General features: G+C 38.1%; 30 protein-coding genes and 1 long non-coding RNA gene across 51 annotated transcripts; 20 read left to right on the forward strand and 11 right to left on the reverse strand.

The window, feature by feature from the left end:
* Positions 1–6,608: 6,608 nt before the first annotated feature.
* On the reverse strand, positions 6,609–7,560 carry LOC6652303 (glutathione S-transferase 1). Its single transcript, XM_002074723.4, has one exon. It carries the CDS (start codon positions 7,509–7,511, stop codon positions 6,780–6,782), a length of 732 nt encoding a protein of 243 aa, XP_002074759.1. The 5' UTR covers positions 7,512–7,560; the 3' UTR covers positions 6,609–6,779.
* A 9,410-nt stretch (positions 7,561–16,970) lies between these two features.
* LOC111519607 lies at positions 16,971–18,164 on the reverse strand. The gene is made up of 3 exons (XM_023181212.2): positions 17,591–18,164; positions 17,100–17,522; positions 16,971–17,034 (listed from the first exon to the last, which is right to left on the reverse strand). The coding sequence occupies exons 1-2, from the start codon at positions 17,968–17,970 to the stop codon at positions 17,237–17,239; spliced, it is 666 nt and encodes a 221-aa protein (XP_023036980.1). The 5' UTR covers positions 17,971–18,164; the 3' UTR covers positions 16,971–17,034; positions 17,100–17,236.
* Positions 18,165–25,282: 7,118 nt separating this feature from the next.
* LOC6652301 (glutathione S-transferase 1) lies at positions 25,283–26,113 on the forward strand. The gene has a single exon (XM_002074721.4). The coding sequence runs from the start codon at positions 25,364–25,366 to the stop codon at positions 26,033–26,035; it is 672 nt and encodes a 223-aa protein (XP_002074757.1). The 5' UTR covers positions 25,283–25,363; the 3' UTR covers positions 26,036–26,113.
* Positions 26,114–26,242: 129 nt separating this feature from the next.
* On the forward strand, positions 26,243–26,941 carry LOC6652300 (glutathione S-transferase 1). The gene has a single exon (XM_002074720.4). It carries the CDS (start codon positions 26,288–26,290, stop codon positions 26,939–26,941), a length of 654 nt encoding a protein of 217 aa, XP_002074756.2. The 5' UTR covers positions 26,243–26,287.
* Positions 26,942–27,139: 198 nt separating this feature from the next.
* Positions 27,140–28,035, forward strand: LOC6652299 (glutathione S-transferase 1). The gene has a single exon (XM_002074719.4). It carries the CDS (start codon positions 27,140–27,142, stop codon positions 27,806–27,808), a length of 669 nt encoding a protein of 222 aa, XP_002074755.1. The 3' UTR covers positions 27,809–28,035.
* LOC6652298 (glutathione S-transferase 1) lies at positions 27,978–28,743 on the forward strand. The gene has a single exon (XM_002074718.4). It carries the CDS (start codon positions 28,032–28,034, stop codon positions 28,692–28,694), a length of 663 nt encoding a protein of 220 aa, XP_002074754.1. The 5' UTR covers positions 27,978–28,031; the 3' UTR covers positions 28,695–28,743.
* A 13,193-nt stretch (positions 28,744–41,936) lies between these two features.
* Positions 41,937–42,740, forward strand: LOC6652297 (glutathione S-transferase 1). Its single transcript, XM_002074717.4, has one exon. It carries the CDS (start codon positions 41,982–41,984, stop codon positions 42,639–42,641), a length of 660 nt encoding a protein of 219 aa, XP_002074753.1. The 5' UTR covers positions 41,937–41,981; the 3' UTR covers positions 42,642–42,740.
* Positions 42,741–44,756: 2,016 nt separating this feature from the next.
* On the forward strand, positions 44,757–45,545 carry LOC6652296 (glutathione S-transferase 1). Its single transcript, XM_002074716.4, has one exon. The coding sequence runs from the start codon at positions 44,806–44,808 to the stop codon at positions 45,463–45,465; it is 660 nt and encodes a 219-aa protein (XP_002074752.1). The 5' UTR covers positions 44,757–44,805; the 3' UTR covers positions 45,466–45,545.
* Positions 45,546–45,675: 130 nt separating this feature from the next.
* On the forward strand, positions 45,676–46,563 carry LOC6652295 (glutathione S-transferase 1). Its single transcript, XM_002074715.4, has 2 exons — positions 45,676–46,419; positions 46,505–46,563. The coding sequence occupies exon 1, from the start codon at positions 45,686–45,688 to the stop codon at positions 46,370–46,372; it is 687 nt and encodes a 228-aa protein (XP_002074751.2). The 5' UTR covers positions 45,676–45,685; the 3' UTR covers positions 46,373–46,419; positions 46,505–46,563.
* Positions 46,564–46,722: 159 nt separating this feature from the next.
* Positions 46,723–47,454, forward strand: LOC6652294 (glutathione S-transferase 1). The gene has a single exon (XM_002074714.4). The coding sequence runs from the start codon at positions 46,729–46,731 to the stop codon at positions 47,389–47,391; it is 663 nt and encodes a 220-aa protein (XP_002074750.1). The 5' UTR covers positions 46,723–46,728; the 3' UTR covers positions 47,392–47,454.
* A 3,183-nt stretch (positions 47,455–50,637) lies between these two features.
* On the forward strand, positions 50,638–51,384 carry LOC6652293 (glutathione S-transferase 1). The gene has a single exon (XM_002074713.4). The coding sequence runs from the start codon at positions 50,659–50,661 to the stop codon at positions 51,319–51,321; it is 663 nt and encodes a 220-aa protein (XP_002074749.1). The 5' UTR covers positions 50,638–50,658; the 3' UTR covers positions 51,322–51,384.
* A 2,921-nt stretch (positions 51,385–54,305) lies between these two features.
* Positions 54,306–55,059, forward strand: LOC6652292 (glutathione S-transferase 1). Its single transcript, XM_002074712.3, has one exon. The coding sequence runs from the start codon at positions 54,321–54,323 to the stop codon at positions 54,987–54,989; it is 669 nt and encodes a 222-aa protein (XP_002074748.1). The 5' UTR covers positions 54,306–54,320; the 3' UTR covers positions 54,990–55,059.
* Positions 55,060–55,568: 509 nt separating this feature from the next.
* LOC6652242 (glutathione S-transferase 1) lies at positions 55,569–56,295 on the forward strand. The gene has a single exon (XM_002074711.4). The coding sequence runs from the start codon at positions 55,605–55,607 to the stop codon at positions 56,268–56,270; it is 666 nt and encodes a 221-aa protein (XP_002074747.1). The 5' UTR covers positions 55,569–55,604; the 3' UTR covers positions 56,271–56,295.
* LOC6652241 (protein immune deficiency) lies at positions 56,294–57,760 on the reverse strand. Its single transcript, XM_002074710.4, has 2 exons — positions 56,922–57,760; positions 56,294–56,856 (listed from the first exon to the last, which is right to left on the reverse strand). Exons 1-2 carry the CDS (start codon positions 57,621–57,623, stop codon positions 56,695–56,697), a joined length of 864 nt encoding a protein of 287 aa, XP_002074746.1. The 5' UTR covers positions 57,624–57,760; the 3' UTR covers positions 56,294–56,694.
* Positions 57,761–58,588: 828 nt separating this feature from the next.
* LOC6652240 (vigilin) lies at positions 58,589–66,205 on the forward strand. The gene is made up of 7 exons (XM_002074709.4): positions 58,589–58,649; positions 59,370–59,445; positions 61,211–61,293; positions 61,355–61,620; positions 61,708–63,561; positions 63,621–65,006; positions 65,068–66,205. Exons 3-7 carry the CDS (start codon positions 61,263–61,265, stop codon positions 65,479–65,481), a joined length of 3,951 nt encoding a protein of 1,316 aa, XP_002074745.1. The 5' UTR covers positions 58,589–58,649; positions 59,370–59,445; positions 61,211–61,262; the 3' UTR covers positions 65,482–66,205.
* A 1,948-nt stretch (positions 66,206–68,153) lies between these two features.
* Positions 68,154–72,102, forward strand: LOC6652239 (tumor protein D52). Of its 11 annotated transcripts, none has more exons than XM_015176537.3 (6): positions 68,156–68,275; positions 70,262–70,386; positions 70,457–70,617; positions 70,752–70,811; positions 71,012–71,174; positions 71,999–72,098. In XM_015176537.3, the coding sequence occupies exons 1-6, from the start codon at positions 68,266–68,268 to the stop codon at positions 72,029–72,031; spliced, it is 552 nt and encodes a 183-aa protein (XP_015032023.1). In that variant the 5' UTR covers positions 68,156–68,265; the 3' UTR covers positions 72,032–72,098. The 11 variants fall into 11 exon arrangements, with proteins under 11 accessions (XP_015032021.1, XP_015032023.1, XP_023036777.1 ...); XM_023181009.2 differs by lacking the exon at positions 71,999–72,098 and adding an exon at positions 71,459–71,948 and having other exon boundaries at positions 71,012–71,216; XM_015176536.3 differs by lacking the exon at positions 71,999–72,098 and adding an exon at positions 71,459–71,948 and having other exon boundaries at positions 68,158–68,275.
* A 2,520-nt stretch (positions 72,103–74,622) lies between these two features.
* Positions 74,623–76,308, forward strand: LOC26529220 (FAD-dependent oxidoreductase domain-containing protein 1). The gene is made up of 2 exons (XM_047009626.1): positions 74,623–74,868; positions 74,935–76,308. Exons 1-2 carry the CDS (start codon positions 74,638–74,640, stop codon positions 76,048–76,050), a joined length of 1,347 nt encoding a protein of 448 aa, XP_046865582.1. The 5' UTR covers positions 74,623–74,637; the 3' UTR covers positions 76,051–76,308.
* A 2,280-nt stretch (positions 76,309–78,588) lies between these two features.
* LOC6652238 (FAD-dependent oxidoreductase domain-containing protein 1) lies at positions 78,589–80,156 on the reverse strand. Its single transcript, XM_002074707.4, has 2 exons — positions 79,911–80,156; positions 78,589–79,844 (listed from the first exon to the last, which is right to left on the reverse strand). Exons 1-2 carry the CDS (start codon positions 80,139–80,141, stop codon positions 78,729–78,731), a joined length of 1,347 nt encoding a protein of 448 aa, XP_002074743.3. The 5' UTR covers positions 80,142–80,156; the 3' UTR covers positions 78,589–78,728.
* A 3,764-nt stretch (positions 80,157–83,920) lies between these two features.
* Positions 83,921–85,344, reverse strand: LOC111519594. Its single transcript, XM_023181176.2, has 2 exons — positions 85,196–85,344; positions 83,921–85,112 (listed from the first exon to the last, which is right to left on the reverse strand). The coding sequence occupies exons 1-2, from the start codon at positions 85,271–85,273 to the stop codon at positions 84,117–84,119; spliced, it is 1,074 nt and encodes a 357-aa protein (XP_023036944.1). The 5' UTR covers positions 85,274–85,344; the 3' UTR covers positions 83,921–84,116.
* A 10,737-nt stretch (positions 85,345–96,081) lies between these two features.
* Positions 96,082–99,964, forward strand: LOC6652236 (GPI ethanolamine phosphate transferase 3). Its single transcript, XM_002074705.4, has 7 exons — positions 96,082–96,188; positions 96,250–96,469; positions 96,559–97,211; positions 97,270–97,453; positions 97,534–99,136; positions 99,193–99,641; positions 99,701–99,964. Exons 2-7 carry the CDS (start codon positions 96,323–96,325, stop codon positions 99,899–99,901), a joined length of 3,237 nt encoding a protein of 1,078 aa, XP_002074741.1. The 5' UTR covers positions 96,082–96,188; positions 96,250–96,322; the 3' UTR covers positions 99,902–99,964.
* A 186-nt stretch (positions 99,965–100,150) lies between these two features.
* Positions 100,151–109,302, reverse strand: LOC6652235 (TRPL translocation defect protein 14). 3 transcript variants are annotated; one of them, XM_023181155.2, is made up of 12 exons: positions 108,951–109,302; positions 108,452–108,900; positions 107,209–107,276; positions 106,802–106,839; positions 106,339–106,376; positions 105,209–105,340; positions 102,342–102,470; positions 102,143–102,279; positions 101,676–101,889; positions 101,278–101,608; positions 101,025–101,209; positions 100,151–100,719 (listed from the first exon to the last, which is right to left on the reverse strand). In XM_023181155.2, exons 2-12 carry the CDS (start codon positions 108,714–108,716, stop codon positions 100,664–100,666), a joined length of 1,593 nt encoding a protein of 530 aa, XP_023036923.1. In that variant the 5' UTR covers positions 108,717–108,900; positions 108,951–109,302; the 3' UTR covers positions 100,151–100,663. The 3 variants fall into 3 exon arrangements, with proteins under 3 accessions (XP_023036923.1, XP_015032019.1, XP_002074740.2); XM_015176533.3 differs by lacking the exon at positions 105,209–105,340 and having other exon boundaries at positions 108,452–109,300; XM_002074704.4 differs by lacking the exons at positions 100,151–100,719; positions 105,209–105,340 and having other exon boundaries at positions 100,813–101,209; positions 108,452–109,301.
* Positions 109,303–121,105: 11,803 nt separating this feature from the next.
* LOC111519584 lies at positions 121,106–123,136 on the forward strand. 4 transcript variants are annotated; one of them, XM_047009860.1, is made up of 5 exons: positions 121,106–121,161; positions 121,218–121,671; positions 121,729–121,856; positions 121,917–122,051; positions 122,110–123,136. In XM_047009860.1, the coding sequence occupies exons 2-4, from the start codon at positions 121,248–121,250 to the stop codon at positions 121,944–121,946; spliced, it is 582 nt and encodes a 193-aa protein (XP_046865816.1). In that variant the 5' UTR covers positions 121,106–121,161; positions 121,218–121,247; the 3' UTR covers positions 121,947–122,051; positions 122,110–123,136. The 4 variants fall into 4 exon arrangements, with proteins under 4 accessions (XP_046865816.1, XP_023036881.1, XP_023036880.1 ...); XM_023181113.2 differs by having other exon boundaries at positions 121,108–121,671; positions 122,110–122,842; positions 122,906–123,136; XM_023181112.2 differs by having other exon boundaries at positions 121,108–121,671.
* Positions 123,137–123,835: 699 nt separating this feature from the next.
* LOC124459952 lies at positions 123,836–124,350 on the reverse strand. Its single transcript, XR_006953909.1, has 3 exons — positions 124,288–124,350; positions 124,098–124,181; positions 123,836–124,029 (listed from the first exon to the last, which is right to left on the reverse strand). It is a non-coding gene; the product is annotated as an uncharacterized LOC124459952 (long non-coding RNA).
* A 24-nt stretch (positions 124,351–124,374) lies between these two features.
* Positions 124,375–129,485, forward strand: LOC6652446 (kelch domain-containing protein 10 homolog). 2 transcript variants are annotated; one of them, XR_006953908.1, is made up of 4 exons: positions 124,375–125,709; positions 127,535–128,095; positions 128,171–129,033; positions 129,131–129,485. XR_006953908.1 is itself a non-coding variant. In XM_002074702.4 (3 exons), exons 1-3 carry the CDS (start codon positions 124,819–124,821, stop codon positions 128,600–128,602), a joined length of 1,884 nt encoding a protein of 627 aa, XP_002074738.1. In that variant the 5' UTR covers positions 124,375–124,818; the 3' UTR covers positions 128,603–129,485. The 2 variants fall into 2 exon arrangements, 1 of the variants encoding a protein (XP_002074738.1); XM_002074702.4 differs by having other exon boundaries at positions 128,171–129,485.
* A 967-nt stretch (positions 129,486–130,452) lies between these two features.
* Positions 130,453–131,104, forward strand: LOC6652445 (ragulator complex protein LAMTOR2 homolog). The gene is made up of 3 exons (XM_002074701.4): positions 130,453–130,599; positions 130,656–130,842; positions 130,904–131,104. The coding sequence occupies exons 1-3, from the start codon at positions 130,532–130,534 to the stop codon at positions 131,024–131,026; spliced, it is 378 nt and encodes a 125-aa protein (XP_002074737.1). The 5' UTR covers positions 130,453–130,531; the 3' UTR covers positions 131,027–131,104.
* Positions 131,083–134,824, reverse strand: LOC6652443 (pre-mRNA-processing factor 19). Its single transcript, XM_002074699.4, has 3 exons — positions 134,694–134,824; positions 133,277–134,630; positions 131,083–131,380 (listed from the first exon to the last, which is right to left on the reverse strand). Exons 1-3 carry the CDS (start codon positions 134,710–134,712, stop codon positions 131,236–131,238), a joined length of 1,518 nt encoding a protein of 505 aa, XP_002074735.1. The 5' UTR covers positions 134,713–134,824; the 3' UTR covers positions 131,083–131,235.
* Positions 134,825–134,880: 56 nt separating this feature from the next.
* LOC6652442 (mitochondrial ribonuclease P protein 1 homolog) lies at positions 134,881–136,344 on the forward strand. The gene has a single exon (XM_002074698.4). The coding sequence runs from the start codon at positions 134,970–134,972 to the stop codon at positions 136,296–136,298; it is 1,329 nt and encodes a 442-aa protein (XP_002074734.1). The 5' UTR covers positions 134,881–134,969; the 3' UTR covers positions 136,299–136,344.
* Positions 136,286–138,031, reverse strand: LOC6652441 (dynein axonemal assembly factor 3 homolog). The gene has a single exon (XM_002074697.3). The coding sequence runs from the start codon at positions 137,935–137,937 to the stop codon at positions 136,363–136,365; it is 1,575 nt and encodes a 524-aa protein (XP_002074733.1). The 5' UTR covers positions 137,938–138,031; the 3' UTR covers positions 136,286–136,362.
* A 1,751-nt stretch (positions 138,032–139,782) lies between these two features.
* Positions 139,783–141,488, reverse strand: LOC6652440 (importin subunit alpha). The gene has a single exon (XM_002074696.4). It carries the CDS (start codon positions 141,365–141,367, stop codon positions 139,892–139,894), a length of 1,476 nt encoding a protein of 491 aa, XP_002074732.1. The 5' UTR covers positions 141,368–141,488; the 3' UTR covers positions 139,783–139,891.
* Positions 141,489–146,206: 4,718 nt separating this feature from the next.
* On the reverse strand, positions 146,207–189,189 carry LOC6652439 (protein qui-1). Of its 5 annotated transcripts, none has more exons than XM_023181017.2 (19): positions 189,017–189,189; positions 187,810–187,877; positions 169,816–170,516; positions 168,319–168,644; positions 167,934–168,097; positions 167,724–167,868; positions 167,496–167,664; positions 164,271–165,192; positions 163,725–164,215; positions 160,998–161,445; positions 160,733–160,865; positions 160,538–160,649; positions 158,279–158,461; positions 153,881–153,976; positions 152,739–153,822; positions 152,431–152,673; positions 152,059–152,375; positions 151,731–151,809; positions 146,207–146,784 (listed from the first exon to the last, which is right to left on the reverse strand). In XM_023181017.2, the coding sequence occupies exons 3-19, from the start codon at positions 170,008–170,010 to the stop codon at positions 146,744–146,746; spliced, it is 5,148 nt and encodes a 1,715-aa protein (XP_023036785.1). In that variant the 5' UTR covers positions 170,011–170,516; positions 187,810–187,877; positions 189,017–189,189; the 3' UTR covers positions 146,207–146,743. The 5 variants fall into 5 exon arrangements, with proteins under 5 accessions (XP_023036785.1, XP_023036786.1, XP_002074731.1 ...); XM_023181018.2 differs by lacking the exon at positions 146,207–146,784 and adding an exon at positions 147,211–147,393; XM_002074695.4 differs by lacking the exon at positions 146,207–146,784 and adding an exon at positions 147,442–147,797.
* Positions 189,190–201,775: 12,586 nt separating this feature from the next.
* LOC6652490 (glutathione S-transferase 1) lies at positions 201,776–202,733 on the forward strand. The gene is made up of 3 exons (XM_023181094.2): positions 201,776–201,831; positions 201,920–202,038; positions 202,117–202,733. Exons 2-3 carry the CDS (start codon positions 201,941–201,943, stop codon positions 202,697–202,699), a joined length of 681 nt encoding a protein of 226 aa, XP_023036862.1. The 5' UTR covers positions 201,776–201,831; positions 201,920–201,940; the 3' UTR covers positions 202,700–202,733.
* Positions 202,734–218,001: the final 15,268 nt, after the last annotated feature.

A 218,001-nucleotide genomic window follows, 5' to 3' on the forward strand; every position in this document is an offset into this window, starting at 1 on the left:
TCTGTCCGTATGAACACCTAGATCTCGGAGACTGTAAGAGCTAGAGCCACCAAATTTGGTATGTAGACTCGTGTAGTATGTAGAGTGATCAAGTTTATTTCAAATTTTTGCCACGCCCCTTTCCGCCCCCGCAATTTAAAAAAAACGTTTATCTCAAAAACTATTCTAGCTAGAGACACCATATTTGGTATGTATATTCGCTTAGTAAATGCACACATTTTGTATGTATAAAAATTTTGCAACGCCCTTTTCCGCCCCCGTAATTTGAAAAACTTGATTATCTCCCGTATTTTTTTACCTTATGCAATCAAGTTTGGCACACTTAAATTTAATACTAATATCTACCAAAATAGAAAATTTGATCAAAATCGGACAAAAAACAGTCGAGTTATGCATATAAACGTTTTTCTATAAGGCCGGAGTTGGCCGTTGGCTGGTGGGGGCGCTAGGGTGCTCGTATGATTGAGTGAGCGAGACACTAAGATATGCTTGTAAGAAGCATGTGAAAATGCATTTGTTTAATAAAGTTGAAATATTTGCTTTACTGGTGTATGGTATACCTAAGTCGGCGAGACGACTTACTTACTTCATTTTTAATATACCACGTTTTTACCGCTATCCGCCCCAAAATTGTAAAAATTACCCCATTTGCATACTTTAATTCTTTATTAAAAATTTTTAAGCCTTTTTTAGTAAACAGCATGTATAAAATAATAATTAAAGGATGTCTACACAATTTATTTTTTTCAAGCAACGCTTCAAATCTTCAGACGTAAAGCTGAAAATGCCCCAATGACCAATAACAGCGCCTTTTAGAATGGAAAATTACTTATTATATTTAAGTATTAACACACAAAATAGTATAATATACCATTAAGTTAGATGAAAAACATGAACATTAATCTGAGTACTCGACCTGCATATCCAGGGAAATGTCACTGTTTTCGTGATCCGTATCCAAGTCGCTATCATCGCTGCTTGAGAAATTTTCTTTGTTATTGTTATTAACATTTGGTGCTTCTAAAAGTTCAATAACTTCCTTTGGTAGTGGGTTTTTCTTATTTTGAGCTAATCTTTTGTTAATATTAATGCTTGAAAGAAAAGGGTCAGATAAATCCATTAATCTATTGAACACATCCGTTATGTTATTGATACAAGAATTCCGTCTTGTATATGGTCGTCTATCACGTTTATAAAGTTTGTTGCGCGCTTCAGATGCATTTTCCCCAAAGCAACCAATAGGTAATACTGATGACGCCATTATCTGCAAACCGTGAACCAAAACTTTATGGACAGTTGCTGACATTGGGTACCAAAAATAATTCTGCGTATAGTTTGACGCAGTTTCTTGGCTGAATTTGGTAATATTTATGCGGAATTCACACGAAATAGAAATAAGACATTACAAACGCAGCTCACAACTACAACATTGATAGCATATTTTAAAAACATTTATAAATTATAAATTTTTCATACCTTGACCTGTATTTTCCATTTTGTCGCAAAAAATTTGGATAGAAGGTGGCTGCAGCAATAGTTCAAAATTAAGTGATAATTTTCGTCAATTTTGACAAAACAAACAGCTGATCAAACATCTGACTTTGAAGGGCTGCCAAAAATGCAGGGTTGCACATACAATTTTTTTAAATTTTGTTTTGATGTACCCAATGTATGCCCTTTTCAAATATCAAGTCAAATTTTTTATTTGGCATTACCAAATTTTCCTACTTTATGCCAAAAAAAAGGGAAATCTGGCCCAATGTGCATTGGGACAAAGACTTTTCAAGCATATTGATATAAGGTGAATATCTTTGAATAGTAAAATAAATGCTGGCTAAAAACAATATGCAAATTTTGTATGAACGCTTTAACAAAATACAAACTCAACAATGTACAAAAATATATATAACATATTTTTAAAAGAAGTGCGAACCCTCGTTTGCACTTAATACTGAGTATAGCAATGTCCTAGCAGAATGTTTAGAAAGACGAAAAAGTACTTTGATGGACAACAAAATTAAAATCTCAGCTATCTTTTTGTATCCAAAAATGGGAAGAGTTCAGTTGCAGAACTCAATAAGAATAATGTATGCTTGTATAAGTACATTTAAAGAAATTATATCAACAACTAAATTCTTTGAACAGCAAGGTATTTTGCAATTATACTATCGAGCTGTACTAACGGTCCTGTCGAGCCACCGAGTGAAAGCATTTGTTCTCTGCTGAACGAATATTTGAACTCTAATGCGGAGACAGAAGAAGTCGACGACAAAAGATACTTACAATCCCAAGCCAGTGGATCTCGGTGACATAATGGTGTACTGGGAAGAAAAAATATATCTTTCCCAATCTGTACAAACCTGCGAAGGTTGTACAAAGTGTTTCTGAAACCCAATTCAGCGTTGAAAGGACCTTTTCAGCATTAAAGCTAATTTGAAGCTACCTAAGATGTAATTTGTATCCTTAACTTAGAAATGCCATCCAGCCGATGTTCAATAGCAATCAAGATCAGTAAAAGTCTGGTTGGAATTGGAAACTATCATTTTTTTTTAGATTTAAGGTGTTTTTTTGCAGTAAGCTATTGATAATCAATAAGCCTTTTATCACATTTCGGGATTCCAGAATGACGCGTATGGTTTCTTGATAAAAACATCATGGAATTCTTCGTAAAATCGAAATGTGGTGGACAATTTGTGTAAGAAAAAAAAAAGCAGTGACCTGCCCTAATATATATATGTACATATCGGAAAATGAGAGGGAATTTTTAAAACAGCATGCCTTAGATACCTCTTTTAGAGATTAGCATTGTCAGAACATAATAGCTTGAAATACTAAATTTGCAACGTTTGCAGACTGTCATGTTGCATAACAAATAGCAATGTTGATAGTAACATGTTGGATGGAATGTTAGAACCGGAAAGCAGCAACTAAAACTAAAAACTAAGTAAAATGTCGCGCCACAAAGTAAGAAGGACAAAGATATCCCTCCAGAGAATTAATGATACTGAAAAAGTACTGGTTTTGATAAATATACATATGTTGCCTTTATTCGTTTCTTTTTGGAAGTGAAAGTGTAGTGTTTGCAGCAACAAACTTCCACTCCGAGTTCGCAATGATGTTAAGACAAATCGCCATTGTCATGAAATCACAGCACGGGGTGAATACGAATACTAACTATTGTTATCAGAAAAATTATATTAATACCTTGCGGTACTCAAGATCTGAATGTGAATTTAGATGTAAAATTAGAGTCAGAAGGAATTCATAATGAAACATTGACTATGATACAGATTTGCGCCATGAACAAACTTAAAACGCAAACGAATCCCATCAAATTGTATAAATTAACACGTGAACAGAAAAACTTTATTGATCACCCTGACAAGGCATCTTTGTAGTACTTGACTTTTTAATTAATATAAAATCGTTATTTGCAATCTGAAATGTAAGTGAATAAACCTAATAAAATATTTAAAAGTGGAGATTTAAAAATAAAAAAAAATTGACTTCAATTAAAGTTTTATGTGCCCATTAAATGGATATAACCACAATATTTTACACGAACAATAAAGGAAAATCTTTAAAGTAAGAAGTTATCACAGCGAAGGCAAGCAATGAATGAACTACTTTAAGGTCTTGATGTAATATTTATGCAATTTTGGGTCAATGCTTACTTGGTTTAGAGACTCTAAAACATATGTGTGCTACGAAAAGCGGCTGGAATGGAACGTGTGGAATGGAATAGTTTGATTTATCGAATATAATTTTTACATATGAAATACGAATATATTGTATAGTAAAATAATTTAAAAATTATAAATTTTTTTGGTAAATAAACATATGGTAAAATGGGCCCCTAGAAACTCAAATTAAAACTTTAAGCAACGAAATTATTTCAACTAATTCGTTTTTTCCCTTAGTTGGGATCATTTCTGGAGATTCCGAAAAATTTTATGCGACTTGGCCAATGTAGTGTATTAACTTTACGAAGCGCTCCAGCATATAAATTCCAGCTTTAGCAAATTCTCCTTAGATCTTGCCCTGCGTTTGAACTATGTATATACCGGCACGCTGAAATTCACACACCCAATCGAATATTTGAACGAATAATCGATTACTGATTCAATTAATCGAATGCCCTCAATCGATTATAGTTAATCGTAAATTGAAGTAAAATAGTCGATTATTGTGTATCATTCGATTAATTTTGTCATCACTAAACATGTGCCATTCATAGCGAAAATGTTGACAATGAATGGCAAAAAAACACACATTAAATAACAAAATATAAATATATTTTCTTTTAATTTGTTTTAATTTTTCAAAGATCAATTTCGAATGACATTTTCGACGGCATCAAACTTTCGAGCATAAAACTGTATGCATTGGTTTTACGTTCGAAAAGAAAAAAATGATCTGAATCGTTTACATATTTATTTTTATACCCTTGCAGAGGGTATTATAAAATTCGTCAGACGTTTGTAACGCACAGAAGGAGACGTTTCCGACCCCATAAAGTATATATATTCTTGATCAGCATGAGAAGCTGAGTTGATGTAGCGATGTCCGTCTGTGCGTCCGTCTGTGCATATGCGTTTTACTCAGCCGTCTTAAGAGCTATCGAGCTGAAATTTTTTTTCGGCTCTTTTTATTACCCGGGAAAAATAAAGTATAAAAACTATCAGGATCGGACCACTATATTATATAGCTCTAGAAGAAACATTTTCATAAAAATTCGAGTATCGCTATGAAATTTACATATGTGATAATATTGGACATAAAACACCAGATCCCAAAACTTGAATGTGATCGGATTAATAGAACACAATTTACAGTCAATATAATCCCAGCTCTGCCGGCAGCGCTGCTTGCTGTTTACTACGTCTTTCGTCATCAACAGAGTACATGCATACACACACAGACGCAACGCTACATAAGCTGTTTGTGTATGCGTGCGTTGCTTTGCTTTGGAAATGAGGGAAGAAGAAAAAATTTTGGTAAAAAGAGTAATAATGTTTTTTTTGTGTATTGATGAATTGAGTTGCAGGGAAAGAAATTATGAACATGTAAAATAATTATTGCCAAGGACTGCAAGGGTTTTTAAGTTCGGCATAGCCGATGTTATCTTCTTTGATATTTACTTACATATGTAAATGTACATATGTATATATCTGGTGAAATTACGACCTTTTTGAAATTTTAGTCAAACCTTGCCGGCTCGAAGACAATCTTCCTCCATCTTTAAACCGGCTCATATACTTCACGTACATATGTATGTATATAGGATCAATTTAGGTGGAACTACTGCATGGATCTTTAAAATACATACACATACATATTTTAATAAATTCAAATTTTCCAATTGTAAGCATCAAAAGAGTTGATTAAGTTGTCTGTATATCAAATTTCAAGAAACAAAAACAAGACTCCATAGGTCCTAAGCTCGTATCATATACTTAACGCTAAAACAAGTTGAGGACTTTAACTAAATGAAGCGAAAAAAGGCAATTGTATCTATCTGTCCACTCAAACATCATGACATAATTTATTTACCAAGACTTTGCTTAAAATTTGTAATTTTGTATTACAGCCGTTCCATTATATCATTTGTTCTTTAAAATTCTAACATAAGTCGCACCATTTCGTTTGCAAAACTGGAAGTACAGAGGTTGACTAGAATAATTCCGAGGAAAGCGATTTTTAATTTTCTTTTATCTGCACATATGTATGTACATGCTTTTATTTTAGGGGCTTTCGTTTCGTGGTAGTACTTTTCCTAATGCTTTGGTCCAGTTAAACATGAGATTTGCTTTTAAGCCGCTTTACCTAGGCTTTCAGCAACTTACTTTCTTTGTTTTTTTTATTTCTGTGCTAAGATGTTTGGGAACGCCCAAAAGTATGCTATAATAAATTGATACACTCTTCGGAGTGGTCTTGAAGGTGTGCTATATACCGGGTGAGTTGGGGGGTGGATTGTATTGAGGCAAGAAAGACCCAGACCAACAAAAAGCTTGTAAAAAAGTTGAAAAGCAAAATCGACAAAAAAAAAAAAGAAACTCAGAGAGTCAGAAGCAGTAGCAGCAGCAGCAGCAGCAGGTGAAGCATAAAGTAAAAGCAAACTCCTAGAAAATGGCACTGGGACTGAAAGGCAAATGGTTGGGGTGGGATTGAGTGGAGTGGCCTGGAGGACAGCGATGGTCTGAAGTAAAAGTTGAAATTAAACCAATTAGTTTGGATGCCGCCGTCGCCTGCAATGAGGCGCATAAACCCGGCTGGGCCAAGGGGCAGAGACCGGGACGCAGAACTCGGAGAAGAAGTTGGCTGTGTATTTAGGCGGAGCTGCCTTTTTAAAAAGTGTATTTTAAACGGCGACACGGCAACACAGAGGCAGGTAGGCAGGTGGAAAAGTGGGTGGCTGGTTACTTCCGTGGCTGGCGCCCGTCATAAATTAATTATGATTTAACAACTTTAGCATGCACGACACGGCACAGGAAAACTTTGCGCTTTTCATTTTTTACAACAACATTTGTTGTTGTTGTTGCTGCTGTTTTTTTTCTTCTCTTTATTTGTCGCTTTACAAGGAAAAAAAAAGAACATTGATACAGAAAACGAGAACAAAAATTTTATAATTTTAATGAGGGAAAAAGTTTTTTTTAGAGTTTTCTTGTTTGCCTCGTCTGTCGATTTCTTTTTTTTTTTTTGGGGCCATAGAATGTTTTTCATTATGATAATGACGATGGTAATGATGATGGACCAAGGTGGTCAGTTTCTTCTCCAATTCATTGCTTGCCCGCCCCACTCTTGATATCCTCGAAAGCCTTCTGCCAAAGTTTATCAAACTGCTTGGGCAATTTGGCTCTTACACGGTCAGCCAATTGACGAGCTCCTCGCAGATTGGCCTCTTCGTAGTACGGCAAAGCGGAGAGCCGGCCCAGCCAGGATGATAATTTGGGATACTTTGATGCCTGAATGGGAGCGTAGCTGAGATGAAGAGTGGACAATGTGGATACTAGACTGAAGTCTGCTATGGTTAAATGATCACCGGCCATGAATGAATGATCGTTCAGAAATTGCTCCAACAGGGCATAGGCCTCATTAAGTTCGACTATCTGCTCTTTGGGCAACTCGGTGACATTCTCCCTGAAGACTAACTTTTGTAATTGCTTGAAACAGGTGTGGAACAGTATGCCTGATTCAAAGTGCAATCGTTGATCGACTACAGCCCTTTGCAGGGGCTCTTTGGGATACAAGAGATCGCCATCAGGCTGTTGTCCATATTGATTAACCAAGTAACCGCAAATGGCATGGGAGTCCCAAATATATTTGCCACCATCGTCCTCCAACATGGGTATTGTGTGCTGGGGGTTCTTCTGCAAATATGCCGGATCCAAATGTTCACCAGACTGCATGTCTAACTGATGAAAGGTATAATCCAGCTGCATTGCACGTAAAGTCAAGAGAACAGCCCGTACGGGGGGACTTGTCTCGGTTCCATAGAGTATTAAGACCATTCTGTTGATTTCACTTTTTCCTTGCTTCACAGAGATTCTTTTACCAGTGACTAGTTACGACTGACTGAAATTTAGTTTGAGGGTCTCTCCGACATGATTTTGTATCTTTAGATTAGATAAGATTATTTAAAAGACTAAGGCAAACTAAGAACTGTAAAATTTGATCATTATCACAAAGACGTCATAATGCTGCAAGTTTAGATAAGTTTGAGCTTCGTCAATATTTGCTTAGATCTTGATTACCTGTGATTGATGGACGAACAAGGGTGGTGGGCCCACCTATCCAAGAGGGGACTCTGAACTTCCGACTTTTCAACAAAATTGGATTGATACGAAAATACTGCTTAGTAGATTAAAGCGAAATACATTCTTCTCTAGAAAAAGAAGGAATTAATTCCAGTGACAAAACTGTATTTCCCTAATATTTATAAAGATAGTTTTTGAATACTCTTTATTCATATTTTCTTACTATCCATATCTTTATTTATGCTTATTTAAGCTTAACCGGAAGACCTTTCTTTAAATCTTCCGCTCTCTACGCTCTCTCTTAATAGATACATACATATGTAGACGAATAAGTTCAAAGCCCTTGTCCAACGGTCAGTTTTAGCCAATATTTACAAATATGTATTGTATATACTTGTATTTTTTGATTTGGATTACTGGGTAAAAGTTTATGAAACCTTCTGACAGGGTGGGCATTGCGAAAACTGAACGTCAAAAGCTTTCTGGAGCTTTTGATGCCCTGCACTTAAACGTGTTTAAATGATATATTAAAGTCGCCAAGGTGTATGTAACAGAAAGAATACTTTTGTTTTCCAATCCCTTAAATTGAAATTAAGCACTACAAGATAACAATTTGACCTTGATTTAATAGACTATATAAAAAAAGGAATGTAGTTGTTAGGAACGTGTTTTAGTGTTTTAATGTTTTTTAACTAAAGTAACTTTCGTACTTGGTGCAGGGTGTATTAAAGTCGGTAAGACTAGTTGATTCCCTTTTTTAAAATGTTGGTGGTTAGTTTAAACTTAAAAAGCTTTCTTTCTAACGGACAAGTCGTCCTTTTAACCATACATATTCAAATTTGAATAAAAAGCTTTGCTGTTCAATCCATCTTTTGAATCTCCGTCTAATTGAGTATATAATACTTTTCTATTTTTTGTATACCCTTGAAAAAGGGTATATTAGATTTCGTCAGAACTTGATAAAGATCGGGTGACTATATCATATAGCTCCCATAGGAACGATAGGTGGAAAACAGTGACTTTGATCAATATCTTCGTTATTTTCTATGCTAAGATTGAAGGCCGTTCTTTCGTCTTTTTAGATAAAACGTTTTTTCACTTTAATGATTTTGATTGGCTAAAGAGTTACCAAGAAAGTTGCAAGGGTATACAAACTTTGACTCGGTCGAAGTTAGCCCCGGCCCTCTGGTTTTATTTTAAGTTTGACCATTAATAGCGCTCAGTATAATGAAGATATCGAATTATTTCTTTTTTTATTTGTTTTTTGAATTATTAAACTTAATCTGCTGCCATACATTATCTATATATATAAAATTGTAAGCCGTTTTTTTTTAATCTAATAAGTCAATAAGGAATCAACCAATTTTCCCATTATTTTTTTAAATATTCGTTATGGCCCAAGGAAGGTTTGTTTTTCCAAAAGAAAGCTAATTTTCAGTTTAACCAATTAACTAAAGGCGTTGTAAAATGAATGAATAAAATGAATTCAAATAACGAACCAGTGTTGTACAACGTATACCTCTAACGTATAGTGTTGTATAACATAAAGCTTTAATATACCAGTGGTGCTGCCATACATTTAATGACTGATGTATTGTTTATATGGCATTCGTTGCCAGATCATTGCATTCGTGACTGCTATATGTCAATTTTTTGCTTTCAATAAGAAAAGTGAGGTTAGAATTTAAAAAACTAAGTGAATTGTATATAAACCACATTCAAAATGCAACTTCCAAGACGTTCAAATACTGGTAGACGAACACGAAACGCCACAGTTGTTAGAGAATTTCGTAGACGTAATCCGAACACGGTTGATAACAACATGGAATTGGCGGCTTATAATTATGATAGCACAATTGATTATAGCATATATTCCAATATTGGACAAATGAATAAAGAATGTGTGCATGGCAGAGCATTGAAATTTATGAACGAAACGCCCGCCATGTACTGTGCTTCTGGAAAAGTTGAATTGCCTGCATTAGAACCTCCACCAGACCCTTTGCACTCATTAATTTATGGCAATTCACAAGCGTCAAAGGAGTTTTTGAAAAATATTCAAAAGTACAATTCGTGCTTTCAAATGACATCTTTTGAGGCTACAAATATTATAAGAGATGGATTTATGCCGACCTTTAAGGTAATTTCTTCTTAGTACTTACTATGCAATTTGATTTATGAGAAAAAAAAAATTCCAGATTCAAGGTCAGATATACCATAGGGCTGGGTCACTGTTGCCATTCCCAGATGCTGACCATCAGTTTTTACAAATATATTTCATTGGTGATGTTGATAACGAATTGAACCAGCGCTGTGCAATCGCTACAAATGTTAGAAGAGAAATCTTGCGTGAGCTGCAAAGATTTTTCCATCAGCACAATGAAGTGGTCAAATTATTCAAGAATGCACTGGATCAGATGCCCACCGATGACCGATGTGTGAACAGAATTTTTTAAATAATTTAAATGATATTGGTCACGTTTATTAATTTTGAAAAAACCATGAATTGTGAATAAACGTTGAAGTTCTGTCACCTACATAAAATCCATATCCAAAGTATTGCTAGTATAATTTTTCGTGGCCTGGTATTTCGGGCAGTTATGAAATATGTATGCCAACTGCCAAGGTAAGAAGAGTAGAGAAAAGAGACGAGTTCACCAGCATAGCATCCCCACATTTTCTTGGCATACCTAAGTCGGTAAGACGACTTACATAATTTTTTAGTATCAATTTGTAAAAGATTGTATGTATATTTGTGTCGGACTTCTACGAGTACTTTAAAAATTAGTTTAATATTCATTTATGTATGTACATATCCATATGTATAAGTACACTATACATACATATACGTATCTTTTTAAATTATCATGGAATTTCGGAAAGCTCAGGGTCAATCGAGCATTTTGTATCGATTAAGACCAAACTGCTGACACGAGAATATAAATTTAAGAAAAAGAGAGGATCGAGTGAAGTCTGGAATACATTTGGTCTGGTCATGGATAAGAATGAAGAAGAGATTAAAAACATCGTTGGATGCAATGTATTTTTCCAAATTCTAAAGTACTCCAATTGTACTTTAAATTTAGTGAAACACAAATGCTATATAATGGCAAAATGCTCGAAACTCGAAACAGGCGCCCCTGCACAATGTGTAGATCCCGAAACCAAAAAAGCGAATTTTAGAAACCGCTACTGAATGGACCGTCAAAAATTAATATACTAAAAAACGATGGGTTAAAGAAATTATTTGCCATGTTTACCATAGTTGGAGCACAATATGGTAGTGGAGTAAATATAGATGAAATAACTCCCATCCCATCGACAAATTCGAGGGAGGTGTCAGAGCTCTACAACTAAGTAGAGTCAAAGACATCTGCATTATACGACGAGTTCCTAAAGAGGTCATATATGTCGTGTACATTAAAGGCGGCGCAATAGTCACCCGGCTGCTGGCACTAAAATCTATGGGAGATCAATCCTGTACAGTTAGGTTAACTTCATTAATGTCCCAACAGGTTCATTGCAATAATGTTTTTTATTTAAAGCGCAAACGTTAAGTGTAAAATCACAAGCATTTTAGGTGATTTAAATTTGGCAATGGATGACGACAAAGATGAAGTTGTAAATGACCGAGGCTCCAATATGATGAGCGCTTTTCGAAGTAGCAATCACATTCATTGCATGAATCATGTGGAAAAAGCATTTAAGGATATTTCAGAACTATCTGACCTCTTACTCAATTGTAACAAGATGAAATAGTTTAAAAAATCCGCGCTAAATTTCCGGCTTAATGTATCGCTCAAAAGTTTCTGCCAGATTAGGTCTCTTTAATAGCACAAAAGTTTTTATTTAAAAAAAAAAACCTTTGGCATATGAAAAAAACCTAAAAAATCAAAAGGGCCTTTTTTTACGCAGAACATTATTCGGCCATTTTTTAGTTGGTGCGAAAACAAAAACTTATTTACTCCAATTGTTGTTCCTTTGGCAGTGCCGCCCTTAACATCAATGGCGGCTTGTAGACTTCGGCGAATGGTTTTTACCAAGTTACTGGTTTCATTAGGGTTAATTTTCTGCCATTCCGTCATTAAAGCTATTTTAAGTGTTCCCTTAAAGAAAATTGTATGTTTCCTTATTCACCTTTGCAGCAAATCCTGAACATGCTCTGTTGGGTTCAGATAAGGTGTACGTACATACAGTGTAGCAAATAAGAATTTACACACTTTAAAAAAACTTAATTTTGGAACTTTATTAAATGGTATTAATTTCATCATTAACTAACTAATTTATGAAATAACAAAAACTAAATTCAGAAAAACAAAGAATAGAAAACAATAAAAAACGTGTACACAGTTTTCACACTGTCAAGAAAATCTTTACACAATTCATTTTCGACATCTGTTTTGCTCTTATTCTTAAAAATAACGGCGCTTTACCTATAATCATGCTTTTGTTATATTTCAATGCAGCGCTCTTTTTGCATTTATATAAACTTGCAGAGGGTATTATAAAATTCGTCAGATGTTTGTAACGCACAGAAGGAGACGTTTCCGACCCCATAAAGTATATATATTCTTGATCAGCATGAGACCACTATATCATATATGCAGCTCTAGAAGAAACACATTCATAAAAATTGGAGTATCCCCATGAAATTTACTAATATGATAGTATTGGATGTAAAACCTCAGATCCCATTTGAATCTGATCGGATATATAGAACACAAGTTACAGTCAATAAATAAATCGTTTCAAGCGCTGCCCATACAGCGCACACACATTTTTTCTTGTTTTTCCCGTTTTCTTGAACCTCTTTTTAAACGACGAGCACGTGCAGACTAAAAAAATTTTTGCAAAAATATAAAACATAGTCCACAATGTCCGAGCAAGAATATTAAAATAATTATTTTGTAAAGGCTTATTTATTTTCTGAAAAATATATTTAGGGGAAACGATAGCAAGAGATTTAATTTTGGAGATGCACAGCTAGACGTCTGTCTCTTTGACTCGTTGCCGGAAGAAGAAGCAGACACTCTCCAGTGTGGCCTTAGGCCGCATACCGATAGACGCCTTAATACTAACAGTCGATACTTAAAATACTAACCTACTACTAACAATCGATACTTAGAAATACTGACATCGATATATGCCAACGACATTTGGTACTGAAGCGTATTGCAAGTCGTGAAATCTATTCCGAAAATTTTCATTTAACTCCTTTACTGTTTCAGTATACAACTTTATTTTTTCTGAGCTATTTATTTTTAATTCTGCGATAAGAAGAGTAGTTTTTTCCAAATTAACAAAAATTTTCTTGTCTAACTGTTGAATTAATAGGGAAAGTTTTCGATTAAAATTGTTAATGGCTGTGAATAAGTCAAATATCTTTTGATTTTTTCCCTGTAATGAAATCATTCAACAACTTCACCATATCGCAGCAGAAAGCTAAGTTTAGTAAAAATTTTGGGTCTTTAATATGTCCTATCAAAACTTCAACGTCATTTCCAACGGTTTTCAAAAAGTTGGTGACTTCTTTTCTTAAATGGAAAAGACTTCTACTAAGCCAACGTACATCCGCAAACAATACTAAATTATGCCTCCAGGGCCGCCACAAATTCCTTAAAGACCTTATTTTGTTTATTATACGCACCGAACGTTCAGCAAACGCTGAATAATGTTTCGCCAGTAACATGATCATGAAGGGAAACAACATCGAAAACCTCTTCAAAAGCATTCTAAATCTTTACTAACCGCTTTAATGCAGATGATAACTTGGCAAATATTGTTAATGTCTATGCTCTCATCTAGCGAGAGAGCAAAATATTTGCAATTCACAACCCTTTTTTTTTGCTGCATTATGAATAAATTTGCTTATGTCTTCTGTTCCTCTTGCAACAGTTCGGGGCGAAATCGGAATTTCAAGAACACGATGCACCTACTCATTATTGTCACCAAGACAGTTGAGTACCTCCAGCATTAAACTTTTAAAAAAAAATTCCGTCCATGAAGGGAAGACATTGTTGGGCCAAAGCCATGGCAACAGTGTATGACGCCTTAGTTATTTCAGAAATCGGTTTCCGCGGTTCAATTATATCAGCTTCAAAAAATAAAAAACACTTGGCTTTTAATTCCAGTAATTTTTCGTTTCTTTCAGCGCCTACAATTCCATCATAATGCCTATGCTGCGTATCATAATATGACTTAACCTAAAATTTCATGACAAATAACGCATTGCGCTTCGCTCTCCATATTTTCAAAATTGAAAAATAAATTTTGCCAATCGCCATTAAAATTTTTTTTCGGTGTATTTCAGTTAGTCGCTTTAAAAAGGTCTTGCTTCATTAAAAGGTGAACAGCAACAGATTTATTCTTTTTTTGGCAAGCATTTTTTTTTTTTTGATAAGCATCACTCGAAATTTTTGCCGAAGTGACATTGAACTAACAGGGAAATGGCCGTGCCGACCACTGGTTTAGAAACAGTCGAGAAACTGTTTACACAATGCGAAAAAGCTAAATTTATTTTAGCTAGTTTTTGTTTTTGTTTAATTTAAATAATTCTTTTTAATGCTTAACTGTTTAATAGGTGTTATTAAGTCAAATTATAAAAAACAGAAACAAAAACAAAAAGTGCGAAACCAAAAAAACCACAAAAACTTAAATTACTCATATTTGACACTTTCAAGAAACTCTTTACACATTTTATATACATACATAAGGTAAGTTTCACAATTATAACGCCACCCATGTATTTTAATTATTGGTCTAACGGTACAATTTTCGATATTACAATGTTCTACCGAAATACTTGTTGGGGCACAACAACAACGTATACGAACTTTCGGATTAGTACGAATAACGGCACTTTCCTATTTACGCGAATTCCATTTTGAGCTTATTTTTTATAATTAAAACGCCACTTTCAATTAATGCGTTTTTCACTACAAATGTTAAAAGTTAATTATTTCTTTATTTATAAACAATTCAAATTGTTTTTCCATTTTTGGCAATAACATCAAATATCCTCTTAGGCATACTTAAGACTAAATTTTTAATTATATCTGGCTCAACCTCCATCCAAGTCCCCTCTATCGCATCTTTGAGTTCTTGTACGGTGTTAAATTGCCGATTTTCACACACCTTACGTACTTAGATGCCCCAGAGATTCTCAATCGGATTGAGGTCTGGGGATCTTGCCGGCCAGTCCATAATTTCGATTTCCTTGCCACAAAACCATGACTTCGTTTCCCTACTTACATGGATTGCGGCATTATCTTGTTGGAAAATCCAGACTCTACCCTCCATTTTCATTCAAAAATGGGATGAGACTGTTTTCCAACACCTTGATATAATCTGCACTCTTCATTCGTGAAGATACAAATTCCAGTTTCAAACTCCCAGCTGAGGAAAAGGCTCCCTAAACCATCACATTTCCTCCTCCGAAATTTCGTTTGGAGAAAACTTGTGGCTCTTTCCTCAGATCATGCCAATATCGTCGAAATTCCAAATTCCATTTTTTTTCATCCGAAAAAATGACCTACAATTTATATACAGATACAAAATAATAAACAAATTCATGTTTACAATCTTTATTGTATTATTATTGTTTGATGCTTACGGATGACCACTGTGTTTCCATATTTTTACGTCCAAAATCCATCCGAGCAAGTTTGTGTTCATCTTTCAAAGCTGGAACGCAACGCATCCGTTTATTTTGTATAAGGTGTAATGTCCGCCAAACGGTAGTGCGACTGACATTTGTGTCCACCAATGCTTGTAAGTCTCGCAAACTTTTAGATGTATTACTGGCTCTATTGACGATTCTGCGCTCATCGCGGCTGGAAAGTATTTTTTTTCTTCCCGAGCGTTTTTTACATCCATAAGAGTCAGGATCCTTTAAAAAATTTTGAATAACCCGATGACTTCTTCCCAGCTTGCGCGCAATTTCTCGAACACTGCATCCTCCACCCTTGTATGCAGTTATGTGACCCATCTCATGGTCAGTCAACCTTTTGTCCACGTGGCATGTTTTCTCTTAATTAAATTTAATAAATTTCTCGCAAAAATCTTAACGACGATGTCACATTCACTTTGAAAGTGCGTTATAATTGTGAAACGTACCTTATGCCCCTGCAGAAACTAAATATGTGGATTTGCCGTTAGTTGTACTAAAGTAAAGTTGCCTGTCTTCGAAATAGCTCCCAATAAATTCGCGATACTCTGGAACTCCAAAGTTGTATAGTGCTTCCAAAATACATCCCCAGTCTGCAGTATTGAATGCATTTGTAACATCCAACGTGGAAATCAGACAATACGTCTTTGTCCCGTGCTTCCAACTAGTACATTATATGGCTGCCGAGGCTGCACTGACAATGGCGTCGACCGTCGATTTGGCCTTGCGGAAACCAAATTGACTGGACGATAGGTCCCCTCCTTCATAGATAGCTGTGTGAAGCCGAGTACATATAACTTTGCCCATAGTATCCACCAGGCAGATGGGCCTGTAAGATGAGGTAGTTGCTCTGGGTTTTGTTTCGAGATCAGCTCCAATTTTGCCGTTTCCAGATCCTGGGAAAAGCCCCTTCATACAGGCACTTGTTATACGCCTCCGGGCGCAGCTCCATTCCAGCTTCAAGGCCCGGTTGGGAATGGCATCTAGTCCTGGTACCTTACTCGGCTTTAGTGCGCTTGCTCCTGCCAAAATTTACTGTGTTGACACTGGGTCAGTATCATAAATTCCTGCAGCTGGTGCAGCGGGCCGTCTGCTGTCAAGAGTGTCTTCTCTATGTGGGAATAATTCCCTGACTATAGAGCTGATTTGCTCCGCCTCTAGAGGTGTGTGCTGCCAGTTCTAGAACCGTTTGCGCTAGCAATTCCTGCGCCGCCTCACAATGGTTTAGATTTATTTGTAGGAATCCCATCTTGGGACTTTGCCTGGTCCATGCATCTTATATATCTTGAATGTATCTTCTGCCACTCTTTCAGCTTGACAAATTTAATAGAAATACAACATAATTGGCTTTCAGGTTGACAAATTCAAATCCATGGGGCACCTTAAAGTGAAACTGATTCTATTGGGTTGAGATCTGGGCTTTTCTTACGTGGCACTTTTCAAGAATACCCATGCTGTAGAATGGTCTGACGGACCGTTTTCGTTCAATAAGCCGTTTTTTTTTCAATAAGATATTCAGTAACAAAATTTTTTTTTTATTATTTGCTGTTTAATTTGACAAAAAGCAGTTGTTCCAGTGACTTATCGGCGAGGCACTTCTGTTGCAATGATCTGAAATACAAATAAAATTATTAGTATTCGTTTTATATACATATTTCAACGACGGAAAAACTTACAGGTTCTTTCAAATTAAATATTTGCAGAAAAATCCGCTTAAGCTTGCTTTTAGCTAGCATAACATTTATAGGGTTTTGCAGCAATACCCGTCTTATACGTGGATCCAAGTATATGCTGCAAATTACCGAGTCAGTCCCTAAGAGGCCAACTTCCCTTTCAGCGATGCACTCAGTTTGTAAAAGTCACCCATAAATAATTCGACGCTTTGTAGCTTGATAGTAGCTGTGTATGCCGGTTCCAGGGTAGTAACGAGTCTTTTTAGGTCATCCCACTCAGTCGTTGTTAGCTTCATTAAACACTTGAGGCGCCTTTCACAAAAGTCTTCAAAGTTCTTAAGCTGACTCAACATACTATAGGTGGAATTCCACCGAGTCGCGACATCTAAAATTGGTTGTGGCAATGACTCCTCCGTTATTAAATACCTACACTCAAAATAAAAAAAAAAACGTCATAAATATTTAATTATAACTATAATTGAAATCAATCTTACCTATATGCCGGTGTTCTTAAAAGCGTCACAATCTTCCGTGCTTTGTTAATGAAGCTAGCATATTCGTGCCGTTGAAAAAAATCCTTCACCGCCAGTTGAAGCGTATGTGCTGCACATTTGATCGAACGTATTGAATAAATTTTAAGATCTTTTAGCAGTCCATCATCATCCAAGTCCTCAGCAACTTCTTCTTCATCTTCGGAATCATTGTTCAGTAATTCCACTGCCTTTATCATGTTTCGACCATTGTCGGTTGTGATGGTATAGACTTGCTTTCTGGATATGCTAAAATCAGTCAATATAGACTTGATCTCAGCACATATATTTTTGGATGTATGCGATGCTTTTAACTGGATCAAACCCAATGTCTTAATGCACATTAAGCCTTCATCAATGTATTGAACATTTACACCAAGCACTCCGCGGTTGCACCGTGTGGCCGTATCCACTTTGAGGCAGAGGATTCTGTTTTTTAAGGCTTGGACTTTTTGCTCTTAATTTGGCGATATTTCTCTTCAACTAATCTCATAACATTCCTTGAATTGACAGATGGCATGTCTAACCCTTGAAATATTTGAGCTGATAGAGGCTTAAAACCGTCCGAGTCCAATACAGCCAGCGGTACTTTCGCGGTGGTGACAAGGTCGATACAGGCATTCTTAACCTCCTCTTGTCCCAAAACAACAGAAAATTTCTTTTTTTTCAGGCGCTTCTGTTGGTTCGGCCAATTCGTTATGCTCTTTTTTGTGCTTCACTTCTAGATGTCTTTTTAAATTGCAAACATAGTTGCCAGTGAAACACATTTTGCAAAGTTTACACTCCGAAACATTTTTTCCACGTCAAATGCAAACAAATTTCGCAAAATAGAGTTACGCTTGCGACCCATCTCGGAACACGATAAAGAATGATCGTAATTAGAAATAACAAAAATATGTTTGATTCAGTAACACTCGCGGCTTTCCAATAAAGTAGTGTCTTCGAATGCGCTATACCCTGTTATTTTCTGTATGATTTTTATGGAATTCGGTGTAAAGCCGGATCTTTTTTAAATAATATTGTGTTTTTATAAGATTATTAATATCTTTTTGAAAATACACAGAGCAATACAGATGGACAGATTGAAGATACCCAATTTTATTATACGCTACTAAAGGGTATCGCTGTAAAGCTGGGCAAAAAATAGTACAGTTGCTTAGCTTAGCGGCGTAGGCCCAATGCAATCTCGACGCGTGTTAAAGCTGTGCTCTGTCGCACAGTGGACAGTTTTGCTAAGTTATTGGCAAAAATATTTAAAATTTCAACCAACCAAAATGTAAAAATATTTTGAAATTATTTAACATGGAAGCCGTTTTTCAAAAGTGAGTTTTCCTTTGAGCGAAAAAAATAAAAATCATCAGCTTTAGCTTTTGAAAAATGTTTGAAAAATGAAAACAATGATAAAATTGGTATTAATACTAATGCAAAAAAAATAAATTTTTATGGAGTGGTAGTCCTGAACTCCTTTTTAAGGATGTATGTTTTATTTTGAGCGAAAAAAATAAAAATCATTTTTAATCATTATTTTAGATTTTTTTTTTTTGTATCAAAAAAGATTTTTTTGGATAATTCTTATTAAATTACTCAAAATTAATGATCTTTTTGGAATTGAAAAAATTGCATTTTTAAAAATCTTTCCAAAAATGCATAGATGGTATCGAACTAAATATATTGGTGTAATCTATTCTTTTCTAAGTCCTCTAAAAGTAAATGATTTTTTCATTTAAAAAAAAAAAATAATCATTATTTACGGTCCCTGATATTTTTACATTTTTAAATTTCTCTGCAACTCAATTCATCAATACACAAACAAAACATTATTATTCTTTTTACTACAACTTTTTCTTCTTCTTCCATCATTCCCTAAGCAAAGCACGGCACGCATACACATACAGTTCATGTAGCGTTGTGTCTGTGTGTGTATGCATGTGCCCTGTTGATTTGATGATGACGAGGTAAGCAGAAAGCAGCGCTGCCGGCAGCGTTTGACCCGATTTGTATTGACTGTAACTTGTGTTCTATTTATACGATCAGATTGAAATTTTGGGATCTGATGTTTAATATCCAGTACTATCACATTAGTAATTTCATGGGGATACTCCAATTCTTATGACAATGTTTCCTCTAGAGCTATATGACATATAGATCTTCGATCCTGATAATATCATACCTAATCTGCTCCAGATAATAAAAAGCACGGAAAAAAAATTTCAGCCTCTTAAGATGGCTGAGTAAAACGCATGAGCACGGAGGGACAGACGGACATGGCTATATCGACTCAGCTTCTCATGCTGATCAAGAATATATGTATATACTTTATGGGGTTGAAAACGTCTCCTTCTGTGCATTACAAACATCAATATTATAATACCCTCTGGAAGGATATAAAAAGATGCATACATCTCATAGAAACGGAAAAGTCACGAGCAGTGACTTTTCCTTATGAATTCGCTATTTTCTGAGATATTGTGGTAAATATTTAATATTGCTGAGGTTATTAAACCTATAAACGACTCTGCCATATTTGATCCAGATCGGGTGACTATATCATATAGCTCCCATAGAAACGATCGGTCGAATACAGTGACTTTCAGCAATTACTTCGTTATTTTTCACGCAATTGCTTTCAAATTTGTCAGTACACCTAGACCCCGCTTTGCGTCGTTTCGTTTTGCGTTTTTTCGAAGTTGCGTCGCTGCTTTATTAGTACTAATTTTCACAGTGCGTCGTTATATTCTCGTTGTTGCGTTGTTGTGAGTTTGAGTGTTTAACTTTTTTCTTCTAAATCAGCCATTCTGGCAACGCCAATATCAACTTTTACCAACATTGCCTTTGAATTTTTGGCAGTTTTACGTTTTTCAACATTGACATCTACCTTACCTACTTCTGTTTATAATTGCGTCTTGATATCAAAACTCGGGGATGGTTTAGTAGAAATGTTCGTAGAACAGTGTTTAACCTCCAAACAAATTTCAAAAGCGATGGGCTTGATTGACGAAGCAATGGAGAATTTTTATAAAAAACGATCCTGACAATGACAGAAGTTTTAAGGTATCCCAGAACGTAGCTGGAAACATCAACTACTACCAAGAAATTTATTTAAATTTACAAAAAAAAGAAATTCACCAAACTCTGGACAAATTTTTGGTGAACGAACCCACTAAAAACTGATAAAGATAAAATAATTTAATAAGTTATTTTTATTTAATGGAAACAGTTTTTTTTTTCAATGAATGAATGCAATAACATTTTTGTTTTTAAATGTTTACTTTGTTCAATTTTTCTTTCTAGAATTTAGTATTTTCATAGCCCGGGAACCTATCTTTGATCTTTCCATGGTTGCCTATAGAAAATCTTAATTCACTTTGCGTCGTTTCAGTTTGCGTCGTGTTTTTTTGGAACGTATCCCCAACGCAAAGCGAGGTCTAGGTGTATGCCATATATGTAGCTCCCATAGGATATATATAACGATCGGTTGAAAACATTGACTTTGATCAATGACTTCGTTTTTTGCTATGCTAAGATTGTAGGCCATTCTTGCGCAAACATTAGACTTTTTAGACAAACTTTGCCGCTGTCGAAGTTAGCCCCCGGCTAACAACATCGGGTGACTTCTTTTTGCCTGGATGACTTCTTTTGCGCCACCTTGTATTTGTAGTTCTGACAAAGAATATGACAGTTTGCACAATATTTTCCAAAACAATTGTTTTAATTTACGAAACTTTTACATTTTTATTTTGTGTTTTCAAGGTTTATTAAAGTACGAACTAGACTTAATATTTTAAACATTATTTTGCTGTTTGAGGTAAGCTCCCACCACACTTCCACTCTCAGTCAATTCTCTGCTCACTTTCCGCCATGGACATTGCAGTATTTGCAGTCCCCGTTGATGACCACATTGCCGGGATCAGGTGACAGAGGGACAGCTGAATAGAAGCAAAAGATCATTGTTAGAAATGACAAGTTCGCATCATTAGAGATCTGAATTAAGACTTACCATTGGCCAAAGCCAAAAGACCCAGCACGAAAACGGTGACAACTGAGAAGAATTTCATATTGATGGTGTTTTGTTGTTTTGATTGATTCCCGTTCAATGGTTAGCGCTGAACTGATGCTGATTGCAGCAACTTGCTCGATCTTATATACCCAAACAAAGGCCTTAGGTATTCCAAGCTTGATAAGCTTCTCTGCCGCGTCTGAGAGAGACTGAGGGAAATCCCATTAGAGCACTGAGATTGCAGCATTGGCATTATGTGAGTGGCTTGTTTTTGGTAATACCCAGGCTGTATCTAGACAGGTCAATTATTATTGTATGTGGAGTCTATATTTTTAGAAATGTATAAATGAATTAAGACGAATCCCCTGCATCAACCCATTGGGTTTGCCCATTCAAAACAATAAATAAGTAAAGTAAAGTAAAGATTAAATATGCGAAGGCATTGGTTTATATCTTTAATTGCGTGTAATAATTCACACCTGTACAAGATTGTAGTTTGAGCAGGCATATTATTTTTTTATTGTTAATCAATTGATTACATACTAATCATTGATTTTGAGCAAAAAAAACTAAACTCACAACATAAGATTAGAGAAGAAGAATTCCCTCAAAATTAAGTATAATAAAAGTAAAAAAAGCTAAAACTCAGGAAAACTTTTATCCAGTTAAAAGTTCTTTTTTGAGGACTCCGGCGAGAGGTTGCACCTTAGATCCCAAAAGATCTATGTGCATTATATTTATATGCATTTCTTTCAATACGCTACGGACTATTGCTTTCGACTTCTAAGAAATCTGCTTTGAGTTTCCGACTGCTATCATTATCTTGATCGCCCGAGAATACCTATTGATTGATTTAAGAAACTTATTAAGAGACGATGCACTTGATTCGTAAAGAGCTCTAAGTTTTTGTCTGAAAGAGTATCACAAAAATCAAATTATTAATTTTTTAAAAATATTATTCTTGTCAGTCAAGTCATATTTTACGATTTGGGATTTATGTTTTTGATAAAATAAAGTTCTTATGTTGTAATTGTTTTTTTTTTTTTTTCCATATCAATGATATTTTATGTAATTACTTGATTAAAAATTTTCTAATTGAAAATGCATAATTTATGATAGACAAGTTATTAGAAGTTAATGATTTTTGTACACTTGCAGAGGGTATTATAGAGAGATTGATTTTCATACTTTATCTCACCAAAGTAGCTTTTAAAACGGCTGAGTAAAACACATACGCACCGACGGACATGGTTATATCGACTCAGATTTCCGTGCTGATCAAGAATATATATACTTTATAGGGTCGGAAACGTCTCCTTCTGTGCGTTACAAACATCTGACCAATTTTATAATACCCTCTGCAAGGGTATAATTAGGTAATTTCCTCCCCCAAAAATCAGTGTCGAATAGAAAAGAATTTTTACTTGGTCCATAAAAAAAAAAAGAATTTTTACTTGGTCCAGAAAAAAATAAGAATTTTTACTTGGTCCAATAAAAATTTAGACCTCGATTTTCTAGTTTTCCAGTTTGCAAGCAGTTGCTTCAGATATTTGTATATGTTTTGTGAATTGTACTGTCTAGCACTATACATACATATTGTTGGAGGAGACGTCATCGTTAACATAGATTTGTATATATTAAAATTTCTTATATTATTTATTTAAAATTATTGGAATTTCTACCACTGTATTTACATTAACATGTTCTAAAAGCTTCTGTTACATGGCTCATGAAGAGCTTCTAACTCATGAAACCGAAATATAAAAATGACTTCTTTCTGGAATTCGAAGAGGAGAAGACTTATTTCTCCTTACTCCACTCTACATGCTATTGAGCATTGGAGTTTTGTGCCATCTGCAACTGGGCAGATCAAACACATATACATGTACATATGTATGTAAGTACATCACATAAATCGAAAAACATTGGATTGGTGTATATCAAATGTTAACTTTTCGAGCTGTAACCGACCAAAACTCTGATTTCAGCAATGCACAAGTATTTAAACTTTTTTATGAAATGGAAAAGGGGCCCCTCCTCAGAAATATATGTAAAATTGCCAAAAAACATTCGTGGCTTTTTATACCCTTGAAAAAAGGATACATTAATTTTGGTTAGAGGTGCGCAACGCATAGAGGGAAGCATCTCTGACCATACAAAGTATATGTGTAGGTACATACATACATTCTTGATCAGCAGGACAAGATGAGTCATCTTAGTCCATCTGGCACATTGCCGAAATTCGCATGTTAAATTTTATATACTACAGGTGAATAGGGATTCCGGGAGAAGGAAAATAACCCAATCTTCATTCGTTGAATTCATAATGTAAACTGATTTTATTTACAAAAGTGTTGTGTATATAAATGAACTTTAGACTCTAGGCTCGAGACTCGAGGCGACAATTGTTCTTGAAACTGCTTATTATTTAAACTTTGTTTATATTTCATGCTCAGCGTTGGCGACTTTTTGGTCTTAAGTTTCTCCACAGAGTGCGGATGCATGTCTGTTTGGTTTTAAGCAATACTTGCCATATGAATTTTTTATGACTTATTTTGTTTATATTTCGTTTTGTATATTTCTTTGGTCAATCTGATTTGGTGAAGCCATTTCAGTTGACCACGATGTTTAATCGTAAACAACAGGTGTTTTATATCTTGGATTCAGCCGAAACGGAAAGGCAAGTCACGAACAGTGTCTTTTCTAAATAACTTCTTTTATGTGAAATTAAATTTCGGATTATAAAATATAAAGAGTAAATTTCATACTTTTCATTATATATATATGAACACCGTACTGCGCGGCGTTTAATAGTTAGCCCTATCGATATTGCTCTTTAAATTTGGCTTAATATAACCCGAATTCTACAGCTATATCATATAGATAAATTTGTGAATGTAAGCTATAGGCATTATATATCTCGGTTTCGGCCGTTTTGGAATCTTATATTTTACATAACTTGGACGAAAACAAAGTTTTGGATCAATAAATTTGTTTTTTTCAATCGAATCTTAAAAAAATGTATTTTTTTTACGAATATTTTATTAGACTAGGATTTTCTTTTGTATTTTATTTCCCTTAGTTAAAAATGCTAGCCATAAGCTATATAAATCTGGACCAAGGATACAAATTTACCATCCCCATTTTCTTCTTCATTTTATTTTTAAAGTGAAGTTTAATAACTAGACCCACTCGAAACCATCTCGCTGGATATTTGAATGCCAGATTGAAAATGAATTTCCAATGAAGTTTCTATATTCTTACCAATTGTCGATTCGAGGTTACTGCCTACAAAAAAGTCGATCAGATTAAGTAAATATATTTTTTCCATTGAAGTGTTGCTCTGTATTTGCTAGAAATTTCTATTACACATTGTTCTATGTGTGAGCACAAGGAAGGGTATAGGAAGTGTGGGTTTCATAATTCTATGAAATTTGAAATCAATGCTGAGCTCTCACATAAAGCTTACTCAATAAACAATTGTTCTGATGAAAGAACGCCACATGAAACTTTAGACCCCCCAATGTGATCTCAGAAAAGCTTTGGAGCTTTTTGGTTAGCAAAACAAACCGATGTACAAATCTAATCAAAGCTGCTGTCACACATACAAACAAGCATATCGTCTCTACATATATATCAGACTGAAAAACAAACATTTTCAGAGAAACGAAAGCAGTCAAAGCCAAAGTGTTGGAGTGAACAGAAGAAACCGGAAGGGAAGCTAATCAAATTCACGAAAAATGCCTTCTAAAATTATATTGTACGGAGTGGATCTGAGTCCTTGTGTCAGGGCTGCCAAACTGACACTGAAGGCTCTCAATCTGGATTATGAGTACAAGCAGGTGAATCTGTCGGCTGGCGAGCATTTGAAAGAGGACTTCCTGAAAATGAATCCGCAGCATACGGTGCCTGTGCTGGATGACAATGGGTTCATTATTTGGGAGTCGCATGCCGTGATCACCTATCTGGTGGATAAATATGGCAAATCGGATGATGAGCTCTATCCGAAAGATGCGGTCAAGAGGGCGGTGATAAATCAACGCTTATATTTCGACGCCACTGTGTTATTTTCTTCTCTGGCCGCTGTAAGTGGACCCTTCTGGCGTGCTGGAGTCACGGTGGTGCCACAAGAAAAGCTAGATGCTGTCCAGGAGGCTCTGCGCCTAACTGAAGTTTTGCTTAGTGATACCCACATTGCGGGTAACTCGCTAACCCTGGCCGATTTCAGTTGCGCCACCATGGTCACTTCGTTGCCAGCGATTGTTGATATTGATCCTGGGAAGTATCCAAAGGTTTTGGCTTGGCTGGAACGCATTAAGCAGGAGGTTCCTTACTTCGATGCGATCAACAGTGGACCAGCCAAAGAATATTGCGATTACCTAAGAAGTCAGTGGACCAAATTGGGAGATTAAATTACTATCCAACCCATAATTACCTACCACACATACATACACACATACATACAAACATATGAACATACATTTAATATTATAATACAAACAAAATATTAAGTAAATAAACCAATTGAAATTAATTGAGTTTTTTAAAGCTTTACTCTGGGCGAGCTTTTCGCAGATGAATTCGTACAAATAGTTGTAAATAACCTTATGACAATTTAGTTGAATCTGAAAACCCACCAAGAGAAGCACTAGGAGACGACTATTATGACGATTGTGTTGTATGGCATGGACATAAGTCCTCCTGTACGTTCCTGTCAGCTGGTCCTGCAAGCTCTCAATTTGCCCTACAAATATGAGAATGTCAATTTACTCCAGGGTGAGCATCACACGGAGGCGTATCTAAAGAAGAACCCCCAGCATACTGTGCCTCTATTGGATGACGATGGTCTATGCATTTGGGACTCGCATGCCATTGTGTGCTATCTGGTGGACAAGTATGCCGAATCGGATGGGCTGTATCCCAAGGATCTAGCCAAGCGGGCTCTTGTTAATCAACGTATGTTTTTTGAAGCCACCATCCTGTACATGGCTTTAAGAAATATCAGTGTGCCGTATTTCTACAATAACGTTTCGATAGTGCCGAAAGAGAAAGTTGATAATGTCCGAGCTGGTTACGAGCACTTGGAAAATTTTATTGCTGATAATTCCTATGTGACAGGTGATAGTCTTACTGTGGCCGACTTTTGCTGTGCTGCCACAGTATCTTCTTTGGCAGCTGTCTTAGACTTGGATCCTCTGAGGTATCCCAAAACAACGCAATGGTTGGCACGCATCTCGGAACTGCCTTACTATGAGGAGGCTAATGGTTTGGGGGCCCAAAAGTATATCAAAATATTGAAGCCAGTATTGACAACTTAAAATTGATTATAAATAAATGATTGGGCGAAGAGCTCATTAACTTAATTGCTGTTCTTTGTGTGATTAAATATGCCCTAAACTAACTAACTACACATACGTGTCCTTTGTGGGACAAGTGTTACTTTTCCTGCCACTTGACAAGTATAAAAGGGTCTTTGGTTTGAGGCAATGTCATTCAGTTAACGTTTAGTCATCGTCATGGGTAAATTATGGCTTTATGGCCTCGATGCCAGTCCTCCGACTCGTGCCTGCCTGCTTACACTCAAAGCTTTGGAACTACCCTTTGAGTATGTCCAGGTAAATCTGTTTGCCAGTGAACATCTCACCGAGGACTACATGAAGAAGAATCCCCAGCACACGGTTCCCATGTTACAAGACAATGAAAGCTATATGTGGGACTCGCATGCCATTATGGCCTATCTGGTAAGGAAATATGCGGCCACCGATGAGCTCTATCCTCGTGATTTGTTGCAACGCGCCAAAGTCGATCAGCGTTTACATTTCGAGTCGGGAGTCATTTTCGAGGGAGCTCTGAGACGAATCACCAGACCTCTGTTGTTCTATGGAGCCAATACAATCGAGCAGGCCAAGGTGGATCATGTCGATGAGGTCTACAATTTTGTGGAAACCTTCCTTGAGGGCCAAGATTACATAGCCGGAGATCATTTGACCATTGCTGATTTCAGTGTAGTATCGACCATAACCTCGATTGGAGTCTACCTCGAGTTGGACACGGCCAAGTATCCGAAGATAGCCGCTTGGCTGGAGCGACTAAAAGAGTTGCCATACTACGAAGAGGCCAATGGCAAGGGGGCCAAGCAATTTGTGGATCTACTCAAGTCAAAGAATTTCACAATTGTTGCCTAAAGAGAGATTAAAAGCTTCGCAGGCTAACAGAAGAGAAAAAACACACGACACCAAAGAGACACGTCATTTTAGATTTTTATTGCCTTGTCATCATAACACAGCAAAAGCTCTCTTCCGAATCGAAGAGAAATTAGCCGCTTGTCTCCTATATAAAGCACCAAGCTTGCTCACAGCTTAAACTAGTAGCTCCCTTAATTCCACAACCGCAACAACGACACATACCATGGGAAAAATAACACTGTACGGCATCGACGGTAGTGCTCCGGTGCGCTCTGTCCTCCTGACCCTCAACGCCTTGGAATTGCCTTTCGATTATAAGATTGTCAATCTCTTTGCCAAGGAGCAATTGAAACCGGAGTTTCTCAAAATGAATCCCCAACACACTGTGCCCACACTGGATGATGATGGCTTCTATGTGTACGATAGTCATGCCATCAATTCATATCTGGTTAGCAAATATGGCAAAACGGATTCACTATATCCCAAGGATCTGCAGGCGCGGGCTATTGTCGATCAACGTTTGCACTACGATTCCAGTGTGGTGGGCACCAAACTACGGGCCATTCTGTTCCCCGTACTTCGTTTGAATCAGACCGAAGTCAGCCAAGAGAAAATCGATGGCCTCACCGAAGTCTATGACACATTGGAACTTTTCTTGAAAGCCAACGATTACATTGCTGCCAAACAGTTGACGATAGCCGATTTCCATATCATTGCTGTCTTGACCACCATGTTTGCCTTCCTAGAACTGGATGCCGGCAAATATCCAAAATTATCCGAATGGGTGAAACGCATCAAGCAGTTGCCCTACTACGAGGAGGCGAATGGCAAGCGATTGGAACAATTCCTGGGCTTGATCAAAAGCAAAAATATTACCATTGTTTAGTTTGCGTTAATGTTATTATTTAAAAATAAATCCACTATTTAGATACTTACACACGTAGACTATAAATTAAGTCATTTGTCTGTGAGTTTTAAACACTTGGTTTGGCGAACTTCGTCGTTTCAATAGACAATTAAGAGAGAGCTTTATTTGAGCTACGTCTTTGAAAATACCTATGTATGTATACATAAGCTTGTATATGTATGTATATACTATAACTATATACTATATAGTGTGCCTATACACAAAACATTCAGGTGTGTATATACAAACATTTGGACATTTAGCTGGAATGAGTAATGTCAATCAGTTTACTAATGAAACTACGGTGCAGGAGCGTAGATAATGTGTTTTTTAAGGGGATTCATCATTGTGATTAGCGAATCAATAAGCGTATTTTATTAATAGGAACATTTTGTTTGCTACCAAAGTGACTTAATGTATACAAATGTCAGTAGGATTATCTCTTTTAATAAACATAATCAAAGTCCATATGACTTGCAAATAAACACCCTCTTCTACTTGATATTACCAAACAAAAACTTGCCAGTAAGTCTACTTAATTGATTACTTCTTATCGGTCACATTAGGTGGTTTTGTTGTATTTCTTATCTATATAGTACAAATCAGCCATGAAGATAAGTGTAAGATAACGCTATTAAAACTTTGTTGTTTGCTCTTAGATCTGGCAAACATACTCTTAAAATAAAATTATTAAAAGCGCAATCCGACTAAACACAGTAAACAAAGTAATCACAATTAAAAACATTAGAAAGGGAAAAGGGATTTTTAAATTTGAAATATCAATGAAAATTCCGATTTACGAAAACGACAAATTTATAGTTTTTTTTAAGTTAGACAGGGTGAAGAGTAAGCATTTTTTAAATTTGTTAAATTTAAATTTTATTACATATATATTTAAGTTTTTAGAACATGTCAGTAAATTTCATGTTTAACATCAATTTAACATAAAAAACGGTAATTTCAGAAAAACATTACGTTATTTAAGCAAAGAGGCGAGCATTACGAAAATGTGAAGATCGCCAGTCCTATTCCACAAAATAGGATTAAGGAACTTTCCTTTAATATACTTATTCCAACCCCATTAAACTTAGTTGTCACTAAGTACACTCAGGAAGAGGCGTTTTGGACCTGGGATTGACGAAGGAGGAATACGAAATTTTAAGAAGCTTCTTAAAAAGTGATAACGTCGACGTTCTTCCCGGATACAAGAAAATTGGATATGCCAAAACGGAAGCAGTACCTGCAAATAAAACTATAACGAAGGTATCTGTAGAAGTAAAACTCACTGCGAGGCGTCTTGTTGAAAGTATTTGACTTTACTCAACAAATGTGATGGATCATCTGGACAAAGTGCCCACAAGCAGATAGTAAACAGAGGAAGGCGAAACAATTTCTGATGAAAACATGTTCATGGCTTCTGTAGTTCCTGAACATTGGAGACTATCATCGACCCACTATTGTCGGCTTATGTTCTTCAAGTATGCAAAGGAGTCCTCGGAATTGATCAATTCAACTGTTGGTGACATAAGAAATCAAAGAAGCCAATTGAAACCTGCTGTTTTTCAAACCAAGGGTGGAAAAACATTTACGGTTAAGTTTATGAAAAAGTGTTTAATGTAATTACAAACACCTCCTCAACGATCATGTGTCCAATTTGCAAAAAAAATATCAAACAAGCTAACATCGGCTATGCCGAAGTTTATATACCCTTGCAGTCCTTGGCAATAATAATTTTACATTTACAAAATTTTCCCCTAAGACGGCTGAATATGCAACGAATATCGAATTTCTTCGTCGCGTTGCGGAATAAAGTGTATGGAATTTATCCTGAAGCTAGCTTACACACTTCCTCGGCCAGGAGAAACAAAAACGGATAATACACCTCGAGAGGATACACAGAGCAGGAAGGAGATTATACAAGCTGAATTCTCTCTGAAGCTGCGACTGAAAGTTTACTGCCCAAAGCACGGATACGGAAATACGAAAATGTTTTAAAAACAGCTAAAATTTTGACTGAATTTTATCCGCAAAAAAATTTACCCCAACGGTACAGAGGATTTTGGCTCACGGAAAGGATTTAGTAGAATATCAGTGTTTAGCAATTGGAGAGGTATCCGAAAAGGCAGAGGAATGTAAATACAATAACCACAAAAGGTTCAGATGGTGATATAGTGGTCCGATCTGGCTCAATATGAGATATATGGAAACCACAGTAAATAGAGGCCTACGTACAAAATTTCAACTCTGTAGCTTTAAAGGTCTAGGAGGAGTTTACGTTGATCCAGACGCCTGGACGGACGGACAGGATATATTGATTCGGCTCGCATCGCTGATCAATAATATGCATATATACTTTAAGGAGTCAGAGCCGCCTTCTTCTGTGCGTTACAAACATCTGCCCAAATTTAATGAAGTAAGTAAGTCGTCTCGCCGACTTGGGTATACCATACACCAGGTGAAACAAATATTTAAAATTTCGAAAACCAAATGTATGTCTACTAAATTGTTTTAACATGCCTCATACCGTTTGCTATCTCGCTCACTCTACAAACACACGAGCACTCTAGCGCCGCCACTAGCCAACGGCCAATTCTGCCCTTATGGATCGCGTAGCAAAATACGTTCATACGCATATTTTGTATGTTTCTTGACCGATTTCAATAAAATTTGGTAGTTTGGTTGAAATAGATAAGATTTATTAGTTTGCCAAATTTGATCACGATGGTCAAAAAATTGCAAGAGCCAATCGGTTTTTTCTAAATTATGGAGGCGGAAGTGGGCGTGGCAACATATTAAAATATATGTATTCTGCGCGCATACTAAGCCAATATACATACTAAATTTGGTGAGTTTAGCTTTGTTAGTTTTCGAGAAAATCAGTTTTGTTTAATTTTCGGGGGCGGAAATGGGCGTGGCAAAATTTTTAAATAGTCAATATCTGCGCGTCTATTAAGCTAACTTACATACCAAATTTAATGTCGGTAGCTTTCATAGTTTTTAAGAAAATCAGAGTTATGTAAATTCCGGGGGCGGAAGGGGGCGTGGCAAAAAGTTGGAACAATTATTTTCTGCGCGCTAACTAAACAAGTATATAACCCAAATTTGATGTCTCTATCTGCCACACTTTTTGAGAAAAACAGTTTTATGTAAAGGGGGCGTGGCAAAAATTTGAAACAAACTCGATAAGCGTACATACTACACGAGACTGCATACCAAATTTGGTGGCTCTAGCTCTTATATTCTCCGAGATCTAGGTGTTCATACGGACGGACGGACGGACAGACGGACATGGCTAGATCGACTCGGTTTTTGATCCTGATCAAGAATATATATACTTTGTGGGGTCGGAGATGCTTCCTTCTGCTTGTTACATACATTTTGGCGACTTTAATATACCATTTCACCCTATGGGTGTATGGTATAAAAAGTATAAAGATAGGTAAAACAGGGGACTTCTCACGGGTCAACTTTCTTAAGTGGAAAAAATCGGACCCATAACTGGGACCAAATGTGTACTTTACATACTACAGTTATTTGCAACATTTGCCTTTATTATTTATTAAAAAAAAAAAAAAAAGATATATCATTTGTTGGCCAATATTTGTAATTTGGAGAAAGTTCCATAAGAGATTATCCAATGTGGCAGTTTTCCACGTCTCTGGCATATAAGATCTGCATAATAAAAATCTCCTTTGATTTGGGATAGATGATAAAACGGTTGTAGTGAATCTCGGTTGTGCTCCAAATATCTCGTTATTTTGCCCGTTGCATGTTATGCATAAGACAATCTATAGTAAATAGCAAATGTGATGCATTATCGCTGACGTGTACTTGTTAACTAACGTTTTAAAATGAAATATAGAATAAGGAAAATCTTTTTACGGTTGCAGGTTTAACCTAATTTTGATAAAATTAGACTTGGTATACCCATTATACCAAATCAGTCTTGTTAAAATATCTTCTGACTTTGACCTTGAATATTACACGGAGACCCAGTGAATAGGGAATCCGGGAGAAGGAAAATAACCCAATCTTCATTCGTTGAATTCAAAATATGAACTGCTTTTATTTACTAAAGTACGGAGTTTATATAGGAAATCTTAGGCTCTAGGAGGTAACAATTGTTCTTAAGTAGATCTTATTCTAGTACAACTCACACCCACGCATTCGGGGGTTGAAAAATTATTATTATTTTAGGCACGGCGTCGGCCACTTGACATCCTGCCGTTGTGATCGTTTTGGGTTAGTTTACAATTACAAGTGTTTTTCCCACAACACGTGTGGCTGATTGTAATTCTAGTCATATGCTAGGTTAGTTGTTTGTGACAAAGTACAGTTGTATTATATTTTCTTTAGTGTATCTGATTTGGTGAAGCCGCTTCAGATGGACACGATGTTTATTCTTAAACACCCAGCAAACTTGGCGAATATTCATTATGAAGCTTGAAGAATTCATTATTGAATGCTCCTACAATTAGATGCGTTTAGAAGCTAAAGAGTAAAAGTTTGTATACCCTTGTAACTTTTTTCGGTAAATCTTTGGAAAAACGTTTTATCTAAAAAGGCGAAAGAATAGCCTTCAATCTTAGCATAGGAAATAACGAAGTTATTGATCAAAGTCACTGATTTCCCCCGATTCTTCCTATGGGAGCTATATTATATAGTCACCCGATCTTTATCAAAGTCGACACCGTCACTAACAGACATATTAAACTAACAAATTTTTAATTTGAAAGCAATCGCGTCAAAAGTAACGAAGTTATTCAAGAAAGTCACTGTTTTTGACCGATCGTTCCTATGGGAACTACATGATATAGTCACCCGATACATTTATATGTGTAATAAACTCATCAATATTAAATTTCACGACAATAGCTCAAAAAATGAAGTAAGTAAGTCGTCTCGCCGACTTAGGTATACCATACACCAGTAAAGCAAATATTTTAACTTTATTAAACAAATGCATTTTCACATGCTTTTTACAAGCATATCTTAGTATCTCGCTCACTCAATCATACGAGCACCCTAGCGCCCCCACCAGCCAACGGCCAACTCCGGCCTCATGGAAAAACGTTATTATGCATAACTCGACTGTTTTTTGTCCGATTTTGATTCAATTTGGTGTTTTGCTGGATATTAGTATCAAATTTAAGTGTGCCAAAGTGCCAGTGATTGCACAAGGTAGAAAATTACGGGAGATAATCGAGTTTTTCAAATTTCGGGGGCGGAAAGGGGCGAGGCAAAATCTTTTATACATATAAAATGTGTGCATTTAGTAAGCAAATATACATACCAAATATGGTGTCTCTAGCTGGAATAGTTTTTGAGATAAACGCTTTTTTTAAATTGCGGGGGAGGAAAGGGGCGTGGCAAAAATTTGAAATAAACTTGATCACTCTACATACTACACGAGACTACATACCAAATTTGGTGGCTCTAGCTTTTACAGTCTCCGAGTTCTAGGTGTTCATACGGACAGACGGACGGACGGACATGGCTAGATCGACTCGGTTGGTGATCCTGATCAAGAATATATATACTTTATGGGGCCTGAGAAGCTTCCTTCTGCCTGTTACATACATTTTGGCTTTGACTTTAATATACCATTTCACCATATTGGTGTATGGTATAATAACGAAGTTATTGTGAAAAGTCACTGTTCGTGACTTTGCCGTTTGTATGGGAGCTATATGATATAGTTGTCCCATCCGGCTGAATCCGATCTATACAACCTGTGCACTATGTACAAGCCTACGTGCAAAATTTCAGCTCTGTAGCTCTTACGGCCTAGGAGGAGTTTGAGTTGATCCAGACGTACGGACGGACAGACAGACATGGCTGATCAATTACACTTTGCAACACCAAAAATCATCCCGTATCGGAACTTTTTTTTCTGAAAGTAAATCTATTGAATAGCTAAACCCTATTTGGGTATTCCAAAGTTAGCTCGTTTTTCTTTTTTATAGCGAGTTGAAATTTTTCATTTTGGGGGTATTTTTAGTTTGTCATATGAGCTAAATATGACTTATATATCGATTCCTTCTTCATGCATACGACCTAAATCATCCTCATTTATTGTAGAAATATTGTTAATGGTTAAATAAATTCATTTTATGAATGTTATATAACCCAAAATGCCATTTTCAGCTACAGTTGTAGAAAAAATTACAATTAAGCCATTTTTTTTAGAGTAGTTTTGGAAACATATTAATTTATAAATATTTTTTGTGAGAATAATAATAAGATTAATTTAAAACAAAAAATCTATTTAGAAATATGGCAAATTAGAAACGAGTTCTTTTTGGTTGTGGTTCATTTCTTTTACCAAGATCAAAGGTTTCCGATTCGTCCGTGGATAACTCTATTCCATTGCGTTTATCTTCCTGCACTTCTTCACTTTGATTTTCATCTTCTTCGATTTGAAATATTTGCTTAGTCCGCCAACATATTTCGGCCAATATATCATCTGGAGCTCGTTTTCCCTGATACCTTAACACAAATTCATCTGATTCAGTCGACAGGTGTCGACAAAATTAGTCCAAATAGTGGTAAAGCAAGTGTATGTATTTTCAGCGACAGTGGACTCCAATTTTTGAAAACGCATTATGCATTCTCTTTACGGACTCGTCACAATTAGGTGAACGATTTTTGCCTAAAAGTCCAACGATGGTCTCCTTTATCGACGTCCACGCCATGAACTCTTCGCCAGCTAAAACTTGGTCTAAAGATCAGGACCATTCAAAATGGCTAAAACATTATTACCATTTTTACTTACCATTTTTTATTTTTGCATCACTAACCTTTGAAAGATTTGCTGTAAACAGCAAAAGACAGCGTCTCTTCTACCGAGAAGCATCAAGAAATTTTTGACAATTCCGAGTTTGTTGTGAAGTGGAGGGAAAATGATTTTTTCGGGAGAATTTATGAATTCTGTTGGCATCCTTTTTCTCAGTTTCAGCTCCTATTTTACAATTTTTTTTTGTACTGATCGCCCCTAAACCGAGTGTCCCAATCGCATAAAAAACACATGTTTTTAGTGTAGCCAACGACTTTCAAGTCGCCACACACACGCCAATTGTGTTTTTTGTATTCCACCAATTTTAAAATCCATTTCATTTTTTCAAACGTCGCTATAGTATCAGTTCCATATACAATGGGGATCGATGGCTTTGAATTGTTTTCTTAAGCTGTACGGCTTTCAAGCTAAATTTTGAATAAATAGTCTCCAATCGTTTGGCCTGAACTGAACACCTATGTAAGGTGCGCGCAATAAGTAAATGGGACAATGCGTTGTTATCTTTCACAACTGAACCGAATATTATATTTTTTTTTTTTTTTTTTTTTTTTTTTACCAATTCTTTTTATTTACAATCTGTCCTTGGACAATCAGTAAATTTGGAGATACATAAAAACATAACAGGAATAGTCGGCTCCACTGAGTCAACTATTATATATAAACTCTAAGTTGTACAGACGAGTAATTAAATCTACTTAAGTATTTATACATGTGTATTATATTTATAGGTATATATATTTATATTTATGTATATGTACATATATAAAACAAAAGTTAAATCCTATTTGGAAGATCTAATATATGTAATCTTTTTAGTCTTCTTGTTGTTATATTATTAAGTAGACTTAGAGCTAATGAGTTTGGGTGGTTGTGCAGTCTGTCAATATATCTAACACTAAACTCTGCTATTTCATCCTTTACAAATGGTATATTAAGGTCCTTATGTATTTCAGCATTGGAAACATACCAAGGTGCGTTAACGATTGTGCGTAGGGTTTTCGATTGATAGCGTTGCATAATTTCAATATTTGATTGGCTCGCGGTTCCCCAAAGTTGTAGCGCATAAGTCCAAACAGGCTTTAATATTGCTTTGTAAAGTCTTACTTTGTTTTCAATGTTAAGCTGAGACTTTTGTCCTAATAGCCAGTACATTTTTTTGGTTTTAATATTCAACTGCTTCTGTTTTTCTTTGATATGTGCCTTCCAGGTTAACCTTCGATCAATATGAATTCCAAGATATTTAACTGAATCTCTTTGGGGGATTTCACAATTGTTTAGTAAGACTTTTGGACAATTTCCTCGTCTTAAGGAGTATGTTGCTTGTACAGACTTTTGCGAGTTAACTTTGATTTTCCATTTGTGTAACCATTTTTCTATTAGGCAAATTTCTCTTTGTAGGTATTCTGTTGTCCTGTTAGGAATGCTGCTTGATGCGATTATCGCCGTATCATCTGCATATGTAGCCACGTTGACATTAGATGCGATAGGCAAGTCAGATGTAAATAATGTATAAAGTACAGGGCCTAAAACACTTCCTTGGGGAACTCCTGCATTTATAGTACATAGGTTAGAGATTTCTCCTTGTTGTCGAACATAGAAATGTCTATTGCCAAGATAAGACTTTAATAACAGATAGTAAGGAGCAGGAAGCCATTTCTTTATTTTATACAGAATGCCATCGTGCCATACTCGGTCAAACGCTTGCTGTACATCAAGGAAAACTACGGAGCAGTATTCCTTATTTTCAAGAGCATTAGTGATTACATTAATTAAACGATGGCATTGCTCATGTGTTCCATGCTGCTTTCTGAACCCAAACTGATGTTCGGGTATGATGGAAAGATCGTCCAACACTGGCAACATTCTTCTCAGCAGTATTTTTTCAAATACTTTGGAAAAAGTAGCCAGCAGACTAATGGGACGGTATGATGAAACGCAGTTTTCTGGTTTATTCGGCTTGGCTATCATTATTATTTCAGCACATTTCCACTGGCTAGGGTAGTGTTCAAGACGAAGAATGGCGTTATAAATAAGTGTCAGGAATTCAATCGACTTACGAGACAAGTTCTTTGCAGTGATACCATCAATCTGATCATACCCGGGAGACTTTTTAGTATTAATTATTTCACGTTCATGAAATAAACTTATTCATTAAGTCAAATGATATTGATATAATGTTGATATCTGAGACTCACTTTACAAACAAATCCTTTTTTAAACTGAGAGGATATGAGATTTACTGTGCAAATCATCCATCTGGAAGAGCACAAGGCGGGGCGGCACTAATTGTTAAAAATGGAATAATATATGAAACTCTAGATCCCATAAGAGAGATCTCATTGCAAGCTGCCAGTATCAAAGTCAAATGTATGCATGCTGACTTAATTGTTACTGCTATATATTTCCCTCCAAGGTTTATTGTTAAAGAGATAGATTACAAGCAGTTCTTCATAAAACTTGGAACAAAGTTTATTGCTGGTGGAGACTATAATGCGAAGCACCCTTGGTGGGGCTCGAGACTGGCAAACCCTAAAGGCAAGGAGCTCTATAAATGCTTGAGAAATAATGGCCTCAGTGTCTTATCAACCGGTAAACCTACATATTGGCCCACTGATCCCAGTAAAATTCCTGACCTAATGGATTTTGTCGTTTATAATGGAATCCCACAGCAAAATCTTGCTATCTCAGAGAGTTTGGACCTAAATTCTGATCACTCGCCTATAATTATGGCTTATAGTACGCGAATCAAAAAAAATCCGAGAAGCCCATACAAGATTATAACAAGCAAAACTGATGTGGCTGAGTTCAGATACTTGTTAGATCAAAAAATTGATCTAAACATTTCTTTAAAAACTGGATCAGAGATAGATACTGCTGTAGAAAATTTTACAAACGCGATTCATGAGGCCAGCTATTGGAGTACACCCCCAAGCGATGAGACTCAAAATAACAACTTTACTGTACCAAATGAAGTAAGACGTCAAATAAAACAAAAAAGAAAGCTTAGGAAAAAATGGCAAGAGACAAGAAGTCCAATAGATAAAGCGTTGTTTAATAAAGCCGCGTCAGATCTTAAAAAGAAATTACTGGAGTTAAAGCAAGAATCTCTAACAGAGTATCTAAAGAGCTTAGATCCACATTCGCCGAATCAAGAACACAATCTCTGGAGAGCTACGAAGTATCTGAAACGCCCAACAATCAGGAAAGTTCCTATCAAGGATATCAACGGAACATGGTGTAAATCTGAAAAAGAAAAAGTAAACGCTTTTGCTCAACATCTATATACAGTCTTCCAGCCAAACGATATTCATGACGCTGGTATAGAAGATGAAATAAAATTATTCCTTGACTCTCCAAATCAAATGAGTCTACCAATTCGAAAAACCAGCTTCGAAGAAGTCTGCGGAGAATTCAAAATATTATATTTAAACAAAACAAATTTTTCTTCAAAATATATAAAACTAGAAATATATTTTAACCTATTTTAATAAAAAAAAAATTAAGATAATATTAGAAAAAAATAAAACAAAAAATTTTCAAGCGAAATAAGTAACTGGGACAAATTCATAATCTGTCTGCCCCAAAGGTTTTCTATCGGGTTCAGGTCCGGACTGCGTGCTGGCCAGTCTAAAATTGGAATTTGCGAGTTCTTAAAGTAGGCTTTTGTGAAGTTCGATGTGTGGATGGGAGCATTATCCTGTTGATAAATCCAATCCTCGCCGTGATAATCCTCTCCAAATGGCTCTAAAATAGTCTCCAACAACTGGACATAATTTTCAGAATTCATTTTATGATTTATAAAGCACATTGGAGTCTTTCCATTAAATGAGAACGCTGCCCATATCATCAAGGACCCTCCATTAAATTTCTAGATATATGAACTTTTTTTGGAGCACGTACATCACGATAATAATTGCGGTAACCATCAGGGCCATCTAAATTGAACTTTTTCTCGTCACTGAATATAATTGTTTTCCACTCATCGTCCCAAAATTTGTATTTGTTCGCGAAGTGTAACCGAGCAGTTTTATGCCTAGGCAGTAGTTCCGGTTTGAGGAGTTTTTTTTCATATGAAACATTCTCGGAGCTCTGCAGGACTTGCTGCACACGTCTCGTGGATATCGGTAGAGACAATTTATTTCTTATTTGGGATGCGCTGATATTTTCTTTCACCGCCATATTTTTTATTTGCCTTTTGTCCCTGCTGCCTATCAATGGTGGACGACCAGAACGGGGTTTTTTTCCATAGTTTTCCGGATCTTTCAGTAACTTTTCCACTGTGTTTTTATTCCTTCCAACATTTTCTGCAATTTTGCGAATGGACATCCACACATCACGCAGTGCCACGATTCTCCCACGCTCCTCACTGGATAAACGTGCAAAACTAGCCATTTCTTTATAAAAAAAGTTAATTAAAAATTGCAACGAGCATGGATTTCAGCTCAAACTTACTTAATTTCAATAATTGTAATATTTTAAGCAAAATTAAGAATCGGAAAATGAAAAAACACGTGTTCGCTTATGCACAAATGAAAGCATAGAAATCTGTCCCACTTACTTATTTCGTTCGCGAAACTTAACACTGGCTTCTAAAAGCAAGTGCAGCGCGAAAGCCTTTCGGTACTTTTCCACACTTTTTTCCTCATCGCTTAAGCACACTGCAACCGAAATATAGGAGGAAAAGAGAAAACGAAAAACTGCATATTTTGGACAAAATAATGTGATAAGTCTTTGTCCCACTTACTTATTGCGCGCACCTTATTTCATTCATGAGAAACAAAATATCGTGACACTAGGCAAAAGTATTTTCTTGGTTCACCGTAAAAAACTTTTTGAAGTGTTCCTTGCGATTTCGATACGCTGTGGCTCTTCTGATTTTCTCTGCGTTAGCTCTAATTTTGCAACCATTTCATCAAACTTGCTTTGTGTTATAAGGATGATTTGTTACTGATGGTTCTGGGATATACTTGGAATAATCATCAAGTACAGTCGCATCGGGGTAAAAACTAACATTGTCTGTGTCTGGATATTTTGGTACTCGGAACGGAGACGTAGACTTTGTTTATCGCCTTTCTTTTGTTAAGTCCAGTCACATTGTTGGCACAAGCATAACAATTTTTTGGGCCACGTTCTCCTGGATTGTACTACATCATTGGTACACCAAATGGCATTTTTTTTTTGTGTTTTATGCATCCAGTTAACTAACCCGACATAACAAGCTCTGCAAACTGTATTTGGCGCCCACGATTCATTAAATATCACATCACAATTAAAGTAACGTCGAAATGCCGTAACAAAATTTTCACTAACTGTTCCGTGCTTATCACTCGCCGGAGTAAAACGTCCACAACAGTAGCAGAAGTTACTAATATTTGCTGGACACTTGCACATTTTGCTTAAAACTTGGGACTTTAAACTGCGGGCACCTGTTATTAATACTGATTTTTACGACTGTAAGTAAGCTTACTGTAAGTTTTATAAACTGTGCTTGATTATATGCCGTTACTTACCGGAGTCAATTGCTATCGCAATTATACTTTGAACAATATTCTATTAGAATCCGAACGGAGAATTTTTTTATAATTTATATGTTCCGTTTGAATGCCTCGCGTTAAAGACCATACGAGAGTCTTGCAATTTAGTCAAACTTATTCCTTATTGGAAGTATGTCTAAATTTTTTTAAATTAATCTTGATATTATTCTCACAAAAAAATATTTATAAATTAAAAATACTTCCAAAATGATATTATTATTTTCTAGAACTGTAGCTTTAATTGTTATAACATTCATAAAATAAATTTATTTAACCATTAACAATATTTCTACAATAAATGAGGAAAACTTAGGTCGTATGCATGAAGAAGAAATCTACTTATATATATATATATGTATGTATATATAACTAAAAAATACAACCAAAATGAAAAATTTCAACCCGCTTTATAAAAAAAACGAGCTAACTTTGAAAAAACCAAATAGGGTTTTTGCTATTCAAGGTACTTTCAGAAAAAAGGTCCAGTTCGGTTTGATTTCAATAACCTTCAATTAGTTGCATAGTGTTACATATATTGTTTATATAGTCGGAGATGCTTCCTTCTGTGCGTTGCACTCTCGTGACCAAAATTAGTATACCCTTTTTGGAAGGGTATAAAAACTGTCACACAGTGTTATAGATTATAATGAAATAAGATTAATTAGTCGCTGTGACTAAAGCATAGCAAGACATGCTATTAACATTATTAACGCTATTAATGTAACTAAAATTCTGTGTTAAAGTTTTAGCAATAATTTCAACAAGCCTTCTATCCTAATTATTCTCAAGAGATCCACGCTGAAAAAAAGCTTGCTCTCTCTCCCTCACTCTCTCTTTTCTACATCTACGAGCTTGCAAAGCTTACTAAAAATAGTATAAATAGATTGGGTGTAATTATTTATTCAGCAGTGTTTGTTGCTTACATTTATTGTAAATATGTCGAAAATAGTTCTCTATGGCATGGACATTAGTCCTCCAGTTAGGGCCTGTAAATTAGTTTTGAAGGCTCTCAATTTACCCTACGAGTACAGGATTGTGGATCTTGTAAAGGGCGAACATCATTCAGAGGAGTTCCTGAAGAAGAATCCCCAGCATACAGTGCCACTTTTGGATGACAATGGTCTCATCATTTCGGACTCGCATGCCATTGTGAGCTATCTTGTGGACAAGTATGCCAAATCGGACGAACTGTATCCCAAGGATCTGGCTAAGCGTGCTCTGGTCAACCAACGTTTGTATTTTGACGCCACTGTACTCTTTATGTCCTTGAAGAACATTAGCGCTCCGTTTTTCTTGAGAAATGTTACAAGGGTCCCACAAGAGAAATTTGACAACTTGGAACAAGGCTGCAAACACTTGGAGAATTTTCTTGCCAAGGATTTGTATGTGGTGGGCGACACCCTAACTATCGCTGATCTATGCTGTGCGGCCACTGTCTCCTCGGTGGTCGGCATTCTGGAGTTGGACCCCGTGAAATATCCCAAAATAAACGGCTGGTTGAAACGAATTTCGGAATTGCCCTACTACGAGGAGGAAAACGGATTGGGGGCTAAGGCGTTCATAGGTTTCATAAAGGGTGCCCTAACAGTTGCTTAAGTACTGAATCCATTTCCACCAATTTATTGCACAATAAGTAGCCTGTAAATGCATTTTATCAATAAAATATTTTAAGAGCTGTTCAAAAGCTTTCCAAAACTTTTAGCATGACAATATAAGTCTACATAAACAATCTACTGGGATGGACTAGGCCCTTAGTTATAGCTCTGCACTAGAGATGGGATTTTTCGGGGTTTCTAAAGCCCGCTTACATTCAAAATAAACAATCGATGGTGATTTTCGAATGAATTTTGTAACATTTGTTATCGGAAAAGTATCTGTGAAGAAAATAAGTCATCAATACTTGTATGTATGTACATATATTCCCAATTTCGACGCAATTCATCGTAGTAGTTAGGTGGTTACTATGGAACAAATAAATTGTCCTTTTCCTGTTGAAATTGTCTTAATTTTCAAAATATCGTTCGCCACGTCAATATAGATATAATGTCTTTTTAGATCTAAGCTCGAAAGGTCGGAAGGTGAGTAAAAATATTTAAACGAATTCTTAAGTTTTCAAGAAATAGAAAATAAAAAAACTGACTTGATGTTCTAAAATTTTGTTTATATGATTATTAATAATATCAAATCCGCATTAGTGTTACTATTAGGAGGCATATTTTGGCTGTCAAAATTAAAGTCAGTTGTATTTATTAAATTTTGTTTTATGTAATTGCCCGTTTTAACCCCCTAAGCTGAATCTACCGCACGGCCCTGCCCTCAGCCCTGTCTTCAATTCCTTAGGAAACGACCAATTTTTCAAATGGGCAATTAAAAGGAAACCTTTAACTTTAAGGTTCTGAAGGATCAGTGTCATTATTTTAATTAGACTGAACTCAGGCAGTTGATTGATTATCTTAACAAGGTCATGACGCTTTGGAAAATATTAAAACTAGCTTTGGCATTGATTTGTTTTAACCAACTAATTAAACTCTATTACATGACCGTATCTAGATTTAGAAAATATTTTTGGGGAGATTCAATCAATCAAGATTCAAGATTTCCGAGATTGCAAAATTCAGTATTAGTACGCAAATTACACTACCACTGCGAGGACTCCTTAGGCGTATAAAAAAAGTCCACATGCTGCTGAATTTTCCCTGGATCCGTCCCTGTACATGACAATTTCATAGGCATGGGCGTAGAGTTAGTGATTTTAGTTATTAAATTAAAGAACGACAGGGGCGTAGGGTTAGTGGAAGGATCGTTTGGTCGATTTTTCGTGATTTCAAAAAATGGTGAAATTAAATTCTGTTGTTTTCATAGAATAAGAATTGATTGGTAAACAAGATTAGAAGCTTTATTCTTCCATGTGACATAGATACAGGGTATAAAAGTTCTAGCAAACTCTGGTGCAATGACTTGCCCGAAAATCTACTTAATTGATTTTTCTGCTTGGTCATTTGTTAGTGTTTTATTGTAGGTATTATCTCTGTGCACAAGTGTACAGGGTATAAAAATTCCAACAAATTTTTTTTAAATAGTATTTGTGACGAAAGAGCAGATAACGGCACAAATAAAAACCACTCACTTGATTATACATAGAAGACAATGACTTGCCATTGAGTTTACTCAATTGATTGTTTCTTATCGGTCAAATATGGCCGTTCTTCTCTTTAATCTTTAACTGTACACTATGTACAATGTCCATGTATATATATGAACATATGTATGTGTGTACATATTTGCAGATCAAGCAAACAAACTAAGAGTACGATAACGCTATCAATGTTTTCTTATTTACTCTTAGAACCGGCTTTTGTGGCAAAATTTAGTTTTTAAGAGAGAACCTAGTAAAGTGAGCTTGAACTTAAAATTATTGAAAGATAACCAACTACCCAGAATAAAAGCGATTTACTGGCAAACATTGTTCTCAAATTCTATTCATTTATTTATTTTTGCCATCATATTATTATATGTTATCCGTGGGAACAGGCACAGCTTGTTTTTCCAGATGTTGTGGGTGTTTCTTCTTAATTCGAAACACTTGGGTCCAACCTCACTTGAGGGAATGGGAATGGGTTCTCTCTTCCACACCCACGAAATAGCAAAGCTCGCTTAGAATTCTGAACACATGGAACAAACTGGTGCAGCCAAGTATAAATAGATTGACTTGATTTCATTTTTTGTTCAGTGTGGTCTTAAATTTACATAAGTTCAGAATATGTCGAATATAATACTATATGGCACGGACATCAGTCCCCCTGTTAGGGCCTGTAAGCTGGTGCTCAAGGCTCTAGATTTGCCCTACCAATATAAGAATGTGGATCTGCTGAAAGGTGAACATCATTCGGAGGAGTTCCTGAAGAAGAATCCCCAGCATACAGTGCCACTTTTGGATGACAATGGTCTCATCATCTCGGACTCGCATGCCATTGTGTGCTATCTGGTGGACAAGTATGCCAACTCGGATGAGCTGTATCCCAAGAATCTCGGCAAGCGTGCTCTAGTGAATCAACGATTGTATTTTGAAGCCACTGTACTGTTCATGTCCTTGAAGAATGTGTGCGCCCCCTTTTTCCTAAGGAATGTGTCGAATGTTCCACAAGAGAAAGTCGACAATGTGGAACAGGGCTATAAACATTTGGAGAATTTTCTGGCTAACGATTTGTATGTGGTGGGCGACACCCTAACTATCGCTGATCTTTGTTGTGCGGCCACTGTCTCCTCGTTGCCAGGCGTCCTAGAGTTGGATCCTGTGAAATACCCGAAAATAACAGCCTGGCTGGAACGCCTCTCGCAGTTGCCTTATTACAAGGAGGAGAACGATTTGGGGGCCGAGCAGTTCATAAGTCATTTAAAGGGCGCCTTGACCATTGTCTGAATGTCTGTTAGCCTTCTCACAATTATTTATAGAAACAAAAAAGGGGAGTCAATTGATATTATGAATAAAAAGTGAATCTATATGATTGTCGTTTAATTGGCGGGGGTGCGGCTAATCCACCAGTCAAGCGAACGCTTTTCTAATGCCCAAACGAAAGCTCGTCCAAGCTTTTCGCCCAACTGAATATAAAGACAAGTTATGCATGCCAAACCCGCAGTGAATGTTCTTTGAATCAGAAAACAACATGGGTAAATTAACTCTGTATGGCATCGATGCCAGTGCCCCAGTGCGGTCCGTCCTGTTCACGCTGAATGCTTTGGACATTCCCTTTGATTATCAGATAGTCAATCTATTCTCCAAGGAGCATTTGAGCCCCGAATTCCTGAAAATGAATCCCCAACACACTGTGCCCACTCTGGACGATGATGGCTTCTATGTGTACGATAGCCATGCCATCAATTCCTATCTGGTCAGCAAATATGGCAAAGATGACTCGCTCTACCCCAAGGACCTGCAGGAGCGTGCCGCAGTGGATCAGAGATTGTATTACGAAGCCAGTGTTGTGTATAACACCATTAAGAACATCGTTTACCCATTGGTCTTCCTTAATGAAACCACAATACCACAAAGCAAATTCGATGCCATCTCAGGAGTCTATCAGACAGTTGACACATTCGTCGAAAAACACAGCTATGTGGCTGGCGACCAGTTGACCATAGCGGACTTTCATTTGGTCACTATGCTTACCACATTGACCACCTTTGTGGACATCGATGCTGAGAAATATCCGAAATTGAATAATTGGTTGTCTCTTTTAAAAGACCTACCCTACTATGAGAAGGCCAATGCCAAGGGCCTTGAGGATTTCGGTAACATGATTAAGTCTAAGAACTATACCGTGTCCTAAAAGGAATAGGCCCAACTGCATTTACATATGTATGTAAGGTGGAGAAGGTAATAATTTGGATCAGGGAGAGAAATATTCAATTAAAATATTGATTACTTTTACAAATTGTTTTTGCTCATTAACTGACCACAGCTGATTCCCACATTCTAATGATGATGGCATAAATAAAAGCTTTTATTGACGTAAACAAATATGTACATATATATACTTTGACGAGAGAGTGGAAAATGTTGTGTTTAATAAGAGAAAAAAATCAAAAATGAGATCAGAGAGTTCTATTTCTTGTTGGGCTCTCTTTAATGTCTAAGTAAGTATAAAAACGTTGTCCAATTTTCAGTATCATTCAGTACTTTAATATGGTCGAGCTAACACTTTACGGCGTGGATGCCAGTCCACCTGTCCGTGCCGTCAAACTGACTCTAGCCGCTCTCAATTTGCCGTACAAGTATGTTCAGGTGAATGTTGCGGCCCGCGAACAGTTTTCGGCGGCTTTTTTGGAGAAGAATCCCCAGCATACGGTTCCTACCCTGGAGGATGGCGGTAATTTCATCTGGGATTCACATGCAATAATTGCCTATTTGGTCACCAAATATGCCTCCAGTGATGAGTTGTATCCCAAGGATCCGCTTAAACGAGCCGTAGTTGATCAGCGTTTGCATTTTGAGTCTGGCGTGGTATTTGCCGCAGCACTGAGAAGTATCACCAAATTGGTGCGAGCTTCGATTGCCGTGCCCCAAGAGCGGTTTGATGCCATTGTGGAAGCCTATGACTTTGTCGAAAAGTTTCTTCAAGATCATGAATATATAGCCGGCAAAAGTCTTACCATAGCGGACTTCAGTCTGATTTCATCAATATCCTCTTTGGTGGTCTATGTAGATATCGATCAGAGCAAATATGCTAAGCTGAGCACTTGGATGAAGAAACTGCAGCAATTGCCATACTACGAGGAAGCAAATGGAAAAGGCGCCAAAATCTACATCGATTCGATCAGAGCAACCAAATTCACATTGGCCTCATAGGCGAATTTCACAACATCTTATCTAATAAATTCAGAATAAGATTCGTTTCAGTCGGTTCAACAATCTTTCTATTATCTTATCTTTATCTTTCTATTCGGTAGCCTAACAAAAGCAATTTGAGGTTTTCCAAATGTGGTAATTTAATGAAGTATGGATTGATGAGTGCACGTACGTACTTATAGTACTTATTGTTAGATATGAGGTTTGGCATTTCGAAAATTTCTGGATGAAGCTCAACAAGTTTTAGTATTAGACATAATAGTCTTTTGGAAAGTAAGTTTCAAAACGTTCAGGGAAAGAAATAAAAGAGTTTAGAAGAAATAGGCGCGAGGTGATTCGGTGACAACTTCGTTGGTTTTTTAAGATGGAAAACTGTAATAGCTAATCAAGAATTACTATGATTAACTCTACATAAAGACTTGTGTTATTAACCTTCATCGGGTTTCTTCACCGGAACCTTGTTGAACTCTAAAACTTACTTTGTATACACTATCGATTCCAGTCCCACACATTTCTTGATTACAACGTCTGCTTACTTTTGTAGGGCGTGGCCGATTTCACAGACAATTGCTAGTTATTGTTAGTCAGCGTATTGTAAGTTCATACATTACTATTGGGAAAAAGTAAAATTTATATTTCATCAGTCCTTGCAAAACTTCCGTAAAAGCAGGAGATTTTCAATGCTTACAAAACTGACAGTGGCGTAGGGACTTACTCTGTAATACTTATTACAAACTTACAATATTGTCGAAGGGGGAAGTAGGGGGATTTCCGTCATTATACGTTTTGCCCTTTTGACGGGGGTTTTCATCAATGCTTACAAAACCGATGGTAGAGTATAATTGCTTACCATACAGATAAGTGTAAAAAGGAAAGTTACAAGGGACCTCTGATGCCCTAAGAATTGATGACTGTAGGATTGTGGATTAATCGTATCATTTAGTTTTAAATCAAAGAATAATAGACAGATATCAGCTTGACAGTTGGTTGGAAATGCGGTTATATTTGCTAATCAAAAGCGAATCCTTTAGGAATACATTATTATGTCATCCACACCTTTTTATTCCCTTGCAAAAAGAGTATATTAACTTTAGTCAGAAGTGTGCAACCCTTAGAAGGAAGCATCTCCGACCATATAAAGTACATACATATATATATATATTTTTGATCAGCACGACGATCAAGACGATCGAGACGAGTTCAAATAGCCATGTCCGTCTGGATCAACGTCTAGGAGGAGTTTCCTAGATCGTTGGAGCTGAAATTTTGTATGTAGGCTTGTATATACTGCAGGGGTTGTATATCTCGGATTCAGACGAATCGGATCACTATATCACATAGATCCCATACAATGTCACGAACAGTGACTTTTCTCAATAAGTTTATTTTCATAGCTAATGTCATAAAAATTGGTATTTGTCAGTTTTGTATTCCTATTAACAATTGTGCCAAAATTTGATCAAGATCGGCCGACTATATTATATAGCTTCCATAGGAACGAACGATCGTACAAAAACAGTGACATTTATGAATAACTTCGTTACTTTTGACGCGATTGCTTTAAAATTAAATATTTGCCAGTTTTTTACATCTGTTATTGACTGTGCCAAATTTGATCAAGAGCAGGTTACTACATCATATAGCTCCCATTGGTACAATCAGTAGTAAAGAATGATTTTAATCAACAATTTCGTTATTTCCTATGGTAAGTTTGTAGGACGTTCTTTCGCAAACATAGGGCTTTTTAGTATACAAACTTCGCGGTCGAATTTTGCCCCGGCCCTCTGTTTTTTTCCCCTAGGTCTGAGAAATTGAACTTAAACTAACTATTTCAACTTTAGTTAAATAAAGAACTTATTTCAAGCAGCGCTGTTTCCAGAACTAATTATTAGCAATTTATGTTAATCATTCTGTAGATGGGAATTTTTGGTGGTAATATAAGTAGGTGCCTACAAACTAGAGTTACTGATATCTTTTTTCTTGGCCGATACAGATGGCATGAGCTCGTCCCGTTGTGCAAACTAAGAATATAAATACACATGTTTAATAAAAGAATATCCCAATATATCCCTTTGCATTAGTGTTGGGTTGCTCATGAGTGAGTGAACAAAAAAGAGTTGTTCACTAAACTGAGCAACTGAACATGTTCCTCTCGAATTGTTCTTTATCACTCACTTGCTCTTTTTTGCTCACTTGTTCTTTATTGCTCACTTGTTCTTTTTTGCTCACTTGCTCACTATTGTTAACTTGCTCCTTTTGCTCACATGCTCTTTTGCTCAGCTGTTTTTCAACACTCACTAGCTTTGAGCTGTTCATGAACAGTGAGCAACTGAGCAATGTGAGTGAGCAATGTGAATGAGCAACTGAGCAAAGTGAGCGAGTCGACTCACTTCGAAAAAAAGAACAAGTGAACATGTTCACCAAATTGAGCAATGTTTACCCAACACTACTTTGCATTAATAAAAAACAAAACCCGAGTGACGGGGCTAACTTCGGCCGCGCCGGAGTTTGTATACCCTTGCAACTTAGTCATCAATTGGTATGTATATTAAATTATATATTAATTTTTATTACAATCGCGTAAAAGGTAACAAAGTTATTGATAAACCTACGATTTTCGACCGATTCTTCCAATGGGAGTTATATAATATAGTTACCCGATCTTGAATAAAAGTAGTGCAGTCATTAATAGCTATTTTACATTGAGAAATACAAATTTTTATGAAAACTGCGTCGATACTAACGATAATATTGAGAAAAGTCACTGTTTGTGATATTGTGATCCGATCCGGCTGAACCCGATATACATATATGTACAACCTGTGCAGTATATACAAGCCTTCAACGGCCTAGGAGGAGTTCGCGTTGATCAAGAATATATATTTTTCATATGGTCGAAGTGACTCCCTTCTATGCATTGCACACTTCTGAACAAAATTAAAATACTCTTTTTGCATAGGTACAATAAATTAACATTTGTATTTTTTATGATTAAAATTAACAAAAAAAGCTACCAAACGACTTTCCCCTCCCCCAAAAATCGATATACCGATCTCCACTACACTCGCTCTACTCTCTTCTTGCCTAGTTCATTAGTTTGCCTTGAGCAGTTAAACTTTTGGTTAGCTCTCTCTCTTTCTCTTTCCACTAGAGAATAGAATTTTAGAGAGAAGCCCAGAAAAAGTTTCGAATTTTTTTGTACTCTTAATTTTTTGACGATATAAATAGTTTGTGTTACTTTCTTTTAGGCCTAGTACATATTTCACAATGGTCGAGCTAACACTTTATGGCGTGGACGGTAGCCCACCTGTTCGTGCCGTTAAACTGACTCTAGCGGCTCTCAATTTGCCGTATAAGTATGTTCAGGTGAATATATTAGGACGGGAACAGTTATCTCCGGCTTTTTTGGAGAAGAATCCCCAGCATACGGTTCCTACCCTGGAGGATGGCGGTAATTTCATCTGGGATTCACATGCAATTCTTGCCTATTTGGTCACCAAATATGCCTCCAGTGATGACTTGTATCCCAAGGATCCGCTTAAACGAGCCGTAGTTGATCAGCGTTTGCATTTTGAGTCTGGCGTGGTATTTGCCGCAGCACTGAGAAGTATCACCAAATTGGTGCGAGCTTCGATTGCCGTGCCCCAAGAGCGGTTTGATGCCATTGTGGAAGCCTATGACTTTGTCGAAAAGTTTCTTCAAGATCATGAATATATAGCCGGCAAAAGTCTTACCATAGCGGACTTCAGTCTGATTTCATCAATATCCTCTTTGGTGGTCTATGTAGATATCGATCAGAGCAAATATGCTAAGCTGAGCACTTGGATGAAGAAACTGCAGCAATTGCCATACTACGAGGAAGCAAATGGAAAAGGCGCCAAAATCTACATCGATTCGATCAGAGCAACCAAATTCACATTGGCCTCATAGGCGAATTTCACAACATCTTATCTAATAAATTCAGAATAAGATTCGTTTCAGTCGGTTCAACAATCTTTCTATTATCTTATCTTTATCTTTCTATTTTGTAGCCTAACAAAACCAATTTGAGATTTTCCAATCGTGGTAATTGAATGAAGTATGGATTGATGAGTGCACGTACGTACTTATAGTACTTATTGTTAGATATGAGGTTTGGCATTTCGAAAATTTCTGAATGAAGCTCAATAAGTTTTAGTATTGGACATAATAGTCTTTTGGAAAGTAAGTTTTTTTTCTTTCAGGGAAAGAAATAAAAGAGTTTAGAAGAAATAGGCGCGAGGTGATTCGGTGACAACTTCGTTGGTTTTTTAAGATGGAAAACTGTAATAGCTAATCAAGAATTACTATAATTAACTCTATGTACTGACTTGTGTTATTAACCTTCATCGGGTTTCTTTACCGGAACCTTGTTGAACTCTAAAACTTACTTTGTATACACTATCGATTCCAGTCCCACACATTTCTGGATTACAACGTGTGCTTACTTTTGTAGGGCGTGGCCGATTTCACAGACAATTGCTAGTTATTGTTAGTCAGCGTATTGTAAGTTCATACATTACTATTGGGAAAAAATAAAATTTATATTTCATCAGTCCTTGCAAAACTTCCGTAAAAGCAGGAGATTTTCAATGCTTACAAAACTGACAGTGGCGTAGGGACTTACTCTGTAATACTTATTACAAACTTACAATATTGTCGAAGGGGGAAGTAGGGGGATTTCCGTCATTATACGTTTTGCCCTTTTGACGGGGGTTTTCATCAATGCTTACAAAACCGATGGTAGAGTATAATTGCTTACCATACAGATAAGTGTAAAAAGGAAAGTTACAAGGGACCTCTGATTCCCTAAGAATTGATGACTGTAGGATTGTGGATTAAGTGTATCATTTACTTTTATTCCAAAGAATAATGGACAGATATCAGCTTGACAGTTGGTTGGAAATGCGGTTTTATTTGCTAATCAAAAGCGAATCCTTTAGGAATACATTATTATGTCATCCACACCTTTTTATACCCTTGCAAAAAGAGTATATTAACTTTGGTCAGAAGTGTGCAACGCTTAGAAGGAAGCATCTCCGACCATATAAAGTACATACAGATATAGTTTTGATCAGCACGACGATCAAGACGATCGAGACGAGTTCAAATAGCCATGTCCGTCCGTCCGTCCGTTTGTCCGTCCGTCTGGATCAACGCAAACTCCTCCTAGACCGTTGGAGCTACAGAGCTTTATGTAGGCTTGTATATACAGCAGGGGTTGTAAATCTCGGATTCAGCCGAATCGGATCACTATATCACATAGCTCCCAAACAAAGTCACGAACAGTGACTTTTCTCAATAAGTTTATTATTTTCATAGCTAATGTCATGAAAATTGCTATTTGTCAGTTTTGTATTCCTATTAACAATTGTGCCAAATTTGTTAAAGATCGGTCCTTGCAAACTATATCATATAGCTTCCATAGGAGCGATCGGACAAATACAGTGACTTTTATGAATAACTTCGTTACTTTTGACGTGATTGCTATAAAATTAAATATTTGCCAGTTTTATACATCTGTTATTGACTGTGCCAAATTTGATCAAGATCAGGTTACTATATCATATACATATATGAACAAACAGTGGTAAAAAGTGATTTCGATCAATAATTTCGTTATTTCCAATGGTAAGTTTGTTTTTAGTTAAAACGTTTTTCACTTTGACGGCTATAGGTAAGAAGAGATTAATACACTAAACTTGCAAGGGTATACAAACTTCGGCGAGGTCGAAATTAGCCGTGGCCCTCTGCTTTTTTTTGCCTTAGCCTGAGAAATTGAACTAAAACTAACTATTTCAACTTTAGTTAAATAAAGAACTTATTTTAACCACAACTGTTTCTAGAACTAATCATTAGTAATTTATGTTAATCATTCTGCAGATCGGTAAGTTGGTGTTAATAAGAGTTACTGATATACTTTTCTTTTTTTCTTGGCCGAGACAGATGGCATGAGCTCGTCCCGTTGTGCAAACTAAGGACGTTTTGATTTAATTATTTATTTAAAACAGATAGCTTTGTTTAGTTTAGTTGCTGGAAATTAAAAATATAAATACACATGTTTAATAAAAGAATATCCTAATATATCCCTTTGCATTAATAAAAAAAAAAACCCGAGTGACGGGGCTAACTTCGGCCGCGCCGGAGTTTGTATACCCTTGCAACTTAGTCATCAATTGGTATGTATATTAAATGATATATTAATTTTTATTACAATCGCGTAAAAGGTAACAAAGTTATTGATAAACCTACGGTTTTCGCACGATTCTTCCAATGAGAGTTATACTTATAATATAGTTACCCGATCTTGAATAAAAGTAGTGCAGTCATTAATAGCTATTTTACATTGAGAAATACAAATTTTTATGAAAACTGCGTCGATACTAACGATAATATTGAGAAAAGTCACTGTTTGTGATATTGTGATCCGATCCGGCTGAACCCGATATACATATATGTACAACCTGTGCAGTATATACAAGCCTTCAACGGCCTAGGAGGAGTTCGCGTTGATCAAGAATATATATTTTTCATATGGTCGAAGTGACTCCCTTCTATGCATTGCACACTTCTGAACAAAATTAAAATACTCTTTTTGCATAGGTACAATAAATTAACATTTGTATTTTTTATGATTAAAATTAACAAAAAAAGCTACCAAACGACTTTCCCCTCCCCCAAAAATCGATATACCGATCTCCACTACACTCGCTCTACTCTCTTCTTGCCTAGTTCATTAGTTTGCCTTGAGCAGTTAAACTTTTGGTTAGCTCTCTCTCTTTCTCTTTCCACTAGAGAATAGAATTTTAGAGAGAAGCCCAGAAAAAGTTTCGAATTTTTTTGTACTCTTAATTTTTTGACGATATAAATAGTTTGTGTTACTTTCTTTTAGGCCTAGTACATATTTCACAATGGTCGAGCTAACACTTTATGGCGTGGACGGTAGCCCACCTGTTCGTGCCGTTAAACTGACTCTAGCGGCTCTCAATTTGCCGTATAAGTATGTTCAGGTGAATATATTAGGACGGGAACAGTTATCTCCGGCTTTTTTGGAGAAGAATCCCCAGCATACGGTTCCTACCCTGGAGGATGGCGGCAATTTCATCTGGGATTCACATGCAATCATGGCTTATTTGGTCACCAAATATGCCTCCAGTGATGAGTTGTATCCCAAGGATCCGCTTAAACGAGCCGTAGTTGATCAGCGTTTGCATTTTGAGTCTGGCGTGGTATTTGCCGCAGCACTGAGAAGTATCACCAAGTTGGTTCTATTCCTAAACCAAACTGTGATCGCTCAAACCCAAATCGATGCCATTGTGGAGGCGTATGACTTTGTGGAAAAGTTTCTTCAGAATCATGACTATATTGCTGGCAATAGTCTGACTATTGCGGACTTTAGTCTGGTTTCATCGATCACGTCGCTGGTGGCCTATTTAGATATCGATCAGGCCAAATATACAAAGCTAAGCAGTTGGATCAAGAAACTGGAAAAACTACCTTACTATGAGGAGGCAAATGGAAAAGGCGCCGCATTCTTTGTCTCTATGATTAAAGGAAAACCATTTACGGTTGCTAAATGAATAATCGTATTGAATTTCACAATTTGTTAATAAACTATTTCCAGTCGCTCGTTAGACGAAATGATTAAAATCCTTGTGTACTATACTTTTTCAGAATCAGAGCCCTATCTCAGCGATTAGCAACCATACCTTTTGTATGACAGGTAAACAAAAATTTCCAATGTGTGTAATTATATTGTTATAGATAGGTAAGTGCAAATAGCATTGATCAGATAACTACTCATTTACCTGTGTGTAAAGAGTAAACAGCTAGAGCTAGGAGGGATTACGCAACCAAAACAAATTCTGGACAAGAGCTTTCAAATTACTGAAATAAAACAAAACAAAAAGGTAATACGAGCTATCCGTCATCACCGAATGGTGTATATTCTTACTGTGCGAATTCTAATTAAAATGAACTTGTCTAAAATTACCTCTAAAAGATTGAAACATCTATTTCCAAGATAAGGCTATCGAGCTTAGCTTGAATACAAACTTTTACAGGGTATGGAAATCTTTTTTAATCATTTGGAATGATTTGCAAAGCTTTTATGCGCAATTAAGCAGTCTGGATTCTCTAGTTTAGTTCAGTTTAGTTGTAAGGCAACAGTTCAAGTGGAAACACACGATCGGAATATGGGAAAACTAGTTCTATACGGGGTGGAGCCAAGTCCACCAGTCCGATTTTGTAAACTGACTCTTAATGCCCTGGGACTTCAGTACGAGTACAAGCTGGTTAATCTTCTGGCAGGAGAGAACAGAACAAAGGAATATATGCTAAAGAATCCTCAGCACACGGTGCCCATGCTGGAGGATGATGGCAAATATATATGGGAGTCGCATGCTATTTGTGCCTATCTGGTGCGCAAATATGCCAAAGATGACACGCTTTATCCCAAGGATTACTTTAAACGAGCTGTGGTTGATCAACGTTTGCACTTTGAGTCCGGTGTGGTATTCCAGGGCTGTATTCGAAACATTGCTCTGCCTTTGTTTTATCAAAATGTGACGGAAGTTTCGCGCTCCAAAATAGATGCCATATTTGAGGCCTATGACTTTCTGGAGAGTTTTTTGGGTACACAAACTTACATGTGCGGCCCGACCTTGACTCTGGCTGACTACAGTCTGGTTTCTTCAGTGTCCAGTCTCGTGGGATTGGCAGCAATTGAGGAGCAACGCTATCCCAAACTTAGCAGCTGGTTGAGGCGTATGTCCGAGATGCCCGATTATCATTCACTTAATGGCAATGGGGCACAAATGTTGATTGACATGTTCACTGACAAGATTACAAAGATTGTGTGATTTAATAAAGGTTATTTGAAAAATACATTTAAAAGTACAAACATTTATTTTTGACTTAAATATCACATTAACTGTATTCTTATCTATACTAAGGACAAACTTTTAGATTAAGTTATTCGAAAGTTTGTCAAATGATTATTGCACAAAAATGATAGTCCTAACACTGTACACCACAGTTTTTGTCCTATTTTTGCTGCACAAATAAACTACCCAAAGAATCTGCCAAACCTATACATAATCCGACAAACTAGATACTTTACATCTATTAAAAGTAATTTAACAAGATTTTTATATTTGGGCAGACAGAGAAATATCGAAATGGAGCGAGCTTTGCTAAATTCTTTGGGTGCCTACTATTCGGTTTTCACTTAAAAAAAAAGTAGTGCACAGCATGATAAGGAGTGTTAAGAAGTACAACTAAGTTTCAGCTGTTTTTCTTGCGTTTCTCCAATGCCTTCCAAACGAGTTTCATGCGATGAACGCATTCACGATGCTGTGATTCCCACAGTAATGTGGTTAGACGTCCCAACGTGGCCTCGCCATTTTCAGCACTGCGTACCCATTGCAAAAGCAGCTGGTAAATCACCTGTTTACGTACATAATAATCTTTTGAGAATTGGACAAAATTATTAAAATAACTTAATGATTTACCTCCTTGATATTGCCATGCATTTGGTGATCAATGATTGCTTGCTCGATTTGACCCTCGGAATGTCCAAGATCCCGCATCACCTGCTTCCAGCCTTCGCCCAAGTGTTTAGATACTGCTTCGATTATATGCCTATTCACCTCCTCTTGGGATTGCATCATCGTTACAATGCTAACCGTCTTACGGGCTGTGCTCTGCTGTGGACGCTTGCCATCCATCGAATATGTCTCTTCAGTGGTACTAACGCTGCTCTTTCGAGAACTGCATGCACTTAAATTTTGATTGACATTGTAAACGGAGCCAAAATGCAAATTGCTGGCATTCGAGAAGTTCATGACCACCTGTTGCTGGGCGTTGTGCACATTCATTGTATTGTTGGTGTTGATGTCGGCATTGACATTGCCATTTACCAGGGCGCTACCTGGAATGTTGGTTGATTGCACCACGTCCATGGAATTGTAATTGGGATCCGACAGTTCCCGTAAAACTGACTCCGTTAAATCTGCTGACGCTGTAGGCGTCTGCGAGGGTAGTGAAAGAGCTCCACTATTAATATTGTCCTGTTCTTCATCCAATACAGGTAAGGCGTCAGTCTCCAGGTGCCCTTCTGTTGCCGTTGCCCGATTCGGGTCAACTGACTCTGTAGTGGGAACCTTATTGCCATTGCCAAAGACTCCGGGCAGCAGGTTCTTCAGCTTTGGCATGATGGGATGGTATGTTTCACAGCTTCCTCTGAAAATTTAGAATCCGGAAATGCCACAGGTTGATAGAAACCAGCTCTTGGGGAATTTTATTGTGCGATTCCAAAAATTCTCTCTTTGTGTAGGGGTGGCCTCTAGAACTGCAAATCTATCGATGTCACTATCGATAGCATCGATATACCACTTATTATCGATGTGGCGTGAAAACAACATATCGCAACGACTTGCACCATGGGCAAAATATAATAATTTTTAAAAAATATTTTTGATCAGCCGAGTTGATCTAGGCTTGCACTGGTAATTCTTAGAGTGCAAGAGCTGAAGCTACTAAATTTTGTTAAACCAGTTCCGTTAATGAACTTTAAATGAAATTCTTGTGATAAAAGAGATGCTAAAAAAGTGATAGTAGTAATAAGAAAGGGTATTCCAAATTACCGAACAGTTAATTAATAATTAAGTTAATTTTTAGTACAAAGCTCAAAGCTGCAAGCTCAAAAAAAAAAACAACAATTTAATAAACCAAATTTCTACATTTGTTCAATTCAAGTGTTGAACTGTGTTCAATGTAAACTTTAATTTTTTTAACGAGATATTTCGATATATCTTCGCATACATTTTCACTTATATATGAGGTGCATCTGCCTGCTTCATTTAAGACTCCCTTAAAAATTGTCTCTTTCTTTCGCATTAATTCGCGTTTTGTGTAGAACGTATTTTGTTAATAAATCCAATAAAGTTTTGTTGGTCCGTAATATATATCGTAAATGCATTTCATTCCCAAATGGTCGCGTGAAACGCATTCGATTGGTTTTTTAAATCGCGGATATTTCTATCGATGAATAGCATATCAATCGCGAGAGTCAAAGTTCATCGAGAGTGCCATCGATGGTTTTGCAGCCCTAATTTTCTTCTTCTTCTTTTGCCACGTTCACTTGGATTCGTACGTACGTGTGTGTGTGTGTGTTTGCTTGCTGCATTCTCTCAATAGAAAGTCTTAGGCATAAATTAATCGTCAAATTCCCAACTAAGGTGTCCTCTTTTATAAGTGCTAAAGATAATTGCATAAGTTAACACAGAAAAGTGCATATAATCACAGTTACTAAATGCAGGCGGTGAAAGGGTCCAAATTTAGGCCGCTTTGCAGCCCCTTTTTCCCTTGTCTTTCTCCCCCTCATATGATAAGTGACATGGCAACGTGGAGGTCTGTGGCCCGCAGCTGTGCCTTTTCTAAAGTGGGAGCTGCATTTTTCCGAATGAAATATGTTTTTCAAATTTACGCAGAGTCGAAAGAACTTGCCCAGCTTATAAAAAAATATTTTATCAACGAATATCAATTCGTACGTGCGAATATTAATTTCTTTTATTTTTTTTTTTGGAATTCCACGCGTGGTCATTGTTGCTTTTGGGTGGAAGCTCTAAAGTAGCAGCAACCTTTCACCTGCTTTTTTTTTTTTTTTGCACAACCATACGGCAAACGGCGGCTCGTTTCCGCACACAGAAGCACACATTGACACAAACACCAACACAGATGCAAGTACGCACGCCCACGCCGTGCCGCATTGTGTTGCTCCAGTTTTTCTGTGTGTGTTGTTTGTGCATATCCAACAACAATTGTCCAATAAGTGGCCCGCATAATTCTAATCACCCCCACCACGCCCCCAATTACATATATGCAACAGACTGTTGAGACGGGATGCAGCAGCAGACGGAGGCAATATCAAAATATTAAATAAATTATTTCTTTCGCAGAAGACACGCCAAGTTGGTCAAACTGGATTTTGTCAAAGGACTTAAATAGGCCGGATTTTTTGGATTTTACAGTACAGTAAGTGGAATTTTTCTTCATTTTTTCTAGTTTACCTATTTGCATAGCTTTACTTGTGTGCTTGTATGTATGCATAACTATGTATATTGCATGTATGTGGGTGTGTATGGAGCCCAAGAAGTTAACGGTTTAATGCCTAAAAGTGAATACGTCAAGAGTTTTTGCAACTCTTTCTGTTGTCCTATTCTTTACGTTTAGCTCTTTAAATATACATTCAAAACTCTCTCATGCGGACATTGATAGCCTCCCAATTTTTTTCTCCGGTTGAATTTATTCCGCAAATGATGGTCGCAGAGAATTGTCCACGCCGGAGATGGGTGTACGTTGAGCGAATTTTCACTGTATACATCAGGTACAAGAAATTTCCAATATATGTATACAAATTCTTGCTTCTTCGTTTTCTTCAGTTTTCGGTTTAAGCTGAACTTTTGGCTTTGTCTTCACATTTGTCGACGTCAGCGCCGCTGCAAGCGTCGCATGTTTTCAATTTTTACCTGGTGCTCACAGAAAGGTGCCCAATACAAAGAGCATGATACACACACTCACACAAACACGCATTCACTTGTCGATCGTTTTTATTGTAGTAGCCGGCTATCATCCGGTTTTTATGTGGCTCTCCGCACTCCCCAAATATCCCCACCAACCCACAACTTCAGCGTGTGTGCGCTCTCTTTTTGGCTCTTGCTCTCCCGCTCTCTGGTTTGCTGCTGCTAGTTTGCCTGGTTTCTTCATTTGACACATTTTTCATATACTGAATGTGTGAACGTATGTGTGTGTGTGTGAGAGTGTGTTGAATGGATGGAGAGTTGGAGGGGGCCAGAGGCATAGCTTTGTTGTTGTTGCTTTAAAGAAGGGGGAAAATGTAGGCTACAAAAAACTTGTTCGAGGAACTGATTTAGAAAACAGCTTTTTCAACAAGTATGCATACAGCCGAAGATGATGATAATGATGATCTCGATCTCTGTTAGATATCTGAACGATCATCAGGGAGTATTTGCCTGCGTGGCACATCCCGGTCCCTTCTCTTCTCTTCCCTTCTTCGCCAACTGACCACACACTATTCCCACTTATCAGTTGCCTTCTTTGCTATTACGTGGCCATTTCGCATAGAGAAGTTAAGAACTAAAGCGAATGCTAAAATAGATTTGGTTTATCAAGACTTGTCGTCGCGACCCTCTCCTCTCTTTTAGCGGGCAGGCACTCAATGTTTTTAGCCTTATCAATGGAGGGCTGCTAGCCGACGACATGCGGGTCGAAAGCTTATCAACACCAAAAAAAAAAGTACATAGAAGAAATTTATGTGAAGTAAAAACAAGTAGTAGATAAAGAGACGTAGAGAGGGGGGCAGAAAGAGAGAGAGAGAGTACAAAGGGGAACACAAACAGAGATACGGAATAGGAGAAAACTAGTTTTTGAACAGCGAAATTAAATTCTTTTTAGAGTGCGTTTTCATTTAAGCCTACGAAAAACCAACGAAGGTCTTGCCCTAAATTTTCTTTTATATTCACCTTTGTATATATATATACAAACACAAATATAGTCCAGAGAAGCCACATGGAAACAAATTTCTCTCAAAGATCTCTCTCCTTAGGCAAGTAAATAAAGTTAAAGTTGTTATTGAATTTATAAGCCTGGGCAGTTGTATAAAGATCTCGAAGTGTAAGATAAAAATGCATTGATATTCATTTATTTATATTTATCTACATTTTTGGATAGGTTTTTAATGATAATTCATTAAAAGGTATAAATATTTCCTTTTTTTCAGTGGTACTGTAACGACTTGGAACGAAAAAGGACTCTTCTCTTTTTTTTGAGTAATGCAAGCAGCAGTGATGGAGGAATCTAACGGTAAACATAAAATGAACTTTATTTAATCTTTAACTAATTCGAAATTGGAAATTTCTTTTAGCAATCAACATTGAGCAACAGCAAAGCGCCCTTAACAATGGCCAAGAGCAGGTGTCTAATAACAACGAGCAGCAACAGCAGCAACAACAACCATCATCACCCACTTTGGTGGCAACTCCCACTAGCACAAGCGGAGGCAATGCAACTCCCGCTTTCAGCTACGATGATCTGTTCCCGGCCTTGCCGACGAATACATCATCGGCAGCGACGCTCTCAAGCTCGTCTGGTCCCAGCATAGCTCGCGTACAGAGCTCTCAGAATTCCCAGGTGAGTGCGAAAGAATACCTAATCCCCATCCCCACCCTTTAAATTATTGACACCATTACTTAATGATTGTTGATTCTATGCCTATAGATTCTGACTCTGTCCGGTGAGGAACGCAAGTCCACGGAATCGGACAAATTTGGGGAAGGCGAATCGAAGCGGATTTGTCAACAAATCACCAAGGAGACGGGCGCCCAGATTGAGATTGTCAGCAATAAGAATCAATCGTTGACTTTCCTCATTAAGGGCAAACATAGCGAATTGTTGGATGCACGCCGTAAGATTCTGATGAGCTTCTCGACTCAGGCTAGCCGCCAATTGACCATACCGCGCGAGCATTATCGCGTTATTCTCGGCAAGGGTGGTCAGCGATTGCGGGACTTGGAGCGTTCAACTTCGACCCGCATCAACATCCCCAGCCAAAACGACGAGAGTGAATTTATCACGATCGCCGGCACCAAGGAGGGCATCGAGAAAGCGGAGCAGGAAATCCGTCAACTATCCGCGGAGCAATACAAGAAATCATCGGATCGCTTTTCAGTGCCAAAAATCTATCATCCCTTTATTGTGGGCCCCTACAATGAGAATCTGAACAAGCTGCAGGAGGAGACGGGGGCCAAGATTAATGTCCCACCTCAGCAGGTGCAGAAGGACGAAATCATCATTTCCGGCGAGAAAGACGCTGTCGCGGCCGCCAAGGCCAAGGTGGAAGCCATCTATAAGGAAATGGAGAAAAAGTGCGCCACGGTTAGCGTTGAAGTGGCCAAGCCACAACATCGCTATGTAATCGGGCCCAAGGGTTCGACGATTGCCGAGATTCTTCAGCTTACGGGCGTGAGTGTTGAGATGCCACCTAATGATTCCACCTCCGAGACTATTACGCTGCGCGGCCCGCAGGTGGCCCTGGGCAATGCCCTCACCGTTGTCTACCAAAAGGCAAACTCGGTCAAGTCGGTGGAAATCGATGCTCCGCATTGGATCCACAAGTATGTCATTGGTCGCAAGGGTGCCAATATGAAGCAACTGGAGGAGAATTGCCCCAATGTGAATGTGAATTGCCTGGAGGATTTGATCAAGTTGGAGGGTGATCCAGAGAATGTCGACAAGGCCGTCTCCTATCTGACCGAGATCATTCGCAACTACGAGGAAAATTTCACCTTTGAGGTAATGACTGTGAATCCCTCCTACTACAAGCACATTATTGGTAAGGCTGGTGCCAATGTCAATCGTCTCAAGGACGAGTTGAAGGTCAACATCAATATTGAGGAGCGCGAGGGCCAGAACAACATTCGTATCGAGGGACCCAAGGAGGGAGTGCGTCAGGCTCAACTTGAATTACAAGAAAAAATAGACAAACTGGAAAATGAAAAATCAAAGGACGTGATCATTGATCGTCGCCTGCATCGCTCCATTATTGGTGCCAAGGGCGAGAAGATTCGTGAGGTTAAGGAGCGGTATAGACAGGTCACCATCACCATACCGACGCCCCAGGAGAACACTGATATTGTAAAGCTGCGTGGTCCCAAGGAAGATGTGGACAAGTGTCACAAGGATTTGCTCAAGCTGGTCAAGGAGATCCAGGAGTCATCTCATATCATCGAAGTGCCAATTTTCAAGCAATTCCACAAATTCGTGATTGGCAAGGGTGGAGCGAATATTAAAAAGATTCGCGATGAGACCCAAACGAAAATCGATCTTCCCGCCGAGGGTGATACCAACGAGGTAATTGTCATCACTGGTAAAAAGGAGAATGTCCTCGAGGCCAAGGATCGCATTCAAAAGATTCAGAACGAACTCTCCGATATTGTCAACGAGGAGGTGCAGATTTCACCCAAGTACTACAATTCCATTATTGGCACTGGAGGCAAACTCATTTCGGCCATCATGGAAGAGTGCGGAGGCGTCTCCATTAAGTTCCCCAACAGCGATTCCAAGAGCGATAAGGTATGCATCATACATACCTATAAATAGCTTTTTGTCTAATAATTGCATTTGCATTTCAGGTCACTATTCGCGGTCCGAAAGATGATGTGGACAAGGCCAAGGCTCAGTTGCTGGAGCTAGCTAATGAGAGGCAGTTGGCCTCCTTCACCACCGAGGTGAGGGCCAAGCAACAGCATCATAAATTCCTTATTGGCAAGAATGGTGCCTCAATTCGGAAAATACGCGATGCCACCGGGGCACGCATCATTTTCCCCTCGAACGAGGACACTGACAAAGAGGTAATTACAATCATTGGCAAGGAGGAGAGTGTCAAGAAGGCCAAGGAGCAGCTGGAGGCCATCATCAAGGAGTGCGACGAAGTCACCGAAGGCGAAGTTTCCGTTGACCCAAGGCATCACAAGCACTTTGTGGCCAAACGCGGTCAAATCTTGCATCGCATTTCGGAGGAGTGTGGTGGAGTGATGATTTCCTTCCCACGGCCAGGCAGCAACTCCGACAAGGTAACCATTAAGGGGGCCAAGGATTGCATTGAAGCGGCCAAGCAGCGTATTGAGGAGACTGTGGCAGATCTGGAGGCACAGACCACCATTGAGGTCATCATACCCCAGCGTCAACATCGAACCATTATGGGAGCCCGCGGATTCAAGGTGCAACAGGTCACGTCTGAATTTGATGTGCAAATCAAGTTCCCCGATCGTGATGCCACCGATCCTGTAGAGGGTCTGACCAATGGCACAACCGGAGTGAATGGCGAGGGTGATGGCCTTAGCCAAGGACAGGAAGATGGCTCTGATCAGACAGTGGAGCCAGTGCGTCAATGTGATGTCATTCGCATTACGGGACGCATTGAGAAGTGTCTAGCCGCCAAGCAAGCCTTGCTCGACCTCATACCTATCGAGGAAGAGTTGTCGGTACCATTCGATCTGCATCGTACCATCATTGGGCCCCGTGGAGCCAACGTGCGTCAATTTATGTCAAAGTACGATGTCCATGTTGAGCTACCACCCAGCGAACTCAAGTCCGATATTATCAAGGTATCTGGCACTCCCGCCCATGTGGCCGAGGCAAAGGAAGCCTTGGAGAAGATGATCGAGGATTATGAGGCCGATAGGGCTGATCGGGAGTTGCGCTCATTTGTCCTCCAAATCGATGTCGATACGGAGTATCATTCAAAGCTCATTGGACGTCATGGAGCCGTCATTAATAAGCTGCGTGCCGACCACGATGTCAATATTTCGCTACCCAAACGCGATGATCCCAATCAGCGGATTATTTCCATTACCGGCTATCAAGCCAATGCGGAAAAAGCCCGTGACGCCATCTTGGAGATCGTTGGCGAGTTGCAGACCCTGCACCGTGAGGTTATTGAAATCGATACGCGCATCCATTCGCATATCATTGGTCAACGCGGACGCACCATTCGCAAGATCATTGAAGATCACAAGGTTCGTAGCCAAAATGAGTGACCAATTAATCAATTTCATTAACGAGTTCTCAATTTTTCAGGTGGACATAAAGTTCCCGTCCTCCGATGAAGCTCAAAATAATCCGAATGCCGTCACCATAATTGGCAAAGAGGAGGATGTAGAGAATGCCAAGGAAGTGCTGCTCAGCATGGCCGAAGACTATGAGCGGGACTACCTTGAGAACTTGCCACCATCGCCCCAGCCGCAGACTGTTGGCGCCTTCCTTTCCGCCAGCGGTGGGGCTAGCAACAACAGTGCTGGTAGTGGTGGTGCTGGTGGGCCCACTGAGAACGGTTTCATCATTAAGGACGCCCCATGGGAGAAGCAGAAGCAGCAAGCTAAGAATCTAACTGCTCCAAACACTCAATCGCAGGAGGATTTTCCTCATTTTGCTGCCGGAGGTGCTCCAGTGGCTGCTACGCCCATTACCTCTGTATGGGGTCCCAAGAACTAAGCCAATGGGAAAAAGAAGTGGGAACGGGGCGGCGGCAGGCGTGCGGACGTCTCTAGTGTCAAATGATATATACAATTATATCTATCTATATATATATATATATATATCTATATATGGTATAGGTTGTCCTCTCTCCTAGGAGCTTTTTTTTTGAGCAAAAAAAAAAAACAAAAAAACCAAGTAACACAACAGGAAAAATATTGACAAACAACTAACGATAAACTATTTTTGTATAATTTGATACACACACACACACACACACACATGCAGACACACAAGACATGAAATTGCATTTATACGAACACTTTCGGTTCCGGTTTCTGGTTCCTGGTCCTAATCGTCTCTACATCCGAACCCGCAATCGCCTCTTTCCCAACTCTCTTTCTCTCTTTTGTTATCTGTTCTCTTCAATGCCAATTTGTTTGTTTCATTTCAAGACACACACACACACACACGCATATATGCAACAACAAAAGATAAAGTAATATTCTAATTAGTTAAGCAGAAAGTTCAAGAAATATTTTGTTAAATGAATATTGAAATACGGATAGATGAATGATATTTAAAGAAATCAGAGAATGAAATGATAAAGGAAACGAACGAAAAAAAAGGAAGAAAGAAAAAAGCAAACACAAGAAATACTTATTATAAGCATACAATGTTAATTATTTACTCTCGCTGCTTTCTTTTTTTTATGATTATGATTATACACCGATATAAGAAATCTATCGTCTTCTTAACCCAAGATTAGTTAATTATCCTTATTGAAGACAAAAGTGCATTAATATTGATTCTATTGTGCTTTTGCCTAGAGAAAAAAAAATGAATTGAATTGTTTGTATGCTGATTAATTATTTGTGGAAAGGATTTTCTTTCTTTTCCGCACGCCTGCTCCTGCCCATCATCAAATCATCGAGTAATGAATGACCAGCTTTATTCCCCCTACACACCCACACACATACCCCCATACCCCCATACACACACACACACACACACACACACATTTCAAAATGAATAGAAAAACATTTTTACATTTTGTGCAATTTTTCTTGATTTATATTAAATTGTTTTCGACTTATACACTTATTTTTTCCCAAACTTAAAAATTTATTATACTCGCGGGGGTATGTAACGAAAAATGGGGAGGAAATAAATTTTTTTATCTATGTCTTTTATTTCCCCCTCTTTATTATAACATACCCAGCATTTTTTTTAAAGTTGAAACACTAAAACAATGAAAAATAACAATTTCAATTTTTTATTATTGCTATTCAAAAAAAAAATTTAAAAAAAAAAACAAATAAAAAACCACATACAACATCAAAAACAACATAAAAAGCCAATAAAAAACGTAAACAAATCATATATATATTTAATTTTGTTTTAAATATTTTATTTTTGAGCTTGCTTTCTTTTTAGTTTTTTCTTTTCTTATTTATTTGGCGGCATTGAAGATTAGAAAGCAAACGAAGATCGACAACATTTAACACCAAGTAAAACAGACCTGATATTGTAAATTTTTCAAAATATACATGCATATTTACAACAAAAGCAAGTACAGTAACAACAACAGCCACTGCATTAGTAACTAACTTAAGAGTGTAGAAAATACGACAACAACAAGAAAAATATAATATAAAAATGTATATATTTTCCTATATTAATGAAGCGAATGAAGAAACCAAAACAAAAAAACAAAATCAAATGTACGAGAAAAAGACGAAAACGAAATATTTTCACTCACGATGTACTGTTTTTTAATTATTCAAAACAATCTATTAACAAATATGGATATTTTCTTTTGAAATACAAAAAAAAAAAGAAAAGAAAATTTTAAATTTGAAGTGGAAATGCATTTTCAATCAAACACAGTTATTTAGTTCTTTCTGGTTCTGTAGTATCTTAATTATTTTGAAATTTAAGTTATATTATTTTAGATAATGTCAACAATTGGTAAGTCATCGTTGTCACTGCTCTTCCCTTCTTCATTATCATAACCGCATTGATAATGGTCAAGGTCTCCAGATTCTGGACTTCCTAAGTTGTTCTTCATACCAATGCTGGAAGCGTTTTCCGTTAAAGGCGGCGGGGCAGCCACCACGACCAGGACAAAGAGTGCAATTAGGAGGATCTAAGCCGACAAATGATTTTGAACATTAAGTTCGCTGAATTTTCTGATCACTTACTACGAATTTCATGTTGCCTGTTAATCGTTGATTATAAAAAGAACTAAAATTTGCTTCGCTTTTATACTAGCACGTATTTATCCACAGGACCATAAAAATGCTTACAAATGTGTTGTAGAACAAAGAAAGCTTAAACCGTTGACTGGCTAATCACAAAGTCCATAAATATAAAAAATAATTAAGAGATAAGTCGACTTGTGTATATCCTGTACTACATGGGAAGTGGTTTAAAAATGAAAACAATTTAAGTTAACACTTACCACAGTGTGAATACAAAAAAAGAAAAACTTGATTTGAGAAGCTTACTAAATTACTCCGTTCTTATAAAATACAGAATTTGAAAACTCAGATATATACCATTATATTTTTTCAAGTTTAAGTTTTAGGTTTTTTTTATTTTGAAATCGATAGTTATATAGAGATGTTCCCTTTCTGCAATCGTCTATCGATATCGATGGACTGACAGTCTTTCTAAGCCGACTCTCGCAATCGACTATTCGATATTGACATTAACCAAACGAAAATAGTAAAATTAATAAAAAAAAAGGCTTGTGCGGTTTAAGACAAAAGCAGGCAAACAACACAAAAAGAAGCAACAATGGAGGATCGTAAGTGTTTAGCGTATTGTGCATAAAAATAAGCAAATTGTGTGAGCTCCTACAACAGTCTAATTAGCTGAGTGCAGGTGTTGCTTTTTGGCCAGGTCTTTGGTTTTCTTATTGGGAAGCATGTCTTTTGTTTAAGACATTCGCTTGATTGACAGATTTAGTCGGCAAATTGGTTTATTTGATTGACGACAGATCAAAATTTATTTACATATTATTTGGCATTCATTCCTGGGTAATGTGGTTAACTTGAAAGAATGAAATTATTAGATGAGTCATTGTATTTTCCATTTCCCGAATTTGAGCGAAGAATGGGCGACCATGCAACGTTGGCGAAAAGAAAATTCAAAACTCGTGGGAGGAGCTAGAAAATAATTGCGAATCTGGCCAAGTAAAACAATGTGTACAAATTTTATTAAACATTTTGTAAACATTTCAATTGTCATGTATGTATGCACATATATGTATGTATGTACGTGGCGAAATGTTTGCTGCTACGGATAGAGCGCAAAGAGGCGGCAGATGAATTCCGCCCTAAAATAGAATTTGATTTAATTGTCTTGATTCTTCCTTTAAATTGATGATAGATACATTTTTATTAGTCTGCGATGACATTTCCAGGCATGGGCATCTCAATTTGGGTCCCACTTGTTGATCGTTTTGCTCTTTCTATCGCTTGCTCTATTGTTGCAGCCACAAAATGAGCAAACCAGATTGGTTTTCTACCTGGCTGGCTCTTCCTCTACCTTCGCTTACTTCTGTTGCTTTTGACCAACGTAAAGACTCGAATCGAGTTTAGTTAGAGCTTTGCAGCAGAAGAGAGCGGAGCTGCCCCAAGCCAAAGAACTTAAAGATACGAAAGAAAGAAACAAGCGGAGAATATGGAATAAAAAACTGTATTGCAAGCAGAAAAGAAGAGAAAGAAAAACGAAGCAATTATAAAGAAACAAAAGAAAAGAAAATTATTGTTGGAAATGTGATATCCACAGAAAACGAAGCACGATTAAACCACATGCTACAGCTGCTGCTGCTCCTCCTTCTTCTCCTCTGTCTCCTGGTCCCATGAATGCCACGTTGAAAATAGAAAGTATTTTTCTTTTGTTGTTGTCGGCCAACATGAAAAAGACCACAAAGCTGGGCAAACTATTATCATCATTATGACGGAATCGGAGCCAGTTAGCTTGGAGTTCATTGAAGACTCCTATTTGCCGCGCATCGATGATATCACCTTGACCCCATCACTAGATCAGGACGACACCAGTGATTCGCTCCTGGATGATCAATCCAATTATGATTTAAATGAAACCGAATTGTATTTGCGGAACTTGACACTCGATGACATCTTTTACGATGTGGACTCAGATTATGCCAACACATTGGAACTGCAGGCAGTGGAAACTGAGTTTTTGGCCCTTAAACTAAATCCACAGACCACACCGTCCACATCACTGGCGAAACGTTTCCGCCTGAAATTCTTTGCCAAACGTTCGATGCGCGATGTTAAGGTCACGTTTATAGATTTCTCGAAGCCATATCTGGCGAAAATATCAAACAAAGATAACTATAGAAAATTTCTACATATTGGTGACCTGGGAAAAGGTAGTTAGTATGCAAAATCCTATTTAGTAATAGTTTAACTTAATTTTATTTAAATAATTATTTGCTCTGATTAAATCGATGACTAATTCTCAACTAACATATTTCCATTTTGCATTCTTTGGCTTTTTGAACAGTTTGTGAGTATAAATGAATCGAAGAATAATTGTAAACCAAAATACTAATCATTTGACTACATTTTATTGAAAACATATATACCAAATATATACCAAATACCAAACATTCGTTTAAATAGCCTTTGAGGACATTGCTTTCAAAGGAGGTACATACATAGCCGAAAAAATCCAATAAACTCTACATACAAGAAAAAAGAAATAGTGTCGATTTCTAATAGCAATAGAAGCCTAACAATAATCCATAATTTCTTAACAGATAATACTGCAAATCTGACGGAGCCCTCATCTCCAGCTGCTTCTGTGGCTTCTGCAGAAATTGCTGCCGAGTTTGCGGCCTTGACCGTCGAGGAAAAAGAACAGAGAAGGGCCGAATGGAGTCAGGTGAGTGGCAAAGAAATCCATTCCTGGTGGAATATTTTCGATACTATTCACATATATATGTTTGCTTTAGGAACTGGCACGTGTGGAGGAGGAAATCAATACACTGCGCACTGTCTTGGCCTCCAAGACGCGTCATGCCTCTGATCTCAAGCGCAAACTAGGCATAACTGTTTGGAAGGAACTAACCGACGACGTTAATCAGGGCGTAAAGAACATTAAAGAGAGCACTGTGTAAGATATACCACTAATTCTGAATTAGAGTTCCTAAATCATTAGATTTGGCTTTATTTCGTGACAAAAAACTTTTAATTTTTAACTTGGCTTTTGTTTTTTGATTATTGTCGATGCTAATTGAACTAATTTAGTTACCAATCGGTGGAGCAGAGTATGGGCACTTTTTCGAAAGCTGTACACGAAGCACCCTTGTAAGTTGCGAAAATGTGTTAGAGTGTTGAAACTAACCCAACTAACTTGCTTTTAACTCAACTTTAACACAAAAGAACTTCTCTCACCTATTTGTAACTAAAACAATAAATTAAAAGGAAATTGTATGTGTTGGCGAAAAGTATTTCTTAACAAATCAGTTGACTAACTTTTTATTTTGTTTACTCTTTTCGAATTTCAGATTCCAACGCACTGAATCGGTGCTCAAGTCAACGGGAGAGAAAACCGCTTCAGTCTTTGGCAGCATTACCAGCGGCATTAGCTCGAAACTTTCACAAATGAAAAACTCTGATTCGATGCGTTCTATTGAAGCTTCTGTTGGCTCTGCCTATGAGAACGTTAAAGTAAGCTATGAACACAACAATTTTATGTGCCAATCTCATGCGGTAACTACTATTTTATTTCTATATATATATAAATACATATATTCACTTTTAAAACATATTTCATTAAAGTCACACCAACTAACAGCAACTTTAGGCACACAGTACGAAAAAAAAAAAAAACAAATACACAATACGAAACTGGTTTAATGTGCATGCCCAATATTATTGCAATCTTGTTGCTTTTGGTTTGAAAATTCCCTTTGCATTTTGGCTAACACCTCTTCCATTCTATATAATTGTAGACCAAGGTGACATCACGGTCGGGTTCGGTTTCCAGTTTCCCAGACGCTCTAGATGAGAACCAATCATCGTCGGGACTAAATTCACCCACAGACTCTCTGACAAAATAAAAACCAAGCCACAACATAAAACTATTTTCAATATGGAATATAAATACGCGTCTAATAATCAATGAACTACACATACACATTCACGTACACATGAACACAAACCCACACACTCTGAGAAACACGGAGACACACTAATAAATTATTTAACTAACACCACAATCAGAATTTATTTATACATAAAGATATATGTGTGTGTTATTATATATGTAATAATTATGGATTAACGCGTGTTTTTTTTTTGTTTTTGGAAAGAGAAATTACTTACTGCATTCTGTTACTATTGATAGAATTCTAAGTGTAATCACAATTAATGTTAATCATATTCATTCCTAGCTCTTTTATAACTTGAAATGAAGATCATTGTGTAATTGTGTATAAAATATTTACAATTTGTTTATTTTTACAAACGTTTCTCTTCATTTTCTTCTCTAGGCTTTGAGTCGCGTGATTAGATGGCGTAACTGATAAGGAACAAGAAACCGAATATAAATTCCAAATTATTTAAATTGATCAGAGCTTTGCAAGCGTAAATTGTTAATTTTAAGTGAAAAGCACCATCCAAATGTAAAAATTTCAACACACACACTCAAATGATGATTTGTTGCCGCCGCCTTTGATATAAAATTTGCTAAATGTGTATGGAAATAACTTAAAATAAATGCAAAATTAATACCCCAAAAAAAACCTTTAAACACTACTCAAATTCTTACAATAGACTTCCCTTGATAGCAACTGGTGAACAGAGAATACAAAGTACTCTGCAATTTGATAAGAGGGAAGGTTTGAAATGGGGAACTCCCATTGAATTAAACAGAGGAAGACTGATGGAAGGATCTCATATCCTTTTTTCAGGATACTTTGAGGACACTTGTACGAAGTTAGTGTTATCGATTGCTTCTAGTTTTTAAGATATTCAAGAAAACACATTACTTTGAAATCCTTTTTAAATAGTTAATATAGACACCAAACCAAACCAAAATTATTGGATTTAATTGGTGTGATTTAAAAAAATGTTAGTTATTTAGCGGTTTTTGTGCGAAAATCGATAAGCACATCCTACAAAAATATGAATATATTATATTATAGGAGCTAGGAGCTTTGTAGAACGGATGCTTACGGACGTATCTTATATATTACAAGAAAACCATGAATGAAATGAGACAAATTTTAAAAGATAATTATTTCCAAATCACACCACAACGAAGCTCTAAAAAACACAAATTAACACTATCGAGCAGAAAATAAATATTCCACAAACTAAACAACACCTTTCGTAATACTTTCAAAAGGCTAAAAACTGGAATAATAAATATGTTACCCTTAGGCACAAAATAATTTGTTTGGGAAGGTGGAAATTTTGGAGTGATAGCAATTATTTTTGTACAAAAATAGCGCTGATATATTTTTTATATTTTTTATAATGCAAAGCACAATGCATCCAAAATTTAAATTGGCATATTAAGGTGGCAAAAATGTATTGTTTAGGCAGATAGAACTACCCCAGCAACAACAGCCGAGTGCTTCTAGCCATCTCAAAATTTGGGAATAGATCAAGTTTATTTAAAATTTTTACCACGTCTCCTTCCGCTCCTAATACATTTCGTATTTATGATTCTTTTATATCTCGCTCATTGGATGAAGATGTCTATATTTTCAGTTCAATCAAATCAATCTAACTTCTTCATAAAATTGGCCGACAACCTTACGTAGGAGGAACCCTACCCCATAGAGTATTAAAAATATTCCGCCAATTTCGATTAAATTGGAAAGAATTCTATCTGTTTCTTTTAATTACTATGTTTAATAATAAACTTATAAAAAATAAACAATTTTTTCTCCCAAATAAAAAAAGAATTCGATATGATTATTTAGAGAAGTCGTTGCACAAGGGATTAACAGTCTATAATGACTACCGACCCATTTCCTATGGCAGTTATGTCAAACAGTGCTCCGATCCGATATGATACGAACAAAATTCAAACGCCCAATTACTAATCAATTTGTAAACTAAAGAATATTATTAATATTATTATTAAAGTATAGGATATAGTTATAAACTATCAACCTAACTATATTTTACAAGCACTGGCAACTAAGGCCTTCGGCTTAGACGAAAACTACATCCATACACTAGCCTTGGATTCGAACACGGATCCTCGTTGTTCAGTTGACTTAATGACTGGGCCAATTAGACAACTCATCCACCGAGGACTGCAAAACTAAAAAATAAACATTTCGCTCTCTATGATTAAGCCATGTTTTCAACATTTCAATGTCATAGCTTATTTCATCCATTCGGTTTTGTGATCTTATGCAGTGACAGGATGATATTATATCGTCCAAACTTTATTCAATATGAACACACATATGTAGATATTGCAGCTTTATTTGGAATTCTTTAGCGAAGTTCGCGCTAAGACATAGGGAAATCGGAGAACTATAGGTGCAGATGACAAGATGTTAGAGTCAGAGGGTTGACTTTATCTAGATTTTGGTTGGAACCTAAACTACCTTTTTCTGATTCTTGATGCAATTTGCGAGTTGTAAAAAATCGTGTGTGACAAACTCAATATCGTATTTTATGCTCAATCAGTTCACATAGATATATCCGTTTATCTCGATCAGCATCAGCGGTCGCGCTCTTAAGACGCTTATCTTACTTATATTTCCATGCCTTATATGTGGAGGTTTGGGTTAGCTCAGAGAGCAGAATATACACATAGAACATATAGTAAAGTGTGGGAGAGAGAGAGAGAGAGTGCACATATGCAAAATGTTTGGAGAATCTATGGAAGCTGTGACCCCCCATTAGTTCCTTACAGAACAAGAGTGTGCCAACACGATTTCATAACGAATGCTTATGAGGTAGTCGCAGATAATAGTATTTACTTAGATGGCAAAATATTTGTGCGGGGCTAAAGTGTCGTGGAGCGAGTTGGGGGTGGGAAGCGAGCTCTCTATTCTATTTGCTCACACAGTGCACAAATCTAATCTGAGGCAGGGCGCTTTATTTGATTTTTATTGGTTTTTATCAAAAAGGCCACAGACGAAAAGTTTGTGTAGTGTGGAAAATGCTGAGCCTTGGACGAGTTGTGCGAACGGCTACAAGGCAGTGCTGGCGAACCCTTTGCAGTAGTCCTCCAGCGACTGCCTTCACGGATTCGGATCCGTTGCCCGAGCATTGCGATGTCTTGATCATTGGCGGTGGAGGCATGGGTGCCTCTTCAGCTTATTGGCTTCGCCTTAAGGCCAAAATGCAGCAAAAGAAGCTCAATGTGCTCGTGGTGGAACGGGATGCAGGGGTAAGTGAAAGCTTCGGTGCAGGAAGGCTGTCTAAGTAAAATAGTTTTACCTTCTCTATTTTAAAGTACACATCTGCGTCCACTGTGCTCTCAGTGGGTGGATTGCGACAACAGTTCTCACTGGCGGAGAATATTCGCATGTCGCTCTATGGCTACGAGTTCATCAAGAATGCCAAAACCCATTTGGGAGATGTAGACTTGAGTTTTCAGCCGAATGGCTATCTCATCTTGGCCTCTTCAAAGGGAGCCGACATGCTGGAGAGGAACTCCAAGTTTCAAAATGAACTGGGTGCCCATAATGAGCTGATGGCTCCAAGTGGTTTGGCCCAACGTTTCCCATGGCTCTGTACCGAAAATATTGCTCTAGGCTGCTATGGCGTGAACAAGGAGGGTTGGTTCGATCCGTGGGCCCTGTTGATGGGTTTTAAGCAGCAGGCTCGTGCCTATGGCGCCCAGTTTGTTAATGGAGAAGTGACGGGATTCGAATGGAACACCCAAGGAGGTCTATCCGGAGCCTTGATCTCTTCGTGCGACCCACAGCAGCCGTTACGGAAAGTGACTTTTGATAAGTGTGTACTTGCTGCTGGAGCACATTCGGGAAAGGTGGCGAGTCTGGCAGGGATAGGCGATCCAAGTGCCACCATCGAGGTCCTTCGCACTCCCCTTCCAGTGGAGCCTAGGAAGCGTTACGTCTACGTGTTCAGCACTCAAGGACGGAATTGTCCCGGCCTGGCTACGCCTCTCACCATTGATCCCGATGGAACATACTTCCGTCGCGATGGTCTTACCGGCAACTTCCTATGCGGGCGCAGTCCCTGCGACGCAGACGAACCGGAATGCCATACACTGGACGTGGATCATGACTACTTCGACACACAAATATGGCCAACCTTGGCCACTCGAGTGCCAGCCTTCGAGTCGATAAAGGTGCAGAGTAGTTGGGCGGGCTACTACGACTACAACTGCTTCGATGCCAACGGAGTGATCGGTCAACATCCATTCTACACGAATCTCTACATAGCAGCTGGGTTTAGTGGTCACGGCATACAACAGACCCCGGCAGTGGGTAGAGCGATCTCCGAGCTGGTACTAGAAGGACAATACAAGACCATCGATCTGTCTCGTATGAATTTCGAGAGGTTAGTCCATAAGGAACCTCTGCTGGAGGATAATATTGTGTAACACTGCAATAAATATTTTAGTTTGTTTCTGATGTAAAAGATTAAAAACAAAAACGCAAATATTATCTAATCCGACAAGAAAATAAATCATATTCACAAGTTACTATAAATGTATAAAGTCGCCAAAATGCATGTAACAGGCAGACCCCAAAACACACTAAAATCTGTCATTATTATTCAGCAAGCAACCAAATTTGATCACAAACGCACTAAAAATAAACAAGTTATTGCCACTTTCGGAATGTGGCGGAGTAGTCTATCCCATTCTTGTAAGAATCAATGAGATTATCAACGTACTCGTTTGGGCCAAACAGTTGGCGAAATATATAAAAAGAAGTAAGTCGTTTCGCCAATTTCGGTATTCCACACACCACCTGGACAAAATATGTCTATTAAATTAATTTACTATCTCGCTCACACAACACACGAGGACTCTAGCGGTGCGAATGGAAACATATATTTTGCATGTTTCTAGTCCAATATTAATGAAATTTAATAGGTTGGCAGAAAAAGGTTATACTGATTAGTATATCAAATTTGGTTTCGATAGTCAAAAAATTGAGAGGCAATCGGTATTTGCTAAATAATGGAGGCGGACGTGGCAAAAGTTTTAAATAATTATAATCTGCACACTAGCAAAACGAGTCTACTTACTAAATTTAGTCGTTTGTCTTGAGAAAATCAGTTTTATTCAAATATTGGGGGCACAAGTGGGCGTGACAAAGCTTTTGAAAAACAACTATCTGCGCGGGGATAAATACCAAATTTAATGTCTGTAGCTTGTATTACGCAATGTATCTTACAAATCTAAAATCTGTCAAAGGAAATAATAGAAATTTAAACCTAAGTACATAAAAGGGAAATTAGAATCTAAATTTATTGAAGTACCTTGCACCAGTAAATATATTTTAAATTAATAATACCAAATACATTTATGTAATTATAAAAATTCTGTTTACATGCTTTTTACAAGCATACATACATATCTCAGTGTCATTTCGCTCACTCAAGCATATGGGCACACTAGCGCCGCCACTAGCTAACGGCCAATTCCGGCCTTATGGAAAAACGTTTATTTGTATAACTTGTCTATTTTTTAGTCCGATTTTGATCAAATTTGGTATTTTGCTAGTATAGATATTAATATCAAATTTAAGTGTGCCAAATTTGATTGCATAAGGTAGAAAAATACGGGAGATAATCGAGTTTTTTCAACTTACGGGGGCGAAAACGGGCGTGGCAAATCTTTACACATACATACTGTGCGCAGTTACTAAGCAAATATACATACCAAATATGGTGTCTCTAGCTAGTATAGTTTTTGAGATAAAGGCTTTTTTAAATTGCGGGGGCGGAAATGGGAGTGGCAAAAATTTTGAATAAACTTGGCCACTTTACATACTACACGAGTCTACATACCAAATTTGGTGACTCTTTTATAGTCTCTGAGATCTAGGTGTTTATACGGACAGACTAGTTGTGCATACTTTATGGGGTCGGAGAAGCTTCCTTTTGCCTGTTACATATATTTTGGCGACTTTAATATAGGGAAATATTTTTGAAATGCGGTATTGAATGACAGTTTTAGCCCTGTAAATCATGTTTGTTAGATGTTCTGCAGTTTTTGGACAGACCCCAACGTTAATAATCGTATTGTATATACGCGTACCAAACATCGTGTTGAAAATCGTGCGAAAAAGTTTTTTTTCCATTTTTTTTCAAAGTACCAAAATTTTGTGAAATCAACAGTGAAAAGGTGAGTGCATTGCATCAAAGTATTGTATTTGCTGTATATTTTGTGATTCTATAAAAATTTATGTGATTATGTAGTGTCTATAAAAAATATAGATATAAACTTTAAACTGTAAAAATTGTAATTTTTATCCATTTTTTTTTGCACTTGGATTATGTAAAATTGTAAAATTCCAACATTTTTGTTGTTGTTTAACAACAAGGAAAGGAAATTAACATATTGAGACCAGTTTGTCCAAGAATATTCTGGAAGATCTCGATCGGGAATGTTCATTCGAAGTGCGCTAATATGCAAGCAAGTTATTTCACTTGCAAAAATTGCGAAAGTGACATGGACGACGAGGGATAAAAATCGTTGTCATTTATGGCCATTGGAAGCCATTTTCTTTTGTTTTTTTTTCATTGTTTTTGCCATTGAAGGCCTACATAATAAAAAAACCATAAAATTACAACAATTGGTGTGACATTCCTTTCATATTTTCTTATTTTCAGTGAATTTCTTAAGGTTAGTCATAACTGGGCCACTTTTTTTCGGCCTAAAAGAGTTATCCAAATTAAATCTGTTCCAAAATTTTTTGAGTAACTCAAATAAACATACATTCTTTGGAAAAAAGTTGCGTTTGGTTAATATTTAAATGTTAAACTTCTTAATTTTTAATTTTCCGAAATGGAAGAAAAAATTTCGAGGTTTTTCAAAACCCCGGTCATAACTGGGCCCTCTCCCCTACCATTTCACCCTATGGTTGTATGGTATAAGAAACTTCAAATCTGAATAAAATTGTATAGGTTTCTGTGAATATGATTTATTTTTTTGTTGCATGTTCTAAACAATTCTTTTTTAGACAAACGAATATCGGATTAGATAATATTTGCGTTTTTTTTTTAAATCTTTTACATCAGAAACAAACTAAAATATTTATTGCAGTGTTACACAATATTATCCTCCAGCAGAGGTTCCTTATGGACTAACCTCTCGAAATTCATACGAGACAGATCGATGGTCTTGTATTGTCCTTCTAGTACCAGCTCGGAGATCGCTCTACCCACTGCCGGGGTCTGTTGTATGCCGTGACCACTAAACCCAGCTGCTATGTAGAGATTCGTGTAGAATGGATGTTGACCGATCACTCCGTTGGCATCGAAGCAGTTGTAGTCGTAGTAGCCCGCCCAACTACTCTGCACCTTTATCGACTCGAAGGCTGGCACTCGAGTGGCCAAGGTTGGCCATATTTGTGTGTCGAAGTAGTCATGATCCACGTCCAGTGTATGGCATTCCGGTTCGTCTGCGTCGCAGGGACTGCGCCCGCATAGGAAGTTGCCGGTAAGACCATCGCGACGGAAGTATGTTCCATCGGGATCAATGGTGAGAGGCGTAGCCAGGCCGGGACAATTCCGTCCTTGAGTGCTGAACACGTAGACGTAACGCTTCCTAGGCTCCACTGGAAGGGGAGTGCGAAGGACCTCGATGGTGGCACTTGGATCGCCTATCCCTGCCAGACTCGCCACCTTTCCCGAATGTGCTCCAGCAGCAAGTACACACTTATCAAAAGTCACTTTCCGTAACGGCTGCTGTGGGTCGCACGAAGAGATCAAGGCTCCGGATAGACCTCCTTGGGTGTTCCATTCGAATCCCGTCACTTCTCCATTAACAAACTGGGCGCCATAGGCACGAGCCTGCTGCTTAAAACCCATCAACAGGGCCCACGGATCGAACCAACCCTCCTTGTTCACGCCATAGCAGCCTAGAGCAATATTTTCGGTACAGAGCCATGGGAAACGTTGGGCCAAACCACTTGGAGCCATCAGCTCATTATGGGCACCCAGTTCATTTTGAAACTTGGAGTTCCTCTCCAGCATGTCGGCTCCCTTTGAAGAGGCCAAGATGAGATAGCCATTCGGCTGAAAACTCAAGTCTACATCTCCCAAATGGGTTTTGGCATTCTTGATGAACTCGTAGCCATAGAGCGACATGCGAATATTCTCCGCCAGTGAGAACTGTTGTCGCAATCCACCCACTGAGAGCACAGTGGACGCAGATGTGTACTTTAAAATAGAGAAGGTAAAACTATTTTACTTAGACAGCCTTCCTGCACCGAAGCTTTCACTTACCCCTGCATCCCGTTCCACCACGAGCACATTGAGCTTCTTTTGCTGCATTTTGGCCTTAAGGCGAAGCCAATAAGCTGAAGAGGCACCCATGCCTCCACCGCCAATGATCAAGACATCGCAATGCTCGGGCAACGGATCCGAATCCGTGAAGGCAGTCGCTGGAGGACTACTGCAAAGGGTTCGCCAGCACTGCCTTGTAGCCGTTCGCACAACTCGTCCAAGGCTCAGCATTTTCCACACTACACAAACTTTTCGTCTGTGGCCTTTTTGATAAAAACCAATAAAAATCAAATAAAGCGCCCTGCCTCAGATTAGATTTGTGCACTGTGTGAGCAAATAGAATAGAGAGCTCGCTTCCCACCCCCAACTCGCTCCACGACAGCCCCGCACAAATATTTTGCCATCTAAGTAAATACTATTATCTGCGACTACCTCATAAGCATTCGTTATGAAATCGTGTTGGCACACTCTTGTTCTGTAAGGAACTAATGGGGGGTCACAGCTTCCATAGATTCTCCAAACATTTTGCATATGTGCACTCTCTCTCTCTCTCTCCCACACTTTACTATATGTTCTATGTGTATATTCTGCTCTCTGAGCTAACCCAAACCTCCACATATAAGGCATGAAAATATAAGTAAGATAAGCGTCTTAAGAGCGCGACCGCTGATGCTGATCGAGATAAACGGATATATCTATGTGAACTGATTGAGCACAAAATACTATATTGAGTTTGTCACACACGATTTTTACAACTCACAAAGTACATCAAGAATCAGAAAAAGGTAGTTTAGGTTCCAACCAAAATCTAGATAAAGTCAACCCTGTGACTCTAACATCTTGTCATCTGCACCTATAGTTCTCCGATTTCCCTATGTCTTAGCGCGAACTTCGCTAAAGAATTCCAAATAAAGCTGCAATATCTACATATTAAATAAAGTTTGGACGATATAATAGCATCTTGTGACTGCATTAGATCACAAAACCCAATGGGTGAAATAAGCTGTGACATTGAAATGTTGAAAACATGGCTTAATCAAAGAGAGCGAAATGTTTATTCTTTATCTTCAAACGTTTCTCTGATATTTCATGAAATGGAAATGGAATCACCAGTCCGTGTCTGGCCTAAATGGCATTATCGTTTTACATCTCCTACTTGGCCTTCCTGACTAGCACGCGTCCTCGTGTGCCATATTCAACCATGACATTAGGTCTGCCATTACTTCTTAATATTCTTTTAATCGGACTTAAATTTAACATCAATTTTTTTCTTAAGTTTAACAACACCTTATATCTCTCACCAGATCAAACATCCATTAGAGGCAATTTCAATCATTGCTGACATGACGATTGCTGCATGGATCCGGCCCCCATTTATGATGTTCCCTCCACCCTAGGTGGTGGAGATCGACTGGTGGTCAACGTCTTTTTCACCGTAATCATCCTCTTCAATCATTTCAGATTCAGCACATTTATTTGTCATTTCTCGCAAACTCTCATTGGGATACTTATATGTCCTATTGTTCGTTAACGACTTCAAGTTATCACTCACCTTCAAACAATTTAATTGCCACGAATGGCTCTTGCGTCCGTTCCTCTCATTTTAACAAAACATGGTCGCCCACCTTTATGGTTTACAACTAATGCCACTTTTCTCAATATTTTCATTGACTTGAGTTGTTATTTCTTATCAATTTGATTTTAGTGGCCTAACGATCTAGTTTCTTTTCTTATTAGCAGTTCTACGGGGCCAAATTTCGTCACTCGATTGCTAGTAAATCTCCTAGAGCCTAATGCCATGATCGCTTACTTGTCTCTCATTGTGCTCATCACACGCCCAACCTGCCCATTATCGGGGCTTGCGGTCAAATATATTCCGAATTCACGGAAACTGATTTTGGCAAAACTTCTGTCCTGATCTGCAATAATGCGATTAGGTACTCCTAAGAGTGATATATATCTGATTTAATCGCATTATTGCAGCTTTCCGAATCTATGTTTAAAGCATGGTATATGTAGACATATTTAGTGAACACACCAATCAGGACTATAACACATTCTTTCTTATCGTTCTTTCCACCTAATTTGGCGCGTATATCAATGTGAATTGTGCGCCATGATATTTTTATCTTGGAGAAAGGGTGCATTTCCATTTGGATCTCACCTGATGAAGGTTTCGATATCTTACAACTGCGGAAGCAGTTATTGTATTCAAGGATGCGTTGAAGAAAATGGTTTAAATCGGGAACAGTTCCTTCGATCAATAGTTTCAGTGGGTGTGGTGGATAATGTGGTAATGTGGATAATCTGTGGTAAGTAATGGATCCAGTTTGACGTTTCCTCTTGCGCAGCACAATCCACCCGTTTCTCTTTTGAACTTTAAGGCATTGCAATATCGGCAAACAGTTGTCATTGGTCCAATTTCTAAATTGGTGGCGGGATCATATTGGAATGCCAAGCGATTGTATGATTCCAATGATCTTCGTGTGCTCACGCGTTATCTCAATCGGTCATTTTCTCTTATTATTTTAAGTCTTTCTTCGCTTAAGTTCTGTAAAGACACTTATTGCTGGCTTGCATGTCTAATGCGGCGGCGATGTTTGCACGTCGTGCTTATTTTTATATTTTTCTTTGCTATAAACCTCCCGGAGCCCGAGACCTTTCCAACAAATGCAAAACCGTGGAAATCGGCTAGTGCGTCCTGGAGTTATAGCGCCAGGGAGGAAAACCCGACATATATTTTTTTATAAGATTGCTTAAACTATAAAGAAAATAGGAACAACAAACCTCTAGAATACAATAATAATTTAAGTTTGTTGGAGACGAGTAAATGGAGATTTCGGAAAGACTAACTTAAACCCAACTAATACTTGCCACCATAAATTGTCTCTTAATATTAAAAATAAAACCTTTGAAAACTAGTCATATTAAAAATAAATTTAATGAGAGCGGTAGCAAAAAAAACCAGTGACTTTGATCAATATCTTCGTTATTTCCTATCCTCAGATTGTAAGCCGTTCTTTCGCAAACATTAGACTTTTTAGATAAAACGTTTTTCCACTTTGATGGCTATAGCTAAGGAAAGAGTTACCAAAAAAGTTGCAAGGGTATTCAAACTTTGACGCGGTCCAAGTTAGCCCCGGCCCTCTGGTTTTATATTTATTTTTATTTGCGATCTATCCTAAATGGACAGTAAGCAAATATTATCAAAGTAAATACCATATGGTAAAATGTTATATTAAAGTCCTAAAATGTATGTAACAAGCAGAATGACCCTCTTAAGTATATAAGTTTAAAAACAATCCAACGAACTGCCCTGGCACTAAGCCTTAGAGCAATCTGTGCAGCTGAAACATCGAAGCGTCAAATTTCAAATACAATCCAACTCGAGTGCAGCATTTGAGACGCAACAGCGGGACATAAATATGCTGACACAGCGTGGTGACCAAGAGCCCATGGCATGACCATATTATGTACTTTACATATATCCATATGTGTTTTATGTTCCCTTTTATATACTTAGGTTTAGTTTTCTATTTCTTGCTTCGACTTATTCAGTTTTGTACGACCGCTTTACCGATAAAGATATATTGCTCCGGCTCTTGGCCGTAAAGTAGAGTTCCACAAGGCGAGCGATCTAGACACCTAACCCGCATCTCATCCCAAAATACTTAATTCATCTACTTGAGTTGCATTCGATCGAGGGCTACCACTGACGAGGAACCACTGGGCGGACCCCATTAACTTAATTGACGCCCAACCGGATTTGGATTACCACATCCAACTGAATAAAGTACATATACAGGCTGGGACATTTAAAGCGGAAGGACTTGTTTTTGCAATAGCAAAGTAAAAAGTGGAATTTGTAAAATTTTGTTTTGCCTCTGGCCTTGACCGCAAAATGTGCGCAGAGTAGTAATTAAACTGTTGGATTTATCTTACTTTATATTTTTATGATTCATTCCAGACTTTTGAGCTTCGAAAAATTGAATGTTTTATTTTATTGCTGATTGATTTTTGAATATTATTTATTTTCACCATTCAGGTTTTCTTTGTCAATATTAGGTAAGAAAAATCAACTAAAATACAATATTTTCCTTCAAATTCCAAAAATTGAGACTGATTAATTATGGCAATTTATTATACAGTAAAATAAATGAAAATTATTTTCAAATATTATTATTACCGACATCATTATTTTGCGCGTTACTTTTTTTCAGCTGTGTAAGGGGTTAGTAGTTGATATTTTAATTTAGATCTTATCATTAAAGTGTAGGAAGTAACGAAGGTAAAAGTGTCCGAAATAGATTCTAAAGAACGTCCGCAAAAATCACCTCCAATCGTTAGTGAGGTTCTTAGAGCACCCATCGATTTTATTTTATATACACTACTGCCGTTCAAAACATGAAGTGCAAAGTCATCATAGTGGGCAAATGAAGTGGTTCCATCCTTATATACTAAGTGAATGTATAATTCGTGGGGCTGATCTTTAATGAAAGAGTACACCCAACTCGATTCAACGTCAATAATTTTCTTGAGTGATCCGCCTTGACGTTCAGAACGTTTTATGACTATCCAACCAGGACCAGTGATATCATTGTTAATGGTCACCATCTGGTCTCCCCTTCCTGTCACGTAAACTATCGATTTGTATTCTGAATTCATAATTTTTGTTTCGGTACTTTTTATCAGAATTTCATACTCGTTAATTTTTGATGTCAGCTTATTCTCCATTTGCTGTTTTTCAATTTCGAGCATCTTTACTTTCTCGTTGCACTCCTGTAAAAATGTATTCGCCTCTTTAAGTTTACTTTCGGCCTCTGATAGCTGCGCGATTAGATTCTCTACTTTTTTATTCGACTCCTCTAAAAGAGCATTGAGTTGATCTTCTCTAGCTTTAGTTTGATCCACCAATTGATTCCTGAGTTGTTCTTTTAGTGTTTCGTTGGTCTCGTTTGAGGGAGCCATCGATTCCTTTACAAGCTGCGATACTTCCTTGTTCTTTTCGGCCATTTGATTCTCCATATAATGCTTATTTATTTCCAGACATTTCATTGACAGCGTTGATATTGTCTTTACATGATTATCAATTTGCTGATCTTTTAGTTTAATCAACTTCCCGGCTTGCTGCAATATGGATTTTAGTTTTTGGTAGCAGTTTCCCTCACACTGAGTGTTCAGTAATTCAAATTCATCGATAATCTGTAATTTATAAGTATAGATTTTTTTTTTTGTTTTACATATAGTCAGTATATATGTATGTACGTATATATTGTGGTACTTACGGAATTGGTCTCCGATGAAGAATCTTCTGTAGAACCATCCACATTCGACAGCATCAAATTGAGTATGGCTTGATCCATTTTATTTGTAAAATTGAGGAGAAATGCGTGCGCAGTTGTGACCGACCAACTTTAGACTGTCTAACTCGTTGAGTAAGCAAGTCCAATATATACGTATGTCGGATAGTGTTGGTTAAGTGACTAATAAGTCAAAGCCTACTAGTTAGTTCCAATAGATTGACAGGTGTGTCAGTTGTAGCCCTGGTTGAGCATCTAAGCAACCTTGGCAACTAATGTTGAAAGCTGTCTTCAGGTCAGGTCCTATATAAAGGGGGGCTTCGGGGGTAAATATTTACTTAAGCTATTCGAGATCTCAGTGTTGAAAAGTGAAAAAATCGGCTAAAGCTAGATTTCAGTGTTGGCAAATGCTATTTTTTATTTGGCGCGTTGTTTGACCGCCCTGGCAGCTAAATATTTTACTCTAAATTATAAAATTAAGGAATATTCCGCTGCTCTGGCAGCCGAATATTGTATTCTGAACTATATTTGTTCTCTAAAATCAAGAAATAATGTAAACTCAACAATATTTTCGATTGTTGAGAATAGTGCAAACAAAAGTTTCAAGAAGCGCGCATGTTCGAGTATCCGACACTTGGCATCTGGCAACGCTATCTCAAAATTTGACAGCTTCTTTCAGCCGGAAAAAGCTACTTTTAGCTATAATCCCGCTAAAAACATGATTTTTCTTTTGTTAATTGCACAAAAACTACATAATAAATCGCCAAGGCGCACCTGAGGTCGTGCTCGTGGAATTTTTCTCTTTCGTTTGGTACCAAATTTATGTAGTTTAAGCGCGTTTTGGGCCCGAGTAGCTATAGTAAATATTTACCGAAATGTTTCTACCTACACTTATATCTATATATTTACTGACATCTGCCGTTTTATTACGTAGATTTGCTTCCTTTAATCTACAAAGTAGGTATAAACTTGGTTTTTATTCTGGGAGTACCGAAAAAAAAACTACCTGATGAAGGACAGCACAATATGTGTGCATTATTATAAAATTTTGATGTGGAAATTTGGCTTCACGCAAAATAGCCTCTCACGATTCGCGGAGATGCTCGTAAAAATGTATGTACACGTGTATATGTGGATAATAAATTAGCCTCTTAAAAGATAAAACGAATTTCGACGAGCAAACTACCAAATGTAATCAAAATTCAACCATGTTTATTTGTAAGATGTGGTCAATCTATGTCATTGCTTCCTTGGCTACTTCCATTACCTTTAATATGACACACTAAAAATTTAAGTCGAACGACAGGTTTTTTTAGTTTTTGTGTTAAAGCAGGGTGAAATGGTACATTAAAGTCGCTACAATGTATGTAACAGGCAGAAGGAAGTTTTTCCGACCCCATTGATCAGCATCTACAACCGAGTGGATCTCGCCATGTCCGTCCGTCCGCCTGTCCGTATGAACACGTCGATCTCGGAGACTATAAGAGCTAGAGTCACCAAATTTTGGTACTTAGACTCCCGTAATACCTATGGTGTTCAAGTTTATTTCAAATTTTTGCCGCGGAACTAGAGTGCTCGAGTGTTTTTGTGAGGGTGAGCGACATTTTCGAAATTGAAAATATTTTTTCACCTGGTGCATGGTATACCAAGGTCGGCGAGACGACTTCCTTTATTTAAATATGGAATGTATACTGATAGTAATTGTTAGTGTGCCAAATTTGATCACGATACTTCTGTAGAAAATCTGTCAGGTAAACTTTCTTGTGACTGCTATGAACAACTTTGATATATTTGATTTTATGCTGAAAATGCAAAACCCATTAAAATTAAGCTTTGAAAAAGACTAACATTTCGTTTGAAGAGAGGACCAGAAAACTACTGGAATCACCTGGTCAACAGGACATTTAAACTTTTGCATAAAGTTGCCTTGCCGTTCACAGTACGGCAGTCCTACTTTGACCATAATGGTCTTCTATTTGAGCTAAGAAACATTTTACTGAACACATTTTAAATTAGTGAACTAAATCATGCAAAATGTTAAACTTCTAAACTTCTGTTCTAAGAAATAGTTGGAACTTATATGAAATCTAAAGTATTTTTTAACAGTGTTCTTAGATAGGCAGTAGAATATAAGGCTTCAAGTAAGTAATGAGTGTTCAAGTACATACCATAAGGATACCTCATTCTGATTAATGGAAAAAGTGAAAGGTCCGCAAACAAATGGATGCCATTAGCAAGACTTCACATTGCCAGATAAGCATAAATATACATATGATGCCGTTACTACCGAATCAATGACTTTTGTTATGTTGTTACCTATTTCAATTACAGGAATTATTTTCATTAAAAGTGTTGTAATGATTTAAATTCCTGGCACTCACAATGGACAGGCGCCTAACCTGGGCTTCCCACATTAAAAACAAGTGTAAGCAGCTAGATATTAACTGGCTTTTAGGTGACAGGTTCAAATTGAGACTCCACAACAAAATTCTGCTGTACAACACGATGCTGAAACCAATCTGGGCACACGGAGATCAACTATAGTGAACAGCTAGCGCCTCCAACATTCATAAAATACAAAGCTTCCAATCTAAGCTGCTGCGCGTGACTGGTGACCCTCGCACTGTTTTATATGGCAAACAAAATCCTACACCGCGAATTTGAGGTGGAGACGGTACTCAAGGTTATCCAGAACAGAGCGAAAAACCATATTGAGCGACTAAGCAACCACGAAAATAACCTAGCGATCAACCTATGGGACAACAGCTTATACACCAGAAGATGACACCACTAGACCTACCTTTCCGGCTGAGCTGAGTAGCTCCTAAGGCTCCACACTGTCATTGTCCTAATTAATCCGTACTAACTGTTTTCCTAATGTTAATGTCTAATCAAGTTTATTAATTGTTTATGTGTTATCACATTTATTTTTTTTCCCCTTACGTCAATGTCCAATCAAATTTAATAATTGTCCCCTGGACAGATCTTAAATAAAGCATAAAGAATTAAAAAAAATAACAAAAAAATGTCTCTAATTTATGCTTTCTCTGAACTGTTCATCAAAGTGAGTTCAGATGAAGTTTGTTCGCGGCTTATTAATTTTGTAAAACTTTTTAACACTACTTTGCGTGCAAAGGCTACAACCAACACTGAACATGTTGGGGAGATTGTAGCAATTAGCGGTATAGTGTTGGAGAAGGCCTACTATTTTGCAGGTTAAAATGTAATGCCCAGTTTCAAATCAGGCCATCAAGATCAACTAAGAAGATGCAACTGAGAAAGGCAAAAAAGGATCAAAATGACAGAAGTACAGCTGATTGAATCAAACAACAGACAAGTAATAATTAATACAGAATGAATAAAATATTTAAACCTAGAAGTGATGAAACGAGAAATAGAAGGCACCATTCGATCATGAAGATTTAAAGTCTATTTTTTCCGAACAGTTCACAGGGCTAACAACCATTTATATACCCTAATATTAATTTTATGTGTAAAAAGTTCAAATTTTTCCCGTTGCTAATTACAACACCATACTACAGATCGTATAAACGAAGTAGCTGAATGTGACGGCAGAATAAAGTCGGTCACGGAATACGCCACTTTGAGAAGAACGCTAAGATAAATGGCACCATGAATCTCAACTACAACAAGTCTGTTAAGAGGGTTCCTGGCGGGACACGATCAGTTGTTAAGCCCAAATGGCATTTGGGATCTAAGAAAGGATGTGACATCCAACGATCTTCCAAGATCCAAGGTAGTAAATAGCAGCCTCCTGTTCAGCAGCTGAGTTGCAGAGATTAGTCCAAGAGTCATGCGTCAGCGAGGGTCGTAATGAGCTTAGAAGGGGAGTAGTCAACAAACAAGTCAACGAACTGCCCTCGCTCGAAGTCTTAGAGCAGCCTGTGCAGCTAAAACATCGATGTATTAGGTGTCGTATACAAGTGTCGGGTGAAGCATTTGAGTTGCAACCAAATGACCAAGAGCCTAAGGAATGGTTATTTACTCATGTACTCAACCGATAAAGATACATTGCTCCGGCACTTGGCCGTAAAAATATTTCCTGATCCTTAATACATTGTTGATTGGGCCACAAGGCCAGTTATCTACATATATACCTAAGCAGCATCTCAAGAACTGAAACTATATATATTAACTGAACTGAACTGAAGTATTATATATTTAGCCATGCATCTAAGAGATAAGGAATTTATAATGTATACTCGTGTAGGATGTAAATAAATATAAATATTTTATTTTAAATTTCAAGAATACTTTTTTTTTTTGCATAAAGTATGTTAATTAATTGTGGCACGTAAAGTTGGTACACTAAAATCTTTCATTATTATCTAGCAACGTACCAAATTTGTTTAAAATCGGATTAAGAATAACCAAGCTTGCATGAAAAGGTTTCTCTCTAGACGGTCCATAAGGGCGGAACTGGCCGCTAGCCGGTGTATTTTAAACTTAAATGTTCAATAATAATGTGGGACAAATAGAACTCCTGTCTATATATGTAAGTGTGCACTTTCATTTCATCACAATTTTTCTCATTTCATCTTTTTATACTCTTGCAAAAAGAATACATTCATTTTGAGTACATTCAATGAAGCATCTCCAACCATAAAAAGTATATATAATTAAATATCCAATTTTCCCAATAAGGAAAAAAAAGATATTTTTTGTGAGTTAAAAGCAACGTACTTTATTATTTGAATGAAAACTTAGAACTGATTACAAAAATGTCTTATGGTTATATTTATAAGCTAAATTTGGGAGCCCTTTGGTGGCGTGATTGATATTTCGATGATTTGATTGGTCCGATTTTAATTGCTGAGTTAGCGTTCTCACGCTCTTGGTTGTTAGGGGGACAATTATTATTTCAAGTGTTCAATTGTTTATGTTAATTTTATGGATTAGCGTTCATACGCTTTGGTTTTGAGGGGGACAATTGTTTATAAAAACGGATGTTTACTTTAACGTTATGAATTTTAGGGGGCGAAATATTTATATGTTATTGGGTATTGGAGTCGGATATATGACTCCCCCATCCTAAAGAAAATAGCCTGTCCTCAGGCGGATACATTGGGATATAGCGAGGGGTTTTTCTCAGCTGTAAATATTGGAGTATCAATTTGGTTTATAATTTGGGACTCGATTTTTTCAACAATTGGGGTTTCGATTATGTCTGTGGGACCACGATTGTTATTTGATCGAAAATGCTTAATTATTAATTTTTGTGGCATTGCCTTAAACTTATAGATTAAGTATGTAATCAAACTTATTATAGTAAGTATAAAAGTGGTTAATGTAATAGTTTGAAATGCAGTATAATATTTCGTATGTTCGTTAATTATCTCTTTTGTTTGGATAAAGGAAATAGGTTCTAGCCTGGTGATATTGTTTGTTACATAAATGCTTTGGCTATAGTCAAGCAATGAATTTATTATTGATATTTCGTTTAGTTGTAAGGCACAATCGTAAATTTTTATTATGTTATTGCCTTCAATTATTAATTCGTTGTTTACGCAATTTTGATTAAGTTTAGTTTTTGGTAGATTCCATGTTACAATTATGTTTGGTTCAATATAATTAGTTTGAAAATTCTTATATGTCTTAGTGTATTTACAAGTGGTTGGGATTTGATTTAAAATGCCTATTATACATTCGTTAGTTTCTATTTGTTTTGTGTTTTTATTGAACAAAGTGTTGTTATTAAAATAGTATTTATCGTATGAATTTTCTGTCAAAATATTTTTATTCTCGTCTGGATAAGGAAGTATCTCAAAGATAGGGGTTTTTATTATTTCTTGAGGAATGTTTGAAATGATAAATATCTCGTTTGAACTTGGTTTAAGCCAGGTGGAAGTTTTTGTATTCAATAGTTTTTCCGAATTAACATGACTTAAGTGATTATGTTTTAGAAATTTTGGGTTGAAAATTCCTAGTCTAGTGAGTTGCATGCTCATTTCTATGTCTTCAATGTATTCTGTAAAATGCTCAAAATTAAATATTAGAACTTCTAATCTTACTGATTTTTCTTTTTCTTCCCTGAGGCTGTTTATTACTTCTAAACCTTTATTAACAGTGTCTATTACGTAATTTAGTTCGTTTGCTTGTACGCTATTGCTTTCAAGATTATTTATTTTTTCTTCTAATTCATCTTTATCTTCCTGATCAAGAGTACCAAAAAGATATTTGTTTATTGAACCAATTTCGTTAATTAGTCCTCGTTTATTACGTTTTACAATGTGTATTCCATTAATTTCCCTACTTAGTTTTTCTGTTAAGTATTGAATATGGATTAGGTTTTTAAATTCTTGTGTTTGTTGCATTAAATTATTATATGTAATGTCTATTAGAGTTAAATTCACTTTTAAATAATGATATTCAAAGTTTGTCGGTAAGTCCATGGTTCCTGTTTTAAATATTAGGTAACCGTTTGGTGCTTTTACTGGGTTTATGTCAATGGATTGACTGCATGTTGATTTTAATGTTAAGAATAGCATGATGCATAAAAAAGTCATCTTGAGTTGTTGACCTGTAATTAATTAATTGTCGTATTTGCTTTTATTAACTTTCTTTTTCTTCTTGAATTTTGATTTGTAGTGTGTAACTTTTTGTCCTCTATTTCTTTCTTCAAAATGTTTCTCGTCTAACTGATTTATTTCTCCTGTCTTTTTGAATGGATTTGTCGTTTTTGACTTTACTAATGGTGCTTGTTTAAATCTAGTGTCGATTTCGAAGTCGTGTCTATCTTCATTTTAATTGTTTATTTGATGTATTTTTTTTGTTTGGGTATTATAGTTGGGGGATCCTGCATAGATAAAAATGTCCGCTGGTGTTCGGTTAGTTGTTTTATGTCTCGTCTTATGGTTGTATACGTAGAGAATTTTTTCAAATTTAAGTAATTTATCTTTGATGTCATTTTCACTATTTATAATTCTGAGTTTTTCATTTACTGTTTTATGGAATCTTTCTACATCTGAGATGCCGTTTTTACTTGATGTGATTTCTAACTTTACATTTTCTTCTTGTAGCCAATTTTTTAGTGCTATACACAGAAATGCTGAATCTTTGTCTGATTTTATTTCTATTGGTTTGCCCATTTCAGTGAATACTTTCATAATTGCTCTCTTGGCTTCTAACCAATCTCTAGACTTTACTTCTACAAGTGTTGCAAATTTCGAGTAAATGTCAATGCATGAAAGGAATTGTAAACTGTCGATCATGTAAAAGTCCATGACGTATTTTTCTCTGATATTAAAAAGTTCTGGTGTTATTTCAAAAGTTAGTTTTGTATTTCTATTTTCTGTCTTTGCGATATTGCATACTGAGCATTCATTAATAATGTTTTGAATTAGGTTTTGAAAATCGGGAAAATAATATTTTTCTTTAAACAAATTAATCGTTTTTTTCAATTCCTGGATGTAATAATTCTTTATGTTGTTTTAGGATTATTTCTTTAAATTGTGCAAACGTTTGAAGGTCCTCTAACTTAATGCTAGATTTCGAGGTTTTTGTATTTGCGTTTGGTTGTATTATTTCGATAAAAGCTTGTTGGAATATGGGAAAATCTTGTTTATTATGAAAATATAGTACAGTGTTCTTACTGCAAAGATATCTTATGATTATATCCCTTGCGTAAGCATTGGTAATTTGTTTGTATGTTATTTTTATGTTTGTTTTGTCAAAGTAAGTTGTTGTTTCTGCTTTGTCTTCTGAACCTCTAATGAATTCTATTTGTCTGTTGTAATAATTAATGGGTCTTTCTACTATTGGAATGTAGTTTTCATTATCCTCGTGAGCACTATGTATTGTAGCTGATTGTTTTGTTTGAGACGGAGTTGTACTATTGGGTACAAAAGTTTTTCCACCTTTTTGATTCTGATTTTGGCTTTGATTTGATTTTCTTATTTCTGTTATACTATTCTCGTATAACCCTTCTCTTTGAGCTACTTGCTTCAATTTACTGACTGTGGTTGTATCGTATCTAGCTAACGTCATAAATAATCTATCGGGTAATTTTTTGTTTATTACGTCTTTTATAGTGTTATTTAACGCATTTGTATAAAGAGCGGTGTTATTTGCATCGTTTTCTAGACTTAATTTGTTTGTTATAATATAGGACTTATCTTCTAATTCTGTTACAAACTTACGAAGATTTCCTGCATAGTTGGTGTTGTAGAGGCGTCGAAGAAGTTCCTCACAGGGGGTCTGCGTCTTTAATTCATTGATGAGGAGTGTCCTTAGTTCCGGCCAGGTGTTGGCTTGTCCAATTTGTGAGAGTCGTTGTGCTTCTCCAGTGAGCTGCATCTCGATTGCACTGAACAATGTGTTATGCTGCCTTATATCATGGGTTGGATATAGGTGCATAATAAAATCTATCCTCCTTATGAATGACGTCAGATTCTCTGGAGCTCCATCGTAATTTGCCACCTGTCTTAACGAAGACAGTGCTTGATTGAGGTGGGCTTCGGTGAGTTCTACAGCCATTTTATTTCTTCTTTTTTTTGTTTTAGTGGTGTTTTATTTTTTTTGATTTTTTTTTCTGGGTTTTAGTGATGTGTTGTTTTGTTGATCTTCTGGGTTTTTTGTGGTGTTTTGTTTTGTTAATTTTCTGGGTTTTGGTTATGTTTTATTTTGGATTTTGGTTTTTTGTTCGCACACAAGTTGGCGTTTTTGTTCCTCAATTGGATTTAATAGTTGTAACACACAGTTAATATTTTCGCGCACAGTTGGCGTAAATATTTTTTTTTTTTTTTTTGGTTGCAACACACAGTTGATATTTCCGCGCACAGTTGGCAGAAAATATTTTTCACTGTTGTAGACTTTTGAGCACTACCCGTAAGTTCTTGATGTCGGATCGGAATTTTATAGTGATTATTCACCAATTCTATGTAACACACGGATAACAATTCTATATGTAACACGGATAGAATAACTTTTTTCCAATCCTACCGACTGCGCCAATTAAATATCCAATTTTCCCAATAAGGAAAAAAAAGATATTTTTTGTGAGTTAAAAGCAACGTACTTTATTATTTGAATGAAAACTTAGAACTGATTACAAAAATGTCTTATGGTTATATTTATAAGCTAAATTTGGGAGCCCTTTGGTGGCGTGATTGATATTTCGATGATTTGATTGGTCCGATTTTAATTGCTGAGTTAGCGTTCTCACGCTCTTGGTTGTTAGGGGGACAATTATTATTTCAAGTGTTCAATTGTTTATGTTAATTTTATGGATTAGCGTTCATACGCTTTGGTTTTGAGGGGGACAATTGTTTATAAAAACGGATGTTTACTTTAACGTTATGAATTTTAGGGGGCGAAATATTTATATGTTATTGGGTATTGGAGTCGGATATATGACTATATATTCTTAATCAGCAAACGAGACGAGTTCGTACAGCCATGGTTGTCCGACCGTCCGTCCGCCTCGATCAACGCAGAGTTTTTCATAATTTTATCCAGATCGGGTGACTATATCATATTGCTGCCATAGGAACGATAAGCGAAAAGCAGTGACTTGGTTACTTACTAACTTTTGACGAGATTTTCATAGAAATTAACATTTGTCTGCCAAAATTGATCAAAATCGGACAACTTAATTAAATAGCTGTCATATAAATAAACGATAAAATAGATAAAAGGCTGTTCTTTCGCGAACATTAGACTTTTTATATACAACTTTTTTCTCATTAACGGCTATAGGAAGGGGAAAATTAAATTTGCGTCTTTTTAAATTTTAACTCTGATTTTCTTGCTCCAAATGAAAAGCTGTTGAAACCTAACAATTATGTACCGTGAATTCAAAGGTACTGAATTGACCTCAACAATGATACATGTTATGTGCTAATAACGACCAAAGTCAAAAAATTGTAATTTTTAGCCTTTTTTTTAAAAATAACCCGAATTTCAGTGCCTTTATAAACAGTGAAAAAATATCTTTAATTTTTCTTAAGCATTGAGGTGATATATGTATGCTTATCAACATCGGTTAAGTGGAAAAAATCAAAAAGGCTTGTAAAATTTTTGAAATATCAAAGTACACTACGATTGGATAAATTTTGGTCGAAAAAACACTGTTGAAAAAATAATTTTATTAATTTCACATTTTCCACATGATGACACTTTCTAAAAAACAAATCTCAACTCTAACATCAAGATAAGTCAAATGACACACTTTGGTGACTGTCTGTATTGCCTATTTTATTTGTAATACATACCGATATTGTTGTAAAAATTGCCATAGAAAAAATGCCATATCAGAAAAAACTGTAAAGGATAAGATGACCACAAATATGGTTCCTAGATACAATAACCAGCAAATCGTAAAAAAATTTTCGTTATTCAATAAAAAAAACACCAAACGCGCCAACGGAATGGCCACCACTGTAGATAAAAATCCAAAGTCTTTTATGGACTTCTGATGCAAAGCATTTCCAAGTGTAAGAAGTATTTCAAAATTATAATAAACAATGTTGAATATCCATATAAGACCAGCATAAGATATTTTTGAAATCGCACATCAGGGATCCCAAGGCTTATTTTAAGTGCCAATGAATATTTAAAAGACCCGCCAAAAAAGGTATATTCAGCTTATCGATAAGATAACCGATATTAATATTCACTTCAATTATCGTTTTTCAAAATTTACGATGGCTTTGTTTTTTTTGGGTTCAATCTATTCCTATGATTAAAGCTGCAAAAAAAAGGAACGATTAAAAGTAAGATAGGGCCTGGTTAGGAGTGTCATTACATGCATAAGTGTATTGCCGTACATAATTCGATAACATTAGCAATATGCGTTCGATAACGATATCGCTGTAAATTCGGTGCAGTGTAAATGTACCATAAAATTTATGTGGAGAATTTTATTCGGTTTGTTTTGTTTTTGTTTTTAAGCTGATCGAAAATTAAGTATACGCTACAAGTACAAGCGGTGTCTCCACAACATCGGGACGGGCAACCGGTAAATTAAAAGCAAACAAAAATATCTGAAAGAAAATACAAGTTAATGCTGTTTAATTTAGGCGGAGCGGCAGTACCAATTGAAGTGGAACTACAGACATACTCAGAATCTAGGCCACCGATTTGTTAATTAAGATGAATTTCACATATTTATTTGTACTGATTTGGTTGGCTTATTTGGTATGCAGCGGAGTGTTGCTCTTTTCTCGAGGATTTCTTTTGGCACGTGTGTCCAAAACGGAATCGAGCACTTGCCGCCGACTGTCCACGAATCCCAATGATGTAAGAAAACTACCCCATAGAGGGTTAATATATGTACATACATACTGATGCCAAAAGAGTGTTTTTTTTTCCTGTATTGTTCTTGCCAGGAATACGTTCTGTCACCGGAGGTTGTAAACGAGATCTTTAAAGATGTGAATGCCTCGTCCTCGTCAAATTTATGTCTTCCACAGAAATCCAAAGTCATTATACTAGTCATTGATGCGCTGAAGTACGAGTTTGGCGTTTACAAAGATAACTTAACTGAACCACCGCTGCCTTATGAGAATAAACTGAAAGTCCTACATGAGCTCCTTAGCGAGAAGCCAGAACACGCGCGATTAATGCGATTTAAGGCGGATCCGCCCACAACAACATTGCAGAGACTGAAGGGTCTGACCACGGGCAGTCTGCCTACTTTTATAGACATAGGCTCAAATTTTGCTTCGCCCGAGATCAATGAGGACAACGTCATTGACCAAATAGTGAAAAGCGAGTTGCCTATGGTATTCCTGGGTGACGACACCTGGACGGATCTGTATCCGCGGCGCTTTAAACGTGCTTACGCCTATCCCAGTTTCGATATTTTCGACTTGGACTCCGTTGACCAACAGATATTAAAACACTTGCCCAAGGAGCTGGCTAGCGAGGATTGGCAAGTGCTGATAGCCCATTTCCTAGGCGTGGACCACTGCGGCCACAAGCATGGACCCATGCATGAGGAAATGGCACGCAAACTAGGCGAAATGAATGATGTGATCAGGTAAGACGAGTACTAACGATTTGCAATATCTGATACAACTATTGTCTCTCGACTTCAGCTCTGTGGTGCAACAAATGGACGATGCGACTACATTGCTGATCATGGGTGACCATGGAATGACAGCTTCGGGAGATCACGGAGGTGATTCTGATGACGAAACGAACGCCTTACTGTTTGCATACTCGAAAAAAAACAGATTTTACGGCAGTGATGCGGGCTCAGATAGCGAATTACTGCAACAGGTAGGGAGAAGAGATTAGATAACTCGAAAGAACGTCACGCATCATGAAGATAAGGCTAACATTTTGGATCATTTGTTTAGATTGATTTGGTGCCCACGCTTGCGACCATACTGGGTGTGCCCATACCCTATTCAAATCTGGGACTGATCAACTTTAACCTGATCCCCGATGTTCCTGTACCGCATTTGAGTAAATTCCAAACGCTTCTACTGCATGTATGGCAGAATGCCCAGCAGATTTATCGCTACTTTTTTAGCTATGCCTTGGAAAATAAGCGCACATTCAATGTGGATGAAATGGATAAGCTAGAAACCGAATTCATATTGCTCACACATCGAGTTCAGACCATATACAATGAAGCTGCCTTCAAGTCCTTTGTCAGGGACTTGAACGTACATCTCAGGGATATATTGAATGTATGTCGTGAAATTTGGGTTAGATTTGATCCCACTCAAATGTCGCAGGGATTGCTCTTCTGTTTCCTACCAATATTTTTTGCCTTTCTGTTGATCAACAATTCAAGAAGTGCGGATTACGGAAAAATCTTTAAAGCCAAGGAGATTTCCTATATATATTTGCTAAACATTGCCGCTGGAGTGTTTGGCTACCGCTACTTTAAGAATTTCTCGTTTAAGACTGAAGAACAGGGTGTCATCTTCTTCACAAGCATCTTGAGTGCCGTCATACTGGCATTTTACACTCTAAAGCACTGGACGAGCATAGCGAATAATTGGTCCAGTGTTAAGAGATTCAGTCATATGCCTACACGACTAATTCTATTTAGCAGTATGGCAGTTTACTTCTCAAATAGCTTTGTCATCCAAGAGGCAAAGATTTTGTCCTATCTCTTGGGTGGTATCGTTTTGCTGCTGGCCTATGAACTGATCCAGCTGAGTGCACGTTTGGACTTTAAGCAAAAATTCAAGGCGCCTCAGTTTCTACGATCAACATTGCTGAGGCTCATCCTGGCCAGTTTGTTGGCTGTCTGCTTTATACGCTTTGCGTTCACTTTATTCCGCTGCCGCGAGGAGCAAGGCAATTGCACGGACTTTGCCACTCAACAAGGATTTGTTACAAAAAAATCTGGCCTGAGCAGAGTTTACATCTCGGCTGTGGTTATCATAGTGATTTACACGACACTTACTCGTTTATATTTGCGATCCTGCGGCAATTTGACGGGCAATTCGCCAAATGTTCTACTAGCTCGGTATGGACCCACAGTGGCTTCGATTTGTGCTGGTGGCCATATACTGCTCGCTAATAGTTCCATAAAGAATGTTCATCGGGTTCATATCGATGCCATGGCCTTGGTCATTTATGCTTTACTCATAGTACAAATTGTTATTGTGTCCTGGTCGCCATTGATGACCTTCGTGCTGCCGCCAAGAAATCCAAATGTGATTAGTGTCAATGGCAAGGACAGCATAGTCCCAGAAATCTTTAAGAAGATGAAGCGCATGTATGAGGGAGATGACGCTGAACGCCGGCACGAGATACCCGTGGTCTATGGTCTGGCTACTGTCTACTCCTCAGTGATAATAACATTTGGCGTATTCCTTTCCATGGTGTTGATTGTTTTACTAGAGCCGCGTGCTGCCATCGGACTGGTGGCCTCTATGGCCATTGGAGCAATTTTGTTGAGTGTCAATGGCATTCTGCGATATCGTACAGCTACTAGTTTCGGTGAGTCCTTGCCCGTTAATATACTTTAATGCCCTCTTACTAAATATGTTCAACAGAATCTTGTGTCCAGCCCACATTTACCGCCTTGGTGGGATGGTTTTTATTGGCCAATTTTTGCTTCTTTGCCACATCACATCAGACAACTTTGTCGCAAATCGATTGGAGGGCTGCATTTGTGGGTCGGACAACAGGCCTGGGCCAGTCGAATGTGATTTCCGGAGCTTTGGTCATTTTAAATACCTTTTGTGGTCACATATTCTTTTTCACCGTCTACGCCTTGCTCAGTACAGAGACGTTTTCGCTCTTTGCCCTGTTTCCCAATCTCATACGAAGCAATAGTCGACTCGGAAAAGGCGACTCTGCCACTGCTTTATCGGATGTGGCCAATGAGTCAGTGGGTTTCGATATGACTCGCGGTGAATTGAGTCTGTACGAGTATGAGGATGTATTTCTAGGGTCTAATTTCAAAGTGGCCACACAATTCATTATGCTGCAGGGTCTTAAGGTGAGTAACAGCTATAAAAAAAACATTGAACAATCATACCCAACTCTGTTTACTTTCAGATATTTTGCTCCATGTTAGCCTGCACCATTCACTGCCGTCACTTAATGGTCTGGAAAATCTTCGCTCCACGCTTCATCTACGAGGCCCTGGCCACGTTTGTTAGCCTGCCATCACTAATCTTGGGCTATCTTCTCCTATTACGCATCCACCGCGCCGTCGACTCGCTTATCAAGCGCATCAACAAGACCAAGGTCAACTGAACTTATGCTTTTACAATAATTTAGTATTTTTTAATAAATGAGAACCAAATGTGGCAAATAAAAGACAGCAGTGTTTTTTGTTTTCTCCCAGGTGGACTTGGTTTTATATCTTATTTACTTTCAGGCTAATAATTACAATTTAAAAATTAATCATTTTCTTAAAGATTTTTCCCAGAGATGGGCGCAAATTCTTTATGTCCGAAACGAAGATTATAAAAAAAATCCGATATTCCTATATACGTAAAGATATATGTATGTATGTATGTATATATTGTATATGTATAGTTTACTCATTCTTCCTTAGCAATTAACACGAGCAAATATGACATAAAATAGTTAAAAATTAAGTACACATATAAATCTAGATCTTAAGTATCGGGGGATAGGATGGGAGTTAAGTACTCGAAATAAGTAACAATGTGTGAGTGTGTGCATTTATGAGTGTGTCACAGTATTAGCATTCACAATTGACTAACTAAATTTGTAATATTGACCGAATCAATTGTGAAGGCTTTAAATTATAATTTACACATTAACTTTTATTGGCTTAAGGGCACTAGAGAAGTTTTCCTTTCTTCTTTCTAGTTGGTATACTTAAACAAATATTACAATTGGTTGCCAAATCGAAATCATAAGTTTTGTTGCTCACTTCAAACGCGTGGCTGTTTGCGTGTGTGTGTCTGTGTGTGTGTGTGGTGTTGGTGGGGCTTAGGTGTATGTAGGTGTGGGTGGGGATTGTAGAAAGAGATTCGCAATGGAATTCTACTGGCCATTTAGAACTAATGGCGTTTTCGAAATTCCGTTTGTAGCGCCCTTGTCTAAAAAAAAAAAAAAAACAAGAAAGAAATAGAAAATAAAATAGTCCAAAATTATAATGTTGTGAAATTTTGAATTTAAGATTGATGAGAGATGTGAATGTTTGGTTAGCATGTAAAGATAAGGATTGTATTATTGAATGTGAATAAGTGAGCAATTAAAAGAAAGCAACTTTTGGTATAATATTCTTTGGCTAAGCACTATGAACAAGATGAATGAGTTTGGTTCTTTTTCTAGTCACTGGTTTCATCGTAGGGATGATATTGTTGTTTTGGCTTCTTGACCTCCTCCGCTTCCAGTTGCTTACCATGTGTCGCTGTACGGCAAAACTTTTTGGTCGTGCTCCAGTCCTCCTTCAACGATAGATTGAACATGGAGTAGTCTGGATCGCCGGTTACCTCCTTGACTATGTTCAAAAATTTCGGCATGCAGTTCTTAAGAGCATCGCCAGTTAAGGATGAGTAGGTCTCTAATAGTACAAGGCCTTTGCAGCTGCAAAATATTGACCGACAAGAATTACGTAACGAATGAGACCTTCAAACATCATTGAAAAACCTTACCGTGGATGACCCGGCTCTTTGTAGATATCCAGCTGGAAGTATTGATTGTTAATTAGGAAGCAGCGCCGTTTCTTGTAAATTGTAAAATGGGCATCATCGCGCTGGGCCAGCAGATTCATGTAATCGCGATGTGTTAGCTGAGTCTTCACCTCGATGCGGGCCTGACCATGGACATTGGGACGGCGCTGGGTGTGTATATAACTCCAGTGATTCTTCTGTCCACGCTTACGCAAACGTGCCTGGACTTTGGGACCAGCCGATTGTAGATAATGATGCACGACATCGAAGTCCTGGAACGGTGGGAATTCGCTATCAGGCGGCAGAACAGCAACTATGAGGAAAGAAAGTGGAGATAATATTGTAAGTTCATTAACTTCTGTTAACATTAGATAACTTACCCAAATATTTGAGCTTTCTGGATGTGGCTTGCAAACGATCGCCAATGTCGATGCCCAATTTCTGGCACACGGACTCAATCATTCGGTTCATTTTGGCCTCAAAGTTGGTTGAGTTATCAATGACATCGAAATAGGGATGACCAACCCAGGCAGCAGCCGATTTGTAGTCCAATTCTCGAGCCAAATCCACGCCCTCGGAGCGACAAGCGTGATCCTGTAATAAATATGAAATGAAGGTCAACTGTATAATAATGCATACTTATGTATGTATTTTGCTTTAAAAAAATATCGACTTCTGCCCTTTAGCCTGCACTATTAAGCCATTTACCGGGTTAATTAATATATATGTACATAATTCAGTACCTGATGGTAATGACGCTTTCTTTTCTAATTGTTTAATTTGTAACAAAAGAAACGATCGAGAAATGTTTTTCTATGTAAATTCACTCCAATTACTAATTGCTTACCTCTGTAGAGTAAAAATCCTCGGCACCGTTAGCAGCCGATACCAAATGCAAGATTTGATTATATCGATTGTCTCGCATCTCAACAGGATTCCACTTATTGGCGGCCATCATTTTCTCCCATTTGTCCTTTGATATATCTAATATACAAACAACGAATGAATCGAAATGGTTCAAAACAAGGTGACGGTATTCCACTTACATGCACTGGCATCCATAACGCCTCGATCGCAGATGATAAGGCAATTTCTTGTACTCGAAACTCCCAGCTCAAAGTATGTATTCTCGATTTGCACCATTGTGCGTATCAGATTCTCCTGAAATTTATATGCTGCGAGAGATAGAAATTTGTTTAATTAGCAGTTGTTTGGCTATTGCCGGAATCGGAATACAATTGCAAGCAAACTCCAAATGGAAATGTAATTAAACACATCGATGGATGGTTGGAACTTGGGATTAAGTGGACACTTGGGGTATTGTGGTTCGATGGAATTACTAAAACAAGAGCAGTTCAATAGACCTTTAAGAAAATTCCATTATCAGTAGAAAAATAGAAACTGTAACGATGACTGACTAAGTAATTGACGCAAAGATTCTGCCTCGGATTACGGAATGATTTCAACCATCTGTTTAAACATCTCTCTCTCCCTCTCTCTCTCTTTCTGTTGATAAGATTCAAAACAGAGAACAAAGTGAACGTAACACAATAACGGAGAGAGGGGTAGAGAAAAGACGGCAATAAATATGTCCGGCCCCTTCTCCGCTTAACGGAGATCCTGGCCCTTGATTACGTTGCCATGCTGTTGCAATCGAAAGTGCGCGGGTTGGGAGCAGATGGAGGAATGCAGACAGAAAGAGAGAGAGAGAAAAGCCGTTACTTGTTGCTTTGCTCTCATCAGTTGTTTGGTCGTATTACGAATTCTCGTTGCATTGAACTTGACCCAACCAGTGCATTGTGTGTGTGTGATTCGGAATTGGAATTGATCGATACCAAGGTTGAAAGCTTTGTCACATTTTACTTTTGTTTTTTTTATTTGTGCTCTTTCTCTAGTTGTTCCTCTTTTTGCTTTTTTGTCGAATTTCTAATTCAATTAGCAACGATGATATAAGAATACAATAATAACAATACAACAAAAAAACGGCAGAAAAGGAATTTCTGCTTGTAATTTCTCTAGGTATTGCGCATCAGCAAATGGTAAAGAAATCAGCTTTTTACGCCGATTTAAAACACGTTTAGATACATATGTATGTACATGTACATACATATATATGTATCGAATCTGGATGCTTTTATCGGACTTCGTTTTATGTTCTCTGTTAAATTAGTATGCAAAAGATTTATGTACGATTTAAATATCTCATTTCTGTTCTTTTGGCGGTACATTTTTAATTACATAATTAATGCAAATTAAATACCAGAAATTGGCGATCAGAAAAACAATTTCATCTATTGTCATCAGTTCTAAGAGGGGGAATCAAATCAATGACGGCAATTAACAAGATCGAAACCAAGTTCAATCTGGCAACGTTCCCGCCGAGTCAAAAGTATCTGTATCTACTCAATATATAGAATACATAAATACATACATATGTACAGATGTATGTGCATACATATATGTATTTGTTCGTTTTTTCCGTTCCTGTATATGTATGTACATATATCTGTGTGAAATACACAACAAAAATAACTAAACTGAGTAATTAACGGCAAACTGCGAAGAGAGAGTAAACAGACACAATTTCGAGAACCATTGGCTAGGGGAACGCCCTGTGGGGGCGGGGACCAGATCTGACAAATATCATACTCTCATCAGCGTCATCGTCAGCACGTGACGTTGCTCAAGTGCTCAAGTTCTTTGTGTGTGGGATTATAATATATATTTAATTAGCCCTCATATACATATAAATAAATTAAGTCAAAATGAATTTCAAAAGCTGGGAAATAGGACATGTGTGTGCGGTTTTCTATTTATTTTGGTAAATTATCGCAAAAAACATTTTCATTGTATTGTGTAATACACAATACACTGCTCGTCATTAGGTTAGAATCAACTATTAAAAATTTATAATTTAAAAATATTTATTTTCTTAAGCTTAGAATTAAATCGACTGTTAATAGTACAAAACTACAAATTTTTTTCTCTAATACTTTGACTGGCACATGTTCAGCAATTCTGATCTGAGCGGGACACTAAATGTTGGAGACCGTAAAAACTAAATTAGTTAGAACGTGATCGTCTGCCGGAGGACATGCATGTCACGCTTTGATCTAAAGGGTTTGTTTAATACTGGTTAAAATGGCTGAAAACGAAAATTTCTCTGATTATAGATCAGACAGCTTTAATTTCTGTCAAGAACTAATCTGATATTTTCAACTAACTCAATCTAACTTAACTGATTGCAAACTTAAGCGTTAAGTTGATTCTCTACAATTTATTTCAGATGGTGATATTTGGAAAACAAATTATGGATATTATAATGCACATAAAGTTTAACAAAATATGTCTATTATAAATTTCAAAAATTCTTAGCAAAAGCACGTGTCTAACGATCTCTAGGTGCATACATATTTTTAATATATTCATAAATTGTCGTCGTCGTCTAAATTTAAATGCCCCATTTAAACAATTTGCAAAAGAAAAAAGAAAATGTTTTGAATATGAAACGCAGGAAAAGAATATAACAAACACGGCGACACGGCGAAAGATTGTTAGTGGTTGCACTGATGGATAATGATGAGGGGGAGGGGACATTTTGGATGGATAGACGACAACGGTGTTAGCAAACGACAAGAAGAAAAATAGTCATAAATCAAAATCATGAAATAAGGATAAACAAAAAGTTAAAACAAATGTTTGCATAAGCGAATAAATAGGTATCTCTGTAAATGTCTTTTCTATAATCTATAGTTGGAGCATGTGGCACAGATCTGTTGAAGATTTTAACTGTTGTCACGCTTATGTATGCACACACACACAGACAGTAGACAGTAAAATAACGTTAATATCACCGCAAGAGATGCATCGTGGTGGATGGAACAGCAAGATCAGCGGCAGCAGCTCAACTCACCTTCACTGCCATTTGGCTTGGAGGCAGCTTTGGCCAAGCAACGTGGACAGGATGCAGTCAAATCGATGAGACTATGCTCCGGTGCGGCAAATGGCAGATCTTTATAAACATAGGTGGTAGGCGTAGGTGGGTCTGCGGCGAACCAATCAATATAAGGAAAGATCTTTTGCAAAGAACGAACAAAACGAACAAAATTGTGCCTATTGCCTATACTATACTATCCTATACAATACAATATATTTTGCTCAGCACACGGTTAATGGATCGAAAGCACACGCCTAACATGTGACCAGGCCCCCGACTTGTATCTTATCGGCTCCATTTTGGTAATTTAGATATAACCACCCCAGCACAATCAGGCCGTAATTCTTACCCCCCACCACCTGAGCAGCTGCTCCTACTCACTCACTCAATCTAATTGCAAATCCATAAATACGCAATAGACAAATTTGCTTAAACTGAAAAGAACTTTCTTTTTGTCAATTTCTGTCGCCAAATGGCATAAAGTCACGCAATTCTTGAGTCACAGAAAGGATATTGTAAATACATACTTAAAACAGAATTATAACGACCATAATTGATTGCGTAAAAGAAGAAATATAGAATGAAATTTCATTGAAGACAACGTGACTTTCATGGGGACCTGCTGAATGCCATCGTTGTTGTCATTGGCGGATTCGCAGACTTTTTAGTATGAACCAAATTACGTACATCTATCTATCTATCTATCTATATGTAGTATCTCTCTTTGACAGCAGTTGCTTTGCTGGTATTTAAAAATAAATGCTTTTCACAGACACACATACATGTGTATATATGTATATATAATCAGTGGATCTAGACTATATTTATAATATATGTACATAGAGAATGCTTTGTGTTGGTCTCTCGAAAGTAAATATTTTGATTTATTTTCATTTTCGAGAAAATGCTCTGGCGAACTTGACAGTGTGTTGTGATTATATTCTTATGTATACATACATAGTATTATGTATATAATATGTGGGAGATGTCGGGAAAAGAAGGTTGCTTGCAAATGTATGTATCTATGTATATGCTATAATCTATCCTACATAATATCTACATTTGTATGCATAGATGTATCTATAGTCTATAATTTAAGAACTTACCCTCTTTTTCGGTCAAATCGGAGAACTTAACGCCACCACTATACGGATTATTCAAACGGATGAGGAAGAGAAAAGAAAAGCGTTGCAAATATTATAAAATTAGTTAGTTCATTTTGTTTATATAGAATTCCATAAGCATAACTGAGTTCTACAATAAAACTACATTTATTATTATTATTGACTATTTATGTACGTATGTATGTATGTATGAATGTATGAAAGTTGGATCAAGCAGGAACATTAACTTAAAATCATATAGCATATATGTATGTGCTGCAAGAACAACAGACAGTTCATATTGTTTGCAACTTCAATATCAAAGCGAACTCAAAATGACTCCTTATCAGGGTTTCGAACATAAGTATCACTTTGAGTGGCTTGTGACTATTGATTTTAGAATGTTTTAATAATCATTTTTATTTCAATTTTTTTTTTTTGCTTTTTGTATTGTTTAGGCATTTACCTGAGTAATACAGTGGCCGTTTCAGGCACGCGGAAAACCTGAAAATATTTAACATGCTCATTGCTTTGTTTCGTTCGAATTTTCGAGAGGGCGGGTTGGGCAAAATATGTATGTAGAATGTATCTATTATCTATTCTTTCGCTTTTTATTATATTTTATTGATTTTTATTTTGCCCGCATTGATGATTATATTTTTCTTTTGTTATGGACAAAAGGGGCACTACTTACAACTGCCCAGCATAAAAAAAAAAAACGAAAACTAATATTAATTAAAACAAAAACAAATAGAAAAGACGAAGCTTCATATTCTTCTCACTGGTGGGTGAATTCCCTTTCCCTCTCTATGTCTTATATCTAACAGTCTGGTTTCATTGAATTCATCTCCTGAATGGAGAAGTAAGACTCACCTTCCATCCCAGATTCTCAAAGAATGTGCAGAGTCTCGATTGTCCAGTTGTTTTACCACCACAAGGACCTAAAAACAAAAGAAGGAAACAAATATTTTATCAAGCCGCAAGTAGTTATAACTGTCAGGGTAAACATATATATACATGGCTAAATAGATATGCACTTATGAACAGAGATCGATATTGGATATTATATTTCATTAGCCACTCTCCGCTGTGACCCTGTGGGCAATTATCTTCATTGTCATTGCATTTTGTGTGTGCAATGAACAGGAAATGAAATCGAATTTTCTATGATTGATTTTGAAACCAGCGACGACCCAATAAAGCCATTTCGAATATAACTCAAAAGTGGAAGCAATGGTTCTACGCATCTGTCGCATCGGTTCACATTTTGTATTTATCAATGAAATTGATGTTCCACGTGTTTGAATGGGGCCTGCCTTTCGAAAATTTCAAACTAAATTTATTAACAAAGCGAACTAGAGATAGTCATGGGCGAGAGTAAGTCAGATAGGGCAAAAAGGAATTCCATTACTTCTAAGTGATAAGACGGCACAAGGACAGACATATGTACATACATACAAACATTGTCTATACACATTCTATATGGGGTTCTTTCCCGTATACAAATCTTATCTGAGTAAGGCGATTCTATATAAAAACAGCAAAGTGCTTAGTTTATAAAATTTAAAGAAAGTGTCGAATTTCGAAATTTCAGTTTTGTGTTATAAGCGATTTTGGATCGAGTCGAGTCAAATTTCGTCTGACTGATTTTATTTTGACGACGAAGAATGTATACATAAATACTTATGTATGTTTATGTATGTATAATGGGAATAAATTGTTAATCAGGGCCCTAATCGGCTTAATATAAAATGATTAGAGTTCGACCACGCGACTATGATAATAGGCATAATAAAATATTAATTTAAAACTGGTTCGGTCTTTTTGTTAGTCACATTATTGTTCACAACAATAGAAAAATCCCGGTAGCCCGCGTAATTTGTTAATGTTATTCCGAATAGCAAACTACCACCTCACATTTCCAGAAGAAAAACCGTGAAAATGGGGAAAATAGTGCCTCGCGACCTTGACACAATTCGTAAACAAAATTCGCCAACCCGATTGCGGGCGGACACTTGTAACAGATACACAAAATAAAAAAATAAAGAAAAAAAAGGGGACAAGCCTGTGGGTCGAGAGTGCGGGGGATACGGAAAATGTTTTGGGGAAAACTTACCGCCTGTTAGGACAATTTTATAGACACGTTTCTCCTTGTTTGAATTGTTTGGCATCATTTTAGCTATCTTTAGGCTGGGCATAGCATTTGGTTTCGGTGAGGTCGACTTGTTGTTCTGATCCACTTGCTGCTCCTGTTGGCGCTCCTTTGTGGAGGTGTCGCCATTCGTTCCTGCCGCTGTAGTGGCCGCCATCGTTGCCAGCACCGACTGTGTCGGTGGTGTTGTTAGGCCAGGTGCCATTAACTGGTCGGCTGTTGTTGCCATCGTCGCTGTTCGTCGCGCGCAGCAACAGCTGATTGTCCTTTGGCCTTATTCCTCTGTCTTATACACTCTTCTACCAGCAATGGCAACTGATGAGGACCGAATGCACGTGTGGCTTTTTAAGGTTATGACCACAAGCGCAATGGAGACGGAGATTGAGATGATGGATCCTCGTGTGCTGCAATATCTGCGCAATTGACAATTACATACATATTTCTTGACATCGACAATGACTACCAGAGAGATTTTGAAAATCTGCCCGACACGCTATTTTTTTGATTTCGGATTTTGATTATTCTATATGGCGGCAATTTCCTGTTCTCCAATTGCGCGGTTCCCCCGGTTGCTCAAAACACCGAATTCCGCCTTCTACTGGATACAAAAATTGCAAGTGTGAGGGAACTTGGACGACATCAAGACATCAAGAAAGCACCACATCCGAGTTTTTAGCTATCAAAGTTTATTCGCTTTAAAACTGCCGATTAGCATTTTGATGGTGTCCCCAAACTGCAAAGACCGCATTCGATTCAGAAAATGTATTAGAACGACACGACACGAGTAAAATTTGGAGAAGATTGAAGCGCAACCGCTTATATAGGATTTTGTTGGCAAACAGCTGCTCTAGGGATGATTCATAGGTTATCGATACTTCGAAAATTTACCGGTATTTATTTTACTCAACTTAAAAATTTCCCATGAAAATCTACTTACCCACAAAATATAGCTCTTGTTTCGTAAAGAACACGCAAGCACCAGCTGGAATTGTCCTTTCATTCCTTGATCCTTTCGATAATTCTCCGGTCGGAATTTCGATTCAGTAAGCAGTTTTTTGTATGTTGGCATCGTTTTAATATTCTCTGAATTCTAATAAAAATAGGAATTTTAAATAAAACACATATCCCAGAAAAACAATTTTAAGGACATTATTTGGAAACCGCAGAGGTTTAGCCCGACAACCGTCATTTGCCATTATACATTTATACATTACAGATCCATTTTTACAAAGTAACAAGACAAAACTTTTGTTAATTAAATTGTTTAGTAAAACATTGAATAAGGAAGTTTAAGTCCTAATTTCTCCATTGAATCCTTTACTTTATCGAACTGCGACCACTTGATAAAACGTTTGCCAGGGAAACGAATAAACTTTATTTGATCTACCTACACAAGCCTTTATGCACCTGTACTACTCTTGGACTAGTTGTAAATGAATTGCTGCTAAATTCATTAATTTATTATTCCGATATTCGCGTAAATAAAACGACGATATTGTAATTCATACATTAATTTGTAATGGACATTAAATAAGCTAATAAGTCGTCTTGCTGACTTTAGTATACCATACATCAAGTGAAAAAAACTGTTTTTAATTTATAAGAACAAATTTGAAGTCTCCAGCTTTTATAGTTCAACATCACAACACCAAAAAGGTTAAATAAACTTAATATTAATCTTCTCGTATAGCCCGTATAGTCTCCTATATCTTGGTTTCCAAACCAACTGAACTATTTTTATTACTTAATTTTTCCAATGGCATCCCATTTCGTCCTTATGGATGTCCTACCGTTCGCAAGTGAAGTCTGAATCCAAAATTAATTTTTTAAATTAACAATTTTTAATATTTTTCGCCAATTCTACTACCAGCGCTGAACAATATCTTAAAGAACATGTGTAAAAAATTTCATAGCGATTGGTTAATTTTTGCGCTCTGTAGGATTTCCATTGCTATTGGCATGAAACTTGATATTTCAGCTACTCATAACCCGGGTAAGATAAAGTATGAAAATCATCAGGATCGGAACACTATATCATATAGTTATAAAAGAAACATAGGTGATACATATATTTCACTAATAAAAGAGCAATAAGGTATCTCCCAAATAGCCCGATAGATTTAAATGGCAGTGACATCCCCTGGGAAAAAAAGATTCGCTACTTAGGAGTTAAACTATACGCTAAAGTTAACTTTAAGGACCATGTAATCCTATATGTATACCCCTACAATTGATCAAACAAATTCCCTTACCAGGGTTCTTTATGCCTTAATTAACAGAAACTCTGAACTGTCTATTGAATACAAATTATATTTATTCAGGTCGATATTCCAGTCAGTTATGTGTTACGGAGCTCCAGTGTGGTCGGATATTCCAAGTGTCGTACTAAAAGAATGCAAATACCCCAAAAAACAAGCTAATAAAAATGATATTCAAGCTTTTTTGGCACTATCCAACCTCAGAGCTTCACCTCAAAAATTCCCACATAAATTAATAATGTAAATATAGATATACATAGGTAGAAATAAGTTTTAACTTAAGTAGGCCCGGGGTGTTTTTTTGCGCTAAGTTTTCCCCTAATATGATGTAATAATACTAAAATGTAATAATACTATACCCCACATGTAACATATCAGAAAAGGTCATTAGCCCTGAACTCTAAAGTAATTATATATTAGAAGCATACCACTATTATAACAAACAGATGCAATAAATTGAATTAAAATGAAATTAATCTGATGTTTACTTAAACGCTGTCGTATGACAGCTATATGATGTAGTTATCTGATTAAGATCAAATTTATTTGAATTGCAGACTATGTGCGTAGGTAATCTACCTACGATAATCTTATAATAGGCTTGGACTTTAATGACATAGTGGTCCGAATAGGCTGCATCGAAATCCTATATGAACTTGTCTCGTCGTGCTGATAAAGAATATGTTTACATTATAATGTTTAAAGATGCTTTTGCCATGCGGTGTACTCTTCTGATCAAAATGAATATACAGTAGAATCCGGATATAACGACGGCCAAGGGACCCACGATTTTCGTCGTTATATCTGGAAGACTTACTATCCGGAAGAAGCAAAAAAAATTTATTTTTTTTTTTTCATTTTTTATGGTTGCGATGTTTGTAATAGTTTTCCAAATAACACAAGTTATATTTTAAATCAAAACAAAAACTTCATAAATTTGCACTTCGTACGTCGCGACGTCGGCATTGTATGTACATACATCGGCTGTCTTTTTTCAGGAGTATTGCTGCGTTGCTAAGGCGACAGTTAAAAGTGATAGTGAGAGCGCGAAAACCTCTGTGCAGTCTCTCACTCACTTGCATTTTGATAACGGCATTTGACGCTTAAATTTGTTTAGTTTTTGATTATTTCGATATATTTGTACCATACACAGGGTGAAATGGTATATTAAAGTCGCCAAAATGTATGTAACAAGCAGAAGGAAGCATTTACGACCCCATAAAGTATATGTATGTACATATTCTTGATCAGGATCAACAGCTGAGACGACATAGCAATGTCCGTCCGTCCGTCTGTCAAGACTCCTGTAATACCTACGGTGTTCAAGTTTATTTCAATTTTTTGCCACGCCCCCGCAAATTATATAAAACTGATTTTCTCAAAGACTATAAATACTAGCTCTTTTTTTTTTTTGTGGTAATATTTTATTTGTAATGTCGCTGCTTCAGACAGCTTTTACTAGCTATAGACACCAAACTTGGAGTGTGTACTGGCTTAGAAGGAGAACTACATCCACTGCCGAAGAAAGAGCTGCCCTTTCAGACGTTGCACATCGATTTTCTTGGACCCTTTGATTCAACTCCCAAACAGTATAAGCGCATTCTTGGAGTTATCGATGGCTTCACAAAATTTTGCTGGTTGTACCCGACAAAAACGAAGTAATCACAAAACTACAGCAACAAAGTTTAATTTTTGGAAATCCAGTTTAAATTATTTCCGACAGAGGTTTAGTTCTGACTAGTTTAAAGAGTTTTGCAATGCAGAAAATATCGAACTTCACGCAGTTAGGACTGGTCTTCCACAAGCCAAACGGCTTGTCTAAGATTTCAATGGAAGACCCGAAAAAATGGTATAAGTTTGGCGGCAGAGTGCAACAAAATATTAACTCAACGTACATCAGAAGCACTAATTCAACGCCGTTCGAACTACTGATTGGTATAAAGATGCACACAAAAGACGACCTTAAGCTGAAAGAAAATTCACGATGAGATGATTCAGATTTTTATCGATAACAGAAGTCAGCTACGCAATCTAGCCAAGCAACAGATCTTTCGTATGCAAGAAGAAAATAAGAAGAACTTCAATTTACGTCGGAGACCCGCTTCTACATATAAAGTCGGTAATCTGGAAGCTGTTAAAAGAACCCAACTTGGGTCTGACATCCCTGCTGAGCGGGGCGAATTGAGCTAAAGAAGATTAACTAAACTTAATTTGAAAAAAACCAGAGGGCCGGGGCTAACTTCGACCGCGTCAAAGTTTGTATACCCTTGCAACATTTTTGGTAACTCATTCCTTACCTATAGCCATCAAAGTGGAAAAACGTTTAAGCTAAAAAGAACGGCTGAAATCTTAGCGTAGGAAATAACGAAGATATTGATCAAAGTCACTGTTTTCCACCAAACGTTCCTATGGGAGCTATATGATACAGTTACCCGATATTTATCAAATTCGGCACAGTCTTTAACAGATATATGAAACTAAGAAATGTTTAATTTGAAAGCAATCGCGTCCAAAGTAACGAAGTTATTGACAAAAGTCACTGTTTTCGAAAGATCGTTCTTATGGGAGCTATATGATATAGTCACCCGATCTTGATCAAATTTGGCATAGTTGTTTAAATTTCACGACAATAGCTCAGAATATAACGAAGTTATTAAGAAAAGTCACTGTTCGTGACTTTGTCATTTGTATGGGAGCTATATGATATAGTGATCCGATCCCGCTGAATCCGAGATATATAACGCCTGCAGTATATACAAGCCTACATGCAAAATTTCAGCTCTGTAGCTCTAACGGTCTAGGAGGAGTTAGCGTTGATCCAGACGGACGGACGGACGGACGGACTTATGGACGGACATGGCTATTTGAACTCGTCTCGACGTGCCGATCAAGAATATATATACTTTATATGGTCGGAGATGCTTCCTTTTATGCGTTGCACACTTCTGACCAAAATTAATATACCCTTTTTGCAAGGGTATAAAAATATCAAAGAAGCTAACATCGGCTATGCCGAAGTTTACCCTTGCAGCCCTTGGTAATAATAATTTTACAATGTCAAAATTTGTTTTCTGCAACTCAATTCATCAATATATGTACATCAGAGCCCGGCACTCATATCCCCCGGGGGACGAACTTGTTCGGCACCTCGTATGCGTGTAACCGAACGGCTGCCGAAGTCCTCACACAAAATTATCTTGAGCGAGAGGGTGGGTTGGGTTTTAGTTTCCCTCAGCATTTCGACACAAGCAGATCTATGTCGCTTTGTTGAGAGAACACACATGAAAAAATTGATCGCTGCTTTGTTTTCTCTATCTTTAAACTTCATCAAATTCTGCCTCAAATCAAGAAAACGAGTGCAGCAAATAATCTTATGCAAGAAAAAGATAGAGAAAACAAAGCAGCGATCAATTTTTTCATGTGTGTTCTCTCAACAAAGCGACATAGATCTGCTTGCGTCGAAATACTGAGGGAAACTAAAACCCACCCTCTCGCTCAAGATAATTTTTTTGTGAGGACTTCGGCAGCCGTTCGGTTACACGCATACGAGGTGCCGAACAAGTTCGTCCCCCGGGGGATATGAGTGCCGGGCTCTGACATACAAACAAAACAATTTTACTCTCTATTTTACGATTTGTTCTTCTTCTTCCCTCATTCCCAAAGCAAAGCAACGCACGCATACACATACAGTTTATGTAGTGTTGCGTCTGTGTGTGTATGCATGCATTCTGTTGATGACGAAAGACGTAGCCCTTCAGTACCAAATGTCACCGGGGACAAAATCGCCGCAAATTCCGAGCCAATGACGTCGGCAGAAAAAAATTCTGCCAGCGTATTTCATGCTGAGTTTAGCCGACGGCACCCGAACGAGCTTATGTCGTCATCGAAACTCGATCGGCTGCCGAAAAAAACTTTACATATTTCTCATTTGAGAAAAAAAAAAATTGGGCAAGAAGTAATCATGCAGCCGCAAGGAAGATTTTATGCTTCGATGATTATTGTATACCCTAATTAATTATGAGTAAAAATAAAATTGATTGCGGATTAAATCTTTATACACAACAATTATATAAATATAATTTATATTTTAATTTTATGTACCCTGATTATGCAATTAATGAATCCGGTACGTTTAGTATTCTTATTGTATATCATATTTACATACAGTTTGCATGGTCGGCTATGCTTGATTACACTCTTTGTTTTCGGCACGCGACATAGCGGAAGATGGAAAGCAAAATTTGACAAAGCGAAAATGAAACTTTGCATTGTTGTTTTTGTTTACCTTTTGGGCTCGCGCCACTTCCTAATTTTCGTTTGCTAGTGTTGTTGTTTTTTATTTCCTTTTGTTATGCACTTTGCTTTTCTCTGTGCATTTGCGATAGATTTTCGTAAGAGCAGGAGTGATTTTGAGTTAACAAATTAATTAATAAAACTAAATAGAAACTTATATCAATGTTTTTCATGTGTTCTCCATTTGGCAGGTGAAAAAAATTACGCTTATCATTTCGCAAGCTGCGCCTGGCAAATCTATTCGGCAAGTTTTGGCCGACGACCTTATAGTAAGCCATAATGTAGACGGGAGGAACGGAAAATATAGCTTGAAAGCTTATCCGAATTTCCTGTCCGTGTTGCTAGGTAAGCAATATAAATTTGAACGTGTATTCTTCATTGCCAGATAAATTTTTATCTTTTCAGAATCAATTCAAATCTCTCACCCCGCCGACCCTCCCGAAAATACCCTAAGAACCAGTTTGGCCTGTGCCAAAAATACGTTTAATAAACAAAAAAATAGAAATAAGAATGTAACATAAATTTAAATAAAATTAGCACAATTGTATAAAATTATATTGTCACTTATTTTTGGGAATGAAATGTCCATTAATGTTTGGTCGACATGTCGCCGCAAACTCGATTGTAAATCCGAGCTATTTTTTTCCCTTGAGCAATTAGTCGACATGTCGCCGCAAATTCGATTGTAAATCCGAGCTATTTTTTCCCTTGAGCAATTGGTCGACATGTCGCCGCAAATTCGATTGTAAATCCGAGCTATAATTTCGCTGGGACATTGCTTCGACATGTCGCCGCTAATTCTATTGAAAAAACCACCAATATTTTGCTGGGACATTCCGGCCAAATGTCGCCGCAAGTTCCGTTGAACATTCTTCATCTTCGTCTTCAGCGGAATTTCCGGCGACATGTCGCCGAAAATTCGAGAGAATGTCCGAGACGCTAGGACACACAATGCTAAATGTCGCCGCAAATTTGTATGGCATGTCCCCTGAATGTCCGAGGCGACATCTGAGAAATCGCCTCGGATTTTCAGAGGAATTTGCGGCGACCGGTACTGAAGGGAGTAGACAGGAATCAGCGCTGCCGGCAGAGCTGGGAGCAGAGCCGATTAGTATATTGACTGTAACTTGTGTTATATTTATCCGATCACATTCAAATTTTGGGATTTGGGTTTTTACATCCAATATTATCACAAATGTAAATTTCATAGCATACTCCAATTTTTATGAAAATGTTTCTTCTAGAGCTATATGATATAGTGGCCCGATCCTGATGGTTTTCATACTTTATTTTTCCCGGGTAATAGAAAACCCCGACAAAAAATTTCAGCCCGATAGCTCTTAAGACGGCTGAGTAAAACGCATACGCACAGACGGACGGACAGACGGACATGGCTATATCGACTCAGCTTCTCATGCTGATCAAGAATATATGGGGTCGGAAACGTCTCCTTCTGTGCGTTACAAACATCTGACAAATTTTATAATACCCTCTGCAAGGGTATAAAAACTAAAATTCTACAAATAAATAATGATATTCTATAAAACTATTTACATACACATAAAGCAAGAACTCAAAAAGTAAAAAAGCTTTGTTGTGTTCCTATTGGTTTCTGAGTTCCATACCAAACTCAGAAACATAAAATATAGTAAATCTTCAGATTGATATTGTGGGTTTATTCTCTTCCTCACTCATTCTGCTTTACGAATGCTGTGTACTTCTGAGACTTTTCCTCAACAGGAACATGGCAAAAACCGTTTGTTAGACCTAAAGTAGTAAAAACTAACGCACCTTGAAGTTTTTCTAATACAGTATCCATCTGTGACATAGGACCACTTTCTCATTTAGCTTTCTGTAATAGCAGCACAAACGCTTTTTCTTATTCTTCTTTGTTACAAGTACAACAGGCGAAGCATATTCGGAAAAACTTGGCCTTATTATCTCCTCTTCAACTTCCTTTAACAACTCAGCACAAGATCATTTCGACTTACACCGGGAATCTTTTTCCTTGCTACTCACAAAAACGTTGTGCCTTCCTTTGTTACAACCAAACCGATGTGAGCTACCCAAAATTGCCTCATATGCCATTTCCTTATCAGGAACGATATGAAACTCGACTTCCATCTGAATTTTATCTATCTATTACACTTATGCAAAAACTACCAAAGGTCATCACAGGACTTCCACCTATTCCTGTAAGATTCTTCGAATATCCTGTTAACGACTTAACTCCAAGTTTACGCTTTTTCGTATGAGACTTAAATTTGCCCCTGTATCAATTAGACCGTTGAACTTAATCGTCTTATAAGTTACTTCTTCCACACTTAAAACAAGTAAACGTTTTTTTGTTACAGTCTCTCATCATGTGCCATGGATCACCACACTTAAAACATTTTCGCTCCCCCTTTGAAAAGATGACTCAAATGTTGCTTGTTTTTGACGACATTCTTGGATCATTGGATTTTAAATAGGTCTCTATTTGAACTTTCAACGTATCCACTGTTCTGGCCTGATACAATAATGCCTTATTTGCTTTCATGTCTGGTATACCTTCTACGAAATACTCAATTAAACTTTCATCATCCAAATCGATCGGCTTTGCGATTTCCATTAGCGAATACAAGAATTGATACAAATTCTCACCTCTCTTCAACTTTCGATTTCCTAGTCTTCTATGAACTTCTGCTGATGAAACCTTTACTCTGAATTCGTTCTTTAAGGCTACCTTTAGGGACTCCCAACTACAAATATCTCTCTTACTACGTATAAACGACAATGCAGCTCCTTTAAACAGTTGTTTTGCGTTCACAAAAAGCTGTAACTGACTCAACTGTACGATTAAAGCGCATTCTTCTAGCTCCCTAGTCCACTGTACAACGTCAATCGAACCTAAACCGCAAAATTCGGAAACGCTTCCCTACATCTTTTAGTGTGAACCATGATCTTTGCCCATCTGTGCTCGGGACTTCTCGAATTGTTCTAGCCGAGGCGAAAGCTGCCTCTTGCCCATCATTCTCAACTGTTATTTGGTCGTAATGAGCGAGTAGACGCGTTTGCAGCTCAGCTTTAAGGCCTGTAGTCTCTAGCCCTAACTTTCGTCAATATTTGCAATTTCGTCAATATTTTTGCCACGGGGTCTGGTTTCGTCGTGCAAGTAAAGTAACTCACACTAAAGACAATAATTAAACAACTCACCCAACTGTAGTCGTCCTGCTCTATGTAGCAACTCATAAAGCCTTCTTGCAAATGTCCTGTCCGTTTTCTGTAGCCACTCACGCTGTTGTCGCAACTCACTCGGCTGTTTTCCACTCGTTCTCTTGGTGTTTCTTTGTCTGCTTCCACACCAATTATCTCAACTTCGTGTCCGCTGCCTTCTTCTTGTTTGGTCTTGTCCATGGTGAGGTGGTCCCGTCGGCAGTGAGCACTGATTATCATCAACTTCGTTTCCGCTGTCTGCTCTCTCATTTCCTCTCGCGTCACCACCCTTTTCAGGCTGCCTTCAACTTCATCCACCTATTTTTGTCTAACGGCGCCAAAATTCTTCGTAACGCTCTTGTCGCGTCGTCTAACCACTCACTGTCTCGATATCCACTCGTCGCCTCTCGTACAGTCACACCAACTTGCACTACTTTTTGAACTTGTAGTTACTGTTTCTTTTGAAATTCGTTCGCCAGCAAAGCTTGATTTTGTATATGTATTACACACACACACACACACACACACACACACAAATTTCACTAATTGTCTTGGGCCAAAAATCTCTGTTGAGCACCCAGTTTGTGGGATTATACTTTCCCTTATTATTTTATTTACTATTATAACAGGATGTGATTTCCTTATACTTGTCTTTATTATTAATAAGATTCTTCGTGTTAAGAATACACATATTTATGTATGTATATATTATATTAACTTGGCCTTAGTTATAACTTTGTGTGCGCGATGTGATCGAGGCGAGAGTACGATTGCGAGTGTTCTGGAATTGACGTCGACCAGGTAGCTACGGCCGCTGCGTGACGTTCTGTCGCGCTCACTAGCCACTACACGATTACGATGATTTTGCACCACTTTCAAAGGTGGTCACCTGTTTGATTTACGTGTGCGTCACAAAGAACGTATACGGATACATATATCTTGTAGTGTTGACTTAACAATTCTTTTACTTAACTTTTCTGATTCTACTTATGTATGTGGTATTTTACTTTATCGCGGTTTATTTATTTCAATATTATTAAAGGATGTGATTTCCTTATTTAGTCTTATTTTATTAACAATGTTTCTTTGTGTTAAGAATACATACAAAATTTATATTATTTAAATGGCCTTAGTGATAATTCGGGTGCGCGAATTGATCGAGGCGAGAGTACGATTGCGCGAGTGCGATTGCGCGAGTGCTTTCTGAATCAACGCTTCTCTTTATTTGCCAATGAGTGAGTCAAGGTTGCCGTACCTACCTGCCCGATTGCCATGATTATGCCCTCCTGACACTTCATTTCCTACATGTATGTTCAAGGGGAGTATTAAGCGTATGATTAATAATTTGACCAAGCATTTTTGAACAAGCTAGTGAAATAATTGTTTGTGATTTGTTTATAATCAAACAAGAAAATACTTTAAGTGCAATTATATTTAGATTTGTAAACTAATTGGTTTATACATACATAATCTGCATATACATATGTACTATAATTTGTCCCAAGCCAAAAACGGTGTTATTTTGCCAGACTGTAGAAAAAGTAAATATCAAAGGACTGCAAGGTTATACATATATCCATAGAAGGGAAACACGTAGGATTTTTTGATTACTAGCGACAGCCTAACTATAGAACCCCAGACACCTTCATCAAAAGGCCGAACGTTCGTACGCTCGTTCGGGAGCAACATAGGATCAAGATGCGACGAAAAGGCACATAATGAAAAAGGGCGAAGGGACAACGTACGTTTGAGAGTGTGTGTATGTGTTTTCGGGTATTTCACAATAATAATAATTTCATTATTATATTTCATTCTAGCGTTCTGTCGCTGTCGCCGAGTGTGGTTCGGTGGAAGACGAGCACAAGTATTGTGCGTCTCGAGTTAGTAGTTATTAGAACCCGAGTGCGATCGAAACGCGCCGCGCTAATAGTATTTTCGTACCCATTACTACCGACCCATGCAAAGAGTTTTTTTTCGGTTCTGTACCAACGAATAACCAGTCCGTATATAGTCTAAAGTGAAGGAAATAATAAAGTTAATATAATAAAATAGAATAAATTCACTGGGGATCCGGTTTTAACTATATTTTAAAAATTTATTGGATCTTATTTTGACAAAGGAGATAACTTTTAACAAACTTAATACGATTTATTGATCAACAACGCAAGAGAATAGAATGCAAACATATTTTTGCAACTTCTTCTTCACTCCAGCGGTAATTTCAGTGAAAGCTGAAATCTAGGTGAATCCGCTCACCGATGTGCTAGCCAAACGGTCTATTGCAGAGAACTTACAAAGTTTTTATTAAAAAATGAATGTCGTAAAAGTCTTTTAGTTACTGATGATTCTGCATTAAAATAATAAATCCACTAGATCGAAAAGTGAAATTAAAATTATTGTTTTAATTTTTTTGTATTAGCCAAAGTAAATGTTTTAAAACATAAATAAAAGTATTCTTAATTAAGTGACGATTTGAATTTTTTAATAAATTGCGTAGTAAATTTATTGATACCAAAACCAACCAATTATTTTAAAAAGTTATAATTCGAATATTAAATCTTAACATTTCTTATTTATGCAAAAAATGTTAAAAGTTCAAAATTATCACACAACTCGCTGGGTTTGCCAATTATTAGGAATGTTGTGTAATCCATGTCCATTTTAAGTCGCGTGAAGAATACTTTAATTCTTTGTTTTATTTAACGTATTAAATGCGATTATGATTTCGACCGAGATGAGTTCATTTCTGGGTTGGTTTTTAGTGGGAATTCCCGAATTATCGATACCAAAAATAAATGTCCCTGTAGCAGATTAAATATTTGATGAAAGTGTGTACTCGATAACGATAATAAAACCCTCCGATTAGGCAGTGCGATATAGTGGCATTCCCTTCTCTATCCATTTGTCAGAAAAAATACACTTGCCTCCGTAAATTGTGAAAATACATTTTCTTTAAATAATTAACTTTCTTTTGCATCTAATAGCAGTGCGGTTAGAGGTTCATTCAGATTGCTATGTATAACCCGGATCCATTGTCACTTTTCGAACATCCCGACGATAAAAAGCAGCGTGAGAAAATTCGAAACCTGCAGAAAAAAATGAAGAAAATTTTGGACAATGAAACTGAGATAATGACTCTGTTGAGTCTTATAACGGCGGATACAGAATCATTTGATTCCGGTGAATCGGAGATAAAATATTTTCCCATTAGAGATCTTGAAGAAATGGCCAAACTAGACGCTGAGTTGTCAGGTTTAAATAACCAATATAAACCAATGATGAAGCGGATACTTATACCCAACCCCACTGCTGTTACTCCTTTGAGTAAGACTCTTCCCAAATTGTTTTCAGCAGAAATACTCACAGAATACAATTATGAGGGAGTTAATAATAAAAAGAAGTTTAAACAATTTAAGAATATAAATGCAACAATTTTCAGTAAGTCTTAAGATTTATCAGTTGAACTTTCTATATTATTTGTGATTTTTTCCACAGATATTTTGAAGCGTGATGGCTATACAGACTTTGAGTATGTGACTGAACTTCGATACGCTTTTAAGGCATTTAAGTCTCGATACTACAAAAGGAAATACGATGAGCGAAAAAAATTGGGTATCAAGAAGGTAAGTCAATGAAAATGTTATATTATCTTTTTATATTAAATTTTGTATTATCATCTATAGCCTATCGGACTATTCCCGACTATCAAATAATCCCTTGCATATGGAAAACCTGTATTATCAATCACAGTCATCCCGTTTCCTTGTATGAAGTTCAATTTAGAAGAGCTTCAAAGCAAATAACTTCGTACATCAAAGGTACAGTAAGAAAAATTTGCTCTCCTTTTTCTAAATAATACGTTATGTATTTTTTAAGTTATTTTCAGCACAACTCGAGGATAGTATCCCACGTCAAGTGTTTCAAAGTTCAAGTGGCTGGGAGAAATCCCCTAACTGAACCCTCCACGAGGGTGCCGGCTGGTCAATGGGCATTGCATTACTTTGAAGGAAAGTTCGAAGTGCCTAGCTAAGGAATGGTTGGGACTCTCTGCTCAAAACAGCGGGGGTCTGAAACCATAACATGGTTTTTGGATGAGCCTGGCGGTAAGCACAAAACGCTAGGGAGATAAACCTGAAATAAATCAAACATGGACTCAAGAAGTGGAACACCTCCTCACCCCCGGCGGGCACGGTGGTGATAAATACGTGACGCCGGCGGCCATACTTCAGTCTTGCTGGTGGAAAGCTACTTCCGGAGACAGAAGACGCAGAATCATCCAAAGAACAAAGGTTATTCCAACGTTGGCACCCAAATAACATAAATGTTGTCCCGGAACCCGCAGAATCACCCGAGGCTTGAAGGATGATGCCAAAAACAACACCTCGACTAAGCGCCCCATAGACAATGACAATGGGACACACAATAAAAAGAAATCGCGTACAAACGAAGGTTTGCTTCGTCATTTGATCGCAGCGACATAAATGGCAGGAAGTCGGCCGAACATTGAAAGCTGGCAAGGATGGCCTCCTCAAAGACTCCACCAGCAACCTTTGATGGGGCGGGATGGTTAAACGGAGTCAAAATTCTGAAACTATATACTTTGCAGTGGGTAAGCAGTGTGAACCAATCATGCTAATAAATAATTTAACAAATTTCAATTTGGCCAAATAAGCCGGAGGGAATTCTATACAACAAGCGAAACGGAACTCGTGAGAACATTTTGTTCGAAACCTTGGAGAAGGTTTCCTTCCAAAACAGCTGGGTCTTGGTCATGAAAGCTATTATTAAATAGCTTTAAAATTTGAAAATCTGAAATCATTTGTATTAAAAACAAGTGTTTGACGAAAACAAAACGAAATCAATAAAATAAATATTCCATTCAGTGGTATCATTTGTGACTAAACCGTGTTAGGTGATTACAGGTGAATAATGTTACCATTAATAGAAACGGTGGTCTTTCAGATTTTAGAGATTATGTGCCTATATTAATTATTAAGTTGATAAGCTATTTCAATATGGACCCAAAGTTGATCCGAGTTTTGTTTCAGAAGAAAATTGAAAATCGAGGTTTCGTTCTTACATGATGGGTAACTACAGTTTGATCGAGTAGCAGCAAGACGCTGTGTTGCAGGTCTGGTGGTATATAGACTCATAGCATAAGCGAGAGAGTAATTCATTAAAGGATTAAGTGACATCTACCGGTGATTATGATGCTTATGTCGTCCGCATAGGCAGTAATCGGAAATCCTCTCGAATTTATTCAGCAGGTCCCTTAGTAGAGGGGAAATAAAAAAAAATAAAGTGAATTTCAATGTAAATATAAATAATAAATATGAATCAAAGATTGGTATAAGGTAGAAAATTTTGTATCACTTCCAGAACACAGAAATATTTAGATTTTTGTTAATATCTTTTAAAATTACGCGGCTTAGATAAAAGAAAACTATTTTTAGATAGAAAAAAATGGCTCACTTGGGAGATGCTCACACATATGTATATAAATAAAAGCTTTAAATATATACATGCATAACTTAAAAAACAACATCAATGTTACAGTTTAAATATTGAAAATGTAAAAAATAAACAACAATTTATGCTCCAATGCCATGGAGTATTCAGTTTAATTCAGTTTCTAATCGAATAAAGCATAATTTCATCTACTTTGATCCCCTGCAGGGTGATTTAAATGTTGGTGGCGTTAATTTCCAATGGACCGATGGTGTTTTTGGCCTAGCTGTGAGTCCCATGAATCCTGATCACACGAAGGACATCTACATATTCTGCTTTTGGCCCACCCTAATGAACATTGAAAAACAAACGGCCATTTTTTCAAAAGATATGAGACACTCGTGAGCATTTTAGACCTTTTATTGTTAAGCACGAGCGCATCTCTGGTAGATTTTACACGGCTATCGAACTATCGATAATTAAATAATAATACAATCCAACTGAGTGGTAGGAATTAGGGATGTATGTCGCCAAAAAAATAGCGATATCGATAAAAAATAGTATCGCATTATCACATAGAAAATATCATATCGCAACTATACTTACATACATATCGTTCAGAATATCGATATGCGATATATCATATCGATATTTCTAACATCCCTAGTAATAATATTCAGTTCTAAATTGAATTGCGTAGTTTTTGTTTTAAATTTGCTTCTCGCTGAGCCATGTGCGGAACTCGAATGCAATCAAAGACGCGCTGCATTAACAAATACACCCCCAAATCGAATTAAAGCAAACAATCTAACGCAGATTGAGTTGCAATTGAACGGGCGAAACTAGCGAATTTGTATTTGTATTTGTAGTGTGTAGATTTCCACATACCACTACCACGTAACGTAACATGTGTGAGCCCAAGTGAAAGACAACCCAGCCAGCTGAGCGAGGTCGGTCGTGGCCAAAAGAGAAACGGAAAATTGAAAATAGATGAAAACACACAATATTGAAATTTGACAAATTTTGTTTTGTTGTAGATGAAAGCGAGAAGCAAAAACAGAGGCTAAAAAAGGAATAACGAATTTATAATCAAAATTGTTTGTTTTCTATTTAATATCAGTACGAATCGGGCGTGTTATGCAAATAATAAAACTAAATCAGCTCAAGTGCATCATTTTATCCAAACTGCGTCACACTTGGACACACCTTCTGGTTGTTGTTGCCCGCCTGTTAGACAGGATATATTACAAGGCGGTGCTGCCATTTAAGTGGGAACCTCAGCCTAATAATAACAACAATAATAACAATAACAATCACATAATGGAGCAGGACTTGCCAGAAGACGAGCACGGTCAGCAGGAAGATCAGGCCCAGGGAAACGCTAATTTCATAGCCCGCATGCAGGCCATTGCAGCGAACGCTATTGCCCTAGCTGAGCCAATGGACGCGGCCAGCGATATGGAAAACGAGGATGCCGATGAAATGGACGAGGAAGAAGATGAAGACGATGCCGATGTAGATTATGGTGACTCCGACTCTGATTCGGAATTCGAAGAGGTCTATACAGATGAATCGACTGACGACGAAGACGATGATGACGGCGAAGACGGGAACAACTTTGCTGCGAATCGCGTTCGATCGAAAAATGCCCAAGAGATGCTCCTCAATTCTGAGCAACTGCTTCAACAGCAGCATCAGCAATCAAAGTTATTGCGTCCGTATAGCTTCCAGCCATTGCGTCTGGTCAAGTGCCATTACAAAGAGAAGCATTCTCCAGGAGGTTTTCCTCTGGCGCGCAGTGGCCATCGAATCATAGCTTCCAATTCGCATCTCTATTCGTTGGGTGGCTACAATCCACGCAGTGCTTCGGTTGCTACACGCCGTAATCGTTGCCAGCTCTTCCAGGAGCTGTGGAGCTATAATTTTGCCACCAATCGATGGAAGCTGGAGCTGAATGAGGAATATGCTGACAATATGCCTGTTGAGTTGGCCTCTAACGCATTAACCATTCACAATAATGTTTTGATTGTAAGTATGCACCCACTCACACACACAGATATTTTTTTAAACTGAAAAAAACGAGTTTTTTATAATCTATAATTATGTACAAATGCTTTAGTATGTGCATCTAAATCGTATTTGTGAATTCGGCAACTAAATTAATGAAAAGAATGAGGAAATCTTCCCCACCTCACACCCCGCCCACAAATAAAAGCTAAAATAAACAAAAGCTATCGTCTTACACATTTGATCTAAAATCAAATAGAAAATGGCGGAATAAATCAACAAATGAATCGTACATACATATTTTCATAATTTATGCTTATAAATGAAAGTACTTAGAACATAGAACGTATGTATTTGGTTTAGAATAGGGAAAATACCGCCTCGATTCAGTGATATATTTTCAATATAATATATCAGAGTACGGATTAACGGGACTTTACTATGGTTTTGAATCTTAACCTTCAAAATATGATCTCTATATAGTACCCAAATTGTTCTCTTTCTTTGTTTCTGCCAAAGCTAAATATGTACGTAACGATAAATTTAACCAAAATCGTATGATATAACTGGTATATGTATGTGTGTGTACATTTTATAAAATTGCATTTAATATATGCATGTATGTATTTGTATGTACATACATAAAAATGTATGTATGTATGTACGTTATTTGTGGCATTCATCAAAACTCAGTGGGCTCAATGCCACGCCCTGCACTTTTGTTTTCAATTTCTAATTTTTTTTTTGTTCATTTTGTTTTCTGTTTTGCTTCGTGCTTTGCTTTTGTCGTCACTTTTACGCCTCTGTTGCTTTGTTTATGCATTCTAAACATACTACGAAAATGTGGTTGGTTGTCGTCGACGACCAAAAGAAACGAACCACAACCTTTCCTCCCCATCATCTCCACCTCTGTTCGTTCCCCTCCCCATCCCTGTCCACCAATAAACAGCTGCTAGCCCCCGACCAGGCCAGGGCCATTGCCGTCTCTTTTTTCGTGCGCCATTTTACGGAGATGAGAGGGAGAGAGGCCATCAACAACCATCATCCACCCATCCCATCCCCCATCCCATCCTGTGGTCGTTCTCTATTTAAGTTACGACGCAGTTGTTGTCGTTACTATTGCTACTGCTACATGCAACAACTTGTTTTCCAAGTTTTCCCCCCCGTAATGAAAATCATTGTAAACCTCCCCCTCGTCCCACTCCCCAAACTGTAGTGTATAGCCAAAAGCGCGCGCACTTTTCGCCTGGAGTGGAGGAAAAACGTGGCTCAACTGGAGTTTGTTGCTTTGGCATTTTATGCTGGTCGGCAGTGGTTGCTGCAATGCTGCATTTTCTTACAATTAGTTTTAATGTTTTGATGATGAATCATTATTGTCCAGATACACAATACACAGACATACATACATAAAGTCGGACACAAATACAGACTTACACGCACTTGGGAAACCTACCAGAGACACATGTTTCCGCTTATCTGTGGGCTCAGTTACAGCAAAGGTCTCTTGATGATAAGTTTTGCTGGTCTATTCTTTTTTTTTGCCTTAAATTATCTTTATCTGCTTATTCAATGCAATGTCAGGGGCGTGCGTTCCATTCGCTTCCGTTAAATGTGAAATGCTAATGTGAATGCAGTGATCACATAGCAAAGTGTGGGACAGAAAGGGTGGGGGGTCAATTTAAACCTGACAAGCCGTCAATTGCTACCTCTTGGGTCCCTTTTGGGCCAGTCAATTTCTCATGAGTTCAAGAATTATGAGATGAAAACTGTAACCGCTTCATCGTCCTAATTTTATTTTGAGTACGATAGTCACTTATATTTTTTTTCTTTGTTCTTCCCGTTTTAGTCCCATGGCGGAACAGGATATCCTTTTGGTGAATCCTGTTCGAATGATTGCTATGTGTATTGTGCTGGCAATACCGGAATCTCTGGCGTTGAGCGTCTTAAGGTCACTGGAGATTTGCCCACGGCACAGTATGGACCAGGAATTGTTATACACAAGCATTATCTGTACACGATTGGCGGAACCACAGGATTCGATTACACTTGCGATGTCTATCGCTTGGATTTACGCACCAGGGTTTGGGAGAATGTCTATATCAGTCGGCCAGAGATGCGCGACGATCCAGAGGGACGCTATCGTCATGAGGTTGTTTACGATGGGAATCATATCTTTGTGCTAGGCGGAGGCACTTCGCAATCGGTGTACGACCTGCAACGTATACCAGCCTACAATCTGGAAGCAAATTGCTGGAATTACTTTGACACATATCCCGATCGAAGCGTCAACGGCGGTTCAGTCGAGGAGAGCAATAGGGGTTACCCCAAGCCGCGCAAATGCTTTTCCTGCGTGCAACATACATTATACAATGGCGATATTGAAGCCTTCATAACAGGAGGTTTGCAGGTGAGTCGGGACTTAGCTAGGTCTATCCTGGGAGCCACCAGTAATAACGTACGATTTGTTTTGGTTCATTCTTAGGGTGACTTCTGCACATACTTTTCCGACATTTGGAAGCTTAACTTGCGAACAAAGCAATGGACACTCATTATCACTGCAAGTCTGCCACGTCCGCTGTATTTCCATTCAGCCGCCCATTCGGACAACGGTTGTATGTATGTGTTCGGCGGCATTGAGTACAATGAAAAGGAGATGCGACGTCGGAATGATCTCTATAAGATGTGGATGACAGTACCAAAGCTAAGCGAAATGTGCTGGGATGCCGTCACATATTACAATGAAAATCTCGATTGCTTCGATCGTCAGAGCCTGTTGCGTGCTGGAATCCCCAAGAGCTTTGCCCAGCGCCTGCCACCACAACGTAAAAAGATAATGTCCAAGGACGAAGCAGGTGGATCGATGGTTATATCGCTGTGCTCCAATCCGAAGCGAGCCCGGCCCACTATGCATTAAATAGTTTATAAATAGGGGAGGAAGCTGATGCGAGGATGGGCCGTTGATCCATCGCCTCCCTTCAAATCATACGACAAATTATACATACGCCTAGGCATATACATACATCTAGATATATGTATATATAGTGTGTTATATATCAACGACGTATGTAAGTTATATTTTTTAAAAAGTTGTTTTCAAGTGTTTTTGATTTTTGAGCGCGCGCTGTGATCGAATACGAAGGACATTTATATTTATATATATATATATATATACATATATGTATTTTGATATTTCGAGACTTGAAAAGCGAAGAAGAGAAGGATGATAACATGTGTTTAGAGCATGTAAATAAGATAACTAATTAAGTCTAGCTAGTGGAACACGACAGGCAGGCGGATAAACAGGACCGAACCAAACAAAAACCAAACCGAGCGGCGCACCCCCAAGTAACCTAATTCTATATAAGCGCATCTCTCTTTATCACTCTAATTTTCAAATATTTTGCACCTTTTCTTCAAATCTCTCTCACCACCTTACTCGAAGTGCATAAAATAATATTCAATATACATATAGATCGAAGACTACACCAAAACATGTTCATATAGTGAAGGAGGCCCCCCACTCCCATGTATTTTTTCTCAAAATGTACATAACATTTAGCGGTAGCAATAACTATTTAAATCTAATCTAAGATCAGAGATATGTGAAGTTCAAAAAAGCAACAGTAAATGCAGATATACAGCAGATGTCTATGGTCAAGACGAGCCCCTGCCCGGATTTGATAACGAAAAAATTGAGTACGAAAACAAAAGTTTGCTCGAGTTAAAACCATTGCAACACCCCCAAGACTAAATTTGGTTGATTTTAAGTTAATAAAATAAATTAAAAACAATATAAATTGCATGTGTTTTGCCCTACGTTGATTGCCATCCTTGAGGATGACCCAGTTTGCCTTCCTCAGGGTTGGAGTCATGCGCATTTGCAATACGCAAAAACAAACAACTACGTATCTAGGAAGCAGGAAGGTTGTTTCGGTGGTGGTAGAATTTGACTGTTGATGCAAAGGGATTCATGATTTTGGTGGTGGCGAATGGGCCAGAATTGAGTGCAGTTTTGTTATTTACTGCGTAATAGAGCCATGACCTGGATAATCATCAACATTATGACGTCATATCAAAATGCAAATCGAATTCTTTAATTTTACGAGTATTAGAGCATTATCTTCCATATAAATAAAATATGTATGAATATATTTCGTCGTCTTAAATCATAGGAATGGCAATTTAAAATATTTTTAACTTGCAAATTTTCCTTGTTTTAGAGAAGAAGATAATCCCAGCTGTTTTAATGGAAAATAAATTAAAGTTTTTTAGATCTCGAGTGTTCTGAAGTATTTATTTTCAGGTGGCCTTTTGCTGGCATTTTGTTTTCAGTATCAACAATTATAAATACGGACTTTTTGTCGAAGTTCGTGGGTGGTTGTTGGCCCTACCTTCCTCCACCGATTCGGGACTCTGATTGTATTCTGTGTGTCGGTACAGCCAGTTTGCTGGATGATTATGTAGAAGTTAGTCCACTAACGCGATCGAAAATTATATCTTCGAATGTATAAATTAATTGAAAAGGTGATATGTTATTTTAAATTTAACGTTGAATATTGTATTTTATAAAAGGACATGAATTTGAATTCAATTTCTTGGTTTGAAAATTTAAATTTAACGTTGAATATTGTATTTTAAAAAAGGACATGAATTTGAATTCAATTTCTCTGTTTCAAATTTCAGAATTATCCCGCCTCCATTTTGTTTTATGTTTTAAACGACAGATGGCGCTTTGAAGTGTGACCGTTTAAAATCCACTTATCGCTTAAAACATATCGATACACAACTTCTTTCGGTAATTAACAATTTCTTTGTTTATGTTTTTTACTAAAGGTTAAAAATCATGTTGAAACCGAAAGCACTGACTCAAGTACTTAGCCAAGCCAATACTGGAGGTGTCGAGAACACTCTGTAAGTTGCTTATAGAAAATTATTATCAATTGCCTTCTCAATCTCTCTGCTTAAAGTCTTCTCAGTCAGGAAGGAGATCTTCTAGCCTATTCCGGATATGGTGATAAGGATTCGCGTATTACAGCTGCCATAGCAAGTAATAGTTGGGCTGCGTATGAGAAGCATGGCCGTAGTGCCTTTCGTGAGGATCGGTTAAACTTTGTCCTTATTGATTGCGAATGTGGTCATGTAGCCATTACGCAGGTAATCTTACATAGATGTATAACAAGTTGTGCACACTAATCCATTTACTAAACTTTTCCAGGTGGCCAGTGTCTTGCTGTGTCTCTCTGCCAAGGAGCATGTGGGGTTAGGCATGCTCAAACAGAAGGCAATGTCCCTGGCCGCGTACTTGGAGAGGCCTTTAAAGCAAATTTCCGCCTCCTAATTTGAAAAATGAACTAGATATAAGTCTATTACCATATTAAATAAACAATACTGAAGTTGCCATTATTATACACATGTATATTGTCTGTTTGGAATTGGATTAAAATTTTAAGAGGTTTTATTTTCTTTTTTTTTTTTTGCAAGATTAGAGTGTGTAGGTGAACTTATTATTTATTGGGATTACTCTGTCTATGTGTATATGGATTTAACTTATTCAATAGCGTACAGTTTAAGAGTTCGGTCCATGCTGGTGGAGGCCAGATATTGAGCATGTTTTCCAAATCGTACGCCGGTAGCCAGAGCTGTATGGTCATTGAATATCTTCAGATCTTGCCATTGTTTACATAGATACACCCTGGAAACGGATAAACAGATGTAGATTTAGCTTTGTATTGATTCATTTGCCTTAGTGACTAACATAAACAAGTGCATGAGCTTAGAATATGCATAAAATGAAAAGAAAAGTTTATCGCAAGTATGAAGGTAAACATTAAATAAAATTAATGAATAGCTCAAATACATACATGTATCTTAACACATATATATTTGTACACAGAATTCATACGTCCGCGTGGTCATGTGGAACCAGAGCCACCAAAACCCATTAATTTAGTCATCGACGATTTCAATGCGGTATGTAAAAAAAATTGTGGCAGATAATACATACATATATGTATGTATATATATTTATGATTATTTCTACTGACTTAGCGTGGCGAAATAGCTAATCCCCGTGCTCCATGTGTGGTAACTACCATAGATCCAGATTATATAGAAGATGCCAGTCTGCAGCGCTTGCCCAAAAAGTTCCGCATGAAAACGTGAGTGCATTAAATATTTGTTTTTAGCCTTATTCTAGATTCCAGAATTTTTAGGGATATTTTGCTTTTGCGCGAAATCACGCGAAATAGATTCATGTATTACGCCACTCAGGAGATGTTCCTCAATAGAAAGCGAGAAAAAGAGCATCAGGATAAGTTGTATCAGAAGGCGGAAGAGTTTCACAAGTTTGCCGATGACGCACTCAAGAAAATGGAGGCTGAGGAATTCAAGAAAATGCTTGAAGCACAGCAGAAACTAAAAGCTCTGAAGGAGAACAAAGTTTCGGAGGAGCTGAGTCAAGTGAAGCTCGAGCACCAACGTGTTTTAATGGAGGTTCAGGAGGTCTATGGACGTTTTCAGTATTTACTCAAATTGATTAGCTATTTTGATGACACCGTCGAAGAGGAAATCGCAAACCAAGATGATGAGGAGAACAGATTAATTTTGCCCAAGGAAATAGTCGGCATGGAGATAAGTGAACGTCAACCAGCTGGATTGGAGCAAGTGCAGCAGGTTCAAGATTACATGGAGCGTGTGGTGAGACCCTATCTGTCCAAGCGGCATCATTTGAATGCGGAAATCTGGATTAAAGGCTACGAGCGTAACCGCATGAAGGTTTCCAATTACAACCGACGGTTTACCCAATTGGCTTTACTTAACCACATAGTGGGCATGCTCCATGACAAGGCGGTGAGCATAATTTAGACAGTTGCCTAACTTCTTTATATATTAATTTGGTAACATTTTAGCAAAAAACTTATGAACGTCAGGTGAGGGGCACAGTTTTCCTTAAGGATCCCGAGTTTCTACAACGACGAGTAGCTGCCCTTCAACTGAGGGCCCACGAGCTGTTGGACGACTATGAACAAAGATACTGCAAGGAGTGAGTTTACCATCTTTCTCCCCAAATTGTACTTAATTTCTAAAAACTAATGTCCCACCAGCAAACTGAGCATCAAGCTGGCCAGTATAGTTCCCGTAATTCTAAAGCATATACGAAACAAAGTCCAGCCTGAGCAAAAGGAGACGAAAGAGGAACCAGTGTCAGCACCAGTGCAAAAATCATCCAAGCAGTGGCGTACAATGGAAGATATACAAACTCCTCTCCCGACGCCGAAAATGGATGCGTATAAGGATGAACAGGACACCACTTTGGCTAAAGTTGAGAAAATACAATCGTATGCCTTGGAACTTATGGGCAAATTGGATACAATAGCCCCGAATCAACTCCGAATGTTGGAGCAGCGCGTGCGACGTCGCTTGGCCATGGAGAAGGAAATGTCTCGACGAGCTCTAGTCAAGCAGAATCGCTTACACAACTGGATGGAACACTTTAAGAAGCATCATCGCCTACTGCAGGAGCAGGACCACAGAAACAAGCACCATCGAAAGAACAAAAAGTAATATAAATAAATGATATCTTTCTCACCTAACATCGGTGCCCGCAATGGCCAAGTAGGTACCACTTTGATCAAAGCACAAATCCTTGACCTCATAGCCATCATCTAGTTGGATGGTCTTGAAATTCTTGAGCTTGCGCAAATCCCACAACTTAACGCAAGCATCATCTGCTGCAGTGGCCAAGTAGTATCCATTCTCGGAGAACGATATGGCCGAAATGGGTCCTGTGTGTCCCGGGAAATTGGCCACATTGCTCTGCTCTTTGAGATCCCAGATCTTCACTTGGGCATCTTTGGTCCCCGTTCCAAAGATCAATCCGTCCGGATGGAACTGGGCAGTGGTCAAACCCATTTCAGCAGTGTCGATGACCTTGGTCAACAGTCGACCGGTGCGTATGTCCGAGAAGGCCCAATGCTTGTCGGACGAGGTGGACAACAAGTAGTCGCCAGTGGGGTGCAACGAGAGACCCGTTACTGGTCCTTCGTGGCAGCGCAGCAGGAGCTGCGTTTGTGAAGTGGGCACGTGCCAGATTCGAATGTTCATGTCCGGGGAGCCGGTAATTACAGTGTCCTCATTGGGATGATATATGACTTTCGTGATCTTTTTCGTGTGGCCCTTAAGAATGGCCACAACCTGTTCGGTGTCCTTGTTGAACACAGTGGCATTTTTGTCATTGCCACCCGTCAGAATTTTGCTGTGATCTGCACTGTTAATGTCCAGAGCCAAAATGCCAGGCACAGACGCTGAATGCAATCCCGGATGGGAGGCGACCGTGAGGAAACTTTTCACTTGATCTGCCATCACCAAATCCTCGGGAACTGTACGTCCTCGCTTCTTACGCTCTTGCGTTAGTACCGTGGCCTTGTCTTGGAGCTTCTGTATCACCTCAGCACTCATGCCAGCCTGTTCCATTGGATGAGTTGCACTGCCACCAGCCTCGGCAGCTAGAGCTGGCTGTGGTATGGCCGTTGGAGCACTGACGATACCCGCCTGTGGCTTGAGCGTGGCCAAAGCTTCCCGGGCAGCAGCCACTTCCTTGTTGAGACGCGCTATAACACGGCAGGCAGCATCATGCTGATATAGGGCATGGGACAACTCTTGACGAGTCGTCTGCAGTTGCTGTCTCTGTGTGAATGAATGTATCATCAGGGCATCCCATTCATCCTGCATTGTCTTCAGCGTGGCCGGTATGCTCGTCGCACTTGGAGGTTTTGGCTTCACCACAGCCGGCGTCTTGATCTCAATGAGCTCATCCGGTTTCAGTTCCTTTCCACTGATGGGATCGCAGCCATTCTCCATTAAATACTTTTCAATTACCCGCTTCTCAAAAATGGCTCCAGAGTAGGGCGATACCACGGGCGTCTCGGGCACTTCATTTGTCACTGTAGGAGGCAAAGAATTAAGATAAGTCGAATTTTGATTGGCATGGAAAGATCATAACTTACGTGCACAAACTAAAGCCATTGCGTCTTGAATATTAACAGCTTCGATTATGCCTATTTATCACGGATTTCGCAAATTTTCACACGTTTTTTTTTTGGTAAACCGGCACAGCTAAAAATCATCGATGGTACAGTCGATAACGTCGATAAAATGCTGTATTATCGAAAATATTATATTTGCCACCAATCGATAATCCACGTCAGAGTCGCAAAGCCATACGATTATCAAACAGCTGCTCAGCTGTTCAGAATTTTTTACCATTAAATGGTAACTGAAAAATGCTGAAAAACTTGTTGAGATTGAGGCCCGGCACTTACATAAATGCCATATCAGCTCGAAGACTTGCACTCTCGGAGAAAAGTGGTGAAAATCCTCCAAAGAAACATGTGAACCCCTTTTCTCAGGCCACTCCGGCTTCCTCCCCTGTCGCAGAATATGGTTCAAGCGAAACTACGGAGGAACGTGAGAAAAGGCTGAAAGTTCTCCAACTCGAAGCAGACATCGCTCATCAGGAGGGTCGCCGTGTGCCAGCAGTGGACTTTTTCAAAGACCACCATTGGCAGTATATCCTCACACTGCCCACCAAATCGTCGCGCATTAAATATTATGCCTATCTGTGGCAAATCGAAATGAAAAGAGAGTCGGAAAAACGAAAAAAAGAACAGCGAGCCGTGGATACGGAACGTCGGCTGGTGGAAGTCCGCAAGGAGCGTGCCGAGAACAATCATATTATATATGGCCTGGCCCACACATCGATGTTTTTGCGGATCTACGACACAACCATCAATCACTGGCAAAATAATCGCCTAACTCGAGCCATGCAGTTTGCTCCTAAAATGGTTTTAGACTGCTCCTACGACCAGCACATGACCATTAGAGAAGCTTCCTATGCGGCCAAACAGTTGATGCTCAGCTTCGCCGAAAACCGTTCGAATGACGAGCCCTTCGATCTGCATTACTGCAATGCCGACCTAGGAGGCAAGTGCATGGAAAGTTTGAAGCGCTATATACCAACCATGCTGAATCCTGAGTTTCCAATGAATGTGCATACTAAGTGTTTTACCGAGTTGTTTCCGAAAGAACAGTTAGTCTACTTAACACCGCATTGTCGAGAGGATTTAGTGAAATATAATCCAGATGATATTTACATTGTGGGAGCAATGGTGGACACTGTGAACAATGAGCCCTTGTCTTTAGCGAAGGCAAAGCGATTAGGATTGCGTATGGCACGCTTGCCTCTGGATCGTTACCTGCAGTGGGGATCGGGCTCGGGGAAATCTCTGACTCTCAACCAAATGATCAACATTATGTTGGATATGAAGAAGACTGGGGACTGGGACACGGCTCTAAAGCACGTGCCGCGTCGAAAGATAGTGGACTCGAACCAACAGACGGAGCAGGAACGGAATCGCCGAGCATTGGGCACACGAGCAAGTAAATTGAATGTCAGAATCGATCACTTGCTGGGCTTTGAGCAAGAACGTCGGCAGGCGACAGCCTTTGCTACACCCAACAAAAAGCCAATTCGTGATCACAAGGATGGATTAGAGTTCCAATTGGACAAGTGGGCGACGGGTAAACAAAAGAAAAAGCAAAGTCAAAATTAAAACTGGTTTATAATTACAAATAAACTCCAAATTTATGAAATACAAATTGAAAATGATGAAACATTTAATTAGCAGGTAGCTCTATAATTTCAAGGGGTTCCGCTGGTGGCAGTTCCTCGTCAATTGCTACCGCTTGCTTGTCGATTACTACCTCTTCCTCGTCAATTACTACCGCTTGCTTGTCGATTACTACCTCTTCCTTGTCGACTACTACCTCTTCTTCCACTTCCTCTTCCTCCTCCACCCCAACACATTTCTTGTATTTTAAAAACATGTTCTTGCCGTTGATGGCTTGATAGTTAATACATGGACGCAATCCGGCCTCTTTCATGAGATCCTTGGCCTTGGATTCAAAGTTATTCAAATGTTCCTTGCGTTCCACAGTCATAAGTTTTGTCTCCTGGATCATGAGAGCTTGGTCCTTGAGAACATTAAAGAATTCTTTCTTTAGAAAGTTGATATAATTGTGGGCCACAAATGCGATATCAAAGACTCCGCGCCAGCGTTTAGCACCCTCCTTCAGCTGGATCATTTCCAAAGGCGATATAAAGTTAACAGTGATGTTGGGCATCTTAATCCATGGCTTATCATAAACCTCTTGGTTGTGATTATCGCTTTCGTTGTATGTGAGCACCGGACTCATCTGGAGAAGGACAGAGCCATATCGGCGCGAACGCGTTGGATCGTGTTCATAGGGTGTTTGAGTCTGCAGTTCATGGAAAAGTTCTAGCAAATTTCGTTCCACTATATCAGTTGACCTGTAGTCATTGTCTCCATGAACAGAATTAAGCATGCGCTCCTCTGACGTACGCAGACCAAAGCCACAAAATGGTCCCGTCTCAATATCGCCCACATATCCGCGATGAAGATAGGATCGACCATTTCTAACCAGGCCCGCTGCAAAGGTTTTATTGGGCTTGCAATGCTCGTATTCTGGGAATACAAAGGCAATGCCCGATTCCCGCCAGTAGCGATACTCTTGCGAGCAAATCTGCTGTCCTTCGCGCTCTTTGAGAGTCATGCTCAGATCCCAATCCCAGACTCCTAAGCGATGGTCGTAGCGAGCCCCCAGCAGAGCCCGCGAACACTGCTCCCAATAACTCTTGATGTCGTAGATGTGGATGGGCTTGGGTTGCCAGAAGTTGAACGCCATTTCCAGACCATCTTTCTCCTTGTACTTTAATCCTTCCAGGTTTAGCATGGGGGCTATACGCTGTAGCTGCTCCTCGTCGGTGACCATTTTAAGTAAAGTACGAGCTTTAGCAGCCACATAATGATGCGAGGTGGGTCTCATCATTGAGTTCCCGTAAACGTCCATAAACAAATGAACCAGACCCACTAGGCTGAACGAGTCCGACGATTCCAGGGCAATGGCCAGAAGTAGCATGCTCCTGGCCAGTATTTCCTGGCATCCCTCGAGTACATAGATGTTTAGTTTGGGCTGCACCCGATGGGTATAACGCTTTGCCAGAGTTTTTATCACATGCCGGGCGTCTGCTCCCCCGCAGATGAGTATGTTGAGAGCCGCTGGCGACTGGTTGGTATCTCCTGTCCCGGCCACCTCGCAGTTATCTTGCAATTTAAACGCTTTAGCGTATTCTTCGTACAAATCCAAAGCCGTACTGAGTCCCCAAAACATAATTTTTGATTTTCTTCAATACAAACAAAAATGAAAGAAAATGAAACGTAGAGAATTTTACCTGAACTCAAAATGACTTGACTTGTTTGACTCGATTGAGCTCCGTTGCCAGGACTACTACCTACTCCCAAAATCCTCAAAGTTTGCTATTGTTGCTGTGTGTGGCTTGGAGGGTGGGGCGGGGTGTCGGGGGTATAAACGGAAAAGGAAAAGCAACCATAGTCTTTTCTGTTTTCTTCTCTCGTTTATTCTCATCATTTCTTTGCATCCGCTGCGAGGATTAGAAAGAGGCTCCGCTTCGACTGTTCCTGCTGCTATTACTGTTGTACTGGGTGATGCCATAACGGAAATTGCTTTTCAATATCAGTGGCCTGCAGCGCGGGAGCTGGCCAAATACAAATGCCCCCGAGAGAGAATTGAAGCGAGAACTGGAGCGAGAAGTGACCGGCTGTTGTTCGAGAATAATGCATTATTCAAAGCTCGTTCCTTGCTATCCTGGCTCTGTGTTTTACGTGATTACAAATATCGAAATTTAGTTGGCCAATGTAAGGCCGCGACATAAAGAGAGTTGAATGAATGTATTCAAATTGATATATGAGACTAATGAGTTAAATGAATCAAACTCTTTTGAAACTAAAATTATGTACTTGAATTAATTGAATAAAGCTGATGTAGTAGTAGAATATATCGATTAATAACTTAATAGCGAGTAATTCAGCCTCAAATTCATATGAAAACTCTATTTTTGACAATTTCCAAATTTAAACAAGAAGAAAATTTGACGGTTCAACAAGTAAATTGTTCTTAAACTAAACTGTTGATCCGTTTTTAGGTAAACAATCATTCTATTTTTCGCTTCATCAAGATAGTATAATTCCCAACCAGTTCTAGCGTTGTGAAATGGCATTCCAATTCTTAAGTGTTTAGAGAAGTTTTCATTTTCTAGATTTTAAACTTTAGAATTTTAAGTCAACAATCTTCCAAGTGTCTTTAATATTTCCATGGTAAGTAAATATCAGCAATTAATAAGCAACCAGCAAAATCATTTTTAAAATTTTGTGTGACCAACCGTACCGAAATGATTTCTGTTCCCGATGGTCGCCCTTCATTAAGTGTCCTGGGTGGAGCATATAAAGTCCTATGTACTGCAATTTGTTGAACACTTACTGAATAGTAATCTTCATTTGTTTATTACCATGTGTAATAATTTGTTCTATAAACAATTTATTGCACCGATTGTTGTGACTCACCGATTCACTATTTACAAACGATATTATTGGGCTGAAATTATGTATCGACCAATAGTTCCTATAAGCTATATGATTTAGTTGGCTGATCTCATTTTGAATGTTTATTCTAAAGTACAGGTATCCCTCGTATAACGCGGTCTTATACAACGCGTTTTCGATATAACGCGATTTGGAAAAATTAGGGGTTTCAGTACAACGCGAAATTTGGGCTTATATAACGCGAAGGGGAAAATACATAATTATAAAATCTGGTAACAAATATGTGTGTACATATGTATTATTATTCATATCTTGTGTATTTAATTGTATAAGAAAGTATGAACTTTAGTATTGAGTTAAAATATATGTGCATCTATTATTTTGTATGTATTTTATTTAAAAAAAAACCTATTGGAACATAACCCCCAAATTTATATGAAAACTATGTTTTAGATAACGCGCAATTCTTCTGGAACGTAACTATCGCGTTATACGAGGGATACCTATATATCGTATTGAACAACCAAGGATATCAGTAAAAAAAAAGAAAGACGTGTGTTTCCGCCCAAAAATGTATTTAACTTTTTAAACAATTTATCTCTAACACATTAACATTTCGAAAATAAAAAATAAACATTTTGACCATAGAATATAAAAATAAATAATGCTGGCGTAACTAGTGCAGGAAGAACAATCTGGGGTTAGGCGTGCCAGTGCGGAGATTTTTACTCTGGCAAAGCGTCGGTCTCTTCATCCGAATTGTCGCTAGATTGCAACATCGGGTAGGGCTCGATGAAATTATAAATGATAGTATAGGCTTTAATACGGACATCCCTATTTTCATGTTGTTGAAGGGCTCTCAGCTTCTTCAGTCCCCCCAGGTCATCAATCAGTATGCCAAGGGCCTCGACGCGATCCAAGTCCTCAGCAAGACTAAATAAATGATGTAGTCCGGTCTCAACAATGAAAACGATATTAGAATCTTTTGCTTCCAAAAGCTTGAGGAACGGTACCAAGATTCTATATTTGCCAATGAGTTCTGAGATCTGGATTTGAGTTCCCGTACTTGTGGTATTGGTGACTGCCCAGGCGGCCTCCTTCTGAGCCTTAACGCAGCCTCTCTCTAGAATATTATAGATTTGATAAAATATTTCAGTTCTCATAACAGCATGAATCTGAGCTGGGTTTCCAGCAGTGATGTTGCTGACTGTCCAGGCGGCCTCCTTGACAATGCTGCTCTTCGGGTGCTCGAGCAAATTGCGCAATTTGGGTAGTCCACCACTGTTAATGAATACATCAGTTTGCTCATCCGTCCCGGAGACAATATTTCCTAGGCAGCGCAACGCTGGAACTACGATATTTGTATCATCTCTGTCCAAAAGAGTGACTAGGCGCGGCACGGCACCAGTGTCCACGACAGCCTGAATCTTGCTTACATCGTCATCATCCGACACGTAGAACAAGGCCCAACAGGCATCACACAGGATTTTCGGATCTCTGTTTAGCAGAAGATCCGACAGAGTTGGCAGCAAACGCTTCAGCTCATCGAACGAAGCCGGGGGATCCTTGTAACGGCACAGGTTCGCAATCAGCCACACAATATTGCGAAGGAATGCCTGCGAAGTTTTATCGTTGATCAAAGGCAAAATGCCATCGATGACTCCTTCAGAAATAACAACGTCCCGAGCAAGTGCTCCATCGCCGGCAATGTTGGCCAAGGCCCAGACAGCCATTTCCACCGGATGTACGGAACTCGACTTCAGAGTGGCAACTAAGATAGGCACTGCTCCATTGTCAATGACGGCGCGCGTCTGAGCAGAATTGCCGGATGCAATGTTGGCCAATGCCCAGGCAGCTTCGTACTGCACCATTGGATCTCTAACCCATTGCAGAAACCGTAGGCATACGGGCACAATGTCGTGGGCGATCATCAAGTCAACAGGTGGATTGGTTTCGCGGCTCAGCATCTTGCGAGCCACGATCACGGCCAGGAATTGGACCTTCACATCCTCGCTGCCCAAGGCCATTAACATTTCATTCACCGAAAACTGAAAGGGCCATATGCTTTCCGGCTCGTCCGGGTCCTCATAGTCGAAGTATTGATACACATCGCTGTTGGTTCTGGATCTCCGCAGCTGCACAGTGATCACAAAGTGTTGGCGCGTTTCCCGCCCGTCGTTGGAATCGTCCAATTGGTCCATGTTAAGCAATCTTCTTCACTTTTTAAAATTGTTTTTTTCCAGCAAAAAAAGTTCGACCGAAATCAGATTTGGATTTAATGTTAATATTGTCGAACGACAACTAATGATGTGGCATTTATGTAGCCTGTAACCATGATACAATGAGGCAGGGCTAGTTTCGAAGGAGTCAAAGCTTGCTCCGATTTGTTGCTTTACTAGCTCGATTGTCAAAGTGATACGAACCATTTTTCCACCCAATTTACTAGGAGTAAACCGATTCAATGCACTATTATCAAATATTAAATCAAATCTCACATTTAAGCCTGCTCGAGGACAATCTTTAAAAAGAAGATTGTTTCAAATGCAACAATTGACCAAAACCCGGATTAATTCCAAGGTTTCACTTAAATTTCAAACAATTTGTAACGCAGAGAAGGAGACGACCCCATAAAGAATATATGTATGTATATTCTTGATCAGCGTGACAAGCTGAGTCGATATAGCCATGTCCGTCTGTCCGTTTTACTCAGCCATCTTAAGAGCTATTAGGATAAATCTTGGTATTTGAGCTACTTATACCCGGGTATGAAAATCTTTAGGATCGGACCACTATATCATATAGTTGTATACGAAAAGTAGGTGAAACAGTTGGATTATCGCTATCTTTACTCATGTGATAGTATTGGATGCCAAAAGTTAAAGCATACTTAAGAATTTTTGTGAAACGAAAAATCTTCTATGTATATACACGTGTTAGAGCCATGGGAAAGCGTACATCGATGGAAAAACGGGAATTGGTCCTTAAACATTTCAAAGAAGGACATTCTCGAAGGAAAATAGCTGAGTTTGTGGACATTCTCGAGTCCACTGTTAAAGGAATTATAAACCGTTTCGTCCAGGAAAACAGAGTCGAAAATAAAGGGAGAAAGGCTCCAAACAAAATATTAAGTGCGACAGATGAACGGATTATTGTCCGTAAAATTCAAGAAAACCCAAAGATTTCGGCTCCAAAACTAGCTGTTGAGATGGAGGAAACAATTGGTAAAACGTGTTCTGCTGAAACCATACGCAGAGTTCTCAGGAATAACGATCTACACGGGAGAATCGCTAGAAAGAAGCCGTTTATAAGTAAGACCAACCGAGAATGCCGCTTTCGATTTGCAAAGGAGCATATAAGCAAGGACAATATCTTTTGGGAGCAAGTTATTTTCGCTGATGAGTCCAAATTCAACATTTTTGGCTCTGATGGACGACCCTATGTCTGGCGAAGAGCAAATACTGAGCTCCATGACAAAAATTTAAAACCAACCGTAAAACATGGCGGTGGCAGCGTTATGGTTTGGGCCTGCATGTCCTCAGCGGGTGTCGGGAGACTTGAGTTTGTTGAAACAACCATGACAAAGGATATTTATCTAGATGTTCTTAAGAGAAATTTGGTCCAAAGTGCAGAGAGTCTTGGAATAAAAGAGAATTTCCGGTACTACCAGGATAATGATCCAAAGCACACTTCCGGCATTGTGCAAACCTGGTTAATTTGGAATTGCCAATTGGAATAATATCCGAAAGCGGCAAATAAAAAACAAAAATGAGCTAAAAACTGCCTTTATTGAGGAATGGGCCAAAATTGGCTCAGAAATTACCCGAAAACTGGTTGCATCAGTTCCAAACCGGCTGAAAGCTGTTGTAGAACAGAAGGGAGGCCACACCAAATATTGAAATATTAAAAATATGACTTACATCTAGAATAGTGACCCTTTAAATTAGTTGGGTCGAATAAGCTGTGACATAGAATTGTTCTTTTTTTTTAGTTTTTGTTAACCCTATCGTAAAATTAAAATAATATATAATAAATGAAGATTGTTTTCTTAAGTTTAAACATTAACAATCATAACTGCAATTAATTTTTGTTAATATCACCACTGGAAAAAAAATTATGTTGGTTTAAAGTTTGAAATATTAGGTGGGTCGAATAAGCTGTGAGCCACTGTATGTACATCGATCTCCGACCACTGTGCGACAATATAAACACATTGCAGCCCATAACCTCAAAATTAAAATACTTAATACAAATCTGAAAATGAGAGACAGTCACGTATCAGAGCTTTATCCATGAAAGACTTATTACAAAAAGCAACCTTGGATTGTCAATAGAGAGGCAAATGAAAAGGGGCGGCATTTCCTTTAGTGGTTAGTAAGGCCCTCGCACGGCAGCTTGATGTTTCCTTTAGTCCTTTCTAATTTAACTAACATCACGTCTTAAGTTTAAACTCTTATTTCAATGGCCGGCAAGAAGACACAAAGGACTTTGAATTTTTTCTTGAAACTTATATACATAAGGCATATCTCTAAATTAGTGATTCCTAAGTAAGTACCAAGTACTAAGAAGGGGGAGAAACCCCCGTAATATCCTCACCCATTTCCAAAAAGTGCATTTGAGTTTGCCCTGAATACTCAATTACAAGAGGGGGAAGTTCAATTTAACCACTTGTCTGAACGATAGAAAATAGAATAACGTCTGTTGCGATAAAAATCGTTTATTTTACTAAATCCTGTTGTCCTTTGTTAGTTTTAATTTCTCTTTTTTCTGCTCCTAGTTGACAACTTTCAGTTGACAAACGGTTGAAAAACTTTCTAAGATATGGTAAAAGTTCCTCGAGTAAAGTTTTTAAGGAAAACGGAATGGGTTAGCTCTATATGCAAAGGTGGGAGAGGTGGGTTGGCATCCATGATGCACCATAAGCATAAACTTTTGCTTGGCTTTAAGTTGCAATTAGGCAAAACATTCAAAAAACAGATGACAGATGTTGACATGCTGAGTTGATGATAATAACCAGCTGGCACTTTTGACTTTTGATTCTGTTCTGTTCTGTTGGCAAGGTGTCAACATATTTTATGACTATGACTGGGAAACTGACAGCTCAGCCCCGCCACCTGCCGGTTCACATGCCAACATCACTCTCCTACTTTCCACTTGCCCGGGTTCTCCACTTTTTCGAGCAGCAAGCGATTCTTCAATGCGGGTTCTCATCTTTATCCTTGGCACAAAAGCAATTATTTAGGGGTAAAAAGAAAATAAAACGTGGAAAAAAATGAACAAATCCTTGAGAAGGGTTCGGCTCCTTTAAAATTACAGACCTTAAACAATCGATGGATTATTATGTGAATACTTTTCATGTGGTCCGCCCCTCAACCCATGCACATTTTCATTAGGGCTCCCCTTTCAGTCGGTTCGCTTATCAGGCAGGCATTCATTGTCAATGCTTTTCCGCAAACTTTTCTCATTAGACAGTGCAAACAAAATGGCCGAGTCTTCGGTTTTCCCTCCCACATATTTTCCCCATTTTCGCCATTGTTTGACATACGCTTGGCAAATGGTGTCATAATGGCCACAAAACTGCAAACAAATAACTGAAATGGATGGGGCGGATGGTGGTGGATGGAGTGGAATGCTTATGGGCGTGCCAATGGTAGATAAATCAATGCATAACGAAATCTGGCCCGATCTGGGAATCAACCAAACATTAATTGTTTCTTGTTTTTGTGTCAACTTTTCGATGTGCGTGACCAATTAGCCAACCAAATGGAAACCTTGACTTTGTCCTTCCCACATCATTAATTAAAACAGATTCGGATTTTGTGTTTCTTTTTTTTTTTTTTTTTTTTTTTTGGTTTTTTGTGTTTCAGTTAAAGTTTAGTTTAATTTTGTTAATAGACATAGACAGTTGTGTGTTTTGGGGATGTGTTTACACGTGTGTGTCTGTTTTTTTTTTTTTCATTAAAAGTACATTTAGAATATACACTCAAGAGATTCTCATTTATATGTATGTATGTATATATATAATTATTTTTCAGCTACAAGGACATATGAATATTTGCCTGGGCCCATGAAATACATTTTCTGCCACACAAAAATTACATTTCTGCTATTAATCCTCCAACATGTACACTGAACTGGTTGCTCATTTCACGCACAGAGAAGTGAGTTCCAATTTAGAAATATTTCAGAATTTGAATTCAAATTGAACTGGACACTCACTTTCGATTTCATTAACATCATGAGCAAGTCGTTTTAAGTATCATCGGAAATACATCTTAAACTTCTTCGTCTCGCACCACATGTCGTATGAGTGATTTGTTTTCACAAATGGAAACGCACCAGACCAATGTACATAAGGTATACGGTATATATATTTATATATATATTTTCTTCTGTCTTTGGGAATGTCTGTACATATATGTATGTCCGACTAAGTTTAAATATAAGTGTGTGTGTGTATATTAAAGGTTAAACAAGTTCACATGTGGCATGCATCAATAGAAATATACCTAGTAGAAATATTATTCAATATTTTCATTTGTTTCTTTGTTTGTTTGTTTCTTTCTTTGTTGGTTTTTTGTTCTAGGCAAGAACCTCTGATTGTCAGATAGTTATTGAAGGTTATCTACGTGAGTTTTTTATTCAATCAACAGCACAAATTAAATGCGAAAAACAGAATACGAAAGTGTGCAAAATCTTTAGATTAGAACATAGTTCCAGTTCCAGGCTAGATATGTGGATAAGCTTAAGATTTTATTTACAATTTGTGTGTTGAAGTTTCTATTCCTATTCTCTTCATTTTTGCATATTTTCTTAGTGTGTGTGTGTGTGTCTGGGTGTGTGTTTTTATGTGTTTATATTGCATTTTCCGCATTTTCTGCATTTTCTTATAAATGTTTTTCATTTTAAGCATAGTTACGCTTTTAACCCCTCAAGAGTTTGTTTTTGCTTTTGGCATTTTTGAACATTTTTCTACACATATGTTAGTACATACACACATACTATTTATATATGTATATATATATATATATGTATATGTATGTTTGTATATCTGTTTATAATATAATCAACATTTATAGGTACATAAAACTTGCTACAACATTAAAATTTCTCAATGGCTTCTTCTCACTTCCTTTGGTGAATTGCTCACTTAATCCTAGAAGTTCCTATAAAGTCTGAGACGGTGGTTTCTGGCTTCTTAAAAGGGAAAGAGTCTACATAGATCGCACATATGTGTACATTTGTTTGTATGTATGGGTACGAGTATTTAGGCATATTTGTCTGTATGTATGTATGTTTGTATGTGTGTACCTAAGGATGTAAAGCAAAGCGGTTTCTAAGTTTAACCAGAACTTTGTGGCTGACATAATGAATCCATCAAAGTTCTAAGCTCATCATAGATGTATCCGAAATCTAAGATTGTGGACTATATGTAGGTAGGGAAAGGAGGTTTTGTGTGTGTGTGTGTGAGAGAGAATTGCTTACTCCATATATTTATTATGAAATACTACGCATGTAAAACACTGACTTGGACTTGGATTAATACTTAGTTATTAGTTATTTCAGCTGTCATCTAGTCCTTATCCTTTGTGGTATCCTCCTCCTCCTGTAGCGAAATGATCTGAAGAGAGAGCATTACAATTAGCATGAGAACTCCAGTAGATCCATCTACTTTATATATGAATGTAATTTATATATATATATATGTTTGATTTCTATTTATTTTGCATGCTTGTCTCTAAAGAAAACTATCTAGAAATATATTTACTTGCAGTTTTTGCAAATGAAAATTTTCGAAATTCTTTTGCATTAATCAGTTTTTAGTTTCCCTTTCATATGATTACATAATACCAGCAATTGGGTGCTAACTTACTTGATCAGATCCAGATCCGGTAGACATGAGTTCGAGTATTGTGTGTTGTATTCGAGTGTTTTCCTCTCACAATCTAACATTGGGTGATTAATGTACCTACTTGTACAATGGTATAATAAGTATTTCCTATATGTATTTTAAGTTTAGATATATATATTGTAAATATTTGTACGTATCTATTTATGTATATATATTGTTTGTTGAGTATATTTTGTTAAGTAGACGTTTCAGCATTCGGTTTTCAGTGAGTTGTGAGGTATATATCTGAGATATGAAGAGACATTTTTAGGGGTCAACCGATTGCTAACCGCGGAATTGAAAGAAAGTTTCGAGTCTAAAAGAAATCGTCGAAATCGTCTAAAAATACAAAAGATTTTTCAATTAAATATTACAATTTTGTTTCTCACTATAAAAATCAATTATAGGACGACTTTTCTTGCAGTGTAGTGCATTCGTTTTTGGTGCCTTTGAACAACACTGAGAGAATTTGGAATTGTAATCGGTTCTAGGTGCTTATTTTTTGCGGGGGGATGTAGGGGTAGGTTGGGAGTAATTTTGATCATGCCAATGCGAGAGAGAGAGAGATCGATCTACTTTCTTTCATTTTCTTTGGGGTAATTAAATTAATGGTCTTATTAATTGTTGACATGGTTGCTGTTGTTGTTGTTGGTATTGTTATTGGTGTGCTTGTTGTTGTTGTTAATACTGTTGTTGCTGTTGCAGTGAACTGCGGGAACTGGTTCTCGAGCTGTGAGCGGTGGCTGGTTGGTTGGTTGGTTGGTTGGTTGGTTGGTTGGTTGATTCATTGAGTTGGGTCGGTTCATTGGAATGGAAAATTAAAATGGAAATTTTCATATTGGCATTTGATTATTTGTATTTGGCATTGGGCATTTTGTCCATTTTGTAAAATTCTTTAGCCAATATTTTGCGCTTTGCCAACAACAACAAAAGTTTATAATAAACTTCCATAGAATAAGGAAAAATGGATACAACGTATAATGAAAAGAAAATATTTTAATATGTACACATTAAGAGAGTTTTTAACTGCGACTTGAGCTAAAACTGAAATGTATGAATTGCTTTTGGGGTAATAAATTATTTCATATACATATATTAATATAGTACATATGTACATATATATATGGGCATTTCCAATGTGGCCCTACAGATCATTCGTACGATAAAATATTAAAGAAACAAAATTAATAAAACATTATTCAAATAGATTTGTTAACAACATTTTTATACATGAATGGTATTAGTACTTGATAGCCCAGGTCGATAGTTTTAAGGACATGAAAAAGTGTTTCAAGTACAATAGGTGTCAATTGGGGGGTGCTGATCACGACTCTGTACTTAGGTGTCATTCATCACGTCAGGTTTTCGAAAAAATGTGTTGAAAATATTCAAAGAGACCGCATTTTCAACATTTCATTGTGTAATAAAACACAAAAAATTAATTATTTCAACCTATTACTATATTAGGTATAATTTAAAAGCAATTTCTTCTTTGCTATAATCTAACACTTTGAATAAGGTTCTTCAATGAGTAAGATTTGAACCCAAAAGTATGCTATGGGGATTCAAAGAATTTTGTTTTTTTATTTTTAAAGAATTGTTGAAGTCTTTTGCATCTAACAAATTGTTTATTAGCAATGTTCGCAAACAAGAGCTATTCGTCATAAACAATACTCTAATATCTGTTAAAAATGTACAAAAAATTTAACTGTTGGGTGCAATTTTGCAATCACATGACCCCCGATTTAAACAAAAACTGGACGTAATGGACAAACACCGAGTTCATATTCACAATAAGCGTAATTTGCATAAATTAGTTAGGGGCTCCTCTTAAATTAAAGTCAACAAAAATCATGTCGACTTTCGTAAACATCGCTAAAAATATTTGAAATCAACATTTTTTTTTTTTTTTTGCTAATCGTTAATCAATAACCTTTTCTTTTCAACTGCCCTATAACTGGCGATAGTGCGATGAAATGTCAGAATTAAAAATGATTTGCTTAGATTCTTTTATTTGCTTAGATTCATTACTTTGCTGACAATTAAGACAATTTTCTATAAAAGGTAGAATTCTTGTACTTTAGGTAGAGCTTTATTTCTTGGTAAGTGCCAATAAATAGAATCAACTTCCAATGTTCGATGAAATGTTCAGATGGTCTTATCCGATTTATATAGCAAAGAGCTAAACGGTAATATCCCTAATCTGGCGTCACTAAAACACTTTGAAAATCCCTGAAACACTCTTCGGAGTGTTTTTGGCCAAGAAAATTGAAACAAAAATATTAGGTAAAAATAAAAGTTTTATAAAATAAAGTTAACCTCAAAATCTTGAAAATTTTAAACTTAAATTCTAAAATGCTCATATACATGTTTGTATATATGGGATATGAAGAATTGTAAAACATAGCAGAAACGTATGGTTCAAGACAATAAATTTGCCAAGTTTCCTCTTATTTAGTTCTCTTTAACAGATTTTTGACTTGGCACTTGCACGAGGTAAAAGACAAAATGTGTTAAATAGACACAGAGACAAAAAGAGAAAAACAGAGAGAGAGAGAGAGAGAGGGAAAGTGAGAGAGATAAGTAAGGAGAAGGAGGGAGCAAAACATGCCAACAAGTTATCATGAATAAAAAAGGGCATGAAGCATGGTAAAACAAGTTGCTTACCTCCCAGAATTATCATCTGATTGAAATGAGTTTTTGCATATGCATTAATCCAAAAATTAAGCTCATACCACTTGGTATACCCCCAGAAAGACCATCCGCACTCACATTCCCATACGCATCCGCATCTGCATAAAGCGTGGTCTGATTTGATTGCTTTTAATTAATGGAAATTGTGCGATTAAATTCATTACACCGAAAACCCCCCACCGCGAACCGTCGTCGTTTCTTTTTTTCTGTTTTTTGTTTGCTCATCGAGTTAATCGTGCTGAAATTGAATTGATTGGAATTTTATGCATTCGATTGGAGCAAATGCGAATTCATAGTACATTGGCGAATTGTAGCATACTTTTTGGGGCGCATTTCCCATATGCTCTGTAGCATGCCAAAAATGTTTAACTTACGAGTCAGTCAAAAACTGAGCAGAATACTGAATACTCACTTGTATACAGGGAGGGAATCCCTTTAGTTTCAGAATCTAATGTATTATCTCTGACTGTGAAGTGTTCATCCAAAATTATTACAAATTCATTCTTATTCATCCATAAACCACCGTTTTTGTTTTTGTTGGGATCATTTCAGAGTTGGTCAGAAAGGAGATGGTTCAGCACTTTGAGTATTAATCGGTTCTACAAGCAGTTTTTCTTAGTTCTCTTGAAGCATGGAAATCAGTTCCACGTAAGCAGAACAATAATATCACAGGCCGTATATAGCACTATATTACTACATATTTCCTATAGGAATTATATGTCTATCTAGGAAATATCTTCTCTATCTGCTTGTGTAAATATGTTTTTATATTCTACCTACCTACTGGGAAAGTATAAGTACATACATACATATGTTTGAATCTGGTTTTATCTTAAAAAAATAAAGAATTTATGTTCTTAAAATGCGAATATTTGACTAGATCCTTTTTTGAGGCGGGAGCTGAAGAAAAGAGAGCCCTTTTGTTGTCTGGATTTTTGTTTTGTTTTTACACTTACCTGCAGATTTGTTATGATAAAACTAAAGCATTCACGTCAAATGAAACAAATTATAAATTTAGCAAATTTTATTTGAACAAACATAAAAAAATAATAAAAAGAGAAGAAGTGGTGGCTACAGCTAGGAATACTCAATATCTATGCATGGCAAGAACTTCAAATAGAATTAACTTTACGAAATAAAGTAAGTGAAATAATATTCGTGCAGTGTAACATTGCTGGGTTTTTGGTTTTTTGGTTTTGGTGTGGCTGTGGGTTCGTTCTGTTTCCCATTCTGTCATTGGGTCACGCATTCATTGCAAGTCGCTGGCGCCGGTTCTTGGGGATTGGAATTCGGGCTTGGCGTAGAGTGGCGTGGGACGGGGGTATTTGATTTGCCTCGAAAAACTTGCCAGCGTCGAGTGAAATAGCCGCATGACTCAGAGGAGGACGTGGAAGTGGGAGGCTTTTTGCCCTGAGGCAGTGCCACATTGGCTGCCTCAATATGCCCCAGCGAAGCCTGTCGGGACTTGGGATGAAGGACAAGATCCGTGCGCAGACGTTGGATTCGTCGGCTGTCGCAGTTCTCCACCACAATTATGGGTGTGGGTCGAACACGATGTGGCTGATTGAGTCGGATGTGGGGCTGGAGGGACTGGCAATTGCGTTGCCGTTGACTGCGCCACAGATGCGACTTGATGCTGGGCCAGTGGAAGAGCTGACGAAGGGTTATATGTCGTGGAGATTCAGACTCAGCTGTCGCTGTGGACACGGACAAGGGGTGCTGGAGCAAATCTCTCACTAAGTCTGGGGCCACCCGGTCACGCTGATATGAATGAGGTTCGTCTGTAGCTGGTCGGGTGGTCGTTGTAGTGGTTGTTTGTGTCAGTTGATCGCAGCTGTTGTGGTGTGGCGGCGTATTCACATAGAATTTTGTTCGGGTACGGGACACTCGCAAGCTATTCGTCTTCCATGCATCGTGCAGGGATCGCAGGCCCGGCAAGCGTGCAAGTAGATGGATGTGGTCGTAGGAGGCTGACAACATACCTGCTCGCTCATCCTGGTATTCATCGTCATCGGACGACTCCAGGCGGTCCTCCACCAGAGAGGTCTGCCGCGACAGGCCCTAATTTTCGGACACGGTATTCGTTTGAGAGTGTAAGCGAACGGACACGAAGAAAGCATAAGGAAAGAAAGAGACAAAACAAAACCAAAAATCATAAATGGTGAAAGGCATCTACAAAGATCGTCAACGGCTTGGCAACGGATACAAAAGCGGGTTCTGCGTCTTGGCTCGTTGTCTATTTTCGTTACGCCTCAAACGCCGCCTTGGACTAATCTCTAGGTATGCAATTTAGGACAACTTTGTACTTACCGCATTGTGACGTCTTCGCGGTGGGGATCGTTTGTTCCATAAGGCTTCAAGCTGATCAAAGTGCTGCGATTGGGCCAGAGCCGCTTGTTCGGGTCCGAGGTTGGCTTGGGAGGTTCCTGTTTTGGTCTCGGCAATTTTGGAAATCTCTTCCATACTAGCTGACACGCTGAATCGGCGCTTCAGACGCTCGTCCACTTGGGCCATCATCACGGATGAGGTTAAGTGTCCATATTTCTTTTGCCATGTATAAGTATCTAATGAGACTTCCTTCTTGAGGAGTCGTTTCATTTGCCGCTTGGGACCTTGGGGACGAAGATCTGAAGAAGACAAGACATTAAAGCTTAACTTATGGGTTTCATTTATGTGACTTACCATCCACATCTTTAGCGGGTCCCGAATATATGGGCAACTTGACATATTGCGCCGGTGTATTGTGCAGACAGATCACTGGAAGATTGTAGCTATCAACCAATTGGACGAGAACACGTGACACCTCCAGACTGATGTCGAAATGTGTAAAGGGCACATGCATTTGAAGTGAAGTCAAGGCCAATCCGCGCTTCGTCTCCCATACGATCAAAGTTTTGTCATCGCTTCCCGAGACCGCCGTGGAGCCTGCAAATAAAAAGAATTCAAGGGGATCTCTCTTCCTCTGTTTCCTTCTCTAAGGTAAAACTCACCGTCAGCCGACACTTTGACTCCAATCACAGGCCCTAAATGTCCTGCGAGTGTGTGAACCTCCTCGCCTGTTAGCAGATCCCAAATAATCAAGTTCATGTCCTTTGATCCTGATATCACCTGAGTCTTATTGGTAACCGAGACGGCAACACAGGTCACCGCATCACTATGACCCACCAGGACCTGGCTGAGTTTGCCCCCTGTGGACTGCCAAATCTTTAGTGACATGTCCCTAGATCCGGTTATGATGTGCATGCTGTCCGCACTGATCTCGAAGCAGGTGATCTCGTCTGAATGAGATACCGAGTATTTCTCGTCCTCCTGGGTAAGGGACCAAATCTTCATGGTGTTATCGCCATTTGTGGAGCAGGCGAACCGCATGTTGTTAGTGACTGCAAGGTTCTTGTAAGGACCCTGAATGGTTTGCAGAAGGTTGCCAGAGTCGGCCATCCAAACCAGCAGCAGGGAGTCGCGATCTGTGGAGATTACGCGCAAGGAATCCATGAGCACCACCACTTTTATCACCGGAGCAGCATGAGCCTTGAAAGTATTGGTTATCTCTCCAGCGGCCAAGCTCCACACTTGCACTAATCGATCCTCGGAGCCAGTTGTAAGGAATTCCCCATTCGGTGCGAATTTCAAGCAATTGACTACACCCGAATGCCCGTCCAAAGTGCACTGGAACTCTGGTGTGTTAATTCTCATCAGGTGGACACTCCTGCCCGAGGCAATGGCCATTTGTTGAGAGTCTCGGGACAGATCGAAGCATGTGATGGGCGGCAAAGTTGTCGAGGGAGAACGCTGTGCCTGTGAGTGCTTCTTCAAGCTTCGCTTTCGTCTGGGATTACGTGAGTATGGGTTCACATAGAGTTCCTCGTTGCGGAAGGAGTAAAAGGTGATTTTATTTCCCCCCACGGTTATCAGAAAATCATCATTATCCATGGCATATGTTGCGGTAACCGGACCCGGATTCGGAGGCATCGATCGCACGAGTTTGCCAGAGTGCATATCGTAAATCAGAGCACGGGTATCCTCACATCCCACAACACAACGCTGGCTGTCCTTTCCAATCGACATCGTGCGTATCTAAGATATGAGGACAATTGAAAACCGTGACCCAGTTTATATCTTTCTCTCAAGTTACCTTTGACTTGTGACCCTTCAGAGTATGCAGCTCCTTGCCGGTGGCCAGAGTACGTACATACAGAGCATTATCGTCACAAAGCGCCAGCAGGAAGACCTAAAACAAAAAAAAAATCATTCATTCTATTTCTCGCCTAGGCAGGAGTAATATCGATCTAACACAATCAATCAATCCTCTTTTCACCCCGTCTTAAGATGGTGACTAAAATCACTGTCTTAAGAATTCGAAATGAGAATAATATTTAGCATCTCTGAGAAACGGTTAATGGAGATAAACAATTATCGATTACTTGATCAACCAAAATTGACAAATGCGACCAAAAATGAATGAAACTGAGTAGTGTACAGGACTGAACGAAGGAGCAAAGCAACCGAAATCATTCAATCGAATATTAATAAATTGCATTCCCCACATTCATCGAGGCCCCAGGCCCTGAGGCGGAGTTGAAATTTTCCATTTTATCTGCAAAATGGCAAAAAGACAGCGACATGTAGTTGGCCATTTGTCTGGGGCATTGCAACATTTCAATTTCCAGCGGAGCACTCAAAGGCAAAAGCAGGCGGCCATGGCAAAGACGTACTGGAGGTCACCTAGCGTGCTACGAAGCCATCAGGATGCTAGCGTAAAAGTGTAAGAAAGTTGATTTCCGTTTGCCATTTGCTAAGGACAAGCCAAGAGCCACTTCACCATTGCCAGTTTGCCATCGCACTTTTACTCTCACTCACTCCGCCAGAAGGCTCAAGTGACTCTGGCTGGGGATATGTGTATGGTGGTTGGGTGGGTGGTTGGTTGGTGGGGTGGTAGCTATGTATATGATTATGCGAGTGTTTGGGTGAAATAACATTTCAATTTTGTTGCTAGAAACGTGAGTTTCAGCTGCCGTCGGCTTGTTATCGCCTAGGCAATTTGTTCAATTTTTGGCGGCACTTTTGTTTAATGTTGGAAAATTTTATTTAATGGCTACCTCAAAATGTGGTTAAGCAACCGGGATTAGGGTTTCTAATTGAGAGATAAGGTAAACGGCAATGGCAAACAGGAATCGGCAGGACAGGGGGCTCGAGGACCAGACGATACCACTTCTCCTATTTCTGTCGATGTTGTGTATTCTGTTTTTTTGAGTTTTGTCGACCAGCTGAAATTGGATGCTCCATCAGGAGCCAGCGCCAACGGAAATATCAGCTAAAACAAAACTCCAGTCAAGTCAAACTCAGAGATTAACGAAAAGTTTTTCATTCAGGTATGCTACAATACAGTTTGTCATTGTTGTTCTTGGGTCTATTGTCGACTCACTGCGAATACATATAAAGAGCGTGAGTAAAGGAATGTGGCTCCTCCTAGTGAACACCAATTGTCACGCAAACAGTCTTCCTCCTCACTCCCTTCGCGTCCCCTTCGTTTCGCATCCAATAGCGATTCGTAAACTAAATTTACTATATTTGGCGTTGACAAAAGACCTTATCTCTAGGTTTTCCCACTCCTAGTCCACCCCCAACCATTCTTTTGGAGATTGTTTTGCGTGCCAAATTGTTGCTAAGTATGTATACACATATATGTATATGCCCATACATATTGATGGGAAAGAACCGACTTGGTGGTGGGACTCTTCTGTTTTTCTTTTATCTGCCTACACTTTTCCCAACGGGTACATCTTTTTGTTATAAAGATATACCAGGAATAACAGATCAGGTGCTATATAGTGCTGCTTGTATGAGACGATTAGTCTACTACTAGATTGGAGCAGTCATATTTAATGTAGTTGAAATAAGTATTGGATAAACTGATACCTTAGCATCCAAGTTTCATACAGACAATTCCTTTCACTTGGTTCTTTAAATTGAGATCCGCTACATTGCTTTCCCATAGACATTCTGTTTCTTATATTAGAACTAAGCGAAGGTCTTTTAGATGCGGACTTCTTTGAATTTAAATAAAGTTGGGGTTGCCAATCAGCGATGCCAAGTCTACGTATTTGTACGTAGATCTACGTATTTCGAAGGAGATCTACGTATCTACGTACGAAGAGACTAAAACTACGTACTTTTAAAAAATATTGAAATCAAATTTTAAAACCCAAAATTTTTGGGTAATATCAATATATTATAAATTAAATAAAAAAGATGATATTTATACTGGGTTAGCAGCACTAAATTCCGTTTCCGTTTCGAAAAAACGGAAATTCAACCCAAATGTTTCCCATCTTGACGGAGTTAACCCAAAATTTGCTTGTTTTGCCACATAGCAGTGCTAATGTTGAGCGTTTATTTTCAGAAATTAATTTAATTAAGACAAATAATAGAAACAAATTAGACACGGAGACTTTAAAAGGATTGCTTCACACCAAAAGTGGATTATAGGAAATCTTAGAGCCTTTTGACAAACACCTAAAATATTTTAATCAAAACATGTATAAATTTTTGTAAAACATGTACATAAATCAATATGTATAATTTAAACAATGTAATTTGCTTTCTAAAACGACAATTGAAATTAATAACAACGAAGTACAATACAGTTAATTTAAAAATTTAATGGTTTATTAATTTTTTTTATTGTTTTTAAGCTTTAAAAAATAGTACGTAGATCTACGTATTTCAGCAAAATTGTGCTACGTAAAAATAAGTAGATTTTAGAGCCTGGCTACGTATTTCTCAAATTTTGACTTGGCATCGCTGTTGCCAATACATAAATAATATTCTAAATTTATCATTATAAGTCCCGTTTGACCTTGTGTAATACATAGAACACATTTAGTTGGGAGCCTATACTTCTCCTACATATACAAAATATATATTTTCTCCAATAAATTCAGTAGTAGCGGACCTTAGGAGCATCAATGGCTTTATTCCAGCGACAAACAATTGATACTATAACATTTTGGTTACCCCGACGCGATGGGCCCCAAAATGAATTTATAACAAAATCAATGGAAGAAAAAAACAAAATATTTATAGAATTTAATGCGATAAATTAAAATTTTACCTTATTTTATTATTCATGTACAAGTTAACAAGTAACAGGACTGGAGCTTTGTAATTTACATACATAGGTACATATATTTAAACAAAAGTACATAGTGAAGTTCCAACCTGACTGAAGGGATGTTAATATTTACCAAATCTTTTTGAAAGAAGTAATGGTGATGCTGATTTCCCAATGAAACTGATCCTTTTGGTTAGAGAGACTTTCAGATAATGCAGATAATGCTTTAAGCAATTTGTTGGGATAAAATGAGAAAGAGTCTACTAGTCTACTATCTCATATATTTGACTAATCTTTCACTTGGTCGCATCTTGACTTGCTGTAGGGTGTTTCAAAGTCGTTGAGATGTCTTGTTTGCTGGATACTTTTTGTCACGCTGATTGACAACAATGGATTTGGTGTGTTCCATAATGTCGGAACAGGCTAAGCCGGAATCACTTATTAGATTTTATCCCTTGTCTTGTCTCTTGCCTTGCCAAAGCATTGACTTAAAGCGGTTGCCAAGTTGTCAGAAAACTTTATCTGTTCGGTATCTGGGAGAGTATCTTTTACATTCGTGCGTATCTTTAAATTGCCTTGAAAGAAAACTGAGCTGCTTTTCTATGTCAGTCACCCGACCCCGCCGCCCGCCGCTCTCCACGGTGGGAACTCTAGTCTGCTTTGCTGACATTCGCTTAAACTGTTTTATTTGTTTATTTAAGTTGTTCTTGTTATTCCACTCAAGTGGAATATGCGACTTAAAATAAGGAAAAAGTGGAAAACGGAAAACTTTAAGGCGCTCAAAATGGCAATTGAAAACTCTGTAGCTGCGAGTGCAAAAAGAGAGAGAATTCATGTCATTGTGACAGAGTGGTTTTTATTATTATTTTGTATGTGTTTTTCCTTTCTTTCAATTGTGTTGTTGTTGCTGCTTTTTTTGCCTTGTATTTGTTGAGATTGCTTAATGGCTGGGAATTAATGGAGATATATGACAGGCAAAGATATTTCATAAAATGTAACAAACAATAGCACAAATAAATGGAATTTAAGCATCAGCTAAGCTGCTGTTTTTTTGTTTTCATCCCATGCGAGTTGGAAATCTCATTTGACAATTTTCTATGCAATTCCAAGGACTTGAAGCCCTTCCCCAACAAATCTCATCTGTCGACTAGATATACTCGAATTGCCTGTACTGACATTCCACAAGGACTCGCATTGCAGATTTCAACTTATTTTCTACCTTCAGAGATGCCCTCTTTCCCCCAAAAAGGGTATATGGCCACAAAGGACATATCAACCATGTGGTTTCTATCTCAATCGCTATAAATAAATGCTGGCAAGTTCGCCTTATTTGGATCACTTTTTGCCAATCGATTTCGAGCTGGAGCTTAATAGGTATCAATACTTACTTGCATAGTTGTTGAAGGGTATTTCACTTACCGAATTCCATGAGATATCGATACGCAGCACTGGGCTAGTCATTTGCATGGTATTCAATAAAGCAAAATTTTCTAAATTCCAAACGCAAATGGTTTTATCATGGCTCCCCGAGATGAGGACATCGCAAGCTCCTGCTACCAATATGCCCGTGACTGGGCCCCGATGGTGGCTAATGCGATGAATCTAAATCGATATGGACGAGAATGTAAGGGGAAATAGAGAATATTGATGAGCTCATTGAACGCAATATGTTCGTACATAGTTTTTTGATAAAACAAGACAAAAAAAAAACAAAAAAAAGCGAAAGGCTTTAAATATTAATGGGGGTAAACCACATCTCGGTGGTGGTCCCAATGCTGGTGGGGGTTTGCTCTTTGTGTGCGTGACACATGTGGTGTTGCCTTTTGACTCTTTTTTTTTTGTCAAATCCTGTGGTTTGCGCTACCCCACACCGCCCCCCCGGCCACCTTGGCTCAACTTGTTTGTTGTTCTCGTTTTTTGTGTGTCACATTTTGTATGCATTAAGTTAATTACCGCCTAGCATGCGATGTGTTGACAATGCCATGCAATGCCACTGTAGAGTAAGGGAAATTGAGGTGATAAGACGGTGATTGGGGAGGGGGGCAGTCACACAAAAATGCCAAAAGTTTGATAAATTACCGCACGACTTTGAAAATGCCAACGACATGAAAGGCAACACCCAGGAAAGCAGCAGCTACCACCAGCAACATCGGCATGACATGGCGTATACGTAATATTGTAATTAATTTAATAAGCGCATGTAATTGCGTGTTGGTCGCTCTCCCGGTGTATGTGTGTGTGTGTGTGAGTCTGTGTGCGTTTAAAGTCAAGATTCCTGCTCACTGATGGCCAATTATGCGTCTATATACATATATGTGCATATATTTTCATGTGTGACTTTAAAATGTGCCCAGGGACAGAAGAAGTGGCTATAAATCTAATTCATACGTGAGTATGTATGTCGACAGCCTGATGCGAAGGACTCGACTAGACGGGTCTGGCAATCACAGTGAAATTTCAACATAATATGACTTACAACTCGGTTTCAGTGAGCTGCCTCCTGCGGCCTTCTGCCTGCTTCCTGCTGCTGTGGTGGCATGCCTCAAAGGCCGAGGCGAGCAGATGATGCAAACAGCCGCAAAATGCGTGGTTGACACAAATTTCATGTTCAACAAGCGACGCTTTATGACCTTGTCTATCTACATAGTTGGGTGGGGAAGGGCGTCTGTCTGTGTGTGTGTGTGTGTGTGTGTGTATTAGTGGGGTTAGTGAAAGGGACAAGTGGAAGGCAATGTTTGGATTGGTCTTCCATCATGACTGGCCCAGGAATTATGCAAATTAATGTGGTCTGTTTGATTTGGCTGATGGTGAGGCTTGCCAATTAGTTCAGCAGATGCATTTTTCATTTATTTCGGTTGTCTTTTGTGTGTGTGTGTGCATTTCTGTTGGTGTGTGTAAATGCAATTTTCAAAATGGACTACGCAAAACCCGAATACGGAATAGTGGCCATCAATTTACATGAATTTCTAATTAAAGTTTACAACAAAATCCACTCAATATTGATAAACAAAAAACATAAAGAAATGGAAATGGAAAAACAAAATTTCCATCAGTTTTAGGACAAGTTGATGATTCAGTAAAATGGATAATAACTAGGAAATGTCGTAATTAATCAAAATTGGACAATAATTCTTGGAATGGACAGACATTTTGTAGTAGGATAACTAGTTTAAACTATAACGAACACCAATAAGTATGCTGGAATTGCCAACACTGTTGTGGCAGAACAGTATGCACGTTAACTAACACTAAGCAATGACAAGAGAGACAGACAGACGAACGGAGAGAGAGAGTCATTCAATGGGCTACGATCAGAGAGGACAGACGTATAATAAAAAGCTGTTAATAAGCCTGTGATTTAAAATATAGATACATAATAAATAAAGAACATATTTGCTACTACAATTTGGAACTTCAACTTAAACTGTCCAAACTTTTTTAGGTCGAAATTCATAAATTCACAAATAATAGTAATTAAAAAGTCATATTGGGAGATGGCCAGGTGACCAATTACTTTGAAGGTGTCCTGATAGTTTCTTGTACTTTTGATGCATTCTAAGTTTAGACAACTTAGTTAAGTTGTGAAATTTGTTAAATTTGGGAATCGCTTAACTAAATAGGTGAGTTTTAAACAACACCAAAATCTCATATAGTACTCAGAATAGATTTTTGGCTTACCAGTTTGCCGCTGGCCAGCTCCGTGATGGCTATGGTTGCATCATCGCTGCTGCTAATGATCAAGGTATTATTCACACCAGCTGCTACTCCAGTAATGGCTCCAGTATGGGCACTGCGGAGAGTGAGAGAGAGGGGGGGAGGGAGGATAAATAAATTGGTGCCTGCAGAGATTCCAATTGAACAAATTATGCTCACTTGATGTGTGCACGGCGTTGGCGCTGTGACACGTGCCAGACCAAAACGGTAGAGTCCTCGGAGCCAGTCAACAGCAATTCCGACTCCGGTTGCGGTGGTGCCACCAGCAGGCACGTGACTGCCGCCGTATGTCCTGCAGATTCGTATGATTAGCAGACGCTTTATGGCAGCCCTAGAGCACATTATACGTGCCAAACCTCAAGAGCCCACCCACTGGCCACTGCCCACTGGCCACTGCCCACTGCCCACTGCCCCCTGCACTCACCTTTGAATATGTGCTCCAGCGAGTTGCTCATTATGTGCCACTGCTGCACCTCCCCCGAGTTGGTGGCCAGTATCAAATGCTGTTTGGAGGGGGCCAGACAAACCGCACGAATGACACCTGTTCCCGAGACGGTCATGGTGCGTATCTGGGAGGGCAGCGGGGCCGGTAACCAGCCTGTTAGTGGCACCAGCAACGGCACCGCATACCCGTCACACCACGCTGTGGCCGATCTCACTGTCATGCTCAGCAGCGAGTTGTCATCGTCGTCGTGCTCCGCGATGGGACGCAGCCAGGAAATTAGCTGGGATCCCAGCTGCATGGGATCACGGGTGAGGACGTCGCTCGACTTCCGAATGGTATAATAGATGAGCTCGATGTCCCTATCCAGAATATAGCATCGCACATGCTCGATTAAACATCGGAGATAGCTAATCGATACCGTTTGCACCTGCAACAAAATCATGCACGATAGAAAGAGAGAGAAGATGAATGAGAATTCGCCGCAAATGCCAAAGAGCAAGGTTTTCTCTCCTCTCACATTTGGCATAATTAAGTTAAGTGTCTGCTCGGTTCCATTTTGGCAATGTTTAATTAAATGAAAAGTGGCAATTGGCATTTCACCTTCTCTTGTTGATGGCAAATATAAGTTTTTGCATTCGTTATTTACGTTTATTTTTTTTTACTCAACGTTTGCTTAATTAAAAATTCATCACACTCTCCGCCAAACAATGTCATCAACAATAAGCCGTGGACCGTTGTTGCTAAATAAATGAAATTGAGTGCTTAATTCGCGATTTGGTCTCCTCTTCGAGTAGAGGAAGGACGAATGACGAGGAGGATAAATTTGATTACTCCATTTTCATTTTTCAGCTGAAATAATGAGTTTTGCATTAATGTTTGTTGCCAATGGAGTGGAATGGCAACAGGATTGCCCCGTCCGAGCCATCATTTGTGTGTTGGCAAAAAGCAAATGGCAAAGGCGAACTCACAAATTGCATTTTTCGCCCATACAGAGAGAGAGAGAGAGAGAGACAGGCAGAGACAGACATTGAGAATTGGAGAAACGACAATGAGAGACAATTAAACGAGTGAAATGAGCTGACATCTGCCATTGGATTTTAAATTGGCGAGTAGAGATTCTGTTCATGGAAAATGACAAGCAAAACACAAAATTCGATTTTCTCTCATAATAAACCATGAGGAATGCGGTTTATATTCCTTTTCAGATTTATTAAATTGTCCAAAATCATGAATTTTTATACATCCATCCGTTCCATCCAGTATTCCCTAAATTTATTCGGACAAAAAAGAAGGTAAGTATATCTTTGACCAATTGCGCAACTTTTATTATTAACTAAGAGAAGTGAATCTATCTAAGATGTGCTGTAACTTATAGAACCTCAAAGACATTGACCATTAGGCCAGTATTATACATATTCCAAACTCTCTGTGTCTCAATAAGTTATCACAATCGCTGAAAAATACCATCAGAGAAATTTCACTATCGTTTATTTCCTCTATGCAATCAACAGAGCAATATAGTAAAACCTTTTCTGCTCATTAGAAATCCAAAGAAGTTATGATTGTACTCCTTGGTAAGGAGTAACTCCTTTATGGTTTTCTAGTTGATATAGGCTTTTAACTCGTTTCTATTATCTATTTCAAAAGTATAGCTCACAGATTATTTCACAGTTGTATTATAATGGGCGAGACATATATCGTCACATATTGGTTGGGATAACAGAGAAACTGTTATCGAGTGAGGCCCGATAATGCTGAGGCATTGGATTCTGCTTGGTTAACCAGATTTGGAGTACAGCTGCACCTAGGATTAACGCCAATCCAAAGGAACTAAAGAGGAGAAAATATGTCGATTGCCATTTGTTCTTTGTTTAAATTTCACAGAAAATTTGTACTACAACTGCCCTCTTAGTTAATTTTCCTAAATGATGCTTATTATTTTCGGTTTTCCAAATGCAAATAGTACAAATTACGACTTGTACATTATCGAAATCCATACTTCGTTGAGGTTAGCCCTATGGCTAAATTAATGACCTACATAAGTTTATGGATGGTTATGGTTGTTTGATATTCGATTTGTAATTGGTGATAGCTTCCATTGAAAAAAACTTCCTCCTCTCGGAGATTAGTTAGAATTCTTTGGATGACTCCAAAGTTGGTCGGAAATTAAGTGCGTGTAGAAAACTTTTAAACTTCTGCACTCTTTTTCGTTCATTGAAGACATGGGTCGATGTGAACGCAATGCTACACGTACCTAAGAAGTGGATTAACGATTTCGTTCTCGGATTAATGTTCAATTTATTTGCCGTTTAAAAGGACACTTTGTTGTTTAATATCCTTCACTGCCTTGGCTCGTTTCGCCGTCGTTAAAAGTGAATTTGTTCCGCATAGTGGTCCCCTGTCTATGGCCACGGATGGTCTATTAGGGCTTTATGTGGCGTATATAAATCTATTTCAAAGCCGGAAAATGACAGCAAACTTGTTTAACAACGTGATCAACAAATTAATTGCTGAAATTTGTCTGCCATTTAAAATTGTCCGGACAACAAACACAGCTAATCAAGTTGAATTCATCGCCAGTTTCTGTTTTGCAGTTTGCAAAACTAATTTCCGCCACGTGCCCGCTGGGTGGCTGGGTGCGGCGCCACGTCCTCGACATTCGAGGACTAATTGAGAGTAAAACGAGAAATTGGAAGTTCAACTTACCGCCGCAAGGAGGAAATCAAAATTGCAGACTGCAATCTGCTTGAAGCGGGTCGTGTCGTCCGAGCGCATGAGATGGTGCCAGCTCTCCTCGACATGTCGCATGCTGTAGGATACATCGGCAGCAATGGGATTGTAGAAGGTGGATGTGTCGTCGTTATGGTGCGTCGAGGAGGACTTGCGGCCAGCCGAAACATTGTCCTTTTCGCGCTCTTTGTCCTTGTGTGATATGGATAATGTAGAGGACGACGATGCTGGGAGCAGTTCCTTCAGGCTAATCACGGATTTCGTTTCGCTTTTTGTCGACTCATTCTCTAGTGTGCTCTCCTCCTCATCCTCTTGCGGGAAAAAAAGATTCGCCAGCTCAATGTGCAGTTGCCGCGTCCTCTGGACATCAGTGTACCGTCGTTTGGCCACTGATGCGCAGTAGTTGTGCCGCCATTGGATTAATACCTTGCCGGACATGATCTTGTCGTGCAGCAGTAAGAGTTTATCTAAATCGAGAAACAATCAATCATCAATCAACAGTCTGACCTTAAAAACACTCACCCATCTCCCTATGGATTTTCTTGAAGCTGGAGAAGCTAAAGGAGCCGTTTTTAGTGTCAATAAACGATTCTGGATCCTCGGTGGGCATCAGCAGCTCCAACAACTCCGTCTCGCTTAGCCCGTACTCGGAGCAGGTGATGTAGGCGGCCAAGCTGCCTACAGCTTGCTTGCCGTAGTGCCATTCCAGGGCATCAAACTGCTGCTCCACATAGATCTGGAAGCTCACATCGGCCACGTCCTGGGGTATACACTGAGGCGGCTTCTTCAATCTGGTGGCATATTCGCCTAAATTCAGATCGAACTGGTATTCGGCTGATCTAAATCTGTCCCTCTGCATCGGAGTGAACTTCAGTTGTTCCACCGGAGTTGTGGAACTGCAAATGATCTGTACATTCCAGGGCAAAGATGTCGGTAGCCAGGACAGCGCTGTCACTATATCGCAATCCAGGGGATTCAGCAAATGCAAATCGTCAATAAAAAGGAACAGGACATCGTTATTCATGTCCTCGACACGTCGCAACAGATTCTGGAACCAATTGCTTATATATAACGGATCGAACGAGGCATCCTTTGGCAGATAACCCTCGGGTATATTGAATATAATCGAAATCTGTTGGCAAATAACTCGCAGCAGTTCCAAATTGTATGCAGAGCGCGGCGAGGCCTTCGCGAAACGTATCACACGATGCACACGAGTCGAGCTGAACCAGCTGGTCACCTGACCATACAAATGGCTGATAATGGCGCTCTTACCACTGCCATCGGATCCGCAAATAAAGTAAGGGGCATGCCGACTGCCATTCCTGAAATTAGTCATCAGGTTCTGTCGTAATTGTGCCGGCACTCGAGATTCGATGAGGGCCGAGCTCTCGATGTGTTCACGCAGGATGCGCAAATGGGTGGCATGCTCGTGAAAGATTTCCTGAGGGTGAGAGAAAGAAAGAAGAGGAAGGTATAGAGACAGAGAACGAGATGTAATTCATCACGGGTTTCTATATTAGATGCCAAAGTATCTCATCCGCTTCCGTTTCCCCCATCATCCCCATCTTTATCATCATCATCATCATCTTGTCAGTATGCGACTGACATTCGGCGTGTTTGCCACGTAACTTTGTTTACCTTAATGTCACCTGGTGAGCACAGGCAAGTCAGTCATACCTAGTCATCGTTTGGTGTCTGGCTTTCGCATGTTTGCCACTAACAAGTACTCATGCCACTCTATCCAGGCGCCAACCAGGGCTGGAAGGGGACGCAGCTTGGTCCGTTTCGCAAATCTCCAAGTGGAATTTCGTAAAATTAGATGGATCAGAAATAAACCAATGGCAGAAGTAAGTTAACTTCAAATGAAGTTCTCAATATAAGGCGCCCTAGATTATGGGCCTGGCTAGATTTATCCTTCAACCAGCCATGGGTTTGGCTTCGACTGGTTCATGTGGTTAAGTAGCTTTTGCCCTTACATTGAAGGAGTAGCTGAATTGGAGAAGGTGGAAATGGAAATGGCGGCCATTGCCTCTGTGGGTATTGCATTTCTTAAGAGGTCTTTGAATCAATGGGACCCAGATGGGTTCAGAAGCAGTTGAGATGCTTAATTAGCTTGACATTTGACTTGTTTTAATTTCGTTTCATATAGGGAGGCCACATGAGGAGATGAGTTTGCTGATGGTGGGTACTCTTTGCATATTTCTTGGCTGTGGCTGCAAATTCCGCAACATTTTGTCAAAGTTTCTAAGGGGTTTGGGAAATGCTGGGGTAAATGCCTTTCGTAACACTTTCACTCTGGCCATGGAGCACGTTGCGCCTGAATGCAGTTTATGTTGCCGCGTCGTTAAGTGCAAACAAGGACCAGAGTCATCATGATGATGATGTTGGTGGAGGTGATGGTGGTGGTGGTACATTGTGCACAAGTGTAACTGTGTTAATATGTCAGAGTATGGGAGAAGCCATGGGCATGGGTGAGGCCACGTCCACTAATGGCATAAAGGGCAGACCGAAGGAGAGAGCTTCCAGCTTGCATTACGCGGCTACGTCCTTCGGTTTCCACTAAGTTGAAATGTTAAATGCTTTTAAGAAAAGCCAACAAGAGCCCAGCAAGCGGATGTGCCTCCTCCCGCAGCCCCGAAAGTGTTCGACTTATGCAACTGAGGGCCAGAGAGTCCGAATGTAATTTGGCCCAAAAGTGTTCACAGCTCGTAGAAAGAAGCCCCAGCAAAGCAAAAGGACCACGCCAATTGTTGCAATTTCAATTTCGTTTAAATGGCAGACAAAAAACGAGAAGAATCTTTCGGTCTAGTTGAAAAATCACACACGTTCTCAACTCCAGCTTAAAGAATGTTTAATTTAGATTTATCAAAAGCTTCGTAGTAAAATAAGACTTTCCAATATTTTAAGTGTAAGCCCCAAGCCTTTGAGGAGATATCGAGACATAAAATATATGGCAAGTACATTTACTTTGTTATTACTCTAAAAAACTATCTTACTTATAAGAAATGGAATATTCTTTTGAGGCTTGAATTTAAGTTGTTTGGTAATTTTACATTGTCAACAAAAATGTTATATACTGAAACTTAAATTTCAGTCTGAATTCAGAGCGTAAAGTCAAAGAAGTTTGAATAATGCATAATTTAGCCGCATTTAATAAACATGCCTCAAATTGCCGCTGGCTCTGGCCCCATTTAAGAGAATGTACTACCCCCATTCCCGATTCCCCATTCCCGATCCCCATTCGCCCAATCCCCATGGCCATCATGTGGCTAATGCTGGTGTGCTACATCGACGTTACTTCAATGGAAGTTGAATTCTAAAACGCTGAAACAAGCATTATACTTATTATTTTTTCTCTTTTTGGCTGTAATTCTGGGTATTAATTTATGACTGTTTGGGAATGCTTTGGAATGCTTTGCTTTAGGATCTGTTGATTAAATAAGCGTCCAGAAACGAGAAAAACACAAAATGTGTCTAAAAATAAATTAAATTTAATGCTCCAAGGCAGACGGAAAGCAGAGCAGAGCAGAGCAAAGTAAAGCAAAGCCAAAAGCACTTTGTAGCTTGTCTGTTGTGTTAATTGTTCTTTTCACTTTTTCTTCTCTCCCCCTCCAGGTTCGACCCACCAGCCAACCAGCCCATCCCCCGTCCGCCCGTTCATCCCTCACGGACTCTTGCCACACAAAGCATTAACGGTGTCTGCGTCTGTGTTTTTACCTGCTCTGTCTCTGGGGGACGACTCACCTGCACAGTCTTTTTCCTCCCCTTGATAACGTCGGGATCATTTGTAATGTGCGCCTCGATTAGCAGACGCAGCTTATCGGTGACTTTATTCTTGAATTTGCTCAAATACGATTCATGGTCTTCGTTATCCGGATCGATAGCCTCGCTGCCGCTGACACTGCCCGGCACACTGAAGCGAAAGCAGCCAAACTAATGCCGAATCAATTAAAATAATGAATCTCAGCTTACACTAGGGTGGTGTGATTATCCGTTGAAAGGTTCATGGTCAGTTCATCCTTAATTTTGCGCAAACGTTCACTGGCCTCGACATCCTTGTTGCTGGAGGAAGCGGCTCTCTCCCGAAATACGGCTAAAATCTTCTCGCTAGACAGACCTAAATGCAATTTAAGCGAATATTTGCGTTGATGTTGAAAGTGGACTAAAATTGCTTTTACTTACCCATTGCCCGCTGCACTTCGTGCTCTATCTGTGTGCGTCTTAGTTGCTGGATGCGTTGCAAAAGGTCTCCTTTGGCACCTGACTGAACCAGTCGCAGCAGGGATTGGTCGATAGTCTTTTGCAATTGCTGCGATTCGGCCAGCCAATCATCCAGCGGCAATAAGCTGCAGCAGAAAAAGACCAACTAATCAATAACTAACGATGTGGTGGGTGGGAGGCAAAAAGGCAACGAATTGTTCCGTCCCATGGCCCCCAATCAGCGTTTTATTGAGAAATTATTCAAATATTTGCCAACGAGATGAAAGCAAATGCGGATAATTGCTCCGAGTCATGAAACAGCAGCTAATGGCTATTTAACAGTGGAAGAGATTATGCCACTACTCACCGGTAGTCCTGCTTGAGGACTCGTACAGCCTGGTCTGAGTTCGATTTCGGGGATTGGCTCGGGTCATACCAACGCTCCAGCAAAGCCTTCCCATCGGCAGCAATCTGTGCGTCGGCCAGCAGAGCCGCGAAGATATCCTCGTCCAGTTGGATGGGCACCGGAAGACGACCTATGCCATCTCCAATCAAGGCCAAAAAGAACACACTCTTTGTATGGGCATGACAGATGTCGATCTCGTGTAGATAATCCTCTAGCAAATAAGGATCACGCTCCAATTGATTCACTTCCAATGGACCCGTACCAAAATGCATATCCACGAATTCCAACTGCGTTATTAGATTAAATATTTCGAACACGTTAAACAAACTTATATGTTTTTTCATAAAAAATGTCATTTCAATAATATAAGACCTAAGCCTCTCGTTCTTAACCCCTCTTAAATAGACCAAAAGTTGGTACCTTTCTTTAAAAAGATAAAATTATTTTACCTTCATATTCTGTGTCTAAAGAAAAGTTTGCAATTTGGTTTGTTCTTGGTCCTTTTAAAGTAAAACAAGCATTTGATTAGTTCATGCGCTTGAATGCCGTTCCTACTTAATACTTTTCTGTCCTATACTATTTTTCTTATAGAGACTTAATATATAAAATCCACTAGTTGCACAGTGTGTCATTAGTGCTGTTTTTGGTGTGTCTGAGTAATGTCTCATTTTATAGTCAGATTTGTGTTGGGAAATCCTAGTTTTTAATTTCGATTTTGTCGTCCCTATGTAAATCTTATTGCACGGTATGTTTTCTTGTCCATTGCATGGGATTTTGTATATCCCATTGCTTCTATTAGTCATCTCTATCTTGGATTTTGTTTTGTTGAATACATGTTTAAGGGTATTGTCCGGTGTATGTGCTATTTTTATTCCATCTTTGTCATAACAATCCGAATGTGATAGTCTTTCCGATAATTTGGGTACATAAGTGACCGATATATATGTTTTTTCATTCTTAGTTAATGGTGGATTTATGTTTTTTAAATAATGTCCTGATGTCCTGACTTAATATTTCTCTTTTTATGAAACTTTAATATACTTTTACTAACCTTCCTACAAGCTTAAAGAACAAACTCGGACTTGAGCTGAGTTATGTGTCTATGCGTGGCCAAGGAAATGCTTTAATTAGGCTTATTAAATGCTTATTAAAAACTGAGGATTTTGGAACTTTAACTAATGCCTCAAATATATATTTTTTAGCGAATCTAATTGTAAGAGTAAAGCTGTTAATAGTTTAGAAACGAACCAGATTAACCAAATCGTTGATTAACAACGACTTTGAATTTTAGCTTCAACCGATTTTGATTAATGTGTAATGAATTTTAAAGACCACTTCATTCAGTTGTCAATTTCAAGTGGTTTTAGGTAGTTGCTCCACTTTTGTTAATAACATTTAAAATATTAGTGTTTCCCTTTCGAAGTTAATGAAAATATAAAGTTCACTGTATTGACCTACCTCAATTTGACGGTCATCGTAGAGCGATTGCAGTTCGGGTCCAACCAGCTCCAGGAGCATGCGACGCTCCTGATTGAATTCGTGTTTGAGGCTGGCCACATAGATCTTGATGAGGAGTGGCTTGGGCAAACGGGTCTGTGTGGTGGTTACGCCCCTCAGTGCATTCAGCACGCTTTCATCGATGGGCGCAGCCATTTCTGGGCCACAACCGATGAGGATTTGCTGAGTGTTGTTTGTTGTTTGCCCTTCGTCCTTTGTTGGCTCTTCGGTTAGCTTTGTTTATGGTTGTTCTCTGTGTCTCCACTCTACACCGTCCGCGTGTCTATTTGTATTTGTTTCTATGTGTGATTGTATTTGTGTATCTTTTGTTTATTTAACTTGGCCGAAATCCAGCAACAGCTTCGCCCTCGCGGTTTCAGCAGCGGCACCAACAGCGACAGCTCCAAGCAGTCCAAGGCTTTGGCACATGTTCAGCATCCACATGAATATAAATACATGCAAGTGTTTGGTAGATAGTATCTGGATATGTGAATGAATGTGAATATATATTCCCTCATTCCCCCCACGTTCAATCCATTTGCAAGTGGGCCAGGCACCAGCACCAGGACGACTCCCCGCCTGGGGACCTCTGCATTGCGTGCCAAAAGTTTATCCTTTTTAGTCGATTTCTCCTCTTTTTCTCCGTCCTTTTCCTGCTGTTCCTGCGAATAAAAATTGAAAAGAGCAAATGTATTTATGGGCGCCAAGCGAAATTTATGTAAAAAGTAGCAAAAAAGGGAGACTGGACGGGATGGGCCGGAGTCGAAAACTTTTTCACATGAGACACGAAAAGTTTAGCATGAATTGTTGCTGCTTTATGATGATCGGGACCAGCAGAAGTCGGCAAAGTGTTAACAGTTGACTGCAATTTTTGATTGAAACTGCTTGTTGTGCGGCCAAGGCGAAAGTTTCAACTTCTCCCAGTCATGTCGAAAATAATAAATTTCCACAAACATTGCCGACAGCAAAACATTTGCATACATTTCCAAAGAAAAGCTTCAGATCCAAGATGATTTTCACTTGGATTCATAAAAAGTAAATATTTGACAATAAAAATTTAGTTCAGTTCTGACAAAAATCTATTTCGACGACCGCAAAAACTTAAATGCGTTAGTAATAGTATTCACAAACGACTGTGAATAAATTTAGTTGCAGGACAACTAAGCAAAATTTAATATTGTGGGAATGGTCTGGCAATCCTATTCAGCCAGCCCTAGTTCAGTCAGCTGACTCAAAAAAGCGCAAGACAATCTGGCAAGCCGGTCAGACAGAGAAGCATGAAGAAGACGAAGTTAAAGACGAGGTTTTAAGACGAAAAGCCGAAAGACATTAAACAATTAATTATAATTATACCTACTATTTACTAAAAACCAATACTTATCTTAACATTAAATAAAACTAATATAAAACTATAACCGGGACTGTGTTTATTCGTAATACAATAGCCCAGTCCCACAATATTCATTTGCTTTCAGTTGGGTTCGTTTGACCGACCACCAATTGGAAGTGAGAAGAGTGAGAATTTTTAAGTGGACACAAGTAAAATTAAGTTTAGTTAAGCTTAAGCAGGACAGACTTGTTTAGCATTTAGAATTAATTTCTGGTGAAATTAAGAATTATTCCCTAGGTTGAACTTAAGTTTTGGATTTTCTACTCTACACTTTGTTTCCCAGCGTGTGACAATGACATCGCAATATAATTTAATAAGATTGAGTGAGAATTTGTGCAAAATGCTACTAGTCGAACTTTAAGCCAGCTGGCAGCCACAGAGGAATTTATGAAGGGAGAGAGGCAAGAGAGACATAAAAGAAGGACAATGGGTTTCTGTGGCTGCCTTCGGTCTCCCTTGTCCGCGCTCTCCCCGTTTGGTTAGTTACTAATGAAGACCCCTCAGCCTAGGGCCGCCAAACAAAATCGATTGCAATTAATTCCGCTTCAATGAGTTGGCTAAATTGCTCGTTTGAGGACTAAAGGCAATGCCTTTAGTTTTGCCATTTAAGGTTTGAAGCCAGGCCCCAGGCATGTACCTATGTGTGTCTCGACGTGTGTGCGAGTCTCTTAAATAATTTATTTTCTAAAACAAATTACGTTTAATGAGCGTCAATGTCGATTTTTGTTTCAATGATGTGAACATTATATACATACATATGTAAGCGTATAAATAAATACCCATTCATTGGCCACTTGACAAAAGGTGTGAGGTCGTTTAATTCACAAGAACGCCCATCTAAATAGCTATCTACCAGGATCTCGATGTGGATGTGGATGTCGATGTTTATGTCTATGTCTATGTCTAAGTCAAAGTCTGTATGTGCTCAACAGACAATTACCTTGTCCCAGAATGGATCGTTATGCCGATTAACCCCATTATTAGACAATTTCCGACATTTTGGGTTGTGCGGGCAAAGCGTTTCATCAAAACTGTCAAATAACAAAAACTTGCCAAGGACATTTAGCCATGGCAAAGGAAGTTATCGTTGTTGTGTCTCACACACTTCCCTTCCTATCTTTCCTTTGCCATTCTCCTAGTGCTACTGCTGTCAATAGACTGTCTTGGTCTATCATTTGCTCCCATTCTTCGGTTTGTGGGCGTTTGGGTGTCAAATGACTTCCATTAGGGAAACGGAAACGGCCCTCCCTCTCACACTCTCACAGTGTGTGTGTGTGTGCATCCGTGTGTGGATGGTCACCCGTCGTTGCAGTGAATAAAAATTGTTCAACACTGAAAGCGAGCCACATCCACTCGATTTCATTTTAAATATTTACCAGAAATGCCACAAAGAAGGCATCTCAACAGTTGCCAACAGTGAAAGTGCATTTCAGCGGAAGCAGTGATGGGGAAAATGGGACACCAGGAGACAGGACTGACACTGGAAGGGACGCCAACGGGATGGGAAAAGAAGGAAATATCAAGTACAAGATTGCTTGACAGAAATGTGGAAAAGACATAACCATTTTGCTGTTTACATAACATGAACATTTTCGCCATACTTTTACTTTTTGCCTTTGGCAGTCTGGCAGGCTGCTGAAATGAGAAACAACACGAAGAAGGAGAGCAAAATAACTAGATATACAGGATAATTGCAATGCAATGAAGCTTGCAAATTTGAAAACAAAATGGATATATAGATAGCTAGATGGTTTATCAATCCACTTGCCATGAAATGCTATATTAAAGACGCTAAAGAGGATAACCATGATTTATATAGATAAATATATGATTGATCAGAATTAACACTTAGATCTCGGAGACTCAAAGGGCTAGAGCCATTAAATGGAGTGTGTAGACTCCGAAGTTATTTTAAGGAGCTCTTAAATTTGGCATACCTAATCGTATGTACCTAAAGAAATATGTGAAAATGCAATTTTACCAAAAGGATGGCCATCGCCGATAGAGGCGCTGAAGTGCTCGATGGTTTCGAGTAAGAAAGATAGCCAATCTGTGCTATAGCACACAAAATTGACTTAATATACATACCAATTCGTCAACTATATTCTGACTAAATGACATGAGATTCCTTGCATTCTAATATACAGTTATTCATTAAATGATGAGTAATTTGATTGAAATAGATGTTGCATGTAAATATGATTTCAAAGTCTGATTTACCTATGCAAAACGCCGTTAAGTAGGTAAAAGGGACAAAAATTCGCCAACAGGCAAGCAATCAGAAGACGCAATAGGTAAAAAATATTTAAATCTTGAAATAGTTTTTATTGAAAAAAAACCCCTTTACACCTTTTTTGCAGGGCAACGAAGTCTATCTATTTTTAATCCGATTTTGATCGCAATATCTCATTCAGACAGGAAATTTAATTGACTATCTTTCATAGTTCAAGTGTAGTTATACTTTAGTGTGTGTTAGTGCCGTAAAGTGACGTCAAGCAGAGAGACCAAAAAATTCCATACAAAATTAAATTTTTCAATTGGCTCCAAAATGTACCCTGGGGCCAAATTGAAAATTTGTGGTATGCAGTTTATCTTAGTTTTACTAGATCTAAAACTTTTTCTTTGAGTCCAAAGGTGTACGATCAATTTTACAAATTTTGAAAATGTGTCTTTTTTTTTTTGCCGGGTCCGAATTTGGGGGCTTTTTATCAAAACACATTTAAAAAAAACCTATCAGAGATATGCCCACGAAATTTACAGAACATCATCTCAATAGAATAACCAATTGAACGTTATAAATTAACTTATCCAAACTTTTCACTAACATTAAGTAACAATCGAATGAAATCAGAATTTAAGGTCAAAAAAAATGTACTCAAATTTTTTGCCGCTTAACAATACTTAACTAAGTTTTTTGCAATACTTAACTAAGTTCTACTTAAACGAAAAGTCTTTAAAGGTTGAAAATAACATTCTCAATAGCTTAATTGAAAATGTAAAGTGCATTTATATAAGATATGCACCCACACATATTGCTCTGTTTCAGATACATACATACATAAGAGTTTCATCGTAAGGTCTTTCTTATTGACCTCATTTCGATTATAAGTTGCATAATGGAAACCAGATTGTTGAAGCCACTGAACATTAACCGTTAACCAAATATTGGCACTGACGCGCAGGACATAAATAAATAAATGGCACTAAGTCAAAGACCGCAACAGGCAACACAAGCAGAAATAACAGGGGAAGGAAAGAGATGAAGCGAAAATGAGGAAAAGGAAAAGGAGGCGTATAACAAACACAAAAGAGGCAACAGTAGAAGCAAACGAGAAAGCTGGCAAAAATGCAAAACAAAAAAGAGGAAAATCAGCAAACAAACTGTGGCAGCATTTTTCCAACAAAGACAGGAAACGTATGGATTTATGGTAGGGTTAGGACTAGGACTAGGGCGACCAAGAGCTCTGAAATGCTATGCAGGATATACATACATATGTGGGTTATATCTCTCTCTCTCTCTCTCTCTCTGTCTCTCAAAGGACTAACATAAGTACATAGTTATCCTGGCTGCTTAGCTGCTCATTTTTCCTGAAATATTTAAGAATGCCCAAAATTAGAACAGTCGCAGCATTTCATTTGCCTGTCCTCCCCCCCATCGGTCCAACTTTTTGCCTACTCTATTCTTATTTCTTCATCTTTCTGCTCTCACTCTCTCCATCTGTTACTCTCCCTCCTCATCACATTCTGCATGTTTTGTGCCTTTTATTACCTGCATTTGTATGCCAAGGATAAATGTTGCCACCACACTCAACTCTGACTATGTCCTAAAAGTATGCCATGAATGTTGTTTTGTGTCTCGACAAAAATAGCAACACACACACACACACACGAACACACAGTCATCCAGAGAGTGTACACACATACATACATAAGTATTGTATATATTTGTTATTTTTTGGGCACAGTCCCAGCTGTGGCTGGCGAGGATTGCCACTGCTCCAACTCTGGCTCAGTTCTCATTGAAATAAAAGTTTATGCCTCGCCATCAGGCCAGACGTGGCATCTCGCTCCTCAATGTTTTTTTCTCCGTTTCTGTTTCTCTTGATAAATACAAAATGAGCTGCCATTTGGGTAAAAGTTTGTGTGTTTCCCCTCGGTTACCACCCGCAGCATTCTCCTTCTCTCTCTTCCCCTCTCTCACTGTGGGATAATTGATTTTTTTTTTTATTCATTTTTTGGCTTTTTCGGCTGTTCGTTTGTCAGATGATGCGTGAAAATTGAGCAATTTCACCGTTTCAACTGTTGCGGATCCAATAAGGGGAATCGGAGAATCGGGGAGTCAAATCGTTGCCTTTCGTTGAATGTTTCCTGTAATCAGGCTACGTGTGTCTAGCTCGAAGCAATTTGCATGCATCAAAATCGATCTGGATGATTTATGGTCTCCAATATACTTAACACACTCTTGGCAATTAGAGTGGCAGCAACAGACATAGAAATAGACATTGACATCGACGAGGACGGGGAGGATACTGAGGATGAGGACAAGGATATGAATGTGGATGTGAATAAGGACCTCAATTGATGTCGATTGCATGTGCTTACACTATGCTGCTCTGGGTTTTTCAAGAGCTCTTCAGACTAGAAGAAGCTTGGCAGTTATGAAGTTAATTTGTAAAGCTTCGATGACCATTTGGCCCCCAGTCGGTGCTTGGTTAACCGTCCTCAATCAGAATGCTGACCCTTGAAGGGTTCACATTAACATAAAGACAGTATCTATACAGCCAAAAACCATTCACATAACCCAACCCACACCCACACCCACACCCAACCACACACACACCCAACCATACACATACACACACACACAGAGACACACAGCTGCTGCTGCTCGTTTGATTGTGACGAGGCTTTTAATTTGGAGACTCGAAAAATGGTTGCAATGCCTTTTGACAATTTTTATTCTTTTTTACTACCTGAAGGTCGTTTGCTGTGCCTTCTTCATTCTCTAAGCACATACACATACAAAAAGCCCTACTTTCCTTCACGGCTCGATGCCAACCCCAGAGGCGGGCCAGGATTTCTAATCTGGGAGACGTTTCTAATTAAAAAGAGAAAGGATTTTTAGTAAAAATCCTGCAAAAAGTAATCATCTTGAATGTAAATTTCAGCTGGCCAATTAACTATTTTAAACTGATTTAAAAAACAAAGAAGTTTCAACTCTATTTGATAGTTCTCTCTGAATATCAGTCGTATTTTTTTGATTTAGCTATATTCGAATACACCGATAGTAAAGTGAAATAACTAAATAGTTTTTATTCTGCTGAATGTAGGAGTATGGGGAGGCAGTTACCCTCTGGGATGCGCCACTGTCCAGCCTCATCTTATTTATGCACAGCAGGCAGTGACACAAGAATAGAATGGGAAAAATGCAAAAACAATTTCAAGTGAGTCTTTCATTTTGGGCTCTCACTTGTCGGTCTTGTTTCGTTTTCCTTTTCTATAGTATTCGCATTCTATCGCTTTGTTTTTCCTGGCAAAACGGCAAAAGTAAATAAGCTTGCACAGGCAACTCACGCAATTCATGCTTGAATACATTGTGCTCGTGACTTGGTAAGCGAGAGAGTGAGAGATAGAGAGAGAGAGAGAAAGATGGAGAGAAAGAGCCTGCCAACAAGTAGGAAGCTCCTTGCCAGACCTGGCCTACAAAATGATATGGGAATATTCTGAAAGCCATAACAAAGTCTGAACACTCTTCTCGACTCAAGGAAGTGTAGATACAAGTTAGTTTCGAAACAAATGTTTCGAAATCGTCAATATCAGTTTAAGATTTTCATCCTTGCTGAACGCAGACTTATTCTTGTTTCATTTTCACCATCAAACTACTGAGTTTGTCTCCAATTTTGGCAATAAACGAATTTAGACTTAAACGAAGGTTTTCGTATCTAAAATTTGGAGTTTACTAATAGTTTTTCACAGATTCAATATGAGTAGGTATATTGGATTTAAAACTATTCAATTTTGTACTTGCTATAAAAAATTCATTTACTTCTTATAATTTAAAAAGGTCCCCACAGAATTGGAATTGATGAATTCGGCACGAGTTGTAATAAATATCAGCTAAATATATGCATTAAGTGGGCTAGTAAGAAGGATTTTCACACTACGAAAGGGTATAACAAATATAGAGAGAAGTGTGTGGCATAAATCAAAAAGTCCTGCAGACAGCAGCCCTCCTTTTGTCTGTCTGTGGCTGAATTGAAGACCCAAAACCTTAGCTCACACACACACACTGGCGCTCAGAACAAACACACGTACGCGTACACGTACATACTTATAGATATATTTTTTAACAGCCGTGCGCATTTCCGGTCGCTTGGCAAATTCGATTTCATGCCATTGTCACATAAAATGTTCGCTACCGAATTTCATGTCAATGAATTTTCTTGACAAAAAACTTTTGCTTCTCGTTTTCACTTTCATTCCCTTTGCCTCGTCCATGGCTTTCTTGTCGTCCTTTTGACAAGTGCCTGCCTTTCGCCAAAGTCGACAATTTTTGATTCTATTTACACATTATTATGGCAAAGCATTTTGTGATTTTCTGATTTTCGGCATTGTGAAAGGATTGTCGGCTTTTTGCTATTTAATTATTATGGGATTTGCCAATATTTGTGTTGCGGTTGGCCAATTTCTTGGCGAAATTCTTCAAAGTAATGTTTTTTTATACAAAAACAAATTCGGGAAAACATTCCCTTTTTATTTTCCCAAGTGTTTATCGTCCTTTAGGAGTAACAACAGTTTACTCTGAAATTCAGCAGAAAAATTTACTACTTAGAAGTTTTTTTTTACCAATATTTTTCGATAAAGACTTTTTTCCCGCCTGGTGTATATAATTTCAGGTGATTATTCACTGAAAACATATAATCGATCGGTTTGGTCGGTTTTCTGGTGAAGGAATGACTTTAATTTTCTGATTTGCATATATTTTCCTTCTCACTCGTCTCTCACCTGTATGTCAATTTAAAATCTCTGTCAATTTGCCAAGCTCTTAAAGTGCACGGGATGGTTAGACGGTTGGAAAGTCATCGCGTAATTGCACAATGAGCAAATATGATAAGCAGCTTTCAAGTTAATGATGCATGCCACGTTCTCCCCTGACATCGAAATCGACAGCGGTTCGATTCCCTCCCATTTATCAGTACAAATCAGAAGTCATTGCCGTTACCATTCCCAGATCAACAACATTAATGGAATGGAATATTGGCAAAGTTTTTCTTTGGCTTTAACTTTATACAAGGGGATAAGGCATAAGGCAGAAGGATAAGGCTAACAAAAGCAAACATTGTGGGGGCTAAAGTCAAAAATTATTGATTTTCCCTCTGCGGTAAGGGTTAGGGGAATCAATTTTTATTGAGCTGGCCTTCTGCAGCAAAATGGGTCATACATATGTAACCACATTCAATATTCATGACTCAATCGTGGCATTGTTTCTATAATGAAATAATTGTTTGCTGTCTCAAGCAAAGTATTATCAACTATCCGCTATCCACTTACAACTGCAGGCCAAGTTGGCCAAGTTGCCCTAAAAGTTAACAAGCATTTCTTCATGTGGTTGTTGGTACAATTTGCGCTTTTCATTAGACAAATTAAGCCAAAGGAAAACTTTGCTGGCGCCCAGGAAAATTAAATTTCAATTTAAACAGTTTGTGTGGGAATCAAAAGAGCTGTGCAAGTGGGTGAAGGTCTGGTTGGGGAGTCAATTCTTGTCTCAATCTCAAGAATATACCAAAGTTTTCCTTTTTTTACAAGAGTCGCACTTAAGCATAAGTAAGAGAAAGAGAGAGAGAGGAGGTGATGCTGGAAAAATGAAGTAGGAAAATTCAAGAGGAACATGAAACTTGAAGCTTCTGTTGTTGTTGATGGCCTCTTTTGTTTTTACAGTGGCTGACTGACTGACTGACTGACTGGTTAGAGCATTTGGGCCCAGATTGAAGGCTGCTGCTGTTTTGCATGTGCTTCTGGTTGCTTCTAGTTGACCTAAAAGTCAGGTCAGTTCAGTACAGCTTAGTTCAGTTCAGTTCAGTTGAGTTGAGTTGAGTTGAGTTGAGTTCAGTTTAGGCCAGGGCCAAAATGCAAAATGCAACCCAATAAAAGCAAAACTTGAAGCCGTTTCGCTTCATGCCCTTCCGCCATTTACCTCGCTGCGGCTTCCTTTTCGGTGCTGTGGCAAATTGGTTTTCCTCGTAGGCATTCTCAAGGCTCTCGGGGCTCTCGGGGCTCTCGGGTCTCTCCCGTTCTGGCCCATTCAGCACATGTGACCCATTGTGTTGCCTGACGCCAAGTGCCAACATTCATTAAACGGTCGTAAACAAGTGGCGCAGATTGCGCTGAAAACAGCAACCGCAATAACACTCTCCGGAAAAACTACAGCCACATGCCGTGGCCAGAAGAAGCATGCAACAGTTTTTATTTATGGGCCGAAGCGTCTTGCAAAAGCTATAAAAATTTTCCAAAGACACGCATGCGAATTCTAATTACTAGAACTGAAAGTGCTACAATAGAGAGAGAAAGAGCGATAGAGAGAGAGAGAGACACTGAGAGCCCAAGGACTTTTCAGTGCACTTAATTGAGAACTCATAAAAACTAAAAATGTACACAGAGTGAAACTTTTTATAATTGATTTAAATATGAAACGGGAAGAACCCCAGAGAGAAAGTGATGCTTTGGTCATCCATCGTCATATTTTTAAGCCCAGTTAAAATCATTTTTAAACCAATTCTAAGTGTACTCCGATTGACCATCCGACATCAGTTTCCGCCAAGGCTTAAATGAATTATGACCAAAGATAATTTAATTTCTTTGTTGAGTTACTCCTTTCTAACAAAATAGTGTCCGAGTGGATAAAAAGCGAAATTAAATGCAAAGTAGCCACAATGTGAGGTAGAAGAAACTTTTTCATCCTAGATTTTAAGAATCCTCAACTTTGACTTGGGGTTGTGGTGGTCAGTTGCTTACTTCATTCTTTTGTCAGTTAAGTACTTATCGAATCGAAGTTATTTACCAAATAGCCTGTTAATACTGTTTTAGATAATGTTTTTTACTAAAGGAACAGGTTTAACACGATATACCATTCGTATATCCAATGAACTTTTCCTCAATTTCGTATTCAATAAATACATACGTCTTACGTTTTTGCTCTTGTATTTTTTAAAAGTTGTTGGCATTTGAACGAAAAATACATGGACAAGTGAAAAAAATAACAAAAATTATTTCATAAATCAATAAATAATTGTTTTTTCCAACTCATGGCGCTTTTATTAAGACAAAACTTAATCGAAAACTGGTTTGGAATTTGGATATTCAAATTTGACTAGTTTCTGAGGTCGAATATGGCTTGGGGTAGGAAAATTTTCTCATTTGAACAAGAGTTCAGAGATATTATAGGCTAGAACTGTAGATATTGTAGGCCAAAATACCTAAAAGTTTAAATCAATAGTCAAAATTTAAATTTTGCCCATGAAAGCTTTTTGACAAGACGAAATCATGGTCTATATCGTTAAGTTGAGTCTAATTCTATCGCATTAGCTTAAGAAAAGTTTAATAATCCTAAACATTGGTTAAGAAATTGTGTAAAAAACCGCTCTTTAATCTCTGAGATTCAAATTATGATGCTGATCAGGAATATATGTATGTACATTTACTTAATGTGGAAAACAGAAAAGTTATATTGTGGCGACTTTTATATACCACTTCACCGTCCTGGTATAATTAATTCCTTGATTCTTGATTCTATTGTGTTTTTTTTCCCATTCCATTTGAGACTTTGACTAACCAACAATTTCACGGTTGTTTACTATAAAAACACACGTAAATTAATCATTTCAAAGAATTCCTAACAAAAGACCTCTCAATGTATTTAAGATTAATTGAAAAATATTTGTGAGCTGACGCATATTTGCTTATCTCAGATAATTGGCAATTACTTTTTAAGCCAAAAGGTTATACATATTTATAAATTGAGCTCGGGCTTGAAGATTATCCTTCCAATTCTTTGTGATTGCAAACTTGTTAACCTGACCTGATCAAGTAAAGGTAAACTATACAAATAATGCACATTCGAGACAGACAGACAGATATCACAATGTCTGTAGTTTCATAGTTATCTTCAAGAGTATAAGGACTTCGTTGTTTTTATTGTTATTGTTACTGTTATCGTTTGACAAAGCATTCTTCATTTTCATTCTTGTTTATGCATATGTGTGTGTGTGTATGTGTGGGTTCCCGCTCCAGCTGTGCCCAGCAGCTCTACCCAACAAAAGTATTTCATATTTAATTAAAATTGTGGCAAACACACACATACAAATACACAAACACATATGAAAAACACGCAGAATACCAAGACCGAGACACTTACATGGCAGAGAGATAACAATGGAGAAGGGAAAGAAAAAAATGAACGGAGCAACGTATGTTATTCATTGGCATAACCACAGACACACACACACACACACACACTTGCACAAAGGCGTAGCCGAATCTTATTTCGTCCTTAGTCTTGTGGTTTTTGAAAGGTATTTAACATTTATAAGAAACTATATGGATATATTTTGAATATCAACTAACTCTTGATTGTCCTGTGATTAAATCACACGGGATTTAATTATAATTTCTGCTCTTCTGGCAATAGCCTGGTCAGCCAATAATAACGTATACGCAGAGTGTGACAACTGGCCTAGCAATATTCAAGAGAAGTATCAGGTTGATGCTGAGGATAACGAAAATAACATAAGCCTTAGAAAAAAGAAGTTAGTTTCGATTCGTTGCAAAGTGAGAAGACCATTTCCACACAGTTTTAATCTATTGTTGTTTGTTACTTGGTTTTCCCTCGCTACGCCTATGGACCCTTACAGATGCCCACACAGACACACACACGCCTACACGCACATACACACAAATACTCTGTGCTTTGTCTGGCTCGAACTGACAAGAAAAAAAATGGAAGTAGTTAAACGTTGTGCAAATATTTAAAATAATATTCCGAATGCCGGCGTTAATGAGGTTTGGCTTTCACTTGGCGATAAGAGAGCAAAACAGATACCACATGACATGGAGAGGTGGGGAGGAGAGAGAAGAGCGAGTTGTCGATAGAGAAAGATGAATATACATAGATAATGACATGGCCAATAAGCTATGTAAAATGTTTGGCTATTTCCAAATTCTTTTATGTTAAACAGATGCAAAGAGTCAAAAACAAAAAAATCAAAACAGACAAGAGTCGGGCCGAGGTATTAGCATCGCCCACCAGCACCACCAGCAACGCCCCCTCCACCACACGCCCTCTTGGCTGTTGGCGTTGCTACTCAGACAGGCGTGGCAATTAAAGCGCGTGACGAAAACACCCGCAAATAATATTTCTGTTTTTGCCACAGATCGACGCCTGTTTACACCGAGAGCTGTCAGCATTTGTTAATAATTTTTATTCCATCAGCTTTTCTTTTCTCCCCCTACCCCTGATCCCCTGCTGTTGCCCTTGATATTTCATTTCACGCTTGCTGGAGGAGAGAAGAAAGTACGCGAAAAATGCGCGTGGAAATGATGGGAAAAATTGTTGTAGTTGAGAGTAGCAAACAAATGGGTGGAGATAGGGGTTGGTATGTGTGTGGGTGTGTGTGTGTGTGTGTGTGTGTATTGTGGGTTGCCCGAGGTGGTGGGTTTTGGCTGCAGCCAGGCAATGCCATCGGGACGTTTGTTGTTGTCTAATGGCGTTGCCTTTATTAAGTGGTTTGAGTGTTGATTTATAGCACTTTACCGCCGGTTATCCTGTTTTTAGCAGGCACCCTGCAACTGCCACGTGAAGGACACTCGTTCATTGTCCTGATCGTATGACTGTATGAGTGTGTGTGTGTGTGTGTGTTTTTTTTTTTTTTTTTAATTCATTTATTTAACAATAATATAACAAAGTTAGATTAAGATGAAAGGGTATAGTGTGGAGAAGGTAGAAATGGAAAAGAAGAAGTGTTGGGTGCCAATTTAACCTGCGGGACTGCCGGGGGGTATTGCTTCGCAGGCTTAAAAGGCGGGCCTCATGCCCCTCAAGCGTTTCGCTGCCTCTCCAGGCGGCGAAGAGTGTCCATAACTTTTTTAGCAAATGAGCAGGCCGCAGACCACTTTTCTTGGCTAGCACACATTTTGTTGACAGTGTTCTCGACCGTAGGTAGTTCCCCAAAGGTTTCTTCGAGCTCATGGCGTTCACTCTGGAATCTTGGGCAGCAGAAAAGCACGTGCTCGGCATCCTCTACTACGCCGTTTTGGCATAGAACGCATACTGGGCTGCTTTCGTGCCCGAATCGGTGTAGATATGAGCTGAAACATCCATGCCCACTTAGCAGTTGGGTTAACTCGAACGTGACTTCGCCGTGACTTCTCGAGAGCCAGAGCTCCAGGTTCGGGATCAGCCGAAACGTCCATCTGCCTTTGGTTTGTGTGTGTGTGTGTGTGTGTGTGTGTGTGTGTGTGTGTGTGGCTATACGTGGTTGTTTGTGCTAGTGTGCCCTACCTTTACGTTTAAACTTAAAGCGCCACTTTGCATTTAAAATGTATATGTGTTGTGTGTGTATGTGTGTGTGTGTGTGTGGTTCAGATAAATACGTTATTTAGCTTATTACTCATACGCCACGTTATTCCTGTTGCTGCTGTTGGAGGTCCCAGAGAGACAGAGACGGAAACGACTGAAAGTCAAAAGCAGACCGGCCTGGCCAGACCGCACTTTACCTAATTGGCGATGGCAGGAAGAAAATTTAAAAAGTGTATAGCTACATGAAGAAAAAAACACAAATTTGATTGATGTTGCATAAAGAGGAAGAGAATATTTTTTCGCTTACAGCTGAAAATTATAAAAAATGTATAAATCAATTTATGTGTTTCGTTATCCAATTTCTGGCTTCTCGGCAAAACAACCAAAAACAAAAACACTTTAAAGAATTAAGAATGTTTAATCATTCCCCCAACTTTGGACAACCTTATAACAATCACAGATGTTACCTGAAATACATTAAGCAAACACAACAAGCCGTTTAGACTCAGTTTCTTAGCTACTGGCAACTCCTTAGTTGTGATTAACCGAAGTCGATTCAATCCGATTGTATATTAGAGGAGTCTCAAACACATTCATAAGTAAAGAAAACGAAAGAGCAGTCCAGATGGATATGATAGATAATATTTATTAAAGCAATATTTCGACAAAATGATGGTTGATGCCTATCAGAATACAAGACAATGTTTACTCAGAATGTCAAATCAATATCGTTGTATATTTTGTAAACTAGTCAATACTAATAAATGAAATGTGTGTGTGTCTGTAAGGTATTTGTTTAAGTTTTCACAAAGACAAACTGAATTTTCAGCCTTTTCAATCAATTCGACAGTGAACATTGTCCAACTGTGGACAAATGTTTTATTTATGTAATCGAATTATTGAAAATGGGGAAAGAAATCATTTGAACACACGAGTGAAATGTGGGTTGATGGAACAGAGAGGAGATTGCCCGATAGAAATGAGTTTACTATCCACTTGAAAGAAGCTCAATATTCCAGTGCCATTTCCTCTGAATGTTTATAATAATCTAATGACTTTGCTGCTCATTTAAGTTTACGAAAACAAAACAACGCACATCCAAAAAATTAACGGATGCCTCAAAAATTATGCCAATTCAAAAGCTGAATATTATTAATATTAATGGGCTTTTGCGGCTGTACATTAAACAAATGGTCGGACATTGAAATTGACTTATGCCACAAATGACCAAGGTCGGTGGGACGGGACAAGAAGATGTGAGAAGAAGAACTTCGGACCTTATTTGGGCCAACTGTGGCAAACAAATGTGACCCCAATTAAATTGGCTTAGTGTGTGATGAGTCAGCCCTTAAACTGAGAGTGAGGAAGCAAATGGAAAAGTGGCAACAGCAAGAGGATGGCAGGATGCAACAAGCATCATCTCATACATATAAACAGTTTATAGTTTCAATGAATATAAAATTGCGATTGCGAGAGCAGCGAGAATCGAATGAATGGCAATTAATATCGGCAGAGGGGCCGGGCCAGGAGCAGAGGAATGGAAGCAAACACAATATTAAACGAATGGACGCACTTTGCATTTGTTTGTTTAGCTGTTTTCAACTTTTATGCCTCTCAGTGAGTGTGTGTGTGTGTGTGGGTGAGTGTGTGTGTGTGTACTCGCAACATTGAAAATCGAGCGTGCAAATATAAACAAGTTTTATGTTTATACAGCTCAAAGACAGCCGCAGCGGCAACAGTAGCAACAATCGCCAGTAGCCAAATTACGCATACGCCCTGCCGGCAATTCGAATAAGAAGAAAACCGTTCGTCTAATTGTAAGCAAAGGCCATATATTTATTTTATACCTTTTGTTCGACTAGAAAAGAACAAAAGGAAATAAATGGCTTTTCTTCTTAATACTTTTTTATGAATTCAGTGTAATAATTTCGCCGCCCTAAACACACAGAAAATTTAGCTAATTAAAAGTCTTTTCAACTAACTTTTTGACCAGAGGTCCAGAATGTCTTCGTATACGTCGATTTCTGTATACCCTCGCAAAATACTCGCTTTCATCCAATATTGTAGATTAATCAGGATTTTATAGGGAGTCATCATAAACAAATAATCTATAGAGTCTACTTTTTTATTTTTCAAATTTCAAAAGTATATCGACTTAAGGAAAATAATAAATGATTTCAGAATCAATAGCTTAAAAGAATTACAGCATAGAATAATTGTACATAAAAATATATTTTCATATCTACAAGAAAATGTATTTTTAATTACATACTAAATATTCCCAACGATTCTAATTTCGAATTTCTTCTTAGAATTATTAAAATATGTTAATGATGTTAAGATATTTAACAGGTAAAAATTGTATATATAGTACGTATTGCATCTTCTTTGGCCTGAAACATATTTATTTCTGGTAGGTGAACTGAATTTCTCAGAAACCGAAAAAATTAAAACTAATCTGGTCTCCTTCTGATTTGGGTGTCTGACCTATCAATGTTTTTTTTAAATTTTTATTAGTTTAGTTTTTTATTATTATTACGGAAAGTTTGGGGAGCATCGTTGCAAAATGAAATATATTTTTATATGAACATATTTTGACAATAATAATGAAAACAAAGTCCGAGCAGATAGAGGCTGCCTATTTCGGAATGTTAATTAGAACATAATGCACCTTAAGTTCATACGACTTTTCCAATCGATCGTGCCTTTCAATTAAGCTTCTCAGTGATAGAAAAAGTTTCCATAAGGGAGGCGGAAAGGAAGACAACAACGAAGAAGGTATAAAATGGTCCACAGACAGCAGGAAAAATATAGAACACAATATATACAAACTTAAAGAAAACAAAAAGTATTATCAGGTTTCCCTTGGTAAGAAGATTCATTGGATTATCGATTCAGATTAATTGTTGTTGTAAGACCTCAATTACACAACTTGTTTTACTTTAGATAAATAAATAAATACTGTAATAAATAGTATAATGTATAAAGTAAAGCTTCAGTGAGCCAAAGTGAACAACGTTGACGCCTTTTGCTTCTGGTTTCGGTTTCGTGACTCTTTAGCTGTGCCATGTTAGTTCTTAATTAACCGTCGATTAATTATTTGCCAATTTACCCTCATCAACTTCTCGCCCCAATTCTAATTAACTAGAAGAAGAGGCATACATACACGTTGCCCATCGCCTGTGGCCCGCCCGCTGTGGAAAGTGCCTCCATGTACACGATGGTTTGTTTCTTTAGGTTTCTGTCTTTCTATTTTTGGGATTTTGTTTTATTTCTGTACGTTTTTTTTGTCCTTTTTGTGTTGTTGGGAATCTCTTTGGCCGACATGTGGCTGGACTATAAAACTCGCTATATTAAATGTTGCATAATGAACTTGAAAGGCCTAAAATAAGGCTGAAAAGTACCCAAACACTCGTTCAAACACTCACAGCACATATTCATATTTATAATAAGAATTCGTCGCAATGCCTTCGCAGCCTTCCTTTATTTTTTACCTTTGCCATAAACATTTTTATTGGCCATTTTCGAGGATGAAAAGCAATGAAAGGATGTGCCCGCCACAACATTGTTTAAACCGAAGGGGGGTACGCAAAGCGCTTGGGGGGAGTTGAAAGACCGCTAACATATAGTAAAACATTTTTCCCTCGTTTTTTCCTCTTTACTGTTGTCATGGCCATTCAATTATCTTAATATTGCGTATACGCCGGGTGCACAGTGAGGCAATTTAGTAATTTTCATATTTTTTTTCATTGAATAGAGAAAGAGACAGATGGCAATTGATGGAGAAAAATACAAAATACAATGAGATAGAAATATATAAAAATTGTTTTAATGGAGTACGGAATTTAGCGCTCAATACGGAGAAGATAAAATCATAAATATAATTACAAAATGTATTGGTTAAAGAATTATTTGCTTTTCCCTCTTTGAAATAAATAGAACAAAAAAAAGTATATTGATTATCAATTAAAATATAGAATAAAAAACAACTTACCCGCAGTAAAATTAAGCCCTTGTGTTATTTCCTTTAGGCTATGACAATTAAAATTTTATTATTTGTATCTATAATTGAAATATACAAAATATTTATATATCTATGTACACATACATACATATATATGTATATTCAGTTTTTCAATTGGCCACACACAAACATTGTGCTGTACACAGAATTCTTAAAGTATAAAGAACAGGAGGAGAGGAGAGGAAAAGAGGGTCATGGTGGAGATGGCGTTAAGTGGGCATCTCTCATTTACATTTTATGCATATTTTAATTGCTTGCAGGACCGCTGACAGCTCAGCCCCTGACGGTCTGTCTGTCTGTCGGTCAAACTGGAAAAACAGTCAAGATAAAGCAAAGCCAACAACAACTTGAGCCCTCCAATACGAATTTGAAGGAGAAGAGATGGAGATGGAAAAACAATGGCCGACCCAATATTAGAATCAGCCTGCTGTGTGTGTTTGTGTGTGTGTGTGTGATGGTGGTCAATGCACTTGGCATTATTTTCATTTCGTTTGGTTTTGTTTTCGTCATCTTTATCTGGTCCTTCTGCGCTTCCATTCCTTGGCGTATTCATTGTTGTCGCTTTCATTTAATTGAAAAAATTTGTAGAGAAGGAAAAACTGTGGGAACTTTTCCTGGACTTGAGTGACTGGATATGGCATTTTCCTTTTTCCTTTTCGTTCATTTGCCCTCTCGTTTATTTTTCGCGATTTTCTTTTGTGTGCACTTATTAAACTTCAATTAGTCAAGTTTTTCAATTAAAACTGAAAACGTTGAGGTGCAGTTTCAAGGGTTACGAAAAGGGATAACTCGCTGGAGGATCCTGAATTAAAAAACTGTGACCCTCAAACATGAATAAATTAATGCATTTTCTTTTGCATTGCCATTTCCCATTTTCCTGTTTGGTTATTTGTTGCTCACATATCAAATATCAATCTCTCTGACAATGATAAATGCGATTCGGACGAATTTTCATTTCCCCCAATTCCTAAAAAAAAAACAGGAAAAGATCTCAACTTTTCCCAAGAAGTGAAACACCTGCTGAAGCTGAAATATCTCCCAAACAAATGTACCCTCTCCACCAACTCCACCAGCTCCACCAACACCACCCACTCCACAATCTCTTCCCAACTTCAATTACTGTATTTGTATTTCTATGTGCTTTAGTTGATTCACTTGTTTCACTTGTTTTACACACTTCACTCTCTCTCTTGGCTCCTTAAAAGCGGCTGCTCACATCTTCGCGCCCGTTTTTGGTATTTTGTATTTTCTTTTTTTTTTTTGGTTTGGTTTGGTTTGGTTTAATTCTTTAAGGATAGATTTTCTTCACTTTTCACCTGTTTTTCCAGCGCTGCCCGTAAACCAAACGCTTTGAACTTCAACGAGGAACTGAATGTGCCGCGGCTGATGGAGCTCGGAAAAGCTCTCGTTTTAGGGGCAAAACGAAACGGAATGGCAATGGCACAGACAGTATGAATGAGTGAAAGAGAGAGAGTGAGCTTCTGGAGCTAGGCTATGTAGGAGGGGAACTGTGAGAGACTTTGGGGTAACTGCAGAGAGGTGGCTGTTGGGGGCAATGTGTTGCTTTAGGGACACTTGTGGCATCGAAATGTTGCTAGCAACAAAAGGCTTCAAATGTTGCCACAAACGAGAAATATGAATGTTGGCAAAACTGTTGCATATATCTTCGAAAATACATATTCAAGATTACCTATAAACTAGGTGGTTTAGTCTGCCATCTCGTTTAGTCCCTCACTTGTATTTTAGTCAGACTATGTGTGGGGGTAGGTGGGGGGCGTGGGTTGTGCGAGAATCGGCTACTATGTAAACACATTGTGTGGGCCATCTGTTTTGGCTAGGCACTTTGGTGATAAGATAAACAGTTTCATATGTATGTATGTGTGTATCTATTAGCGATCAGGAAGGAATACATACACAATGTGTATGTTGATATTGATATCTGGCAATCTTGTGTTGTCTGCTTCAGTCCCTGGGCAGGGGTAAAAACTCCAAAAGCTTTGCCCCTCTTGCTAGCGGCATTTGTTCCATTTGCCATTTTGTTTCATCATCTGGAGGCAAAGACCTTTTGTTTCTTTTGTGAATAATTTCAAAAACATTTCAACGCGACTCAATTATTTGTTTAAAGAAGTTAAAGAAATGAATCAAGTGTAAAGTCTATCCTTGACATCCTTCCAACCAGCCACGACAGAAGAGGAGGCAGACGGCAGACACGTTAACCCTTTTTAGTCACCAAAAGCAAAAAAAAAAAAAAACACAGAAACACACATGTCCTGTTTTACCATTTTTACAAGGATTTAATGCTCTTCTGTGCCTCTGGCGTCAAATTAGGCTTGAAGATTTATGGGGCCAAGGCACAAGACACTCCATTAAAGTGCGAATGCGGAACGGAATGAGAACGTAGCGGAACTTTAACTGTAATTAAATTGCTGGCATAACTCTAACAGGGAAAGGCAACAGCAACAACGACAACGAGTTCCCTCCGAGTCCCTCTCAATTCTCATTCCATTTCGCCCAGTTTTAACATTAACATTTACATAAAAGCCTTCATTATCGAAACACAAATAGCAGCAGCAGGCAAAATGATGGCAACGAACTTTTGTGGGACACGGCGATGGTGCAGATGACGGGGCAGGACAAGGATAAGGGGGAATATGGCCAGGTGTCATGGCCTAGCCCCACAGTCTACAGTAAAATTAAACACGATTAGAATGAAGGCAGCAGGAGCAACCAGCACCAGCAGCAGCAGGAGGACCAAGAGCAACGGGTTGTCTGCCCTACTGGCATTAGCATATCATGTTGCTACTACCTCCTACTGTATTCAGGGGGAGCGGAAAGGGGGGTTAAAAACAAAAATGGGGTACTAAAGGGAGCCCGGCCCTTTCCAAGCAAAATCAATTTCAATAGTTAATAAGCCGCTCGCCTGCTGTGGCCCTTCTCCTCTTCTTTTTTCGCAAAGGATGCTCTATTCTTGGTAATTGAATAGATATACGACCGTGTGTGTGTGTGTGTGTGTGTGTGTGTGTTCAAGTGCGTGTGTGTATCCTGCGGCGTAGCTTGGCTAATGCACTTGCCACTGGCTGTTGCATAAATTAATTGATTTATCAAGTGCAGAGACGGAGATAGAAATAGACACACTCACAGACACACACACACACACACACATTGACTTACACGATAGGACCCCGCTGACTAGTGGCAGCTGTTTCTGTTGCTGGTGCCTTTAATTAGCATTTCTGGGGTTTTGGGACCAGACAATTAATACATATTTGCCACGTTAATTACAACTACCGCAGACTACCGATCGGTGGTCCAAATCCTCCACGCATATCTTTACATTCGGGGGGGGCATTAGATAATGGGCCACACGTGCCAGCTGCCAACTGAATTTATGGCTAAGCAAGTGGTTCAAGTTCAGGTCCAGTTCCCTCTCTCTCTCTCTCTCTCTCTCTCTCTCTCTCTGTCTGTCTCTCTTTGTTACCGTTTTTACGACCCATAAATCTTTGCATTTCAACACATAAATCGGTTGAAATTTCGCCCAATAAAACACAAAATTGCCTGATAATGCATTAACCTGAAAAGATAACACAGAACAAACAAAGCAGCCAGCAGTAACAACAACAACAACACAGAAACCAACAACAACAAAAAAAAGGGTCAAATTACCCGCATAGAGAAAGCCATTTCAGGATTTTCAATTTCAAAAATAAATATTAGATTTACTTGAGTTTTCCTTTCCTTGCAAGGCTCGCAAAATGTGCTTCCCTTTTAAGCTGGCAAATTAATCCGGTTTCAGAACTCCGAGGGCCACAAAGTTCATCACGCCAACAGAAATACACTCGTATGTCGCTGGCTCCAAAGTCTACCTCCAACTTCTCTTTTTTGACTGCATCCGGACATTGTGGCTGGCATTTTATCCAGCTTCACTTTAGTTTTTTATACCATACACCCATATGGTAAAATGGTATATTAAAGCCGTCAAAATGTATGTAACGGGCACAAGGAAGCTTTTCCGCCCCCATAAAATATATATATTCTCTATACAGCATCTACAGCCGAGTCGATCTAGCCTTGTCCTCTGTCTCTATCCCTCCGTTCGACCGTCACTCCGTCCGACCCTCCGTCTGTCCGTATGAATACCTAGTTCTCGGAGACTATAAAAGCTAGAACCACCAAATTTGGTATATAGACTCATGTATTTCAAATTTTTGCCCCCTTCCGATGGCCGTTGGCTGGTGGCTTGTGGCGGAGCTAGTTGGGTGAGCAAGATAAAATGCAAGTCAATGCATTTCTTATTATAAATTTGAAGTATTTGTTTTACTGGTGTATGGTATACCTAAGTCGGCGAGACGACTTACTTACTCCATTTTTTTTTCTTTCGTTTCGTTTTTTTGACCATTGGCAACATTCTGGGTCAAGTTTCTGATGAAAAAACTGAACAGTGGCAAAAATGCACAACTCATCCGTTTGCGGCCAGCCAGAGGGTAAATTTATTTCCACTAATGAGATGACTCCTCATTCTTGGGTTACTCTAATTTTTCGTTTTTTTTTTTGACAAACCTTTAACCCTGTCAGAAGAGATAGAAAAATGAATAGCTTTAAATTGGATCCACAAAGGTTTATAACCAACAACTGTAAGTTGGAGCAAAAAGAAAAAAGAATTTATCTAACCTACAATTAGTCTAATCTGACTTGTGTTAATTTATCTACGATTATTGATTATTTTGCTGGTGTGTCATTATATCTAAATGTTATTATTTGGGGGAAACAGTCAATGTATTACTGATTTCTATTCGTTTTACAATGGAAAACCGTTGGCCTAATGGGTTAAATAACTCACTCCCAACGAAGTTAATGAAACTATGTAGTAACTACATCTAATAAATGACTAGAACTTGTTCAGGATAAAAAAGGCAATAGACCAGGTCCAAACCACTTTTAACGTAAAAGTTTCATGTTTAATTCAACTTTAATTTGGTATCACAACATTTCCAAGCTTCGTATAAAAACAACTTTAAATCTATAAAACCTTGTCCGAAACGACATTTATAAATAATGTGGGTAAACAATATTTACTATAACCTATTACTGGCTGTATATTAAATTTATCTGAAAATATTAACGAAACTAACATCGTCTGTGCAGAAGTTGTAGTCCTTGCTAATAATATTTTTAAATGTTTTAAACTCTTTTTCTGTTCCAAAGCCTTCAAGCTCTTACTATATTCCTTTCAATTTGGCTATGCCCGCCCTTCTGCATCTCCTTTGGAAGCCCATTGTAAGTTTAGATACAGGAGTCACGCATACACATGTAGTTTGTGTAGCGTGGCGTTTTTATGTGTGTATGTTCTGTTGGTTTTGAGGAATGATGTAGTAGCCCTGCAGTACGCGTCTGCGGAGACTCTCCGTCGAGTTTACGGGGATATGTCCGCTGTCTTGGGGGACATAGCGGCGACACGTTCATTTGAGTTGCGGCGACATTTAACATTAGATGGCCTAGCAATAAGGACAATCGGGACAACTAAGCGACAAAGTCGACGGTATGTCCGGGGGTGGTTTTTCGAAAATGTTTTGAGGGACATTTGCAAAGAAATTTCCTCTGAACGTCGACCGTTGGTCGGTGGGGTCAATTTGTGTCAATTTTTTTTCAAGAAATTGTGTTTGCTCAATTCTTTTCGGTAGCCGAAGTGTTTCGACGACGACATTGGATATTTCGGGCACCGTCGGATGGTCTTTGCTTGTCGACGATGCGACGACATATATTTATCCGATTTAAATTATCTCCTTAGTAAAAAATCATCCCATTTGGTAAAAATACTCTTTTTCCTTCACCGATTTTTCGTATAGCACTTAATTATATAGTGGTCCGATCCGGATTATTTTCATACTTCATCTCACCCAGGACATAAAAAGATGAAATATTAAGTTGAATCCTAAAAGCTTTTAAATTGGCTGAGTAAAACTCATACTCACCGACTGGCGGACGGACATAAATATATCGACTCAGCTTCCCTTGCTGATCAAGAATATATATACCTTATGGGGTAGGAAACGTCTTCTTCTGTGCGTGTTACAATACCCTCTGCAAGGGTATAAATATCTATATATATGTAAGAAATTTTCCACTCACCTAAAAAAAAGTCCTTTCACAGCACAAAATCTTCCATAAAAATAGTGTTGGATAAACACTTGTTCTTTTTTTCAAGGTGAATCAATTCACTTATTTGGTCACTTGCTCACTACATGGCTTAGTTGTTCAGTTTCTCAGTATAAATACTCTGAATTTTATTTTGATAATTACATCGATTAACAGTAAATTATGATTTTTAGAGCAAGTGAGCAAAAAAGAGCGACCGAACCAAAAGTACAAGTGAACAAAAATGAACAATTGGAACTGATCATGTTCAGCTGCTCAGTTTCGTGAACAACCCAAAACTACAACAAAAGTTTGTCATAACTTTAAACAATAATTGCATTTTCATCCGATTTTTTATACCCTTGCATAAAATTGGTCAGATGTTTGTAACGCACAGAAGGAGACGTTTCCGACGCCATAAAGTATATATATTCTTGATCAGCATGAGAAGCTGAGTTGATATAGCCATGTCCGTCTGTCTTTTTTTTTTATTACCCGGGAAAAATAAAGTATGCAAACCATCAGGATCGCACCACTATATCATAAAGCTCACGAAGAACTAGAAGAAACATTTTCATAAAAATCGGAGTATGCTATGAAATTTACATATGTGATTGTAAAATAATTGTAAAATACAGAGTAAAATTGTTTTGTTTGTATATTGATGAATTGAGTTGCACATGTAAAATGCAATGAATATGTAAAATTATTATTACCAAGGACTGCAAGGGTATATAAACTTCGGCATAGCCGATGTTAGCTTCTTTGATATTTTTTATTATTCATTGTTGGAAAGCAGATAGATTACTATATTCAAGATTGTCGAATATTGTCGCCAAAATGTATAAAGGAGGTAAATGGAATTGTTCCAGCGATATACATATATTCTTGATTGCTATCAACAGACGAGTGGGCCTACCGCTGTTCGTCTGTCCATTTCGATTCCAAAAAAAAAAATAAACTCGAGTAGTATGTATATTAGGAGATCGAGGAGTTTGGGTCCCACTTTTCACCTATCCATCTAGATCTAATTGATATAAAATGTTTTTTACTATTGCATTACAATTAGTCAAATTACGCGTGAAGAGAAAAGAAACTTATGAACTTTTGAATTTGAAATAATTGTTTTTCGAGTCCATGGTAAACCGAAGGCGACTCTACGGTGTATATGTACACTTCATTTTAATAGCAAAATAAATTTAATTCCGCTTCGAAGGAGATGTCGTTGATTTTTCGTACATTTTGATACCTTGACCTTTTTATTTACGACTGGAGTAGAGCATTGTCTAACATTTCCGTTTTATGTCATGTGTGATTTCCTCGATATCGGTTGAGATGTTCCTGAGCTTTTACTGCGTCAATCGTCAATCAATTCGTAACAAAATGGAATCATTTTTATATAGATACTAATCTAAGTCAGGAGCATTTATTTGATGAATATCGAGAGTGTCAGTACTTTGGGGAACTTGATTTCAGGATTATTCATATGCCAACACAAGGATTTGTTTGTCGAGTGATGACATTCCCAGCCTCGTCTGGTTCCGTTGGCTCTCTGGAGAGCCAGGGCCTGTCAATTGGGTGTCCGCTTGATGATGCATTGAATGAATGGCAAACGGACCATGGCTCGAGGGACAGAGACAGAGACGTAGGCACCTGTTCCTGTTTGGCTTACAGCGCTAATCCATCACCGCGCAACAACCCGAAACCACCAAATGAGAGAGAGAGAGAGGGCAAGGGAGAGGGATGAAGCTCATGGAACAGTCACAGAGAGTGGAGGACGCAAAAATCCAATAAAATCCCAACGCCCTTGCTTAGACCAAGAACAAACAACAAAATAACAAGCGTAACAGGAACCACGAGCCTCCATTAAAATACATACTCGAAAAGCCCCTAAAAATCCATTCATTCAGGTGGGCGCCATAAAAAAAAAAAAAAACACAGGACCAACAACAAAAATACAGCCAACCACGCCCACCAGTACTTGCAGGTTGGGTTTGCACCATCATTCATTTCGAACGATAGAGAACAGGACATGGGACATGAATATGGATTTTCTCGTGTTCGTTCTTGCTTGGGTTTTCATTTCCATTTTCTTGCAGTGCAACATCGGGACAACAAATTTTATTTATGCTTGTTTTTACAGTTCAATAAAGTTCAATAAAATGACAGACGCAAAAACTGCCAAACATTGCCATGCAGGCAGAAGAAAAAGGAGAAGGAGAGACATTGAGTTCGCCGGGAGGTAGGACTTCAAAGTCGATTTGATAAACGGGCCAGATCAAGTAAATTAAAACGTTTTCCCTTCTTCCTCTCCTGGTTTATCCTTACAGGCATTTTTCAAAAAGAAAACCACCCACATACATATGTACATACATACATATTCATATCGAAACAAAACTGAGGACTGAATGAAAGAAGGTCAAGAGTATTTGAATGAGTGACTGAGTTGAGTATGTATGTGTGTGTATGTGTGACTCTGGCATTGATGGACGAACATTTGGGAATATGAAACACATGCTACAAGGTCACCATCTGGCAGGACCTCTCTCACATATCCCTAGCCCTTTCAAGTTATTGTTGTCCTATGGGAAATCACTCTACGTTTCATGAGGTTAGTCCCTTTCGCTTTCTTCATAAAAGTTCGCGATTTCAATTGACACTTTTTTCTAATAGAAAAATAGAAAATAGTTTTGCTTCAAATATAAAATATTGAATGCAAAAGATTAACAATTTAACCATTAAGCCGATTAATGGTTAACAGTTATGTGATTATAGCGTTAAGATGTCCAAAAACAAAACGTAAAAAACTGTTTTGCCTCTTAAGCGATTATCACCAAGAACTAACTTGTTCTTTTACGCACATAATAATCCATAATTCTTGCAATTTCGTTCAAAATCATATGAACTATATTATATAGCTGTCTCCTGGTTTGTTTTGTTTTTTTTCATTACGTTTTTACAAGGGTCACGAGAAAAATCAGGGTTGATTACAGTGTAATCGACATGATTTTTGATGACGTTAACCTGAGAAGTGTTTTTAACTAATTCGGGTACGCTGATTCTGACTGCATACTCAGTTTTTGTTCATCACATCCAGATTTTGTGAAATTAGGGGATCTAGGGTTGGAAAATAGGCACCCAAAAGTATACTATATAAAGTTAAAAATTGTTTTTCCACATTTTTAACGAATTGTAGAATTTCTTGTTTAAAGAAATAGCTGTTATTTGCCAACATTACTAATAAACAATTTGTTAGATGCATAAAATTACAATAATTCTTTAAAATTAACAAGTTGCAAATTCTTTAAATTCCTATAGCATACTTTTTGGTTCGAATTTTACTCATTTTGGAACCATATCTAAAGTGTATGCTATTATGCATGATAACAAAGAAACGCTCCTTTGATTTTGTGTTAATTGCGTTTAAATCATACCTGATATGTTAATAGGTTAAAAAAATAACGTTTTGAGTATAATAATTTGTTTATATTATACTAGAATATATTGAAAATGAGTCCATTTTGAATAATTCCAACGCATTTTTTTCGAAATCCCGACGTGATGGGCAAAAACTAAGTACAGGGCCTTCCCTTCAGCAACCCCAAATTACTATAAAAGACCTAACTTACAACACTTTTTCATGACCTCGAAAATGTCGGCCTAAGTTATTGGATGCAGAATTGTAATCTATTCCCAGAAATCAATAAGAGCCCATAGCAAAATGGCTATAATCGTTTCGCGCTTACTTCAAATTAGATCGATGCTTCCCATTAATTGAGACTAACATCAGTTGCATTCACTGCCACAATAACTAGCATCGAATATAAAGTATGGTTCCAATTTTTCTGTTTTATTCTCTTTATTACAACAGGTAACAAATGTAGTTTCAAGCATTTTTGGTTTCATTCCTTGAATTTAGCCATATGGCTCTTGGAATTGAGCAGAGATAGCTGAGGTTATGACCTCACGATTGGAGACAAGGTTTTATGGATGCAGCGTGGGTAGTTTGATGTCTTGCTATTGGTTTTCTAAACTAGTTTGGAAAACGATTCTTGGTTTTAATTTTCAAAAATACCTTTTCTTATCATGTACTCTAGGCCGTATGAGCAATATTCTTGACTTTAATCTTAGGCTAGCTTAATGATTTCGAAATATATGTTTGTACCTATACTGCATTTTAAACGCTATTTCATTTTCAAGTTCTAAAAATTGACACCTCAACTTGGATTATAAACAATACTGACCTGCTTTGCCTATTTCCAAAGGGTAGAGTTCTAAACTTAAACGTCTCTTGCATTTTCAGTGGCTTTATTTTATCACACGGAACTCAGGGACATGATATGACAAAATCACTTGGGTTTGCACTTCATCACTGGCGTAGAGGATACAGTGTGGTGTCCTGGTCTTGTTATTAGGCATTTGCATGACCGAGCAGTGGGTTGACATTGATTGGGCACCGCCTATTAGGATTTTCTTGGGGTTCGCCCTTCATTTGACTTCATTTTGCTGGTATGCTTCATATCTATATCTAAATAATGGCATGTCACTTTTAATTTGAGCAACGATTTATATGCCTGGTCCCTGGACTGCCCCTTTCCCTCCCCGCTATCTTATTGGCATTCCCTTTGACACTCAAGTTCATTTCCAATAAAAACGCACAAAACAAAAAAAAACAAAAAGCAAAAGAAACAGACAGGGGAAGAAAAACAAAAGTCAGGGGGCTTAAAGTCGGAAGCATAGCCACATTATACGGACATCTTCATTGTGCTTATCAGATTCTTTTAAGCACACTTGTCCCTGGCTATATATCCATTACGCTATGAGGAAGACGACTCCATCTCGCCCACTCACTTGTGTCTGTTCTCGTCCTTGTTGTCGTGCTCGTCGCCGTGGTCGTTGTCCTTGGACATTGTTTGTTTTTAAAAGGCATCGAGCGAACAATTAGCCCAATGAATCCTTACATTTAATTGTTATAAATGCCAAGAACAATGAGAGAATTAAGTAATATTTATGGAATGAATGGCAAGGAAATTCAAAGCAATTGGCAGGACAATCTCCTTACGCCTTTCTCGGTATTATTCCCTTCTTCTTCTTCTTCGTTTTCTTTTTCTGTTTGTTATGTCTAGGCAAGAGAAGATCATTAATAACACTGGATTTCGCTCTGAAACAGCTGCTCCTACTCTGAGATTCGTCCATTCGTGGGTGTGTGGTTGTCCATTAATCTAGTGTGCCTTGAAACCTTTTTTCCAGCTGCTTTTGGTGGTGTTGCCACTTTAACTGTGATTTCAATTAGAAGTAGAAAGCAAGGCGCAAAAGCACAAGCCAAATGAAATTATGAAGATAAATGTCACTCGTCAAGTGGCAATCAATTAGTTAATGCCTTCCAGTTCGTCCTTTTAGGCCTCAACAATATAGTTTTCAAAGTTCTGTCTGTCTGTCTGTCTGTCAGTCTGTTTGTCGTTGAAATTATTCAATTACGATATTAAATTTAATGCCCAAGACACACTCACACACACACACACCGAGTTAGTGGGGAGAGAAGGAGACAAAGAGACACAAAGTGACTGAGAGTGTGAGAATGAGACTGCTGGTAACAGTAGAAGGAAGAGTAAGCGGAACAGCGAGTGCTTTTGATCCCACTAAAAGCTTTAATAACTGTAAATTGCTTTCACAAATTTGTCTTGAACAGACACAAGAACAGACTCCAAGAAGAGCCTTCGCCCCCACATTCGTCTCCACCACCCCCCAAAGGCATACCTGGGCAACCTGTCGCCCGTTTATCCTCTGAACCCCGTCTCGCCATTCGTACCGATAGGTCGCCCCTTTTGCTGTGTTCCGTGACCAAATATTTAAAGACCTTCGACGTGAGCAGCTCTTGAATTTGGAGACCGTTATTGACGTTTTTTTGTTTGCTCTTCTGCTGCATTCCAAATGAATATCTCTGTCCCACTTGCTCCTTCTTATTTGCCTCTTTGGTCCCACCTGTATCTATCTCCTTTTCTTTTTTACGTAAAATCCAATTATATTCACCTTTACAGCCAGAGCCAACCATTAACTAATACCGAAATCAGCTTAAAAATTTAATTTTTTACACCTCAACAAGGCTCGGGAAAAAGGGCTGACGATAGAAAGCGAAAATCCGCTTATTTAGTTAAACTTGAATGAATTTTATTCCGATTTCATTTTCTTTAAATTCAGTTGATAAGCCAAATCGCCTTTGTTATAATTTTAGTGATTTTGATTATATTTATTAATTAATTAAGACGATTTCAACTTTCATGAGCATCCAGATTTTCGTTATCCAGATCCAGGTAATTTGTATTATCCAAAATCAAAGAAATCTGTGCATTCTTTTCACAGTTTAACTTGTAATGAGACCATGGGCGGATCTAGGACTGTGAAATGGGGGAAATAAGCTCCTTTAAGTATGGAATAGGCCTGAAGTGTTCAATATTTGCAAAAAGTTTGTAACTTTTCGTATGTCTTGTAACTTCAAAATTGTGTACAAGCAATGCTTGATTTCATCCGCAAACAAAACTTTTTTATATGTTTCAACAATAGAATTCTCGGTCGGCTTATACCTACATTTGGAAGCGAATTTCCCTCATTTCCCCCGCCTATAAATGAGACCGACTTTATAGCTAATTGTACAGCTAAATTATAAATTTTTATACTCTTGCAACAAGTGTATAATAATTTTGGTCAGAAGTATGCAACGCATAGAAGAAAGCATCTCCGACCATATAAAGTATATATATTCGTGATCAGCACGACGAGACGAGCTCAAATAGCCATGTCCGTCAGTGTGGATCGACGCAGATTGTATATCTCGGATTCAGCCGGATCGGATCACTATATCATATAGTCCCCATACAAACGTCAAAGTCACGAACAGTGACTTTTCTCAATAACTTCGTTATTTTCTGAGCTATTGTCGTGAAATTAAACATTTATGACTTCATTACACTAACAACCGACTGTACCAAATTTGTTCAGGATCGGGTGATTATATCATATAGCTCAAATAGGACCGATCGGTCAAAAACAGTGACTTTTGTCAATAACTTCGTTACTTTTGAAGCAATTGTCATAAAAATGTACATTTCTCAGTTTAGCATAAATATTAATGACTGTGCCAAACTTGATTAAGATCGAAAAAACTTGTAGTTCTAGTTAGCCCCGGCTCTCTGGTTTTAATATATTTCTTATTATCTATGTGGATATACTCCTATGTACATATGTAAATGATATGCAATTATATGCAATTATATTATTTTCCCAATTTGGATTGGTTGGATTAACAGAACTCTGTTAAAACATTTAACGTTAACATAATCATGTTAAATTAAACATAATCCAATTTTAATTTCGAGTAAGTTTTGTATAGCATAATTTTTGGGCTAATGTTGCATAGTAATACAAAAAATAAGTAAATAAGCGAAACAAAATAATAAAAATTAAATACAATTATTAAAAAATAAATTTAAAAGATGAACATAAAAATTGTTTTTAATTTCGTGATGTTCTTTAATAAATAATAGAGTGAAAAAACATTGACTTTCGTTTTTTTTAATAAGCATTAATTTTTCGAGACTGATCTTATTTTGAAACAGAAAGCAAATACGAAAAAATGCTAGGTAATTTATATTCGTATTTGACCATAAAATCATGCCCCTTATTCTCTACTACTTTGAAAATTTTGATTCCAGATATATGTCTATGTTCAATGCAGTCTGAACCACTGTGCGTATTGATAGAATGCGCGTTGGAGAAAGCTTTCGATGTCCAAAGTTTTCAAAACATATGATCGACGATTAGTTGCTTTCCAGAGCTTGACGAAGCAAGTTGATTTCCATAAAAGTAAGCGCAATTTGAGATAACTCTAAATATATATTTAATAATATTCTTTTACATTATTATGATAACATGCGATTTGACCATTAACTAGTCCATTTCACCATAAGACAGAATGTCGCGCAAACCGGTTCTTTATTATGCCCCGCGCAGCCCTCCCTGCCGGTCTGTCCTATTAACTGCCGCCGCTTTGGATGTGGATTTGGAGTTGCGGTAAGCACGACACCAAAAACCCGTCAACCATGTTTGATGTGTATCACCTGAGCACCGCTTTCTCTTTCTCCTCTGCAGACTGGTTAATGTTAAGGGTGGGGAGAACCGTACTCCCGAATTCCTGAAACTGAATCCCCAACATACGATTCCAGTTCTTGAGGACAATGGCAATGTGCTGAGCGATTCCCATCTAATCTGCGGCTACTTGGCTGACAAGTATGGCAACGGGAGCGCCGACTCACTCTATCCCAAAGATCCCGCCCAGCGGCGCCTGGTAGACGCCAGCCTCTACTTTGACTGCGGCCATTTGTTCCCTCGCGTTCGCTTCATAGTCGAGCCTGTTATATACTTTGGCGTTGGTGACATACCAGAAGACCGCATCGCTTATCTGCAGAAGGCCTACGATGGCCTGGAGCATTGCCTGGCCACTGGACCTTACCTAACTGGGTCGCATCTGACCATTGCGGATCTCTGCAGCATTGCCTCGGTATCGACAGCCCAGGAATTTGCCCCAATCGAGGCCGAAAAGTACCCGAAACTTATCGATTGGGTCAAACGCTTGCAGGCCTTGCCCTATTACCAAAAAAACAATCAAGAGGGACTAGACTTGTTGGTCAATCTGGTCAAGGGCTTGCTTGCCGAGCGTCAGCAAGGCAAATAATCAATCAATACAATATTTGGCCATAACTAATAAAGTCATGAGTTTTCATTTGGCAGGGATGGATGGCTATACGATAGGGGCAAATGACAGCCATAACAGGAAAAGGAACCCCAACAGGAAAAGGAACTGAAATTGGAACTGAAACGGGCTGAGAGTGGGCCAAAACTGGAGCACACAATCAGATTCCCCCGTTATGTGCATCTGTTCTCGAAGTAATGGCAAAAGTTTTGTTTTTATGAGCCAACAGGACCAACGACGTAACTTGAACTTGGTCCTCGACACCACTCCAAGTCGAGAGCAGGTCCGTTGCTTGGCTATCAGCGTGGGTGGCCATGGAGGACAGGCCAAAACTTTTTCTTTGATGCTGTTCCCTGTCAGCTATTGTTGCTGTTATTGATTACAAGTTGTAAGTGATCGCATTTATATTTAGTTGTTGTTTAAGCTTGTTTGCGGTCCATTGTAAGAGTTTTGACTTTCGCCACTTAAATGTGACTTACTTCCACTCCTCCGCCAATTTTTAGCAGCTCAAAGTTTTCTTTAACCCTCCGGGAGGATAACCGCAGACATCTCCACACAGAAAACCATCTCAATTTCCGAGATTATTTCTAGGAGAGCAAAATATAAAACGATTGCCATATTGATTTTCAGACTTTTCGAGACTTTTTTTTAATTTTGCCAAACAAGAGCAATTTTATTAATTTTAGTAAATATTTCATAAATATCTTTCAATTAATCTTCAATTGGTTCATAACAGAGACAGAGAAAGAGAGAGAGAAAGATAGAATGTTTTCTCTTGTGCCGAATTTGGTTTACCCTTGCTAGTTTTTATAATACTGTTTACACCAGTTACTAAAGTAAAAAACGAATGGCCACGCAGCCTTTAAAGTATAGCCAGACTAATGCGTAAAATTTTATTGTATTTATGATGTAGATATCCGATTTTGATTAAAATCGACTTGGATATTGTCTGGACGTTGACGCGTACAATGCGAAGTACGTTCAAGTGGCCCATACGACACCAGGACATAGCCTGTTTCGCGCGAGCCCAAGCAGAGCGCTGTCCACATCCCGCCCGACCGACCGTGGGGCGCAGCCGCATATCGGACGGCACGATCGCGTGGACAAATACAAATAAAACGGACAAACAATTAAAAATATGATTAACTACAGCTAATTACGAGCTAAATGTGCTAAAATAGAAGTTTTCACAAGGGAAAGTGAGGCTTCTGATCTGATTAGGACATAGGACTCGAATAGGTTATGCAAAGAATAGTTAGAACTACAGTGTTTCAAGGATAGAGGAATAAAATTTCTAGTAGATCTACGGGGTACAGATAGGTTTAACTGGTTCAATAGGCTCAGGAGAGTCTATTTCACCTATTAAAAGTTTATGAATTAAGATAGCACCAAGCATTACTCTAAGATTAATTAAAGAAGGAAAATTGATTAAAAGAAGCCTACTGGAGTATGATGGCAAATTGACATTGCGATCCCAATTTAGACCGCGAAGAGCGAAAAGCAGAAATTGCTTTTGAACAGATTCAATTTTACTTTGGTGCGTCTCATATTGAGGTGACCATATGCAAGATCCGTACTCTAAGATAGGACGGATTAAAGAAATATACAGAATTTTGGTTGTGTACGGATCGTCAAACTCTTTTGACCATCGTTTCATAAACCGAAGAACATTCATAGCTTTACTAACTGTAGCAGAAATATGAGGATTAAAAGTTAATTTATGGTCCATAAGAACACCTAAATCATTGATAATATCTAACCGCTCTAAGGCAGTGTCGTTAAGATAATAAGTTGCTAAGTATGGAGTGCATCTATAAAAAGACATAACTTTACATTCAGAGCCGTTAAGGTTTAATAGGTTTGTTTCACACCAACTCTGAAGATCATTAAGATCCGATTGATGTAGGCAAGAAGACGATATGTCTTTAAAACTGAGGTAAAGCTTGACATCATCCGCGTACATAAGCACCCGAGAATGTGACACTACCAATGGAAGATCATTTATAAAAAGAGTGAATAGCAATGGACCCAAATGACTACCCTGAGGTACTCCAGAGGTCACTTGGATGGTCTTAGAAAATTAAGACTTAAAGAGGATAAGATTCACTATTAATGCCTCAGCTATATAATAAGGGTAATGCTTTGTTAATAGTTTTTACATATATTTTTAAACTTTATTTGTCTCTACCTCTTGCAAATTGCCTTTTTATGCATTTCGTATATATTTTCCATTGGCATATTTTATGTTTTGTTAAAAGTTTTGTTTGGTTTCGAATTTAGTTTGTTTATTTTATATGAATTCGCAACACTCTCTTCATAGCTTGAGGGTTAAAAGGGTTTTTGCAGCTTGTTTATTACATTGCCAGCAACTCATACAGTTTTGAATGGTGATACCGGAAATGCTTGACAACAATTGCAGCAACAATGACAACAGCGGCAACAACAACCATAACACTAACAAAGATGCCACATCACTTTACGGTTAGGAGGAGAGAACTCTAATGGCAACTGACGGCAAATGCAGCACGAAGCAGCAACCTGCAAATGCGGTGGGCAGGATGGTTGGGACGATAGGGGTGGGGGCTGAACATTGAGTGCTGTGCCATTATGTGTGTGACAAATAGTCACAACAAGTTCACACACACACACACACAGACTCATACAGATATTGCCATATCCAATTTAAGTGCAACAGCCAAAAACGTAAAACATTTCTGACCGAAATTTTTCGTTTTCGCTTTTAGTCCATGTTCCTTCCAAATGCCATTAAATCGTGTGGTAGATGTAAAAGGTAGCCGCTCGACTGGCTTTTGCCTTTTCTTTTGTGTGTGAGGGTATGCGAGACTTTGTGTGTATGTGTGTGGGATTTAAGTTTAATACCTTCCAAAACAAAAAAAAAAAAGGACAACAAAAAGAATGTGGTCAAAACGCTTGCCAACCAACCAAGTTAAGTAAAGTCAGTAACCGAAACCGAAACCTCGGCCGGGAGAGCCAGTACAGAATCCTCATTCAGAGGCAACTGTTTGCCGTTCTCGCTCCTGCTTGTGATTAATGATGCCATCGGTGAGCCAGCCAGCCCCACGTATTTCCGGTTCGTTTAAAGTTGAAATGTCCTTCTGCTGTGGGTCGGGTCATTGTTTGCTCTGTTTCGCTCTGCGGTTACTGCGGTTTATTTAACAATCGAAATTAACTTCTTTTTTAACTAATATTTCAAATTAAGCACACACACAAACGAAAAGGCAACGACGTCATTTGATTTTCAGATATAATGATATATATGTATATTGATTTTGATTAATCGAAAACCATTTTCTATGCGCATAATTAAACTAATTGGGCAGACTTTCTACCGAAATGTCAGCAACATCATAGCCAATTATTTTATAAATTACAAGAGATAATTATGACATGGAAATGAATGCGAATTGCGACTGTAACACGAACAAGGATATGCTCTTAAATATCTGCAAACCCACTTTGCCCTCTTCCATTGTGTGACACAATAGACACAATAGCCATTCGACATGCCCCAGGTGCAAAGCTACAATTGGTTGGGTTCAAATGAAGCTATTATTTATCACTTGAATCCCCTGTAATTATTGAGCATTAAGTTTGTGGCCGGTCCAGTAAATCATAAATTTGAGCCTTCTCAATTAGAAAATCATTTAAAACAGACATTTGATTGGTAACCTTTGCCGATTAAAATGATTGGATATGGTTTTCAAAAAGCAAAAAAAACCATTCCTACTTAACGTAATTCAATGAAATTTGAACACTTAAGTATTTTAGGCATCTACCCCAGGAGATTTGAAGTTGTCTGAGTACTTTTTTAAAGAACCACCAAGTTCTATCATCGGCAGACTTTGCTAAACAACTTGTCTTAACGCTAAAACTAGTTGCGAATTGCAACTAAATGAAGCGACTGAAAGTTGTGCCTCTAAACGTTTTTCACTAGGGGCACTAAAGTGCTGCTGTCAGGGCCGGCGGCAGCCTATGGTAGTATGGGTAGTACTACCCACTCGGAAAATTGCCGAGTGGGTAATTACCCACAAAAAGCATCTTCAAACTTAATCAAAAGTTGCTTAAAATCAAATTTTTGTTCCTTTTAGTAACAACGATCGAAATTTTCGATCGTATCGAAATTCTGAACAAAGATCTACAGCACTCTGAGCTTTGTGTCGTCAATTCACATAAAAAGATAGAAATCGTTAAGGAAATTATGAACAGTACTCGTGATTTCAAATTTACGAAGATTTGGCAAAATTGTAATGAAATGGCTAAGAATTTTGAAATTGAGGAAGCTGATTTACCAAGGAAACGAAAATTGCCAGAGCGTTTTCAAAATTCTAAATTCAACGGTCATGTTTTCAAATCTCCTGAAGATTTTTACAAGCAAATGTACATATTGTGAAATTTCCGACCAAGTGTATTTTTCATTGAAAAATCGATTCGATACTGATTCAGCTAGATTTTTTAATTCTCTGGAGAGTTTTGCTATAGGTCAATCAAACGATGTCAAACAATTGTATCCTTTTATCGGGGGGACTTCAAAGATCCTGAGCTTATAAATGATAGAGATTTTTTTCTTGAAATTTTACGGCGCGAAAGAAAGAAAGTCAGCCATATCCGTGAAATAGTCAATTTTTTGAGAGAAAACAAATGTTATATGGACCTTATTCCGGAATTTGTGCGATTCATTCGATTAATAATTACGATTCCTGGATCAACGTGCTCCAATGAAAGGAGCTTCTCGGTTTTGCGTCGAATCAAAAATTATCTAAGATCATCAGCTTCGCAAAATAGACTAAATCATGTGGCAATATTACATTCGTATTCAGAAGCAGTTGATAAGCTCAATTTGGATGATTTGATGAATGAGTTTATCAGTCGCAATTCAAAACGAACTGCTGTTTTTGCTATGTAATGATGCTTGTAGTATAGTATGGCCTGTAAAAAAGCAAAAAAAAATTTAACCTATGTTTTCAGTACCCACTCGGGCTAAGCGCGTGCCGCCGGTCCTGGCTGCTGTGCTTGTAAGAGTGAGCTCGACAGCGAGGAATGTTTGCTAAGCATCATGTAAACAGAATTTTACTTGATACATGGTATACCGAAATCGGCAAGTCGACTTACTTACTTCATATTATAAATATTTGCATTTGATACAAAGACCTCAAGACAATTCTGTCGAAGCAGAGGACAATTAGTCACGATTTTATATCTCTAAAGGGTTTAAAGTATTTAGATTAATAATGACTATTCAAATCGATCTTATTCATGTTTAAACCTCAAAACCTCAAATGCGAAGCACTGAAATGTCATGCGGGCGTTTAATTGTTAATTATGCACACACAGTCAGACCCGTCACGCCCACACAAAGGACGGGTCAAATCGATGATGTTGTCAATACGAATTGATGTCCATTTAGCTTAGAATGGAGCATTTACGAGCAAGGGGCGGGAGAACGCAGCTAATCAGTGCAATCAGCTTAGTTTTGTTTTAAAAACCAACACCATGACTGCCTGTGTGTGAGAGTGTGTGTGTGTGTGTGCGTGAGTGGGTGGGTTAGAATGGTTGTGGATATGTGCGTGTGTGCTTAACAGTGAGGACAATGCCGAGGCGATTATCCTGCTCAACTCAACTTTGTCTGTCTTTCTCCATTTCGTTCTCTCAATTCGGTTGGCTATCCGTCTGTCTGTCTGTCTGTCCGTCTGTCTGGCCTGCCTGCCAGCTGCTGATAAAGTTTTGTGTGTGCGAAGGAAGTGCAATTCAAATGAGGTCACTCAACGGCCAGGACCAACATCAGGACAATGACAATGGCGAAGAGAATGAGGATGTGGATGTGGATGTGGATGACGATGACGATGAATGCAGGCAACGCTTGACTGCACTTTGCCCGACTCCAATGTTCGATGCATGTTTGATTAAGTGCATGCAATTTGAATGCTGACAACTCGGCAACAACAGCAACAGAAACAGCAGCAGCAACATTTGCATAATTGGATATGTATATGGATGCTTTCTGCTTGGGAACTCCCAACCCAACCCTCAACTCATTCCACCCCACCCTCAAACCCCCAACGAAACTTGATCTGTAAATGCAAAAGCAAAGTTTCGCCTGTCGTTGACATGTCACTACGTTTTGCATTTAATCAATATCACTTTGAACAATGCCAAAGGATGGGTGGGCGAGGTGGCGAGGGAGCGGGAGCGTCAAGTGCATAGAAATTATCGAGGTCAAAGCAAAAAGTTTTATCAACATTTTTGAGTACCTCCCAAAAATATAAGCAAATAATTTATAAATTGAGTAAATAGAGATTTCAACATTTAGCAACAAACTTTTCAACTTGTGCATCTATTAAATGAATAAACGTTTGCTCAAATCTTCCCCTCACCATAAGAATATGCATAAGTTTGTACATATCTACATTTCTTTCCATACATACACAGGAAGTTATGCATTCTGTTTGAAGTTCAGTACGTTGCAAGGACTTGCATAAATTATAGAAACATTCAAGTTTACTAAAAAGTTCCTGAAAAAGTCATTAAAAAGTGCCCTCAGGCTTGCAATCCAATACTGCTCAAGACGTATTTGACGTCTAAGACAAAAAGTCAAATCGAAATCAAGTCTATACCGAAAACTATAACACATTTGTTTATGTCTCTCGTTCAAAAGTTACTCTAATCTAAGAAAATCTAAACAAACTTAATATCCGTGCACAAACCAAATTTACATACAGGCGGACATGACTAAATCGAACCGGAATCGAGCTTTCTTCCTTTTACATATATTTTGGGGATCTCTAATTGTTATGTATGTGACCCATCTCTAAGAAGCTGTTATCGTCGCACTGTTAAAAAGGTCTGTTAACAGCTGCACTTCTCAGTGGTTCTACTAATTGCTTCGGAACAACATCGGACTCCCCTGCTACAACTACGAGGGATTACTACTACTGGACTTCTACTTCTACTACTACAACAACTACATATCCCAGAATTCTACTGTACTATTATCTATTAATAAACCATATATATATAAGTTTGCACAAACACAAAACTAATTTAGCCCATTGCCCAGTTTTTTGTCCTTTTCGTTGCAATAAAATTTGGTTTTAAATGCCGCGATTACGCAATCCATGCCTCTAGCTAAAATCATTTGAGAGCATTTTTCGCTTTCAATCTTTTTTTCTCCCTTACAAATCATAGGGATAACATTAAAGTATTTGGCATATAGCCTTCTCTTTCTCTTTATTCAGTTTATTCGATACTAAGATATAACTTAAGTTTTTAATAAACTAGCGCTATTTGTTGGTATCTAAGTCATCTGCTGTAGTTAAATTTTTCTAATAAATCAAACCAAGATATCGGAAAGAATATCTCTGCTTGTGACAGATGTTCAATGACTTTGGCCTAATGCTGATTTTTTATCTCTCTTTCTAGCTCTCTCTCTCTCTCTGTGTGTGACATTTGAGAATCTTGTTAGGCACAAATTGCCCGAAAAACATTCAATAAAAACTGCAATAATAGACTACATATTTTTTGTGTTTGCCAAACTTTTCCAATTAGAGAACAGCAACAACGACTGAATTATTAGGACAAACACACACACACACACACATACACAGGGGGCCACGAATCCACAATCCACCGTATCCACAGCATACCGAAGGCATGTCCTTGCTGATTATGGGGGCTAAGTGCCTTTAACTCGAATGAAACGCCGTTTTCACGCATTCGCCTCATTGCGCTTCGCCTAGCAGAGTTTTTGTGTGGAATTAGGGAAGGGAGGGAGGGAGCGAGCGGTATGTATGGGTGTGGGGTGTGGGGACTTTTCCAACCACCACTTCAACGCCTTTTCCTTAAACCAATTAGTCGAGTCCCCTTTGCCAGAGGAGCTAGCAAAGCATTCACAAAATGTTGCTATGCCATTTTCCACTCCGTATCCATTTAGATTAAAATGTTTGTGGCTGGTAATCAAAGAGATAATGAATCTTATGATGATGATGATGCTGATGCTGATGCTGATGATACTCTTGGGGCTGCAGTACCAACCTTTGCTTTGAGTTTACCTGGTTTATGTGGTTTAGCTGCAGATGTTGCAGTCAGAAATGTTGTATGCACAAATTTTGATTTAGATCATGAATATTGAGCATTATTCTGTTTGTCTCTTACACACACAATCTCTTTCTCTCTTTTGAATCACTTCTTTGGCTAAAATTCAGACATTAATTTAGATGCCTATCTTATAGTCCATGCTGGACCACATAACGTATACGTGATTTGCATGTTCAACACTTTGAATTCATCATTAAATTGATTTTTCACTCAATACACACGCACACACACAGACACAGATGGAAAATCTCTGACCTGACTACCCTGGGAGGCTTTAATTAAGAAAATATTCCACCATTTCCCCAACCCCCAATCTTTTCTCTCCTCCCATCCAATTCAAAACGAACTAGGCGTGAATTCTTTGAACATTTTTCGCACCCTCAAAAGAAGAGGAGAAGAACAGAAAAAGAAAGAAGAAAAGCGAAGAGAACTATGCCAAACAAAAACTTGACCTGGTTCTCCCTTTTTGGCGCCTGGCGGCCATTCATAATAGCTTAATGTTCCTTCTCACACAAAAATATTTATGAAGAGGCCAAAATGAATTTAATTATCTTTTGATTTCTTCACAAAAGTTGTTTTTCAAATGCAAATTATAGCAAAGCGACAGCTGGAATTGGAACTAAACCTTCTGATTTTTAATACTAATTCAAGACAAATTCAATTTGCATACCATTAACCGTTAGTTACACTGGAATGCCTTAATTTGGCTAACAGTTTAGATTACATTGAAAGCGAGAAAAAACAACCGAACGAAAGGGTTTTTCTTTCAATTTTTGAGTTTTATTTTAAAACTTGTCTTTAAGTTGCATTTAAAACTCGAAAATAGATTACAAAGAGTGAACAAAGTTTTTCATAAATTCAATTAAAGTGTCAACTCAACTTCAATTTGGGCTCATGTTACACACACACACATAACTATAGCAATGTATGTACATACGTGTATACGTGTCTGTGTTTCGGTAACCCGAATTAAAGCAAGAAATGAAGGAGAGGAATTTCATTTCGTCTGCCTAGATATTTCATCTAAACATTTTATTCCACACTTTCGCTAAACCTCTAGCATATGATCCGAGCTCTATTGTTGTTTGACAGGTGCCAGTTTCTATACGTGTGTGTTTGTGTGTGTGTGAGCAGGTGTGTGTGTGTGTGTGCCAAGTTATTAAAACCATTCAAAACGTTTACTTTAGATTCAGGAACCCCCGCAAACTCCCATTCATTGCCCACATCTTATGTATGCATACATAATTATGTGTGTGTGTGTGTGTGTGTGTGTGCGACGTGGAGTCATGTGTGCGTGTGGGCGTGACATTTGCATAACAGCATACACATGTTCGAAGGAACCCTACGTCTCCTCCTCTGAGCCTGAGCCATATTCAGATGCTAAGCCTATTGGACACAAATAGGTGTTTAAGGAATAACCATTTCCAACCCCATCGATGGATGAGGCTTGTTCCTGACAAGGGCACACAAAATGTTCGACAAAATTACAAAACCGTTGCAAATTAGCAACAATGGAATACATATATGTATGTATGTATATGTGTATACAATAACAAACTAACCTTACAACAACTGAAGGAGGGGGAGTCACTTTACCGAAATGATTATTGCCATTGCCTGCGGATGAGTCGCCCAAAAATGGAATAATAATCAAATCAAATTAGTAAGGTAAAGTTGGCTTGTATATGGCTTGTATAAAGCCGGTCGATTTTAATAATGACAAAAAAAAACAAAATACGTAATGTTCTCTTCGAAAAGTTCCCTGCAACAACTATGACATCTTATTGTGTGGCGAATCCTGTAACAGTTTGGTTAAAACTCATTTTTAAATTTTATAAAAGTGACTCCAAACTCTGAGGATGGGCCTGTCAATCAAAGTGTAGTAGATAGTTTAAGTGGTTTCCAATCAGGGGTGGATACACTCCTCTCCCCAGTAACAAAAAGATTTGTGTCCACTCTTAAACACTTAAATCTCAAGATCAAACACTATTCTAGGAAATCACATCAAATTTAGTATGTATACCCACTTTACTTGGTGCATGGTATATCTAGGTCGGCGAGACGACATACATACATCATTTTTGAATTGCCCTAATGTAGTCAGAGGTGTACCTAAATTTTTGTAATACATTTTGATCTCAATTCCTACTAAATTTAACTCTAAATGGTTAATTTGGTTGTTTAGCTTTTATAGTCTCTGAGATGTAGATAATCATTCAAACGGACAGACGGACTAGCGGACGGACACGGGATCAATAATAATTACAGGCTCGCGAAAGATTCTTTTTGTAGGTTACAAATAAAAAAAATTATTTTGCAGGCTTCGACAAAATGTGTTTTAAAAAATTGGTTAGAAAGGTTGGTAAAAAAGGTTATGAAAATTTGAAACTTGTGTTAGATCTGTGTAAATGTTCTGGCATTTCCTTAATTTTTTAACCCTGTTACGCCGTCTAACAAATTACTCCCACAGCCGGACATGAGTGAAACCACAAATCAAAATTGCTTCAATAATTTTTTGCGGTGACAAAATTTACGATTATTACGTATACGCCACCGTTGTTTTGGTCACATGTCTTTCCTGTTGAACATGTTATTTTTCAAATTGATAATCCGTATCCCATTCAACTTTTTATTCATATTATTAACTCGAAATATATAAGATTCTTACTAACTATTTATTGTTGTTCTCTGTCAAGGCAAAAGGATACGCAGGATATGTACATATGCAGCTTATCTACATACATATATCACTTCACGTTCAGCCCCAATGGGTTTCATTTATTTTTAGTTTTACCTGCTTGGCTGTTAAACTACTCTTTGTAATTTTAATTGAAACATAAAGCTTAAAGTCGTACTATGTCCAGTTCTGTCCAGTTGACATTTGTGCTAGTTCATTCGTGTTTTATGTGCTACAACTGATAAAATGGAAACGGCCACGATAAAATCCCCCACTGACCAGCATTTTTGTTCGTTTTATTAAAGATTCCATTACGTGGCCCTATTCCTTTCGTTTGCCCAATAAAATCACATATTTATGGCGCACAAAAGTTTGCTTTCATCCTTTGCTCCCTGCGGGTGGATTGCCATTTCAATTTCACCACCAGGCCACCCACATACAGGTGGGTGACAGGTACCTGGCAGTTAGGTACTACACTACCTGCCAACCTAGCCGACTAGCACCAAGTGGGAAAGACAAAGCCAAAGCCAATGGGTTTTTTCTTTTGCCAAACTGCATGAGGGAAAAATGTGTCACGGACAAAGTTAACTTGTTGCCCCAGTCAGGAACATACAACACGTAGGATGCATTTTTCCTTCTCGTTTTCTTTTTTTTCGATGGGCATGGACTTTGGCATGGTCACTAGGGCCCAGGCAGAGACACAGACGGAGGGAAATGGGCAAACATGAATGTTATTTCATTTGCGTAAATGTTTTCCATACTCGCTGGTCGGGATGATGAATTGGTTTTGCGGTCTTTCCAGTCAAATGCACTTTGAATTGGTTTTTGTTTGATTTTGGGTTGTTTTATTTGCCTTCATGGTGAGTTCTGTTCCGGGTAGAGGGTCAAAGTGAAATTCATTAATACCAACACACACACACACACACACACACACCACATCCAGAGAGTCGGCCGGCTTACAAAACTAATTTCGTTCGGGGCTAACCCAAATGCAAATGCCTTTTGTGTGGTTTTTAGTTTAGTTTGTATCCCATTTTATTTCCCTCTGTCCCTTTCCATGGGCGCCCTTCACCTCACATCGATTCTCTTCTTGCTTTTACAACAAATGTGTGCCACACTGCATAAAAAGCACATTTGTAATTTGTTCCATTTTTTCTCGCTCGTCTTTTTTGGAAGTGAGCAAGGATAAGGATGAATGAAGTCAGCAGGGAAAGGGAAAAGGGAAGCTCCAACTCAGATTTTGTTTGTCGCCGCCGTCGCCGCCAACGCCGCAACCGCCGCCTGCATGTCGTTGCTCCTTGCATAATTTATGCGAAATCAGCGACGTGGCTGGCAAACAACCCGCACACACCGGCACCAGGACGGGACGTAGTACTGGCTCAAACAGCTGCCGGGAGGGCACTTTATTTGCCAGCACGTAAAATGCTTTATCCACGTTTCATTGTCACCAGCAAAGCAACAAAAAAACACAAAAGTAAAGATCCTATATAGACGACGCGACGAGTAATCGACTTTAAAATACCATTTAGCAATTATAAACTTAATTAAGTTTAACGATATTCCATTCTCTGTCCCTATAAGAATTTGTCCAAATTTGCCCTAATTCCATTTGATTCTTACAATTAAATTCATATTTCATTTAAATCCAATGTCAGATTCCATTTCAGTTTGTCAGGTATGACATTATTCACTTGTTAGTCGAGAAAGTGGACTTAGAACAGAATCATTAAGGTGATTTAGGAGAAAAAGAGGTAAGAATATTTTTACAATTTTTACTTAATTTTATCCGTGAAATTTCCAAGATGCAATATGAAACAATATTATGAGAAAAAATTGAACGAAGTAAAAAAGTGTAAAACTTTTCAAGTCTTTTACTTGCCGCGTAGTACGGTGGATATTTTAGCTGAACCTTTTCACCCACTTAGTGAGATCTAAAGTACAACTTTTTTAAGACTAATTCTTACCTAATTTTTAAAAATTTAAAGTCTAGGTTTGTAGTAAGTATAGCTTCCGATGTATCATTGGATTTCTCAATCTTCTGACAGGTCATAAGTCATGAAAAATATCAAGTGAACTTGCTTCATATCATCAAGTCTCAATTAATAACCTCATCATATATTTGTTACCGCAAATGTTGATAACAATCAAAATGGCACACAGACTGTGTAAGAGGTGTCTTGACTGCAAATTGACTACACAAATATTCCATTACCACTTTGCTGGTGCAGGGTATAACAAGCAAAGAAAAACAGAGATGCTTTATCTCCGCCCGACTACAAATTTTTGCGCAGCTAAAAATATTAACGCTTGAGTCTCATACCTGTCTATCAGCGGTGAGGCTGAAAGGCTCTAGGGTTTCCAGGAGATGACAAAAACTTTGTCTTTAGTCATTCAGACTTCTATTTTTTCAGCTTTTTTCGTTTCTTTTTTTTTGTAATGGGGGGGAGAGTATGGAGATTATGGATAATCACCCTAAAAAGAGAGAGGCACGCAGGCACAGGGCAGACGTGAAGGCACAGGATCGTTTGTTTTTATCGCACTTTTCACTTGAGTTTTTTTTTTCGACCCACTTCGTGTTTATTTTTGCATAATTTCTAAGCGGCTGTGCCAAGATTTTACTACATTTTCATTTACCTGCTGCCTGTGGACATCTTTTTTTGTTTTGCCCCGTCTCCGGCTCCAGCCCCAGCTCCTGCTCTCCGTCGTGTGCTTCTCCTCATCCTCCTGCAAGTTGCGTGTGCAACTTTTGAAGTTTTCATTTCGGGGAAATGGCACCCTCTTTATGCTGTTTTTTCTTTTTTTTTTGGGGAGCTGAGAAAGTAGTGGGGTATGTTGAGATTTGCAAAACGTTTGCAACAGTTTTAACTTTTACTCTGCCCTTAGTATTGGGCGTCGCGACGTCGCTAAACTCCATACTTTATTATTATCATAGTTGTGGGTACATCAGTAAAATGACGTGGCTTTTCACTTGGTTTTCCTCCTAGAAGAAATACTGAAAATGAGAGCGTATCGAAATCAAAACCATGACCTAACATAAGGAATTCGTTTATTTTTTTTACTCTTAGTTTTGGTTTGACATCTTCCTCATTATCCACAAAGTTATGTTACGAAAAACAAAACCCAAAAAAAAAACACAAAATGAAAACAATTTCATTTAACAAGAGCAACAAAAAACGGTTAACCATTTTATACCAAATTGTATTATTGCTCCTAAAAGGGAGCTGTATCTTGGGGGTCGGAGAGAGTCAAATGGGGATGGATTCATTTTCTTACTGGTGGGAAATGTTTACTTTACTTTATTTTTGCCAACTTGGCCATTGGCATTGTTATTGCTCCTGTTCAGGCGTTCAAGGCAAATGAGTTTATGAGCCCCAAAACACAAAAAAGGGAACTAACATCTTGCTAGGATGTTTGGTACTCGATGTTACATGCCTTATGCTGGGTGCTCTGGCTCCTCTTTTTCAGTCATCCCTTTAATTCTGTAGAAAAAAAAAAAACAAAATAAAAAGGAAGACTTTCCAACGTAATGAGGGTCAAACAACATTTGGGCTTTGGTTTTCAGGCTCGTGCTCTTGGCTCTTGGTCTTCTTGGTTGCTGCTTCTTGTTTGTCTGGGTAAACACTGGAGCCTTTGCCAGAGGACTCAAAAAGTGGCCACAAAACAAAACACAGATTTTATGTATAGTATGTATATGTATGTTTATACAAGCTGTATGTATGTATGTAAGTACTTTTTGAAGTCAAAGTTTGTTAACTTTAAAGTATCTTTAAAAATTGAATTGTGCGTGTTTTAGAGTTTTAAATTGAATGCCTAATCCAGATAGGTAGACGTGGACAATCATGGTCAAAATAATATATATCCATAAGTAAGCATTATATTGAGACTGCCATATTTTCGAGTTGTAGTGAAATTAACACAGACGATTTCTGAGCAAAACCTAACAATTTTGGTAATACCTCTAACGTTTGCCCTCCCTTCTTAATCTTCAGACAAATCTTCTTTCCTCATAGCTGCTAGCGGTGTAAAGTTTTTTTTAGTAACAAAATAAATTAAACAAAAAACTATTTTATAAAAAACAAAAAGTTTTTGAATGTAGCGAAAATATCAAACAATATTCGTATTGTTTTGGCCTCAACTTTTTTGGGAATCAAAATAAGTTCCTTATGGATTAATGCCAATTTCATTTACGTTAAGACACCCAAAAAATTAGCTCAAAAAAGAGTTCACATGTTCAACTTTGAAGTGTTCCACTCGCTAAAAACTATTTAATTTTTAATATTTTTGTTTTCATTCGACGCGGAATGCAATTCATTTTCTTTTATAGTTCAAGAAAACAACAAAATACAATAACTTCCAACTTTATAGACAAAGTTTCTAGTTTTGTGTTTTGTCTCTAAATGATGTAAGTAAATTGACTTTAACTCATTCCACATACCTTGACCTCCAAAATCCATTAAAGCAACAGAAAACAGTGAGACATCGTCGAACGGTGCTA

Source organism: Drosophila willistoni (genome assembly GCF_018902025.1).
Source record: "Drosophila willistoni isolate 14030-0811.24 chromosome 2L unlocalized genomic scaffold, UCI_dwil_1.1 Seg168, whole genome shotgun sequence".
Classification (NCBI taxonomy): domain Eukaryota; kingdom Metazoa; phylum Arthropoda; class Insecta; order Diptera; family Drosophilidae; genus Drosophila; species Drosophila willistoni.

Coding starts and splice junctions, on each gene's coding strand:
- LOC6652303 (XM_002074723.4), bottom strand. CDS start 7,511: ATGGTCTTAATACTCTATGGAACCGAGACAAGTCCCCCCGTACGGGCT.
- LOC111519607 (XM_023181212.2), bottom strand. CDS start 17,970: ATGTGCATTAAGACATTGGGTTTGATCCAGTTAAAAGCATCGCATACA. Junction 17,523..17,590: donor TTAAGAACACCGGCATATAG/GTAAGATTGATT, acceptor TTTTGAGTGTAG/GTATTTAATAACGGAGGAGT.
- LOC6652301 (XM_002074721.4), top strand. CDS start 25,364: ATGCCTTCTAAAATTATATTGTACGGAGTGGATCTGAGTCCTTGTGTC.
- LOC6652300 (XM_002074720.4), top strand. CDS start 26,288: ATGACGATTGTGTTGTATGGCATGGACATAAGTCCTCCTGTACGTTCC.
- LOC6652299 (XM_002074719.4), top strand. CDS start 27,140: ATGGGTAAATTATGGCTTTATGGCCTCGATGCCAGTCCTCCGACTCGT.
- LOC6652298 (XM_002074718.4), top strand. CDS start 28,032: ATGGGAAAAATAACACTGTACGGCATCGACGGTAGTGCTCCGGTGCGC.
- LOC6652297 (XM_002074717.4), top strand. CDS start 41,982: ATGTCGAAAATAGTTCTCTATGGCATGGACATTAGTCCTCCAGTTAGG.
- LOC6652296 (XM_002074716.4), top strand. CDS start 44,806: ATGTCGAATATAATACTATATGGCACGGACATCAGTCCCCCTGTTAGG.
- LOC6652295 (XM_002074715.4), top strand. CDS start 45,686: ATGTTCTTTGAATCAGAAAACAACATGGGTAAATTAACTCTGTATGGC.
- LOC6652294 (XM_002074714.4), top strand. CDS start 46,729: ATGGTCGAGCTAACACTTTACGGCGTGGATGCCAGTCCACCTGTCCGT.
- LOC6652293 (XM_002074713.4), top strand. CDS start 50,659: ATGGTCGAGCTAACACTTTATGGCGTGGACGGTAGCCCACCTGTTCGT.
- LOC6652292 (XM_002074712.3), top strand. CDS start 54,321: ATGGTCGAGCTAACACTTTATGGCGTGGACGGTAGCCCACCTGTTCGT.
- LOC6652242 (XM_002074711.4), top strand. CDS start 55,605: ATGGGAAAACTAGTTCTATACGGGGTGGAGCCAAGTCCACCAGTCCGA.
- LOC6652241 (XM_002074710.4), bottom strand. CDS start 57,623: ATGCCAAAGCTGAAGAACCTGCTGCCCGGAGTCTTTGGCAATGGCAAT. Junction 56,857..56,921: donor TGCATGGCAATATCAAGGAG/GTAAATCATTAA, acceptor GTACGTAAACAG/GTGATTTACCAGCTGCTTTT.
- LOC6652240 (XM_002074709.4), top strand. CDS start 61,263: ATGCAAGCAGCAGTGATGGAGGAATCTAACG. Junction 61,294..61,354: donor AGTGATGGAGGAATCTAACG/GTAAACATAAAA, acceptor AATTTCTTTTAG/CAATCAACATTGAGCAACAG. Junction 65,007..65,067: donor AGATCATTGAAGATCACAAG/GTTCGTAGCCAA, acceptor TCAATTTTTCAG/GTGGACATAAAGTTCCCGTC.
- LOC6652239 (XM_023181003.2), top strand. CDS start 69,430: ATGACGGAATCGGAGCCAGTTAGCTTGGAGTTCATTGAAGACTCCTAT. Junction 69,872..70,261: donor TATTGGTGACCTGGGAAAAG/GTAGTTAGTATG, acceptor ATTTCTTAACAG/ATAATACTGCAAATCTGACG. Junction 70,618..70,751: donor AACATTAAAGAGAGCACTGT/GTAAGATATACC, acceptor GAACTAATTTAG/TTACCAATCGGTGGAGCAGA.
- LOC26529220 (XM_047009626.1), top strand. CDS start 74,638: ATGCTGAGCCTTGGACGAGTTGTGCGAACGGCTACAAGGCAGTGCTGG. Junction 74,869..74,934: donor TGGTGGAACGGGATGCAGGG/GTAAGTGAAAGC, acceptor TCTATTTTAAAG/TACACATCTGCGTCCACTGT.
- LOC6652238 (XM_002074707.4), bottom strand. CDS start 80,141: ATGCTGAGCCTTGGACGAGTTGTGCGAACGGCTACAAGGCAGTGCTGG. Junction 79,845..79,910: donor TGGTGGAACGGGATGCAGGG/GTAAGTGAAAGC, acceptor TCTATTTTAAAG/TACACATCTGCGTCCACTGT.
- LOC111519594 (XM_023181176.2), bottom strand. CDS start 85,273: ATGGATCAAGCCATACTCAATTTGATGCTGTCGAATGTGGATGGTTCT. Junction 85,113..85,195: donor CTTCATCGGAGACCAATTCC/GTAAGTACCACA, acceptor TATAAATTACAG/ATTATCGATGAATTTGAATT.
- LOC6652236 (XM_002074705.4), top strand. CDS start 96,323: ATGAATTTCACATATTTATTTGTACTGATTTGGTTGGCTTATTTGGTA. Junction 97,212..97,269: donor GAAATGAATGATGTGATCAG/GTAAGACGAGTA, acceptor TCTCGACTTCAG/CTCTGTGGTGCAACAAATGG. Junction 99,642..99,700: donor TTATGCTGCAGGGTCTTAAG/GTGAGTAACAGC, acceptor GTTTACTTTCAG/ATATTTTGCTCCATGTTAGC.
- LOC6652235 (XM_023181155.2), bottom strand. CDS start 108,716: ATGGCAACAACAGCCGACCAGTTAATGGCACCTGGCCTAACAACACCA. Junction 107,277..108,451: donor TAAAATTGTCCTAACAGGCG/GTAAGTTTTCCC, acceptor TTTTGTTTTTAG/GTCCTTGTGGTGGTAAAACA. Junction 101,210..101,277: donor AAAGAGCCGGGTCATCCACG/GTAAGGTTTTTC, acceptor AATATTTTGCAG/CTGCAAAGGCCTTGTACTAT.
- LOC111519584 (XM_047009860.1), top strand. CDS start 121,248: ATGTATAACCCGGATCCATTGTCACTTTTCGAACATCCCGACGATAAA. Junction 121,672..121,728: donor TATAAATGCAACAATTTTCA/GTAAGTCTTAAG, acceptor TTTTTTCCACAG/ATATTTTGAAGCGTGATGGC. Junction 121,857..121,916: donor AAAAATTGGGTATCAAGAAG/GTAAGTCAATGA, acceptor TATCATCTATAG/CCTATCGGACTATTCCCGAC.
- LOC6652446 (XM_002074702.4), top strand. CDS start 124,819: ATGCAAATAATAAAACTAAATCAGCTCAAGTGCATCATTTTATCCAAA. Junction 125,710..127,534: donor TTCACAATAATGTTTTGATT/GTAAGTATGCAC, acceptor TTCCCGTTTTAG/TCCCATGGCGGAACAGGATA. Junction 128,096..128,170: donor TCATAACAGGAGGTTTGCAG/GTGAGTCGGGAC, acceptor GTTCATTCTTAG/GGTGACTTCTGCACATACTT.
- LOC6652445 (XM_002074701.4), top strand. CDS start 130,532: ATGTTGAAACCGAAAGCACTGACTCAAGTACTTAGCCAAGCCAATACT. Junction 130,600..130,655: donor GGAGGTGTCGAGAACACTCT/GTAAGTTGCTTA, acceptor CTCTGCTTAAAG/TCTTCTCAGTCAGGAAGGAG. Junction 130,843..130,903: donor GTCATGTAGCCATTACGCAG/GTAATCTTACAT, acceptor AAACTTTTCCAG/GTGGCCAGTGTCTTGCTGTG.
- LOC6652443 (XM_002074699.4), bottom strand. Junction 131,381..133,276: donor ATTGCGGGCACCGATGTTAG/GTGAGAAAGATA, acceptor ATCCGTTTCCAG/GGTGTATCTATGTAAACAAT.
- LOC6652442 (XM_002074698.4), top strand. CDS start 134,970: ATGCTGAAAAACTTGTTGAGATTGAGGCCCGGCACTTACATAAATGCC.
- LOC6652441 (XM_002074697.3), bottom strand. CDS start 137,937: ATGTTTTGGGGACTCAGTACGGCTTTGGATTTGTACGAAGAATACGCT.
- LOC6652440 (XM_002074696.4), bottom strand. CDS start 141,367: ATGGACCAATTGGACGATTCCAACGACGGGCGGGAAACGCGCCAACAC.
- LOC6652439 (XM_023181016.2), bottom strand. CDS start 170,010: ATGGCTGCGCCCATCGATGAAAGCGTGCTGAATGCACTGAGGGGCGTA. Junction 168,098..168,318: donor GTCCTCAAGCAGGACTACCG/GTGAGTAGTGGC, acceptor TTTCTGCTGCAG/CTTATTGCCGCTGGATGATT. Junction 160,866..160,997: donor GCTGGAGCACATATTCAAAG/GTGAGTGCAGGG, acceptor ACGAATCTGCAG/GACATACGGCGGCAGTCACG.
- LOC6652490 (XM_023181094.2), top strand. CDS start 201,941: ATGTCGCGCAAACCGGTTCTTTATTATGCCCCGCGCAGCCCTCCCTGC. Junction 202,039..202,116: donor GATGTGGATTTGGAGTTGCG/GTAAGCACGACA, acceptor TCTCCTCTGCAG/ACTGGTTAATGTTAAGGGTG.